This window comes from Panthera leo, chromosome C2 (genome assembly GCF_018350215.1).
Source record: "Panthera leo isolate Ple1 chromosome C2, P.leo_Ple1_pat1.1, whole genome shotgun sequence".
Lineage (NCBI taxonomy): Eukaryota > Metazoa > Chordata > Mammalia > Carnivora > Felidae > Panthera > Panthera leo.
Genome location: NC_056687.1, coordinates 42248842 through 42537199, shown reverse-complemented (window position 1 = coordinate 42537199; position 288358 = coordinate 42248842). Strand labels below are relative to the sequence as shown.

The 288358-nt window shown below is 37.2% G+C and overlaps 4 protein-coding genes across 11 annotated transcripts; 2 read left to right on the top strand and 2 right to left on the bottom strand.

Annotated features, from left to right (window-relative positions):
* Nucleotides 1–76287: 76287 nt before the first annotated feature.
* Nucleotides 76288–135773, bottom strand: NSUN3 (NOP2/Sun RNA methyltransferase 3). Of its 3 annotated transcripts, none has more exons than XM_042955253.1 (6): nt 134653–134717; nt 130042–130171; nt 123241–123584; nt 108941–109095; nt 108040–108161; nt 76288–77908 (listed from the first exon to the last, which is right to left on the bottom strand). In XM_042955253.1, the coding sequence occupies exons 2-6, from the start codon at nt 130110–130112 to the stop codon at nt 77638–77640; spliced, it is 963 nt and encodes a 320-aa protein (XP_042811187.1). In that variant the 5' UTR covers nt 130113–130171; nt 134653–134717; the 3' UTR covers nt 76288–77637. The 3 variants fall into 3 exon arrangements, with proteins under 3 accessions (XP_042811187.1, XP_042811185.1, XP_042811186.1); XM_042955251.1 differs by lacking the exon at nt 130042–130171 and adding an exon at nt 135533–135773 and having other exon boundaries at nt 76289–77908; nt 134653–134762; XM_042955252.1 differs by lacking the exon at nt 130042–130171 and adding an exon at nt 135580–135773 and having other exon boundaries at nt 76289–77908; nt 134653–134762.
* Nucleotides 135774–142562: 6789 nt separating this feature from the next.
* Nucleotides 142563–209405, bottom strand: ARL13B (ADP ribosylation factor like GTPase 13B). 3 transcript variants are annotated; one of them, XM_042955249.1, is made up of 11 exons: nt 209091–209405; nt 195898–195968; nt 189187–189436; nt 164239–164344; nt 162978–163180; nt 158050–158164; nt 154872–155097; nt 151969–152085; nt 150943–151011; nt 148115–148192; nt 142708–142792 (listed from the first exon to the last, which is right to left on the bottom strand). In XM_042955249.1, exons 1-10 carry the CDS (start codon nt 209147–209149, stop codon nt 148125–148127), a joined length of 1284 nt encoding a protein of 427 aa, XP_042811183.1. In that variant the 5' UTR covers nt 209150–209405; the 3' UTR covers nt 142708–142792; nt 148115–148124. The 3 variants fall into 3 exon arrangements, with proteins under 3 accessions (XP_042811182.1, XP_042811184.1, XP_042811183.1); XM_042955248.1 differs by lacking the exon at nt 148115–148192 and having other exon boundaries at nt 142563–142792; XM_042955250.1 differs by lacking the exons at nt 148115–148192; nt 150943–151011 and having other exon boundaries at nt 142563–142792.
* On the top strand, nt 168900–180949 carry STX19 (syntaxin 19). Its single transcript, XM_042955254.1, has 2 exons — nt 168900–169099; nt 179694–180949. The coding sequence occupies exon 2, from the start codon at nt 179819–179821 to the stop codon at nt 180701–180703; it is 885 nt and encodes a 294-aa protein (XP_042811188.1). The 5' UTR covers nt 168900–169099; nt 179694–179818; the 3' UTR covers nt 180704–180949.
* Nucleotides 209406–209628: 223 nt separating the features above from the next.
* On the top strand, nt 209629–284087 carry PROS1 (protein S). 4 transcript variants are annotated; one of them, XM_042955731.1, is made up of 15 exons: nt 209629–209645; nt 237071–237228; nt 239958–239982; nt 248245–248331; nt 251078–251200; nt 251300–251431; nt 254847–254972; nt 257515–257636; nt 260280–260395; nt 263439–263628; nt 270120–270287; nt 271566–271734; nt 277366–277514; nt 279546–279771; nt 283691–284087. In XM_042955731.1, exons 2-15 carry the CDS (start codon nt 237127–237129, stop codon nt 283849–283851), a joined length of 1896 nt encoding a protein of 631 aa, XP_042811665.1. In that variant the 5' UTR covers nt 209629–209645; nt 237071–237126; the 3' UTR covers nt 283852–284087. The 4 variants fall into 4 exon arrangements, with proteins under 4 accessions (XP_042811665.1, XP_042811664.1, XP_042811662.1 ...); XM_042955730.1 differs by lacking the exon at nt 209629–209645 and adding an exon at nt 209682–209750; XM_042955728.1 differs by lacking the exon at nt 209629–209645 and adding an exon at nt 214703–214928.
* Nucleotides 284088–288358: the final 4271 nt, after the last annotated feature.

Sequence of the window (288358 nt, the reverse complement as noted above, 5' to 3'; positions counted from 1 at the left end):
TATGCACAGGAGATCTTGTTTATAAGTACAGATAAAGAACTTGATGGGGGTGCCTGGCTGGCTTAGTCAGTGGAACATTCGACTCTTGATCTTGAGGTTGTAAGTTCAAGCCCCATGTTAGGTACAGTGATTACTCAAAAAAATAAAATCTTTAAAAAAAGAAAAAGAACTTGAATAATTTCAGAATGAAGGAAAAATTTATAAAAAATCTTTAAGGACAGATGATGATTCCAGACTTACATTTTAACCTCAGGGAAAACACAGGGATGCCTTTCCATTAAGATGGGAGGAAAGGGGGTAAAGTCAGTGATGATGCAAATGAGATCAGAAGTGAGGAGATGATTTGAAAGAGCCTTGCCTACTGGCTACTCTTTTCCCACAAAGATAGTAGATAATGTCACATGCTTCAGAGAGAGCAGACAGTGGTATTTGGAACTGAGGTAGCAGGACTGATTAAAATAGTAACTAGTTGGAAAAGCTTCTGAGGAAAATGTGAACAGTTTCTTTTTCAAGGGACAAGGAAAAGTGAAGTGGAGGGATAATTTGATACCTGCTTCACTAAAGGCCCCATGACCCACAGCACAGCCACAATAACATGGCCAGGAAATTCCATTAATGTCAATGTGTCACATTACCTACTAAGTTGGCTCTTCTTAGAAAGCAGTTCCTTCTATTTGCCTCTATACTTACACCGATATTTTTACCTGTCTTTAATCTCTTTTCCCTCTTCCTGTGAATTTGCTCAAGTCTTACTCACCTTGAAAAAAGAACATTTTGTTTCCAGGTAGCTACAATCTTTTCTCCTCCTCATCCCCTAAATTTTTGAAGAGCAATAATTATTCACTCTCTCCTTTTTTTTTTTTAGTGTTTTTGTTTATTTTTGAGAGAGAGAGACAAAGAGACAGAGACAGAGTGTGGGCAGGGAAAGGGCAGAGAGAGAGGAAGGCAGAATCTGAAGCAGGTTCCAGGCTCTGAGCTGTCAGCAAAGAGCCCCATGCGGGGCTAGAATTCACAAACCATGAGATCATGACCTAAGCTGATGTTGAAAAGATAACTGACTGAGCCACCCAGGTGCCCCTCCCCTTTAACTTACTTTCCATTCCCTCTCTCATCCACTGATCTTTGTTTTTGGCTCCAATGCTACTGAAATAGTTTTTACAAAGGTCACTATCATTTAGTTACAAAGAACTGTAGCCTTTTTTCTTACTCTTCCTTCTTTCTGGAATTTCTGAAAGTTTTTGAGCCCACTGACAATTCCCTTCTTTGAAACATTCTCATCCTCTGGATCTGAACATAGCCATCAGAATCACCATACAGAAGAAGACACAATGCAAAATTGTGACCTGAATCCAGACCATGCAGTTTCCCCACTGTGTGGTTTTGGAGAAGTTATTTGCCCTCTCCACACCTCAGTTTATGTAGCTACAAAACAGTTATAATACCACTTAGAGTATTGCCTTCAGAACTCAATCATTCAAAACTTAAACATCAAATGCCAACTGTGGACCAGCTACTCTCTTGAGAGCCTGGGATACATTAAATGCAAAAAGAAAAAGACAAAATTCCCTGCATTATTCAGCTGGGAAAGGGAGACAATAAATAATAAATGTATTAAATATAATAATAAATATAATAAATATGTACATTCTACATTATGTTAGAGGGTGATGATGATGTAGAAAAATAAAAACTAGGGAGGGGATTAAAACAGTCACAGTGGTGAATGGATTGCAATTTTCAATAAGGAAAACAAGGTAGGCCTTATTGAGAAAATGACATTTGAGGGGCCCCTGGGTGGCTCAGTCAGTTAAGCATTCGACTCTCGGTTTTGGCCCAAGTCATGATCTCATGGTTTATGAGTTCAAGCCCCACACTGGGCTCCGTGCTGACAGTATGGAGCCTGCTTGACATTCTCTCTCTCCCTCTCTCTCTGCCCCTCCCCCACTCACTCTCTCTCTCTCAAAAATAATAAATAAATAAACTTTATAAAAAAGAAAAGAAAATGACACATTTTGGAGGGGAGGGGATTAATTATGTAGAAATTTGAGGAATAAGTGTTCATGGCAGAGAAACAGACTGCATAAAGTTCAGCAGGAGATGAGTTCAGAGAGTTAAGGAAGAGTGGAATGTGCCCGGGTAGGTCATTTGAGGACATTGCCTTTTATTTTGAATGAAATTTGAAAGCCTATCAGGGTCGTGAGTGAGAGGTGACATAATCTCTAAACGCTGGAACAGGCCCACTGCAGCTCATGTGCAAAGAACAGACTACCTGAGCTAAGTACAAAAGCCAGAGTCCAGGGTGCTACTGCAACAATCTTAGTGAAAGATGACGTTAGTACATACCAGAAAGATGGTGACAAGTTGGCGGAAAGTGGTAAGAAGTAATTGGGCTACAGACAGATGTTGAAGTTAGAAATTCAAGTATTTTCTAATGTGATTGGCTGTAAGCAGAACAGAAAAGAAATGTACCATCCCAAGGTTGGGTTGGCCCGAGCAACTGAAAAAGAACTTTTCCTTTTCTGTAATGGAAAAGACTAGCAGAGGGAATGAATGTTACATCATGAAATTTTTATATCAAAATATTCCACTGTGCTTTAAATTTGCCTCTTTGATTCTTAGACAACATACTCATTTCCTTCCTTATCACAGTGTTGCAGCATTCTTGAGTAAATTCATATACAAACCTTCGTTTACTTTGATATTTATAACGGGGTTTTCTTTAGAAAGGTAGAAAAGATAGGATTCCCCATGTAACAGATCTGATGGCTAAGGCTTAAAAGAGCTATGCGATTAACCTAGGCTATTAGAATGGATGATACAGTAGAACACAGGGTTTTGTCTCTTTATCTGGTTAACTGTAGATCATATAGTGCTAAGAATTGGGGCACTGCAAGATAACTTCAAGACCATACAGTCCAAACCCTTCTACATTACACCCAAAGAAACTAACTCAGACAATCTACGCAATCTACTTTTTCACCCTGTTTTTGCTTTTGAAACCTCCTAGACATTCCCAAAGACTTGAGATTGAGATTCCATCTTGGTATGTTGAATGACTAATGTACTACATTTTTCAATCAGAAAATGCCCAATCAGAAAATTTCAATCAGAAAATGGTATAGAAACGAAACCAGAAGACGGTAATGTCCTAAATGCCAAATGAAGAAAGTGTGTTGTGTGATGGAGGGCAATCTACTTCACTAAATGCTGCTGAGCAAGAAGGATGAGGCCTGGAATTGGCCAGTGGCTTTAGCAAATGATGATCACTGGGGACCCAGACAAGAGCAGTTGCAGCATACTGGTAGAAGCAAAAGCCTGACTTGACAGGCTAAATGTGAAGAAAGGAGAAAACTTGAAAGCAGCAAGAGGTTTATTACAAACTGGAGCAGAAACATTAACAACTCAGGCAACAACAGATATTGGTGAGGATGCGGAGAAAGATCTCTTTTGCACTGCTGGTGGGAATGCAAACTGGTGCAGCCACTCTGGAAAACAGTTTGGAGGTTCCTCAAAAAATTAAAAATAGAACTACCCTATGACCCAGCAATTGCACTAGTAGGTATTTATCCAAGGGATACAGGTGTGCTGTTTCGAAGGGACACATGCACCCCCATGTTTATAGCATTACTATCAACAATAGCCAAAGTATGTAAAGAGCCCAAATGTCCATTGACTGATGAATGGATAAAGAAGAAGTGGTATATATATATACAATGGAGTATTACTTGATGATCAAAAAGAATGAAATCTTGCCACTTGCAACTATGTGGATGGAACTGGAGGGTATTATGCTAAGTGAAATTAGTCAGAGAAAGACAAAAATCATATGACTTCACTCATATGAGAAATTTAAGATACAAAACAGATGAACATAAAGGAAGGGAAGCCAAAATAATATAAAAACAAGGAGGGGAAAAAAACATAAGAGACTCTTAAATATGGAGAACAAACAGAGGGTTACTGAAGGGGTAGTGGGAGGGGGGATGGGCTAAATGAGTAAGGGGCATTAAGGAATCTAACTCCTGAGATCATTGTTGCACTATATGATAACTAACTTGGGTGTAAGTTTAAAAAATTTAAAAAAAATAAAGAAAAAAGAAAAAAACAAATCGGAGCAGAAAAATGAAACCAAAAGGAAAATATTTCTCTCTCTCTCTTATTTAAAAACGGGGATAAGGGGAGCAGATTTGTGGGCTAATGAAACACCCTAGTAGAAAGGGAAAAAAAAATATTGGTGATATAGGAGATAGAGGTAAAAATCATGGGGCCAATGCCCTTGACTGTGCAAAAGAGATAAAATCCAGTGCCCAAGGAGAGATTGACATTAGAATAAGATGTGTGTAGTTCTTCTCTGTAGCAGGTGAGAAAGTAAAGTATGCAGATACAAAGGCTGCTAGGCGAGTGGATAAGGGAAGTCTATGGACGTTCCTCTGAGTTTCTCTAAGTACACCGTAAGGTGGGAAATAGGTCATATACAGAAAGTGAGGATAAGGGAGAAGAAGTTGGATGTGAGAGGAGAGAGAAAGTGGGAGAGTGAGTGAATTAGGCAAAGACAGCATGATTGTCAGGTAAATCAAAGATGTACTTGATGTGCCTGGTCCAGAGCCATGAGAGTGTCCACAGTCCAAGCTGGGTACCCTAGCGGCAGGATCCAAGGTTCCCTGGGTGTTGAACAAGTGGCAGCTATTATTACTGTGTTACTCAAAAGCACCCTCTCCCTTAACAGAGGTATTAGACAACACTGAATTACCTGCCCTAAAATTGCTTGACATGTTTTTAGGGAGAAATTTAAGAATTTCCTCTTTAATGTCCAATTACTTGGCATTTCCACAATCCTTTATATTTGCAAACTGCCCCACAGTCATGCTTATTATATATGCTTCACCATATCCCTGACTTACACATAGAATAAAATCAAGTTAAGTAAATCAGAGGAGGCACAAGGTTTTGTTCAGTCAGTACTTGGCAGCGGTGAACAGAGAAGAATTACTCATCCTGGAGTCAACAGTTTAGAGCAGCATTTCCTCAAAGTATACTCTGTGGACCATTAATCCCAACTGATGTTCCATGAGCAAGAGTTCTAAGGTCAAATAAGTGTGAGAACTCTACGTGGTATATCTCTTAGATTGTCACAAAGTTCATTAGCATCTTTGCTTACCCCTGGCGTTAAAGAGATCTGATTAACATATTTAACCTTGTACTTCTAAGGCTTGTTTGACCACGAAATTCCTTTTATTTTCTTTAAAGCTGAGCCCAGTTTTATGGGTGTGTGTAGCAGTCATTGATACAGCCAATTCCCATATCCATCCCTCTCTTCTCCTTCTGCAGCCCAATCCAGTTTTAGCTGGGCACACTGATACTTAGACAACAGGTTATATTTCCTGCTTCCCTGGCTGCTAGTCTTGGCCACAAAACTAAGTTTTAACCAATGAGGTAACCAATGAGAAATGATACGTATAACAACTTATAAATAGCCTTAAAGGCAAGGGGCACACCTTTCTTTGTACCACTCCCTTCCTCCTTTCGGCTGGCCAGAAGGCAGAGTAATAGTTTCAGCCTTAGTATTTAAACCTGTAAAATGCTCATTAAAGAGGAAAAAGCTGCAAGACAGCACGAACCTGGATACTTCATCATTGTGGAGCCACCACATGGGCCACACAGTGCCTACCTCCAACTCCTTTAAGTGAGAGAGAAATAATTCTTCAGTTTTGTATATAGCAGTGTTACCTTGTTCTTCTGTTGCTCAAGGTTGAATCAAGTCCTAACGAATACAGTGTAACACCTATCATCATCTCCTAGAACAACGTTCTTCAGAGGACACTCTCAGAAGTACTGGTCAGCCACTGAAACTACATGCCTCCTTCCTCCAACAAATACATTTTTATCTGAGTCCACACACATGCAATCTTCATTTATGTCTGCCATTTCCATTGTTTCCCCAAATATTTGTGAACAAAAGGCAGCAGCTAAATGGAAAGAGCAATGGTTATGTCAAACAATAAACAGTCAAGGCCTACCTCTGCTTCTTGACCTTAGGCGAGTACTCTAAAATCTCTGCTCCTCAGTTTCCCTGAAGATGTAGAAGAAATAGTATATTCTCTGCTTCATAGTGTTGTTGCACTAATAAAATATACACTAAAAAAAATCATAATGTAGCCTACTACATAAAAGCTCTTACTGTTACTGTTATTCCACTATACCAGAGGGAGCTCTGGTCCAAACCTACTAATGCATAGGTATGCATACCAGAGTTGTCTCACATCATTTCTATAGATATCACTTCTCTGTGGACAGGTGGAACCAGATAGCCTCCTTGGTCCCATTCAAATGCAAATTCTAAGTACAAATGGCACTGTTAGAATCTTGAGGCTAGGATGGAACCTTTGGGAGACTCTTGAGTCTATGACTCTATATTAAAGTGAGATACACCTAAACCATCTTGGAATTATAAATTTACTAGCTTAGAAAGACCTTGAGAGAATAAATTCTAAATCTTTGCCTTCAAGTGAATATCTGAGGGCTTAACAGTTCTCACCATAAGAAAATCACTCCTCAGAATTAAATTTAAATTCCTTACCCTAATTTAAGTCTCCGGTTCTCTTGTGCATACTTTGATAGTCTGCAAAAAGCTGGTACAATTTGTTCAACATTCACCCTTTATGTTTGATGACATTTCCTAAGACAATCTTCGTGTGAATATTGAGTCTAAAACTCACACTTGCCATGGCAACTGTTGTTTCTATATTTAAAAAAATAAATCATGCAAGATAATCCAACTCACTGATGAGGACTTTCATGAACATAATACAAGTACTTTATTTCTAAAGTTATGGATATTTAGAAATCTATTTATAAGCAAAAAGATTGGGTAACAAATTTGCAAATCAAAACATGCTTTAAAGCTAAAATTATCATTTCTAAACTAAGTAGCTGAAAAAAAATAAGACTATTAGTTAAAATAGGTACATACATTATTCAAATGATACAGCTAACATTTTTTAAGCTTAAAATAACTGAAAAACAAACATCTAATTGATATTCATTTATTCTTGTCACTATATAACCAGAACAGTGCAAACTAGTTTTGTATGGCATCATTCACAGAAAGAGTATTCCAACATCCTTTACAAAATTAAAATAACTCATAATATTAATTTTGTTTGTTTTCAGTTTCTGGGACATGTCTGACATATATTACCAGATATACTCAGTCTCAGTTTGCTATTTTTATTGTAAATCCTGATGAAGGGTGTTAGCACTGCACTCAACAAAATCCATTAAATGATTGATTTTCTTAAGCCAATATGAAATTAGCCTAGTAAAATGGAGTTACTAAAAAACATTAATTAAATGTCTGTGTTTGCTTATCAACCCCTATCCCCTGTACACTATTTAACTGCATAACTGTACAGAACTGGTAGTTTCCATTTGTCTCTATTGACAAATTTACCTTTATAAGATCTGAAATGCCAGGAAAGTAGTTGAAGTTAGAAGTAGGAAAAGGGAAGCTATAAGGGGGAGTGTCTCTTTGGTAACCAACAAAAGTCAATTTTTATATATAAAGGTATTGTGGAAATAAGAGTGAGTTTTCTCACTGTGGTAGATTAGAATCCAAATGCCTTATCAGTTTTAATATAAATATGAATAGATAGATACAGAAATAAATACAAAATACAGATATGCCTATATGCATAGGTGAGTTTACGTATGTATATTGCTCAGGTATGTCCACTGAGAAAGTCTAAGTAGCAATACTGCTCCAGTAGGAATATAAATATCTAGCACCCAGATTTTAGTTTCTAAATACTTTCCTCCAATAAAAACAAAAAACAAAAAAACAAAGCAGAGCTCCTAGAGGAGTAGTGGATTCCAGGGCCGATGTAGGAAAAATATCAGACAATCCTGGAATATGCTGTCGTACCAAAAAGAAGGAAATACTAGAAAATGATGAGAACACATTAAAGAACAACTTGAAGAATTTCAATGGCCAAATTTGAGTAAATCTGAACAATGAACTAACTGATATATTTGATTTTAATCCATATGCCATAGTGATATAAATAAGTAATTGAGTAAATATATAATGAGAAGGGATGGCTTTTATTATAGTCAAATTCTAATTATAAATGCAGATGGAATGATGAAAATAGAAAATCACTATTAGGCAAATACCACAGTAATGGTTATTACAGGCAAGAGTCACAGATGGATGTTAAAATTAGTAGGTAAAAATATGATAAGAAACAGGATATTTGCACATTCAAAATATCTCCTCACAAGACATTTATTAATTACAAATGAAAAAATAACCATACAGTGGAGAAACATGGCAGATCCTACCTTAAGCAAGTGAAGAAAATTGGAATTGCATAAGGTACCATGAATTCTTAATACCATACCTCCTGATATGATACACTGAGAAGGTTATAACATTACTTCTGTGATATTCTTGGCAAAAAATGCATAAGTTGAATTTAATCATGAGGAAACATCAGATAAACCCAAATCAAGTGACATTCTACAAAATAACGGGTCCCTGCTCTTCAAAATGTCAAGGTCATAAAAGACAAACTAAAACAGAAAAATTATAATAGATTTGAGAAGACTAATAAAATGTAACAACTTAAGGTAAAGTGGGATTCTGGATTAAATCTTGGACCAGAAAAGTGGCATTAGTGGTACACCTGGGAAAATTCGAAATCTCTAGGTTAGTTAATGATATTATTCTGTAAATGTTTATTTTTTGCAGTCATTAATTTTATCATGAGTAGGCAAGATATTAACATCAGGGGAAGTTGGGTTAATAGTATATAAAAGCTTCTCTTTTTGCAACTTTTAGTAAGTGCAAGATGATTTCAAATTAAAAGTTAATTTAAAAAAGTGCAACCTCCACCCCCATCTCTATGAGCTTCAGGGGACAATATTTTACCTCAGTGTTGTGATGTGATTGTCTATTGCTGTGAAATAAACTACTCCAATCTTAGTGACATAAAACAACATTGTGTCTCATTTTCAGGGGTTTTAATCTGAAATCACCTGATACTTGCTAAAGTTGCAAAAATGGCACAGAGAGCTTTTATATATCATTCACCAAACTTCTCTTAATGTTAATTTGTTATATAACCATAATATAATTAATGAGCTAAAAAACGAACAGTGATACAATAATACTATTGTTCTTAGGTGTCATGGTTCTAGTGGCTGATTGGACTGAACTGGTTGGTTCTCACTCAGAGTCCTTCATGTGGCTAAGATCAGGCAAAGTGACACTGGTAGAGTCATCTGAAGACTGCAATTACCATACTTTGCATATTGGGAAACATTGATCTACCTGAGCTCCCTCCAACATGAGCATTCTTGATCGCTTATATTCTCTTGCTGCAATCATTGTTCTCTCTCTAATAGTGACACACTCTTGAGGATTTATAAAATATTTGCAAAAGACACATTTAATAAAAGACTGCTACACAAAATATACAAAGATCTGTTAAAACTCAACTACAAGAAAATAACCCAATTAAAAATGGTCAACAGGGGTGCCTGGGTGGCTCAGTCGGTCAAGTTTCCGACTTCAGCTCAAGTCATGATCTCATGGTTCGTGGGTTTGAGCCCCCCATTGGGCTCTGTGCTGAGGGCTCAGAGCCTAGAGCCTGCTTCAGATTCTGTGTCTCCCTCTCTCTCTGCCTTCCCCTGCTCACACTCTGTCTCTCTGTCTCTCTCTCAAAATTAAATATTAAAAAAATTTTTTTTTAAAAAAAAGGTCAACAGTCCTGAACAGACATCTCATTAAAGAAGAGACACAGATGAAAAGTAACCATATGAAAAGATGTTCAATGGCATATGTTATTAGGCAATTACACATGAAAACAACAATAACATACCATTACACACCTGTTCGAATGGCCAGAATCCAAAACATTAACAACACCGAATGCTTGTGAGGACATGCAGCAACATTCACTACTGGTGGGAATGCAAAATGGTACAGCCCCTTTGGAAGACATTTTGGTGGTTTCTGATAAAAGTAAACATCCTCTTACCATATAATCCCGCAAACATACTCCTCAGTATTTACCTAAATGAATTGAAAACTTATATCCACATGAAAATGTGCACATAGATTTTCGTAGCAACTCTATCCATATTTATTCATAACTGCCAAAACTTGAAAGCAACTAAGATGTCCTTCAGTAAGTGGATGAATAAACTGTAGTACAACCAGACAACAGAATATTAATCAATGCTAAAAAGGCATGAGCTATCCAGCCATGAAAAGACACATGTAACTAAGTGAAAGAAACCAATCTGAAAAGGCGACATACTGAATGATTCTAACTATGTAACCTTCTGGAAAAGATAAAACAATGGAGACAGTAAAAAGATCAGTGGTTGCCAGGATTAGAGTGGAGGGAGGTATGAATAGGCTGAGTGCAGAGGATTTTTTAAGGCAGTGAAAACTATTCTGCAGATAGTACACTGATTGATACATGTTATTATATATTTGTCACCCATAAAATGTACAATACCAAGTGAACCCTAATGAAAAGAAGAAGAGCAAACCCTAATGTAAACTAAGGACCCTGGGTAATTGTAATGTTTGTACCACTTATTGATTGTAACAAATGTACTACCCTAGGGCAGGATGTCAATAGTCGGGGAGGTTGTACGTGTGTGAGGACAAGGGGTACCTATGGGGAACTTGGGGCACTTCCCACTCAATTTTGCTGTGAACATTAAAACTGCTATTAAAAAAACAAAGTCTATTAATTTAAATTTTTAAAAAATAAAAATGGGCATAGATGACATTTTATAGAAATTCCTCTTAAGGAAAATACAAAAAGTGCCAGCCACAAATGAAAAGACTGATACATCTGACTCATTAAAATAGAAACTTCTGTCAACAAAAGACACCATAAACAAAAAATTACTTTAAAGCTTCAATCTGCGAAAAGATATTTGTAACTCATGCAGGTCCAGACCATATGTAGAGAAAAATACAAATTATTCGGTAGAAAAGCAGTAAAGAAAATGAATAAGAATTCACAAAGGAAGGAACCCAAATGGCCAACAGAAATAAAATGGGTGCATAACCTCACTAGTAATCAGGAAAACACAAGCTAAAAATGTCAGTGAGATATCATTTCACAATTGCCAATTCGGTAAAAAATTTCAAAAGCCTAATATCTGTTGTGGAAGTGGAGACATACAAAACTTACATCCAGTGATGGGAGGATAAATTGGCATATCCACTTTAGAGAACAATTGAGCAATATCTTATAAAGTTAAAATGCTCAGCTGTTCTTAGAGATACTTTTTCCCAGGGGACTGAAAAAATATGTACTTGAAATGTTGATTACAACTTTGTTTAACCTAAATGTCTCCCAGAAAGAAATGATAAAGTAAATCATGATATATTTATTCAATGAAGCGCTATACAACTGTTAAAAAGATTGAACTAGAATCACATGCATCATCATGGACTGATTTCAGAACCAGAATTGAATGAAAAGAGTGAGTTATTGTATGATGCATAAAATAATAGTATTTAAATCTAGAAGATACACAGAATAGTGCTATGTATTGTTTACGAATACATGCAGTTTTAGTTGCTGTGTAGAAATCTGGAATGATAAATACTAACTTGGGCTTATTTATCTCAAGAAAGGAAGGGAGAGTAAATGGATAGGAGAAAGGTACCCAAGGTAGTCTCAACTTTATAAACTTTTATTTCATTTTTTAAATTTAAAGCAAGTAAAACAAAAGGGCTACATTTTATATAACATTCTTTGAAATGTTCTGGGTGTTTGGGGTGCCTGGGTGGCTTATTCAGTTAAGCGTCGGACTTAGGCTCATGATCTCACGGTTCGTGGGTTCAACCCCTGCGTTGGGCTCTGTGCTGACAGCTCAGAGCCTGGAGCCTGTTTCAGATTCTGTGTCTCCCTCTCTCTCTGCCCCTCCCCCACTAGCACTCTGTCTCTCTCTTAAAAATAAATAACAAAATTTTAAAGAGAGAAATGTTTTGTATGTTTGAAATAGGTCTTAATTATGGAGAAATGTGATAAAAATCAAATAATTTGAAAGTCTATTTTCTCTCTGCTCATTATTACCTATCCCAGCATTAGTGGGACATCGTTCCTGAATTTCACAGTTGGAATAGGGGAAATTTTGTAATAATCTGATTTTGACCAAAGGAAACGGACTAGGAACTAAAACCAGGACAAAAATTGTTCAGAAAAGTCAAGGGCCAGGAATCCCCCAAAACCACCATGAAATTGAAAGAATGCCTCGGGCATTACCTTTCACTGTTCAGTAAGAGATGACACCTGACAGAGCACGAGTATGCCAGCACTATAGTTTATTTGGTTCTCTTCCTCAAACTAGTCAGTAGAGGAAACTTCCCTCAGGAAGTGAAAGGCAAAATTATAGAGATGTCATTTTAGTAAACAAAAGGCTAGCCTTTCATCCTGAAAGAAGTTAACAGGAAGCATATCTTAAGTGAGAGCCTGAATTAGCATGCAGTAATTTTGTGCCTTGTGGCTGATGGCGGAAGTCCGCAGAAGTGGCAGTGGCAGGATGAACAGCGTCACCACACCATCATCCCAGAATGGGATCGCCACCAGGGAAAAGAAAGAGCCAGGTATATTCCAAAGAGAAACGCGTTTGAGAAAAACTCAAAAACCCTTTGATTAGCTTCCCTATTCCTTCCACTTTTATGCTTTTGTTCATTCCCCACAGATTGGTTTATAGATATTCCGAGGCTGAAAAAGCTTCGCGCATCCTGGTGCTGGAATGAAAAGGTGGAAAAGCCACAATGACTTCAAATGCTATCGTTGCAAACTGCACAGACCCCCTACTCCCTGCAGAATGAGGCCCAAGAAGGAAAGATACATGGTGTTCTACATCCTTGAGGTTTTGCACAATTTCATTTAAATTATATTTTAGGTTTTATCTTTATGTTTCATCAGGTCCTAAAAAGTCACTCTCATTTTATCAGCTTTCAATTCTAGGGCTAAAGAAAAAAATTCTAAACTACTAAACTATTCCCTCCTTTAAAACCTGGGCTCTCACTTATCTGGGCTCCTGCATTGGTGGTATAATCCCTCTTAGGGAGCAGCTAATGCCGTCTCCAGACATCCAGATTAAAAATGTAAAGATTCATGAAAAATCCAGATATTATATGCTTTAATCATAGAAAATATTATATATTAGGGAGGGCTTCTAGAAAGCAATTCGTTTTTTTTTTCATTCCATGTTTGTTTGTTTGTTGGTTTGTTTGTTTTACCTTAACCTATACAACAGGCACATTTTTGCAATGAGAAAATGGGATAGCATGGCAGAGAGTGAGTTACTAAATACTTACAAGATTTTGGGCATTTTCCCAGAATTTCAGATGTTAAAGAAAAAGTTTACAAAGGTGTGGGAAAGAGTATATTAAGGAATTGAAACATAAAACTTATTCATATTCAATTAGACAGTTTTTTTCATATTAGTGATTATGATTCAAAGGATTTTATTTACATAAAGTCACAGGAAACAATTTTCCATGTTTGATTTTTTTAAAGGAGAGGTTTTATACGTGTGAGTTCATTTACTCAACAATTTTACCTTAAATACTTTCTAGTGATTTACCAAGATAAAAAATGAGAAGAAATGAACTTTAAAAAAAAAGATTATAGGCAGTTAATTTTCCCAACAGCTCATTTCTTGACATGTCTGCTACAAGCTGAAAGCATGTTGGGTGCATCACGAAATTCACGAGAAGCCTTTATATCTGAAACAATGGAAACCTTACAGCATGCTGTCTTATATTGTTGGTTACTTTACAGCTTCCACAGGAAAAGCATAAAAGAGTCTGTAATACTGATGTTTGAACTACTTGAGCCCTTCTCATTCACAACCCTGAAGAATGAACTAAGGAAATATACTTATGATCCCTATATTCCCTGTCTCATACTACCTTCTGATTGTTATAGATCATAAGAAGACAGACCAGGGGCACCTGGGTGGCTCAGCCAGTTAAGTGTCAGACTCTTGATTTCGGCTCAGGCCATGATGTCACAGCTTGTGAGATCAACCCCTGCATCAGGCTCTGTGCTGATGGTGTGGAGCCTGTTTGGGATTCTCCCTCTGCCCCTCCTGCCTGCTCTCTCTCTCTCTCTCTCTCTCACTCTCTCGCCCTCTCTCTCTCAAAATAAATATACAAACTTAAAAAAAAAAAAGAATACAGACCATATCATTGCATTAGTTTTCTGTTCTTAGTGGAGTGCCTGGTGTCTACAAATAAATTCTCCACGTTTCACAAATGCAAAAGGTAAGATTCAAAGGAGTGTGCACAAGGTAGAAAAGCAAATCCCAAGCCTGGTGACTGTGGCAGTGCCCTGGCCCTCACCCTGGCCCGCATTGAGGTGTGGAGAGCCCCTAACACAAGACTCTTCTAGTAGGCAGCTTCCTATGAAGACTGCAGATATCTCATGTTCCTCAAAACAAAGATGGCTCAGAGAGAGGGAAACTTAATTTATAGGATACAATGCGGCAAAATACCATTTACTGATAGTGATAACATCCTGATGAGGTAAAATAATGATGACATATCTGACTGATGCCTTACTTCCCAAAACTGCTAAAAAGGATAATTTTCTGTTCCTACATGATTAAAATCCCTTGAGATCCATTTATGCTTAATGCAATCTAAGACCAAAAATGAACATTTCTCCCGACCACATGTACTTTGATGCATTTGCCCTTCAGGAGGATTATGTAACAGACACCTTTCAGGAGATTCTGTGTCAATTAAGAGAAAGCAACCTTAATTGTGATTACGAATATTTAAACCAGGTGTGATTTCCTGGCTGCGTTTAGCCAAATCTCCTGCAGGCCCTTTCCATACAGCACCTCTCGGTTCAACCTAGGTAGACTGGCATACATTACAGTTAACTGTGGCTCAGCAAGCTTCCAATAGAATCTTGTCAGTGCAATTTCACACAATGGGTGGGCATGTGTGTTCTGCATATTAGGAAAGCTCTTTGCCAATGCAACAAGTTTTTTATTCTGAATTCATTTAAAGCTTCAAATGAGGTTCCAATGGCAGCATCAGAAAGGGAGAAGTTAACAATGACAGTCACGGTTCTCAGAACACCTTGGCTTTGTCAACCAAACCATTTAGGCAATAAACTGCCTCTACTATGCTCTATTTCTACTTCTTGCTCTCATGATGACGTTTTATATTAGTAAGGGTCTGATTATTTTTATTAACAGGAAAAAATTTTGTTTTTTACGGCATATAAATGAAACACATAGGGGTGGTAGAATTAATTTGCATTTCTTACTTTATATATTTTGCATTGTTTGAACTTTTAAATAGCATGTGCTACCTGAATAATTTTATATATTAATGAAATGATTTTTAAAATAATGGACATTTTCCCAAGTAAGCAAACACAAGCAATACTTGCTTGTTTTTCAATATATAGACAATAAGAAAATATACAAAATAGAAAGCAACCATTGTCTACAGATATCAACTGATATATTACATATTTATTTATTTACTTATTTATTTTTAATTTTCCTAATGTTTATTTATTTTTGAGAGAGAGTGCAAATAAGAGAGGGGCAGAGATAAAGGGAGACACAGAATCTGAGGCAGGCTCCAGGTTCTGAGTTGTCAGCACAGAGCCTGACACAGGGCTCGAACCCACGAACCGTGAGATCATGACCTGAGCCGAAGTCAGATGCTTAACCGACTGAGCCATCCAGGTGCCCCAATTAGATATTTATTTATATTAAATTGTGAAGATACTTTTAACTTGGTTAATACAGTTTTGTTACATATTTCTTTCTCTTAATTATATAGAATGATCATCTTTCCATATGAATGTATAAGTTTCTGCAACATCATTTTTTAAAAATTTTTTAATGTTTTATTTATTTTTGAGACAGAGAAAGAGCATGAGCGGGGTAGGGGCAAAGAGAGAGGGAGACACAGAATCCGAAGTAGGCTCCAGGCTCTGAGCTGTTGGCACAGAGCCCGATGCGAGGCTCAAACCCATGAACTGTGAGATCATGACCTGAACCGAAGTCGGACACTTATTAACCAACCAAGCCACCCAGGTGCCCCTGTGACATTATTTTTAATAGCTTCAACATATTCCATTATGGGCATATCTTAAATATTTTTTACCCAGTCCCCTAATTATATACATTTAGTTTGCTTCCAATTCCTCAGCATTATAAACAATACTACATAAACATTTATAACATTTATATTACATATAATATGCATTTATATTACAGGAGTATCATGTAAAAGGTTGAACCCATTTGTATTCCTACCCACCATAGAGCAAAGTTACCATCCATTTATAATGGTTCTCCTATTTCACCAAAAAAGAAAAGAAAAATAATTAGTTTTAAATTAATGAAAACAGAAGCTAGAGAATCGAGGGTACTAACACCAGCAGTAGCCTTATACAAATTCCTTTTCTTAGGAGGAAGGAAAGAACTAACTACAATGTTTTGAGAACCCACGATGAACTAGTCACTATGCAAAATGTTGACATAAGCCATTCCATCTAGTCTTTCATAACGACCCTAGGAAACAGGTACACATGTGTTATTATCTCCATTTTACAGAGAAGGCAACTGAGGTTCATGAAGGCTAAGTATATTGACCAAGGTTACCTAGACAGTAAGTTTCAGCCCTGATATACAAGCATATTTGTCTGACATCATGTTCTTTTGCCATTCAGATTCGACGTTCTCCACCAGGTTTCCCACTCTTTAACATGTTTGTGACACATGACCCTGCTGAGTTCCATGTAATGTAAGGTACTCCTGGTCTCAGGATGAGTACTAGGTGTTACATGTAGGGGATGAATAACTGGATTCTACTCTTGAAATCGTTATTGAACTAACTTGGATACTTACTAAATAAATAAATAAATAAATAAATAAATAAATAAATAAAGTACTCCTGGTCTCAAGTCTGGAAGAATTACCTGCTTCAACATTTACATCTTTTATAGGAAAACACATAAAGCAATTTGAGGGGAGATAAGTGTATTATTTTGTAACATTTTCACAGAATCTTCAGCTCGGGTCATTCATACTTTATAAAACTTGTCAAAGTTTCAGACATAAAAACTTTGAGAAATAAGTTTTAGGAAAGTTATTTTCAGCTACACACATGTGCCTTAAATTAAAACAAAACAAAACAAAACAAAACAAACAACTTTAACTTACTAATGAGTACACACCTTGAGAAATAAATGGCAGAGAAAAATAAAAAGCCCAAATGAGAGCGATGTCAGATGCTGGGGAATATGCACTTAAGAACAATAATGACAACTTCTAATGCTTAACTCACATCCCACACGCCCATATGAAAGGCGACATCTTAAGTAATAGACTTAACTGTCAATTACACTATCTGTTCTCACATTTAGTGTGAATGAAACTGGAGCTGCAGGAGGAGAATGCACATAATTTTCGTTAGAAACAAATGGGTGACTTCATTTGTTCCAACTTGTAAAATTCCTTTTGTTGACTACACTTTCAGATCTTTTTGACATCAGAATTTAACCATAAGGCCATCATTTCTTCAAGGAAAATTATCCCCTGAAAATAGTGCAGTATCATGGCAAAATGTATAACTTTAAAGTTTCCTACAAAAATCATTACTCCTTAACTTGGCATTTTCATGAAGGAGGCAGAGCAACCAAGATTCTGTAAGTTTTTCCTAGACCCCAAAAGTAAGGCAGTTACCAATCCTAAATTTTAAATCAGCTGATTATGAAATCTTATATTTCTCTTTATTTCAATAATATATTTCCTTCTCCTCCAATGTTGCAACATCCTAATATATTGTATATATTGAAATATATGCAGTACCCTAATTATTATGGGAAATTCTGGAAATTCATAAAATGCTAATCTTGCTTTTTTTTTTCTCACAACTTCAATTTGTAAAGTGGCAAAATTAAAGTCAGAAAGGAAGGAAACTAGGAAAATCCTAGCTGATTTACCCTTGGGAGAGACGAATGTTTGTTCTTTTTCTGTTTGCACATATAAGCCTAAAGAGAAAAAAAATTAGGAGCAGAATGATGCTGGCATTCTCATCTAATCTGATATTTGAAAAGCAAATCTTCATTCTTATTTATCTGGCTGCGGGAAATCGTTTTTCCCCATGCTTTGACAAAAGGCATCCTCCAGGATGCTGACATGGATGCACACAGGACGGCTATCCTCAATCTGAGACCAAGTTCAGAGTGCCCCTCTGCCCCCCCTCCCCGCCCCCCCCCCCCCCCCGCAACACACATACACACAGTACCCGCTTTCCTCACCAAAAAGCCCTGGGGGGGGCTCCAAAGCATTCACCCTGTGTTCTCACAATACTCCTCTCAACGGAAGCACTTCCTATATAAAATCAATTGCTTCAATCCTCAAAAAGAAATATCTCTAAATCAACAAATAACTTGGAGAGTATGACATTATTTTTACTGAGAAATCAGGAGTTTTAGATTCATCAATGTGCGGAATGGTGAGTAAAATGAATGACTTCCTTGCAGATATAAGACATTGGCATTCATTGTCCATACGATTAAAATATAAAAGGTTATGATTATACAGTATTTGATTAATCTCAATTTTAAAAAGCCACAGATAAGCTCGGTTTAACATAATTTGTATGGGTCTGAAAGCATCCCTCAGTTTTCTTAGACATACTGGGAATATAGCCTCATCCGGCTCCCATGTCTCTGCCTCTGCAGAAGCAGTGTTTCCAAGTGTAAGAACTCTGCCATTAGAGGAATATGTAAGAGCAAGGACACCTATGCTCTCATTGGCATTTAGCGTTCATTAGAACTCTGAGACCTGAGGTCTCTCACCAACTCGATTTAAGCAACTTTTATTTATGTAACGCTTAGAAAATCCATAAAGAAAGAATAGGTGGCCTTCAGGCTATTCCTAAATGACCCCAGGGTGATACAATTCCTAATTTCTGCTGGGTAGGGAATCCACTTACTTTTCTACAGAGGGGCTTTATTTTCCCTTTCACTTTTATTGACAGCAGCATGGGTCTACTCCTACTGTGATTCAGTCCCGGAGGCATTTTCAATTATGGCAAACAGAAGCTTCTTAACATTCTTTCCATATCATGATCCAAACGTCCTAAAATCCAGTGTGGGACAATGCACGGGTTGGAAGCTGGTGTTCACATACGATTTATATAAGCTTCTTTGCAGCACTCCAAAGATGTAGGATTGGAGTATTGAAAATCATGGAGACGGTACACTTAAAAATCATCTGGTTGCTTTCCAGGCCGTGAAAATTACCTGTGAACTAGACCAGACATTAACCTTCAAAATGCATGTTCAGTGTCGGATGGTGGGGAAGAGCAGAGGAGGAGGCTGGGGACTTGTAGATTAGGGAAGGGAAGGCAGTCAAATGCATACCTCACTTTGTGAACAGTTGTTGCGTCTTGTAAGAAGTATTTGAAATATTTTAAGGTTTACATTCAATGTTTTATATACTTTAGGAAAGACCATTTCAAAGTGTCTGTGCTATACATATATTAATGAGAAAATAGGAAGAGCAAACCTAAGGTAGGTACTATTGTTATCGTGCTGTTTACAGATGAGGGAACTGAAAGTTTAGGTAGTTTACCCAAGGTCACATAGCTAGTAAACTACTGGTAGAGCTGGGTTCATACCCAGGCATTCTGGCTCCAGAATGCACTGTTTATCACCACATTATACAACTTACGGTTTTCAGAAAATTTATTTTTGAAGTTTTTAAAATCTTATTTCCCTTTTAAATCATCATACAGAGATATTAACCTGATTATTCTCAGCTATCCAATCCCCCCCTCCACCTCCATGTTCCCTGACTAGGTTTACCCTAAAGGAACGCACATTTAAGCTTTTATTTTCTCAGATGATTTTGTAAAGAGTGTAAAGTTCTTTGAAATTCCCAAATAAATGCAAACAAAGTTCTGAGCCAATATTTGATGCACTAGCAATCTGTGCCAAAGCAATTTTTATCACTATAAAAAGCAAATTCCAGTGGCCCAATGATTCTTTTATTTATTTATTCAATTATTTATTTATAACATCTAGAGCATATGATCTTTTGGGTTAATCTCACAGTTGAAAAATCTCATAGAGAGTGGAGAAATGAACAGATGGCATAATTCCAGGAAAGGCCAGGAAACTTCATAGGTTTCTGCATAGCAATTTAAAATTCACATCAAAACTGAAGCGCATGCCTAGTTAAAGCAAGCAATCTGTTGTCTGGGTTAAGGTTTACAGGAAAAAGCATAAGTACCACCAATAAGCATATCATCTCTGACTCCAGGGATGTTTCCATACCCTCTAATTGGTGCCATTCTGTACTAATCAATACATTACAAGCACCTAATAGTCACTCCCGCAAATCCTGGCAAAACAACGCACACCATAGAAAGCACTGTAGCCCTGAATATTCATACCCAAGTGCAAATGTTAATTCATGCAGTGCTTGCGTTAAACTGGTCTAATTATCTACTGAAGGAATCTATTAAGGGCATGCTGTCAATCCTAAAGATTGGGTTCAGCAAAGTGAAACTGAATTGGGTCCCTTTTCAACTAATTACAAAATTCTGCCTGACATGCTTTAAGAACGGTCAAAAAAAAGTACACATGGCCAACATACAGCTCCCCAACACCCACGGCATCTCCTCTTGTCAATCAAGAAAATACAGAACACAATCTTAGGGAGAAGCACAGCCTAGGAGACCATGTGTCCTTTCATTACACCTCTCATTGTCTCATAAGAAATGTGGCATGCCACACATAACCAGATTTTTTATAAATCTCAGGCTGCCCATAAATGGATTTTCATTGTACAGTTTAAGCCAATAACCAGTAACTTTCGAACATGTAGAGATATTCCTCATTGGCTATGTTTTAGTATTCTACACATTTAGCTTTAGAAAAATCTGTTTATGGAATTGTTTTTTTCTTTTGTCTCCAATGTTAACCTAAAAATGGAAAGGAAAGTATGATTCTTCCCCTTCTGCCCCTCCTGTTTTCTCCAGGTCTTAAGTTTTGCTAAGTTTCACATTTCTACAGCTCATCCCACACTCACAGAGCACTGAGTAGACCTTATAAGGATGACAGTTTGCACTATAACATCTCGATAATGTTCTAAAATATTTGGTGGTGTGGAGCCAACTTACTGTCAAAATCAGACATTCTTTTCCTCTACCAGAAAATGTCCGTCATTGCCTGGCCCAGCCAGATTTCCCATATCGTTTCTCCTGACATACTCACATCCTAGGTTTTATACCATCCACATGTCTATTTAGGACACCTATATAACAACTGAAGTTCAAATAATAACACTAAGCCATCAACTAAGCCGATTTGGCATCGGCACACTTTTATAGAAGCCATGCAGCATTTATAGAGATTTTACAAAGATTATCCTCAATGATGAATAAGGGATTGGTGATTAAATGATTCAAACAATTCACTATATAATAATTCATAGCCTTTCCTCTTTCTGTCACATCGCATGTCCAAAACATCAGTAAATCTCATTAGCATTACCTTAAAAATCTATCCAGAGTCTCTCTACATCTACTGGTACAGCCATGTTCAAGGTACCATCATCTCTTACCTATAGTTACTGCAATGGCTTCAAAACTTGAACCTCTGCTTCCACCTTTGCCCCTCTCTTCGTGTATATATCCCCTCCACATAGAAGCTATAGTATAAAGAAAACATAACAATTAAATCAAAAATATAAAAGTCATGTCAAAGTGAAAGAAATCAATCACAAAATGACAAATACTGTATGATTCCATTTAGATGAGGTATCTAAAATATTCAAACTCATAGAAACAGAAAGTAGAACAGTGGTTGACAAGGGCTGGGGGGAGGGGAAAATGGGGGGTTTTCGTTCAATGGGTATAAGGTTTCAATTGTGCAAGATGAAAAAGAGCTAGAGATCTGTTGCACAGCGATATAAATATAGTTAATGTTACCGAACAATATATAGAGAACTGGTACTTGATTTTTTTTTTTTTTTTGAATCATGGTAGAGCTTATTTTTCCTCAACTCAAAATCCTCCCATAACTTCACATGTTATTCAGCAAAATCCTGAACTTTTTCCTCGGCCCAGAGGGCTAAGCATGATTGCCCCCACTACCACTCTCTACAGTGTCTACACCAACCCCCACACCCACCTGCCTGACCTCATCTCCCACTTTCCCATCACTCATTCCCTGCAGTTGAACTGGCCCTCTCCCCTTGTCTTTAACACACCCAGCAAACATCTTTGTGAGGTAAACTCTTTCCTTCAGAGATTCACACTATTCACTTGTTTATTTCACATAGGGCTTGGATCAAAAAATCACCTGCCAGTGATGATGCAACCGAACGAAATACCTAAAATTCTACCTGTCATTGGGTGCCTTTCTCCTGGTTTACTTTTCGTTCTAGCATTTATTAGCACCTAGTCTAGTCAACTTTCTAATTCTTTCCTGTCTCAACTAAAAATAGAAACTCCAAGAGATCAACACTTTTGTTTTGTTCACTGCTCTATCAGTACCCAATAAATATTTATTGAATAACTGAATGAATAAAGAGCATGAGTTAATGTGATTGAAGGTAACTGAACAATAAAGGGAAATAAATTTCATTAATTGTTTTTGGTCTTTACCCCATTCCTGACCCCATTTCCTAAGGATGTTCAGCTTAACTCAAAATTATTTTATTAAAGTGGAAAAATTATTTATGGAGATTAAGAAATATGTTAATATAGAAGTACCAAAGGTGTTTTGTCTAGTTTTTGATGTTGTATATTTCTTTTCATTCTTCTGAGATTACAATACACCCAAAAGACGCCACATGACAGGAGCAGTGTGCTTATCAAAGCTGTCCTGTAGCACAAGAGTTCATTGGTCTCATTTCTATGAAGTAGTCATAAATTACAGGCTGATTCACACACACACACACACACACACACACACACACACACACACACACACACACACAAAAAGTGTGTTGTCTAAAGCCAAACTTATTAACATAGGCCTATAATCCTGACTGTTGATATGAACTAGTGCCAAGAGACCTGTAAGGATGAAGAAAAAAAAAGGAAGGTAAACAAAGAGGCGAAACTGTTCAGAAAACTGGAGTAAAATGTAGAGACAAAAGAACACTAAATCTGTAGCAGGAAGGTAAATCAGAGCCTCTTTAAATTGTTATGAGAAAAGTCAAAAATGCAATATCAGAAGTTAAATAAGGTCATTCATAAGAGAATATCTGTAGCATATTTCCAACCTACTGTGGAAGTAAAATTCATGAATAATATTAAAGGTATTTACATGATCCACTGTTCTCCTGAATAGTGTTTGCCTAATGTAATAAGATCCGGATTGCTTGAGCAAAATACAAATTTGGGGTTGTAAGACTTAAACCTGACTGCCCATGTTATTCAAAAAAGATGAACTTTCCTTAATATAATAGTTTACATCAATATTATTACTTTATTCCATATATGTTACAGGCTATTGTGATTAAATTAGTACTCTGTAGTAATTATACTACATGACCCTTAACAGAGATTCTATTCTCCTTTTTGAGTATACTTTGGTGTTAGTTTTATTTAAAACAAAGTCTTAAAATTCAAATTTCACTTAAACAATTCCAAACTTCCTTTCAAAAGTAAATATCATATGAAATAATATAGTCTATCCTAAAGAAAACAGAATATTCTTTAATAAATGAAAATCTAACTCCTCTTTCCAATTTTTCTAAAGTCATTTTTAAAAACATATATCTATCTCATTTCCTTCCAACTCTTAAAAGTTGACAGAATTACATTTACAAATGCAAAAAGCAATTTTTTTAAATAAGGTTTTTTGTGGTTTTTTAACGTTTATTTTGAGAGAGAGAGAGAGAGAGAGAACAAGCAGGAGAGGGGCAGAGAAAGAGGAGACAGAAAACCCCAAGCAGGCTCCACGCTGTCAGCACAGAGCCCAATGCAGGGCTCAGTCTCACAGACTGTAAGATTATGACCTGAGCCAAAATCAAGAGTTAGATGGTTAACCAACTCTTAGTCACCAGGTGCCCCCAAAATGCAAATTCTTAAAGCTAAGGAACTTTCTTCTTCTTCTTTTATTTTTGTCCCCATCTTCTCTCAGCATCATATAGTTATATGAGACATCCTGGAGGGAAAATGAAAAAAAACAAAAACAAAAATAAAAACTCTGTTATTAATATCAGAGCTTTCTAGCAGTAACATATCTCTCAAACACTATGAATGAGGATAGTTTGCCTTTATAATTTACCTGTATTTTATCTTTTACATGGACCTTATCTCCAGATAGGGTCTCCTGGGAGTAATTTAGATGCTTTCCCTGGAAGCTTTATTTCACTCTTTATTAACCTCATTAGCCTTGGCTCAGCTAAGGCAAGAGTTTGATAGACTTTTTTTTTTTAACCACACCTTCCTACTTCCCCCAAACACAGGATGATAGGGCTTTAGCTCTACCCAGTTTAACTTCACTGTGGCATATGGCAGGACATCTGATCTCTCCTCTTCCCTTCCTGGTTGTGTTGCTGTTGTTGTTGTTGTTGTTGTTGTTGTTGTTGTTGTTGTTAGCCAGCACTTTAACTATCTGAAGAAATCAATCCTTATCTCTTCTCAGAAGTATCACATGACTGTTGGTGAGTCAAAAATAATGGATTTCAGCTCTTTCCCCCCATCAAATAGGAAAGTATTTTAGCTAGCCAAATAATATTGGGAAAGTACTTTGAATTAGTGCTTTCATGTTCCATTTAAGTCAAGTATATGTGAAGGGACATCTCACTAGGGCACTCTCCTACTCTTTATTGCAGGTTCATATGACTGATTTCGTGAATAACTGATTCAGCAAGTATTTTGAGAGTCTATTCTGTGCAATGTGCTGTGCTATGTCCCACAGAAGATGAGATGAATTAGGTATGTTCCTTGTCCTCAAGAAGCTCACAAAAACTTAAGGGTTTAACATTTTAGTTTTATGTATCACAGGAAGTTCTGAACCACATACAGAAATAAGCTAATTGTGTACAATGACTGGCAAGCAAAAACCTCTCTAAGCATTCTATCACGGACTGAATCTGCAAAGAAGGAAACTGTTGTAGATTGATTGCCAAAATGTCCTCAATCCTTCACCCACTTTGCAATGTGACCGTTTCCTCCTTCCGAAGGTAGAATCCATTCCTCTACCCTTGAATCTGGACTAGCCTTATAACTTGTTCTGGCCAACAGATGAGTCCATGTGCCAGTTCTGACCTAAGGTTCCAAGAGGCCTGATCTATTCTGTTCTCTCTCCTGGGACCTTGTAACCAGAATGTGAACAAACCCAAGCTAGATGGCTAGATGGTGAGACATATCTGGCCTGGTCATTTCCATCACCCCAACCAGCAACCAGCACACAGCCAGACATGAGTAAGACTATTTTAGATGAAGCAGCCTCTAGCTGATCCGCCAGATTTCCACAGATGTGTGAGCTAACCCAGCTGAGAGCAGCTGAGCCTGGTCCAGATCAGCAGAACTGTCAAGCTGACTCACAGACTCATGGGAAATAATACAAGTGTATTCTTTTGAGGCACTGAGATTGAGATGGTTTACTGCACAGTAATAAATACACTGTGGTGTGATATATAACCGATATAGGGTAATGGATGCAACATTTGCAAATGCATAAGGAGCCATGGCTTTCTTTACTTGTAATATGCAACTACATCTATATAATTCGAGCTGTAGATACATTTCAGTGGTTAAAACAAATGTCATCACCAAAAATGTAATAAAATAAACGCAAGTTCCCAAGACTACGTTTTGTTTCGTTTCTATTTTGTTTCCGACTGATGTGGCCCAAGTATCAAGAAGAGTGACTGGCACAGAGTAGGTACTCAAAAAATTTTTTTGGTTGAAAAATGAAATGCCTTTAACCAAATATTTATTATCTCTGAATGCATAGTTAAAGGCTCCGAAAAGGCATTTAAATGGATTCCCAAAAAGTGAGGAGAAGGCTGTAGTGATACTCCATATATGCCATGATGAGATCTTGAACCAGGGTGGTGACAGCAAGAACTGGAGAAGGACAGATCAATTTGACCTCATTAAAGGGGGCTGAGCTTGCCCCCAAAACATGCGTAAAAACCCATTCTCTAGAATCCTTTCATATATCCATTTCAAAATGTCAGTGAAAATGTGATGGAATTTCTAAATTCAAGTATTCACAGTCAAATGATGGAAAATATTCCAGCCATTTCCTTTCTGTATTACAGCCAAATTTGACAGTGCTGCACCATAAAGGCAGACACCAACAGGGACTGGGGATGCACCATGGAAGTTTTCCTGGAAAAAAACAAAAACACAACAAACAAACAAAAACCCTGATCCAACGTTGAGGCCACAAGAAGTACTCAAATAAAGGATCAAGTGAAAGATGTGTCAGGGAGGAAATTCAGCAAACATACAAAACTGACGCAAGAAACAGCATGGAAAATCCTAGGTATTGAAATAACTCAGTGTGGTTGGAATAAAGTTTCAGAGAGGAAGTGAGGCAAGAGAAGAAGATGTAATCAGGAATCAGTCTATTAAAAAAAAAAAAAAATAGACCTTGATAGATTTTCAGGTCTTTTGGTAGGTAAGCTGTTAGGAACCTCTGAGGAGGGGTCCTAAGCAAAGCAATGACATAATGAGATTTAGAGTTTAGAAAGATCTTCTTTAGGGCCACCTGGGTGGCTCAGTCGGTGGAGCGTCCAACTTTGGTTCAGGTCATGATCTCATGGTTCAGGAGTTCAGGCCCCATGTTGGGCTCTGTGCTGACAGCTTACAGTCTGAGCCTGCTTTAGATTCTGTGTCTCCCTCCCTCTCTGCCCCTCCCCTGCTCTCACTCTGCCTCTCTCTCTCAAAAATAAATAAACATTTAAAAAATTAAAAGAAAAAGAAAGAACCTCTTGAATGTACTGTGGCAGCTGAATGGAGAGAAGCGAGAATGATGTCAAGGAGAGCACTGGTCCCAATGGGAAATGTTGGGTGTCTGAACCAATGTAGGAGTACTGGAGATACATGTCAATAGATACATTTGAAATTTTGGAAAGAAAACATGAGGGAGTAAAGAGTAAATAAGTAAAATTCTGACTTTGGCAATTTGTGGATGGAAGTGGAAAGCACAAACCAGGTTGTGGAGAGCAGCAGGAACCAGCACAAGTTAGAGGAACCAGGACTTTCCAGGGAGGTGACGGGAGCTACCAAAGAGTTTACAAAGAAAGAGAGACAATCAATCTGTGTTTAGAAAGAAGTGTGAGGCCGAACTGGAGGAGGGTCAAAGTAGATTAAAAGAGCCAGAGAAGAGGTGGTGGCCCAGACAGCTGGGTGGAATGGAGGAGTGTCAGCGGGAGAACTGACAAGGACTGAAGGCTAGATATAAAGAGTGAGAGCAAGGAGAGAGAACAGCACTCTAGTCTCTTGTTTGGGGACTTTTTTTTTTTTTTTTTTTTTGGAGTTTTGTGCATTTTATTCAACAAATTTAGGCCAGAAAAAATTTGTAATTTAAATCTCTTCTATATACTTTATTCATGTATCCCAGAGGAAATGGACACAAATGCTTGATGGGAAATGTTTGTCTGTGGCTTCTTTATAAAATCCTCAGCTATTTTCTCCTCTTTACATTAGGATTGTATCTAAAGAGATCATCACCAAGAGACTCTTCTTTTGCATGTTGATTCCGCACCTTATTTCCTGCCTTAACCATTCTTCCAATTCTATATTCTTCCAAGCATGATGAGCTATTAGATCTGATCCTCCAATGATGTGTGAATGTTTTCCTACTCAGGAAATGTTACCGTTTTGAAATCCTTGAAATTCTTTAGTTGACCATAATCACTGTTTACATTGGATGCATTTCTGGAGGTAAAGTTACTAACCACCAGTGATCTAAATTCAGTCAGTAACACCTTACTTGGAAGCATACCACCATCATCCCGACGTCTATCTTTGATAGATAGTTCTTCTTCAGTGGACCATAGTGAATCTTTCTTGAGCTTATGTTTCTACCCAATTTCATTTTCATGAGATATTCTGTTACCCGTGGCATTGCTTCATCAGTCAAGGTGCCATTTGTTTCTATACCCAATCTTGGCCTTTTTCTAATATTGACATCTTCCTCTTGTTTTTGAACTTTCACTCCAATTTCTAACTCTGATTTTGTGTTCTTGAATAACTGTTCCAAGATTTCATCTTCTATGGGTAAATCATCAATTTATTTTCTTTTTTTTCTGATCTTAGTTTTTCTGTAGAAAGAGATTTATTGGCAGAATTTTTCACAGTGCATTTTAAATCTGTATCTGGAAGTAAGTAATCTGGTTTCTTTTTCACAGTTTCTGTGAAACTAGAAGACACAGTAGGGGTAGCAGGCGACAGGGAAGATGGTAAGTTTACTCTTCAAAGTTCGTGCATGCTGTGTTTGAGATCATTTGAATCCTAAAGTAAAGATGTGTAAAGAGAAGCCATCAATTTAGCTAGCATTTTGTCTCATGCTGCATGGTGCCTGACCAACAGTAAGTGCTCAGTAATTCATTTGTGAATAAATAAACAAAAATGCTCAGAGAAGAGATCTAGACTTGAATCTAGAAAAGGGAATTAATGTATACCCAGGAGAATTTATGCTGTGGGAGTGCATTAAATCAGTCCTGCTCAGAGTATGGACTGTAGACAATGCTGTTCCTCAAACAGTCATGTGTCCTTGAGATAAAAAACAAACAAACAAAAGGATATTAAAAATAAGCATTTAGAAACTTTTATAGAAATTTAACAGAGTGATTTTATGTCTGTTTTATCTATAATTAAAAATTTGGACTCACATTTTATATGTTTTTTGTTTTCTTTTTTATTTCATTTTCTATACACACACACACACACACACACACAGACACACACACATATTTACTTTTACAAAAATTCTGGTAATAGATTGGATATGTTACAAACAAACACAGAAACACACAAATAAAAATCTTGATCTATTACCACAGGTGGCTTAAGCACTGACTTAGACCATCTGGGGAAGATGTTAATGGCAGCTGTTTGACCCATCTTATCTGTTTTCTAAACCCAATTTGATTCCTTCCCTGGAATCTCAGGGATTTAGTAGTTAACTAAAGTGTCTTTTGTGCATTTTATATGCTTATGCAATTTGGCTCCAAAATTGTTCCAGAAGCATGGATAAGAGGCACTTCTTTCCCTTGCCTGAGTCCTGTAGAAAATAGGCAAAATTCTAAGATAGCCCCTTGGCGTTATGCTGGGTATCATCCCTCTCCTTTGACTGTAGGCAGGACCTATGACTTCCCTGTAGCCAAAAAAGAAAAAACAACAACAACAACAACAAAATGAAAACAAAAACAAAACAAAACAAAAAAAACATGGTAAGAGTGATTGGCTACCACTCTCTTGTTTAACATAGATGGTCAGATAGGCAGCAGATCTCCTATCAATTTTGATCTCACAACAGCACTGAAGAAGCAAGCCACCCTTGGTTCTAAAGCTACACACCTCTTCTCCACAAACAAAAAAAAGAAAAAAAAAAAAAAGGAAAATAATTCTACCAACAACTTGTGGGAGCTTAGAAATGGATCATTTCCCAGTTGAGATTTCACACGAGACCTCATTCTCAGCTAGTATCTTTACTGTAGTCTCATAAGACCCTAAGCAGAGGACCCAGCTAAGCCATGCTTAGAATCCTGACCAAGAGAAAATACCACATAATAAATGTATTTTAAGCTGCTAAATGTGTGGTAAGTTATTATATAGCATAGAAAACTAATACAGCTAGATGATAATTGCGTGGATTCAGGTGAAGAGAAACTTGGATACATGGGGCACTGGCAGTACTATTTCTATCACTCAAGACATGATGAAAAGAGCAAAAAATGATGGAGGAAACAAAAATTATTTTAGAGTGAGCACTAAAACTAATAGAATATCTAAATACCGAGGATTGGAACTTAGAAGAGATACGAGTTTGTTGTCAGATATTTCAGAGACTCATTATGAAATGAAACATCATGTAACAGAAGAACATATAGAAGCTGGAAAGAAGAGCCACGGGGGAGCCAGAAGAGTCATGAAAAGGTCTTAGAAATGAGGAAAAAAATCATGACAAAGAGATTAAAAATCAAGTACTTAAAGAGATGTCAAAAAGAACTATAAAACAGTCATTATATTTCTTAAGAAAATGAAAAATGGGCCCTGGGCTCTGTTGAGAGAGCAGCTTCACTGGACTATGGAGCTTCAAAATAAATATTTTAAGGAAATGGAGAGGGGATAGATAATGCAAATTTGGAGATGCTGAATATAGATAAATAGAACAGCTTCAGAAATTAAAGGAAGATGTTTAACGAAAGTTGAGTGATGCAGAGTGTAGGGTTAAGGAATGTATATTTCAACATGGTCGAAGTAAGAGAAAAAAAGATTAATGATGCTGGAGGGAGAGGTGATTAAGCCATGGCACCTGGGACTCAAGTGGAAGCATTAGCTCGAAAGAAAAGCTCTTCTTACGCTCAACTGTAAAAAAAGAAAAAAAAAAAAAAGGCTCCCATAGTCTCTAACTTCTTGATAAAGAAGGGAAGCTGTCCACTTCAAAATGAGAGGGAGGGATGGGACCCTGAATTGAAAGTGAGCGAAGGTTTGGAATAGCTCTTGTGCAGTCTGTGTTAGAGGATCAACAAGAGATTAATGAAAGGATTAAGAAGCAATTAAAGTCAGGCAGCGTGAATTGGTTGTAGGCCAAGTCTGCAGAGTTTTGCTTGAAATCTGTCACTGATGCTGGGTAACAGCTAGTAGAGAAGCTGGATTGATGGCGGATCGGTGGCTCATAGAAAGCACAGCATACATCACTAAGGAGGAGACGTGCATACACTACTCTATTTGAAAAGGACAGCCAGAAGATTGGAGATTTTAACAACAGATGGTGAGCGTACTTTCAGCCAGCTATGACATTGGTAAAGTTTAAAATTCAACCACTAGAAAACAGAAAATACCCTAAAGCATTTTAATCACAGCCTATATTAGCATTGTCCCTAGGTCAGGCTAACTTCCTTAGACCAATCTTTTTTTTTTTATTCCCCAATTCCTTGTATATTAAAATATTATAAACAGAAGCAGCATGGCCTACTAGGAATGTGTATGTAGAGCTTAGCCTCTTGATTCTCTAACTTAACTAGTTGCATTGGGAAAGCTATTTCATCTCTCTGCCCTTAGGTTCCTTATCATAAGTAGAGATAATTAACTCTCAGTGAAGATGTAATAACTAAATGAGATAATTTACTTACTGGTATCGTGGTATGTATAACGGATACTTAAATAATGCTATTTAGTTGTTTTAGAGGCAGTGTAATTCCATACATTATTTTCATTTTCTAGAACAAGCCAGTAAAAAATACTGAGAAGAACAGAAACCACAGAAAAGTAGAAAAGAAAGGTAAATGTGATCACAAATCTATCATCCAAGCATTAAAGCTTTTAGCAGTGTTCAGTACCAAATATAACTTTGGTTTCGAGACTATAAAGTTGAACCCTTACATTTCACAGATGAGAAAACTGAGGCCCAAAGAATACCCTGGGCTCTTCTAAGAGCACAAACCTTATTAGCTATACAGAGCAGGGCTGGAATGAGGCCTATCTCCGGCGCGTTTCCACTCATTGTGATGGGAGAGGTAAAATATCACACTGTCAACAACCAACACCTATTGGGTCCACACATACTCGGGGCACTCAACACTCTGTGTATATAATCGTTATTTCTTAAAATTTGACACCTATTAAGAAACCAATTGAAAGTGTCCATGTAGATCAGCAAAAAGACAATCCTTCCACATAAAATAGGGGGGAAAACCCCCCACCTATACCTATGCCTGCAGTATAAACTGTACAAAATTCATTTCTTCCAGTATCATAGTTTGCAAAAAGTCTATTTTTGTAAGAGAAAAACATCAATTTTTCAACTATCCTCGATACCGAGGAAAGCATAATGGCTATACGTCATCCGCTCTATAAGCTCTTAAAACTACCGAGGGCTCTTGTGTGTCTTATCCACAAGCTAGTCCATGGACTCCGCACTTAGCTTGCAATATGGTAAGATTCAAACTAGTTTTTGTAAGTGAACAGGACAAAGAAACAAGGACATACAATACATCGATCTCAAAATGACATTTCCTGGAGGTTCATGGTTGAGTTTAACTTGCAGATGGTAATTCAGCAAAGAAATAACTATAGTATATCCTCTTGTAATGATTTAATTTAAAAAAATTTTTTTATGTTTATCTATCTTTGGTGGGGGCTGGGGCAGAGAGAGACGTAGACACAATCAAAAGCAGGCTCCAGGCTCCGAGCTGTCAGCACGAAGCCCAACAGGGGGCTCAAACCCCTCAATTGTGAGATGATGACCTGACCCAAAGTCAGATGCTTAACCAAATGAGCCACACAGACACCCTTATCCTCTTGCAATGATTTAGACATTAGTCTCCAAAATCTTGTTTACATAATTTTAAAAAAGTATTTCTAAAAATAACACTTCTGTCTGCTTCTTTAAAAACAGAAGTATTATTAATTGGACAGTGTAACAAGTATTACCCAGGCCACCAGCCCAGGGGTATCCCTCCAGCTCAAAGTACGTTTATGGCATGTGAGACTGTGTCTGTGATGAATGCAAACAGCAAACTTTGGTCAATGTAAGAGAATTTTCATTGGGTTTATTAAACATTTATTATCTGCCTACTATGTCTATTATTTAGATGACTGAACATACAAAGCTAAGCAAGTCTCAAGGTCCTGCCATCTAGACTTCTATGATCTTCTGAGGGAGGCAGATACCTAGACAGAAAATGTCTATATGTTAAATTAGGGATCTAATGAGGGCTCTATTTGGAGCACAGAAGCGAAGGGGGGCGGGGAGGGGGTGGTACTTAGCCTCACCTTTGGTTCAGGATTCCTGAAGAAGATGACTAATGTACTGGACAGGATGATTAAGGAGTTAGCAAGGTGGTGAAAGATGACAAAGACATCCAGACATGAACAAATACCTAAGGCATGAACCAGTATGGTATGTTCTGAGAACTATAAACTGTTAGATATTGCTAAATAATAAAGCTCAAAACAGATCATAGGAAGAGACAAAGACTAAGAAGTACTTAACACTAGTTATTGGAGAGACTCATGTACTACAATGAGTAGCCAAAGAGCTTGTGCTTGATGCTGTAACTCACCAAGAGCTAATCATAGCAAGGGAGTATGGTAGAAACTTCACTCTGGGCAGTGTGGGGAGTGAACTGAAAAGGGACTGGATGAGAAGGGCAGGAACAGCTAGAAGAATCCAGATATGGTATGGTGAGGATCTGGTGCAGGGCAATGATAACTGTGTGTGGAAGGAGTTAACAGAGGAAAGGGTGATTGAAGAGAGAAGTTGGAGGGACCCGGGATGTGTCAGAGGAGGAGAGGGAAGAGTCTAGAATGATACCATGGTTTCTGGCATGAGTGTCTTGATGTTATGACCTGTGGTTACAAAGACAGAAAGAGCAGCGTTAGAAAAAAGAAAATGAGCTTGGTTTGGGACATGCTGGAAGTAAGGTATCTGTGAAACCTGGCAAATAGAGGTTATATGAGATTGATGCTCTGGGGTTTCTTTTGATGGCCATCTTCCTCCTGATCTGGTAACTTGTGGCAACTCTTCCTGGCTACCTTCCCCAGGAAGAACTAACCCAGAAAATCCAAGCAGAAGCATATTCTCCTGGCACTTGGGATACATCCCTCTTAGGAAGCCTATTCTAACTTGGATAGAAAGCTGGACTGTTGTTAGGGACAACGAGAAGCCAATAGGACTATGTTGCAGATAAAAACCGTGGTGCCTCACAGGACCACTGCCAAACCCAACCAATTACTTCTCTGTCTCCCTATCTTTCCCTTTCAACTGACCATGTGGGACAGTTCCAGGCACCGAGCAAACAGCTTGGCTTACCATACCTCTATACCCCCAGTCCCAGTTTGTCTTGTGTCCTCTTCTGTTGTTCTATCTCCCTACCTCATGGAAGAACCCCTCCCAATGAAATCGCATCACTCAAGACCACTTCATGTCCATTTGGCATCTCCCAGAAACCTACCTTTCCCTCTCCCCGCACTTCATGCCAGACACCTAGCTTTCCCAGTGCCTTAGATCAGTCAGCTCATTTGGTCTTGCGTTGACTCACAACTTGAAGGGTTCCACATGTGAATATCTAAGGCAGACTTAATTTTTTTTTTTTTTCCCATCTTACAGCCCTTGCACTTGTAAATTCAAAGACTTTTAATTTGTGGCAGAGTGTGACAGGCTGGACCTGAATGTGAATCCCAACCCAATCACCTAGATGAGCAAGTCACATAAGCTTACTGTCTGAGTTTCCGTATCTGTAAAATGGAGGTAAAAATAGTTTCTTTGCAAGATTGTTGTGCAAATTAAATGAGCAGGCGTGATGACCAACGTGGCACACGGTAGGTAGGCAGTGAACACAGCTGCCCTCCCTGGCTTCTCTTATCAATTCCGTCTCTCATCTCTTCGTCCCAGTGCATCATTTTGCTTTGCGTGTTTTCAGATTTTCCTGATTTGTGTTTCCCTCAACCAGTGCTCTAGCTTCTTTTCCCTCCCATTTGTAACTTCCTCTCTGGTTTCACACTCCCAGTGCAGAGATGGAATAGAGCTGTGGAGAAAAGCCCAGCCTGTACAACCTATACAGTTATGATGTCATGGTTTTCTTCTCATACCTCTAATTTCTCTTAAAAATAAAGACTCCATGGGGCACCTGGGTGGCTCAGTCAGTTGAGCGTCCAATTTCAGTTCAGGTCATGACCTCACAGTTCGTGGGTTCGAGCCCTGCATCGGGCTCTCTACTGTCAGCGTAGAGCTGGCTATGGATCCTCTGTCTCTGTCCCTCTCCCTCTCTCTCTCTCTCTCTCTCTCTGCCCCTCTCCCACTAGTGCTCTTTCTCTCTCTCAAAAATAAATAATCATTAAAAAAATAATACAGTCTCCAGAGCAAGACATGTCTTCTCTTGGTTTGTTTCTATAGATAGGTAGCCATCAGTCCATCAACTTTTCTAAATCATCACTGATGTGTATCTCAGTCGATTAAAAGTAAGTGAGCCTTTTTCTCCACCAATTTTCTTGGTTGCTCTTCTTGTTCTCATAGTAAAAACCAGAGGTACTCTGCTTATTAGTACCTGTGTTTCTCACCCTGGTGTCCTGAGATGCCATCTCTGTAACCAGAGGTTGCAGAATCCTTTCTGCATTCATTAATACGTAGCCTGTGGCTATACAGCTCACTCCACAAATTAAATTACATGGATTCATAAGATCTCAGGTCTCATAAGTTGTTTGCTGTTTCTTTAGCCATGCTTGAAATGAAAGGAGATATTTTGTACGCTGTTTAATTAAAGCATGAAGGAAGTGCAGTCTCCCCCATCAGCAAGCTCTCTTTCTGCAAATTCAGACTATTCGGTTGCATCACATACACTTTCAGCTTCAATTAACAGAAACTTGACTAGAAGCGGCTTAAAACTCTATCTCATATTTTAAGAGTCCAGAGGTAGCACTCATTTGCGGTTAATTCTGTGACTCAGCCTTGTCATTAAGGACCCGGGTGCTTGACATCGCTTTCATCTGCCATCTCCAGCATGTCAGCGATCCACCCCTCACGGTTGTAAATGGTTGTAGCAGGCCTAGGCAGCATTTGCAAAGAAGACCATGTTTAGCAAGGAACAGAGGCTTCCCTCCGGTGCATTTCTTTTGATTAGGGAGGATACCTTTCCCAGAAGCACCACAGCAGGTTTTCCTCAGGTCCCATTCTTTAAGATTAAACCCCACTCGTGGAGAGCAATCACTGGCAAGGGGTGTGGGGCACCATGCATACCTTAGACTTACCCTGATTGCCTCCTGGGGTAGGTCGGGAGCCCATTAATGCATAAACACAAAGCTCTGTGAAGGCACCTGCACAAAACTCAGTCTGTATCAGCACAACAAAAAGGAGAGGGGCACCTGGATGGCTCAGTCAGTTAAGCATCTGACTCTTGATTTTGGCTCAGATCATGATCTCGAGGTCATGAGATTGAGCCCCACGTTGGGCTCCATGCTGAGCGTGGAGCCTGCTGAAGATTCTGTCTCCCTCTCCATTTGCCTCTCTCTTTCTCTCCCTGAAAAAAAAAGAAAAGGGGCGCCTGGGTGACTCAGTCAGTTAAGCGTTTGACTTCAGCTCAGGTCATGATCTCTTGGTCCGTGGGTTCGTGTCCTGTGTCGGGCTCTGTGCTGACAGCTCAGAACCTGGGGCCTGCTTCAGATTCTGTGTCTCCCTCTCTCTCTGCCCCTCCCCTGCTCATGCTCTGTCTCTTTCCATGTCTTAAAAATGAATAAATATTTAAAAAAAGAAAGAAAGAAAGAAAAGGAGAGAAATAGCTGTTACGGTTACAACCAACAGTGTCCTGCCACAGTGAGAGCAAATATTGGTAAGTACAATGCTCTGCAGAAGGCTGCAGAGCAGATAGGGCTGGGATTGGGGCACCTGGGGCACCAAATTTAGGGATGCATTCACTCTGTACACTTGGGGGGCCCTGAGAGTAAACACCTTCTCAAATTTTGTGTCCTACAAACATTGCTGGCTTTACCCTAGTCCTAGCCCTGGCTACAGATATGGTATAATACGTTCAGTAAATGCATTTATTTCATTTTAAAATGTGTTAGGAAACCTATTTTGCCTATAAATATCTCAATTGATTCCTAAAATTCTTTCTCTTTCTTTCTTTCTTTCTTTCTTTCTTTCTTTCTTTCTTTCTATTTATTTAGAGAAAGAGGAGGGGAAGGCAGAGGTAGTGGGGGACAGAGAATCTTAAGCAGGCTCTATGCCCAGTGCAGAGCATGAGGCAGGGCTCAGTCTCAGGACCTGAGCTGAAATCAGCAGTGGACACTTAACCAACTGAACCACCCAGGCACCCGATTCCTAAAATTCTATCACTAGCAGTTTATTCCTTTTTTCAAAGCCTCGCCTACTCTCTGCAATATATCCTACATTCAAATGCCCCTAAAGATGAGTTTATTATACTGTCATGCTCCTTCCTTGTCACAGAAGAGATACCCTTTGGAATCAAACCAGTGAGTTATTTCCACAAGATATCTGTTACATTTGGGGTGCTTGAGCCAACTTGTCTAGGATCTCGGTGGGAGAATGTAACACTGAGGAATGGTGGGCGAAGGTTGGGAAGAAATGTACTTCAGCAGAGTGCCTTTGGAGCACAGTGGCATCTCCTTAAGCTTTGAAGACAGCGTGCTGGAAAGGGATGGAGTTGGAGGGCAAAGGGAACGGTGCTGTCAGCAGTTGGCTTTTGCTTCACAACAATGTATCATACAATACGGAGGCTTGAAACAGCAAACATTTATTATTGCTCTGGAATCCATGCATTGGCTGGGAGAGCCTGTAGATTTGGGACATATTTAACTGGTATCTCTTCTCGTCACTTGCGGGATTTGGAAAGGAGCTGCAAGGCGTAGAAGAGTCACGTTGTTATGAGCCACGTGTCTTCGGTCACCAAGCCAGTGAGCCCCGACTTTCTCATGTAGGGTTTCTAGGTTTCAAGAACAGAGGAGCAAACCCCTAAGTGCAAGTGCTCTTCATGACCCTGCTATGTCATTTTGCTCATGTCCCATCGGCCAAAGCATACCATACAGTCGAGCTAAGAAGTGGTGTGGGAGGCAGGGTATCAATAGTATTAATAGTATAGGGGCGCCTGGGTGGCTGAGTCGGTTGGGCGTCCGACTTCGGCTCAGGTCATGATCTCACAGCTCGTGAGTTCAAGCCCCACGTCGGGCTCTGTGCTGATGGCTCAGAGCCTGGAGCCTGGTTCGGATTCTGTGTCTCCCTCTCTCTCTGCCCCTCCCCCGCTTGTGCTCTGTCTCTGTCTCTCAAAAATGAATAAATGTAAAACTAAAATTTAAAAAAAAAAAAGTATTAATAGTATAGATAGAAGGGGTGTGAGTGAGTGTATGTGTGCATGTATGGCCATTTTGGGAATGTAATGCAGGAAGAGTTCTTGTTGGGAGCATATGTAAGGTACCTACTAAGGGACTCCACATATGATTGGGAAGCTTGCTCAGCAGATGAACTACAGAAAAGCCTGTTACATAAAGAATGTGTCCTTCAGAGTCGCTGTTTCAAAGGGACACAGAACAAAGCTGCCACCATAGGAAGTACTGGCAGTATCTAGCCCAGTACTCTGCAGGGGAGGACACTGCCAAGTAGACCTTGTTTTCTCCATGACTCTCCACTGTGGGGGTGGAGGAATCAATTTACTTGAATCAAAACCACCTTTGCTATATACTTCTCTGCTCATAAAGCAACCTCCCTGTGCTTTAACTTCTTATGCATTTGGCCTATAGAAGGAACAATACAGTAAAGACAGTAGGAAGACTTGGTCTCCTTCGTATTTATAGTTCTTACTGAAAACTAATACATTAGCATTCTTGTTAATATACTTCACTATGTTACGAGATTTTAACAGGACTTAAGGCTTCATTTCCAATATAAATCACAAATCTTTTCAGATCACATTGTGACACGAAACATTGTTTGCAAAATATCATGTGTATTCATCCCTTCTTCACTAAATCTTATTATTTTGAGTTAAAAACAAGCATACCATAAACAATAAACAACCATTACCATAGCACAATTCATTTGTAATTTTACAACTGTATTTTAACATAATTTGTGTCATTATAAACAATCACTGGCAAGTGCATTTTATTTTATGCTTTTAAAAAGCTTTTCTGAGATGAGATCCTTGGGCTTTGTAATATTGCAAAAGGAAAAGGGGCTTTAAGAGGTTAATTACTCATGATGAATTACCATGAGCCAGCCTCACCTAGTCTAAGGAAATCTAAAGTACTGACAAGTGTTATTGGACTTGCAAAGCCAAGAAGCAGATCTTATACCAAGCCAAATCATCGACGATACGATACTCTTTGTACCATACTATTATATCTATATTCTACCATACTGAACGGTGAACTAGAAATGCTAAGGATGATCATTAAAGTGAGCATGTTGCACCGGACAATCTTTAAAGGCCACTCGGATCTAACATTCTAGAATTTTATAACTCTATGTCCTACCTCAAGCCCTGGACACAGTCACTTCGTAATTAAATGGAGAAACCTAATTCAGTCTTCCAGCCTGAGACTGTAAACTACCACTCACAGGGGTGCTGACAGTTTGTCCTGCTTGTGAGCTAAGCAAATCTTCTACATTTTTGCTGATTGAAAAAGTCAAGAGAAGAATATTTTGTGACAGTTCATATTATATGAAATTCAGATTTAATGCCAATAAATGATGCTTTGCTATAATGCCACCACATCTATTCGTTTACATACTGTCTATGGCTGCTTTTGTGCTGCTTTGGAACAGCTGAGGAGACACAGCAGAGACCAAATAGTTTGCAGAGCCTAAAATATTTAGTATCTGGCCCTTTACTAAAAAAGACTGTAGACCCCTGCCCTGGAGGAAGAAAATTGAGTTTATGATCCTCTGCTTCTTCATTCCCTTTAATGTCTCATCCTTTCACTAAATGTTCCTTCCCAGAGTCACCAGACCTAAAATAACTTGCTCTCTTCTCTACCAGTGCAGAGGTTTTCGTGTGTGTTCCACTTCACAAGTAGCATGTCAGGCAAATCATGCATATAATTCACATTTTAAATGAGTTAATTATTTAAGTGCTCAATCTTTTAGTCAGTCTATCAACTAGCATTACAAGGAGGAAATGAATAAACATGAGGGCACTTCATACTCCTCCCCCCCATCATTCATTAGAAACATTTCAGAGACTCATTAGTCAGGAGCTTAAGCAGCCTTTATAGTAGGCTGATAAGATGCCAGACATTACTCTCCAAACTACATGAGTATCACCTAAATGGAGGGAGTGAGATTCCTATCAGCTCAGTAGAAATTAACTGTGACTCAGCCTCTCACTGCCTTTCTCTAGCTCTTCAGGAAAATCTAATTCCATCTCTGTGATTTATTTAAATTGCTGGAAAAGATGGTTAAGCGAAGAAAGCACTTGGATGCATAAAATGATGTGTCACTTGCATACCATGGAGTGCTTTCTGTTCTATTGTCAGGAAATGAGAAAGAGTAAGAAAAAATGGGCAGTCTTTAAAAGGATTTTAAATCAGAACACTGCATGCCCCAACTCTCTCATGATTCCTAAAAGCCCGTTGTGTACTTTCTCCCTTTTATGGCGTTAAGGTGGCAAAAGTATTCTCGTCCTTTAAATTTACTTTCCAAAACACGTTGTCACTTTTCCACCGCCACACAGGCACTGCCTCTTGAGTAACTTGCCTGGAAAGGCACACGGTTTCCACGTCTTATTCTCCTCTGTCTGGTGGTTCTCCCTCTATCCTCACAATGCATGTATTGTAGCAGTACTGTGGGCAGTGACCTTAAGAAAAAGTCCCTGGGGTCCTAAAGCGTTTGGTGGCATTTTATGATAATTAGTTTGTATGGTTTCATGCAGTTTTTCTGGTCACATCTGGTTGTTGTGCTTATTGGGGGGCTTATTAAAAAGAGCCCTGTTTTTCAATAAAGGAGAAATTACTTGAGAGGGGTAATGAGAAAGGGGTTTGTACTTTCATTTTTTAATAAAATGCCAAGGCCTGGTGAATTAAACAAAATAAGTGCCTTTCGAATGCTTATAGTTTTCGCACTTACTCTTAATGTTACGAATCCCTTGAGTTCAGCCCATGTGCCCGGTGCCAGTGCGGCATCTGTTAGCAAAGGCAGAACAGATTAATTTGTAGACTCCTGATAGCTGCTTCAAGTTCCAAGGATTGAAAATGTACGCCTGGTGGGGGGAAATGTTTATTTTGGCAGGGAGGGGCAAGGACAGAGGACTGGGGCCAATGTGAACAGAAAAGCATAATGGAGCCTTGTGCTGCCGCTTAAATTAAAGTCTGCCTACCTCCTACGAAATGGTAGCACTTGGCAGGGAAGCACTTCCACTGCAAGATAATGAGCTCTCTCATTAAAAAGTAATAGTTTGTAAAGTAAAATTTCAAAGCATAATTAATGAACTCACGAAAAGTGCCAAGAAAACAGTAGCTTACGTGTCAGCACTGAGAGTTACATAAGTTCAAAATGGCAAAGGATATTTGCTGGCAAGGTTTGAGGGCTTACCAAAATCCTCAAATTATTTTTTTTTCTTTTACAAGAGTATTTGGCTACATTTTTTACAAACTTTTGTTGATTATGTTCCCCTTGAATGTATACTCCAGTCCATTAATAATTAAAGCTTTTTTAAAAACATGTAGATGGTCATGTAAAAAGCTATCAAAATGTTCTGCTGTGAGAGCCAATCACTGTATGCCTTAGAGCAGAATGATGTAATTTTCCAATTCAAAACTTTGAACACATGGCCACTCGGTGGGAGAGAGTATTCAAAATCAGGATTGTTCCAGAAGATCCAGAATGTTTGGCTAACCATAATGAAAAGTTAAATATAATACTGCAAATGACTTTATTCTTAGATGCTATAGTAAACCAGGGTAGCTACTGTGTTTGCCTATTTAACATGAATGCACACTTTCCCTTTTTTCTGTTGACAAATACTACCCAGTCCCCCACCTCCTGCCAAAAGAATAACCAAAGATTGGCATGGGAGCACACAACCCCATTGTGATCTCCAGGATTCATTCACTGGTGGTAAGTGACTAACCAAAACCCAACGGAGTCCTCTCCCGAGACTGCAATATGGACACTGGGGAAAAGAGTTGGTGCTCACTCCCATCTTCGAAGGTGCTAAGCTGGTTTCTTACAGGCCTGAAGTTTCCAGCAAAAGAAAGCTGAAAAGCAACAGGAGGGATTGAGACTAACACACCGAGACAGAAAGAGCTGAACAGTCGAGAGAAAGAGATTCTGAAAATATCCATGCATGCTGGATCTGGCCGTAACTGGCGCCATTTCCTTTTCTTTTCCCCCAGGTGGTGAATCAATAAAATCCACTGTTTTGCTTAGCTAGTCTGAGTGGAGTTTCTGCCCCTTATAACTTAAAAAGATCTGACAATCTGTTAATAGGCAAGATAATCTCTCATAAAAAGTGCAAGGTCTAGCTATAATGGAAAAGTTATTGAAACTGTATTTAATCAATTCCACAGCAACTATATACCAGGGAATGATGTAATTTGCCCTTTCCTAGTTAAAATAGAGAGGATATTGAGCAGGAAGAAATGGAAGATTAATGATAGCAATTTTCAGAATAGAAATACCATAGAATAGTGTTAAATGTATAGACCACCTTAGATATTCCACAGAATTCATATAAGAAACGGAGTTTGAAACTATAAAACAGACAATAATTGGTATAATAATTTTGTTGGGTTTTTAGAACGTGGAGGCTTTTGTAACCTTCCACTGTTTACTGTCTATGTGCTCCATAGATATTTCTCCATATTGATTAAAAGAAAAATCCTCTAAAATTTCCCCGTCAACATAGGATATATGAGAAAACTGAGGATATTTACATAAAAGCACAGCAATAACCTAGGGCTGGGTGGTGAAAACTTAAAAAAAAAAAAAACTTCTAAAGTAATGATTTGAAGGTTGCGCAGTCTTAAAATTTGTTATATATACATGTTGACAGCACATGAACTTCCTCAGCAGCATAGACCATAACTGAGCCTAGTTAGCAAGACAAATTAGTCAAAAAGAGGAAGCTGCCAGATGGTGCACATTGTTAATAACGCCCATCTGTGAATTATGAAGCTGATTTGCGGGTGCATTTGGTGCTTCTTTTCTTGGACAGCAAAGTTGCTAGTAACAGCTTTGTAGAGGTGCCTGGGTGCTCTAGTGGCTTCACAGGTAACTTTAATTTATTCTCAGCCTGAGATTTTAAGGAAAAGTTGCTTCTTCTAGCCAAACAGGACCAAAGGAGCAAATTGTGTTACCAATACTTGCAGGTCAATGGTGAATTGCTCCCCTCTTTCAAAAACTAGGATATCGATAAAAAGAAAAAGCCTTTAGGGCGTTAAACTATAACCTGGATGAAACGGATATGCAAAGTAACCCAAAGAAGCCAATCCTCCAGAGAAAGAAGTTTGGGCCCAGCCAGGAAACAGAGGAAGAAAAGGTATAGGTTTCTCAGTCGGGACAGAGCCTAACTTTGGCAATGCGCCAAAAGAGAGAGCCTTCAACATTTCAACAGATTTCAAGGACAACTAGTCTCATTAGAAAGGATGGGTGGGGCTGGCATATGGCAGTTATAGGCAACAGATTTTGAGTCTCCAGGTGGATCCATAGATGTTTCAGACTATCTTACGCTGATGGCATTAGACAGCTTGATTCTTCTAATACCTTACTCTGATTCCATACTCACCAAGCAAACTTCAGACTCCAAGGCTGGTCAGTCTATATTGCAAAATTTTCTAACTATTGGAACCTCCAGTATCTCTATGCATGTGATAGTAACTTCAAATTTAATCAACAAAGTGGCTGATTACTGTGTCTTTCCATGTATTAAGTTAAACATTACCAATTTGTTACTATTTGCCTATTGTTTTGATCTTCAAAACAGTAACTTGGCTATATGAAGAAAATGAATTAATAATACAGACCTCCAAGGTTTTTGTCCACATGCCACATAATTCATTTTACAAGCTAATAAAGACATTGGTATTCCAATGGTATTCCAATGTCTACTTCAGAATAATTTGCCTTTTGGTTAAGATAAGAACGTGAAACTCACAAAGAATCAAGGCAAGTCAGAAATGAAAGGGGACCAGATACGGAAGAGTCCAGTTCTCTAATTTCACAAAAGAGTTAACTGAAGCACAGACTGGTTAAGCAACTTGTTTGAAGGTGCAGAGGCTATTAGAGTCAGAAGTAGGACTGGAGTCTAGCTTCCAGTAAAATCATCTCTCTACCATAGTATGTTAATATACTATGTAAAAGAAACACAGCTAAGGATGGAAAAAAATTAACTAAATAAGGGAGACCAAAGTCTTGTTCCAGCTCTGCCTTCAAACTCTGTTTATGCTTTTATTATCATAAGCATCATAAGTACTGTAAAAGGCATTACACTATTAAAATATATGTAATATTCTAGTCATAATTTTAAATATCTTTATTATAGAAAATTTAAAAAAGCACAAACCTACGCAAAATAATGAGTATTATCTATAATTCCACCCACACAGAAAAATCAATATTAACATCTGGCATGTATCTTTCCAGAACTTTTTCTAGGCATATATTTATGTGTCTTACTCTCTCCCCAACATGCAAACAGTGCCCAGCAAAGAGACAGAATCACATGGATTAAGAAAACAGACTCAGGGGCGGCTGGGTGGCTGAGTCGATTAAGCATCCGACTTTTTCTGCTCAGGTCATGATCTCACATTTTATGGGTTTGAGCCCTCCATTGGGCTCTGTGTTGACAGCTCGGAGCCTGGAGCCTGCTTTGGATTCTGTGTCTCCCTCTCTCTCTCTGCCCCTCCCTGCTCATGCTCTGTATCTCTCTCCTTCAAAAATAAATAAACACTAAAAAAGGGGGGAAAAAAGAAAAAAAAAGAAAACAGACTCAGAGCAAAACTGCGGTTTGCTTTCATTGACAATGTGACCTTAGGTAATTAATTAATTAGAATCTTTTCCATTCATGAGGTCAAAATAGTCCTTGTTCATAACAATGTTTGGAAGATTCAATGTCATTAATATTTGGAAATGCTTAGAATAGGGCCTGGAATATAGTAAGTGCTCTATAAATGTTTATAAAATAAATAGATATTCAATAAATATTTATGGAATAAATGAATATATACACATGTACATAATGAAAAACTGCAATACTGAATATACAACTTATACCCTGCTTATTTCACTGAATACTATATTGTTACCATTGCCTATTTTAATGAAAGAAATCCTATTTCATCAGATTTTCACTTCCTACTAAGGCATTCTTATTAGTTTACATACTGTTATTTCTCTCCAGATATCTGCACAGCTACCAGCATCACCGAGTCTTTGGACATCCTGCCTCCTCAATGACACCTACCCTCATCACTCGCAGCCACCAATCCCAACATTGGCTGCTTTCTCTGCTTTTCGGTTGCCCCATAGCATTTGTTCCCTTCTACCATTATATAAATATTATATAAATATTATTATATAAATATTTGTTTACTGTATTTATATTTACTTTTACCTTCCCTGTTGGACCATAAACTCCTTGAGAGCAGGAAACTATTTTGCTCATTGATACAGCCCAAGCACCTACAAAATATCTGTAACAGAGCAGGTGTTCAGTAAATATTTGCTAAGTTGAAAAGATCCCACACTTTTTTCTTTTTTACTATTATAATGTTGTGATGAGTATTCTTTTTTTTTTTAATGTTTATTTATTTTTGAGAGAGAAAGAGCATGAGCATGAGCGGAGGAGGGGCAGAGAGAGGCAGGACAAAGGATCCAAAGCAAGCTGACAGCACAGAGCCCAATGCAGGGCTCAAACCCACGAACCATGAGATCGTGACTTGAGCTGAAATCAGACACTCAACCAACTGAGCCACCCGGGTGCCCTGAGCATTTCTGTATATAAAGTTTTCTCACAACATCCATTTATATCTTTCATACTCTGGAAGTGAAATTGTTAGATCAAATGACACGAGCATCTTTAAAGTTCCTACTCTTTATTGCCAAACAGTTTTCTAGTTCTTTTCCAGGGAAGATAAATTTACTAATATTGTTGTGTGTGTGTGTGTGTGTGTGTGTGTGTGTGTGTGTGTGTGGCAGGAGAAATAATAGCAACTAGTCCTCCTCCAGGCTTCTGCTGCTCTGCCCACCACTAAGCAGTGAGGATTTGCCAATCTGATTGGTCTAAATCCTGGACATTGATTGGGCAAAACATGAGACAACTTTATATTAAGAGATGATGCATCTATGTACACATTCTCTCACAAGTAGTTTTCTACATTTGAGCACCTTTAATAACTAAAAATACACACCTCCTAAAGCAGCTACTTATCTCCTTAATTCTTTTGATTCAGCCTATTTTCTTCTATGCATAGGCTCAGGTCCATAATTTGAAAACTTAATTAAAAATATGAAACTTAAGGAACATACCTCAACATAATAAAGGCCATACATGAAAAACCCACAACTAATATCCTAAATGGGAAAAAACTGAAACCTTTCCTCCATGGTCAGGAACAAGACAGGATGTCCACTCTCATCACTGTTACTTAACATATAATGAAAGTTACAGCCACATCAATCAGACATAACAAAGAAATAAAAGGCATCCCAATTGGCAAGTAAAATGTAAAACTTTCACTATTTGCAGATGACATATTATATATTATAGAAAACCCAAAAAATTCCACCAAAAAAACCGTTAGAACTGATAAATGCAGTAAAGTCACAGGATACAATATCAATGTACAGAAATATGTTACATTTCTATACACCAATAATAAAGCAGCAGAAAACAAAATTAAGGAATCAATACCACTTATAATTAGACCAAAAACAATAAGATACCTAGAAATAAACCTATCAAAGGAGGTAAAATATCTGTATTCAGAAAACTATAAAGCACTGATAAAAGAAATTAAAGATGACACAAAGAAATGGAAAGACACTCCATGTTCATGGATTAGAAGAATAGATATTATTAAAATGTCTATATTACCCAAAGCGATCTACACATTTAGTGCAATTCCTATTAAAATACCAATTGCATTTTTCACACAGCTAAAACAAATTTGTATGGAACCATGAAAGATCCTGAATAGCTAATGCAAACTTGAAAAAGAAAAGTGAAGCTGGAGGCATCACAATTCTGGACCTCAAGTTATATCACAAAGCTGTAGTAATCAAAACAATATTGTCCCAGCTGTACTGGCACAAAAATAGACATATAGATCAATGGAACATAACAGAGAACCCAGAAATGAACCCACAACAATATGGTCAATTAACCTTTCACAAAACAGGAAAGACTACCTAATGGGAAAAAGATAGTCTCTTCAACAAATGCTGTTGGGGAATATGGAGAGCAATGTGTGAACGAATGAAATGGAACCACTTTCTTACACCATACACAAAAATAAATTCAAAATGGATTAAAGACCTAAATGTGAGACAGGAAACCATAAAGTTCTAGAAAAGAACACAGGCGGTAACTTTTCTTTGACATCAGCTGTAGCAATTTCTAATTCCAAGATACGTCTCCTGAGGCAAGGGAAATAAAAGCAAAAATAAACTATTGGGGCTTCATCAAAATAAAAAGTTTCAGCATAGTAAACAAGAAACAAAACTAAAAGGCAACCTACTGAATGGGAGAAGATATTTGTAAATGACATATCTGATAAAGGGTTAGTATCCAAAATATATAAATAAACAACTCAACACCCCAAACCTGAATAATCCAATTAAGAAATGGGCAGAAAACATGAATAGACATTTTTCCAAAGACATACAGATGGCCAACAGACACATGAAAAGATACTCAACATAACTGATCGTTTGGGAAATGCAAATCAAAACTGCAATTAGACACCATCTCCTACTTGTCAGAATGGCTAAAATCAACAATACAAGAAAAAACAGGTATTGACAAGGATGTGGAGAAAGGGGAACTCTCTTGCACCACTGGTAGGAATGCAAACTGGTGCAGCCACTGTGGAAAACAATGGAGTTTCCTCAAAAAAACTAAAAAAAGAACTACTCTACAGTCCAGCAATTGCACTACTAGGTATTTACCCAAGAATACAAAAATACTAATTCAAAGGGATACATGCACCTTGATGTTTATAGCAGCATTATCTACAATAGACAAATTATAGAAACAGCCAAAGTGTCTATTGACTGATGAATGCGTAAAGAGGTAGTAGATACATATACATAATGGCATATTACTCAGCCATCAAAAAGAATGAAATCTTGTTATTTGCAATGACATGGATGGAGCTAGAATGTATTATGCTAAGTGAAATAAGTCAGAGAAAAACAAATACCATATGATTTCACTCCTATGTGGAATTTAAGAAGCAAAACAAGCAAAAGGAAAAAAAAGAGAGAGAGAAAGAGAGACAAACCAAGAAACAGACTCTTAACTATGGAGAGCAAACTGAGGGTTACCAGAAGGGGCAGGGGGGAATGGGTTAAATAGGTGATGGGTATTAAGAAGGGCACTTGCTGCGATGAGCAGCGGGTGTTGTATGGAAGTGTTGAATCACCAAATTCTACACCTGAAACTAATATTGTATGTTAACTGGCATTTAAGTAAAAACTTAAAAAATATTAACATAAAATTAAATATATACATTAACCTTGATTCCACAGAGCTCATTAAACATTTGAATATGTTTCTCATAAGGCATAGATTTGAAATAATCCAACATTTAAAATTTTCTTCTCTGAATATAGCTTGGTTTGTTTCTATTTATTTAACAGTTTGCTATTCAGAATATAATGCAATCTCCCAACAAACGTCTGAGCAGAGTACGGTTATCATTTTCTTCATTCTAAACTGCATTCTTCTGTTAAATGCCCGTTAGCTTTACTGGCTGCCACAATACCCCACTGGTTCAGTAAGTTTCCTGCTGAATCCATTTCCCATTTGGCTATTTGTATGGACGCCCAATCTCCTCTTTTCTATATTGTGTCCTTGTATTTTTGGAGTTAGGTTCAAGGTCTTATATAGTGTGAGTGCCCATAAAGAGTCTGCCATACACCCATATCAACCATTTGTTCATTTCTAGATAGTTTCCCCAACTCCATTGTAATTTCATGTTTCTAAGAACCACTAGTCAAAAAGAAAATGAGATATGGTGTGTTTTATGTGGGGTATATGCCATACACAATCAGCAAGGGATTTTTTCAGCATTTTCTGTAGCAAAATTCTAAGCCAATTTTAAAGGACGCTGACTGTGGAAAACTGACACAGGAAATAAGTCAGCAAAAGAATTTAAAACACAAAGGACAAGGGGAGTACTGAGCACAAAAATGGCATTATGAGGTGGTTTATATATTTGGGGAAATTAGACTGTCATCTTTAAGTACTCATCAGTTAGATTTTTAAGCCTGCACCTGTTTCACAGACATAAGCTTTGTGTCTTAATTTCATGTAAACATTTTAAACAATCAGAACATATAATTCACATTACTTTGCTGGGGTTCTACTGGGAAAATTACTTTAATTACATTTAATTCTATTTCAGACTGATAGGAAATAGGAGTGGATGTGAATAAAGTTCAGGTTGGGGATTTCTTATGTTCTCCCCTCCCTATTGGATATAACCATTTTTAAGATGAAATACTAGAGTAGTGAACCAAGGAAAACAAGGGAAGCTACTAGTCATTTACTAATAGTAAAGAAGTATACCTTTCTTTGAAGGCCAGACTTGGCGGATGATTTATGAAAGATTATCACATTTTAAAATCAAGATTTCTATGTATCTCTCTCATCTTTCAATGTCACTATTCCTGATCCCCTTCTACCATCCAAACTTCCCTCTTGTGTTCAATTCCATTGGGAACGGACTAGCTAGTTAATTAAAAACTTAGCATGAGACAAAGATTGTTACTATATAGAACCTATGCATTATCTTAGAAGATTCTGGGAAGCTTCGAATAATTCCTGAAACTCAAAGTACCTAGGGATCCCAACCTTGTGCCTTAAGAGGAACATTACTGAGAGTGGTTTGTGGTACCAAGTTCCCCAGGTATCATGTTCAGACATTGCCAGCAACAGCCTTATACTCTGAAGATTATACTACTTAGAATAGAACACTGAACACTGGTTAAAAACAAAGTCGGTGTTCAAATTTTAGCTCATCCACTCACTACATGTGTGGCACAACCTCTCTGGGCCTCCATTTGCTCACATGTATAGTGAGGATATGACTACAAACTCAGAGGATTAGTACAAGAATGAACTGATATACTTGCTTGTATATGGAAGGCATTCAGGGAGTGCAGTGATGATTATATTAGCTATCTGCTGCTGTGTAACAATTACTTCAACACTTAGTAGCTTAAAACAAGAACAAAAAAGGTTTCATCTCATAGTTCTTATGGGTCAGGAGTTTGGGAGCAGCTTAACAGGATGGTTCTGGCTCAGGGTCTCTCATGAAAGCATAGACAAAATTTGGCCAGGACTGCAGTTCTGGCTCGGGCTGGAGGATGCACTTGCAAGATGGTTTATTCACAGGTGTCACTTCCTTGCCACGCAGTCTTCTCCAGAGATTTCTTCAATGTCCTCTAACGTGACACCAGGCTTCCCCCAAAGCAAATGATCCAAGAGAAAAAGGCTGAACCTGCAGTGTTCTTTATGACCTACGCTCAGAAATTACACATAATCATTTCCACAATATCTTATTGGTTGCACAGATCATCCCTATTCAACACTGAGGAGGAGTGCAAAGGAGTATGAATTCCAGGAGGAAAGGATCAGGAAGAGCCATCTTAGAGAGCAGCCGTCATGATGACAATGCAGACGGTGGGGGAACAGCCCCCAGGCCTTCAAGAGGTCACATGGAACCCACAGGAAAATCTCACACGTAATCACATTCGTGATTATTACTTAGTGAAGACAGACGAGGTGATTTACAATTCTTATTTTTGGTACACAAATACCTTGACTGCTAAAATAGCACGCCTTTCTGGGGAGAGAAATAGGGAGAACTGAATATAAATTTCCAAAGAATTTCTAAAAGCTAGTGGTCGTTATATGAAATTCCCACCTGCCTGAGGGAAAAGACCAATCTTTGTAGCATTAATAGACAAAAGGGAGAGACAGAGCGGACAGCTACAGAAATCACACTCCTAGGAACAAAATGAATGGTTTAGACACATCACAACATAGAGAGATCTCATCCCATGGAATTCTTTGGAGACTTCCTGCAATGGTCTAGTGGATGAGTGCCTGCCCTAGTTTTGAGCATGAACAGTCATGTCCTTGCTGTATGATATTGAATAAGTGTACATGACACATAAAACGTATGCTAATGGCTTAAAGGTAAAAGAAGCCAATGTTAGCTTGCCAAATAAATACAATTTCAACCTCATCTTGCTCTTGATTAAAAAACTAAGTATCCCTATACATCAATCATAAGCTCACTAAGCACAACCTCATAATTTGACACCAATCTTTTCTCTTGAGAGTCATTACTCACATTCTCATCTTTGCAAGAGAATGGTGACATTTTTGCTTAAAAAAGAACTCATTTTAATTTTAATTTCTACCCACCGTGCATTTTAAATCAGGCGGTGTGAGCTGTGGAATGTTTGCTTCTGCCTCTCTAAGGCCTATGGCAGCCAGTTCAGGGGAAGGGAAGGGGAAAAAGGGAAACACCTGTCAAGCTCACAAGAGTCCGAGGGTGCACAGGTAGGCAGAGAGGCTTCCCTGATCAACATGAGTTTCTGACAGATGCCACATCACTGCTGTCATCTCCCCTTTGCCAATTTTTAGCTCTTACCATATTCAAGAATTAAATTCTCAACTTTGAGGAGGAAAAAAAGAATGGAGACAATGTTTATTCCCCATATTCTTAGTTGTGGTTTGCCAAGCTGATCTCTGAATATGTAAATACTCTGCACATGGATATGCAAAGACTGTCTTCTAGGTCCTGTTAAAGGTAGGAATTAAGCCAGAATGTTCTCAGGGTAGGCTGGCAGAGAAGCCAGGGAGGTAAATTCCACTTATGTAGCTCTATAAGCTAATTTATCTAGAAATCCTGACAAACTAGCTAAGTACTTTATGATTGCTGCTTTATTTTTTTTTTATGTTTATTTATTTTTGAGAGAGACAGAGAAAGAGAGAGAGAGAGAGAGAAAGCACAAGCGGGGGAAGGGCAGAGAGAGAGGGAGACGCAGAATCCAAAGCAGGCTCCAGGCTCTGAGCTGTCAGTACAGCCCAGTGGGGCTTGAACTCACGAACCGAACCGTGAGATCATGACCTGAGCGAAGTCAGATATTTAACCGACTGAGCCGCCCAGGCGCCCCTATGATCGTGGCTTTAAAATACAGGTTGACCTAGCTGGGGGAGGAGAGTGGGGAATAAATAAAAGGTTTTACAGAGAAAAAGAGTGTCCCACTGCCGACAAAGCTTTTGTTCCAAGGTAACTCACTAGTGAGGCAGACTGCCAGCATAATACATGGGTCCTTGGGCAAAGTACAGGCATTTTAGTGAGATCGGGCCTATTGTGAGATCCTTGGGAATCAGGCCTCTGAGGAATTTTAATCTGGCAGTGCTAGAAATCTGTGACACTACATGTTATAAGTTGAAAATCCATCACACTCAGAGAAAAAAAAAAATTCTTAAAGTACAGTGTGAAATATATGATGAATACTTCTCACATTTCTTGAAATGAGGCCTATTTGTGCACTAAACTTGGCAAAGTGGTGAGTATTGATAAGCCATTTTCGACAGAGACCTTCCAAATAGGGCTGGACTTTCTGGTATATCTTTTTGCTTTCTAGGCTGCATGTCAGAAGAAACAAGAAGCCCAAATAGAGACTGAGTAGCAAAGAAATATATAACCAGAATGTTAGAGGGCCAGGATCAATGCGTTCTACCACCATCCCTGTGACCCCCTCCTCAAGTCCCAAATCTTTATTCAGGGTTACTGGCACCCAAAGAAGTAAATCTGTTAACAATAATTCTGAGGGACGATTCAGATCTGATGCTTTGACTGAGGGCTACTGTTGTACTTACAAATATGCTGAGGGCCATTTCTATTGGAGTTGAGTGAGAAAAAAAACAGGCACAAGCTAGGTCAGGAGATTGAACCAAATATCTTTTCTCGCCACGGTCTCTGGACGAGGTTTACTGACCATTACATTCCTTCCTTCCTTCATTCGTTTCTTTGCCTATTCATTCATTCATTCAACAAGCATTTATTGAATATATACTGTATCCCGGACATTGTTCTAGGATGCCACAGACAGAAGATAAGTAAGATAAAGCCCCTGCCTTTAAAAACTCACTATGCTGTGGCGCTCCTCTCAAAGCTGTTGGGATTCTGCAAGTTATAGAGATTAAGCCAAAGAAAAATGAAACTCCCGAGAGAGTTTATGGACAGAGTGACTGATCTCCTGTCATGGACACTGATACAAAGGAACGGTTCTCTGGGCGCACTGGAAGTTAAAATATATGAATGTGTGAGATTTTCAATTTTCCATAAAATACCAATTGTGTGAGAGGCAAATTAGCGTGAAGAAAAATGCTTTGTAATAGAAACCACCATATATACATATATATGGACACATATAGGCAAGATATATGTAGCCTATATACAGCCTTTTTATACTTGAGCTGGTTGGTGGAGGACTAGCTTTGCTTCTGTGCTAAGGATATCTACAGGCAGCATTCAAACAGCACCCGTAGCAGAGTCTCCTGCTTGGACACATAAGGCATAGCACAAATAGCACTACATTGGGAGTCTTAGTACTCATGGTCTAGTCTTAGCTCTGCCACTAACTCAGCAGTATCAGAATCTTAACTACTTTGGGGATATTAGCAGCCTTAACTGCAAAGCACGAGGGCTGGAATACATGATCAGATTTAGCCTGGAAATTCTATGATTCTTTGAATTTTTTGTTCTTGGATAAAGCAGGGATGGGTATAATTAAGAAAAAAAAAAAAAAAGAAGAAGAAGTAATAAAATCTAGACGGGTCATTGCCATTCCCCCCGCTGAAATCCTGAGGCTTCTCTTCTCACCTCCCTGCTAGCAGTTCAGAATACACGGTCACCACCTCTGAACCTTCAAAATTACCGAATCCAATCTGTTGTTCTTGTTCCCCGTTTCCCTGACCTCTCTGTCACATCTGACTCTAGTGATCAGCTGCTCCTTCTTAAAATTAGTTCCTTCCTTGCCAACTCTGGAGCCATCCCACACCTTTCCCATTTCAAACTATTCCTACTGACTCGGCTTCCACCCTGACCAAGCATCTGCACTGTGGTAGCTTAGCCTGGGCTTTTCATTACATGCATGGTGTGCACACCCCAGGTTTCAGTAATCCCTCAGTACTTGTTTCCTCCCTCCTCAAAGTCTTTCTAGAAGATCCCATCCTACTCACAGCTTAAAAATTCACTGAGATATTGCTCTCACTCATTTGCCTGAAATTCCAACCATGCATCTCCAATTTCCTGAAAAACAGTGTTTCATTTGGATGAGAAAAACCACCTCCAACCCAACGTATCCAGATCAACTATTTGTCCCTTTAACGTAGCTCTATTTTTCTTTTCCCATCAACAGCATTACAGGTTCACTATCCTGTAAGTAACACCCTTGAGCTAGATGGAACTTGAAATTAGATATTTTCAAACATTAGAAGAGCAACATATTCTATTTACCACATGTTTTTTAACAGTCCCAGGAGTATCTCAGTCAGAATCCAAATCTGTTCCTTTCATTGAGCTAGATAACAACATGACTGCTACTGTCATAATTATGCTGAAAGAGTTGAGTCAGGGAAACAGGCAAAGGTAGGTCACAAAGCTTGAACCAAACATCTTCTCTCACTATAAATATGTTAACATTTAGGGAGCAAAAGATACCGTTACTGACATAGTAAATAAAGATACAAATAACTTCTCAGTTCAAGTAAGGTTTTGCTGTCAAAGGACTTCAGGTTACTGAATGCATTATCAACAAGTTTTTTTCCAGAGCTTTTTGGATTCAGGGATTGCGAATTAAAGAATATTAATGATGAGGGCACCTGGGTGGCTCAGTTGGTTAACTGTCTGACTCTTGATTTCAGCTCAGGTCAGATCTCACAGTTTGCGGGTCTGGGCCCGCATCGGGCTCTGTGCCAACAGCATGAAGCCTGCGTGGGATCCTCTCTCTGTCCCCTCCTCACTCACACTCTCTCTCAAAGTAAATGAACTTTAAAAAAAAAAGTTAAAAAAATAATATTAATGATGACAACAGTATTACAATAACAATTATTTAATGAAAGCTAACAATCACTCAAGCAATGTGTTAGATATTTTAGGTACATAACAATAATAACAGAAATGTGCTTACTATGAGGTAAATACTGTTTATTTTCTTCATTTTATATACAGAAACAGTGTAAAGTGCTACCATCATTTTTTTAAATTTTCCAGGCTAGAAATCCAGAGGTATTTTCATTTCCTCTCCCTTTCCCTTACCCCTATATTAAATTTGTCTTCAAATCCCATTAATTCTTCCTTTCCATCTATACCTGCCTTTGAAATCTCACTGTTATGATATGACCTCAGATCCTATGACTGCACAGGCCATGTCTCAGATCCTTCGAATAATACAGACCAGACCAATATTCTATTTCCTCCAGTTTAACCTTCCCCAAACTAGTATTCTTCTGAAAATAACATATGCATTATGTATTCATTTATTCTGCAAATGCTTAGTCAATATTTACTCTGTGCAACATCCCTCTTTGAAAAATGTTCAATGGACTGCCATTGCCTATTTAATTAAGTCCAAACTCTTTGGCTTTGCACTTGAAGTTCCAAAGAATATCTACATTTTCAATTTGATCTCTTCCTGTTCACTGAGACGGACTGTGGATTCCAGGCTGACTGCCACTCCATGAATGTCTTTCATTGTATGTGCCTCTGCATTTCTGTTCATACTGCTCCACCCACTTGAAATGGTGGGACCCACTCTTCCATTCTATCTGGTGACACCCTTCCCATCTCTGTAGGTTGAGCTGTGGTCCCCTACTTCCCTTAGCAATCTTCAACATCCCCAGTTTTTAATTATGACTCTATCATTTACCGGTCACTATTCATTGACTTATAATTACATACTGCCTTCTACCATGACTTAGCTCTTCATATTTGTGTCTTACCTTTGCAGCGAGGTTGAAAATCTGTTGACACTATAGGTAGCTTCTTATTACTTTGTACTCCCTACAACACTGAATATAATTCATACAATGGAAAATCATAAAAAATTTTCTGTTTAAACCACTTGATACAGAAGGGATATGAAAGAGGACCTGTACCTTCCTAACTCATCCTTTCAATCATTTTTCTCTGATCGGTTACCTCAAGGGGTCCTAGATGACAATAACAATAAGAAAAATATAGTAGAGCTGTTTCTTTATTGAATTTGGGTTCTAGAAACAGAGTATTAAGTGCAAATATTATATAACCAAAATTCCTTTAAAAATCTCTTAGGGAAGTGCTATATTGGAGATCTACCTGGTGTCAAAAAATTTAACAAAGCCAGTTTTTCTTCCAACCTAAAAAAAAAAAAATGTTGTTTCTTCAATTTATCCCCTGATTAAATAGCTAAGAGCCATGCTATATAATGTATATGTATATACAAGTAGTAAAATCATACTCAGAATGGCAAGATGCTCACAGTACAACTCATGCAGCGAGGGAACATGTTTCTCATACTTATTACAGTGTATGGACTCACTGAATGTGGAATGGTGGAATGAAATGTAAATTCTCTCTCTCTTTAGTCACTTGTTTCCCAAAACTTAAATGCTTGTTCAGAGGGGATCTGAAACTACTTCTTATGTTATGAAGAATTCTAAGATGGCCCTTAAGATTCCCACTCCCCTATGACCCACACACCCTCCTCCTACTGCGTGTGGGCCAGACCTCTGAATATGATGAAGTTCACTCCCAAGACTGAGTTACTGGATCAGTTGACTATGAGTTCATCAAAAGGGAGATTACCCTAGGTGGGCTTGACTTAATGAGGTGAGTGCTTAAAGTGACTTGGAGACTTTTCTGAAGAAAGAAATGAAGAGACTTAAGAGATTCATAGAGTGAGAGGGCCTATGACATATGGAGAGGGCCACAGGACAAGGACCTGCCAATTGCTTCCAATTGCTGAGAATGATTTCAGCTGACAGTTAATATCAAAATTGGGCCAACAAGTCGAGAGAGCTTGGAAACATATCTCCCTTAGTCTCATCTCTGGATGAGGGTATACTTGGCTTACATCTTGATTTTAGCTTTTTGAAACCATAAACAGAAGGCCCACTTAAAACGTTCTGAACTATGGACCCATGAAAACTGTAAAATAATAGATTTTAAACTGGCAAGTTTGTGGTAATTTGTGACACAGCAAAAGAAAACCTAATACATGAGCTTCCTATGTGTCTGACACGTAGGAATAATGTGTGCTAAATACTTTATGATTCTTTATATTACCTTTATTGTAGAGCTAAGGGTTCTGAAGTTTAGAGAGGGTACATACTCTGCCCAAGTTTGCATAACTAGGAAGTGACAGAGACAAGAGTTTATATCCACATTTACCAACAAAGCCCATGTTCTTAACCGCCACTGATAGGAAAGCTGAGCATTCTTAATAGGCCTTACTGCCTCTGCTAACATCTCAAACTCTCTCTGTGCTTTCATCAAGCTCTGCATGGTTGTTCACTCCTTACTGAGAACTTCCTCACTTTATTGACACTGCAAAGAACCAGTTAAATTTTTTCGTTAAACATCTGTGAAATGCCTACCGTAACAAAGCACTGAAGGAAGTGCTGGGGGAACTCAAAGACTGATCAGACTGAGCCTGACCCTTAAGCTTCTTGCACCACAGTGGGAAAAGGAATTCATACATAAATAACACAAAGGAGTAACTAAGGAGGCAGGGTGGAACTAACTAACTAAGGAGCTTCCAAGAGAAAACATTTGTCTGTTAATGTACCTGAGAAAAGGGTATTTATAGAGTAAGATGCAGAGACATGTTTTCATGCTCACGTCAGACAAGATTTTATATTTATGGGGGTTTCCTCGTTCTGTAAGATTGGGAAATAAATAATAAGTAATTGCATGTTTGCTTCCAAAACTTTAGATGATACCAGTAATAACTTCATTTATTGTTCCCTCACTGTAAGCTAAGCAATGTTCAAAGTACTTACAAGTTATTATCCTATTTAGTTCTCAAAAACCCAACAAAATAGAAATTATTATTATGGTTACTGTAATTTTGCTGATGAGGAAACTCGGATACAAAGAGGTTAAGTAACTTGACTAACATCACAAACTCTGAAGTTTGACTCTGGTACATACACTAGGACACATTCCACAACACGACCATTTTATTTGAAAAGGAGAATAACAGCCATGCATAAAATGAGGTAGGTGAAGGGAGACAGATATTTGCTGCAATTGGTCACAGAATTCATCTATGTTTCTCAGCACCCAAGGCAAAATGGGAGATAACTTGATTTACACAGCCTTCCTAATCTGAAAACATTTACTGAAATCTAAGAAAAATTCATAACTAGGGTCCTTACATGGGGAGGATTTTGAATGACATTGTACACTGTATCTTATATAAGATTTTGACATGTTCTGAGATTATTATAAACCAAGAACAAAATAGTACAGTGAAGTTCTGTGAAAGCATGTAGAAATTAATTAATAAAGTACAGTATATACTTTTTTACTTGACACAGTGGGAACGGCTGGTTAGCAGTCCTTTCAAACTGCAGATCACGAACCATTAGTGATCATGAAATTAGCTAAGTGAGTCACAGGCAGTTTTTAAAAAATTATACAGGCATATATTTATGTTGAAGAGGGGGAATACATCACAAGTTCAAAAATAAATATAGACATACCTTGGAGATATTGTGGGTTTGGTTCTAGGCCACTGAAATCAAAAGAATATCAAATGAATTTTTTGGTTTCCTGGTGCATATAAAAGTTATGTTTACACTCTACTGTAGTAAATTAACCGTGCAATAGTATTACATTTTTAAAAACAATGTATATGTGGAATACACACACACACACACACACACACACACACACACACACACACACTGGAATATTACTCAGCCATAAAAAAAATGAAATCTTGGTTTTTGCAGTAACATGGACGAAGCTAGAGAGTATAATGCTAAACAACGTAAGTCAGTCAAAGAACGGCAAATACCACATGACTTTACTCATATGTGGAATTTAAGAAACAAAACAAATGAACAAAGGGGGAAAAAAGACAAACAATAAAACAGACTCTAGTTAACTATAGAGAACAAATTCATGGTTACCAGAGGTGGGTGGGGAGGATGGGTTAAATAGGTGATGGGGATTAAGGAGAGCACTTGTAATGAGCACCGGGTGTTGTATGGAAGTCTCAAATTGCTACATTGTACATCCAAAACTAATACGACACTGTATGCTAACCATACTAGAATTTAAAAAACTTAATAAAAAATGTACATAGCAGGGTGCCTGGGTGGCTCAGTCAGTTAAGTATCTGACCCTTGATTTTGGCTTAGGTCATGATCTCATGGTTTGTGAGTTCAAGCCCCGCATCAGGCTCTGTGCTGACCGTGTGGAGCCTCCGTGGGATTCTGTCTGCCTCTATCTGCCCCTCGCCCACTCACTCTATTTCTCTCTCAAAAATAAATAAAATTAAACTTTAAAAAATGTACTTACCTGAAGAAATATTTTATTACTAAACAATGTTGTCATCTGAGCTTTTAGCGAGTTGCTATCCCTGATCACAGATGACTATGACAAATATAATAATGATGAAAAACTTTGAAATACTGAGAGAATTTAGAAAGTGTGACACAGAGACACGAAGCGAGCAAATACTGTTGGAAAAATTACACCAACAGACTTGGTCCATGCAGCGTTGCCACAAAGCTTAAATTTGTAAAAACTGTAATATTTATGAAGTGTAATAAACTGCAATAAAGGGGCATGTCTGTATTGTATAATAAAAATTTTGGTATGTTAGTGGGTTTATATGTACATATCATCTTATAAATATGATTTACATTTTTTTAAGTTTAAAAGACACTCATTAATTTATGCTACTCACCCTGTCAGACTATCAGTTATTCAGCTGGGATACTGTCAAAGCTTCAGCTTCATAAAAGATCACCTAAACTGAAGTCATTACAAAGTGTTTGGAGTTAGCATTTTGAGTTGCTGACTAAAAGGAGACCCTCATGCTTCAGATTTAAGGCAAAGAAGTGGAAAGGAAGCCATTTTTGAATTAAAGACGTTTCTATTTGTGCTGAGATGGAGAACTGCAGGAAAGTGTACAGGAGGGACAAACATTTTTCTCATGAAGCCTGAGATGTATTTGATCTATTTTTTTTTTTTTTTTTGAGAGAGAGAGAGGGCAAGTGGGAAAGGGAGAGAGAGAGAATATTAAACAGGCTCTGAACACAGCCAAGAGCCTGATGTGGGACTTGGATCTCACGACTGTGAGATCATGACCTAAGAGGAAATCAAGAGTTGAACATTTAACCAAGGAGCCCCATATTTGAACCATATTTGAAATATTCAAATGCATGAGTACTCCCCTCACCCTGCCCCATGCACAATTAGGTTGACCAAATGACCTATGGGTCCATGATAGTTGTGGTTTCATCACTTGTCTGGCTGAAATTATTAATAGCTTGCCCTTCCACTCTCAAAAATGTCCTGGATGGATGACAAATTATGTGACCACCCTTCCCACAGCAAGGAAAAATGTCCCTGGCCTGGAAATATTCTGTAGGGACAACCTGGCTACCAAAGATGTTCTATCCTTTTATTCAAATTAGGATTTTCTCATGCTTCTCTTTCTCCTGGTAAGCCCTCTGAGAGATACCTGTCAGAGGAAACGCCATGTTTTCCTATTCAGAAGTGTCAATAAAGAGCAGAAAACTTTTCTCAGACCAAAGTTCATTAAAGTTACTCTAAATTAAAAAAAAAAAGAAGAATGTAGGCATACTCTCTATCATTTGGATGGTCACAATTAAGACTGCTGTGCTCAAGGTGTTTCTGTTATCCAGTTAAGATTAAGCAGTACTGTTATAATATCTGGGACATAATAACTTAAGAACACTAAAGGTGTTCTTAGTATATATATGTCCTGTATTCATGAAAAGTTGGAGACAGAATGGCATCATAGCACGCCACAAAAATGAAGGTTTTACTTTAGTACAAATAGAGAAAATTAGTGGAAGAAGTGAGAAATTAAGTGATGCATGACAGCCAAGACAGTCTGAAATCTAAAGCCCTATACCTTACCAGTTAATACCATGCTCAGTTTTCAAGTGGCAACAGTTTCAATAGAACAGTGTCATCTGTGGTATTAACTAATGCTATTTATTTCAACTTTATTTTTCAATTTTGAAAATATAGGGTTTTGTGGATTTGAGAGTTGTGTAAAACCATATGTATATAGAATTTTATACACCGTTCTGTTTCTTTTTAAATAAATAATAAAACACTGGAGCTTCAGAAAATGTTCTTGCTCCTTAAAAGGGGGCTCCCATATTACCAAAGTTTGAGATACATTACAGTGAAAAATATCATGCTTGGAAACAAAAAGTTGTTTTCTAAGAAAAAGAAATGGAAACAACCAGGCTTTCTGGCACATTGGCTTAAAAGAAATGTCAGTTTAGCAAAATGATTGTTATTGCCAAGAGTATGAAGTAACACAGGCATGTGCCCTCTTCAACCAGGCTCTCTCCTGTCTGCTTCTCCCTTGTCGGACACACTGCCTACTCAGACCTTACTCTTCTATTTATCAACTCTTCTTACACGTATTTTGGTTCACTATTGTCTATTTTCTTTCTTTAATATACACGGTATTAGTAGCCCTTTACCTCAATCTGTTTCAGCTCAGAAACTTTTCAAAAGAGAAGAGAATGGATTAAATAAAATAACGAGTATGTAAATACTTAGGAACAACGCCTGAAATATAGTAATGGCTCAAAACATATTTAGAGACAATCTGTTTTACTCTAAAAATTAGGCAACCAAGATTTAGAAAGTTAGAGACCTATTTAATGTTACAGATAGAGTTAAAGGCAGAAGTGGCTCCAAATCATATTTTAAAAAAAGAAAAAAGAAAAACTCTGGAGTAACTGATAAGTTTATGGAGAATAAGATTTTTCTATAGTTTCTGCAAGTGCCACTTTAATAATCTATTTTTTGACTGTCCTTGATATGCTGAAGTACAATTTCTTTTTCTATTTTAAGACATTCTCATCTGCTGTTCTGCCCTTGGATATTCCTTGTAGGTTTGAAGTATCCTCTAGAAGACAATTATGGATTTATCCATTGGCATTCCAACCTTATTACTGAGCCTATTTCATTTTAAAATTTTCCCACACTGTATGCATGCCTAAGCATGCTCATAATACAGTGGGTTCTCTATTTAATTTACATCTCTCAGTCCAGTGCACAAGCTTTTGAAAATGATTTGACTATTCTTCCAATTCACTATGGAAAACTTAAGTATTGCAGCCTAAAATATGCCTGTATTGTTTTCATGTAAGAGTGTAAGAACAACAAGACTATATTCTTAAAAATCTAGATCAACTTTGAAAAAAATAACAAGTCCTCTAGTAGAACTTCAACTAATTCTAGAGTGGAAGTGCTGGCAAGTTATTTAAGGATATCCCAACCAATAAGCTGGGACACTTCATACATTGTGATGTTAGGTTTCCTCAACCTGAGTATTCAAATTTTGATGAAGTTAAAGAGGATGTAATTGTGTGTCTGTGTGTGTGAAAGAGAGTGACAGTGAGAAAGATACAGATCTCAAAGCAAGAGGACCTAGCATGAAATGCTAAGGGCTCAGGTTTCATCCTGTAGGCAACAGGGAGACACTGAAGAATTTTAAACAGGGTAATGACATGATGGGATTTTGTTGTTGGAAGAGAACTTCAGCAGCAAAGAAGAGTGGACTGTGTTCCCACCAACAGTGCAAGAGGGTTCCTGTTTCTCCACATCCTCTCCAGCATCTATAGTCTCCTGATTTGTTCATTTTAGCCACTCTGACTGGAGTGAGGTGGTATCTGAGTGTAATTTTGATTTGTATTTCCCTGATAAGCAGCAACGTTAAGCATCTTTTCATGTGCCTGTTGGCCATCCGGATGTCTTCTTTAGAGAAGTGTCTATTCATGTTTTCTGCCCATTTCTTCACTGGGTTATTTGTTTTTCAGGTGTGGAGTTTGGTGAGCTCTTTATAGATTTTGGATACTAGCCCTTTGTCCGATATGTCATTTGCAAATATCTTTTCCCATTCCGTTGGTTGCCTTTTAGTTTTGTTGATTGTTTCCTTTGCTGTGCAGAAGCTTTTTATCTTCATGAGGTCCCAATAGCTCCTTTTTGCTTTTAATTCCCTTGCCTTTGGGGATGTGTCAAGTAAGAAATTGCTGTGGCTGAGGTCAGAGAGGTTTTTTCCTGTTTTCTCCTCTAGGGTTTTGATGGTTTCCTGTCTCACATTCAGGTCCTTTATCCATTTTGAGTTTGTTTTTCTGAATGGTGTAAGAAAGTGGTCTAGTTTCATCCTTCTGCATGTTGCTGTCCAGTTCTCCCAGCACCATTTGCAAACTGGTGCAGCCGCTCTGGAAAACAGTGTGGAGGTTCCTCAAAAAATTAAAAATAGATCTACCCTGTGACCCAGCAATAGCACTGCTATGAATTTACCCAAGGGATACAGGAGTGCTGATGCATAGGGACACTTGTACCCCAATGTTTATAGCAGCACTTTCAACAACAGCCAAATTATGGAAAGAGCCTAAATGTCCATCAACTGATGAATGGATAAAGAAATTGTGGTGTATATACACAATGGAGTACTACGTGGCAATGAGAAAGAATGAAATATGGCCTTTTGTAGCAACGTGGATAGAAATGAAGACTGTTATGCTAAGTGAAATAAGTCATACAGAAAAAGACAGATACCATATGTTTTCACTCTTATGTGGATCCTGAGAAACTTAACAGAAGTCCATGGGGGAGGGGAAGAAAAAAAAAAAAGAGGTTAGAGAGGGAGAGAGCCAAAGCATAAGAGACTCTTAAAAACTAAGAACAAACTGAGGGCTGATGGTGTTATGCCCAGAATTCGTGATCCCCAAAGACCACTAGGGAGCCGAGTCCGATGCAAAAGCAAAAGAACCTTTATTCGAGCTAGCTCGAGCTCAATCCCCTACCTGCACCGACGCAGCGGTGAGATACCAGGGAGAGAGAGCGAGTTTCAAAAGGACAAAGGTTTTATTGGGGCCCAGGGGCAGTTGGTGAGGTAACGGCTGTGGCCTCAGCCGATTGGCTGGGGAAGGGTCCGAGTCCTGTTAGACAGGTGAGGGGGGGGGTTACTCAAGGGGAGGAGGTGTGGTCAAGGTGAAGGACACAGAACAAGATGGAGTCGGCCGGCATAGGCCCGCCCTTTCATTCCCCCCTTGTCATGTAACTTACGGACCCAATCATGGGACCGGCTGCATTTATGGTGACAAGGGGAACAGAGTTTGGAAGTTTACGCTAAGTTCTGGGAAGCATGTGTCCCTGGGGTGGCTCTGGGAGGTCTAATTAAGTATTGTCCCTGAGCTGGTATCTATGATCTGCCAGGTGATGTTTTGGGGGGTGTGGGGACTCCCAGTAGCATGAGCAATGACAAGCAGAGTTAACAGAGTTACCAATATTAGGTGGGTCGAATGTGCTGTAACTTGAGCTTGAGCTTGAGCGGGTTGTGTTGGTCCCGACTGATGGCCCATCGCGTGACGAAGTCCTTCCGGATCGAGGAGGGGTCCGCTGGCCGAACGTGGGTGTGATGGACCCAGGTCGCGATGCCGTCTACTTTGAGAGCGGTGGGGGTTGTCAGCACTACAATGTAGGGTCCCTTCCAGCGCGGCTCGAGAGTCTCTCGGTGGTGCCTCTTGACATAGACCCAGTCTCCCGGCTTGTACTGATGAGGTGTCAGGGTCGGGCCAGCCTCGTAGATGGCACGGAGGCGCGGCCAAATATCCTCGTGCGCCCTCTGGAGCCCTCTCAAGGAAAGAAAAAGTTCTTGATCTTTAAACTCTGCAAGAAGTTCAGCTCGAAGGCTGGGAATAACAGGGGGTGGCCTGCCAAACATGATCTCGTAGGGAGTAAAACCCAGAGTGTAAGGAGTGTTTCTAACCCGGTAAAGGGCGTACGGTAGGAGAGTCACCCAGTCCCCGCCAGTCTCCATGGTTAATTTGGTAAGGGTCTCTTTTAGGGTTCTATTTATTCTTTCTACCTGTCCTGAGCTCTGGGGCCTATAAGCACAATGTAATTTCCAGTTTGCCCCCACCGCCTTGGCTACTGCCTGTGTTACCTGAGAGATAAAAGCTGGTCCATTGTCTGATCCTACCATGGCAGGAAAACCATACCTGGGTAAGATGTCTTCTAGTAGCTTCTTAGCCACCGTCTGAGCCGTTTCATGCTTGGTTGGGTATGCCTCCACCCAGCCAGAGAAGGTGTCTGTAAATACTAAAAGATATTTATAACCATACTTTTCTGGTTTGACTTCAGTGAAGTCGACTTCCCATTGGGCTCCCGGTCTGGTGCCTCTGAGCCTGGTTCCTTTTTTATTTGATGTGGCTTTCGCGTTGGTGAGTTGGCAGGTCTTGCAGGCAGATACAACTTGCTCTATTTTGGTGTCCTGTTGGTGAATCTTGATTCCGGCATGTCGGATTAAGTCTTTTAATTTTCGGGCCCCCATGTGAGTAGACCGATGCATGTGCTCTAATATTGAGACTCCGAGCCGGTCTGGCAGCACGAGCTCCTTGTTAGGTGTATACCACCATCCCTTTATCTCCTGGGCCATGGGGAGTTTCTTGATCCGCTGTAACTCCTCCTGGGAGTATTTGGGCTGGTCTGGTAAAACTGGGTCTCCCGGGTCTGGTAGTTGTATGGTCATGGTGGGGACTGGAGTAAGGGCTACTGCCTTGGCTGCCTGGTCAGCCTTTCGATTACCTCTAGCTACTGGGTTATCAGCTTTTTGGTGCCCTTGGCAGTGGATAATGGCTAGCTTGGCAGGAAGCCATAAGGCCGTAAGCAGGTTAAGTATCTCCTGCTTATTTTTTATAGTCCGTCCTTCTGCCGTCAGTAACCCCCTCTCCTGATAAATTGCCCCATGAATATGAGCTGTGGCAAATGCATAACGGCTGTCTGTGTAGATGTTAAGCCGTTTTCCAGCTCCCAGCATCAGCGCCTTGGTGAGGGCTATGAGCTCCGCTCGCTGGGCTGACGTTCCGGAGGGTAGAGCCTCCGCCCATACGGTGTCCATTTCGGTGACCACCACTGCACCCGCATACCTGTGTCCATCTCGCACAAAGCTGCTGCCATCAGTGAACCAAGTAGCCTCGGCATCGGGGAGGGGCTGGTCGGTCAGGTCCATCCGGAATCCATGTACTTGTTCCAGGATTCCCGCACAGTCATGTAGTGGAGCACCTAGGTCAGGGTCGGGCAGCAGGGTTGCAGGATTGAGGGCTGCACTGGGGTGGAACCGCACTCGTGGAGGGTTGAGTAGGAGGCTCTGGTAATGAGTCACACGTGTATTGCTCATCCATCTATCAGGAGGCTGTTTCAGGACCCCTTCAATGGCGTGTGGGGTTGTGATCCAGATCTCCTGTCCTAGGGTCAGTTTGTCTGCATCCTTGACTAGGAGTGCTGTCGCCGCAATAATTCTTAGGCATGGCGGCCAGCCGGCAGCCACTGGGTCTAGTTTCTTAGACAGGTAAGCCACTGGGCGGTTCCAGGGGCCTAAGGCTTGAGTTAGAACCCCTTTTGCTATTCCCTTATGTTCGTCTACAAAGAGGTGGAAGGGTTTCATAATGTCTGGTAGGCCCAGGGCTGGGGCACTTAGGAGGGCCTTTTTTAACTGATTAAAGGCAATTTTTTCTTTTTCAGTCCATTTAAATGTTTTCCCTTCTTTGGTAGCTTCATATAGGGGCCTGGCGATCTCAGCAAAACCTGGAACCCAGAGGCGGCAGTAGCCGGCTGATCCTAGGAATTCCCTCACTTCTCTTCGGGAGGTGGGAGTAGGGATCTTTAGGACAGTTTCTTTTCTGGCATCTGATAACCGCCGCTGTCCGCCCTCCAGGATATATCCCAGGTAACTTACCCTCTCCCTGCATATCTGAGCCTTCTTTGCGGATGCCCGGTACCCTAAAGCTCCCAGGGTAGCCAGCAGGTCCTGGGTCCCTCGCTCACAGTCTTTGGCCGTGTCAGCAGCAATCAGGATGTCATCTACGTACTGTAGGAGGGTGAGGCCAGGGTGCTCCCTTCTGTACTCACCCAGGTCCTCGTGTAGTGCCTCGTCGAAGACGGTGGGTGAATTTTTGAATCCCTGAGGTAGCCGTGTCCAGGTGAGTTGCCCACTGTAGCCCTCCTCCGGATCATGCCACTCGAAGGCGAACAGGGGTTGGCTCTGGGGTGCCAGCGGCAGACTGAAGAAGGCGTCCTTTAAATCTAGTACAGTATACCAGACCCTGGGGGGCGCCAAGGAGCTCAAGAGAGTATATGGGTTGGGAACAGTTGGGTGTATGTCCGCGACCCTCTTATTTACTTCCCGGAGGTCTTGTACCGGTCGGTAGTCATTTGTGTGAGGCTTTTTGACCGGCAGTAAGGGGGTGTTCCAGGCAGACTGGCAGGGAACTAGTACCCCTAGGCTTCGTAGTCTCCGGATGTGTGGCTGGATCCCCTTCCGGGCCTCCTGTGACATGGGGTATTGTTTGATCCTTACCGGACTCTCTCCTGGCTTGAGCTCTACCAGGACTGGGGTCCTATGAGCGGCTAGTCCCATCCCCCCCCCAGTCTCTGCCCAAACCGAGGGGAATTCTTGTAGCCATCTGTCTATATTATCCTCTCTCGGGAGCGCCTCCTGGTGGAGGAGGTATTCATCCTCCAGTTTCATGGTCAGGACCTGGATGGGGTGGCCCTTGCCATCGGTGACCTGAGGCCCCCCTTGTCTGAAAGTTATCTGAGCTCCAATCTTGGTCAGTAAGTCCCGTCCTAACAGCGGGTAGGGGCATTCTGGTATTACCATAAAGGAGTGGGATACCCGGCCCGTTCCCAAATCTACTGTTCTTCGGGTAGTCCATGAATACTGGCTCATACCAGTTGCCCCTTGTACCCAGGACTTCTTGCTGGCTAGTTTTCCTTGTGGGGTGCGGAGGACCGAATGTTGTGCTCCGGTGTCGACAAGGAAGTCAACAGGGGTCCCCTCCACTTTAAGAGTTACCCTGGGTTCGGGGAGAGGGTCCGAACCCCGACTCCCCTAATCACTTAGTTCATCTAGCTCTAGGACTTTTACTCGATCAGTCTTGCTTCCTTTCCCGCCGGCTCTTTTCAGACAATCTCGGGCCCAATGCCCTATCTCCTTGCAGTATGCGCACTGATCCTTCTGCAGCCTCTGCTTCCCCCCCTTGGTGGTTCTTTTACCTTTTCTTGCGTCGTCTGCCAGCTGCCAGAGACGGCGGTCTCGTTCCTCAGGGGAGTCAGCAGTGGTAGCTAGTAGTATTCTCGCCAGGTCTCGAGTCTGCTTACTGCTGGCAGCCGCCATGGCGCGAGCCTGCTTGTCCTCAGGAAGCTCCCGGTTATTATATACCTTTTCGGCTACCACCAGTAAGTCCTGCAGACTTTTTTCTCCTAGTCTATCTATTTTCTGTAATTTTCTCCTAATGTCTATGGCCGATTGGTTTACAAAGGCCATGATAACAGCTGCCTTGCTTTCCGGAGCCTCTGGATTCATGGGGGTATAGGTACGGAATGCCTCCATGATCCGTTCTAAAAAGGCAGCCGGAGATTCATCTTTTCCCTGTTGTACATTTCCTACCTTGGCCAAATTGGTTGGCTTTCTAGCAGCCATTCAGAGACCCCCCATTAGAGTCTGGCGGTAGACCCGGAGCCTCTCCTTACCTTCTGCCGTGTTGAAATCCCACTGGGGCCGAGTTAAAGGGAAGGAGGCATCTATCTGAGCCTGGTTGGTGGTGGGATTCCCGTCTGTGCCCGGAACTAGTTTTCGGGCCTCGTTGACGATTCTTTCTCTTTCTTCAGTCGTGAACAGGACCTGCAAAAGCTGCTGGCAATCGTCCCACGTGGGCTGATGGGTAAAAAGAACAGAGTCTAATAAATCAATAAGCCCTGCCGGTTTCTCGGAAAACTTAGGATTCTGAGCTTTCCAATTGTAGAGGTCACTAGTGGCGAAAGGCCAATAGTGATGGGGCTGGTTCCCCTCCGCGTCTGGGGGTCCGGTGGCTCGCAGGGGCAGAATAGTGGAGTCGGCGGCGGAGGCGGATTGCTCCCTCTGAGCCCTTTGTCTGGTGAAGGGCGGGCTTCCCACTGGAGCGTTTCCGCCTCCCGCTCTCGGAACAGCGTCTGCCTCCCCCGGAGGGGGAGGATGGTGTTCTTCCAGCATCCTAGAGGGGTTATACGAGGGAGGAAAAATTAATTCTTCTTCAGTACCCCCCTGTAAGACAGGGTAGAGGGGTGCTGAAGGCTGGATAAGACTTTTCTTCTTCTTTGTCCCCTGCAAAGCAAGAATGGGTTTTGGCTCCGGAGGGAGCGGGGCTAGGAAGGGTTTAAGCCAAGAGGGTGGGTCTTCCACAAGGTCCCGCCAAGTGATAATGTAAGGGAGCTGATCAAGATGGCCCGTCTTAGGCTGAGAGATGATACTCCTGACTCGGTGGATGGTAGGGAGGTCGAAGGTCCCCTCTGGTGGCCATCCGACATTGAAAGTTGGCCACTCGCTAGAACAAAAAAACTGCCACCGACCCTTTCGGACTTCCACACTGAGGTTGTTAGCTCTTCCCCTCACATCCTTAAAGTGATCAATCATAATACTTAGAGGAGTAGTCTGAGTCTGTCCCATAACATCCGTCCAGTAAGTCCACAGAACAAAACAGAGAAACACAAAAACAGACAAACAGAGGGCCCCTAGAAAATCTTCCAACTCCATGGAAGCAAAACTGAAAGCTAGCTTAGACATCTGAGGGGATTCCACGTCCCTCCAAAACCGATGAGGGGATTCCACGTCCCTCCAAAACCGATGAGGGGATTCCACGTCCCTCCAAAGACGACGGCCTCACGCCGACCAGCGGGAGCGACCCGCCTCGTCTCAGACCTTTGAGGGGATTCCACGTCCCTCCAGAAGGGAGAATCGGAACGTCTTCCGAAACTCCCGGCCCGTGGTCCTCCAGTGCGTCCACTTAGACCGCGTCGGGCACTACCAGAACTCCAGAAGTGAGCTCACACAGAAAAGACAGAACAAACAAACAGACACTAACCGTGGCCAGTCAGGCTCTCCGGGTCGGGGGTCCCTCAGGGGTCTTGGGGATCCCGGGCCGAGCCCCCAAATGTTATGCCCAGAATTCGTGATCCCCAAAGACCACTAGGGAGCCGAGTCCGATGCAAAAGCAAAAGAACCTTTATTCGAGCTAGCTCGAGCTCAATCCCCTACCTGCACCGACGCAGCGGTGAGATACCAGGGAGAGAGAGCGAGTTTCAAAAGGACAAAGGTTTTATTGGGGCCCAGGGGCAGTTGGTGAGGTAACGGCTGTGGCCTCAGCCGATTGGCTGGGGAAGGGTCCGAGTCCTGTTAGACAGGTGAGGGGGGGGGTTACTCAAGGGGAGGAGGTGTGGTCAAGGTGAAGGACACAGAACAAGATGGAGTCGGCCGGCATAGGCCCGCCCTTTCAATGGGAGATGGGAGGGAGGGGAGGATGGGTGATGGGTATTGAGGAGGGCACCTTTTGGGATGAGCACTGGGTATTGTATGGAAACCAACTTGACAATAAATTTCATATTTAAAAAAATAAAAAATAAAAAAAGAATTAGAAAAAATATATATTAAAAAAAAAAAGAGTGGATTGTGAAGTGTAAGGCAGGAGGTAGGAAAAAATTCAATAGCTCAGGTGGGCTTAACTAAGGCAACACCAATGGTATTAAGACAGAACAATAAAAAAGGGTAAAACTTGGTTATTATCTAGAGGTAAGAGTGAAAAAAAAAGGAAACAGAAAAACTGAACACGACTCCCAGGTTTCCAGCTTGAGAAGCCAGATGGATGGAGGTGCTTCTAAATAAAATGAGAAGTATGCATAGAGAAAGATTAAGGACATTCACTCAGATGGCCACAATTTTCTCAAGAAACTAGGAGGCAGGAGTATCTTCTGAGGGAGAAGAGGAGAGTGTTTATCTAGAAAAATTGTAGACAATAGTGGAAGTTCAGGAAAGTCACTAATGGGAAGGGAAAAGGAAGCTGGCTCAAGAATAGCCAAAGTTATTGAGCAGTGTAAAAGTCTTAGGGGAGGCAGGTGAACATGAATCTGTAATGAAATTAATCTGCACAGGTGTGTGAATATGTAATGAGATCAATCTGCACTACTATACGGTTTTCTTTTTTCCCAAATAATGCTCGGCCATCTAGGTATGACAGAGGCAGATTCAGGGACTACTGGACTAATCCAGAGTTGCAATTTTAAATATCAGAGGCAGTTGAATCCAAAAGTATGGGGAGATAAAAGCACTGTTCGAAAAAAATTTTTAAGGCATCAATCTTAGTGTTTAGTATGATAGATAAGGAAAGGAGAACAAAAGAGGAATGAATAGTCTTAAGAGAATGAAGCTTTAAAAACTACAGGTGTCAAGGAAACTGGATTATAGGTGTTCTTTTAGTGTTTATTTATTTCTTCAGAGACATAGAGGGACAGAGTCCCAGCAGGGGAAGGACAGAAAGAGAGGGGGACACAGAATCTGAAGCAGGCTCCAGGCTCTGAGCTGTCAGCACAGAGCCTGACATGGGGCCTGAACCCATGCACCATGAGATCATGACCTGAGCCTAAGTTGGATGCACCCCAGAAATTGAATTATAGTCTTAATGAGAATAAGAGAGTAAAAAAGTTGGAAGGACAGGGGGTACTGAGATTAAATTTTCCTAACTACAGAAATTCTAGATCTGTGCTGTCAAGTATGGTTATTAGCCAATAGCCACAGTGGCTACTTATATTTAAAATAATTAAAAAATAGATTATGTTCCTCTGAAGGAAGATACCATATGTTTTCACTCTTATGTGGATCCTGAGAAACTTAACAGAAGACCATGGGGGAGGGAAAGGGGGAAATAAAAGTTAGAGAGGGAAGGAGGCAAACCATAAGAGACTCTTAAAAACTGAGAATAAACTGAGGGTTGATGAGGGGTGGGGAGGAGGGGAAAGTGGGTGATGGGCATTGAGGAGGGCACCTATTGGGATGAGCACTGGATATTGTATGGAAACCAATTTGACAATAAATTTCATATTAAAAAAAATTATGTTCCTCTGTCACATTAGTTACATTTCAAGTGCTCAGTAGCCATGCATGGCTACCATACTGTCCATATTGCACAGGTCAGGTAAAACACTGCCATCATATAGAAAGCTCCATTGGAGAGTATGTCCCTAGATAATGCCAAGTTTTAGAAAATGCCCAAGAGTGTGAGCCTCTGAAGACAATGAAGACAAAAGGCATTGAGAGAGAGGCAGTAAAGGAACCAGAAAGGCAGGATATTGGATGGGCTTTCCATAAAGGTGTTGAATTCAGCCTTTGTCAGGAGTTCCAATGGAGAAGATATGAGCTAGACACTAAAGTCCTCAGTGAATGCAGAGTGTTAGCAGGTAGATGAACACAAAACCTTTGTATGGAGTTGCAATGTGCTTCCTAATGACAGTGTATCCTAAAACCCTTTAGGCCTAGTGTAGTGTCCTTTATTTGTGAAACACACTTGACTGACTCAATCTAGACCCTATCCCAGAGTGATATTCCAGATCCTACTTAAACCTCTCCTGAACCATTCTCCTTGTTCAACAATCACCTCTTCTGAAGCTCCATCAACTTGCTTTGGCCAACTCAACACTGTGGGGTGGAAAAGAAACCTGTTAACCCTATATAGTCAGGTCAACTAGGTAGTTGAAAATAATGTGCCTATGGGCAGAGCTCTAGTTTCATATAAAACATTTAACAGAGATTAGCTATAGAATATATGACAAAAGCAATCCTTCTTAATTGAAGACCACAGGTAGTTTGTGTATGTCTATTCTGCTTATTAAACACATTTGTTATAATTTAGGACTTACACTGAGGTTTTTTATAATTGAGTCAAGAGGCATATCTATCTCTCTTGGGATAATGTGTAGAAATGTATGGGGCACCTGGGTGGCTCAGTCGGTGAAGCGGCCGACTTCGGCTCAGGTCATGATCTCGCGGTCCATGAGTTCGAGCCCCACGTCGGGCTCTGTGCTGACAGCTCAGAGCCTGGAGCCTGTTCCAGATTCTGTGTCTCCCTCTCTCTGACCCTCCCGCATTCATGCTCTCTCTTCTGTCTCAAAAATAAATAAACATTAAAAAAAAATTAAGAAATGTGGTACAGCTAGTTGGCTATTCATGGCTATATCATACCGAACGATTTCCAGTAGCATCAGAGGTAATTGCCACCACCATGTTCTCTTTTTTCTTAAAAGTTGGCAGTTATGGGGGCGCCTGGGTGGCTCAGTCAGTTGGGCATCTGACTCTTGATTTAGGCTCAGATCGTGATCTCACAGTTTGTGGGATCAAGCTCCACATTGGGTTCTGCACTGTGGGGAGGCTGCTTGGCTCTCTCGCCTCTCACTCTGCCTCTCCCCTGCTTGCATGTGTGTTCTCGCTCTCTCTTAAAATAAGTAAACTTAAAAAAAAGAAAAAAAGTTGGCAGTTATGAGCTATAAGTCCACAGTAATCCATGCCTACTCACACCAGTTCATGAGTCAGCACTGGTTCCTTAGTCTTCTCATTTCTCTATCCCTCACCCCCATGATTAATGTAACAGTGGGAGAAAAATACTTACTGTTTTGGAAAGGCTATTACACCTTGTTTGGATTAGTAACTATTAGTCTTTCTCTAACTTAATAATTGTAAGTTGAAATAAATTCAGTCCCCCTTTTCTATCACCAACATTAATCTCTCTTACTTCGTCCATTCATGTTAACACCTGCAATTTTACTCCTACTTGTTTTTAAGAACTAGAAAGAAGCTGGGTCCTGCTTATTTTTCAATAGGCTATACGTTTTTAGTCTCTGTTGATTCTCCTAGGTTGTACAGTTATTTGTGTGTAATAGGCTCTTCCATAGCAATATGCAGCAGAAAATTCCTTTTGACAAGCCATAGCAAGCTTAATTGAGTCATGACGTATGCCATCAAATAGCTTCCAGGGAGGCAAAAAAAAAGCCCTTTTTCTAAGGTAGCATATGACTTCACCGAGTTTCAACATGACTATATGATCTCACATAACTAAGGAAATTACTTTTTTTCATTTGTGAAGTTACAGGAATGACATTTGATTGAGCTAATTAAATTTTAAAGAGCTCTCTGGTCTACCAGGCTTTCTTCCTCCTCAGACTTAGAGAAACCTATTTTTAAAAAATCTTAGCATTAAATTACAGGTCAATTTTTTAAAGTTGTGTTTGGTTTTTTGTTTTTACTCCATTGTTTAATCAGCCCCTAATTAGAATCTCAAATCAATTCTTGTTAAATTTTCATCTTATTTTAAATGTCACACAGTAAGTAATATTAATAGAAACTATTCTGTTAAGATAGCATTTCTGATTCTCTCCCATTGACTTTGCAGCCTGAAGCCAATCCAAATTCTGACATTACTTGTAATGTTTTCAGGACAGATGCTGTTAGGGCTTTCAGCACAACTGGTAGGATATCAGCAGACGTTAGTTAACTTGTGAACCTTCATCTGAATATCCTTCAGATACCCATGGGATCTGGGTGATATTATAGCTCCAATGTCAGCCTGAAAAGTAACAGCATTAATGGGTACCATCCTTACTTCCTCCCCACTGCAGCAATAAGGCAAGGAAGGGAGATTGTAAACCACTGGTTTGAACCATATAAATGGGTTGTGCTATCTGTTATATTTGTCCCCAAAGCCAAATTTACCTAACACATAATGTAAGTAGTCCCATTCAATTGCATCAAAGGACTTCTTTGCATCTAATAAAACTGTTGCTATTGGTTCCAATTGTCTCTTTGTATTCCAGGAGAGTTGCATTAGCCTATGCAGATCATCTGATGCTTATCTTCTAGGTATAAAGCCTTCTTGAATAGGGCCTATTAGATTTGTGATTACTTTATTTAGTCCTGTAGCAAGTGTTCTGGTACCTATTATGTTACACCTACTCACATTGTAGGAAAGGATATTTTTTACAATACTGCTAAGGGGGTAACATGCAATCTTGAATATGAGGCTATATGAATACACATAATACGATAAAGGACTGTATGCCGCCTTGATTCCAAACCATAGATAATATCCAATGCTTTAAAAATTCAGTATAAACCATTTAAATGCATTACATTTATTCACAGTCTATTTCTGAAACTAGTGGCTATTCAGTGTGCTGAAGGCAGAGAGAAGTTAATGTGTTGGTAAGCAACCTAAATTTTTATAAAGCTATTTTGAAAGTAACTCAATGCCACAGAAAGTAATATCAATTACTCCTTGCTTTTCAATTGACATTGCAGGGATGCTCCAAATTTCTATTCTTCAGTTCAGCATCTGCAAAGAAAAGGAAGGCACAGAGCACCTCCATGGGAGATTTGTGGGTATGGCAATCAGAAGTATTTTAGAACACACCCTGAAGACTCTAGTTTTTTTCCAAGTACCGATGAACCTTTGATGCTCTGTGACTAAAGAATTGCATACAAGTGAAAAACTGAGTGATGGAGAGTAAGGGAGGGCCAGCTGATAAATTTGGGGGTTCCTATAACCTATGTCTTGTGAGACAGCATAGTGTAGGTTGAAGGGCCTGGGCCTTTGGATCTAGTTTTCACCTTGGCTCCATTCTTTACTTACCAGAATAGTACAAACGGCACTGAGCTAGGGTGTTCTCATTCACATAAGGCAGTTACAATACTCACTCCTCAAGTTGTTTTGAAGATCAAAAAAGATAACATGTATATAGAGAACTTAATAATATTTGATGCTCCACAAATGCCAGCTGCTTCATTATAATTAATGTTAATAATAACATAAGTTATACACACACACACACACACACACACACACACACACACACACACACATATCTCTATTTGCATTTGTCAGTAATCACAGGAAGGTCAAATCCAATGGCACACTGAGTATTCAGATTAGGCTTCATGGCAGCATAATGGAAAAATAATGACATTCAACAAAGTGCACTGTGAAAATTTACTTTGTGATTAACCTACACAGAATAAATGCACTTTTAAATCTATAATAACTGAAGACAGGGTTTCAAACTGAAAAAAAAACAAAATAAGCACAAACTTAAATAAATAAATAAATAATAAGTTTTCCATTATCATTAATTTTCTGTATTAATCCAGTATATTTCATTGAGTCCAAGAGATCTGGTTTTTCATTCCCAGCTATAGGAAACTCGTTATATATGCTTGCAAATTAAAAAACAAAACAAACAAAAAAAAAACAACAAAGAAACATACCAAAGAAAACCAGTTAATGAGCAGTCTGTAGTTTAAATGCATAGAATATAGTAAACAAATTCAAAAAGATTCAGCTTCAGCAGAATTTTCTATTTCTATAGTCAGTTTATTTTTTTAAGTTAATTTCCAAATAGATATTCTCTTTTGAAGTATGCTGCAGAATTTTTCTTAATAGTTGGAAAAGTACATTTGGACTCTAAGTGAAGTAATTTCTAGAGAAAACACATGATCCAAACCTGAAGCTAAAACCCTAAGTTCATATACAGAAATGTATACAAGATTCCCAGATATATGTAAACAGAAAGAGTCACTCAGTAAATGGTATTGGGCTCTGGTAATAGTATAATCCACTCTCATTAGGCATCTCCCTCTTGTGCATTGATATGTGACATCATACTCTCATATAACATTTCATAGCAGAGTGAAATAAAAAGCCCCTCCAGATTGCAACGGTAAGATAATCAGATTCTGTAGTGCTCATTATGACTGCAATTATGTAACAAAACTCTCCAAATATAGTTCAGTTATTGTAGTTATTAATCATTCTGGTTTTGTTTCAAGTACTTGCTTTATAGCCTGCTGGATAGACTCCATTATTCTACAACCTGAATGTCGAAAGTCAAACTTGCGCATGTGAATCTGCTGTTCTAACAGCCTTTCAACATAATTTACCCTTTCAATTTGTATTTGTGAATACAAAAAAAAGTGGAGAAATAAAGCTGGTGTCAATAGAGTCACTGACCTTTGCAGTAAACAGAAGATAGTCCTTAGCAGAAAACAACGTGGCAAATAAGAAACCTATTTTCTAGAACTAGAAATAGTGCTGCTTAAGAAGTTAGTCTCAGAATTCTAATCAGTTCTTACAGAAAAGGATAGGGGGTGGGACTTCTAAAGAATCTGTATATTTGATAAGGAGAAAAATTATGAAAGGGCCAGGAAATGTGCATTTTTAAAGGTTCAAAGCACCAACATCATGGATAGAATGTATTCCTAAACACATTATGCATAAAACCATGTATTCTGACTAATTTAACTACAAAATGCCAACTAAAAGACAGGAGATGTATTATACAGAACAAACACCATCTGCAACACCTTAAACCAGTGCTATAGATGTATTTTCAGGAAAAAAATACACCTGGAAAATTCTCAAGCCTAAATTCTGAGATGCCAACTATTAAGTAAATAGGATTCCAAACAGACCCAGGGAAAATGACTCCATAATTATTTAAATGTTAAAACAGAAAGAGCTCAGGAAAACAAATAAAATAACACATTGACATGGTTTACAAAATGCAAGTCACCAATTTCACGTAGTCCATGATTTTTTCAATTTGGCCACATACATTGGGCCCCAGGCTTTGCCCTTATCTGGTATCACCAAGAGTCCACATTCCTGGTCAGTGGGAGCAAATGTGAAGTCTTGGGAGCAAGTCCTTGCCATTTCCTTAATGTCCACGGGCATGATGTTACTGTAGGAGTTTAAAATTTCACTGATGACATCTTGATTTTCTGCCTTGGAAAGTGTGCATGTAGAGTACACAAGTAACCCTCCAGGGCGTAAGGCCTTAATTGCAGACCTGTGTGTCATCAGGAAAATGGAGAAGTTTGGTTAGATTCGTTAAAAGAAACAGATGAAGTCACAGGTCAAGGAAGCTTATATACTTGAAACTACCCTTACTCTGATTCAGGCTGCAAGAACTTTGGACATTTTCTACCCTTACAACTATTTCTTTCTAATGTATCCCTGGATGACTTGAGAAAAATGACAATCAGGTTAATCAACACGGGAAAAACAGGCATTGTGTTTGACAGGTTCCTTGCTTTGTTTTTTCTTTTTCTTTCTTTTTTTTTTTAAGAATAGGAAGATGGGTGGGGCACCTGGGTGGCTCAGTGGGTTAAGCATCTGACTTCAGCTCAGGTCATGATCTCATGGTTCGTAAGTTTGAACCCCACATCGGCCTCTGTGAAGACAGCTCAGAGCTGTTAATGTAATGGGTTTGTCTTTGAATATACTGAGTGGTACTAATAGGTAGGTGGGAAGAAAACATCAGAACTTCAGGAAAGGAGTTAAGGTTCAGTGATAGCTGAAGTCATAGTAGTAAATAGGATTTCCCAGGAAAAGAGAAGAAAATAAGTGGCCTGGGGTGCCTAAGTAGTTCAGTTAAGCGTCTGACTCTTGATTTTGGCTCAGGCCATGATCTCATGGTTCAGGAGTTCGAGCCCCATATCAGGCTCTACACTGATGGTGTGGAGCCTGCTTGGGATTCTCTCTATCTCCCTATCTGCCCCTCCCCGGCTTGCTCTCTCTCTCTCTCTCTCTCTCTCTCTCTCAAAATAAACAGACTTAAAAAAAAAGAAAGAAAGAAAGAAAGAAAGAAAGAAAGAAAGAAAGAAAGAAAGAAAATAAGTAAACTAAAGACAGACACTAAGAGAATACCTACATTTAAAGGGAGGCAAAACTTAGAAAGGAAATAAAGGCAGCTTCACCAGATGAATGTGTAGCTTTGAGAAAATATGGAAAGGAAGGTGGTTTTTGTTTATTTGTTTTTTATTTCTTTTAGGGGAAGACTTAAACATAATTGTAAATGCAGATCCAGGAGAACAGTCCCAGGACTTCACGCTGCAAATGAAAGAGTTATTAGCTTCAGAAAAGAGGGGTTACAGCTCTTCATATGAAACAATGTGGGAGCATGAACAGGGAACTAGGATGTTGGAAGGTAAACAAAAGTTCATGACACAAAGCCTTGATAATAAGAGGGGAGTGGGAGGTAAGGTAATCTCCTGAGAGAAAACTAGAAAGTCTTAGTTCTGCTGCTGTGGTGATAACCTCTGAGCAATTACTACTCAAGATTTTTTTTTTTTTTTTAAGAAATCCATGTTCTAGAATCTGTACCAGATTTAAGTGTACAGACAGCCCCATGTCTCACATCTGTATTTAAAAAACTAGAGCACAGGCCAATAAATGAGGTTACCCACATGATCAAAACTAGTTCAAATTCTATTCCCTATTTTCAATTATTAAAGGATTGAAGAATTCTAATTCAAAACAAAGAAACTGATGACAAGGTTTTCTTTCCTCAAACCTCCTAGACACACTTAAACAGTAAGGTAAAAAATATATACATATGTATATTTTTAAGTACAGACTCAATACAATAAATAGGACAGAATTACTAACAAAAGATTTCAACACATTTCTGAAAGATGATATGCAGACAGGGAGTGGCAGCAGTTCACCAGAGTGGAGAAAGCCTCTCATGGTGAGGACAGCACCCACAGAGGGCATAATTTGACCTGTTGAACTACAGAAGAGTTTGGGACCAGGAAATACCAGAGGTAATGTGATGGGAGTAAAAAGTGAAAACAAAGATACTGATTCAAAGCATATGTAAGAAACCATGGAGGGGCACGTGGGTGGCTCAGTTGGTTAAGCATCTGACACTTGATCTTTGCTCGGGTCATGATTCTCTCTCTCTCTCTGTCTTTGCTCCTCGCCAGCGCGCGTGCGCTCTCTCTCCCTCTCTCTCAAAATGAATAAGTAAACTTAAAAAAATACATCACCATTAAAAAAAGAAAAAAAGAGAAAGAAACCATACTCCCATATTTAGCAAGTCAGGAAGCCAAGAAAAAGTTGCAAAGTTTTTGTCTAAAGAAGTTGAATAAATTGTTTCGGGAGACCTAAGACAGTCACTGTAAGTGTTTGTCCCCGAAACCAAAGACCTCTACATTATACCTTGAGGAGAACCTCCAGGGTAACTGCCAGCTTCTCATAAAGTGACATCACGAGGCAAAAAATTCCACCCCTATAATAAACTTCCTAGTACTTTATTGTCCCATTAAATAAAAAAGTACAACCTGCCAGATAATTTCAGTTGAAAAATGCTTAAGCAATGTGTAATAGCAAGAACAAAATAAACAAACAAACAACAACAACAAAATGGCCTAGGAAAAAACAGAAAATTCAGAAAACGAGACATAATAAGACCTAATAAATGCAGAAAGATCAGTAAAGATACAGCACCCACAGAACAGTAACACAATGCCATGGAACAGGACCAAGGAAAAGGCTCATAGGTATTAAATATATGTTCATCATGATAAAGAATATTTTGTAGAAGTGTTTGGAAGTTAAGGTTGAAGAAATCTTCTAAAAAAGTAGAACAGATTGACTGAAAATGAGACAAGTAAGGTCAAGCAGATCCAAATTTCAATTAACAGGAATACCAGAAAGGTAATACAGAGAACTGGTAGTGAGGGACATTAAATCAATGAAATAATAAGAGTAATTTCCAGAGATAAAAGCAGTGTTCATCAGTAGGCTAGAAAGAACTCATCAGTAGGCTAGAATTATTATTTATTGAGCATCTATTATGTTGTGCTTTGTTCTAGAAGTTAGGTATATATTAAAATAGAACAACAACAATTGCAACAACAATACCCTTTGCTTTCATGAAGCTAACATTCTAGCTGGGGGAGACAGAATATTAAGAAAATAATACCAATAGTAAGTCTGTCATGAGCTAAACTGTGTCCCCCCCACCCCCAAAATTCATTTGAAGTCCTAACCCCCAGTACCTCAGAATCTTACTGTATTTGGAGATTGGGTCTTTGAAGAGGTAATTAATTTAAAATGAGATCTTTAGGGTGGGCCCTACTCCAATATAACTGGTGTCCTTATAAGAAGAGGAAATTTGGACACAGAGTTACAGAGAGAAGACTACGTGAAGACGCAAGGAAAAGACAGATAATCTACGAGCCAACCAGAGAGGATTCAGAAGAAACCAACCCTGGGGACCCTGATCTCAGACTTCTATCCTCCAGAACCATGACAAAATAAACTTCTGTTGTCTATGGTACTTTACAGTAGTCCTAGAAAACTAATACAAAGTATACACTCACCAAAAAACAACTTGTGAGTGTGTGTGTAAACAAATACATATATACACACACACATACATATAAACCATAAACCTAAACCATATATATGTGTGTATATGTGTATATGTATATATATACACACACACATTTTCTCTCTCTATATATGTGTATGTATATATATATGTATATATTTATATACACACACAACATATACAGTAAAACCTTGATTGCAAGTAACTTGTTCTGCGAGTTTTCCATGAGACAAGCAAACATTTCTAATAAATTTTAACTTGATAAATGAGCAATGTTTTGCAATACAAGTAGTACAGGATGCTGAATGTCACATGATCACAACTGAGCCAACGGTTCTCGAAATTCGCTTTGACATACAAGTGTTTTGGCTTACAAGCATGTTTCCAGAAAGAATTATGCCTATCAACCAAGGTTTTACTGTATATGGGTGTATGTGTGTTTATGAATTTTTTCCTCACCAGACGATTCTCCAAGTCTCTCAAAACAGTGACTGCATGTCTAACAACTTAACTCAGTTCTGACACTATTCACCTGGAGTTAGCGTCAGATCCCACAGGTTAAGGGCTAAGCCCTACAAGGTGCCCTTCAGATGACAACCGGAAATCCAGGCCACTTCTGACTAACCTGCCATATGTTAAACGTTCCCACAACCCCTGTCCAACAATTTGGTGGTATGGCTCACAGAACTCAGGAAAGGAGTTTACTTACTAGATTACTGTTTTATTATAAAAAGATACAATTCAGGAACAGCCAGATGGTAGAGTTGCAGAGATGGAAGAGTATGAGTTTTAAAAGGGGTGCAGGTTTACTGTGGGCTTTTCAGGCATGCCACCCTCCCAGCACCTCTTCCTCACCAACCTGGAAGCCCTCCAAATCCCTTCACTGTTTTTTTATGGAGACTTCATTAAGGAGGTGTAATTGATTGAAACATTAGCCACTGGTGATTTTACCCAATCTCTCTGGCAGGGGAGGCAGATGGGAGGGAAGCTGAAAGTTCCAACCCTCTAAACACATGGTTGGTTCCCAGAAAGTCCTTAGAAACTTTCCAAAAGCCACCTCATTAACATAAACCAAGGTGTGGTTGAGAAAAGTTTATCAATAACAAAAGTTCCTTTCATCTTTACAAAATGCAAACATTATAACAATAGATGTTCCTATCCCTCTTACCATTGAGGAAATTTCAAAAGTTTTAGGAGCCCTGGCCAGGATCCAGGAACAAAGACCAAATATATTTTCACAATATCACAGTTTGCCTATTTTCTTTTAACGTTTATTTTTGAAGGGGAGAGAGACAGAGCATGAGTGGGGGAGGGGCAGAGAGAGAGGGAGACACAGAACCCGAAGCGGGCTCCAGGCTCCAGGCTGTCAGCACAGAGTCTGATGCGGGGCTCAAACTCACCAACTGTGAGATCATGACCTGAGCCGAAGTCGGACGCTCAACCGACTGAGCCACCCAGGAGCCCCTATTTTTTTTTTTTTTTTTTTTTTTAATCTAGCAATAGGTTCTATGTAGAAAATTCAAACAGGATAAGAGGGTTAGAAGAGTGTGGATGGAGGAGACGATTGCAATTTTAAATGGGGTAGTTGGAACAGGATGACATTCAGGAAGTGACATTTGAACAAAGATCTGAGGAGGTAAGGAAGTGGTCATGCAAATATCTGAGGGAAGAGCATTCCACACAAAAGGAATAGCCAGTGCAAAGACCCTATAGCATACTTGAGGAAAGAGGAAAGAGGGGCTAGAGTGGCTAAAGCAAGGTGGGCAAGGGGGTGGCAGGGCGAGATGAGATCAGAAAGCCAAGAGGGGAGGGGTGCAGAAGGTCTTATATTACTGTAAAAGCTTCAGTCTTATAATGAACAAAAAAAAAAATCCATACTTAGATGCATTAATGTTAAACTTTAGAATTTCAAGAACAAAAGATGCTAACTGCCTCCAGAAAGAAAAATGGGTCACCAATAAGGGTTCATGAAACTGACTGGTATCAATGGTGTCGCTCACCCCAAACCCTGGAAAAAAAGCAATTTAAAGTGGATGCTACTTACTGCCAAACCGTCAAATAAATATAGAGGAGAAATACAGAAACTTTTCAGATATCTGATGACTCAAAAATTTTACCTCTAGCAAAATGAGGAGCTCAATCAAGAAAGGGGAGAAATGGGCGCACCTGGGTGGCTCAGTCGGTTGAGCGTCCAACTTCGGCTCAGGTCATGATCTCACGGTTCGTGAGTTAGAGCCCCGTGTCAGGCTCTGTGCTGACAGCCTGGAGCCTGGAGCCCACTTCATATACTGTGTCTCCCTCTCTCTCTGTCCCTCTCTCAAAAATAAACAAACATTAAAAAAAATATTTTTAAAAAAGGGGGAGAAATGTACTGAAAATAGTAAATGTAACACAGAAAAGCAGTGAGGGGAGTGAAGCCCAGGATGATGACTACTCAGGAGCCCTAGAGGTAACTACTCCAGGCTAGAATGACAGGGAGATCATTAGAGGTGAGAAGGGATGAAGAGATGAAATGACTGAAAACTAAGAAAACCTTGAAGATCTGGTATATGCAACTAGACTGGGGCTGGGGGGAGGGAGGAAAAGAAGAGAGAGATTTTCCCATCAAACTGGACTGTAGGAAAATTTTCCTTTCAGTGGCACTTGATCATTACACTGAAGCAATAGAAAAGAAAATTTAATTCCAAAGTATCTGTCCATTCTGCAATGAACAATATTTACAGAATTAACATACACTGATTATGGGTCTTCAATGTTCAGAATCATTGCATAGACTGATCTTAGTAATCTTCAGAACAGATTTTTACGTCCCTGAAAGAATACTGTCCAACCCAAACATAAAGCTACAGACATTGGGAAGAAGGGAGGGAGAAATGGAAGGCAGAATGGGAGTACAAATATTCTTGTAACACAAAGAGAGAAACCAGGAGATAGTGGCCTGATTACTGCAAAAAAGAATAAAGCTTGAAGTATGCCAGAGACACATTCCAATACTAACAGAACAAGAAGCATAAGTATAAGCATGCAGTGTACTAAGTTTCTAGGCTGAATGAGGAAGAAATGAGAACAGGGTAAGAACTCAGGGTGTAGAGTGTGGTGTGAAGAGGTAAGGGTGGCGTAAGTGAGACAAACCTGAGCAAGAAGTCAGTAGTCAACGTCCAAAGCTGTTAGGTTAAGAAATGACAGCTAAACGTACTAGTCAGAGGTTTGGGAGTTATGTACAGAATAAGTAAAGAACAGAAATAATTAGAAGTGTTGCCTATGAGGAATAAGACTAGGGAAAGAGGGAGGAGGGGTAGGAGTAAATTTCCTTTAAGTAAAGGCTCATTTTTATTTTCAATTTTTACCCATATGTGTATTTCCTATGATAATACAAATTAAAGGAGCTATGACAGTAGGATAAATAGCAAAAATGTTCCTACAGATGTCAGTTATTTTCTTTTTTTACTCTTAAGGAATTAACTCTCTAGAAAACTTATTCCCTGAGGTTCCAGATAACTAAAATTTTATGGTATTCAGAATTTCTAGGCTCTTCATGTATTCGTTTACTGATTAAAATATATTTTGGGAATTTCTTACCACTGAAAGCCTATTTAACCTTCAGTGTTTGTTGGCAGTGTCTAAAAAATTTCTTGTATTTACCTTTTAACTGTTCACTGTGCCCTAAATATCCCCCTCCCCCCCCGCCCACCACACACACAAAAGGCTCCTATCTAGACACCAGACATGTGAACCATTAATGTGTTCACATTTGTGTAGAGCCTGTAGTAGGAAGAATAATGGCCACGGCAAAGTTGTCCATATCCTAATCCTCAGAACCTTTAAACATCTCACGTTAAGTGGCAAAAGGGTATTTGCGGATGTGATTAAATGAAGGAACTAGAGATGGGAAGATTATTTTGGATTATCTGAGTATGCCCAATGTAATCCCCCAAATCCTTAGAAATCAAAAAGAAGGCAGGAGAGTCAGAGGAAGAGTTGATAACCATAGCTAAGGCAGGAGTGACAGGATTGCTGGCCAAAGACCATAAACCAAGGAATGTGAGCTGCTTCTGGAAACTGTAAAGGTAAGGAAGCAACCCTCCATCTTAGTCTGTTTAGGCTACTGTAACAAAAATAACAGACTGGGTGGCTTAAACAATAAACATTTATTCCTCACAGTTCTGACGGTAGGAAGTCCAAGATCAAGGTCCAGCAGGTTCGGTGTCTGGTGAGGACCTGCTTTCTGGTTCACTGATGGCCCTTGTGTTCTCACATGGCAGAAGGGCTGAGGGAACTCTCTGGGGTCTCTTTTATAAGGACACAAAACCCATTCATGAGGGCTCCACCCTTATAACCTAATCACCTCCCAAAGCCCCACCACCTAAAACCATCACCTTTAGGATTAGGATTTTAACATCAATTTTGGGAGGACACAAATGTTCAGTCTATAGCACTCACCTAGAGCACCCAGAAGGAATTGCAGCTTTGCCAGCACCTTCATTTTGAACTTAGAACCCTCAGAAGTGTAAGATAATAAACTTGTGTTACTTTAAGCCACTAACTTTGTTGTAATTTGTTATAGCAACAATAAAAAATTAATACACACCTAGTGACAGGTTTGGTTTTTTTTTAAATTTTTCTTTTACAGTAACCTACTAAGGTATTAGCAGATTTTTCTAAAACTGCATAAATTACAACTACACTCATTTTGGATCATTTTCTGATTATAGCAATGGGTATAAGATTTTCTTCAAAAAACTCAGATTACTGTGTAAGGGATATATACACAGTTTGAATGGAGATCTTTTAAACCCCCACTAAAAGGACTTTGTTCCTAGTTCCACAATTTGCAAAGCCAATGCCTAATCAAGTAAGTATGATTCTTTCTTATTACAATTATACAAAAGTACACAGAAGCCTCATCATCTACAAACAATATGTTCCTGGCCTAATGGAAATTTAATTAATTTCTACAATGTTGGCAATGTTGGCTAATTCTTCTGTTTTTGTTTTTTTTTTTTCCAACATTCATAACTTATGTTTCTAAAATTAGGTTGGTATAAGTTAACTGGTCACATTAATTTCTACAGAAGGAAATAGTATGTGGCAACACAAAGGCCTTTTTACAAATTGGGTTAATCTCAACACCATAGGGCAAACTGTTAGGGATTTCTGTAAAATGGTTGTTGCTATTTTGCTGCTGATGATGGTTGTTTGTATACCATTTTTGTCCTTTTGCTTGTAGTAGTTATAGATTTCAAGAATACCATGATTTTGTATTAAAAGATCAAGGAAGGGGCGCCTGGGTGGCTCAGTTGGTTAATCATCTGACTTTGGCTCAGGTCACAATCTCATGACTGGTGAGTTCGCACCCCGTGCCGGTCTCTGTGCTGACAGCTCAGAGCCTGGAGCCTGCTTCGGATTCTGTCTCTCCTCTCTCTGACCCTCCCTTGCTCATGCTCTGTCTCTCTCTCTTTCAAAAATAAATAAACATTAAAAAAAAAAAAATCAAGGAAAATAGATAATGTGAAAAAACTCACTCCCAAGGTTCAGACAGCTGGGAATTATTGTAAAGTATAAAGATATCTTTATAATGAGCATTTATCAAAACATATAATAGTTTCTTCAGTTTGACACATAAATGGCAACAGGTACTTAATTTTAGTTAAGGCTACAGTATATAACAACTGCATAATCAGATTAGTTTAATGGTTTAAAAACCAATACTTCTGGTATTGGCATCTTGATAAATTAATTTAGTATGTGTTTTATAATATACTAAGTGAAAACACACTTCTAAAATATAAGTACTTAAATATGCACTACTTTGCCTACTACAGTTGTGTCTAGGATAAATCATCTGCTTCTATAATAATTCACACTTTGAAACAGTCCATAAGAACCAAGTAATTATTACTTCATCCCAATCATAAAAAGACCAAATATTATTTTTTAGACAGTATGGTGGGAGAAGGGTGTGATGCTTCAAGACAGAAATGATTACAATCAGAATGGAAGAAAGATACTGCTTAATAGATCTTAACAAGCCCAGTAAGAAATTTAAAATTCCAGAGAGAGGGAAAACACATTTAGAAGTCAGAGAGACTTGAATAATACAAGTAAACTGGCAAAGCTGTGGTCATGACCATATAAATACGTAAGTCAGGACTAGAGAAGAAAAATAAGACATGTTGGATCTGGGGTCTGGTAGAAGGCAAAAAGGTTCTCTATGATTGTGTAAATTTCTGTCCATGAAAAGTTCTTTTTCTTTTTTTGGTTTTTAATAATAGGAAAGAAAACTAAGTTAACTCAGCAACATCCATTGTGGCATAATGGTATCCTCTGCTAACCTTTTCCAGATGAGCTGTGGCCCTGTGGTTTCTCAATGACTGTAAATTTCACAGCTTAACAAGAACCTGAGTAATGGGATATTTTTCATCTATGACAGAACACTAACTCTACTGCATCGAATTACTACAAACCAAGTTGTGTTAAGACTGCCATTATTTACCACTGAATTATAACAGATGCTAGAGAGATGGTCAGCAGAGCTAATTATACTTGCCAGCAGAAGGCAGAAAAAGATGTCATGACTGACTATACTAGATGGAGCAGAAGTATTATTTTGATCAGATTAGGTAGAAGGCTAACCTAATACCTTAAGGTGAAATAGAAACTAGTAGACATTATCTTGGGTTAGCTAGATTACTGAATACACAATGCCTAACTATAATGCAGAACTGGGGGAAGTACTCCTAAAGGAAGCAGATATGCCACATAATATAATCCCTCTATCATATCCCTGAAACATATATATTGTCTTCAGAAACCTCCAATCTAAGTGGTTATCACGCTTAATACTACTTGAAATAAGAAATTAAGATTCTACCTCACAACACTGCTGTAGGAAATAAAGCTGGTATTAATACTATAGCACAGAATAAAGTGGGAAATGTTTTTACCTCAAGCACTAATAGAAAAAGAATGATGGCTTTCTTGCCACAGAACCTATGCTAGATAGCCTGTTGCTTTATGGCAGGTATTGGCTATACTACTGTCTCCAAATCTTTGGTTGTCTTTCAGTATATTATGAAATAAGCTGAAAAGCATTTTGTGCTTGAACCACCTAGTTAATGAAGCAACTAAAAACAAAATAAAAAATATTCTTTAAAAAGCCATGAAATTAAGAATAAAATGTTAAACTAAATTCTCCCATTTACAAACAGAAAACCTTAGCTGATTTTTGGCACTTCACAGAGCACACCCGAACGATACTTCAGGTCTACTATCTCTTACATGCCTTTGTGAAATCCAAACGCTCTGCAACCTACAGTTATTCTAAGTTTGTGGCAGACTCATTTGGCCTCAAAATCTGACCTAAATTGATGTGAGGCTATTTATGGTCAAAACTTAGCCCATGTGACATAACTATTCCTAGGTTTTGTTGAAAACATATTAATGTTTGATGACAGGGTGTGGCCTCAGGCCCTACTAGGGGCAGTGGGTGACATACCAAATATCTACTACATTACCTTTTTAAAATCCAAAAAAAAATCAGAATTCTGAAACACATCTGGCCTCAATGATTTTGACTAAGGTTTTAGACTTGTATTTTAGATTCAAATGAGTTACAGTGCAAAGTTACATAAATATCTTCTGTACTATATCTACATGATAAATTAGCCACATCGTTAACTGATGAAAGCTTAATTTAATTACTTTTAAAAGTAAACCATTAAAATCTTAACTTTAAAAAGCATCAGATAAGTACGTCTGCAGTCTGTATACAAGAGTCCATCAGTGTTTTCCTATTCTAACATCAAGTAAGAAAAAAAATTGGTTTTGTGTTCTCTCAATACACCAAAGATTCCCCCTTCTCCCTAAAAAAGTGTTTTGATTTGTACATTTGTATTTTTTATTTTATTTTTTGTATTTCTTTTTGTATTTTTAAAGAACACTTTGTACAATCAATAATAAAGCCTTTTTATCAGGAGTTTATTTTGTCATTTTGTTCACTGCTTTTCACTGAATCTCTTTATCCTTGAAAGATCTGCTTAAAGAGAAACAGAGAATTAAGCCCCAAGAGCCATGTAAGGTACTGGCTTAGACATAAGATGAGAACGGGGCACCTAGGTGGCTCAGTCAGTTAAGCATCTGACTTCAGTTCAGGTCATGATCTCATAGTTCATGAGTTCAGGCCCCGTGTTGGGCTGTGCTGACAGCTCAGAGCCTGGATCCTGCTTCAGATTCTGTCTCTCTCTCTCTCTCTCTCTGCCCCACCCCTGCTTGTGCTCTGTCTCTCAAAAATAAATAAACATTAAAATATTTTTAAATAAAATAACATTAAAAAAAAGAAATAAGATGAGAGGACATTGCATTCCCAGCACAAGAAGGGAAGTCACCTTTATATTTACAGACTGGTCCACAGTCTTCCAGCTACCAAGAAGTAAAGTATGTAATGGCTGAGTGGGGTAAAAAAAATCATTACCTGACTGTCATACCTTGAAAATAAAATGTATTATTTCCTTAATCAAAGCATAAGTTCAATGACCTTGAAAAACTAAACACACACACACACACACACACACACACACCCCTAACTAACATGTCTTGGAACCCTGGCAGCTATCAAAGTTCCAAACTGAAGGTATTTATTTAACTTAACCAAAATTGAAAACATGATGTAGGGTGTTCTGTGTTCTGTTGTTCCTAAGGCAAATCTCTGAATCTCAGAGAATGTTATTTGAATAGCTCCTAAAACAACCTAACACATTTTTAAAATACAAATTCCATTTTTCTGGTCTATTCTTTCGGTCCTTGATTAGAAATCTGGCATTCTGTTGGGAGGGTCAGTGTTAATTAGATCACTAAATTTAACTGTTTTCTGCATTTAAAAAGACTGAACCAAACTGCAGAAGAAAATAATCAGCGCGGCAATAGTGCCATCTTTTGACCAAAGCAGAAAGTGATTCTCTCCCCCTTTCATTAATTCCTCATGATTTACTATCAGGAGATAAACAACATCTTTGTATGTCTTCCTTGTAACGTGTTTGAAGTGACAGTCACTGACCCTCTTACAACAATTTCTGGTGTAGAAGTAAAGCAATCATAGATGTCTGTACTTTTGAAAAATTAAGAATACAGCTAAACATTACTGTGATTAATATATTTATTCTTCATCTTTCCTCTCTTCCCTTCTACCAACATTAAAGCATCAAGGCAATAGCTACCATCCCTTCAGATGTAAATACAGGGAAACAATCAAGTGAAATGGACTTAAAGATTCCTTTATTGCCACAATATTCCCAAGCTTATTCCCTTCCTCTTAGAAACTCTAGTATTAAACATTTTTTTTTTAAAACCAGGTAAGACTGTAGTTAATTTCAAAAATTTTAAATGAGCATAGGAGCATCAATCCTGAAATTGGTCCCCTGTAACCATTTAATATTCAATTCATATTTCAGAGATTCTATTTAAGACTACTTTATAAGGTTACTAGCAACTTGTACAGAAAAGAAAAACATTTGTATAATTAATACTGTGAGAAACGTATGAATACTACTGGCAGTCTTTGTATCTTACTACTCAAATGACAAACTAAATCCAAAACTGAAAAGGTTAAATGCTTCCAGAGGACACTGCACACACAGCACATGTTTCTCTGTGAAGAAATTTTTACTTTTTTTTTTTTTTTTTAGAATAAAAGAGAATATTCCTGAATCAATGGGAATATGGATTTGGTCCAGGAATCAAATGAGATGTTGATTCCTATGTTAGTCAAGTGAAGGACAAGTGATCAGTCTAATTAGTAATGTTTCCTTATGTTTATTTGGTACTTAATTTAAAGAGCACCTCACACATGGAGTCTTAATAAAACCTTATGAGATGCACAGGGTAAACATTCTGGCCCAATTTATCAAATGGAGGGTCACAAAGACTCAGTGACTTGCTCAAAGTTACACAGTTAATTAATGTAGCACAAAGACTGTTATCCTAATCTAATACCAGGAAAAGGACTGCAAGCCTTACCACTGCTATATACCCTGAAGCAAATGTTACCACTGCTAAAATAAGTATGGAATCTAGGGCAATAAGACAGAGCATGCCACATGCATACATTTTGTCATCTCAACTGTCCCAAATACTCACCTTCAGTGAGGAATAATCATATACTTCCAGGTACTTTTAACAAAAAGAAACTAAGAATTAATAGGTCTGGCACTATGACCTGCAACTCTTGGCTACCCGTTCCTTTTATAGAATATACAACCTTCACCTATTCAAGTGCTATATAGCACAGAATTTATGATGAGGTAAATGAAAGCAATTACTTCATGCTGACACATAATTTGAACCTCTTCGCCACAGTCTGACATCTAAATCATAGTTGTAAAGAATTTTCACAAACTACACTCAACTGTTAGAACCTCTGAGTTAGTCACTCCATTAAAATTCCAAATAATTTGGAATAATTCGGTAAGTACTCCAAATTCCAAAGAATCTGGAAATTAATTTAGCCAAATATTATTTACACAGTTTTAAATAAAAATATGTTTTCCTGGGGCACCTGGGTGGCACAGTTGGTTCAGCATTCGACTCTTGATTTCCGCTTAAGTCATGGTCTAGAGGTTTGTGGCTTCAAGCCCCCCATCAAGCTCTGCATTGGTGGCACAGAGCCTGCTTGGGATTATCTCTCTTTCCCCCTCTGCTCCTCCCCGGCTCGCACACATGCACTTTTGCCCCCTTTCTCTCGCAAAAATAAACATTAAAAAATAATATTTTCCTCAGAAGTTTATTGATAAAATGATTACAAAACCAGACTAAAAGGTTCATTTTCAGCTTTGATCTTACCATACTATTTGATTCTGTCATTCATCCTCAACCTCAAGAAACATTCCCCAACTTTGGTTTCCTGGACACTTTGTTCACTCCTCCTTCTACAAAAGTCTAAAGTTCCCTTTCAGCCTCCTTATCCACCTTTCCTCTACTTCCTATCCATTAAATATAAGTCTTCCCTAGAATTTTATCCTTGGTTTATTTTTTTTAATTTAATTTAATTTAATTTAATTTAATTTAATTTAATGTTTATTTATTTATTTAAAGAGAGAGAAAGCAGGGGAGGGGCAGAGAGAGAGGGAAAATGAAAATCCCAAGCAGGCTCCAGGCTGTCAGTGCAGAGCTCGATGACATGGGGCTGGATCCATGTGAAATCATAATCTGAGCTGAAATCAAAAGCTGGATGCTTCACCGACTGAGCCACTCAGGTGTCCCTAAAGATTTTATTTTTAAGTAATCTCTCCACCCAACATGGAGCTTGAACCTACAATCCTCACTCAGATCAAGAGTTGCATGCTCTACCGACTGGGCCAGCCAGGCTCCCTTCTTCCTAAAGTTCGATGTGCTACATGTTATCTCATTCAATCTTTCAATTAAGTTTTGAGACATGAATTCTTATTCTCACTTTGCAGATGAGAAGACCAAGGCAAGATAGCTAAGCAACTTGTACAAGGCCACTCAGTAAATACACAAACCAAGATTCAAATCCAGGCAATAGAGCTCTACAGTTCATGCTGTTAACCGAGGTGTTACCCTTGACACCTTCTTTTCCTTCCCACTCCAGAGCCAATCAATCACCAAGTTCTACTAATTTTCCATTGAAATTATCTTGCAAATCTAACCACACATCTCCCTACTATTCAGTTAGTTAAGGCCTTTGGCATCTAATTCTTGACTACTGTAAAATTCTTTCAAATTGGTTTTCTTGTTAAAGGGTATTCTTGTAAATCTTTGTAGCCTCCCAATGTTATTGTTATCTGATCAAGGGATTTCCAACTGTGACAAACACTTTTAATTGTTCCCTAATACCAGTTCTCACTTTCTTCTGTAGTAATGCAATTTTTAATTAGGTACAGTTAAGGCTAGTTTCCTAAATTGCCTTTCACTAAAGGTAGTCATAGGACTAAGTATGACCCAGGAGATGTGAGTAGAAGTAATGTGAGGTATGTTCTTTTGTTCCTTCCTACTAGTTGCAATGCAGATTAAACAGCAAGAGCTGGAATAGCCACCTTGGAGCATAAGATAGAAGAAAGATGAGGCCTGGATCTCTGATGATTATGGACTCTGGCAATCAACTGATTGCTGGAACAACCCTGAGAAGCCTACTCAGGATTTTACTCACTTAAGTCACTATTATTTTGAGTCTTTCCCTTTGTCTATTTCTTTTTCCATCGGAAAATGATCTTATACCGAATTTGGCACCAAACGTGGACTTGCTTTAGCAGAATCTAAAATGTAGAACTGGCTTAGTAAGAAGGCAATAGGGGGCATGTTCAAACAATACTACCGGCTGGAAAGCCAGTGACTATTAATTTTATATGTGAACTTGACTACGCCATTGTGCCTAGGTATGTGGTTAAACATTATTCTGGGTATTTCTGGGTATTTGGGGGTAAAATCAACATTAAATTGGTGGTCTTTGAGTAATGCAGAATGCACTCCATGATGAGGTCAGACCTCAACCAGTCACAGAAGGCCTGAACAGAAGACTGACACCTCTCTTGAGCAGGAAGGAATTCTACCAGGTGGTAGCATTCAAACTTGAACCACAACATCAACTTTTCTTTAGATCTCCAGTCTGCTGACTCATCCTGCAGAGTTTGAACTTGCCAGCCTCCATAATCATGTGAGCCAATTCCTTAAAAAAAACTCCTCTCTGTATATATACACACATCCTATGTTTCTCTGGAGAACCCAGAATAATACAGCCAGTAACCCTTATTATGCCATAGAAAAACATTTAATAAAATCATTGTTTATCATATCTTGGAAGACAGACCATATGCTAAACAAAGCTTATAGAACTCTAGGGTGACTAGAACAAAATCTCAAAATGTTACTCTAGGTTAATGAAAGAAAGCTCTGAAAAGATCGCAGTAATTTGGAAGGAGCGCTGGAAGGAATACAGCTCTCCTAAGGAAGGCTCTCTGCCCATGGGTTATAATCTAAATCAACAAAGAAATTCGATAATTTGGGCCTTGCTAGGGTTGAAAGAGTCGACAGATTCCATGCCCCAAAGTAAAGCAGTGATCAAAAGGTATTCCTGAAGAGGCAGCTCTTGCAGAGATAAGACAGTGGCCTCAAGCCTCGCTCTAGCACTTCTGAGCAAATGTTCTTATTCGGACACTGGGATTTAGTCCAAAAACAAAGATGTTTCTTTCACACCTCATCCAATAAAATGGAACATACTTCTGATATACACAACATGAATAAATATCAAAAACATGCTGAGAGAAAAATTCCAGATAATAAAGAATACATGCTGTTTGATTACATTTTATATAGTTTGAGAACAGGCAAAGCTAATCTACAGTAAGAGATGTCAGAACAACGTTTGCCTTTGGTGAGTGGAGCAAATGGATTCTGAAGAAGCACCAGGGATCTTTCTGGGCAACGGAAATATTCTATATCTTGATAAGGTTGTGGGTTACACATGCCTATGTAACTGTCAAAATTCCTTGAACGCACATACAGCCTCGTGTATGCACATGTTACAGATCCACTGGCTCAACTTGTAGGTGGGGTAGGGGGTAGCTCCTCCAGCAATTATGGGTTCTTCCTTCAGCTTCCCTGAATTCTAGACCATGTTCCTGTGCAGTTTCATAATGAAATGCACGTGCTAGTCTGCAGATCACCCATATCATTATAAACAGATGATTAGAGGTGATAAGAGACCTATGAAGGTTCTGGTGCTAGAAAAACGTGGCTACTCTGTCATTCTGGGTTCTAGTGTGTCTTTGTACTCCCCCCCCCCCCACCCCCCCACTTTGTGTGCTGGTTACTAGCCCTGGTTAACTTCAGGTTCCACACCAGAAGTAGAGGCACAATTATACACAACTTCTACAGACTGTTTAACCAGCTTCTATGGATTCAGTAAGATCTTATTCCTAGAAGATCCCTTACTTCACTTACAGAGATTCTTCTCTGACCAAACCCTAACTAACAGTCAGTCAGGAATACCTTGGTCTCTGTAGAATGAGACAGTATTGTGTAAGTAACTATCAAGTCAGTAAAGGAGTTAAAATTCATTCTTTGCCTCATCTTTCTAGGTGTTTAGTAAATTCTAATGCTTACATAATTATTGTCCAGTTTCCTTTCGATCAAACTTTTATTCATCCTTCTAGACCTATTTCAAAGTTCACATAATCTCCGAAACTTCCACTGACTTCCCATGAAATTCCTTCCTCTTCTATTTTTCCCAAGCAAGAAGTTTTCAGCTCCTTGAAAACAGGGTTTATATGATATGCATTGTTGCTTTTTTCATGTATAGCACAACTGGAAAGTATGTCCTCAAAATATATTCATTAAATAAATGAATGAATGAATGCCACCTCAATTAAGAGGTAGGTCAGGCAGAGAACTTTTCAGTGTAAAACAAAAGAAATATGCTTCATTGCAACTAATACTCAAAAATTCTGAATAGGGAACAAACAGCTCAAGCAAACTACAACTCTCATGTTGTAGAACAGATGGAAATGTTAGAGGCCAGAGGCTTTATTTGGAAAAAAAATAATAAAGCTTTTGCCAACAGGTAATTTATAAAAATGAGATATTTATAAAAATGGAAGGTTTTTTCCCTTGCTAACAGGGGTAGATAAACTCCTAAAAAAAAGTAAAATAATCTATTAAGGAAGGTTGCTACATAACAATTGTGGTCTCAATTCTGATTGAATGGAATAGTTTGGTAAATTTTAGTAAATGAACTTGACTTTCCATAGGGAAAACCATGGCCACTACTTTAAAACTGAGATAAGTGGTATTGTGATCTTGTGATATATAATATATAATAAGATCTTGTGATCTTGGTCTTCATTCCTTTTTCTGACACAGAGCTCCTAAAACCTTGAAATTTCCTAAGAGTGATTGTAACAAAGGTTTCTTTTGTTACACTAATGAGATGACTTTGGACCTCAGCTAAAGAAGGCTACTGGTTTCCAGGGAAACCAGTCATATGACCAGGGGATTGGAACTTTCAGCCTCACCCTCGAATCCCTAGGGAAGGATGATGAGCTGAAGATTTAACAACTGCCAATGGCCAACAATTTAATCAACAACCATGCCTACATAATAAAGGCTCCATAAAAACCCAGCAGTTTAGGTCAGAGAGCTTCTGGGTTGGTGAACATGTAGAGAAGCTGGGAGAGAACGACATGCGCAGAGAGTGCACGGAAGCTCTTGCTCTTTCCCATATACCTTACATTCTGCATCTCTTCCATCTGGATGTCCATCTGTATCCTTTATCATTTTCTTTAATAGAATTGGTAATAAAATATTACCAATATCTATCTTCTATCTTTAGAAGATATCTCTAATATTACCAGTATCTACTAATTCTGTCTTCTTTAATAGAATTGGTATTCTCTGAGTTCCATAAGCTGCTCTAGCAAACGGAACCAACAAGGGGGTCATGGGAACCTGTGATTTATAGCCCATTGTTTAAAAGCAGGGTGACAAACCTGGACCTGTAAGTGGCATCTGAAATGTGGGTGGGGGCAGCCTTGTGGGACTGAACCTGTGGGATGTGACACCGCAGGTAGAGAGTGTCAGACTGAGTTAAACTGTAGGACACCTAGCTGATATCACAGAGAATTCCTTAGTGGTGTGGGTGAGAACTCCCCCCCCCCCCAACTACCACATTGGAATTAATACCAGAACCCTTTTAGACACCAAAAATACCATTAAGACATACTTAAAAATGAAGGTTATCCCTGACGCTGTCTTTCTGGACACATAAGGGAAATTTCACAGAGAAAGTTCGTGTGGGGGGCAGACAATTGGATTTAAAAGGAAGAAAGTAAATCTAGTCTTAAAAAAATTATTAGCCTAATTTGATATACTAAATATTTTAATTACTACAAGGTAATTTAACAAATAATAAAACCACAACTTTAGCCAACTGTTAGGAGCTCACAAAGCTTTTATGTTTAAGTTGTTCCTTTTCTGTCCCCCCCACAATCCTAAAAGTTTAACTCCTCTATTTTTTGTATCATTTTTTCCTCTGAGTATTTCAGGATATTTCCATTTCATTTATTTTTCCTTATCATCCCATATTTTTTTCCCATGTTACATTGTTGGCTTCTCGTATTCCTTTAGAATTTTTCTATTTTTGTTCCTTATTTCTTTCATTTTTCCATGGCTTGTTTCTCATCATTTCCACTCTGTTTGTATCAGTTTACTATTTCTGCTGGCAAATAGCAGTCTAAGAAAGCAAATACCACTATTATGTACTATGACCAAAGAAAACATTAAGGTGAAAAGTTGAAGCTCATGTACAATCTATCAAATAAATGCAGATTCAAAATTAAGTTTCAGGTACTTTAAGCATCTAAAACACAGATATTTCTGGGTTGATAGTTACCTAGTGCTATCATCAGTTTTAAAAGTATTATTTTACAAGCCTTGAGGGTACCCTTCACTATGCTCACAGTAAGTAATCAAATTTCTAGATATCAAACTGTTTATTATCAAAGAAGTTCTGCAAATTCAAGATAGAGAAACATGACCAAGCTTGCTATTTTCAGAGATGCCATACCCAGCAGCTATTCCTTTATCAACCTAAGAAACAAAAATAATGCTGATAATTATCTCCTCTCCACTGGCAGAACTTTTTACCTTGAAGAATGAATATTTTTTATATAGTATTTTTATATGTGGTAGAGTGGTGTGATAAAAGATGCTAGATACTCCTGAAATAAATTATAAACAAGTTTTAATACATTTCTTATACATTTCTACTTGGAGATCTTTAGTATATTTTCTCAATTGTTAATTACCTCATTAAGATGAGCACAGGAGGGTTGGTTAAGTTTGAAAAGCTCTCTGCTGAGACTGAATATAAAGGAAGCCAGTTTTGTGTTGTTTAAGTTAGGAAGAGTGACAACAGACCACATTAGGTCTGCCTAACTTTTATGTAGGGTCTTTAATCTACTATCAAATATTGTCTCTTCACTCATACAAAGAAAAAGAACTAATGAAAAGCTTTGAAGAAAACCACCAGAATTGACTAAATTTTGGCCCATGGCAAACATGCTTATAAATGAAGACAGATTGCTTCTTACAGATTTAAGTGGTCTTTTAAAGTTTTTTCAAACTTTTTTTTTTCTTTAGTAAAAAGAAACTTTCTTCAAATGACAACCTACAAGTTTAACCAGATGAAGATACGCCACTAGTTGGATCTAGTTAGTATAAGTCATCCCTCTCCCTCCCCTCAAGATGGCTCCTACAACAGTGCTACAGAATCCCTATGTCTTTATAGAGCAAAGGTTAAAAGCCACTATTGTAAATAATTGTTTAGAGGAAAACAACAGGCTGATATAGCATGTTCTCTGATCACAATAAAAATTAAAAAATAATAAGAGAGCTAAAAAATACCCATATGTTTGGAAACTGGAAACAAACTCACAGTAAAAAAAGATCAACAGGGGTGCCTGGGTGGTTCAGTTGGTTGAGCGTCTGCCTTTGGCTCAGGTCATAATTTCACAGGTTCATGGGTTGAAGCCCCATGTCAGGTAGTCAGGCTGTGCACTGACAGCACAGAGCCTGCTTCAGATTCTCTGTCTCCCTCTCTCTGTGTCCCTCCCCACTCACCTGTGTGCTCTCTCTCTCACAAATATTAAAAAAAAAAAGATGAACAAATTTAAATACTAGATCCTGAAAAGACATAAAACTTGACAAACCTCAGGCAAGACTGATTAACAAAAATAAAAGAGAACATTTTAAATCCTGAAGACACTAAGAAGATAATAAGGAGATACTGTATATAATTTTATGTCAGTAAGTTTGTTGACTTGGATAAAATGGAAAATTACTTAACAACAAACTCTCATAAAACTGATTAAAAAAAAGAGAGAGAGAAAACTTAAGAGTCCTGTAACCTTTAAAGAAACTAAATCAATGGTCAAAAATTTTCCCACAGAATTCCAGGCCCATCATGGCTTCCACGGCAATTTCTATCAAATATTCAGGGGGAAAAAATACTTGCAACTTGCCATAAACTGTTCCAGAGAATATAAATGAGAACCTACTCTTCAATTCATTTTATGAAGCTACTATAACCTTAATTCCAAACTCTAAGAATATTTCAAAAATGAAAAATTATAGGCCAGTTTCACTTATGAACACACATGGAAAAAATCCTAAGCAAAATATCACACAGAATCCAGAAAAAAAATCACCTATATATATTTCTACATATTATAGAATCATGAGGGTTTTTGTTGAAAATCCAAAAGAATCTATAAATTTTTAGAGTTAATAAATTTCTCAATATCGTGAAATAGCAGGAAAATGTCAAAACTGTCTGAATTGGTAGACTTAATGTAATTCCAATCAAAATCCCTACAAGTTTTTCATGAAACTTAAAAAGCTGATTCTAAAATGTATATAAAGATGCAAAGAACTGAAAATGGTCAGGATACTCTTAACAAAACAGAATGAAATAACAAGGGAATATCTGTGTCTACATATTATGATATTAATGCCATGGTAATTAAGTCAGTGTAGCATTAGCTGTTGGGTCTATAAATAAAGCAATTGAATAGAACAGAAATCAGACTGATGTTAATGTGGACATCTGATTTACAAAAGAAGTAGCACTACAGACTCCTGGCAAATGGACAGACTTTTCAATAAGTGCTGTTGGGACAATTAAGTATCCATGCGCAAAGGTAAAAAAAAAAAAAAAATGAAGAATGGAGAAGGAAAAGACGGAAGAAAAGAAAATAAGATTCCTACCTCCCACTACTAAGCAAAAATCAGCTGAGGTGGATTATAGACCTAAGTGTAAAAGTTAAAAAATAAAGCTTCCAGAAAATAACACAAGAAATTATCTGAGGTTTGGAAAAGACTTCTTAAAATAGGGCACACAAAAAAGCATTAATCCTAAAAGAAGACATAGATGTAATAAATTATATACAAAAAGCAATAAACTCTTCTTGTAAAACAAAAATAAAAGAACCAAAACACCAAGAAGAGTGAAAGGGTGAGCCACCATGCCACAATATGGGAGGAGATATTTGTGCCACAAAATTGTGAAGGGACTGATGTTCATCCTTCTTGCAAGTTACACAGGTAGCATGCCAGTTACAGGGATGTTGGTAGAAGACATGAAACTCCTAAATCAGAACTAATGGATGGTTAATTACCTACAAAATAATAGCAGCCAATTCAAACAAAATTTGAATCTGCCCTGTTTTACCACTGGTGCCCAGAACATAAAAGGAACTCAATAAATACTTCTAGAAAGAATATATGGTTAAGGGAGAACTGTCACCAACCTTGCCACATGTTTGTATGAAGACAGAGGAGACTCTTCCTCCTCCACCTACAAGGCAGGGGTAGGCATTTTGTTGGAGTAAACAATGCAAGACTCTCCACCTACTTACTTGAGCCTCTGCAAACAAGGAGGAGAAGTAGCTAATGTAGTCAATGAATGGTATCCACTGTTATTATTTTTACTAGTGATGGAGCCAAAATGGAAAAATCACTATTCATGGAACATCACAAACTTTCTTGTTCTCTTGGACCTGACTAACCTCTGGCACAAGTCCTACCCTTTCATCTTTTTAATCATGTTTCAATGCACAGGATATAAAGGGGAAGGGGTTTTACTTTTTAAGTGTTTGCTGATTAGTTGAATGAATTCTAAGAGTTAGATGTGGGACTGGAATAAGAGGTTTCATCAGAGGCACCGGGTTGGGGTTTAGGGTGAGCTAATACAAAGGACTGGATTGTCAAATCAGATTCTCATGAACCTACCTACTATCAAGATATATTAATAATTTCAAGTACACAAGTAATCAAAGAGCACAAAAGAAGCAGGGACATCCAAAGTGGCTACCTCAGTCTTGCTTATAGCTCAGAATAGCTCAAACAGAGCTTCTAGCTCAGAATGTTTTCTAGCTCAGATAAGAGATGAGTTCTCTAAGCAAAGTTCACAGGTAAGTTCACACAATGGGGAGATGTCGTATTTCTAATATATCTTAAGGAGTTGAAAAGCTTGAATGACGTTCTCCAGAAAGCTGTGCCTCACAAATCTACAGATTCTAGGCTGTGTTTACCACAATCCTAATCAGGGATATTCTGCTCAAAAAATGACATAAGTAGGAGTTCTCCTGACAGCAAAATTCATTAGTCTATTCACCAAGGAGATCAGTTATCAACATGTTTAACTGGGTCACCTGCCTTCTTTCTTTCCATGGGAGTGCCTCCATAGAAATCAAGAGAAATGGATCACAGCCCAGCTGCTAACTTCTTTCCCAGAGAGTTATCAAGCTCTTCCTGGATCACTGAAAAGGCTGCTGTTTTAATCTCCACTAGGATTTCTTTTTTAACGTTTACTTGTTTTTGAGAGAGAGAGAGAGAGAGAGAGAGAGAGAGAGAACTCAAAGTGGGCTGCAGGCTCTATTCTGTCAGCACAGAGCCCTACATGGGGCTGAAACCCACGAACCACAGGATCACGACCTGAGCCGGATGCTTTACCAACTGAACCACCCAGGCGCCCCTCCACTAGGATGTTTTGTACCTATACCTATTTCTTGCATTTATGATATCCTATCATAAGAAAGTCTTTGATACTCCTAACTACCTGAATGAATGAATGAATGAATGAATGAATGAGGGATTTAATATGCAGTCATCTCAAAAGTATATTTTCAAAGACTATTTACTAATTAACATGTTCATGGGGCACTTGGGTGGCTCAGTCGGTTGAGCATCTGACTCCTGGTTTTGGCTCAGGTTATGATCGCACAGTTCATGAGATCCAGCCCGGCATCAGGTTCTGTGCTTATGGCATGGAGCCTGCTTGGGATTCTCTCTCTGTCTCTCTCTCTGCCCCTCCTGTGCACACGCACATGCTCGCTCTCTCAAATTCTTAAAAATAATAATTAACATGATCATAATAAATTAAATAGACAAAGATACTGAATTCTATTCTGATTTCTATTATAAATACTATATGCAGTCAAAGAAGTTAAGTTGGTGTAAGTTTCAATGGGTGGCTTATTTTCTGCTTTATATTTCTTTGTATATTTCAAATGTGTTATGAGACTATACTACTTCCATGTTAGGAAAGGTTATTAGAATAAACCTCTTCAGTTTAAATATTTATCTGTTGCTTACTTTGTAAAATTTACTTTGTTACACCCATACTCCATCCTTAACATGACCAAAGTTGGGTGTCCCTCCTCTTGTTCCCTTTGTACTCTATTCTACTACCACATTCTTGCCGCATTTTAAAACAATTGCCCTGAGGACCTTGAGAACAAGGAGCATTTCATATATATTTTAGTATCTGCAATGCCTAGCAAAGTTCTGATATAAAGTACTTAATAAATGTTGGATAAATTAATAAATGCTGATAAAATCTTATTTTCAAGATTGTATTTCTTTTTTTTTAATATGAAATTTATCATGTTCCATACAACACCAAGTGCTCATCCCAACAGGTGTCCTCCTCAATGCCCATCACCCACTTTCCCCTCCCTCCCACCACCCTCCCCCATCAACCCTCAGTTCATTCTCAGTTTTTAAGAGTCTCTTATGATTTGGCTCCCTCCCTCTCTAACTTGTTTTTCCCTTCCCCTCCCCCATGGTCTTCTGTTAAGTTTCTCAGGATCCACATAAGAGTGAAAACATATGGTATCTGTCTTTCTCTGTATGACTTATTTCACTTAGCATAACACTCAAGATTGTATTTCATATTGTCAATCTATACTTGAGACATTTTTAGTGTTGAAAATACAATAGCTACAAACTTTGGATGTCTCTTCAACCTTTTACAATTGTATTTAATGTGGAATATTTTGATCTGTACAATCTTAATAAAAAGAAGTGTGTACTTTGTGCAAATTACAGATTTAAAAAAATTTTTTTAATGTTTATTATTGAAAAAGGAAGAGACAGAGTGTGAGCAGGGGAGGGGCAGAGAGAGAGAGAGACAGAATCCAAAGCAGACTCCAGGCTCTGAGCTATCAGCGCAGAGCCCAACGCAGGGCACTCAAACCCATGAACCGTGAGATCATGACCTGAGCCAAAGTCGGACGTTCAACTGACTGAGCCACCCAGGTGCCTCAAACAAATAACAGATTTTTAATCTGAGAATCTCTGACTCCTGCCATCTAACTTGAGAAAAAGAAGAAAAAGGAGGAGGTAGGGGAGTAAGAGAAGTATTAGCAGTAGCAATAGTAGCTGTAGGGGTATTAAGGGTTTGCTTGTGTTTTCTGGATTCCAAACATATGACTAAGCATATCATGATAGTATGCAAAGCTAACTGAATTAGTTGACCTTTAAGAAGAAAATATATACATAACTGAAACACTGGTGGAAATCTTCCATTCTAATAGACCTGTATGTCCAAAGATTATTTTTCCAACATGAATATATCAACGTTTTAGTCACTGTGTTGATGAATGATGAAGACTCAGGCTTCACAGTCACCAGGTATCCCTTATCTCAGCTCAAGAGCATGACAGAAGAATTGTTGGTGATTTTTATTTTTTTAATGTTTCTTTTAAAACACAATTCTTGCTGTCAGAGTACCACTTTTTAAGGATAGTTATCTGGATGATTTATACAAATTTTCAAAATGTTACCGAATAATCTAAGCTTCCTTTTTCAATGAGTTCACAAATTGGATTTTACTTGTCAAGTAGTGAGAAAAGAGAACCAGAAGGGGTCAGTATTTTAAATGTGATTGATTTTCTCTGGGTAAATAGATGACATGATACATTACTGCAATAACATACCAATATTTTTGTTATAAATCATACTCTTCAGTTCATGCTTTCCCACCTAAAAATCATGTAAACTTCTCTTGCACAAACACCATGGCACTTTCTAGAGACAACATGTATATCATTTTCAGCATATTTTCTCACTCTGTTTATCCTAATACATTTAAATAAAAATGAGGCAAGAGAACCTGATTATGTATGTACACAGTTTGTAACAGAAATGACTGCTCTCAGAAATTATTTTGAGAAATGATAATAAAGATACACTTTCAAACGGTATTCAATTAATAAAAATGTCTTATGTTCAATTATTCCTTATATCATTGTCCTACATTCTCATCTTCTGAAAATGGTTTGGGGACAGATGTGTAAGAGAGTTGTATACAGTTTTATCTTCCTGTATTGTAAATTAAATAGAAGAGTCTAATTTTTCCATTTCTGTATGGATAAATCAAAGGGTCCTCAAAAAGTGTACAATGAAGCCATATGCTCTGGTATCTATCTCCTGTCATCATTATGCCCTCTAATAAGCTTTTCATGCTAAAAAGAAAAATCAGGTTTGATCACTGTTTTCATGATTATATGCATAATCTTTAAAAGAATTTTTTAAAAAAGACATATCTACTAATATTAGTCTTTTAAAAAAGTGTAAATCAAGAAACTTCTATTAAAAAAATATCAATTTTAGGGGCACCTGCGTTGCTCAGTAGGTTAAGCATCCGGCTCTTGGTTTCAGCTCAGATCATGATCTCGTGGTGGTTCGTGAGTTCAAGCCCCGCTTCCTGCTCCACGCTGACAGTGCAGAGCCGGCTTGGGATCTCTCCCTCTTTCTCTGCCCCTCCCCTGCTCACTCTCTCTGTCTCTTTTGAAATAAATAAATAAATAAATAAATAAATAAATAAATAAATAAATAAATAAATAAATAAACTTTTAAAAAGTACCAATTTTAATTTAGGTATCACATTCATAAAAACATGTAAGATTAATATTTGGCTACAGAGTATTGTGTTTTCAAAAGCTACAACTGTAAACAGTGTGTAGATGGCCTATTTAATATAAATATGAATGATTTCTGATAACGTAAATGAATATACAGCCATAGAGAACATGAAGTATCTTTGTGTACCATAACCTGTCAGCTGACAAATGCAAATACAAGTCTAGTCTTCAAAAAAACAGTACAAAAAATTTTCCTTATTTGCCTCTCAATTATCCTCTTGTTTTCTCCCTCCTGAGTGCCATCTTCTGTCCACAATATCAGGCCAGGCAATATTTGCTTGCTTGCCTTCTAATTGCTCTTTGCAAATGTAAATAAGGATCTACTATCAATCCTTTATACTTTTGACTAAAATTCACACATCAATATATTTACTCTCTTGCATATGTTTGCATTTGAAGCCTTTTATTTCTTATTGTGGAATAAAAGGATAATCTTTTGTTAAAGGGAGGTAAGGCAATAACTAGGTGAAAAAGATTTCGAAGAAAGTAGGAAACTTCTTTATATGTGGTATGGTGATAGAGCTATGAGAAAATTACTATATATGTGTGTACACACCCACACACATATTTCATTTTCTGGAGTCAGGGGCAGGTGATACAAGAGAAAGTGGCTAGAGTTATCATTTTTTCCTTTATCTTTTTAACTCCCAGACTTGTAGATGTCAGGGAACTAGAACTGCTTTCTGTGCCTAGAGCTTGGGCATCCCATGATTTCCCCGGTATCATCATAATCATACAGCAAAGGGACCCAAAGTTTCAACTAGTCTAAGTGGCTCTGAAAACTCTCACACAGACCAAGCATCAGGGACAGGAAGTGCAGAGTAGCTGTTCAAGGAAAAGAATACGAGACAGCTAGTATGATGGTGCTCCCCATGTGATTACATGAAAATCTACACCTGTAGTGATTGAGAGGTCAGTTTTGCACCTGTTCGATATGCTACTAAAATGATGTAGCGCTAAAGCCACTCCTTTTGGAGACTAAGACAATGGGGGAGGGGAGGGGCCACTAAGGAAGAGCCTTCGTTGTTAAGGCATAAGAAGGTGCCTATGTGAGGTTTATATAAATGCAGGACCTTCATGATGATGACTGTAATGCTATATGATGTTATATATAACATAATGATCTCGCATGAGACTGTGCTGACAGCTTGGAGCCTGGAGCCTGCTTCAGATTCTGTGTGTGTCTCTCTCTCTCTGTCTGTCTCTCTCTCTCTCTCACTCTCAAAAATAAACATTTTTAAAAAGTAAAAAGAAAAAAAAAAAGGAATAATGTAAACATCCAAAATTAGAAGATTAAATAGCATAGGATAGACTGACGCTATTTAATATTTCACAAAAGTTGAAAAGAACAAAGTAAATCTACAAGGAAAAAAAAACTAAGAAAAATTAAGTACAAAAAAGCAAGTTTCAGATCAATATATACACAACGATAGCAGTTATTTTTTAATGTATTTCTCTATGAACATGTAATTGTAAAATGAGCTATAGAACAAGTTTGGAAGAGTGTGCCCCAAACTTAAGTCCAACAATTAACTCAGTGAACAAAGCTGGTATTTGGCTGGGTCTACATCCAAGGGGGCTTTTTGCTTCATTTTTATTATCTGAGTTTGTTTACAATGAAAATGTTTGCATTTAATAGTTGTATAATAAAATATATATTTTAAATGCTATCAAGAGATCAAGTAAAATTAAAATTGAAAAATATCTATCCATTTAATGGATCTTTAGTATTTTTAACAAGCATATATTTGGAAGAATAAAGGGAACAGAAAATAGATTACCATGAATTGAGACAAAATGGGAGGAAAAGCAATCGACGGAATATAAAACACAAAAAGCTTAATAATGAACAGGAAGAAAAAGAAGTATAGGGAGGCTTTTTCATGAGAGAAAGAACAATGATATTCTCAGGAAGCCTGGTTGCTTAATCACACTTTAAAAAAAATTAGAGGTCACAATGGTAACAAGCCATCATAACACTTATTGTCTATTACAAGGCATAAGTTATAATAATAGCAAGGCCCAGAGTAGCTGGAATAATTAACCAAGAAGCCAGATCAACATGCCAAAGCTAATAACCCAAGAGGTAGACGGGGAAAAGTGATATAAAATTCTCAAAATATCTTAGGGTTTAGTAGATGAAAGGCTGACACTGGAATCATATGAACAGTTTAAATGCCAGATGAGTAACGTCTACAAGAACCCTCTAATGGGTACTAACCAGAATAGCCATAATGAGCTGATACTTAATCCAGTACAAGAACAAGACTACATATTAGTTGACTGTAATACTTAGATAATGGCATGTATTCATTGTTGTGTATCAATCAGAAGTTGGAAGCAAACCACATTGTCAGCAGTGCATACAAAATGTTAATCATTCTCATTCCACATGTAAGAGATAATAGGTGATAATGCATCATTTAACCATATTTTAAATATTTCAGAGAATTTTTGTTCAGCATTAAACAACAGGAATTGCTTGAGAGTGGAGTATAAGTAGAAATCTCTTTTAAAACCAGGACAGTATGTCCCACAGTGTCTCTTTTTAGAGGAAAGCCAAGTATCTCTTGGTGGTCGCATGCTTCTAGAAAACTCTTAAAGGGTAGATAAGTGCTAACAATAAACTACAACTTCCTAGGAGGCTGACTCATCCAGAACAATGTGTCCATTACCAACAAAATACAACCTGGTCCAAAGCTACTATTATGGGGGTGCTGTTCAGGTCCTGAAGAAAGAATAGGGTGCCAAACCCTAGATCTGAGACGGCCCAGATATGCAAACAATTTTAAATGACAATACACAGCAATACCAAATTTCATTGAGTGGATAGGAGTAGTGAGTCCTTAGAGCAGGAGAGCTGAAAGGAAAAAGGTTAAGAATTTTCTGGATACAGCCTTTGGAGGAATAATTACCAACACCTACACAGGAAACCCTCCATTTGGGGACTTCTCTGTGTCATGATTTGTCATGCCTATTTAAATTACATTAAAAGCTGGAATAAACTTTTGTATTAATAGCCCTCACCTTAAGAGTTCTATCTGCAGAACAGGCAAATTGCTCCTTTGGCTTATCCTCCAGGCTGCCTTCTGAGAATCAGAAGAGAACAACCAATTTCGATCATTTGAACACGGAGCATCAACTAACACCTAGAGAAAAAAAGGATATATGATGCAAATACGTAGTACATGGAGAAGCTATGTAAAATGTGATAAAAAAAATAGCTAATAAATAAAGTCATTTCTTTTAAAGCCAAAAATATATCATGCTAAATTCTTCATGACCTTTCTTCAGTAATACTTTACACTTCCAGGGTTTGTTTTTCTGGGGCGGGGGGGGGGGGGGGGGTAGGTAACAGGAGAACTAAAAGTCTACTAACATATAATCACATTTCATACTCTTGACAACTACAGCAAAAATTTTTACAGAAGTTACTCATTTTAAACAGACATAACTATATTTCTGAATTCTCAGCATTTACTCTTAAGAACTAATATTTCAATTTTGGTTTATTGAAATGTTCTCTTTTTCTTCAACTGTCATACACTGATATGAAACATTACCAAATTAAAGCAATACAGTGCACATGTTTGTACACTGACCCAAATAACATCTGATCTTTTCCTGAGTATCTTTGAGGCACTTGGAAATGAAAAACATTCAATAATCCCCAATCCCAATGTTACCGCTTCCTTTGAACCATGCTGACCACCAAATAAAAACTGCTTCCTTGTTCACTTTATCAAAATTTCCCAGAGTACTGAGAAATTGTATCAGGCTATGTCTGGAAGCAGATGGAAAACAACAACAACAAAGCAGCATAACAGCCAGGCTATGTCTGGAAGCAGATGGAAAACAACAACAACAAAGCAGCATAACAGCGGTATCATTGGGAGTCCATCAGTTTGTCACAATGTAATAACAGTACCTTGTCAAACATTTCAGGCTGGGCATCTCCCATTTCTCTGCCATCCAATTCAGACACTTTAATTACATTTACCAAAGGCTGCGGGATGAATGATTCTAACGTCTGCCTCAGCCACCTCAATCTCAGACTATCATGTTCATTACAGTGAAGATAACCTAAATATAAAGGATTAAAAAGTTTTAAACTGAATGCAATGGAACTGTTAAATTTCCACTTTTGACCAAATAAATTTCAGAAAGAAATTCATCATAATCATGCAGAAATAGGGTGCAGAGATAAATATTATGATTATGTTTAAAAAATAGCAATACACACACACACACACAAATTTATAATAGTCATGCCTTACACAGCCCATCAGCTCTGACCACACACTCATTCAAATTTAATTATGGATTCCTAAAGATATGCTATGCAACCAATACCTCAAACACAGTTCTCCCCTAAAGCTCTAAAGAGCAAATGATATATTTGGTGTATGATCTTTCTTTTCCTTTTTTTTTTTTGTTTTGTTTACTTTTGAGAGAGAGAGACAGACAGACAGACAGAGGAGTGAGTGGGGGAGGAGCAGAGAGAGGGAGACACAGAATCTGAAGCAGGTTCCAGGCTCCGAGCCATCAGCACCAAGCCCAAGATGGGGCTCGAATCCATCAACCCTGAGATGATGACCTGAGCCAAAGTTGGATGCTTAACCAACCGAGCCACCCAGGCACCCCAGTTTTCCTTTCTTTCCTTCCTTCCTTCTCCCCTTTCCCTTCCTTCTTTTCCTTTACTCCTTCTCTTCCTTTCCCTTCCCTTTCTACCTCTCCTCCCCTCCTGTCCCTTCCCCTTTTCTTTCTTCTTTCTCCTTCCAGGAAAGAACATATTAAGTAAAAGAAAGTATATGGTATATGGGAAAAGACACATAAAGTGCTGTTGGCTCTATGGGAAATCATGGGCTCAAGTTATGAGCTATAAGACTCTGGGGAAGTTTCTTAGCTTTCTTTAAGAGTCTCAGTTTCCTTTTGTGTCAGAACATGCATCTCTAAAACATGCCACTTTGCCCTGTTGATTATTTTGAGTTAAAGGCACCTGAATAACAGCAGATGCACAAAGAGCATCTCTGCCTTCCTTTTTCTTCCTGAAAGCCGGAGATGAACTCTCACATGACAGACTCTCTCCCTATACCAGAAGGAAAGAAATATTCTGATCATCAAGAAATGAGGAGTTAGGGCCCAGAGAAATCTGCACAAATAGACCTTGTTAAAAATTCTTCCTGTCTTCTCCCCCACATAGGTTACTTTTCCACAACTGGCACTTTATGTTCAACCTAGTAATATAAGCACTTAGACTTGGCCACTTTTTTGGATCGTTGTTTTCTTGTGGCAACTCCCATATACATGTACAATTCTATTAAACAAAATTTATATGCTTTACTTATACTAACCTGTTTTATGTCAGTCTCAGCAAAATTTTATCTCCTCTACACTGGCTGCCTTAAAAACCTGTTCAGTTTAAAACGTGATACTTTAGTAGTATTTCTAGCATAGGACTGCAAAAGTAGTAGTAACAACTGTTTATGATTATTAACAATTCTTGAGTCCTTATCAAGCGCTAGGCCTTGCTCTAAAAACTTTACATGTCAGGGGGTGGGCCTGGGTGTCTCAGTTAGTCAAGCATCCAACTCTTGATTACAGCTCAGGTCATCTCAAGGTTCGTGGGATCAAACCCCACATCTGGCTTCACGCTGACAGCGTGGAGCCTGCTTGGGATTCTCTCTTTCTCTCTCTGCTCCGCCCCAGCTCACATGCTCTTTCCCCCTAAATAAATAAACATTAAAAAAAAAATCAAAAACAAAAACTTTACATGTAGGGTCACATTTAATCCTCACAAACCTGAGGTAGGTACTTTTTTTAAAACTAAAAAAAAATTTTTTTTAAATTTATTTTTGAGGAGGAGAGAGAGAGAGAGAAAGCAAGCATGAGCAGGGGAGGGACAGAGATAGAGACACAGAATCCGAAGCAGGCTCCAGGCTCTGAGCTGTCAGCACAAAGCCTGACATGGGACTTGAACTCATGAACCATGAGATCATGACCTGGGCCAAAGTCTGATGCCCAAGGACTGAGCCATCCAGGCTCCCCATGGTACTTTTATTGTTATTTATATTTTACTAATGAGGAAACTTAGACCATGAGAGGTTAAGTAATTTGCCTAAGTTCAGAACCAGAAATCCAGACAGTTCCAGAGCCCTACCTATCGTTAAGCACCTCTTAAGCATCATGCTATATACTGCTTCTCACTATAGAAGGCACCTATAAATGGTTTATTCCCTAGTGAAATAGTGATTTGTCTTTCCTTTATTTAAATATATATGTACATATCTTTTTAATGTTTATTTATTTTTGAGAGAGAGAGCACATGCACACAAGTGGGGCAGAGGCAGGCAGAGAGAGAGGCACAGAGAGAGAGAGAGAGAGCCACACAGAACCTGAAGGCCTCAGGCTCTGAGCTGTCAGCACAGAGTCCAACATGGGGCTCAAATTCATGAACCATGAAACCATGACCTAAGCTAAGTTGTAGGCTTAACCAACTGAGTGACCCCAGGCACCCCTAAGTACACATTTTCTCAAAATTAATTTAATCACTTAAAAATTTATTTAAATTCAAGTTAGTTAACATAGAGTGTAGTATTAGTTTCAGGAGCATTATTTTCTTCTGCTGTGTCTGTTAAGTTCCCCATGAGCGAAATCATACATTTGTCTTTCTCTGACTTATTTCGCTTAGCATAACACACTCTAGTTCCACGCATGTTATTGAAAATGGCAGTATCTCATTTTTTTCAATCACTGAGTACTATTCCATTGTGTATATATACATCTTCTTTATCCATTCATCAGTCGATGGGACACTTGGGCTCTTTCTGTAATTTGGCTATTGTTGATAGCACTGCTATAAACATTGGGGTGCATGTGGCCCTTCAAATCAGCACTCCTGTATCCTCTGGATAAATACCAAGTAGTGCAATTGCTGGGTCGTAGGGTAGTTCTATTTTTAATTTTTTGAGAAACCTCCATGCTGTTTTTGAGTGGCTGTACCAGTTTGAATTCCCATCAACAGTACAAAAGGTTTCCCCTTTCTCCACATCTTCACCAACAGCTATTTTACATGTTTGTATATATTTATATATATCATAGAAGTTATATGATATATATAAATATATAATCTATAAATACAAGCATATGTTTTAAAGTTTATTTATTTATTTACAATGAGCGAGAGAATGTGTAAGTGCAGGGGAGGGGCAGAGAGAGAGGGGGAGAATCCTAAGCAGACTCCACACCATCAGCACAGAGCCTGACATGGGGCTCAAACTCATGAACCAAACCATGAGATCATGACCTGAGCTGAAATCAAGAGTCAGAGGCTAAACTGACTGAGCCACTTAGGCACCTTTACAGGCATATTTTTAAATGCACAAAAGCACAAAGAACATCAAAAATTACCTCAAACCAATTGTCTTCAGGTAACCATTTAACATTTTGATAATCACACCACATTGCTTTATGTGTGTACTCATATAAAACTTATATAAGTGGAATTATATATCATCCTCGAGTTGTTGCATCTCATTTTTCATCTACCCTCTCCACCAGCTGCCCATCAAAAGGAACTTAAATTATCAACCCAATATAAGCCTCGTTTTTCACATATACTATGCCAACACTTTAAAAGAAACAATACCAAGTCAACAGGTAGAAATATAAGTAATTGTTAAAGGCTGCTAAATAGTACATGAGATGGAGACGCCATCCTTTATTCATCCATTACCAATCATTGGGCATTCACATCGCTGTCACTAATAAACACAGTAAACATCTTTATACAGTTATCCTATTATAATATGATTTTATTATTATGAGACAGTTCCAGAGAAATGGATAGGTTAGGGCAGGGGAATTTTTTACTTTTAGTAAATATTACCCGGTCCTTCCAGCAAACTCCCACAAGAAGTGTTATTATCAAAGTGGTGTTGTAGTATAACACGAGATGGGATGTTGTAGTATAATCCTTGATCTATAACACAATTATCTTTTAATTTTCCATTTGCCATTTGGTTTTGCTTTTCTGTCAATGATTATTCTTATTCTTTGTCCTTTTTTTTTTTCCTGTTCCACTATTTGTATTTTTTTCTACTAGGTAAGAGATATTTTCATAGTATAGATACTAACTCTCTATCTGCCATGTGATCTGCAAATCTTTCCTAAATTGCATTCTGAATTTATTTGTAGTATCTTAATTCTAAGATAAGTTTCACAATTTTTAATAGTCAATCATACCACTTTTATAATTTCTAGGTTTTTTGGTCTTATTCAAGGCAGTCTATTCAGACTAGATTTTCAGGTCTGACTCAGCTCAACATTCATGCAGGCCATGTCTGGCCTCATCCCACAGGAATCACAGCTTGCCAAGAGGGCAGGGTGAGACACTCCTCTTTCATGGAAGACCTTGGGCAATCCTCACAGTTGGTAATTTAGGTGCAAGATGATAAGATTCACACTGGGCAGGTGTAGGAGCTGTCCTGGCTTAAAAGCTTCATGTCCCATAGGAGACAAGATCTCCTCTAACAACTCTATAGGCACAGCTTCCAGGATCCCCATGAGGGACATGCCAAGTTACAAGAATCAGTGTACTCAGGAAGGCCCAGTCAGGGCATCCCCATGAGATCTCTGGGCTTATTTATTCTTTCTCCAAGTGCACATGGATTTTACCCTTCAGGGTCTTTTTTATCATGAGCAATGTTGCCTGGAAACATAGTGACAATATGTCCGGTTACCAGGGAAACAAAGCTGGAGTACTAAATGAAGGTGAAATTCTAATGTAGAGGGGAAATATTTTTGTAAACCCTTTGCTCAAATATATATCTGTATAAATATACATGCATTTACAAATCTATATATATCTACACATATGTTGTTGTTTTTTGATTGCCACTCCAGGATTAAAAACTTTTAATGATTTCCCATCATCCATTAAAGTTCAAACTAGTGATTTATTTCAAGGTCTGTGATAATAAGCTCTCACGACAACCTTTCAATTTTGCGACCTCCTGCTATTTTATCAACATACTCTGTGCTCCACTAAATTTGACTGACTTGTCCACTTCTCATACATACTTCAAACCTCTCTTACAGTACTTACCATAATTTGTCTTAGGATAGAGGTTTGTGTGTGTTTTGCTTACCTTTCCTACTACCAGTGTGCCGTGACTTCTATACAGAAAGTGCTCAGGAGATGGCATCAATTTTGTCAGGAGCAGAAAAGAGTAGAAAATTACCTTAAAGGGGTGCCTGGGTGGCTCGGTCAGTTAGGCATCTGACTTTGGCTCAGGTCATGATCTCACGATTTGTGAGTTCGAGACCCGCGTCAGGCTATGTGCTGACAGCTCAGAGCCTGGAGCCTGCTTTGGATTCTGTGTCTCCCTCTCTCTCTGCCCTTCCCCCTATCACTGCTCTCTCTTTCTGTCTTAAAAAAATAATAAAAATTAAAAAAAAATTTTTTGAAAAGAAAGTCACCTTATTTGCATTTGCATGGGTAGTATACTCTTTTTCAATTTAGTTTATGTGTTTCAAATGAAAGAAGAGAGATCACAACCAACACAACAGAAATACCAACAATGATAAGAGAATATTATGAGCAATTATATGCCAACAAATTGGGCAATCTGGAAAAAATAAACAAATTCCTAGAAATATATAAACTACCAAAACTGAAACAGGAATAGAAAATTTGAACAGACCCATAACCAGTAAAGAAATTGAATCAGTAATCAAAAATCCCCCAACAAACAAGAGTCCAGGGCCAGGTGGCTTCCCATGGGAATTCTACCACTCATTTAATAGGTATTAAAGTCAATACCTATTCTTTTGAAGTTGTTCCCAAAAATTGAAATGGAAGGAAAACTTCCAAACTCATTCTATGAAGCCAGCATTACCTTGATTCCAAAACCAGACAGAGATCCCACTAAAAAGGAGAATTACAGGACAATTTCCCTGAAAAACATGGATGCAAAAATTCTCAACAAGATACTAGCAAACTGGATCCAACAATACGTTAAAAGAATTATTCACTATGGTCAGTAGGATTTATTCCTGGGATTCAGGACTGGTTCGATATCTGTAAATCAATCAATGTGATACATCACAGTAATAAAAGAAAGGATAAGAACCACATAGTACTCTCAATAGATTCTGAAAAAGCATTTGACAAAATACAGCATACTTTCTTGATAAAAACCCTCAAAGTAGGGATAGAGGGATCATACCTCAAGATCATAAAGGCCATATATGAAAGACCCACCACTAATATCCTCAATGGGAAAAAACTGAGAGCTTTCCTCCCAACATGACAAGGATGTCCACTCTCACCAATGTTATTCAACACAGTGTTGGCAATCAGTCAACAGAAAGAAATAAAAGGCATCCAAATCACAAGGAGGAAGTCAAACTTTCACTCTTTGCAGATGACATGACACTTTGTGTGGAAAACCCAAAAGACTCCACCAAAAATGCTAGAACTGATACATGAATTGAACAAAGTTGCAGGATATAAAATCAATGTACAGAAATTGATTTTATTTCTATACACCAATAATGAAGCAGCAGAAAGAGAAATTAAGGAATCGATCCCATTTACAATTGCACCAAAAAACATAAAATACCTAGGAATAAACCTAACCAAAAGGTGAAAAATCTATACACTGAAAACTATAGAGTTTATGAAAGAAACTGAAGACACAAAGAAGTGAAAAAAACATTCCATGCTCATGGATTGGAAGAACAGATATTGTTAAAATGTCAATATTACCCAAAACAATCTACACATTCAATGCAATCCCTATCAAAATAATACCAGCATTTTTCACACAGCTAGAACAAACAATCCTAAAATTTGTATGGAATCAGAAAAGACCCCGAATAGCCAAAGCAATCCTGAAAAAGAAAACCAAAGCTGGAAGCATCACAATCCCGGACTTCAAGCTGTATTACAAAGCTGTAATCAAGACAGTATGGTACTGGCATAAGAACAGACACATAGATCAATGGAACAGAACAGAGAACCCAGAAATGGATCCACAAACGTATGGCCAACTAATCTTTGACAAAGAAGTAAAGAATATTGAATGGAAAAACACAATCTCTTCAGCAAGTGGTGCTGGGAAAAATGGACAGCAACATGCAGAGGAAAGAACCTGAACCACGTTCTTACATCATACACAAAAATAAACTCAAAACAGATGAAAGACCTAAACATATGACAGGAAGCCATCAAAATCCTAGAGGAGAAAACAGGCAACAACCTCTTTGACCTCAGCCACAGCAACTTCTTAGTAGACAGTCTCCAGAGGCAAGGGAAACAAAAGCAAAAATGAACTATTGAGACCTCATTAAGATAAAAAGCCTCTGCACAGTGAAGGAAACAATCAGCAAAACTGACCATAAGAGGCTCTTAAATACAGAGAACAAACTGAGGGTTGCTGGAAGGGTGTTGGGTGGGGAAAGGGCTAAAGGGGTAAAGCGCATTAAGGAGAACACTTGTTGGCATGTGCACTAGATGTTATACGTAAGTGATGATTCACTAAATTCTATTCTTGAAATTATTATATGTTAATGTAATATAATATAAAGGGCTAAAGGGGTAAGGCGCATTAAGGAGAACACTTGTTGGGATGAGCACTAGATGCTATATGTAAGTGATGAATCACTAAATTCTATTCTTGAAATTATTATATGTTAACTAACATAGATTTAAATTTTAAAAAATTAGTTTACATGTTTATTTTGGGAGGCATTAAAGGATTTGCTAAGGCAGCTTATGGACAGGCTAAAAGCTCTTGTCTAAAAGCTTGAAATCACTAGAAAACAACCTAAGACAAAAGTTTGTTACGGAGGGGATGCAATCCCAAGGAAGTCAGAGTGAGAGAAAAAAGGAAGTAAATCATGCAAAGGGAGAGCACAAATGTAAAAGGGTTTGCAATCAAGCTGGCTACAGCACTGGTCAGTCTCTCAGGATATGTCCACAGTCTGAAAATACTGAGCCTTGGAAGAAACTATGGGGTTTAACAATATAGGGAGGAAGAACAATGAATCTGCTGGCATCTTCCTGCCTCCTGCCTCTCCCTGGTTAAAGTCCCTCTCAATAGCTGCTAACTCCCACACACTTCAGGTCTGTGCTACCTGGCCCTAGCCAGAGAGTCCCAAGGCCAGTTACAGCAACCACTTAAGTGTGGTGATTTCTGCTGGTCAGCTGGCCGCTATCTGGAGGCTCCTCAGTTTGTGGCAGTAGTAACATCAGCAGCAGATACCTGCAGGAAGAGCATGAATCTTTTCTAGGGTTTCTCCAGTCTGGAAACAATTCAGGTGTCTCCAGCCCTGACGTGAGGAATGACAGTAAAGGTGAAGCCAAACATATCTGTGGTGGAGCGGAAAATGGGGCCAAGGCAGCTCCCCAAAGTCACACTTTGTCCCCATCAGATACTAAGAGACTCAAAGGAGAAAAACATGTCTCTGATTATTTTTCATTCCACTTCTCCCTTTTTCTGGTTTAAATGTTTTACATTCCATTTTCATTACTTTATTAGTAAACCTAAAGATTTTAACATGCGTATGTAAAAAAAAAAAATCTACATTAAGTCAACCTTTACCATTTTTCCTAAAAGATATAAGAATCTTTTAATTCTCCTTCTCAAACTAGATGCTATTATTACTGTGTATTTGGGTTTTATTTGGGCTTACCTTTTTTAACTGCACAAATTATTATCATTGTCTTCTACAGTCAATGGCAGATTCTTCCCATATATTTCCCCTCATCTTTGTTCTTCATTTTTTCTTGTATGTTTTATCATCCATCTACAATGGCTTTCCTTCTTCCTGAAGCACATCCTTCAGAATCATTGGTAACAAACTTATACTGTCTCTCTCTTTGTCTAAAAACCATGTCCATTTTACTTTTGCTCTTCAAAGATATTTTGGTGAATATGTTTCTGGATTTGCAGTCATCTTTTCTTAGGACATTGAAAATAGCATTCCTCTGAATGCTAGTTTCCATTGTTACTCTCAAAGGTCAATCTTCAGGTGGTTGTCTTTTGAAGGTAAAATGTCCACTTGACTGCTATTAAGATCTTCTATTTTCAGTGTTCTACAACTTGACTATAATGGTCTACACTGGCTTAGTTGTGCTTACACAAATTCAGAGAGTTCTTCTGCTCTCATCATCAAAGTTGAAGACAGATGGTTTTCCTTTCAGTCCCTTGGAGAGGACAATTTCTTCCTAGTTTACCTTACATGGAGGGTATACCATTTTGGAATCTCAGCTTTATGTAAGTTAACCTCCTAGTAGATGCTCTCTTGGGGAGGCTCAGTCTTCTATTCTTACATTTTCAGGAAGTAATGAAAAGCAACATGCAAATTTTTCAGGTTAAGCAAATGCTCTCAAGTGAAAAGCTAGCTTCAATGCTTAGTTGATCTCCTAGGTTCCCATTATCTCTTAGATTTTGGTCACTGAGTATTTAGAGATCATTGACTGTGTTTTTCTTTAATATTATATCTTACATTTCTTAGTTGTTTTCAGTGGGAGGCTTCGTTAGGAGATCTAGTTTGTCATTCTGCAAGAACCGAAGTCTTAGTTACTTCTATATCCTTCACATCTCCACACCTTCACATCCAATGCCTTTCACGTGTAGTATGTGCTCACTAAATGCAGCTAACTTGATTTGAAACATGACATTATAATAAAGAATGAATTGCTAAAACTGAAAATCAGGTCAGTTTTTCATTAAATTATAGCTTTTGTCAAGATTCTCAACATAGCATTTTAAAATACCTCTTAGTTCAAATATAGCTTTATGTTGTATTACTGTTTGGTGTAGATGTAGATTTTATTTTAAAAATCTTAGATTGGTTAAACTTTTTTAAAATATGTAATATATAAGACATCACAACCCAAGTCTCATATATATATATATATATATATATACATATATATAATACTATATATTATATATATGTACATATGTGTATATATATGTATATGTATATAATATGTGGGTGTATATATATATATATATATATATATATATATATATAATACTAAGACTTCCTACATTGAAGCAGAATTAACTTCAAGCTTAAATTGTCAAAAATAAACCAACTCTTGGTAATTTTTCATCTAAGCAGGAAAGGAAGTGAATTTAACAAATACTTGCAAAAGTCATTGAAGCTTTACATCTGTATATGGTAGCCTTCGTCCATGGAAAGAAACTGAAGCTGATAGTTTCATTTATTAATTTATTTTGGTGCAACTAACTTGAAAAGAAAAAAAAGAAAACAATTCTGCCTATTTTCATTTCTGTTCATTATTCCTTAGAGCCATAAGCCCTAATTATGATTGTCTGAGGAATTAGATTTTCCTCTCAACACAAATATTGAAATAATAATATTGTCCATGTATTACAAGTGCTATGAAAGCTAATGATAAGGTTCTCCCAGATATCTGAAAGCAATGTTACAAATTCACAAAAGAACAAAATGGTAACAACAAATATGTTAAAACATGGTTGATGACAGATTAAAATACACTTGAGAATACACCCACATCAAGATCCTGGTTTACTAAGTACCTGTTACGGAATGGGCGTGGTGCTAGCAGCTGCACACACCAGTGAGAACTTGCGCTATTCTCAAGAAGCTGTCTAATGGAGGATTCTGGTAACATCAGGAGACCTCAAAACAGAGTCAAGTGCACATTCGTGAAAACCTGAGTTCAGAGCACAGCTCTCTGCCACTTACCTAGGACAATTTAGGTTAACTTCTCTTTGTCTTGGTTTCATCTTTAAAATGGGGATAACAGTGCCCAACTAATGTGACTGCAGGGTTAAATTAAGATCATGCACACCAGAGATAGTCACACTGTGTTCCTCAGAGCCCTAGGATTTCATAAACGTATTTATACAGAAATTTTGATTTATGCAATGTGATTAACACAGTCCTTGGCACATACTAGGTATTCCAAAATGTTTTTATTACTAACAAAATAAATAAAAAGTGCACCTAATTCAGGGAGTTCTGGAAGGCTTTCTAAGAAAGTTGATTCCTGAGTGAAAATCTGATGAAAAAGCAAGCAGGGCAAGAGGTAGAGAAAAGTGGTATCTGTAGGGTGTGTAAAAGGCCTGGAGGCCTAAAAGGAAGCAGGAAGCAGAATAAAAGCAATTCAGTAAAGAAAGGAGTCTTTCTCACCTTTTCTACCACCAAAGGCTAACTTAGATGGCAAAGGTATTACTGACAGCAAAGAGAATTCCATGGAAGGATACAGCCCTCAGCCAGAAAGTTGATGAAGCCACTCTACCAAGCTAGGTCATTCTTAGTATGTTAATGCCTTCCTATTTAGAGTAGAATTCTTTGCTCTTTTTCCACCAAGACCAGGACATAACAAAGGTTGTGTTGACAAAAACAAAAACAACAACAAAAAAACAATGGCATAATCCATCACTGTGCTAACAGGTGGGTGCAGCTGGACCAAAAGAGAACTACACTAATTTCCTTAATCATCCTAAAATATGAGCTTTTTAATCATTCAAAGCTGTGAGCCTTTTGGCCCAGAATAAAGGCCAGTGCTGATCTAAAGAAATTCATTGTATAAATGCACATTTAGTTGCAGCCATCATTATAGGTTTTGCTTTTAAAAGCTTGTTTTAGCATTGCTTCTGCATTCCAAATTCAAGCACTGTAGCTAACCTAATTTGGGCTTTGAGCATCAGCATGAAGACATCTGTACTTCTTACTAAACCATTATCATTAGTCCTACTTAGATGAAAAGCTACTTTACTTGGAACACTGCCTGTAGTTCATTGCCCTTGATGTAAGAACAGGAAGATTCTTCTCCACTTCAAACTCCTAGAATATCAGTTTGCATTCAGATTCCTAATCAAATCACCTTCCCTATCATAAGTATGTAAAATATTTATAGCCTACCTACTAATGAGGATAATTTAGGATTAAAATGCTCTCTTCAAAATGGTACCCAAATTCAACATTTCTCTTCCATTTTTTTACAATACTAAAAATTCTATATTCAAAACTGATGTAACAGCCAAAATAAGAATACTGTCAAAAGAACACAAAAAGAGTGAAAATAAAAATATTCCTTATAACACATGATTCCATAAACCTTCAGGTCATTATTATATTTATTATAAAAATAATAAAATAACCTTACAAAATGATCTCTTTGGTTGTGATTTCTTACATTAAAAAATATAGCAAGCTTCAATAATGGAGGTTTAACCACAATTCGAAAACACACAGCATGTTTTCTCCTAAATACATATTCATACCAATGACTAGTACAACTGGATTCACAATTCTCATAAAAGTTTTTGAAATCTATTTCAACAGGGAGTGCCCTCAAAGGAAGATATAAATTAAAAAAAAAAAATAAGGAAGATATAAATTAGTCTTCAAACTGGGATATGTATGCCCTAGGGATATATAACAACTTTCTAAGGGATAAGGAAGCTTGGACAGTTTTAAAGGAAATCGATTTTCAGGGGCACTTGGGAGGCTCGGTCTGTTAAGCAGTTAAGCGTCTGACTCTTGATTTCAGCTCAGGTCATGATCTCACAATTGTCAGGTTGAACCCTGCCTCAGGCTCTGTGCTGACAGTGTGTGGAGCCCGCTTAGCACTCTCTCTCCCTTTCTCTGCCCACCCACCCCCCTAACTAGTGCACTCACTCTCTCAAAATAAAAAAATAAACATAGAAGAAGAAGAAGAAGAAGAAGAAGAAGAAGAAGAAGAAGAAGAAGAAGAAGAAAAAGGAGGAGGAGGAGGAGGAGAACAGGGAAGAAGGAAAAAGGAAGAAGGAAGAAGAAGAATCAATTTCAGATCATCAACTTTCTAAAGCAGAACACCAGGGCATCTCTTTTCACAACGACCCTTCACCAACCTCATAACTGAGGAGCATGCTTCCCACCCATCCAGAATCTTATTACTGCAAATTGTGCCAGGGTGTAAAAACTTCCAAAGCACCAAAGGCAGTTAAACACATGGGTACCCTGGCTGAGAAAGTAAATTAGTTAAACAACTAGGCGATGTAGCCTTTTGTAATTGAGATGGTTTGTAATCCTTTGCCTTCAACAATATCAAAAGCAGAACGAAGAGTGCTCGCCTAACAGATCATTAAAATAATGCTTGATTAAAAATATCTGTGTGATCTGGGGTCATAACTCAAGAGTTTAAAGAGCTTAGTGAAATTACTGTAACACAATTTCCACCATTTCCATCATCTTATCTCTATGAACAAAGGCATTTACATTTATAAAAATAAAAACATCAAACAAAAACCAGACGTAACTGTTGCTAAACCCTGTCTTCTCAAGCTGTAAGTAATATTTATCTAGGGAAATCTGAAATAATTTTTTGAAACAGTCTCATCATCTAATTAAGAAAAGAATTTTTGATGAATGTTGACTCATTACTTTTAATATTTATAAAAATGTACATTTAAATACATTTCATCATTTTTGTACTAATAGTAACAAGTTACTTCCAAAGAACTTTTCAAAATCTTTTAGAACTGCATTGTCTAACACCATCCCCGTTTGCCACATGTGACTATAACCCCTTAGAAGGTGGTAGCTAGTCCAAACTGAAATGTGCTTTAAAATATCCACTTTAAAGACATTCTAAGAAAATTAGAATGCAAAATACTTCATTAATAACTTTTATTTTGATTACATGCTGAAATAATATTTTGGATGTACTGGGCTACAATGTACTACTAAAAGTAATCTCAACTGTGTTTTTCTACCTTTTTTAAATGAGTACCTAAAAATGTAAAATTTTATGTACACTTCATATTATATTTCTACTGGACAGAACTTATAACCAATGATACAAAAAATGGTTTTAAATGTGTATATTTTTGTTGCTTAAAAGTATGACAAGGTATCAATACAAGATTCTTAAGTATGAAAGTAACAATAAAAAATGTTTGTTATTGGCTTATCAGGATTCATGTTATCTGACAGATTTGTGTTTATAAAATGCTGCAGTTGTGTTCAAAATTATCTGCTAGTATTTAGCTAGAAAAAAAAAATGCTATTACATTGATTCCCTCAGCTAAAACTTCCATTCTTCTATATACTGTCCTGATTTTCAGGCTTCCAAAGTCTGCAAACTCAATCTTACATTTCTCCCCATGTACTTTAAGTATTTTGTAATACATGGCTATTTCAGAGTTGTCAATTACTGAAAGAAAAGCACACTACCTGGATAAGCGCACTGCAGCAGAGCTATTGATTTGCCTCCAGGAGCTGCACACAGATCCAGAACCTTCTCCCCATCTCTTAACTCCAGAGCCAACACTGGGAGAAGAGAGGCGGCATTCAGGAGATAGTATTTTTTTAGATTTCCAATTTGGTGTCTTTCTGAAGGCATTCTGTCTGGAGTTCTACTAAGGTAACACTTCATTGATTTGGGATAGTAGGGTAAAGATCCTTGAAGGAGTGTGTGATAGCCCTTTAAACGTAAATCTTTTTCCAGTTCAAAAGAATAATTGAATCGGTTAAGAAGGACAGCATATTGCCAGCATGATGGTGTTATTAGTATATCCCTAGAAATAGAAAAACAAATAAACATTAGTATTACAGACACCGATATAATTTTGTAAGTAATTGAGTGAATGGGGTCTTAGTCTACACTTACCTGTGTTTTTTTTCAGAGTCAGGGTTATTACCATCAACTTTGCCCTTTTGCGTCAGACTATATGGCTCAGTCTACTGGTGTTATGACATCCTGCCTTTATTTAAAACTTTGGCATTTTATTCATCATAGGTTTTCTTTCTTTTGCATCAATTGTGCCCATTAAGGAATCATTTATTTTGATTATTGGGTTTTAGGGGCCCCTTAATATCTGCATCAGAAAGGAATGCCTCCTATGCCTCAGCCTAGTCCCTTCCTGCAGAACATCTTGCCAAAAACACGTCTGTTTTTACATACCTCTGAACACATCAAAATAGATGTCAGTCTATCACTCTGCACAAGGAAGGGTTTTTCATAAAGACAAAATTTAAAACCTGAGACTGCTAATATTGGAAGGAAAAATACTATCATTAAAGAGTGTTTAAAGGAGTGAGTGTTAAAGTCTTCCTCTCATGAAATCAAAGTATGGAAAACTAACTATAGTCAACTCTATCGTAACAGAGTTAATGAGGCGCTCGATGGCTCAGATGATACAAAACCAAGGATGGTTTAAAAATCATGCCACCCACCCCCGCCCCCCCCCACACCTCCACCAGCAGATTTTACCTTCCTAATTTCTTATTCAGTCCAGTATCTAGATCTCTTAGCAGTCACAAGCTCACATCAACTGACAGATGATACAGCAGGAAATATTTAATTTATTTACAAGCTGACCTTTCTAGCTGAGTTATTTGGGAGCCTCATTAACCATGGTCAATTAAATAAATTCCAGCTGCTACTCACCCTGGAGTTGCCTATGTGAGAAATGGCTGGATTGAAATGTAACACCTGCGACTGGAATTGTGCCACGTGAATTTCAACTGGGGACTAATATGTGAAACTGCTTTCTCCTTCACTGCCTCTTACTATGATGGTGCATCATCATAGGACCCAGTACCTGTTTTAGGAATTCTGGAGGATGACAGCCTCTTTTTTTCTTTTTTTTTTTTAACATTTTATTTTTTGAGAGAGAGAGAGAGAGAGTGTGTGTGTGTGTGAGTGGGGAGGTGCAGAGAGAGGGAGACACAGAATCTGAAGCAGGCACCAGGCTCTGAGCAGAGCCTGACGCGGGGCTCAAACCCACGAACCGCGAGATCATGACCTGAGCTGAAGTCGGACACTTAACCGACTGAGCCACCCAGGCGCCCAGCCTCTTTTTTTAAGAACATGCTTTGCAAACTTTAGCATGCATCCAGTGTCTATAAAAGACTGCTGAGCCCTACCCAAGGGCTTTCTGATTCAGTGGGTCGGAGATGCGACCTGAGAATTTGCATTTCTAGCAAGCTCTCAAGTGAGAATGATGTTGCCAATCTTCGGGGCCATACTTTGGGAACCAATGCATTAAAATGGACCCAAAAGGGAAATCTGTGAACGTCACTGCTGTAACTCTTACTTCAGTACATCCTAATCTTACCCTCCAAACTGGATGAAAATCTACTCACAATTTTGAATCACAGTAACAGAGAAATAAGGGTCAGAAACATAATTCATACAGATTGGAGTGGCTTGGCTGACATGTGTCCATCTCTTTAGCTAACAAAGGTAGGTCACTTTCAACTGGTTAATATCTGACAGAGCAAATCTCTATTCTCTTTTTTTTCTTAAGAATTTCCAAAGTGATTTTAGAATGTTTATTCTTTCAGATGAACTTCAGAAATCAGTGTGTCAGTTAATAATTTATAAAATATCTGCGAACATAGAAACTTTGACTGGGATTATATTAAATGTACTAAATTTGGGAAGAATTAACACCCTTATTGCAGTTAGTCTCCACACTGAACTATATGTTTATGCATTTATTCACATTTTCTTTTAGATCCCTTAGTATAAAGGTTATTAATCTTGCATATTTCTTTTCAACCTTATTGTACATAAAAGGACAGTTAGTTTAGGAATGCTAGTTATTTTCATATATTATACAGTATGTTAAATCTTGAAGGATAAGGAGGAATTAGTTACAGGACAAAATGAGAAAGAAGTTCAAGGGCAAAGGCAATAGCACATGCACAGGCACATTCCCATTTGGGGAATTAAAAGTAGTCTAGGGGCGCCTGGGTATATTAGCTGGTTGAGTGTCCAACTTCAGCTCAGGTGGAGATCTCACAGTGTGTAAGTTCGAGGCCCGCATCAGGCTCACTGTTGTCAGCGCAGAATCCGCTTCGGATCCTCTGTCCCTCTCTTTCTCTGCTCCTTCCCCACTCCCACTCTCTCAAAGATGAATAAACATTAAAAAAAAAAAAGTCTAGTGTGGTTTATGGAAGATTGTATGGGTCAAGTATAAGATGATAAAGTTTTAAAATTTTATCCTGTATGTGATGGGAAGTTATTGAAGGACTTTGGGAAGACAGCCTCACTGGATTTAAAAACACACACTTACGGCAGGATGAGGCAGGAAATCTTCAGAAATTGTCCTCATTCTTTAACAACTAGATAAAACAAGAACTTGCTTAAACAAATTTTCTTGGGAATGCAAGCTGGTCAGCCACTCTGGAACAGTATGGAGGTTCCTTCTAAAAACAGAACTACCCTACGACCCAGCAATTGCACTACTAGGCATTTATCCAAGGGATACAGGTGTGCTGTTTCGAAGGGACACATGTACCCTAATGTTTATAGCATCAATATCAACAATAGCCAAATTATGGAAAGAGCCCAAACGTCCATCGATGGATGAATGGATAAAGAAGACATGGTATATATATGTATATATATATATGTGTGTGTGTGTGTGTGTATATATATATATATAAACACAGATACATACATATATACACATATACATGTGTATATGTATATATATACATACATACATACATACATAGTGGAGTATTATTCAGCAGTCAAAAAGAATGAAATCTTGCCATTTGCAACTACATGGATGGAACTGGAGGGTATTATGCTAAGTGAAATTAGAGCAAGACAAAAATCATATGACTTTACTCATATGAGGACTTTAAGAGAAAACAGATGAACATAATGGAAGGAAAACAAAAATAATATAAAAGCAGGGAGGGGGACAAAACAGAAGAGACTCATAAATATGGAGGACAAACTGAGGGTTACTGGAGGGGTTGTGGGAGAGGGGATGGGCTAAATGGGTAAGGGGCACTAAGGAATCTACTCCTGAAATCAGGTATGTTAATTGATTTGGATGCAAATTTTAAAAAAATTAAAAATAAAACAAGTTTAAAAATAAATAAATATTCTGATTCCTCCTAACATATACCCTGCCCTACTGAACTACTTGAAGTTCCTGGAACATGTTGTCTTTAGCCTTTACTGGTCTCAGGATAAACTGCTCCCTCTGCCTGGAATGACCCTTCCTCTGACCTACAATGACCCACCTGTAGCCTGGTTGACTCCCCTACTCTCTGCTGAGGGGGGTGGTTTAGGATTTCTCTCCCCAGGGAAGCCTTTCTACCCACAACCCAACTAACCTGCTCCACCTCACCCTGATACTAATAATAAAAATACTGATTATATACTTACAACATGCATTTTGCATGCTTACCCCATGTAACTATCACTACCGTGAAGAGGAGCTATGATACCCATTTTAGAACTTAGGCAACTAAAACTTTCAGAAATTCGGCAACTTACCCAAAGCTACATCACTACTAACCAGAAGTACCTGGTTCAAAAATCTGGCTGACATAGTGTGAGATCTGGTACTGTAGCATTAGTGGCATACCACAGGGAGAGACAGAGAATTTGCACCTAACCCTCACTTAGTGTCAGCGCCCTGGCCTGCCATCACTTCTAACACTGGGGAACAGCCTGACGCACACTGCCCTGAGGACCCGACAGGTGACCACTTGATGAAGGGGCTACTCAGGCTGGTGCTTCCTAGTCCTGAGAAAACAAAACTGCCTATTAATGTAGATCTCAGCTCCCCCTGCACCCAGCTACCAGTGGCGTTCCTCCCTCCAGCATGGGCATATGCGTGCGCACACATACACACACGTGCACGCACACACACACAAACAATTCTCCAGTGCTTGTGATGGCAGGATGATGCCCCTGAGGCTGGCATGCCAATGGCTACTCAAGTCCAAAGCTCTGACTGGATGGGCAAGTAACCCATCAGACAGTGGAGGGGGTGTACATTAGAGGACTCAAGAAGACATTCTCCACTCTCAAGATTCATGAGCAGTCTGAAGCTGTTCCACTTACTGGTCTTCAATGACAGAAATTCAAGTACATCAGCAGCCAGATGAACTGGGACCCACAAGATGAGTGACCTGCAAATGTTTTGCTCGTACCTCCAACTGACACCATTTTGAAAAGAACTATGTACCCTCTGGCACACTTTAAGTTGACATCAAAATCTTCACCACATGTTTAAGAATGTAATTTCCAGCATACTATAAAAATTGACATTTTAAAATATAAATTATACCACTTTTTAAAATGTATCCAATGGAACCTAAATACCAGAGTGATTTTGAAACCCATCATTGTCCATTTAAAAATTCATGGACTGACTCTTCTTAAACAGGTGAAAATTTTACAGCTCCTTTTTCTATTTACATTCTATTTCCCCATATCACTTTATCCTAATACATTTTCGTGCTTGAAATCTTTTATTGCCTTATTGTACTTCTCTGCTACACACACACACACACACACACACACACACACACACACACACAAAGTGTATATATACTAAATTTGTTTTCCTTGTAGCCTAAATCTCTGTTAAAATGGAAACTTGTTAGAGCTGTCATTACAAAATTGATGAAAATAACCTATTACTGATTTGATAATAATTAAACATAAAAAGAAAAGGTGAGGGGTGCCTGGGTGGCTCAGTTGGTTAAGCATCCGACTCTGGATCTCGATTCAGATCATAGTCTCACGGTTTATGAGCCCTGCATAGGGCTCTGGCACTGACAGCATGGGGCCTGCTTGGAATTCTCTCTTCCTCTTTCTCTGATGCTACCCCACTCATGCTCTCTCTAAATAAATAAACTTAAAAAAAAATTTTTAAAGAAAGGAAAAGTGATAGGAAATGGATCTCAATGAAATGAGCTTCACCTGCCCCCATACATCCAAAGATGAATATTACCTAGCGCTATACTGAGTCAGGGTTCAAATCAATTTTATTCCTATTTTGTTTTCACAAAGGTTGATAAAAAAACTTCACTTACATAAATGGGTGGGAATTTAATGTTTCCTATAGCAGTATCTCCCCTTTTGACTTGTATTTCTTCCTGAGTAATTTTCCCAAATTATTTAATGACCTATCTTCAAAAATACTTTAAATGATCTGTTAATTGACAACTCAATTGGAGCTCCTTACTTTTGTTAAAAGCAAACCTTGGAAACCACGTGACCTGTCAAAGATTTGTTAGTCATTAGTCATTTACTTTCTAAACCCTTACAATGACATTCCAACAGCCTCTGGCATGTGGAGGTGTTGACACCCTGGAAAAATGCAATGTGCAAGAGTCAGGATGGTTAAAGTGTGTCTTTTTTTTGTAAAGTGGGAGAAAGACAGTAACAGAAAGGCAGGTTTTGAAAGGAGAGTAAATACTCTCTTAGGCACATAAGGAAACTGGTTTTCTGAAAGAGCATACATGAAAACTGAGAATCTAGAAGTTGATTGCTGTAACTTGCCTGTGCCCAAATATCCCTTGAAAAATTATATAATGTATTATTTTATAATTATTTGATTTATACATTGATATTATTTTCATTCAATTTTTTTGTGAGTTCTTCTTACTGTTCTATCCTCCACTCTACCTTCCTACCTAATGATGAGGATGAAAAATCATTTTATCTAGGTATTGCTAAGCAAAATTAGTATAACCCTGCCAATTACAAAATCAATTAAATTTTTATGGTTAAAAAAATTAAAATCCCTTTTATGGGGAGGCTGGGTGGCTCAGTCAGTTAAGCACCAGATTCTTGATTTCAGCTCAGGCAATGATCTCACGGTTCCTAAGATGAGCCCCATTCAGGCTCTGACAGTGCAGAGCCTGCTTGGGATTCTCTCTCCTACTCTCTGCCCCTCCCACCCCCACCCCACATGCACGTATGCTCTCTCTCAAAATAAAGGAATATTTTTAAACATAAAAAAAAAAAACCCTTTTGTTTTATTACTATTGGTATCCACTAGAAGGTGGTCATTCAATCATTTTAAAAGTCTGGTTTAGAAATGAATGAATTCATGGATTCATTTAAGAGCACCTAAGTATGCTTGAGACTTTTATTTTTATTCTTCAGAGATTCTAATGATGAACTGACCACCTACTGTTTCTTGCCATTGTTTCCTTAGTATCTCTCATAGAAGGGTAATCTATGTCCATATTTGTTATCTACAGTACCTCAGATAGGAAGTCCTGAGTGAAGGTTTGTGTTTCTGGTAAAGACCAGCAAAAGGATGAAAATGCTGCATATCTACTCCCTTGTATCAGGAGATGTGTGCACATACTCCCAGGGCTGGGACTCCAGACCCTTCACAGCAGCACATGCGGTAGAGGAAAAGGCATGGATTTTAAAATCACAGGCCTGAATTGGCCATTAAAATTGGTACTTTCTAACTTCCGAATTTTAAAGGGGCTAAAAGTTATTACTTCACAGGAATTTGCACAAATTAAAGTTGAATATTTGTGTAAAGCCAACATAAGGAACAAAATAAGAAATACAGACACTAGTTCATTTCTGTTTTCCCCAACCATCCCACTCTATTCCCTTCACAGATTCTGGTAATGGAATCTGGTTATATAATACCTTTTCCCCCATATGTGAATTATGTGAACTCTGGATTAATGAGAAGAGTGTCTAAATAAAAAAACATATATATTTTACAGACATGCCAGACTTAACTGAGGCTCTTTTGTTTTGCTTTCTACAAAGCACACACAAAATTTCCAAAGTTCATGTAAAGATTTCCAAGTAATCCTCTCCTCATATATATTTGAAGGCAGAATGAATATACATATATATTTCATTCATTCACCCGTATTTTATATATATACATACATATATATATATATATATATATACACACACACACACACACACACACACATACATATATACATATATATATATATAAAATCCATCTTTGTATCCCAATACTTAGCACAATGCCTGGTTTATTAAACACTAAATTGTGAGTAAGTAGATGAATTGCTCAAGTCTCAAGGTATTGGTTCTTCAAGACCCTCCCTTGTTGGGAGACAACTTAATAAATTATGACAATACAATCTTGAAAGAATTATAATAGCTCTATCAACAAAATGCAATGGAAACACAAAGGCAGAACTAATTTTGTCAAAGGTATATGAGACAGCCTGATGGAGGACCGGGTAATAACAGTAATAGTAATAAAAATAATGCTATCACGTATTGAGGGTTTACAGTTTGTCAAATAATATTCTAAGCACTGTGTATGTATATGAAATCATTTTATCTTCCCAAATAATTATTCGAGATAGATCCTATTTTACACATTAGGATAGTGAGGCAGAGATGTTAAGTAACTCACCTAAGTCATATGCTACAAGATGCAGAGGTAGGATTGAAACCCATACTTTAACCACTGTACAGAGGGAAAAAGGAGAGTGTCATTCCTTGCAGAGGGAATAGCATATCCGATCCCAAAGGGATGAAGGAGCCTGTCTACCAGGAGAATGTATTTAGTACAAACAGAATGCTGCAGACAGCAGGGGAGCAGAGGAGGCGTGTACTCCAGGGGTGGCCCAATGGCACACGATGGCAATGAGAAGCAGCACCACACACAGAGGGTAAAACTAACTCCCAAGGCTCTTTCAAACGTGAGCTGTGTATTACTGGGCAAGTTAAGTAACCTCTATCTGTCTCAGCTTTCCTATCTGTAAAATGTCAATAGTAATAACTACCTCAGAAGGCTGTACAGAGGATTATGTTAGTATTTGAAAAGTGATTAGAATATTGCCTGGAGTATCGTGCCATAAAGCAGCTGCTAACAAGCCAACAGATAAATACTAAAGGTAGGAGACTATGGAAAGAAGCTAATGTAATATGCCAAGTAAGAAATGATGAAGGCCTAACTAAACAGTAATAGAGGGGATAAAAATGAAATCCAAATTAAGAAATTTCTCAGGAAGAAGCAAAAGCTGGGCATTTAAATTCTGATGGAGGCAGGGTAGTGGTGTATGGGAGTACATAGTTTGGGAGCCCCCAAGACCGATTAAAGTCAGTCCAGGTAAGAGACACGTGGTGTAGAGCGCAGGAAAGATCAAAGCGTGAAGGTTTCGGTTGTCCTTTCCAGGGGAATCACGGACGAGGACAACTTTTCCCTGCAACAACATGTGTCAATATGCTGTACTGCCACGTAGGAAGGCTCACCCGAGCCTTGGAGTCTAGATTTTACTGGGGTTCAGTCACACAAACATGATCAATTGGCTAATCGTTAGTCTCCAGATCCTCTGGAGATCGCAGGTCAGAGGGCGAGCTGATACCATGGCCCACAGCCGCCACCATAAACCACAGTTAGACTTTCCAGTGTGGCCTAGTCCCCTGGGTATACAAAGACACTCTCAGGCGGGACATTCCAAGGGCTTACAGATAACCTCCAAGGAGCTGAGGGCAAATGCCAAACTTATTTTTGATTCAGGTTCATTCTGTACCTTGAAGGTGTGGAGGAGGAGAAGAAACATATTAATGGTGACACCTTCAGTTGAGATAAGATATGCAAGCAGCAAATGACAACACAGATTTGGAAGGGAAAAATAACACGCTTTTGAGATTGCCTAGTATGAAACCAAGTGAAGTCACCAGAATATACTGAGGACTACGGAACAAAGTTTGTGGAGGACCGCAAAGCTTGAGATGGCAGCATATTGAGGGAAGTTTAAAGTCCTACCATGAATGGGCTTACCTGAAGGGTAACATGTAGGCAACAAACAGAGCAAAACTTGAACACACTGTAAACAACTTTAAAGGATTCTCAAAGGGTGACTTGTTTAAAAAAAAAAAAAAAGCTATTACAAAACAATAAAATTTAAATAAATATTAAATCTTCCCCACTATCTAAATCTGTTAGATAAGAAAGGAAACAAAAAATGTTGAGTAAATTTCTAGGCAGAGGACAAAAATGCACTCACCTTTCCCTGGAAGTAAACAGACTCTGCAAGCATGATACCATGTCTTCCAAATAAAAGTTAAAGAAACCAAAAATATTTGTTTTTATTTCCCCATGCCATCTTCCATGCTCAGAGCATTTTCTAAACTCAGCCTTTATTTTGCCCATGGCAAATTTAGCACATTTATGCAAAACTTAAATTACCATGAAAACCCAATAAAAAGACAGATGAAGCAGAAGGCACAGCTAATTAGATGGATTTGAGGTTCATTGCTCATTTTGTTTAGGGTCAAACAATAATTTATAAATCTGTCTGAGCACATTAAATAGAAAAATAACTCATTACAGGGTAGGAGGAGCCAGACTACTATAGTCTGAAAACAATATACCTTTCAAAATCTTTTTTTTTTAAATCATCCATATATGCCTAATTACACCCCAGGTGTGCAAATAGGGATTAGCAGCGGGAGTTCTTGAACCAGAAAGACTGGACACAAATCCCTGCTCTGGTTTTATCAGGTGGGAAACGGGAAACCTCAGAGCTTTGTTCTAAGGATCACACAGAATCAATATCATCTGGTACATAGTAAACATACAGTAGGTGTGTGGTTATTTGGATATAGTACGTTAAGTAACTTTGCACACCAAAAACATAATGAATTTATTGCACTTCACTCTCGTTCTTTCCTCTTTCTCTGTGCCAGAAGACACCCATTTAAAATCTACTTTTGAAATAAAAACCACAATTATCAACGACTTTTTCATATTCTAGCATTTACAAGTTTCTAAAACAGCGTAATCTGTCCTAAAATGGTCTCAGAACAGCCTCAGACTTTACCATCAGTCACTGTGTAATCTGTTTTAAAAAACGCTTAAAGCTATCGTTTGTGAATGAGAAATTGTTACTGAGTTGATCCAACAAGAGATTAAGACAACAATGCAACCAAATTCCATTGTTTACAGCCACAGAACTTCTTCTTTTCCCTGAGCAAAACGTGTTGGGCTTTTGCCCCTGGCTTCAGAACTAGCGGATCTTCTTTCAGGCTAAACTGCCTGGTTCCTTTTGCTGAGATAACTCCTGTGAAGTCCCAAGGCCTGGCTTCTCCTCAGGCCTTTGCTGGCACCCTCAGGCTCTGTTAAATAAGACAAGGTACTCCTGCCTATTTCTATCAGGATATTTGCGGAATTAGTAATTTATAAACTATGAACACCAGACTGCAAGCAGATTAGACACGGAGACTGTCTTGCGCTTTGTACACCACAGAGCACGGGACATACTATATAAGAACTCAATGTAAAGAAGCCATGGAGTAACACTCTGACCAAAGGTAAAACTCACTAAACACACAAATCAAACTTCTATCCATGAAATGTTTGTTTTCCGTAATACATTTAAAGAATCTGGGTGTGTGTGTATGTGTGTGCACGTGTGTTCAAAACATAGCCAGACATGGACACGGGGAAGACATAGGATTATCAAATAAAGTCACTCTAGCTAAGACAGAGCAGTGCTAGCTGTAAATAGGTTGTTTCTTCTGAATTCTGAAGCCAGACAAAAGTTTTCAGATTTTTCTGCTACAGAATTAATTTTGTCAAACTGGTGGGCATTCTTGTTTCAAAGATCAAAACAGTTGCTCAAGCAAGGGCATAACAATTTTTTTCTTACTATCACTACAAAGTTTTCTTTCTCCCCTTTCCATTTTCCTACGATTCCATCTATCTCTTCCTAGTTCTTTCCTTCTCTAGCCCCTGTAGGAAAAAGAAAGCCAGGTTTAGATTCTTTCACCCCTTATCCTCACAGCACCCCCCCCCCCAAAAGGGTTTATTTGTGTTCTATCATAGGCATCAAGAGATATATTACACTAACCTTATTGTATTCCAGGCATCTCCAAGTTCTTTGGAATACTGTTTTTCAAAATGATCCAATACAACTTTGCAAATTTGTTTTGCAAGCTTCCTCTCTGATTTTGTTTTCAGCTATAACAAGAAAACGTTGCTGACACAATCTAATATTACAAATTTATTCAACTTCAAATTAACACAGTTATTTTCTTAAGAACATGTTTTAAAATAATTACTAGTTCTTGCAAGGGAGCAGTACCTCAAATGCAACAAAACTGTATTATGACATGCTATTTATGAAAAAGGAGGGTGTCTTCAAATAATTATTGCTCAAATGGAAAACAAAGGTTAAAGAATTAGTGGCATTAACAAAAGCTGTGTTAAAGGAACAAAATTAACTTAAATAAGCCAATCTAGGTGTTAACATTAGGGGAAACTGGGTGAAAAGCATATGGAAGTCTGTATTATCTTTGCAACTTTTGTAAAGTGTTCTAAAACAAAACAGCTTATTTCGGGGGGAAAAAAAAGTCACTCGATTCCTGTGGAAACTTCCTTGCAATTGGATTTCACTTACTCATCCAAACTTAATCGAGGGCTTGGTACGTAACATCGTTCTAAGCTCTCAGGACAGAACAGTGATAGTCTCAGCCCTTGAGGAGCTTGCATTGTGTTCAAAGCTGAGGGGTGTAGGTCATAAAGTTTGAAGACTGGATTGCAGACAAGTTACTTGGGGTGCAGGGGAGTCTTGGGAGAAAACGACTGAGAACGCTCACGATAAGGCATCAGAGCATTCAGCATCATTATAGGGCTTTGGACAGTGAAGCCAGAGAAACCAACAGCTCGCGAAGTCCCCCCATCCCGACCCCCACCCTCGCCGAGGCGCCCAGCTGGGTCCCAGCCCTCACCCGGGTCAACATTATCCCGCTGGGAGATGCCAAACAAGAGGTCTAACCATCCAGCATCCAAAACCTCCAGGAAACCAAAAGCACAGCCTCACGCGCGAGCTTCACCCGCATTCGCTTCCAACCCTCACTTTTCCGGTTCAACTTCCCGCGAGATACTGCTTTGCCTGCGTTATAGAAATCTCGCCAAAAAGATCCCGCGAGAGGCACGCGCGAAGTTCCTTCCTTGGGAGGCAGGTAAAGGCCTTACTTACTCCCAGGGGCGTGGCTAGATCCTGGGGCGGAGCCTTGAGAGGCCAGAGCTTCAAGTTGAACCTTTCACATTAAACGGATTGCTGTGTGCTTGCCGCTCAGTTTAAAAAAAAAAAAGACGAAAGAAAGAAAAGGAAAAGGTGTCTTTGTTACTGTTAGGATTTGTATAATGATCATTGTTGAAAAATGTTCTCAGGAGCTAAGCTAGTTAGTGCATTAATCTACCAAGTTTGATGACCCTCACACTTAGCTCAGATATTCAGAACTCAGGGTAAAAGGGATGGATATGATGAAGAAATTAAGGCACCTATTTCCTCGAGATGGTCAATTGGGATAATCTCTTTTAACAGGGAGGGTTAAATTATTAACTGAAATACGGTAAAGCATTTAGCACAAAGAGGAGGAAACAGTAAATGCCCAAATGTTAGCTGCTGCTATGTATTCTCTTCACTCTCATGATCTTCGAGAGTGTTATCATCACGTTCTGATACCAAATGCCTCAAGACCAAGATGACCCTACACACTAGCCTCCCACCCACTTTTACTAGGGGCAGTGTTACTGGTTCTGAGGAAGGTTTTACACCCAGTTTATTTGCTCTTTTAGTGTTACTATTCAGTTGCTCCCTTGTAACAGCAATCAACAATTCATCAGGAAATCAGGGCTTCATATGGTCCCTGGTATCTAATGAGCATCATCATTTTGAGACCTCTGATGCTCAAAATGTCAGTATAGGCATATATCACAAGTATAAATCCTAGCACAGTGTAAAATGAAAATTTTTATCACCTCTAATGTGATTAGAAGCTTAATATATTTACTTATTTACACATCCCCCCTTTTTAAATCTAATAATGCATTTGAATTCATATTCTAAAAATACATTTAGATTTGGTGCAGAAGAAAATTATAGTATTGAGCCAAGTGATTAAATGCAGTTTGTTGTGTAGGGAAAAGTCATTAGTCTACCTTTCAGCCTCTATATTTGAGATTTTATATTTTTTCTGTGCTCATTACAGAATCCTGCATCTAATGAATTAATGTGGTAGTATATTTGCAAAATAGACATTGTCAAGACTTTTAAGGAGGTAGTAGAAATCATATACTTTATTTCTATTAGGGAAAGGGGATGTGTAACGCTTAGAAAGAGGTCATATTGGTTCTATTATATTTTTACTTTTTTAGCATGTTTCTATTTTCTGATATTAAGTAAGCTAATGATTACCGAAGAAAATGTAAAAACAAAAGCCTATGAGAATGAAAAATGGGCATGATGCCATTAGAGATCATCACTATTGTTATATTGGTGTATTCCTCTAATTTTATGCATTTAAAAAAATTTTTTTAAACGTTTTTTATTTTTGAGACAGAGAGAGACAGAGCATGAGCAGGGGAGGGGCAGAGAGAGAGGGAGACACAGAATCCAAAGCAGGCTCCAGGCTCTGAGCTGTCAGCAGAGCCCAACACGGGGCTGGAACTCACAAACCGCGAGATCATGACATGAGCCAAAGTCGGATGCTTAACCGACTGAGCCACCCAGGCGCCCCTGCATTTTCAAGGTTTATCAAACAATATGTATAATGTATCCTCTGTTTTTATAAGCATTTTCTTATATTAAAAATTCTTCATATACATCATTTCTAAAAGTTGCACAGTATTCCAAGGTATGGATGTTACTACACTAGCTACCCCCTTACTATGGATCAACAGTTTTGTTCATGTTTCTTTGCATGTCTGATAGCCTTATAAATTTTTTTATTATGTCCTTAATTTGAGGTCTTCAAATCTCATTAGTTATTATATTTCTTTTGTAAATATCACCTCATGTCCACTTACCTATAGATGCCTGAGTGCTATTTTTATTTATATTAGAGTGTTAACCATATCACATTTTCAAGTACTTTCCCATTTTTTCTTACAATCCTTTGACTTTAAATGTGGAAATACTTTAAAGTTTTATGCAATTGATTTTGTAATTGATTCCATTGCTTTTTGGCTTGGAAATTTCTTCTCACAGAGGCAAGCTATTATTTGTTTCTTCCTCTCTTTTTTTTTTCTTTACAGTTTAATATTTAACCCATTACTCTATCTAGAATCAACATTAATGTATCATGAGAATGTTAGTGGACTTCCCCTATCTCACACCAAATAGCTACTGAAGAATAAACAAAGCTCCACACTGAATTTTAAAAATAGAAACTGTTAGCAGACTTGTTTTAAATCACTGCAGATATAACAAATTGAGCTGACACAAATACCAGCAATTATATATTTTATTATTAGTAGTAAAGAATAAAGCAACTTAATAAGGACCTACACTGGGCAGGAAAGGAATTTTTACATATCTAAGCAATTTTATCACAAAGCCATTTGATATAAGAACTGTTTCAGTGGGCATCTGGGTGGTCCAGTCGATTGAGCGGCTGATTTCGGCTCAGGTCATGATTTCACAGCTCCTGACTTTGAGCCCCACATCGAGCTCAGAGCCTGGAGCCTGCTTTGGATTCTGTGTCTCACTCTCTCTGCCCTCCCCGCTCAGGCTCTGTCTCTCTCTGTCTCTCTCTCAAAAACAAATATTTTAAAAAAGTGTTTCAGCATAGGTATACTTTATAGGCTTCTGTATGTTTTATGAATTTTCATATTTACATAAAACATTTCTCAAAACCCTCATGTTTGTAGAGAGGTTTGTGTGTCAAAAAGGTAAAGACAGGCTTTCCAGTAAAATGATCTAATACCAAAAGACCATTAGCTCCTTACAATGAATGGCAGAAAAACAAAACAGAGAAATTCACAATCAAAGCAAGAGAACAAAGCATAGTTAGAGGCAATCTTGAAATTTCACCTCAGGAGAGTAGCTAATTAGCAGAGACTCTCATTTTATTATTTTGGTCCCCAAAGTGGTATGTACAAACAATCCACTGGGACTGGGAAGTAAATATAACTTGTATTTTTATTTAACTTTATAAAAACTTAAAAAAAATTAGGGAGAGGTACATGTACAAAGTACAGCCAAACACGTATATAACTGTTAGGAGCTGAAACTTATCCCTTCAAAATTCGTATGTTGAAGCCCTAAGCCCCAGTATCTCAGAATGTGACTATTTAGAAATACTCTTTCCAGAGGTGAGTAAGTTAAAAGAGGCCTTTAGGGTGGGTCCTAATATAATCTGACTGGTATCTTTATAAAAATAGGAAATTTAAACAGGCTGAGATGCTAAGAATAAACACACACAGTATAGAGACCATGTGAAGAAACAGGGAAAAGGAGGCCATCTATAAGCCAAGGAGTTACGTTTCAGAAGAAACCAATCCTGCCAACAAGGTTCCAGACTGATCTTGGACTTTCAGACTTCAGAACTGTGAGAAAATTAATTTCTGTTGTTTGATCCACCAAGCCTTCGATACATGTTATGGCAGATCTACCAAATACAATAACTTAAATATTTACTGGAAAAGAGGTGTCATAAAAATATGGAGACCACTTACTCATTTACCTAGATCATGAATTCTGTTTCCTCATCAGCACACAGAAAGAATTTACAACTCAGGCTCTAAACAAGCAAATAATTACATTCCTATTTTTCCTTCAATTATAAACAGCTTTCCTTCATGAGAGGAAATTCATTTCTGGGCCACCTGGGTGGATTACATGGTTGAGTGACCAACTCTTGATTTTGGATCAGGTCCTGATCTCACGGTGGTTCTGAGATCAAGTCTCTCGTCCTCTAGCTCTGAGCTGACAGCAAGGAGCCTGCTTGGGATTCTCTCTCCCTCTCTCTGCCTCTCCCTCATGTGCACATGCACTCTCTCTCTCAAAAATAAACATTTAAAAAATTAAGTAAAAATAAAGGCAATTCATTTCTGATTTCCTATCTCCCCTCTCCCCCTGCAAAAGGCTTCCATTAGTGTGTCCACAAAGCCAATGCATTATTGTTATTTTGATAATTTATAATCATACTTGAAAGTAAGTCTTGAAATATCTGAATCTGTTTTTTGGATCAGATGGAATATTTTCTTGATAAATAGTAGTAGCAGAATCTCACTTGCAAAGTCTACTCCACATAGAGAAAACTTAAGTATTTAAAGCCAAGGATAATAAAGTTTATAAGCGACAGCTTTATTTATATAAGCAGTTTCATTTTTGATAAGCTTTTGACACCTAGAAGTATTAGATTAGTGCAGAACAGGAGAAAGTGAATAATATGAAAGACATAGTACACAGAACTAAGTATCAAATAAAATAAAATATTGTCCTAGTAAAAGAATACTTAGTAAGAGATCAGCTGCAAATATAATGGCACATTCTATGTTTCTGGGCTATTCAAAATAAATTTTATATATTAAGTCTTTCATTTGACACTTAAAAGACCATTTAATTTTAAGCTTGCAGAAAACATGGCACTTAATTTTTACAAAATTGTAAGTTTGATTCTCCCATGATAAAAGTAAGCAAAATTTTAAAAATTAGTCTGAAAAATTGAGGAAAACACACAACCAATAACTCTAAAAAAATTCATTATTAATGTTTTGGAACATTTTTTTCTAGTGCTGCTATCATAGTGTTATAGTTACAATCACTTATGATATTGGATATATGTTATGTATGCCTTTTGCATAAAGAACTATGCAATAAGTAATTATTTTTGAAATAAGTAAAAATATTATCTTTGGATCAGTAGCAGCTTTAACAAAATACAGACATTGGATCATCTAGAATCATAAAGTGATATGATGTTATTTTTAACTGCCTTTAAAATGACAATATTCTTTTCTACAAACATAAAAACTTGTGTGCAGAAAAAAGGTTCCATATAAATATCATTATTTTAATCTATTGACTTAAAATTTCTTCCAAAAGTCATATTCGAAAAATCCTTTTCTATTTTATTACCAAAAAGAAATCATTTAAATTTATCAAATGAAAAGCAAAGCAGGATACTGATATAAATTATTTTTATTGTGTGAAAATGTCATAATTCATGATGATTATGAATAAAAATACAGCATATAACAAAATAGGCATTTACTTGTTAAAAGCAACATGGATTTACAAAACTTCTTTTAAAATATTTTTAGAATGCTTTAAGAATACAAATTACTTTTTTGAGAGAGAGATATAAAACATTTATTTCACTTTATCATATATTTAATTTCAAAATCATTTTTATTCATTTCTAATAAATGAACTCAGTAATTACTGTACACTACAGTAATCACTGGTAGGAAACAAAAAAATTTAACCTTTATTTATTCTCAAACTAGATGAAAATTTAAAAGATGGCAAAAGTAAAAAGTTCAGTTTTTTTTTTAAAAATGACTAAATGTAAATGTTACAAAAAGGAGCCAAAAAGATGTACAAACAAGTTTTTCTCTAAAATCCAATTCAAAATTTACATTCTGCCTTCTTGTGTTGCTTTTCCTTACATTTCAGCCATTTATCAAATTTAGGTTGTTATAAAATATGACTAAAATATGATGCTCCAAAGTTAAACTTTTAAAGTAAATAACCATATTAAACTGCCTTAGACCTACTTAATCTTATTATTGTTAGATACTAGTATATGTCTGCTGTCAGTACAAGTTACCCAACTTACCAATTTTAACAAGGTGATAAGGATTCATATTGTATTTTCATATTGCATTTTCACCTTGATATAAACGTACACTTTCAATTAAATGCAACATTATGAATCTATTACTCAAAGTATATTTCTAAAAGCTTGTCTAAATGCCAGACAAGTAGAGAATTCTACAGATGCCATTTTTTACTGCAAGAAAAGTGCTATTATTTTAAATTGAGAAATTATTTTGGAATTATTTAGTAATTTTAAGCCAACAATTTTATTCTTATTGATTAGTTCCCAAGCATTTCCTGGTTATAAAACACAAGTCTCTGTACTTACAGTGGCTTTTTCAGTCTTTCTGCCTTTATTTCCAAGGCACAAAACAATTAGAATAACCTAAAAGAGTGATTGAAGCTTCTGATAGAATGAGGGGGGGGGACAAGGAGCATCCTGGTCTGAAAAGGTCTATCTTATAAAAGAGGTGTTCATTAGGAATTTTAATAATATCTCACATAACATTTTTATTCATTTAAAAAGCATATAGGTCAAAAAAGTATTTCAAGTCTCCTTGATTTATTGTGATAATCACCAAAAAAAAAAACCAAAAAAACAAAAAAAAAGCAAATGGCAAAAAAATTGAACTCTCCTTGGGTAGTGTTTTCAAATAATATAATTTGGTAGAGTAAAGATCTAAGAATCTATTTTTAAAAGGCATTATTTTAAAATTAGGTAAAATTAGAATGTACACTTCAAGAACAATACTATTATGAAATATACCTTAAACCATATAAATATGTCCTGTTTGTGTAGTTCATGTTTGTCAAGTAAATCAACTCCATTTCCAGACACAATTTAAACAAAGCATCTATAGAAAAGTGCACAGTCAATATCATAATAATTAAAATTCTTATAAGTTTTAGAAAAATATAAAAAGTTAAAAACTTAGGTTATAAATTCCCAAGAGTTCCCCTTCCATGCACATGTATCTTACAAAAAATGTTTAGGATACAATAATAAAGACTATTAAACATATAGTAAAGAAAGTGTGCAGAGTCCATTGGCTCTTTTTCTGAAGAGGTTTTCCTTCAGGAATATGCCCATGAGCAGGACTGTAAAAACCAGAGTCAACAGTAACTCCTGCTAACTTGATTCAAATGCTCATCCCATCTATTGGTCATTTTCCTTCCTTTTTTTTTTAAACCATGAATAACATGGATAATTGTCATATCAGCCAGGTCTTTGGCTATTTATCTCACTGAAATCACTATGGTTATCTTGCCCCAGTCATCAATGCTTAGGGTTTTTCTTCTTTGAGAAGGAAGGTCTTCTAGTTGATCTTGCAGATCTTTAAAAAGCTCATCACATGACTCGGTTATGAAACCACATCATGAGCATCACTGTTAGGCCTCTGTCGCGCAGACAGGGGAGGCAGTGGCTTCCCATAGAAATCTAAGAAAAGAAGGGATACCAAAAATATAAAACAAATGTGGTAAATCAAAATTTTTGATACAATTCATTATTTACCAACCAACACTTTAAAAGAGTAGAGCACTCTGACTTGGCAGGAGCAACAACAGGTGAGGAGAATAGAGAAAAAAAAAAAGTCAAAATTCCAGAAAACTTGAATAGATTCAAAACACAACCAGTAGGATAAATTCCTGACTCTAGGTCATAAATTAATCTCCACTTGATTTAATAAAAAGCTATATCAAATTGTTATTTCCAATCACACATTCATTTGCATTAGAACAAACAAATAACAAATATTCAAAATCTATGGAAAGTGTTGCCAAGGCCCTGGTAAGTCAGTATGTGTATAATCCATGTTCTCATCCAATGGCTATTACTTCTAGGTATTTTGGGAAAAGAGTTAATTATCTTAGTTTTCTGGTAAGTCGTAATCTTTTACAATGATGATTTACTATTAGTCAGTGATTCAAGACATATCTGATACAAAGAAAATCTTATTTTATATTTCTTAACAAGTTTCTGTCCCTTAATTATAAATTGGCTTAAATTTAAGAGAATATGTAAACCTTCAGGAGCATCTGGGTGGCTCAGTCGGTTGCGCATCTGACTTCAGCTCAGGTCATGATCTCAGGGTTCATGAGTTCAAGCCCTGCATCGGGCTCTTGCTGACAGCTCAGAGCCTAGAGCCTGTTCTGGATTCTGTGTCTCCCTCTCTCTCTCTGCCCCTCCCCACTCACACTCTGTCTCTCTCTTTCCCTCTTTCTCAAAAATAAATAAAACATTTTTAAAAATTTAAGAATATGTAAACCTTCAGGAAGTAATTCTTTCCTAGCCTATTACCTTAAAATTATTCTAGAAGCAAAGATTTTTAGGATCACTTGAAATAAATATATTAAAAATGTGTTACAGGTCTGTTTCCAGTTTCACATATGTGGAGAGTTTGGCTAACTAGCCCCTCATGCAAACAAGCACATGCCCTAGATAAGAGCCTGCAAGGTCACAAGTAAATGTAAGTTCCTGATATGACTTCCCCAATGCCCTTTGTGACCAACAGTCTCCCTCACCTTCCAGGGCCTTCCGTGAGGTAAGACTATGGTGGAGCTTCTACACTCTTTTGTTTTGAATTCACGAAACTGGCCTTAGCATGTCCCCCAGTTCCTACAGGTCTCTCTGCTTGTACCCTGCCTTGATCTCCCCCTGTAGAACCCTCAAGGTATGCCATATACTTCCTCCAGAACCTGTGAGTAATAAATTTCTCCCACTTTGATTTCTCTTGTGGTCTTTTTGAACCAAGGCTTACCATCTAGCACGCAGGGGCCCTACTTAACAAATGTCAATTTAACAAAGTCATAACAGCATTTAAGGAGATTGGAAGTCACCACTGCATGCTACAAGAAGTAAAAAAAGCTGAACAGACTAAAAAAAAAAACAACAATTTGTCTCAGATCCTTAAGGGGGGTAAGTCATAAGACAAACCACTGCCCCAATACCAAAGACAAACTGGCAAATATAGGGAGTCTCAGTTTATCAGAGCAGACATTCATGAATAGAATCTGTGGAGGAAACCAGTGCCCGGTAAGAAAACCCGAACTGTAGTGATGAACTGCTGGAGGCTTAGTACACAGAAGTCTGAGAATAAAAGACTCCAGGGGGACTAAGTCATAAGAGGATCTCCACAATACTGTGAGATTTATCTCTAGGAACTTGAACAAATTCCCACAATAAATACGGGAGAAAAGTCCCCTCCTGCTTCTGGCAAGAGAGGGGAAAAGAAACCATTTAGAAATACCCCATGGCACTCTGTTCTGGGGCACAAGACCTGCTGTCAGGAGAAACTAGTTAACCAGAGCCTAACCTAGTGGGGTATTATCAAACCCTAACTGATCTCAGGAAGGAAATCACCAATTCCAGCTGGCTCTATCCATTCTGTGCATTCCTTTTCAGCAGAAAAAAAAACTGAGAAACTTTTGTGAAGTTCATAGTCCAGAGGCACAGGCTCACTAAAAGACTAAGATCTAATCATAGACATATAGAACACTTCTTCCACCACACATCACTACCATATTACTAAATGCCAATTTGTAACAGTTCTTTTCACCTGGGACATCATGTCAGGCTATCAAAAAAAAAAAATAATAATAATAATAAAATAATACAAGGCATTCAAAAAGGCAAAACACCCAGAATTTGAAGAGCTAGATCAAACATCAGCAAAAGATGTGGCAGGAATGTTGGAATTATCAGGCCAGGAATTTAAAACAACTATGATTAATAGACTAAGGGCTTTCATGGATAAGTAGCATGCGGGAACAGATGGCAATGTAAGCAGACAGATAGAAATCCTAAAAAAGAACCAAAAAAACCCCCCACTGTTACAGAAATGAAGGATGCCTGAGATAGGCTTATTAGTAGACTGGATGCAACTGAGGCAAGAACCTCTGAGCTTGAGGATAAATCAATAAAATCCTCAAAAACTGAAAAGCAAAGAGAAAAAAGACTGGAAAAACAAAACAAAACAAGAGAACATCCAAGAACTGTGGGACAAGTACAAAAGGCACACCTTATTTATAATGGGAGTATCAGAAGAAGAAAGAAAAAAGAACAGAAGCAATATTTGAAGCAACAAAGACTAAGCCTTTTCCCAAATTAATGTCAGACATCAGAGCACAGATCCAGGAATCCAGAGAACACTGAGCAGGATATATGCCAAATGAATCACATATAAGCACATCATTTTCAAATTACAGAAAATAAAAGAAAATTAAAAATCCTGAAAGAAGCCAGAAAAAAAAAAAACACCTTTCCAACAAAGGATCCAAGATAAGAATTACATCCAACTTTTCCTAAAACACCGTGCAAGCAAGAAGAAAGTAAAGTGAAATATTTAAAATATTTAGAGGAAAAAAAACACACCCACCTAAAATTCTGTACCCTGCAAAACTGCCCTTAAAAAGTAAAGGAAAAATAAAGACTTTCTCAAACAAAAACTGAGGGAATTTATTGCGAGTAGACTTGCCTTGCAAGAAATGCAAAAATTAGTTCCTTAGAAAGAAGGAAAATAATATAGGTCAGAAACTCAGATCTACATAAAGAAAAAGCATTGAAGAAATAAGTAAAAGTAAAATGAAAACACATTTCTCTTATTCTTAAATGATCTATAAAAGTTTGTTCAATGTATTTATGTATATAAACATATTTATCTTATGAATGTATGTATACATACATATATACACTTATGCATGCTTATATATATACGTCAAATGAATGACATCAAGGCACAAAGAACAGGAGAAAGGAATTAAGATTATTTTATTACTGTAGGTACTTCAAGTACCCATTAAATAATATAGTGTTATTTGAAAGTGGACTTGGATTGGTTGTAAATGTAAATGCAAACTCTAGAGAAGCCAGTAAAAACGGTAAAAAAAAAAAAAAAAAAAAAAAAAAAAAAATTAGTATACCCGATATGCTAAGAAAGGAGAGAAAATGGAATCATATAAAATGCTCAATTAAAACCAAAATATGCAGGGACGCCTGGGCAGCTCAGTCGGTTAAGCATCCTACTCTTAATTTTGGCTCAGATCATGATCTCATGGTTAATGAGACTGAGCCCTGTGTCAGGGCTATCAACGCAGCGCCTGCTTGGGATTCTCCCTTTCTCTCTGCCTGTCCCCACTTGTGCACATGGACTCTCTCTCTCAAAATAAATAAACATTTCAAATAACTAAATAAATGAATAAAACGACAAAAGGCTGAAAAAGAGTGAAAGACAAAAATAGGAACAAAGAATGAGGGCAACACATAGAAAACAGTAATGGATATGGTAGGTATTAATCCAACTATACCAATAATCACTTTGAATGCTGGATGGTCCAAATTCAACAATTAAAAGGCAGACAGTCAGAGAGGATCAAAAAGTACGATCCAACTATAGGCTATCTACAAGAACACTTTAAATATAAAAATGTGTCAGCAGAAAATGGCTTTTCAAGCAACTACAAATTCAAAGCAACCAGTAAGCTGCAAGGATACCCTAATAAATCTTAATGTAATAGTATAACATAATGAATTAAGAAAGGTATGGATTTGAAAGCTGGACACAACTAAGTTCAAATCCTAATATTGCTACTTGGTAGCTACGTGACCTCGGGGTATAGGTTCCCTGTGCAAAAAAATGGGGATATCACTGCCCATCTTACAAGGCTTTTAGGAGAATGAAAATGAGATAATGGTACCTGAAGTGCTTAGCAACAAACCAGGAACACAGAGCATACCATTAATATTATTGCTATATCATTGTTATTATTTAAATTAAAACAATTATTTTTGATAAATTTCAAGTATGACTTTTCTTATTTCTTATTTTCAAAATTAATGAGAATTTTAATACATTAACAGAACTCACAATTAAACCAGAGTGAATATAGTTTCTAATATGGTATATTTAAGTTTATTAAACAACCAAAACTCCAGGGGTTCCTGGGTGGCTCAGTCTGTTGAACATCCGACTTCGGCTCCGGTCATGATCTCAGGGTTCATGAACTCGAGCTCCATATTGGGCTCGCTGCTGTCAGCCTGTCAGTGCAGAGTTCACTTCAGCTCCTATGTCCCCCCTCTCTATCCCTCCCCCACTCATGCTCTCTCAAAAAATAAACATTAAAAAAAAAGTACCCTCCTACAAAGAAAAATCACATACACATGACAAGAAAATATCTTTTTCCCTCCCAAGAAATTATTTTATTTTTACAATTCATTTTGTATTATTTCTTTGCCAGGAAATAAAATCATTCATACAAAGTAGGTTTCTTATTGTCTTAAATGTAGGGAATATATGTTGATGTTAGTGCCCAACTGATAGGATCAACTTAATTGCTAACACATTTTTATAAAGAGCGTCAAACTTTTTAAACATGAAATTGAAGAGTAGTAAAACTACATACAAAACTTTATCTTCATTCACATTTTAAGATATGAAATATTCTTTAGTGCATTTGGTATTTTTAGCTAACAGAATCCTTGATATATTTCCCATAATGTACGATACATGTTAATGAAGTATGGATTGAGAGTGTTTACATAGTAAATACACATTCTCTTTTTAAGTCTCTTTTCTCAATGCCTGTCTTAACTATTACGCTGAGCAAGCATTATAGACATTAGAAAAGTAAAATGAAATTGCTATCAAGGTAAATGTCTATTATCAAAGAACAAGTAAGAATTTGCCTTAAAAATTCCCAATATAACTATAAAAAATTGTTTTCCAACCGAGTAAGTTTTAAGTACCAAGCCAATAGCAGTTACCTTTTAATTACTACTCTAGTTCATCATGTATCTTTTGTTTACTTGCCATTAACCAAGTGCAAAGAAATGTGTACCAAGCTAGAGAAAAGAAGAGAATGCAATTTTAAAATTTGCAGCTATCAGCATCTCAGATGAAGATCTTATGATAAACCTTAAAAAATTATTTTTATTACAATTTTTAATTATACCTGTTTTCTTCCCTATTAATGAAAGCAGTTGATTGTACTTTTTTTTTTTTTTTTAACCCAGGTTATGTATACTTAGATTTAAAATTTATGGGAAAGGGGCACCTGGGTGGCTCAGTTGGTTGAGTGTCTGACTTCAGCTCAGGTCATGATCTCACAGTTCATGGATTAGAGCCAAAGCCCCGTGTCGGGCTCTGTGCTGACAGCTCAGAGCCTGGAGCCTGCTTCAGATTCTGAGTCTCCTTTTCTCTCTCTCTCTGACCCTCCCCTGCTTATGCATGTGCGCTCACTCGCTCTCTCTGTCAAAAATACATAAAGATTAAACAAAATTTCTAACTTATGGGAAAAAAACAATAAAAATATTTTAAAACTTGTGAAGTTACAGTGTTTTCTTCTCTGCTCTGGGAAGCTACATTTATTGATACATACTGAAAATTAACTAAATTATTGGAAATGGTGATCTTAAACTTAGCTGATTTATTACAATTCTTTCTCATGAGTTCTAATTTTAAAACAAACACAGGAAAGTGAGGATGAACAAAACAAAACAACCTTCTCAACCCATTTTTGACCTTTTTCCACTTGCCCTTAACTAGCTTCCCCTTGCATGCTACCATTACTTCTTTTCTCTTCATTCTATAAAATTTCTCTCAGAAACAAGAAACTATCATTCCTTCCCACATTCATTCAGTAAATGATTACAAAGCATCTATTACAGGCAAAGATTTCATACTGTGTGATAACAACTGAAAAAAAAAAAAAATCCATCTGCAAACCCTCCACCCACCAGGGTCCCTTCTTTTCTCCTGAGTTCTTGAATCTTTCTGGTACTGATTGGCCAAAAGACATTTACAAATAAATAAGCCTACAGACACCTCCAAACCATATCTCCTTCCTCAGGTATTTTCAGTCTTGGAGACAGCACCAACCTTCTAGCCCCTTGAATAAATAATCCTCTATTCCTCTCTCCCTCGGCCCATACATCCACTCATCAAATATTAATTACTATAATTAAGATATTTCCAGGGTGCCTGGTTGCTCAGTCAGGCATCAGAATTCGGATTAGGTCATGATCTCACTGCTTGTGGATTTGAGCCCCGTGTTGGGCTCTGTGCTGACAGCTCACAGCTTGGAGCTTGCTTCAGATTCTGTCTCTGTCTCTCTGTTTCTCTCTTTCTCAAATAAATAATCATTAAAAAAAAAAAAGATTTTTTTCTGCGTACATTTTTTACTCTTCATTCCAATTTCTATACCTCACTTCTCACTGTGACTGTTACAACAGCCTCCTAGATGGGATCTTGACCTCAAGTGTGGCCACCATCAGGTCTGTACTTTCCATTGAGACAAAAAATTATTTTCCTAAACAATACACCTAGTAACACTACTTCCCTGTTCAAAAGTGTATAGTGTCTCTTGGAAAATTATAACAAGTCCAGACATCTTAACATATGTGTAAGGGACTTCACAGTCTGACCCAAAGCCATAATTCCAGTTTCAAAACTCTTTGAATAAAAGTATTTTATGCAGTTTGATATAATTTCAAGTTACATGATAATGCTTTTCTAAACTTCTGATTTTTCTTTTCCGCTAGTAAATGGATCTCCATAGTAAACCAAGTTCTAGATTAGGTAAACAGAGCTATCAAAAAGGGAACTGGGTATTTTATTTATTTATTTTTTTAATGTTTATTTATTTTTGAGACAGAGAGAGACAGAGCATGAGCGGGAGAGGGGCAGAGAGAGAGGGAGACGCAGAATCCGAGGCAGGCTCCAGGCTCTGAGCCATCAGCACAGAGCCCGATGCGGGGCTCGAACTGGTCAACCGCAAGATCGTGACCTGAGCCGAAGTCGGATGCTCAACCGACTGAGCCACCCAGGTGCCCTGGGAACTGGATATTCTTGATGGAGAACTTTAATGAGCTACACTATATATAATTACACTTTCGCATTCTAGAAACATTTTATTGCAACAGCCTGACCTGATGGTCTGAAATCAGAACTTCTGCCTGTTGTACAAAGCAGTTCTCTATACCCAGCTTCCCTTTCTCTTTCCAAATGTGGATTTCTAATGCCATATATTGGCTGGACTACACCTTATGTTAATTTCATCCAAAGAAAACTGTTTTCTAGAGTCAATAAGTCTTTCGTAACTTTCTATTTAGCTGAACTTCATTTGGTTTACTGATATAGTCTCTGATTTTACAAACTGTGCTGATTTTTACTTCATTCCAATATTCAGCAGCTGAGTCAACTTATTGGAAGCAGACAAAAAACAATTATGAAGCATTATCACTGAGTACACTGAGCATATACAGGACAATGCTGTTTTTAATACTAAGGATAATTGTAATTTCTCATATTTAACTTAAATTGCTTTAAAACTATCCCCATTCCATAACAATTTACATAATTATGTAATGGATAAACATAAACTATGGTTATTTTTACCTCTGTATTCCAAAGTAAACAAATTATATAGAGCCAAAAGTCACTAAAGAATAAAAAAATTAAATAAAATAAAAAGAGTAAAGTATAATGAAAAAGGATGGTTGTGGATTTGAAAGGCTTCCAAAAATAAAAGTTTGTCAAGGTAAAGAAAAGTGGATTTAATATGTATATTTTAAAACTGATCCTTTTGCATTACCATTATGACGTGTTTCACCAAGAGGCTCAAGTTTTGGAAGTCTAGTGACTTTGGGGGTTCCCCAGCCAACTAAAGAAAAAGAAAAACATTTTAAAACACTGTTAAACAATGTCTCTTTAGGCCTGTTGAGAGGTTCCCTCCCTTGACAGGAATGTATATATTTGATGCCAGGTCATATATGTATGTTGAATGACACAGTACTGAATAACCACAAAAGCATTTGAAATAGTTTTTATTGAAAAATGTAATTATAGGCTGGTAACATCTCTTTTAAGTTTTTACTTTAGTTAAAAATATAAGCATCTTCACCACCATCAAAAATTACCTTAGGCTACTATTCTAGCTTCTAGCCAAGGCTAAAAGAAATTTCTTCTAATAAGTGAAATACTAGAAATGAGTCTTGAAATAATTCTCAAAGGAAAATATTACCACCTAAAGCCTTCTAACAGGGCTAAAAGGACACCACAAATATATACATTCAGATATTTATTGAGCACGTATAGTATGTGAGGTACTATGCCTAGTGCTGAAAAATTACAATTATTGTGCAGTTAGTATGTCTTAGTGTTTTACATGCAATATTCCTTTTAATTCTCATAACAACTTAGAAGGTCAGTATGTAAGTCGGAAATATATTGGAAAAATTCACACATCTTGGTTTTAAATGTTAACTTTCAGGATGAAAGATTCAACTATTTAAAACCTTACATTAGCCATCCATTCATTAAACTTAAATTCCTTTCAGAAATCTGGACAATGATACTTCAAATAGGACCTGAATTCATTCTAGAAAGTGCTGGTGTAAAGTGTCCTTATTAATTTTACTTTTTTTTTTTTTTTTTGCTTTTAGGAAACATTTTTTTCTGATTAAAAAAGCAATGATAAATTTTGAGCAAAAGAGAGAAAAGAGCTTTTCATAAATTCACACAAAAATAAATATACTGAATAAAACTACAAAATTTCTTTATTTTTCTTTACCATTTAAAGCAGTAAATCTAAATTCAGTATCAATATCAATTTACTCACCAGGAGGAGGAGGCGGGGGTGGTGTTGGACTCTTAGGAGCAGAGTCATCTGTATTAACAGGTTCTACACGGTGACTCCTTTTTATTCTTAGTTTCTTAGTTTTCTTTTTGCTGTTATCTATAAGAATATAAACATTGAACTATATGCCTCTGAGAAAATGTAAACTTCTACAATAAAAAAGAATGGAACTAGACTACTGATATTATCATTATCATAAAAACAGATCTTCAAACTTTGGAAATTGTTACCAGTAATGAAATGTGAATCTGCTTTCACTAAGCATAAAATTTTAAATGATTCCTTATTGAATTAACACTTAATGAATATGACACAAATGGAAAAAAGCCTGTATTTTAAGTTTTATGAGAGATTATTCAGCATACAAAAAAAGTTCACATTTCCAAAAGTAACTTGTATTTTTTCCAAATGTCATATCAAGTAAATATAATTGTCTAATTCCAGGCATTCTCATGAAACTCAGAATGGCGCAAGGAAAGGGGAGAGATGTTTATTTGTCTCAATAGAATATATAGAATGATTCTAGGTATAAATAATCCAAAATTAATCCTTTGAATGTGAAAAAATACCCTAATCAAACTTAAACACGTTACCCATTAAAATAACCCCCAGACAAGGTATGCCCAATATAAATAAATATATGTAACCAAAATCACATTATTGGACATTGCAGAATCGGTGTTCTTTCTAAAAAATAACTATAGATTCTCACTTAAGCACATATAAACAATTTAAGGACATCTATGCCATTAACATGTAAATTTTAACAGTGTAAACCGTATGGCCATGTAGTTAAATAACCAAACATCAAAGTTACTAAAGTATTTTAAGTGACAATCCCAAACTGCTTAATTTATATGTATGTAATACATTTTATAAATTGGGAATTATCTATTATGTGAGAAATAACCAACATTATGAAATCTACAAAGCAATGAGAAATATAAACATTTTTAGAAACACATACTTTTTCTAAATAAAGTAGTGTCATTTGAGACATCTTACTCCACAGAGAAACAAAGACATCGTTTTACAATTAAATTGTAAGCTTTACAGATGAGAAAAAGGAAAGAGAAGGTCCAGAACTATATGGTATTTCAGGATGGGCAGTGGCTCAGGGTCATGAAACAGCACAGGATAATGGGCAGATGATCTGTCCCAGCTACAGACAAGACATATGATCTTAACAAGCTCCTCAACCTCTCCAAGTCCCTGATTTCCTATTCAAAATAATGGGAATAATATACCCTAAAGTTATTTACATTAAATAATATAATCCTGCATTAAATAATCTAAGGTATCTGAAGCCAGGTTCTAAAGCACAAAAATGTTACTTATTACTATTATAGTTATATGTTTGACTATCTTAGATCTTCTTCCTACACCGTACTTTCAAATAATCTGCCAAATATTTTTCTCTTTAACAATGTGTAACTGTTCAAAGTTCTTTCAACATATTGGGAGGCCACTTTAAATCTACTTTCTGTTTAACTCTGTTAACAGAGCTACAAGGGTATGAATATGGCTGCCCTAACTTCCCAACTTACAAAAGGTATAACTTTCAAATCTAATTTTTTAAATCTGAACCTCAGGGATTGAGATCTTATTTTTATAATGTTTCTGATACCATACAAAAATTCTTTTTTAAGATTTATTTCCTTATTTATTTATTTAGAGGGAGGGAAGGAGAGAGAGAATCCCAGGCAGGCTCCACACTGTCCGAACCATGAGGTCACACCTGGGCTGAAATTACAGTCGGACACCTAACCCATTGAGCCACCGAGGCACCCCAAGTATGTACAAAAATTCTTATATACAATGGAACCATAGTGCTAGCCAGAAACTGCAGGGATGTATGATTATTAGTTCATACGTCAGGCCCCGTGCTAGAAGAACTGTAGGGTTATTTTTGTTATAAGTACTAAAAGCCCTGTGGGAAAAATATGATGCTTATCCCCACCTTAGAGATGAGGAAACCAAGACTGAAGAACAATACACTGTAACATAACAAATATCTCGATTCTATCCCAAGATGTCTGATTCCAAAAACAGGCTGTCTACGAAACCAAAGACATGAACTTCCCGTTAAATCACAAAACCACTTAGAGAAAACAAAGCAATTATGAACTGAAGATTTTGTATAATATTAAAATAGTAGGAAAATGGCTACTGGCTTTAAATACGTTCATGGGGCATCTGGGTGGCTTAGTCAGTTAAATGTCCGATTCTTGATTTCGGCTCAGGTCATGGTCTCACGGTTTTGCCTTCTAGCCCTGCATCGGACTCTGCACTGACCGCACAGAGCCTGTTTGGAATTCTCTCTCTCTTCCTCTCTCTCTATCCCTCCCCCCTTCACCCACTCATGCTTTCTCTCTATCAAAGTAAATAAAATAAAAACTTTGAAAATGTTCAACTGAGTAGGTCTGCATTCTATGGAAATAACAAGTCAATAAAAGAAGTGACACTGATTGCAGTATTATGAAGCTTAAAATAAAACCCAAATAAAACTCCCTAAAAGAGCCTTAAACGTTAAATATATTTCAAGGATTCCTGGGACTATGTGCTATATTCCAAATTTATGAAACAAAACTGAAAACAGAATTTTCTGCTGAAATTCACTTCAATTGCAAAGGATCACATTTTAAGGCATCATGAATAAAAACATAAGTTAGCAAATTAAGGAGAAACTAAAAACCATGAGAAAACCATGATAAATAATGCATTTGGAGACAAAAAATATAGTACATTTTTTGTGAAAATAATCATGACAAATGATAGATGTATCATTAAACTCTGTGTATATATGTGTGTGTGTGTGTGTGTATACACATATATATACATATATATATATATATTTTAATATATTTATCACCTAGATTTGTCACCTGATTCTGATGATCGCTGGTCTGTATCATCTTCATTCTCCAACTGCTGTGTTAATGCCTCTTTATAATTTTCAACTATTCCAAGCTCATTGTTTTTTTGGCTATTGTCACTGATCTGGCTCTGTGTCTCTATTTGCTCATTCTCCGTTTTATGTTTCGGGGGGCAGCCATCACTGTCTTTCTCCATACTGTGTCTCTTTTTGTCTTTTTCAAGTTTTCTTTCATTCTAACAAAAATGAAATATATCACTTTTAATATAAAAGTTGTGTATCTAAGACAGTTTTAAGGGAGAAATCAAATAATCCAAACACATTCTGTAACTTCACGGCACTGTGATATTTTTATTAAAAAAAGCATTTGTTGAATATATCATTAAAGCATACTAATTGGTAAACATGCAGAAAACACATATAGTATAAAGAAAGAAAACAAATAATATCTGTAATTCCACAATCAAGAGATGATCTCTACTTGGTGCATGATCACTAAGAGGTGTTTTCTTCTCCTACCCCACATATGTACAGGTACACCACCCACAAACATACATGTGATTGAATGTCTCTCTCTATATGCATATTTATTTTGTGCATTTGTTTTTTAAACAAAAAAGAATTTAAGTTTTTACTTAAGAATGTATATTTCTTTCCTTGTCAACAAATATATGAAGTGCTTTGACTAGTACCTGACCCATGATAAAGTGTTAGCTATATGTGTTAGCTATTACTACTTTCATCAATTACATTATCATTTTCAAGGTTATAACATAATTTACCAACTCCTAATCAGTAGACAAATTATTTTCAATTTTTCATTATAACAAATGCAGTTATGGAATTCGTTTTTTAGAATAAATTCCTAACAGTGGAACTATTGGATCAACAGGTAACTAAACACTTCCCTTCAGAAAAGCAACAGTGAATTTACACTCCAGGCAAAAGGTTAAGAGAGTGACATTTCCCCATATCTTTTTCAATCCCTGTATACCATTTTCTATCTTTTACATGTCCACCAAACTAATAAGTACATATTTTTACCTTAGTGTTAGTTTCATTTTTTTTTATTGCTAGTGAAAATGAACTATCAACTACACTTATTGTCATTTTTATTTTTACTTTTATCCATAGTAACCTAAAACCTTTTTTTTTTCCTCCTAGATTCTCATTATTTTCATAGGAGTTGCTAAGGGTTTGTTTTGTTGTTGTTGTTTTTTTTTTTTTTGTCTTACGTGTCTCAGATATTTTTCATTAGGGTTTGTTTAGAGTTTTTTGCTTTTAGCTTTGTAGAACAGATCTTTAAAAACAAATATAAGACCTATCTGTTTTTCACTTTATGATTTGTGGCTTAATTGTCCTACTTTAAAAGTTTTCCTTCTCCAAGTATATGCAAATACTTAACTATATTATGTGCCAGTACTTTTAAGGCTACTTTACACATTTTACACATTTAAGTCTTCTGGAGTTCAACCTGATATTTGCTATTCATTAATTTTACTTTTCCAAATGATTGTTCAGTTATTCCAACTCCCTTTTCTCTCAAATATAAAATGTCACCTTTACCTTACCCTAAATGCTCACGTATAATTAGGTTTGTTACTATTTGTACTATTGACAAGTCTCTTCTGGAACGAATACTTCACCATTTTTTTTTTTTAATCTATAGTAAATTCAAAGGAATGCAAGGTGATTCTCTAAAATGCAAACATTTTGAAAGACAAGTTTAACGGAAGGAAAAAAATACTTGCTCAGTAAAAAGAAGACTTCAGGTCATTTGTTTTCAGTTACTTCATTTCTTTACTGATTATTTTCTTAAAATTAGCACAGTTTAAAAGCATAGTAACTTTCCACATGCCACTAATTAGTTCAGGGACTTTCAATATGAGGTATGCTACGCTGGACACCGTATTGTTCACATCTTTCTATTGTGAAAAATACACTGGTGATAGAAGCACTAAGGCCTTCTAAGTAATTTACAACCATGGTGCTATAAAATAATTGGTCATTATCCACAAGGTGAACTTTATTACAAATATAGAGTAAATTAATGTTTCAAAGTGCAAAGTCAAACTTGATTTCCTGGTCTACCAATATTTTTTAAAGAACATACAACAAAACTTGGAAAACATGGTATTTAATAGGCTAGAGATAAATCAATAGGTCAAGTTATTAAGACAGCTTTAATGTACTTAGAAAAGCATATACTGAAGGTAAATGTGGCGGGGTTAATAAAAAGATTAAATACAATTAACCTTCTGGTATCTAAGCAACCCAAGACAAAATATCTCCTATTACCAATTATTCTGCAAAATAAAGCAATACCAAAACTATCCAATCATCTTCTTACCTGTGGAGCTGCCTCCCTCCTCAGCAGCAGCCCCAAGGAAGAAACAATCATCCACCTTTCCAGATGAGGACCTGTGTGGAAGGAGGCAGTGACAGGGGAAGAGGAATGGAGAACATACAGGTGGGACCAGCGAGCCAGCTGCCACATTAAGCTCTGAGTGAATGGAGAGCAGATTTAGAAAGCTCTGCCTCGAAGGAGGCATGGCTGCGGATGGTGACTGAAGCAGGGCCAGCGCAAACTCTGGACACCCAGTGGAGAAATGAAAACGAAGATAGAGACATACAGACACACATACACAGCTCCTTCTTCATGATTAAAATCTACAAGTTAATTTTGGTAAAATTTCTGACAATCAAAATTAAAATAAATGATACTCATATATAGGAGAACTTATAGTTTCCAACATTCTTAAGTATTCTGGGAAAGTAATTAAAAAATCATTTACATACTCTAAAATGCATCACAGGCATCCAAATATTACTTTAAAGAGATAGCAACAGCAATACAGGGACAAAGTGTAAAAAAGAGTAAATACAGCACTATCCTATGAAATAAACGACAAAAAAAAAAAAAAGATTTAGCAGGACAGTAATTATGGCAGTTGCCACATTCAATCTTCGTTTTCATTCTCGGTTAATTCAGGAGTCATCTCTCCTTTTTTATATCAGATCAAAAAGTAAACTTTACGAGGAAAAAAAAGCAGTAAGCCTTTAATCCATCTCTCTCATTTAATTTCTTTTAGGAATAATCTCTGGTGAAACACTTCTCCCCACCTCCTTTCTCAACTTCTAACTTTATAACTTAAGATAGGAAAAATCACATTTGCCACCATCCGTACCTCAAGGATGACAGATGCGATTGGCTGGAAAGGATTAACAATAATTGGTTCGGAGTCCAACTCAGCCAGGCTGCTGGTTCCATTGAGTTCCGCCTGCTCTCGTTCTCTTTGTTCTCTATTGTTTGAGGGAAAAGTTTTGGAATTCCTTATGAGAAAACGCTGAACCATGTGTAAGAACATTTGTAATCGGCTTAACGCTATTAAATTTAGTAAGTTAAACATCTGGACATGGCTTTCAATTACTAGGAGATTTTCAGAAATCCTTACTTCTGGTAATAGGCCCCTAGCCACGTGTAATAATTGGAACTTTTTATTTCAAGTATAGTTGACCCACAATATTACATTAGCTTCAGGTGTACAACATAGTGATGTGACAAGCCTATACATTATGCTATGCTCACAAGGGTAGCCACTGTCACCATACAACACTATTATAATATTCTCTATGCTGTACCTTTCATCTCCATCAGTTATTCATTCCATAACTGGAAGCCTGTACCTCCCACTCCCCTTTACCCATTTTGCCTGTCCACCCACCCCCCCACCCCCCTTCCCTTGGCAACCACCAGTTTGTTCTCTGTGCTTCCGGGTCTGTTTCACTTTGTTTTTCATTTGCTTTTTAGATTCCACATATAAATGAAAACATGGTATCTGTCTTTCACTTATTTCACTTAGCAGAATACCCTCCAGGTCCATCCATGTTGTTGCAAATGTAAGATCTTGTTCTTTTTTATGGCTGAGTAATATTCCACTGTTAATCATTTGAATTTAAAAAAAAAAAAGGAAATGCTGACAAAAATAACATTCTCCCTATGACTGACTCCTTAATGTCAGTGGTAGTTGTTAATTAATTTTCTACGTGCCAAAGGTTTATATTCACAGATTTGTTAATTTCTCTCCCAAACAAATGCTGTCATTGATGTTAACAAATAAGTCCTCTTGTTAACAGCCTTCTTCAGGGCTGTGTCAAACTGTATATCACATATGGACTAGATAACAACTGTTGCTGCAAAGAAGTAAAGAAACTATAAAACTAAGTTGCTCTATATCACTCAGATTAAGTATTTCCACATGAGTTACTACTGAAACATACACTATCTCTGTGATTCATAGTTAATATTGCCCCATACATGAAGAATAATAAGCTCCTTTTTAAAATGAGTAGCTGGATGTTCACCATAAGTGTGGTCACCATCTGTCAGCATACAACTCTATTATAATACCTTATATGTTCCCTTTGCTGTACCTTTCATCCCTGACACTTACTCATTCTGGTAACTGGAAGTCTGTACCTCCCACTCTCCTTCACTCATTTTGCTCCACCCCCAACCCCCTCCCCTTTGGCAACCACCAAGCTCTGCTTTTAATTATAAATTAATATACTAGGGTCCCTCTGTAGAGGACTTCCTTGGCAGAAATTTGCCCCCCCTCCCCCCGCCATTTTTTAATGAGTTGTCAAGACTAAAAATCCTGGCCAGTTATATAAGAACTGTGTTGTGTCTGTTTTACCAAGTTGATGCCAATCCCTGGGGCTTCTTGATGTCCAACTAGCTGGTTTTTCCCTGGTAACATAGATATGTCTTTCCAAGTCTCTATAAAACAACAAAGTCACTGAATATTTTAACTAATGTTTCCATACAATTCTGGCTCCTCTACTGTACTACTGCATGTATTACGAGCAGGGACCATATCTGATTCATCTCTGTATTGTCAGTTTCTTATGCTGAATTCAAGACAGAGATATTACTCAATAGATTTGTTGGAGTGAAAAAAATAAACAAGTAGCTGAAGACAGAAGAATAAGTATTATAGATCTACAACTACACTGTAAGTATGGTAATATGAATGCTCATTACTATGACATTTATTATGCTCTATTTTGGAAATATATATCCTTTCATTCTAAACCTAGGAAGCCAAGAGTTAGAGATTTGCAATTTATTACCTCTGTGACTTTGGACTTATATCTAGATCTTTAAGCCTCAGCTTTCCCATAAATGTTTATAAAAATATGTACTTCATAAGGTTGTGCAAAGTACTCTGTATGTGAAAGTACCCTGTAAATGAATATACCTACAGGATGGTAATGTTATTCATTTATTAGTAAGCAATTTCAGGTTTCTGGCACTGACATATTATTTTCAGATATCAACAACAGCATGTTTTACTATTTTTCAAAAATATCTGAACCTTTAATTAAATAAAAAGTTTTTTCGTTTTTTTAATAACTCTTCTCTAAATGCCACTTTTAATTCCAAAGTCTCTCTGCTCAACAGGAGAGGCCTCAGACCAGAAGTGGCATGGCTAGGAAAAAAGGAGGAAAGGAGAATGGGTATCACAAAAGCCACAACATGTCCTAACATCATCTAGAATATCTTTTTTTTTTTTTTTTTTTTAATGTTTATTTATTTTTGAGACAGAGAGAGACAGAGCATGAACTGGGGAGGAGCAGAGAGAGAGGGAGACACAGAATCGGAAGCAGGCTCCAGGCTCTGAGCTGTCAGCACGGAGCCCGACGCGGGGCTTGAACTCACGGACCGTGAGATCATGACCTGAGCCGAAGTCGGACGCCCAACCGACCAAGCCACCCAGGCGCCCCTCATCTAGAATATCTTTATGGAAAAATTAAAAACTTGAAAAAAGTGACTAACATTAGACGACTTCTTTCCAACTAAATTTTTTCATTGTTTGTTTTCTTAGTGGAAGAAAAACAAAAGAGTCTTAAGAAAAGCGTGGTCATGTATTTTATTTTTATAAATACATAAAAGGTATACTTCCATGAATGATTGGTTGTACCAAGCTTTATATCACTAAAATATGATACACTAGGAGAAAAAAACCCAAAGACTCTCACATTTACCAAAATAAAACCTCACACTGGTATCAAGAGAGACCTAGATGAATGATCTGCTCATATTCTTGAGTACTTGGAGATGGAGAGTATGTCTCTAGAAATATTTCTTTCCTTTAGGTCCTATCTCCGAATTAAATGACAGATGCCAGTAATCAGAGGGTTTCTTCAACAGTGTAAGGAAGCATCTCACAAAGGCATCACCAAGAGCACTTAGTGAGTTCTTGCCTATCAGACTACAGCTATGTTAAAGTACATGGAAAGCCAATATTATTTAGGTATATGGAAGATAACTTTATATCTTACAGGAACTCACTGAAAAATCTTCATTTTCCCCCTCCTCTACCATATAACAATCCAGTGAAGAAAGAAAGAAGAATCATGGGATTAAGTACTAAACTCAACTTCTAATCAAATCTGAGTACTTTCTTCCAGCATTAAGATTATTACAAATGATTTCGTGGTAAAAGTTATATAATCACTTTTTTTTTTTAATTCAGAGTTTGCTAAATTCCATTTAAGAGTTTGCTCTCAAGCAACGTACTTTAAAAATAATTTTTAAAACATCTTTTAAAATACTGAGGCACTGCAATTTTTTTTTAATTTACATCCAGTTAGTTAGCATATAATGCAACAATGATTTCAGAAGTAGATTCTTAATCCCCCTTACCCATTTAGCCCAATCCCCTCCCACAACTCCTCCAGTAACCCTGTTTGTTCTCCATATGTAAGAGTCTCTTATGGTTTGTCCTCCTCCCTGTTTTTATATTATTTTTGGTTCCCTTCCCTTATGTTCATCTGTTTTGTATCTTAAAGTCCTCATATGAGTGAAGTCATCATATTTGTCTTTCTCTAATTTCGCTTAGCATAATACCCTCCAGTTCCATCCACGTAGTTGCAAATGGCAAGATTTCATTCTTTTTGATTGCTGAGTAATACTCCATCGTGTATATATATACACACCACATCTTCTTTATCCATTCATCCATCAATGGACATTTGGGCTCCTTCCATACTTTGGCCATTGTCAATAGTGTTGCTATAAACATTGGGGTACACGTGCCCCTTCGAAACAGCACACCTGTATCCCTTGGATAAATGCCTACTAGTGCAATTGCTGGGTCGTAGGGTAGTTCTATTTTTAATTTTTGAGGAACCTCCATACTGTTTTCCAGAGTGGCTGCACCAGTTTGCATCCCCACCAGCAGCAAGACACTGCAATTTAATCTACTTTCTGACAAAACTAGTGCTGAAGATCAGATTTTACTTTAGTTGATAGATCCACTGGCAGCTTACCTTCTATCTTTGCTTAGACTAAAGAAGGCTTGCTTGCTTGCTTTCTTCCTTTCTTTTTCATTTTTTTAATGTTTACTCATTTTTGAGAGAGAGGGAGAGAGAGAGACAGAGCACGGGCAGGGGAGGGGCAGAGAGAAAGGGAGACACAGAATCTGAACCAGGCTCCAGGCTCCGAGCTGTCAGCACAGAGCCTGACATGGGGCTCGAACTCACAAACCAATAGATCATGACCTGAGCCAAAGTCAGACGCTTAACTGACTGAGCCATCCAGGTGCCTCAGGAAGGCTTTCTTAATCTATTGACATATTGAGCCCAATAATTCTTTGTTATCAGAGATTGTCCTGTGTATCACAAGATATTTAGCAGCATCCCTGGCCTCTACCCATTAGATCCCAGTAGCAAGCATTCTACCTACTCCCAGCCATGACAAGTAAAAATGTCTCCAGACATTGCTAAATGTCCTCTGAGAAACAAAATCACCCCAAGAATTGAGAACCACTACACTAATGGTACCCATAAGAAATAAGAGAGAAAAATCTTCAAATTCTGGGAATTAATAAATACCTACGGAATAAATTTAATTACTATAACACCACTAAGAAAATTAGTACCCTCTCACTCAAACTTGTGTAGAGAAAGATCCACAGAAATAAAATATTTACCTAGTGTCTTCCTTCATATAGCAAGGGGAAACTGAATAGACAAAACTATAAAATTATTCATAAAACTGTGGTGTTCTGGACTTTTCAAATACACTGTGGTACAAAATTAATCTACTTACCTTTCTTCTCGTAATTTTCGCACTCGTTCAGCCCTCTCTCGTTTCTCTTGTTCTTCAAGAGCACGCTGTTCTGTTGTGTCTCTTTGGATGCGTTCATTTAAAGCATCAAAGTCTCTTGCAATGATATGTAGGAGCCAGTAAAGGCCTTTTTTAATGGACTTGTCAATTTTCTTTCCATAGCCCAAGACTGCTGAACAAGGTTCCTGAGAAACCGAAATTTATTTGACTTAAAGATTAAAACTAAGAGTTCTCCACAAAAATGTTTATAAACTATTAAGTGTAATTACTGGCAAATCAAAACTAATCCATTAATTAATTATATGAAGCATCTGTTTATTTAACTTATAAAACACACTTTTGCAATGATTACTAAACATTAGTACATATAATCTGATATATTTTGTGGATAATATCTGTAAGCTGTGAAAGACATTACAAGAAGTCGACAGTACCAATTATAATTTTAAACAAACTCTTGGAAGACAAAACTGCACTGCCAGAAGAAAAATACCCCTACTTATTAAAAACAGCAGAAAGTTTTAATTCCTTATACCAGGGAATTTATAGCATTAAACATCTTTTAAGATTGACACCCTAATGGCCATCTTCTGAAACCAGAAGGAGTGACTAAATCTTCTGTCCACCTTTCTTAAGATTGTAGGATAATTCTGCTGATAAAATCTTCCAAACTCATGATAACCTCTCCTATGCTTACATTTTGTATTTATAGTAGAGCATGCTACAATTTTTTTTTTTTGTTTTTTTAACTTATTTTTGAGGTGGGGGGGAAGAGAGACTATGAGCAAGTGAGGGACGGGCAGAGAGAGGGGGACAGAGGATCTGAAATAGGCTCTGAGCTGATAGCAGAGCCCGATGTGGGCTCAAACTCAACAAACTGTGAGATCACAACCTGAGCTGAAGTCAGACACTTAACGGACTGAGCCACCCAGGCGCCCCTCTACAAAATTTATAGCATGACATGTTTGTGTAACTTAAAGTTCCTATCAGCAATATCTTAAACAAAAAGCAAATCTAAAGTCTTGGAGATCATGAAAGATAGTTTATGGAAGCAACAACCAAACAGAAAAACAAATGTTATAGTATTAAATAATATCAACAGAACAGGGAGAATGTGATTTCCTGGGTTAAAAAAAAATTTTTTTAAACACTAATAAATTATCTTGTTAGCTGCCTACCACCTAATTGCCTATCACCTCTACAAAAACATATCTCATAGGGCAAAAAATCACCAAAAACTTACTATTTGACATAGGCACTTGTGCTCATTGACCAATTTTTCCAGAGACAGGCATTCAATCACATCAGCTTCTCCTAAAGCCCCTTCCTTGTCTTGTTTATTTGCCAACCTAGAGAGACATAAATGAAGTAGTTTTATAGCAAATGTATAAGCATAAAGTCACTTAGAATTATTTTGATCATGTTCTTCTTAGTCTAAAGATTTAACCCTACTGATTACAAAACATACTGGTTTTAGAGAGTATTGTAGTATCTATGTTATCATTTTCACTTTATTACTGCTAAAATAAGTTTGTAAGATTTGGCCTATATAAAAGGAAATCAAGTAAACAAAAGTGTCAAGAAAATAAGCAATAGGTCAATAGGCCAACAACAAAACAAGCTATAAAGAGAAAAAGAAGTGGACTGCTAGTTTCCACAGCCCTCAGCAATCGGTTCCAGCTTTCACATTAATTATGTCCTTACCTTTTTTTTAAATTTATTTTAACATTTATTTATTTTTGAAACAGAGAGAGACAGAGCATGAACAGGGGAGGGTCAGACAGAGAGGGAGACACAGAATCTGAAACAGGCTCCAGGCTCTGAGGTGTCAGCACAGAGCCCGACATGGGGCTCGAACTCATGGACCTGAGTTCAGATCACGACCTGAGCTGAAGTCGGACGCTCAACCGACTGAGCCACCCAGGCGCCCCATGTCCTTATCTTCTTAAAATACAAACTGTATCATGTTTTCAAACACCCAGACATTCATTCTGAGCCTGTACTATTGGAGTTCATCTATATTTTCAGTGTGTGAATATGTCCACATAAATGTGCAACCTATTGGAGAGGTGGGGCCACTTTTTAAAAATTTTTTTAATGTTTTATTTTTACTTTTGAGAGACAGAGAGACAGAGAGAGAGAGAGAGAGACAGCACGAGTGGGGGAGAGGCAGAGAGAGAAGGAGACACAGAATCCAAAGCAGGCTCCAGGCTCTGAGCTGTCAGCACAGAGCCCGGTCGAGGGCACGAATCCATGAACCACGAGATCATGACTTGAGCAGAAGTCAGATGCTCAACCGACTGAGCCACCCAGGCACCCCAGGGCCACTTTTAATTTATTTGGCATAGTATTGGGCATAAAAAACATGACACTCAATCAGGAACATATTGAGGGAAAACAAAATGAAAAACTAAAATAAATTATTAAAAAATAGGAATTACTACAAAATAACACCGTTTGCCTATCAGACGGCAGAGGACAAAAGTTTAATAAAACACTGTCATGGTCAGGGTTTGACAGACATTTCAGAGCCAAATATGTTATTTAACAAATATATAGAATAATAAGTCTAATGAACCCTTATCACCTAATCTTTAAAAATTATCAACATTATGCCATTCTTGCTATCTACTATGTTTTACTTGCCCTGCCCAGTCAAGTTACTTCACCCAGCAATTTAAAAATTAAAAAACATTACCACAATACACTATCATGCCTAAAAAAAATTAACATTCCTTGATATTTTTTATGTTATGTCCAAATTCAGATCCAAACAAGATACACATTACAATGTATTCATTTAAATCTTTCTGAATCAATATCATCTGCAGTCCCAACACACCCACCCCTGCAACATTACCACCACCACCTCTTTTCCTCCCATGACATCTATTTGTAAAACAAAACAAGCCCTATTTGTATAGAATTTTCTGTGTTTAGTACGATTGGGCTGATACCCTCCTCATGAAGTCATTTTAACGTGCATTTCCTGTATCTGTAATTAGATACACATCGGTAGATGCTACATCTGTAGTTAGATGTACTGGTTGAAATTATGACAAGCATATTGCATAGATAGTGTTAATATGATACTTAGAAGGAATATTACATCTAGTTATACAACCTTTAGTGATATTATAATAGATCCGTGGATTCGTCTAGAGTCAGCTGGATTCATCCAAAATAAAGTTCCCAACTAACCTTTCTTTCATCTAATGATTTTAACAGGCATAATGACCTTTGCTTAATTTCATTATTTTACAAGAGCTTATCAAATCATGATTTTTCTAGTTCTATATTCCTGCTGAATTTACTAGCTATGTATTGTCTAAAGAATAAACTTTCATCAACTACTCGGTAATGCTTAAATACAATTCAGATAAAAGTCAACATAAATGTTTGATCCTTTGCTTCATTTCCTAGTTTTCCTAAGAGTGAATTGGTGCCTTATTAACCTCCAAAGGTAATCAAGTTGCTTTCTTTGGTTTGTGGAGGGATAGATATCATTATGAACTCATGGATTTTAGAGGTGCCTGGCTGGTTCAGTCAGAAGAAGAGCATGTGACTCTTGATCTCAGGGTCCGGAGTTTGAGCCTACACGTTGGGGGTAGAGATTACTTAAATATCTTCCAACATACATGTATATGATAATGTGTTTTAGGTTATTTTAGTCAGTGTTCTTTTTTGAGGCTCAAAGTTACAGATTTTTGGTCATTGGGAGTCCTCTTTGAACTAGCTCCTGTGTTCTTTTGGCACAACTCCAGTAATCTTTGATAGCTTCTTTGCTTTCCCATAAGAAACTATATCCCAGGGGCGCCTGAGTGGCTCAGTCAGTTAAGCGGCCAACTTCAGCTCAGGTCATGATCTGACAGTTCATGAGTTCAAGCCCCACGTCAGGCTCTGTACTGACAGCTCAGAGCCTGGAGCCTGCTTCGGATTCTGTCTCCCTCTCTCTCTGCCCCTCTCCCACTCATGCTGTGTCTCTCTCTCTCAAAAATGAATAAACTTTAAAAAAAAAAAGAAAGAAAGAAAGAAAGAAAAGAAACAATGTCCCAGACCTGAAATCGTCAGTTTCTCTAAGGTGCCCTGATTCCTTTCAGTAAAGAAGGAACTGGTATTTTAAAGACCACAATCTGGGGACTATGGGCATTTACTGCTATTGACTTGCCATTGCTTCTAGACCCTTTCAGTGGATAGAGCTAGGAAAAATTGGTTTAGAAAAAAATTAAATCATGAGCTCATAGTGATTTTTCCATTTTAAATCAAATATTAGTTTTTACTTAGCTTAATTTGTAGTTCTTTTTTCTTATACTTAAAAACTTCAGTTTGTAATCACACCGACATTAACAATTTATCATACAGTATAAAGAGTTTCAACACAACAATACCAATATTATTACTAAAAATACTTCCAAATGCAGGTTAAGATCTCGTTGTGGTTATTTTTGTCTCTAACATACATCCCACAAAAGATGAATGAGTCAAAATACTGGTTTTTAAAATTACTTGGAATAATGCTTCTCTGTGTGGCTATGCCAACATCTAGATATGTAGCCACGTTCATTTGTTTCAGGCTTCTTTTGGTTTTTACATACAGTTTTATTATTTTAAGATTTAATTTTTAAAACATTTATATGGTTCCAAATTCAAAACTGTAAAAACAAGGTACAATCAGAACTATTTTCCATCTCTTTCCCTGTCCCTCTCTCTATTCCTTCCATTCTCATCTAGGTAACTTTTTTCATTAGTTTTTAGCTCATCCTCCCATTGCTTCTTTTTGAACATATAAACATATATATGGGGGAAATGGTATTTTAAAGTACACAATTTGGAGACTATGGAAATTCACCATTATTGATTGGTGGGGGGGGGAGGAGTATTTGTGTGTATATCCACCTTTCCTTTTTGCCTCAAAAACTACTACACTATATACACTTTTGTGCACTAGCATGCTTTTTTTAATTGTAAATTCTACAATTACCCTGTAGGATAAAGAAATCTTTTTTATTACTATATTCTTTATTAATGAATAAAACGGTCATTATACAGATGTTCCATTTATTCAGCCAGGCCTACATGGAAGGGCTTTTGTGTTGTTTCCAGTGATTTGTTGTCACAAAGAGTGCTGTGAACAGTAAGTGTGTGATGGAGTTATTTCTTATTTTGGAAACATTCCAACGATATTATAGCAATTTCCCTCCTCTTACCCTCAAATCATAACAACTCAAGCAGCAAAAAAGGGAGAGTAAGAAAATTCAGTAAGGTGAGAGAAATTTCATTTCTAATACTTCCTGTAAGTATTTCACTCCAGTGAAAATTAATTTTGAATTGTTATACTGTATATTATAAACAGTATCACATATTGCTGCACACCTTTAGGTTTTCTACACTGAAACTATTTCAAAGTGAAAATAGCAAGCATAAGTAAAAAGAAGAGTGAAGTGGAAGGTTTAAATATGAGCTCTTTTCTGGCTGGTATGGTTCTGAAATTCAATGATTTCATAGTTAAGTCCTTGGGATTTCCTAAAATAAAGTAGAATTCAATCATTTTAGAGTAAATGGAACAAAAAGGCTTCACCCCAAGCTTGTTTCCATTCCTATTTATTCCAAATTCTGTAACATTTAGCAAGTTTTAATACCTAAAGAAAGCAAAGTAACATCTATCTAAAGACAAACCACCTTTTTCGTAATATCTTTTATGCATAATACAAGATCAAAATTACAGAGCCTGTGCCAAATGCTCTATGTAGGCAGTTTAACAAGGACTTCCTGTTACCGGCTAGCTCCAATGAAAACGATCTTCCTTTAATCTAAAGAATAGGCAGCTAACAGGCAAAACCGGATCCTCCAGGTGTGAAGCAAGCAATTTGTTCTTCTCATTTGATACTAACAGCAAAAGGACAACTCTACGTCTAACTTATTTGACTTCATTATTTGGCTTTCAATTACATTAACTAGATGAAAACCATACAGAAATTAGCTTGTGAACTATAAGACACAGGCTTCAATAATTTGATTGAAACGTTACAGATAATTCAGCTGTTCTCTCAAGGGCAGGACTCCAACACTGCAGGTGGAAAAGCAACAAAAAGAACAAGACAAAGGTAAATAAAACTACTTTTTTGTACTTTTCAATGCAAGACATCCATAGACTGAAATGTGTGACATTTAAAAATAGCTCAACAGATAATTAAAGTTACTGGTTTGCTTAGATTTCGACCAGGTAACTGATCTGTTCATTTATACTCCTATATCTTGAATAAGGTTTGGGTTTAGAGCTCTTTGAAATAAACCACTATAATAAAAATCAACTTTTTCTTTTAATTCCTTTAAAAAATAACTTCTCATTTTGGAAACACTAGAAAATCAGATCCTCTAAAAACAAACTTAAAATGCTTTCTTTTGTAGACTATAAATTAGTCATACTGTGCTTACTTTCAGAATACTTTTACATTTAATTGTGAAAAGACGCTTATGTCCATACACATATACACATTGACACACATGTATAATATTTTTAAAGTTAAGATAATTTCCTGTAAGATCTTAATTTCTTCATTGTTTCTGAAAATCTTTTAAATTGGAAGAAATTAGATAATAACTTTGTTATAAAAGGACTACAGTAAAAATATCAAAGTACTCAGAGTTTTAATGTTTCAGTATATTCTATATTCTATATTTTAATGTTTAAGTATATCCTAAGTACTTAAATTATAAAACTTAATATAAATATATTTGATTTGATGGTTTTAAAACTTAAGTCAGTACTATTTAAATGCAACATATATATAGGTAGTCTGATACGTTCAGAATTAAGTAATCTATAGAAGCTTAACCAAAACCTATTTTATTTTTTGATATTTCTTCAAAGTTATTTTATAATTCCTACCATGTTAGATCTTAATAAATAGCCCATTTTCAATCAAAATAATAATGACTTTTATTAAATGTTTTAAGGGTGGACTTGAAAGTTGGCTATGATATATTTAGAACACATTGTCTCCATGGCTATGTAGTTTTAAACTTAATATAAAAATCTTTTCATGTATGTACAGCTTAATAAGATAAGTGGGAGTTCAAAATTATACCAAAGTCTTAAATATTTAAACAAAAATGGTCTTACTGTTACATTACGCAAGGTAATTTAACAATTTATTTACAACAAATGAGGAGAATAAAAAAGTACTGAAAGACTGCATTATAAAAAATATGAGAATTTAAACTCTGAGAAAATATATGCAATTTTCAATATTTCTTTTTAGTTTGCTTTCCATATTTAAGCAGCCCAAGAGGTGAATTTTCCATGAACAGATGCTTTCACTTTGAATTAGGAAAATGTTACAAGTTGTCTTCACACATAAAAGCAAAAGAATACTCTATTTCATGTTGGATAAAAACTGGTTACATTTATTAAAATAGTGTGTATTTAATACAGTAACTGTAGAAAGAAATTTCTTACTAAAAAAAATCTATAAATCTGTAAATATCTGTCTCAAGGTATATGTTTCTTAAAGCATTAGGTAATTTTTACTCATATTTCTGTTTCTGAGAATGTTCCCTGTTTGTAATAGGGTGGAGAAAGTTTTACGTCATACAAAGTTTACTTTTCTATTTCCCAGAACAAATTGTCAAAGTTGATTACCATATTTATAAATTAGTCTTCTTTCTTTTTGCAAATATCCTATTTAAGCTCAAGATAAGTCAGTTATTAACAGTACAATTAAAAATTGTATAGCAACACAGTAAGCTAAACATACTGACAGAGGATTCATATTTGGATAGAAATCTTCCAACATTAAGAAAAATACATTTAAGGTACAGAAAGATTATATACAATGGTAGTCTCATCAATTTCATGTAGCCTAAGCAATTACACATTTATGGCTTCATGAACTCTGTCTCTTCCAACTTTCAAATTCTAATATACTTATATGTCTCACTTTACTTAATATTCTAATTTATGAAGCTGTAAAATTAAGAGGTTAAATTGGAAATAGTTATGCATGTACTTATGAAAAGGTAACTACTAGGAAATACAATTTATATGTAACATCTAAGTGCAACTGAGTACCTCCTACATTAAGTCAATTTTGGGGCAGATTAAGAAGAATTTAAGGAACATTCTGAACTATGTTAACTCTGTAAAGATAATCACCTATGACTTTCAGTCAAGATATACAGATATCCCACCCTCTTGCTACAAACATATGGAAGTACGGGGTGCCTGGGTGGCTCAGTTGATTAAGGTTTCGATTCATGGTTTCAATTCACATGATTTGTGAGATGGAGCCCTACGTCAGGCTCCACACTGACAGCGCGGAGCCTGCTTGGGACTTCTCTCTCCCTCTCTCAAAATAAAACACATTAAAAAAAAAAAAAAATGTAGACATGTTTGATGTAGTCTTAAGGGAAAAAACACAAAATTTAAAATTGCATCATTACATTTGAAGTAAGAAAGGGAAATTTCCAGAAGCTAGAATTGAAGAGGCGACACACAGCCAAAATGGAAAGCAGGAATTAAAGCTAACTCCATACAAATACTTTACCTTAGAGGCTGCAGTTTAGAATTTGTGCATAATAGGGGACTAAAACTGAGCTTCCTAAAGTGGTAAACTAGAAAAAAATAGAATATAGTTCATATACAGTTACAGGAAAATCTGTTGGATTTAATGTCAGGATTACAGTGGGAGGTGAGGTATCCACTGAGGCTATAAAAATCAGTAAGAAAAAAATCCAGACCCATATGTATATACCTGGGCTATAGAAAAATCACTAGAGAAAAATCAAGCCCATATTTATAGTACCTGGGCTAAGAAGGCAAACTCCAGAGGGCCCTAGTCATGCCAAAAACAAACAAACAAACAAACAAAAAAAAATGGGTTAAGGATGTATCCATAATGCAGAGCACTCAGGACATCCTTGTATAATATAATCACCTACTACTGACAAAGGTCACAAAATACAGCTGCCCACCACCAGAAGAAACAGTCTGTGGCCACAACAAAGGAATTTATTCCTAAGAAACCAGAAATAATCTAATAATTTAAGGTATCTTTAACATAAATACACTTTAAATTAAATGTTCAAAAGAAATATGCTGTCTCTCAAAAAAATAAAATAAAACATTTAAAACAAGAAAAGAAAGAAAGGCATTGGATCTATAAATGAAGATCAACACAGTATAAACTGTATCGCTGATTTTATATAAACATTATTTATTATAATATGCATGCCATGATACATAGCACTGAAAGGAAGTCTGTTTTTTCTTTAATATCAGTAACATATTTACACCTACAGAATAAAAGATGTGGAATATTTACTTGTTTTTTTCTGGAAAAATTATTAATATTAATGAATAGAAAATACTATCAATATATTTTGAAGGATTCCTTGAAGCATGTTTTATTCAAATATTAAAATGTGAAAAAAAAATATTAAAATGAGGTACACTAGGGAACTAATCTTTCAAGAACAGAAACCCAGGAAAAGACAACCTTAACAAGGGTGAGAGTCAAATGTGTTGGTTTCCAAAATCAGTGACAGTAAAATTTACTTTTCTAAAAGCACTTACAAAGGCATACTGTGTTACAATAGCAATCTGAAATATTCTATTCCTTAAAACATTTTTTCAAACTATGATGCTTGAGAAAAAGGCTTTTGATGGCACTGATCACTTATTGCTAATTAAAACAAACAAACAAACAAACAAACAAAACCATATCTATCCAGCCATAAAAATGTTAGAGGGGGTTGTTTCAGGATTTGTTCTAAACCATGCCACCAAGGAGAAAGTTGGGGACATTGCGGTTCTTGAGAACTGTGAAATTTAAGCATTGCCAAAAACTACTTAGCCATAGATAAGCATTAAACAGGACTTAATTTTCATGAATATAAAAATCAGAATCTGTTTTGTTTTGGTCCCTACCACCCCCATCTCTCATCTGAGCCTCTAATACTCAGCCTTTTCTTTTTCCCATGTTATCAAGGATAAAAGTCAGTTTTTTCAAAAATAAAAGTGCAAAAAACAACATAACTATATAAAGCATAGTATATACATTGTAGCTGTAAGAATTCATAGTAACAGGTTAGTAGAAAACAGAAATCTGTGTACATATATAGAAATGAAGTATTACTTCTTATCTCTCTTATCTCAGCCTATGACTGTGAGCCTAAACAAAATATAACAATACCTATCTCTACCATGGTATCAAGGATAGGATTCAAAGATTCTTGGAGACTTTCTGTAACATAGGTATATGAGATAGAATTAAATCTTTTTCCTCTTCTAAACTGTAAAGTGCTTAATTTGGTCTAATTATACTACAGGTTATAATAAAGCTGCAAACAACATAATTATTTTAGCTCTGATATACTATATTACCTTCTGCAAGAACTTTATTTTTTAGTCTTTATAGTAATTATACTAATTTATTATAGTACTTATACTAAAAACACTACTTGATATACATCAACTTCATTTAGAGCATATTTCACTAGGATAACCTATTTCTAGTCACTATAGAAATCAGAAAAAGAACAGATCTGCAATCAGGTAGTCTTGTATCTGAATGAGGTTCTGCCACTTTTTAGTTATGTGGCCTCTGGCAAGTCCCTTTACCTTTCAGACACTAAGAAAGTTAGAGGAATAGCTAAGAAAGTTAACATCCAAATAAGGGGAATTTTAAAGAAAGTAATACAAAGAGAACGGAAAAGATGAAGTTTTTGAAAAATTAGGAACCTCCTTTCCCCCCCCGAAAAAAATCCTAAATACATCAATTTTCCAGACTGAAAAATCATTCAACTTCCAGCAAATAAATGCAAAAAGATGTACCCCAAGTCATGTTATTGTGAAAATTCAGAACACTGAGATTAAAAAAGAAAAGGCCAAGACTTTTATGAAAGGAAGGGGAAAAAAACGATCCTATTTAAAATACCAGGAATTCTATGGCAGATTTCTTAAGGGCGACAAAGAATGTTAGATAAAAATGCAGCAAGGTTTTCAAAATTCTATGGAATATAATTTCCAAGTAAGAATTATATCTGCAGAAAATCTGTCATTCCGGTATTAAGGATAGAATAAAAATGTTTTCAGAAATATAAGTGATCACCACATTTATGTTTTAAAAGGAAACTATGGTATGCCCCCAAATCAAGGGAATAAACCAAGAATAGAGATGAGGAACTAGGGATCAGGAGGAGATAATACACAAGAAAAGAGAAAAATATCCAAACATAGCAGCTGTGTAGTAAATCAGGTCATACTAGAGGGTTTCGAGAAAGAAGCCTCAGAAGATGGAATAACAACATGAAATAAAAGAAAAAGAATACCTACTATATTTGAATATATTAAGAGGGTATTTTCAGTTCAAGTCAAGAGTTTAGAGTGAAGTAGTAATGCACATGTACAAAATTAAGCAACTAAAAACCTGAGGTAATTAGTATTTTCAAGAGAAATTTAAAAGTTACATGGTTCTTGATCTGAGTAGTGGTTACATGGATGTGTTCACTTTGTGAAAAATCATCAAACTATACATTTTTATTTGGGACACTTTCTGTATATGTGCAAATACTTCAACAAAAAGCTTTCTTAAAGTGAAAATACACATTTCCTAGCCTTATCCACTGAAAAGGCCTAGAAACAATGAAAAAAATTATCTGAGAAAGAAAATATAGCCATACTACCTTTTGTGACTCTGGTATATGTAATATTTGGGTAGTCAGAATAATGTAAACACAGAATACTAACCAAAAATTGTGATATAACTATACTGAGAGGAAAAAATTGAGGGAAGACTGGGGGTATAATGTGGTTAAACCACATCTTTCATAGCAGAGATACAATAGAATATTTAAAACTGAAAAAGCGGAAACACCTATGGAAGCAAATTACCTAGAAACAGAGAGTTTAAAAGTAACATACAGCTAAGGGGCTGGAAACAACTGCCTTTGGGAATGGGAAAATGGAAATGAGGCGTGGTGGGGCAGGCAAGGGTTGGCTGTATATCTTTACAAGCTTTGAAGTGATTTGACTTCTTAAACTGTCTATGTGTGCTAATTTGAGGAGAAAAAAAATCATATTTTAAAAGCCAATTTAAAAAAGACAAAGTTTTGGGGATGCAAGCTGGTGCAGCCACTCTGGAAAACAGTATGGAGGTTCCTCAAAAAACTAAAAACAGAAGTACCCTACAACCCAGCAATTGCACTACTAGGCATTTATCCAAGGGATACAGATATGCTGTTTCGAAGGGGCACATGCACCCCAATGTTTATAGCAGCGCTATTGACAATAGCTAAACTATGGAAAGAGCCCAAATGTCCATCGATGGATGAATGGATAAAGAAGATGTGGTATATATATATTATATATATTATATATATATAATATATATATTATATATATATAATGTATGTAATATTTATATTATATATATATTATATATATATATATATATAATATATATAATGGAGTATTACTCGGCAATCAAAAAGAATGAAATCTTGCCATTTGCAACTACGTGGATGGAACTGGAGGGTATTATGCTAAGTGAAATTAGTCAGTCAGAGAAAGACAAAAATCCTATGACTTCACTCATATGAGGACTTTAAGAGACAAAACAGATGAACATAAGGGAAGGGAAACACAAATAATATAAAAACAGGGAGAGGCCAAAGCATAAGAGACTCATAAATATGGAGAACAAACAGAGGGTTACTGGAGGGTTGTGGGGGGGGGGGGGTGGGCTAAATGGGTAAGGGGAACTAAGGAATCTACTCCTGAAATCATCGTTGCACTATATGCTAACTAATTTGGATGCAAATTAAAAGAAATAAAATTAAAAAATAAAAGAAGGAAATTCTACATTTGCAACAACATGGATGAAACTGGAGGACATTATGCTAAGTTAAATAAGCCAAACAGAGAAAGACAAATGTTGTATTGTATCACTTACATGTGGAATCTTAAAAAAAAAAAAATTTGATTTCATAGAAACAGAATAGAAATAGAATGGTGGCTGGGGAAAGACTGAAATGAGCAGAGATAGGTCAAAGAGTACACACTTTCAATTTAAAGAAAAATAGGTTCTGAGGATATAAAGTACAGCATGGGGACTGTGGTTAATAATATGGTGTATATATTTGAAAGTTGCTCAGAGTACATCATAAGTATTCTAACCATACATGCAAAAAAAAAGGCTAATTATGTGAAGTGAAGGATGTATTCATTATATTGAAACTGGTAATCATTCCACAATGTATATGAAGTCATCACACTGAACACTTTAAAAATATACAATTATATTTGTCAATTATTCCTCAATAAAGTTGAGGGGGAGATTGGAAGAAAAGCAGTGTAAAATAAAGAAATTACCTCAGCCAAAAAAAATAAAAAAATAAAAAAAGACAAAGTTTACAAGCAACCTGACATCCTAAGCACTAAGGGGAGGGGTTTATTGTCAGCATCAATAAGGTAATACCAGAGAGAGCATATAGATAAGGAAGTAATAAATAATGCTAAACCAAACAAAGAACAGTAGGGAGCTATTCAAGACACATCATTAAGCTAACTGACTTTTTAGCATCAACCTCCCTCTACACCAGAAAGAGGGTGAGTCTTTACCAGAAGTATATAGTAAATTATGGGTGGTAATTCTGCTTTCACAAAGTTGCCACATGAGAAAAAGTTTCTACAATCACTTCCCAATGTTTTTGAGTGTTTTTAAATATCTTCACCAGCATGATCATCAGACATTTAATAAAATACTGAATACAAAAGAGCATATAGATGATCCCAGCTTTATGTTATATATATATATATATATATATATATATTCTGGGAAATTTATATTATAGATCTCACACTGGAAGAAGCACTAGCCTAGAAGCCAGGAAATCTTGCATTATTTAACCAGTACTACCATTAACAAGCTCTGGGTAAGACATTTAACTTTTCTGATTCTCAACTTTCCCATAAGAAAAATGTGGAAATTGATTAGCTAACTTATAAGGCTTCTTTCTGGAATCCCATTCATTGCCTTGGCACCCCATTTCCTACAGCCTGGGTACTATCCCATGGCTCTTCATCTTCTCAACAGTAGGTCTCATAGTTCAAATACCACCTTAGAGAAGATTTGCTTAATTGATCCATCAAGATCTAAAATTGTCTCATTTATTTGTTTAATTGTATATTGCCCATCTCCCCTCAGAGAGTAAATTATTCCAGGACAGGTACTATTAAATAAATACTACAGTATTTAAAACTTTGCATATAGTAAGCCTCAATAATTATTTGACAGAATGTCAGTCCTTTAAAACCAAAGGAATATTATTAGGACACTGGTTTAACTTTTCGTGCAATGCAGGCCTCATTTCCACATCATCAACTGGGTCATCAATCAAGAATCTTGAACATCTCCAGTGACAACAAGCCTATTAACTCATGAAGCAGTTCATTCTATCTTGGGACAACTCTACTCATTTGAAAAGTCTTCTTTACACTAAATCAAACCTCTCTCCATGTAATTTCCACTCACGTCTCTTGGATTAATGCCAAGTTAAGTCTGGTCCCTCTTATACATACAGACCTACACATTTCAGAAAACAGTTGTAGATACTCCCTACATCTCTGTTGCAGGAAAAGTATTTCCATTCTTTTCAGTGATTCTCCTTGTATTATGTCCCTGAGATTGTCTTCCAATCTCAACCTTCCCGTGATAGTATGGAAATTCCCAATTTTTGAATTCTTATCTCAAAACATCAGAACTTAACACAGTCCTTCTCTCATTTGCTTTGACTAACATAAAGTCAGTGGAACAAATATCTTTCTTAGTCAATCTAGACATGACAATATTATTCATGAAAGCATAATGATTATTCTGATATAAAGCTCATAATCAACTAAAACCTGCAGTTATTTTGATCAGCACTGCATGAAGATAGGATCTTCCATTTTATAGATGTAAAGATGCTTTCTAAACAATTAGTTGCAATATTTTATATCCGTCCTGGTTAAACATAATTTTGTTCCTTTTAGTAGAGTGTTCTATGCTATTTTAATCTTTGAATCCCAACTCTGTACTTGAAGATCTCTCCAAATTATGTGTCATCAACATATTTGATAAGTATGCCTTCTGTGACAACACCCAAATCACTGATAAAAATATTTGCATAAGCAATATCAAACACTTACATCCCATAGCATAACAGCATAACATTAGCAATACTGGCTGATTTTTCTCTGGCTTATACTGATATTATGTGTGGTTCAACACACTATTTGTAACTCCCCAACAGCTTCTTATCTGCAAAAATATCATGAAAGGCATTATTAAATGCCCTTCTTAAGTCAAGATGTTCTATGAAAATAAAGTATTTTATTAACATAGATTGTCTTTTTAAATATATTTTTGTTTTTATCTAAATTCCAGTGAGATAACATATATACACATACACACACACACACACACACACACACACACACACGTCCATAATTTGGAAGTAAATAATACTGCTATAAACATAGGGGTACATGTATTCCTTTGAATTATTACTTTTGTATCCTTTGGGTAAATATCTAGTAATGCAATTGGTAGATCATAGGGTAGTTCTATTTTTAACTTTTTGAGGAAACTCCATACTGTTTTCCAGAGAATACATCAGTTTGCATTCCCCTTACTCATTTCATTTTATATATACGCCTAACAATGAGTGTATATATATTACATATACATAAATCAATATATGTACATATAAATTATATATGTATATACATACATGTGTATAGACCTAAACACATATATATGTATATATAAATTATATATACTTTAACTTGGCACCCCATTTCCTACAGCCTGGGTACTATCCCATGGCTGTTTGCATAAATTATATACATATATATGTGTGTGCATGTATATGTGTGTGTGTATATATAATGTACACCAAATTTAATCCTGTGGATAACGACCAACACAGGATGTGATGTCAACCCTATCAGCACCCAAAAATAGCATTTTATATATTGTCATTTCTGAAAAAATAGCACTTAATATGAATTGGTAGAAATTTTGTTCTAAGTCTGGATATCTTTGCAAAGGAATGCTAAGAATAAGGAGTCAGCATAATCAAACCAAGCATATGTGGATATAATGGATATGTATATATATATGCATATATATATATATGTGTGTATATAATGGATAAAAAAACAGTGCTATGTCAAATGTGTTAATCAATCTAGAAGCCTCAGAAATTAAAAAAAAAATCCAATATTATCTATATTGCTTCCATCTTTCCTATGGAATCTGCCCTGTCACTAAAATGCATATTTAGCAAATGAGTTTAACATTACATAGACCAAATTAATTAGGAACAATATCTTTAGTAATAAGGGCATTTTCAAAGTGCCCTTTTACTCCTAAAAGTTGAAGATATGGTCAAATCTTCCATTTTAAGATATATCCTCTAGATGCACAAAAAGCTATTAAATGGCAGAATCATGAGATGAGACTGAACTACTTATTTGGGGGCAACTGTATCTCTATCACTGCTTTCTCAGCTATTTCACCCAACCGAACAGGACTCATAGTAGGCCCACAGGGTATGCAGTAACTTATAAATTATTTTACATTACTTTTCCTATTCAGTTATCTTTATGAGGAAATACTTACTGATTTTTCTAATTTTTCAAACTCTTTTCAGAAAACTAGGAGGATTTTTCCTGGGAGACACACATTAGCTATGTGAAGCCAACCGTTACTGAGAGAAAATGCCAAACTTTTCTTTGTTCAACACAATCATTTTTGCTTCTTAAAAGGAAACGGAAGATGAAAGACCGACTTCAAGAACTAAAGCAACGAACAAAAGAAATCGAACTCTCCAGAGACAGGCATGTGTTGACTACAGAAGCAGAAGAACAAGGGGTGTTTTTGCAGCAAGCTGTTATTTATGAAAGAGAGCCGGTAGCTGAGAGACACTTACATGAGATCCAAAAACTACAGGAGAGTATTAACAATTTGACAGATGATGTTCAAAAATTTGGGCAGCAACAGAGAAGTCTGGTGGCTTCAATGAGAAGGTTTAGTCTACTTAAGAGAGAGTCTAGCATTACAAAGGAGATAAAAATACAAGCAGAACACATTAACAGAGGTTTGGATGATTTAGTAAAAGAAGTTAAGAAGTCAGAGGCTGAAAATGGTCCATCAGCAGTGGTGACAAGGATACTTAAATCTCAGCATGCTGCGATGTTCCGCCAATTTCAGCAAACAATGTTTGCATACAATGACACATTAGCAGCAAAGCAGGAGAAGTGCAAGACATTTATTTTCCGTCAGCTTGAAGTTGCTGGAAAAGAAGTGCCTGAAGAAGAAGTAAATGATATGCTTTATCAAGGCAAATGGGAAGTTTTTAATGAAAGCTTACTTACAGAAATCACTATCACTAAAGCACAACTCTCAGAGATAGAACAAAGACACAAGGAACTTGTTAATTTGGAGAACCAAATAAAAGATTTAAGGGACCTTTTCATTCAGATATCTCTTTTAGTAGAGGAACAAGGAGAAAGCATCAACAATATCGAAATGATAGTGAATGGTACAAAAGAATATGTTAACACTACTAAAGAGAAATTTGGACTTGCTGTAAAATACAAAAAAAGAAATCCTTGTAAGGTATTGTGTTGTTGGTGTTCCCCGTGCTGTGGCTCAAAATAAAGAAGCTATTTTAGACATTTTTTCCAGTTGTAGAATGAAGGATGTCCCATATTTCAGCATCTTTCTTCATTTTACAGATCCATTCACATACCTTTCATCATTATTAAGTCATAATTTTCCTCTTCAGCCCTTATCTGCTAGACCAACAGAAACTTCTTCAGTCAGGGACAAAGCAAGTCATTTATTAAACCAAAAACAGTATAGCTAGTTAACTTTAAACTCACAAGTTAACTACTAAAAATGAGATCAATGATCTTATGTTTCCATTCAGGTACCAAGCTCTATTATGTATTTTGTAACTTTTAATGCCTTAACAAGATGAATGTAAGTGACAACTGCTTAACCAATCCTTCTGGCTCATTTGAGAGCATTTCAGTGGTAAATTAAGTGCATGAAACAAGACCTCAAAAAGTGCTATATTAAAATCAAACCAGAAGCTGTGTCAAATCTTTTATGCTCAGATGGGTAAGTTAACTCGGTGGTCAACAAATCATGGAAAAATCCAACTATGTACTGAATGAAGAGTCTGGTTGGTAACTGAGAGCTGAATCTAGCTTAAGGCCTAAGAAAGTAAGGCGCTGTTTTCCTGAACTTGGGTCCATTCAGGACATTGTAGTACAGATCAGGAAGGTTGGCAAAGAAAGTAAAAAATAAAGGCAACTGCATTCTCAAAAGATTCTCTATCACTTTACGGTGAAGCTGAACACTGCACAATGGTCTAGGGATATAGTCTAAACTCACACAGGAATAGAGTTTTGGAATTCACATTTTAATGGAGAAAGCAGGTAAAAAACAAATACAAATATTAGATACTGTTAAGCTCTTGGCAGAAACTTAAGGTATTGAGAAACTGACTTTTGGAATGGCTTCTTTTCCTTGGGTGGTCAGTGAAGGCCTCTCTGAAAGGGAACATTAAATGAATATCTAAATGATGAGGACAAGGAACAGTATATCCCAGGCACAGTACAAAGGACCTGAGGATGATATAACTTATTCTGTTTAAAGAAAAATGAGCAGTACAGCTGTATCATAGTAAGAAAGGAGTAATGAGGTAAGAGATAAAGTTAAGAAAGGTCAGCAGGGGCTAGATGAAAGGCTTTGTTGGCCATGTAAGTCCGAAGTTTACAGCAAGTATAATCAATGTAAAGCCCTGAGACTGTCTCTAGCCTGAAAATGACATTATGTAATTTATCTGAGAAAAATCATCTTGTCTGCTGTATGTGGGTTAGAATGGATTTGAGGCAGATGAGTGGAGGACAAGGATGCAGGTATAGAAAACCACCAGAAGGGTAATGCAGCAATCCCAGTAAGAGATGGTGGAAGCCTGGACTAGGATGGGAATGGAGGTGGTGGTGGGGGTAGCATTACTAACACTCAAGGTTAATAAAGTGTGTTATGTCTCAGCATTGTTCTAATAATTTTACAGTTTTGCCCACAAAAACACTAGGTATGGTGAGGTTAAATAACCTGTCCCAGGCCACAGAAACTGTGAGAATCAGAATTTGAACCCAGGCTGTCTGATTCCAAAACAAATTCTTAACTACTAGGTACTATATAAGTGGCGATGAAAAAAAAATGAGACTAACTTGTGATAGATTTCAAAGCTAGAATCTACAGGAGACTGATTGGATGATCTCGTGACCCTGGGATCATGACCTGAACCAAAATCAAGAGTCACAGGCTCAACCTGCTGGGCCACCTAAGTGCCCCAGAGGTGGGTGATTTTAGAATGAAGTTACCTAAAAAGTTTGTAGATCCAAAAAAATCAAATACCCAGAGAAGAGCCTGAGGTATTCCAAAATTTCCACCTAAAGTGGAAGAGTTAATAAAGGAGATTGAGAAGAAACTATTAATGAAGTATAAGGAAAACCAAAAAAGTGTGCTACAATGCAGAGTGTTAAAAGGACAAAGTTTAGGAAGAAGTCAACCTGAAGTAAAATCAGAACAGCAAACTGACAATGGATTTGGCAAAGTGAAGACAAATCGTTGACTCGAACATGAGCCATTTCAAGGATTTGCAGGGATAGAAGCACAAGAGAAGTACGTTGAAGAAAATGCGATATGAAGTATAGCAGCCACTACGAAGTATACTTTCCAGCTATGTGAATAGAGGACTGTGAAAAGGAATGAACTGCTTGAGAAGAATGCAGGGTCAAAGGATTCCATAACACTTAAAGTTAAGAAGTCCAAGAGCACATCCTGCTAATGGGAACGATCCACACTGGCAAACTCTTGATATAAGAAATGGAAGGGATTATATGCAAAAGTAGAAAGGATTGGGATCTATGGTACAAATGGAGAAGGTGGCCTTGGATAGGAGCAGAAGCACTTTTTCCCTATTATAGTCTCGAGAAAAGGCAATATTTAGGAATAAAAGCAGATAGTTGAACAAATTTGGTGGTCCTAAATGAAAGAATTCTTACATAAGTTTCTACTTCCTTAAAGAACTAGGAGGCAAAATTATTAGTTGAAAGCACAGCGGAGTTGATGGATAACAGGAATATACATATACATAACCTCCTAACGCTATAAAATAAATTTTAAATTATAAAATACAAAGAAATTGAAGAGCTTTCTGCTGTGTCAATTATCAAGTATTACCAGAGAAAAAGATGTTTCATCTATGTCAGCTCCTAATGTTTAAAGAACTTTATAAAAAAGATAAATTTAAAACCAATGACAAACTCTCCACCTAATCAGGTGGTGATAAATTTCTTCTGCCCCTTCTGAAGTTGCACTATATCCTTTTATCTATGACATTACTGATACTGGTTTATAATTGCTCCCAAATTGTTTATCATGGAAACTGAGAGCATTAAGTATTATTTAATATTCACTAGCATAATTATGTCCAAAAGCGTTTGTAAAACTGTAGAGTTCTATTAGTATTTATATCTGCACATAGTGCTTTTACAGAAAGACAACACAGAAAGATTCATGGCAAAGCAATATATCGCATATAATTTTCACTGTTATATTTTAAAACTAATTAGAATCACCCTGGGAGGACTGGATGGCTCAATCAGTGGTGCAGTGAAGCGTGACTCTTGATCTTGGGGTTGTGAGTTCACGCCCCATGTTGGGTGTAGAGAAGGGCGCCTTGGGTAGCTCAGTTGGGTAAGCATCCGACTCTTGATTTCAGCTCAGGTCATGATCTCATGGTTTGTGAGATCAAGCCCTGTGTCGGGCTCTGTCTGCACTGACAGCACAGAGCCTGTTTGGGAATCTCCCTCTCTCTCCTCTGCCTCTCTCCCCAGCTCATATGTACGAGAGAGCGTGTGCTCTCTCAAAAAGTAAATAAATAAACAAAATAAAGTAAAATCTTAAAAAAAAAAAAGAATCACCTAACCTAAGCAACAAAAACAACAGAATACTTAATTAGTTGCTTAACATATTTTATATGTTATCCACACACTAGGCACTAAAAGTATTTTTTTTCCCTTAAAATGATTACCTCAAAGGGAAAAACTTACTAAGCATTAGAGGGACAATATTAGAAAATCTACTGGTAAAATTACTATGAGCACCTGGGCTCATGTTCTCACCTACTAAACTATGTCATTTTCTGTAATCAAAAGCTTCATGTAGCCTGAATTCATATAATGAGACATTTTAAAAGCTCTCCTAATTCATCTCCAACCAGACACAGCATATCATCAACAATAACTATTCATATCCATCATCAATCACACTTGCAAAGCCACTGGTAAAGCACTGCACTAGCTGCTTTAAATACATGATCTGAAATTCTCATGACAACACACTTACTTAAAATCCTTATTTACAAGTGTAGACACGGAAACTCAGAGCAAGTAACCTCCCCTAGGCCTGTCTGACTTCAAAGTCAGAGGTTACAACTTGCAGCTGTAAAATAAATAAGTCATGGGAAGGAAAAGTACAGCATGGGAATACAGTTGATGATGTAGTAAGTGTATGGGGACAGGCGGTAACTACACTTACCACAGTGAGCATTTTGTAACGTATACACAATTGCTGAATCACTATGTTGTACACCTGGAACTAGTATTACATGTCAACTATGTTTCAACTAAAAAAGAAATTGGAGGGTATGTTGATTCCAGTGCTATTCATACTACTGCAAATGTTACTCACTTTTTTCTATTTTTTTAAAATTAAGTTATAAATTGTTAAAGCAAGAGTATACAGGGGTACATGAGGGTAGATAATATATTGCATACCTTAATCAGAGTACAGGTTAATCTCTATTGTACCTAGGGGAGTAAAAGGAACACTTTCTAAGTAAATAAACAGGTTAACATGATTACGGGCAAAAAGTTTGAATAGCATCTATTTTTAATCTCTTCAGTCACTTTTACTTTTCTACTGAAATGGTTCACATGATTATATACAGCTGGATACAAAAAACAGAATTACAATATTTTATATCTACTTTTAATACAAGAGGTATTTAACCACTAAGTCCAAAGAAGTAAAGTGACTTGCCAGACTCATAAACAAATGCACACCAGCTCTTAGAATTCAGGTTCCAGATTCTTCATCTTCTCTCTAAACCCATGGTTTGTCAATTTTTCACCATTATTTCAGAGATTTTCATCAAAATATTATGCTTATTAAGTAGTAAAGCTATAGAACTGTAAAACATAACTTCTGAGCTAATAAAGCACAGAAGCCTAATGATGTTCTATGATTCTGACCTTTCAAGAGAACTCTCAAGGCTGTGACATAAAGTGACATTTGGCTGAGGCTTCATTTGCAGTGACACATGCTATCAGGCTGGTGTGCAACAGCACGTCAGGCAGAGCCAGAGACTGTCTAGGACCTTCTACTGTGCTGATCTAACTTTGCTCCCATAGCATGAAAGAATTCCGGCTCCACCAATTTGCAGTTTTGTGATTATAGACAATACTCTAATTTTTCAGGTTTATTTCCTTCTGTTGAATGGCTGAATTTTCTCAGAGGTCTGATATTGTTCTCTGTTTGTTCATCATTCTAGGGTGGGAAGAGAAAGTTATCTAGATGTTGAAGTTAGTTCTGAGAGGCTTTGTGGGTCCTAAATCAGCTAGTTTAGGCTCAGTCAAGGGAGAAACAGAAGAAGAGATGAGATGCTGTCATTAAATTTTGCTCCTGATCGGTCCAGATGTTTGTGGACTAGAAGGAAGCAGCTAAGTGCAACAAGGGGCACTAGAGCCTGCCTGCTAATTCAAGTAACCTTGCCCTGCCTCTCCACAACCCACCAGAGCTCCTAGCACTGAGCTTAGCAGGGTTCTTCCCACTTATTACCTAGTGGACTCTTCAATGTCATACCTATTACATGCTAGGGTTGTATCAGTTAAGCACAATTTCTTATCTGCATGGGGCAGTGAAGACTACCTGAAGGCCTTTAAGCAGAGGAACTGTAAAATGATCAAATGTGTATGCTAAAAAGAGCTCTCACATTCTTTATATACTCCTGCATTGTTTCACTTGTTACAGCATGTACCAGTTTTATAAAACATCAAATTTTTTGGTAAAACACCGAATTTTGTAAAGTTGAAAAACATCAAAAAAAAAAAAAAAAAAGAAAAAGGTTCCTGCTAGCAATGCAGAGGAGAGCTTGGAGGATGGAATAGACAACAGAGAGACTGGTCAAGACCAGTAAGTAACACAGGGGAGGAATGTAGAGGGGATGAAAGGAAGCACATCAAGGCGAATAGAGAGGGAAGTGGAGACTCAAGCCATATTAATACAGTAATATCAACAAGAGGAATTACTTGTAGGTCAGAGAGAAAAAGGTAAACAGGAGAATTTCCAAACACAGGTTTGGGGTAGATATTTAAGAGGGGTTTAGAAACATATGAAAGACGATGAAATACAGGGGCTCCTGGCTGGCTTAGTCAGAAAAGCATGTGACTCTTGATCTTGGGGTCATGAGAGCTTACTTAAAAATAAATAAATAAATGTATATACATATATACGTATATGTGTGTATATATATATACTTTTTTTTTTTAAATAAAAATTAAGGGGAGTCTGGGTGGCCCAGTCAGTTGAGCGTCAGACTCTCGATTTTGGCTCAGGTTATAATCTCACAGTTCATGAAATCGAGCCCCACATTGGGCTCCACACTAATAACACAGAGCCTGCTTGGAATTCTCTCTCTCCCTCTCTCTGCCCCTTCCCTGCTCATGCGTTCTCTCTCTCGCAAAGTAAGTAAAACTTAAAAAAATACATAAAAGGTAAAAAGGTGAGGTACAAATTATTATATATTATATACAACAGTATATATTATGAATTTTGCAAAACTATGCATAGGAAATTCATCAGAATGTTAGCAGTGGTTGGCTCTGCATGGTCAATCAACTTTTTTTTTTTTAAGTTTATTTATTTATTTTGAGAGCGGGGACTAGGGGTGGGGGGACGCAGAGAGAGGGAGAGACAGAATCCCAAGCTCTGTCAGCACAGAATCCGATGTGGGGCTTGAACTCACAAAACCTGAGATCATGACCTGAGCCGAGATCAAGAATCGATGCTTAACCAACTGAGCCACCTATGCACCCCTTGATCGACGTTTTTGAACTCACTCTTCCCTACATGTTCTAAATTTATTAACAATGTGCTCTTTTTGAATGTTTTGTATACTTTTTAAGCACACTCATTTCAAAAAGCAGTTTACCTTTATTAATAAGAACCCTTTGGTTGTAAAATTCCCCAGATGAAAATTGGTCAAATGGCAAATCATTCTATATTTCACAAGCATATTATAGTATCCATAATGAACTCTCATGTCTTTGTGAGATCTCACTGACCACAAAATTATAATAGTGAAGCAATCCCCTAGTTGGAGGTTTTCTGGGTTTTTTCACCTCTATTCTGACAATCTATTAGGTGAGGGAGGTGAAAGAATTGGAAGCAGGCCTCCTGCTGTTATTTGATTCTTCAGTGATAACTGCAGTCGCTTATGAACTGCATGCTCCCATCTCGGGGCTTTTCCACATACATCTGCCTGACTGCCTCTCTCTCCTCAAGTGTCATCTCCTCAGTAAGACCCACTATGATTATCCTGATTACAAGAGCAACATACCCCTGCCATACCACCACCATAGGATAAGAGATCTTTACTTTTTTTTCAATATACTTATCACCGAATGTCTGCTATAACTTATTTATTACATTTACTGTGTGTCTCCAGCCCTAGAATGTAAGCTTCTGAGGCCACCCATGGATTATATTGTTTTGTTCCCAGCGGTATCCCCATCACCAGAACAATGACTAGCACATAGTGGATGCTCAGTAAATATTTGCTTCATTAACACATGCACGAATTAATAAATGAATAAATTCAGTAAATGACTATTAGGTTAAAAACTACACACACGATTATGTTACACATGAGCATCAGTCTTCTCAGTCATTAATACTTTTTACTTTAGAAGACGCTGGTTCTTTGCTTAAACGTGTAGAGACTAATTAAGCCTATGTGGTTCAACAAAATTCATTCTTCATATATATGTCTATTAAACTTTCCTTCAGATTCAATAAAGGTAAGAATTTATTACACAAATCACTTTTCTAATTGGTTAAATGTGTAAAAATTAAGCCATAAAACCTGTACTAATAAATAATGCCATAAAGTCTTACTTCGTGTAATCAGAGCTTCCAAACTGCCTCATTTAAAAATGTTCATTTACTACTGAGAACCACTAAGAAACTCTGCTTATAATTTCTCACTTAACCATGTGGTAAGCAGGTTGTTTTTTTTGTTTTTTTTTTAATCCTCAGTAATGAAACAAGCATGAGGAAAAAGGACAAGAAGGCAAGGGCACACATTCAACTCGTTCTGATTTTAAGAGCAACTTAAAGAACTTTCACTTTATACTACGTCTTATAGGTACAGCACCATCTGGTGTTTACTATGCAGAAAGGCTATGAGGGCAGGTGGTGTAAAAGTCCTTTGTCACTTTGTAAAGAGTGTTAGGCAGCTGGACAAAGTGATACAAGCATATGACTAAGTTGATAACACAGATCACATATTCAATTTGGAAATATAGAAATAAAAATTTGGAAATCAGTGTGGCATTAGAAGAATAAACTTTTTAAATAACTTCCAGACAAGAATACTCTTTAAGAAAAACAGGACAAAGGCAAAACATAAATAAGTTATTAAAAGAGGGCAAAAAATTTTCTGAAAACCATTCTAGAATGTTATTAATAGGTCATTTCAAAATGCAAAATTTGATAAAAAGTAAATTATCAAACAAAACAAAGAGTTTACATTTGAATACCCAGAAGACTGAAGTATAACTCTTCTTTATAATATAGCCTCAACCCTTAATCCCTACAGAGAACATCACAATAAGGTCTCACTATATAAACAATCTCGTTAACTGCATACATTTTATTATACTAGGACATGATGATTTTAGCTTATTCAGCTTATTTTAGCTTATTTTGGAACTTAGGTAAATTTTTTTATTGGCTAATGCCACTGCTCCTGTGTTTACAATGACACCAACATTACTTACACCAGTATAGGCTTTCCCGATATCCTAGGATGTCTTAGCACTTCTGACATTGTCTCTTTTGTCTCTTCCATTCTCTCTTCATCACTGGAATCCACAACAAATATTACCCCATAGGACTCAGCATAGTAATTCTTCCAGATACCCCGAATTCTTTTTCCACCTCCCAAGTCAAAGATGGTGACTTCAAATTTGCCTTGTCTGAGGTCAATTTTGGAAAATCCAACAGTAGGAGCTACATCTTCAGGATACTCTGTTTCAAATCACACAAAAGAAACAACCTTAGACTTTAAATTAATAACATTAACTACACAAATTAAAGGACATAAAAAGTATTTTTCATAATTTAGTCTTAATTGGAATGTTTATTATTTGCTTACACACTAAGCTTTACATCTAAGCATACTGGTAGATATGGAGAAGGGTAGATACTATAAAATATCCAACCAGAATTTATGCTCCATGCAGATAAAAATGTCTGTATTTTGCTTATTTGTTTTGTATTGACCCCAGCTCCTAGAATAATGTCTACCATATAACAGGTACTTAATAAATATCTGTAGAAGGAATAAATAAATAAATGAACTCTTGCCTTTAAGGCTATTGACTCTCCAAGTTACAAACAATAAAAATTTCAACCCTTCAACACTACAGCCATCCCCAGGGACCATTACAACTTCTGTGAAGCTATACAGAAAAACTGAATATTTAGAGAATAGTTGAGAAGAACCAAAGAATGGGAGAAGCTATGAAGAGTAGGACCACTCTTTTCAAACTACTGAATTAAAGCTATAATTGAAATAAAAAAACTTTTCAGGACAGCTTACAAACATAGAGCAGATTTCATTGCTTCTAAGGAACATGTTTCATATGTTTTCATAAATTTAAAATTGAATTTTTTTGGACTTCTGTATATGACAATACAAAGAAGGCACAGGATGCATGATTATAACTGCCAAGGGGGTGGTAATAATGACAACATTAAAAAGATAACTAAGGTTCAAGAAAGACTTCAACTAAGAGCTCAGACTTAGGCCTTAAAGCTAGGTAGTATGTAGACAGGCAAAAGAGTGAGCTAAGTAGCAGAAATAGCAAAGGAAAGAAAGTACAAACTGAACTTTGGCGCAAACCCTTAAGATTGGGAATGCAGACTTAAGAGAGTTCTGAAGACAGAGAAATGGAAGCTGAAGGTATTTCAGCAGACCAATCATATAATTAATGTGACTAAAGTAGTGCTTTTTTAAGGTACATCTTTGCAAAATCTCTAGAGCTGACTAGAAATGAGAGTGACGGCCACTTTTCAGAGAGATATGAAAATGAGAAGAATGGAAAGAGAGAACTCATGAAACATTAATAGAACCTGGTGACTCAATGGTTATGAAGAAGAGTTCAAACTTCATGTTTGTCTCTTTCACTCTCTCTTCACCACCAGAATCCACAACAAACATTACTCCATTGGACTTTGTTTACAATGGCCACAATCTACACTAGGCTTTTTAAATTAAAATCAATTAAAATTAAATTAAAATTTCAGTTGCTCAATTGAACTATCTAGATTTAAAGTGCTCAGAGCCACACAAGGCTAGTGGCCCACACTACTACTAGACAGAGCCAATACAGAACATTTCTATCATTGCAGAAAGCTCTGTTGAATAACACTGGTGTTATTATTCCCACATTCAACAGAATATTTGCTATTACAAAGATAAATTTGAAAGGCATTTGCTGCTAGGCTTAGGTGCGACTGGACAACAGACTTGCCACGTACTACTCCCTTTCAGCAACTACTTTAGTGTAGTTTAAACCACTCCCTAGAGGCACCTGGGTGGCTCAGTTGGTTAAGCCTCTGACTTTGGCTCAGGTCATGATCTCACGGCTCATGGGTTTGAGACCCACATCAGGCTCTGTGCTGACAGCTCAGAGCCTGGATCCTGCTTTGGATTCTGTGTCTCCCTCTCGCTCTGCCCCTCCCCTGCTTGCGCACGCTCTCTCTCTCTCTCAAAAATAAACAAACATTAAAAAAAAATTTAAACAACTCCCTAGAAAGTTAGCAGAGACGTTACAAGTCACACTTTTCTAAGGTCTTCTTTATCTAGGAGAAAAAGAAAAGTTTAGAAGCAATTTAAGCAGCGTGATATTCCTAAAACAGGATTACCCTGGACATCTAAAACAAATGGATCTAATCCAGGCCAGAATTGGTTTCCATAGTTAAAACAGGCAGCCATCTTTGAATACGAGTTTAGAGGTAACCCCAGGAAATTATCAGCGCAAATAAATCAACTATGCTGGAGTAGGGATGAGGGAACTAATACGTATAGACACCTACTCAGTACCAGGAATTTGTTAGGCATTAGGATGTAAAGATGAATAAGATAGGGTTGCTGTCCTCAAAGAACATACAGTACAATATCAACAGATATGTATTAATGGAATTAACACAAGAATCTATATTTCTATGAAAAAAGTCTGGAGAGGATACTATAAGGATGTTATAGATTACATGTGTCCATGCCCCCCCTTTCCCCCACCACCTTGCAAAACTCCTATGTTAAAACCCTAATCCCCAATGTGATGGTATTTGGAGGTGGAGCCTTTGAGAAGTAATTAGGTTTCAGTGAGGTCATGAGGGTGTAGTCCCCATGATGGGATTACTACCGTTATAAAAAGAGACACAAGAAAGTTTGTCTTGTGTCTCTCTGCACCACATAAGAACACAGAAAGAAGATAATTGTCTGTAAATCAGGAAGAGGACTCCCTCATCAAGAACCCAACCATGCTGGCACCCCGACCTCACACTTCCAACCTCCAGAACTGTGAGAAATAACTGTTGTTTAAGCCACCCAGCCTATGGTTTGGTATAGCAGCCCAGACTAAGACTGAGGGCATTCAAGAGGAAAAGGGTAAAGAGGAGGGAGGGGAAAGTTATGGTACACAAAGGCTTCAGAAAGGCCGTGAAATAAAAATGAAGTCTTAAAAACCACAAAATTATAATAAAGAAGGGAGAAGAACATTCTAGGCAGGAGAGCAACATAAGCACAGATAAAATGATGGCAACATTCTCAGGAAACCAATTCAAATTAGGTAATTTTTTTAAGGTTATATGGTAGGCAGAGCCAGGACTCAAATCCAGGTCAGAACTTTAAAAGTCTTCCCTCCCTGATTTGTCTATCCTTTCCTCTGGTTCCTACTCACGGTCCTGTGTTTCAAGACTCAGGACTAAATGTTCTGGATACAACTTCCCTATAAATCCTTTCTGATAATTCCTTCCTACTTTCAGTATCACCTGCACTATCATAATATTCTGTCTTCTTGCCAGTCCTCACAATAGCCTATACCTTCCCAGTAGCTGGAACCAATCGTTGTATCCTTAGTACTTAGCACAAAGTACATAGTGGCTCAACATTACAGACTGCCATGACAGCTGAAGCTACTGTTCTTACATCCATCCTTCCTTTTGTCATGCCACACATATTTATCCATCCATTCATGCTAGTAGCCATTTATCATGTGTCTATTATAGATCAGGGATCATATAATAACCAGGGGTACAAAGACAAATGGTCCCCAACCCTGAGGATTTCGGTAAAGTATATGTGCTAAGACAATCTCTGCGAAGTCCAAGATAAAGTGAAATATATCATCGATAACTTATTTATTGAGCATCTATTGTATGCTAAGCACCGTGCAAGGTCCTAGATACACAATAATAAGATCCATCTTCTGACCTTACAGAGCTCTTACATAGAGGAGAAAAGGGGAAACATAAACAAACAACTGTAATACAATGAAGATATTTTAATATCCAACAATGCTAGGGACGAATTTACACAAAGAAGAATTTTGCTACCCAAAAAACAACTGTTCCTTAGAAATTATTAGGAAATAGCACTGGACAGTCAGAGAATCCTAGTTTTTTAGCTGAGCACATACCTATTTAGGGTAAAGACTTAAATCCCTAGCCTCTGTGGCAGCTAGGAATGGCTATTAGAACATATTCTAGATAGTGAGCTAGTGGTGTAGCATTAAATGTTTAACCTCTCTTGCAGGACTTTGATATGTAGTGTTTGTCATTTTCCATGGTGTGAATACTCCCACTATGGCCAATTTCAAACTACCAGTGTGAGGTACCGGAACACACGGTTGGGAAGGGATATACCTAACTGGATCTCGATAGCTGATATAAGCCAATAAGAGCAAGTAAGAGCCAGCTCCAAAATACCACTGAAGTGATGTGGCAGCTTCTAGTCCATGCCCTTAAAGGAAAAGAAAATGGCCTCCCTTCCACTTTACCTCTTCCCTCAGCTGAAATGCACAGTACTAGTGAGCCATTTTGGACCAGGTAGGCAAGGGGGAAAAAAAAAAAAAAAAAAAAAAAAGAGGAGAAGGAACATAACACCATGGGGGTGTTATGCCAGCCCTACACTACTTTTGCATGCACTATTATGAGAAATAAAATTCTATTTTGTTAAGCCATTGTTATTTTAGGTCTCTTGTTAGGACAACTGAACCTATATCCAATGACTACAATCACTTTGGCAGCCATAAAAAAAGAGAAGTTGATTGAAAGAAGCAAAGGTCAAGGTATGGAAAGTATTCCTTGATTAGAAAGCTATAACATTCTAGATGAAAGACACTGAGGATGTGGATTTAGACACTACAGTTAGAAGAGAAGCAGATATATCCCAAAAGAAATGTGGGGGGGGGGGGGGAGGGAGAAAGGGAAGAAAAGAAACAGAAATGAGGCAGAAATAAGCTGAAGAGTGGAAGCCATGGCAGATATGTTGTAAGAAGACCACCTACTACACCTATGGCATGGCTGAACTGAGACACCAAAATGAGTAAAACTGCCCTTTGGGAATTTATGGTCTGGAGAGGTGAAGAGATACAGGAACAAAGGGGGTAATTAAGTAGTGATACAAGCAGGTATAGGTAAGTATAGTCCAAAGCAGAGGAAGTAGCCAAGTCTACTGATGGTGATGGGAATGGGTAAAGGTAGCAAGAGGTTGGAAAAGACTTCAAAAAGGAGACTATATAACAAAAAAACCATCTTTAGAGACATTTAGATATTCTGCTTTAAAAGCAGATATTCCCTCTACTAAGACAAGTGGGAAGAGCATAAACAAATACAAAAGCATGAAAAGGTTCCACTGGAAAATTTCATGTAGCTCTACATAACTGGAATCTTTAAAAAAAGAAAAAAGGTAAGAAATCAGCCAGTGGAGTAGGCTGAGGAGTAAACAAATATGAGATAAAGAACAAAAACAGAACCAGAGGGGAGCTCAAAGTGGAAAGCAGCTTTGACTTTTTGTTCATGATGTAACACCCTGAGTATTTTTTTTCTAAACTCAGAAAGAGAAACTGATGGATATATGGAGGTGAAAATCAGAAGAGAAAGATCCTAATGGAAAGAGGGTGTTCTAAGTACACACAAGAAATTAGATAGTCTGATTCTTAGATTCTACTCCCTTGAATGTAAGGCTTTGAAGAAATGGAAGAAGTGAAGATGTTTAGATGAGCAGTCATGGCCTGCAGGCCAAATCTGGCTCACTATTTTTATATGGCCCTCAAGCTAAGAATGTGTTTCACATTTTAAAATAACTGCAAAAAATATCAAAAGGATAGTATTTCATAACACATCAGATTTCAGTGTCCATAAACAAAGTTTCATTGGAAGGTGGCCATGCTCATTTGTTTACATATTGCCTATGGTTGCTTTTGCATTATTATGTCAGGGTTGTATAGTTGGGAAAGAGACTGCGTGATCCTCAGTCTCAAATATTTACTATCTGGCTCTTTAACAGAAGAAGTTTGCCAGCCCCTGGATAAGATGATGACAGTCAGTGCTCTGCGAGGATATAAGCTAGGAGATAGCACGAGGGGTACCATAAGAATCCACAGGTGATAATACACAATTTATATCTAATATTACATGGTAGAATATGGGGTGGCAAAACATTTTCCTTCAAAAGCAAGTTTTGCAAGGTGTTAATTTTCTTTCATAAACCTCCATAAATAAAAGCCTCTATTTGGTATGCGTATCTTGTTGCAACATTCTTTTTCAGCAAAAAATATATGTTAAGTTTCTTCTCAATTCATACTCATGCTTGGCTGATGCTACATCTTCTGGGTACACAACAAACCCACTAGCACAGTTGCTTCTATGTTGTAGTAAACAGCATTAAATTAAGACTAAGTAAATACATCCAATGAGATGTAATATAAGTGACATAAAACTCTTTAGTAAAAAAGAGGCCCTACTTTTAACATAACTATAAAAATTACGTATCATATTGAAAAACAATCAAGACGCGCAAGGAAAGACATGCTGGCTAACTGTATTTCTACCTCCGTTTGATTTAGGTGCAGCCTTGGGACTAAATTCTGGCCAAGAGAATGCAAGTGGAAGATAGGTACCCTTAAAGATGGGCATGTCCTTTTTTTACTTTTTCCCTCCTGTGCTGAGAAGACAGATGTAATGCCTTTTATCTGATCAAAGACCTCAAGGATCCTCTGCACCTCTGCATTTATTCACATCTGAAACATGTTAATAGGCTGGTACTAGTAAGCTAGAATCTATTCCCCATATTAGCCACAAGTCTACTAAGAATACAAAGAGATGGAGTGTATACTATCTGTACCAAATGATTATGTAACAAATCAATTTACATAAATAAATAATTCAGAGTAATTTAATAAGAAACATTTTCAACTTACCTCCTTGGATTCCCTTTGCCGTTGCCGTTTTACCAGCATTATCAAGTCCCACCATCACAAGAGTCACCTTTCTTAAAATAATAAAAATTTAAAAATCACTTTTGAGTTAATCCAGTATCAGGGGAAAATAAAAGCAAATTCATTCACTCAAGCAACATATAAGGAACATCTACTACGTATAGGACAATCTGCTGGACCCCAGGCAGTTCAGTAATGAATGAAACAGATTCAAAAAACAAAATTCTTGAGAAATATCCTTGAAGTGTCATCCTTTTGTTCTATAAGCAAAAAAGGAAAAAAATAAAAGAAAGTTGTACAAGAGAGAGTACAAAAGGTAGAGAAGAAATAAGAGAAAGAAGGAAAAGGATTCTAACACATGAGCTATTTATCATGGCTAAAGATTCACATACACCAACGGTGTGTTCAGCTCTGTTTTTAGATATGCAGCACCTTTCCAAGTATAAATCTTAAATACAGTATAATAACATGATTATTAAGTGCTAACATATTTTGGAAGAGTGTTCCTAAAATTATAAAGCTTAAAATACTTTTGATGACATAGCTAAACTTCAGAGAATCAGAAAAAAAAAAAAAAAGTCTAGTTCAATTTACAATCGAAGAAACATAAACCCAGACTTGTAAGACGACAAGTTGCTTAGAGTCAAAACCAGAACCTAAATCACTTAATTCCTAGAGACTTCTTAAACCTGGCATAGGTATAAAGGAACAAACCTATTATAATGGTCCTATTATCTTGGCAATTCAGTCTACCACTAAAGCTCATTTCTGTTTCAGGCTGAACCACTGCACAATACAAGAGGGAAGACCATTCATTAACACCATGGATTTGGGAATATAGAGAGAAAGTCGCAGCATAACACAGCTGTTGTGTTAAAACCACAGGGCCACATTCCTATGCGATACAGTCAGGGTTTCTGCCAACTCATCTTCACGGAGGATCATCTCAAGAAGAGTTTAAAAAAACAGAGCTTAGATGTTAGAAGGGGTGTTCTTTCATCCCTCTAGCCCTGACTCTCTTGGATATGTTGTGTTGAGTTTTTTTGTTTGTTTGTTTGTTTTTAATTCCAGATGTCTTCAAAGGATTCATATAACAAAAAGAAAGGACAGAGTTGAGGTGTGAGGCAGACAAGTTAGGGGTTGCACACTGAGGAAGAACACACTGGGTCTTGCAAAAACCAAACTGGTCGCTTATTAAACCAATTAAATAGTTACTGACCACCCTCTGGACGCTAGACACCAGTGTTCTAGGTACTTGAGATATACCTTTTTATTCAAATGACTGCAACAAAAAAAAGCAAACAAAAACAGACACAGAAACTCTTCCCTTACTAAATTTACACGTTAGTGAAAAGAAACAGTAATAATAAATGTAAGAAATAAGTACATTATAAGCTATGTAGTATGTTAGAAGGTGATTAGTTACTATAAAAAGAAGAATATAGAGTAAAGCAGGCTAAAGGGAGGCAGGAATGGAGATGGGAGCCAGGCTGCAGTTTTACATTAGGGTGATCAGGGCAGACCTTCTTGAGAAGGTAAAATCAAAGCAAGGCCTTGAAGGAGGGAGTTAGTCATGCAAATATCTAGGGCAAGAGAGAACACCCAGGCCAAAGGCATTGACATGAGGGTATGCAGGAATGTTCTAGCATCAGCATGCAAGTCAATGTGGTAAAACCCAGTGAGAATGGAGCAGGGAAGGACTGGGAGCAGGGAAGGACACCAGAGGCCAGATCATGCGGGGCCTTGTAGTTGAGGGCTTTGGTTTTTGTGAATGAAGTTAATTTACTCTCCATATTAATTTCCTTTGTTATCCAAGAGCCTTAGTCTTCTAAATGTTTCAACCATCTCTACCCACCATGGGAAATGAATGGAAGTATATCTAAGCTTGAGTAAGTGCAAGAATAAAGTAAGCCACAATTAGCAGCATCCCCTTACCCCAACCTTGTCAGCCAGTGGTGGGGTCAATGGGAATGTCAAAGAGAACCATGACAGATTACGAATTTAAGGAGCTGTCCAGACTTCAAGATGTATTATAAAGCTGTAATCATCAAGATAGTATGGTACTGGCACGAATTTAAGGAGCTGAGGTTGTATTTGAGGTCCAGATATCTCTGTGCATACAGAAATTTTGCCTGCATTATCAACTTTGAAAAATATGAATTTACTTAAGGAACTGTGTGTGATTTTTAAGAATATAAATTTATTATTTTGTTTGAAGAATTCATAACTACTAAATATCAAATAAGATTTAAACACAAAATAATTCCCTAAACAAAATACAATAAATGATTATCCAAAAGAGATGGATGGATAATGTCACATTTATGTAATATTTTAGGTAACTCAAGTTACTAGATATACAATGAATTAGATTAAAATGATATTAAAACAAATTCAATTGTCCTCTGAAAAATGTATGATGCATTTCAAGATCCACCATGCTTCAAACCTGACCATAAACCAAAACAATTACCATGAGGGAACAAATGCCCACAGTATGCTTATGTGCATCATTTATTCTATAAATATTAATTATATACCTTGTACAGAGCAGCACACAAACATCCACAATCCCTAGCCCTCCTATACCTTACAACAAGAAACAGGTTGCTGTCCTTCCTTCTGTATTACACAGGTTGCATCTTAACGTTTTCTCTCCATTCTTGTCTGTCGGCCTAAAAAACCTTCCAAGTAATTGCTATTACACATTTTGAAACACTGCTCTTAAAGCTAGCTACCAAAGATATTTGCTTTTTACTTTAAAAGCTTTCCTTTCTAGGGGCACCTGGGTGGCTCACTCGGTTAAGTGTCTGACTCTTGGTTTCAGCTCAGGTCGTGATCTCACGGCTGGTGAGTTCAAGCCCTACACTGGGATCCGCGCTAAGAGTGTGGGGCCTGCTTGGGATTCTCTCTCTCTCTCTCTCTCTCTCTCTCTCTCTCTACCCCTTCCTGCTTGTGCTCTCTAAATAAATAAATAAATAAGTAAACTTAAAAAAAAATGCTTTCCTTTCTTACTAAAATATTAGGTTCAAACAAAAAAAGTCCTTCAAACATACAAATCACTTTGGAAAATTATAATTATGCTGAGACTGGCATAAAATAAGCCTCTCTAGATTTCTTTTTTACTTTGACTACTGTTGAAAGTAGTTAATTTTTTAGATCATTATGCTATATACTTGAAAACATGACTTTAATTAAATACTTGAGGTCATTAAAGTCTTAATGAATAAACATAACATTAGCAGTACAAATAAAAATCAGCATGAATTACTGCAATCTCTGATAACAAAGCATTGAATTTATACTTTCAGAATAGAATGGATTTAAAAGGTTAACATTCACCTAACACTCAAAATCCTATGCAACGTTTTAAAACATGAAGATGTACAATCTAACACATGTTAAAATGTACATGTCATTACACCTGCTTAAAGTATGGTAAATTATCACTGGGAACAGTTGGCTGTGGTACAAAAATGGAAGACATTCTATGTCCTTTAATCTTATGATTACTGATCAAGTACATTAATCCTTCAATTGAAAAAAAAACAGTATACAGTGTTCTTAAGTTCATAGCATCTGGAAAAGTTGACACTAGCAAAAAAAACAATCATTTAGTCATTTGATCAGGCAGTAATTCAATAAAAGTACATTAGGCATTAGGCATTACAGACACAAAAATGCCTGAGACATGGTTTTCTATCTCAGTGTACTCATCTTCTAATGAGAGTGACTAAAACATAAACAAATATTAGCACATTGTGACACTATGACAGTTGAATATGCACATCTATATATGCAAGATGTTTAAGTAATACAGGGCAAGATAATTTTAGCCTAGAGATACAGATACAGAAGATCAGGGAAGCTTTTTACACAAGGCAATGCCTCAGCTAAATTGTTAAAGTGGAGAAGTTTGCCAAGCAAGGGAAAGGTGCAAATAGAAGGAGGGAGAATGAAGAGATTCCAGACTGAGAACACTGCCTGGGAAGATACCATACCAAGGAGGGGAGAACTGGCAGGATATCGGGTTGCTAAACCCAGGGGTTAAGAGCACACCTCAGTAGAGCCGTATTAAACAAAAGGAGACCATGCTTGCTAGAGGCTCATCATACATAATCACGACTCACTACAACTACACATTGAGTGTAAAGGAAACCTGATATACTTCTGCTTTAGGAACTAGTATCAACAAATAGTTAACAATGTGACCTTCCCAGAAGTTATCACTTCATTCTTATTGCAGTTTATCCCTGAGTCTCTAATTATATATCAAACTAGAAAGGCTGGGATGGGAAGGACTATGTTTTTATCAGGAACAAATAACAGGGATTGTGTGCAATCTGATATATTTGCACACAGTTGGTATTAGAGAGACCTGTATTCAAGTCCCAGATTTGCCACTTCCAAGCTATATGAGCTGGGCCATGTTATTTAACTTCTTAGAATTTTATCAGTAAAATGAGATTATAACAACTATCCCATAGGGATGTGGTAAAATGAAATATGACAATGCAAGTGAAGTGCTCAATGTCTGTGGCACAAAATAAATGCTCAATCAATAGCTATTCTTACTATACCACAAAATTTAAGCTAGGGAGTCCATGAGATGAGACCACAAAAACAGGCAGGAACCAGATTACAGAAGAGAATGAACAGGTTTCAGTTTTACACACGTCGACAGCAGTGCTTGCTCATCTCACACTGAAGTCTGAAGCTGCAGAAAGATCTGTCTTGGGTTTATGAGACACACCTGGTAATTAAAACTATGAGAAGAGATGAAAGATCCCAGGGAGAGCACAGGACGGAGAAGAGCCAGGGGAACATGGCACCCCAAGAACCTTTGAAAAAACTCTTAAAACTGCAGTCAGAAAGAAATGAGACCAAAGAAATGGCTGCACCGGGAATAGTTTCCAGAGGGGTGAAGAGACAATCAATATCAAATACTGCAAAGTTTTGCAAAATAAAAGTATCTTTTATACAATTGCCCCAAATTAAGTAACTCAGAAGAAAATGCTCTCATCTTTTCCCAAATCCTGCAATAACCAATGCTTTGAATTTATACAGTATGTCTCAACAGTTCAAAGCTATTTTATCCTATCATTTACATCTTACTGTCCCTGCAAGCAGAGCAGGTACAAGTTACTCAAGGCTATAGCGCTAATAAGAAGTTAGTCAACAGAAGTTTCCATGGGAAGTTTAAGTACAATGGTTTGTAAAAAGTAATAATTATTACTATTGAATTATTACTATTGAACCATTTGTTTAGCCTGTCATTTATTCGCATCATATATATGCACACAGGGGCGCCTGGGTGGCTCAGTCGGTTAAGCATCCAACTCCAGTTTGGGTCATGATCTCATGGTTCCTGGGTTTGAGCCCCACGTCAGTCTCTGTGCTAACAGCTCAGAGTCTGGAGCCTGCTTCTCCCTAGCTCTCTGTCCCTCCCTGGCTTGCACTCTGTCTCTCTCTTTCTCGAAAAATATTTTAGAAAGTATTTATATACATGCACAGAGATAAACATGTGGCTCGTTTTCATCAAGGAACCTTGCAAGTATCACCCCAGACTTAGGTCTGTCACAATCATAACCTAGTTTATGGACCTAACAGAAGGTAGATTACCTAGTAACAGGGATACTGAGGTCATGAATTGCATCCGGCTAATAAAACCTAATCATGATGTCGATGGAATCTAACTATAGCATTTTTCTGCTTAAAATCCTTAAACAGACTCAAGTCCCAACTCTGCAGACTCCTCTTCTGACACTCTCCTCCAGTAGGCCTACTAGTCCTGCTATTCCCCTAGTCCTTTCTGTCCTTCCTGACCGTCCAATGCTACCACAGCAAACAGACCTTAATTTTTCTCATGCAACTTCTCACATAGTCTCCTCTACTGGAACTTGTCAATCAGCTCAGGAGCCCCAGGATCAAATGTGCTGGGCACACATTAAGCATCTTTACGGAATGACACAGCATAATATATTTTCCGACTCCCCCATTTGCCTGACTAAACATTATGTAAAACGAAAATATATAATTTTCAGTTGGTAAAGTATTATAATGGATTTAATTTATATTAATCTTCACATAAAAGTAACCGTTCAATCTTAGAAAACGTAATCACAATTATTTATCTTCTTACACCAAACCAAAGAAGTTTACGTGCCCAAGTTTTCAAGGAAATAATTAATGGTGAGAAAGATTTTTAAAACTGAAGTAATTCTGAGTAAAAAAAAAAAAAAGTAGGGATTAAGAGTCAAAAGCTTGTTTTATATATTTAATTTCAAAGTCTCTTTGTATGTAACAGATAAATAATTTGATATGTAAGAAATATAAGCAACATAATACTGGGCTTTTGAACTCAGATTCAGAAAATATTTGAATTATTAATCTTCTCTGATTTTATTGCGATCATTTGAACATCTAAAATTCTAAACTTCCTGATCTATCAACTAAGGAGACAATACCTCAAATGAGATAATTACATAGAAACTATTTCTAACTTCAAAAATATTTTGCAAGTCAAAATAAAATATTTCACTAAAACACTAAAAAAACCTGACACATCAAATTGATATTACTGAAAATATTTGGAACCACATAAAGCAAGTTCCAAAGTTAAAAAGTAATGTAGACACATGTAGGAGAAGACACGTGGGAACATTATTTTATGATAAATGTACAAGAGAAAGAAAAAACCTACCACAAAAAAAATTGATACAATAAAAAATATTTACCAAAAAAAAATTATGGCGTGATTTTATTGTACAAGTGCATTATTTGCTGACATTTTAATTCAAACTGTGGAGTTCAGGATAATATTACATCAAAATCACTACCTAAATTTATGGAGGACCATAATAATAATAAATAGCAAGAGGACCAAACTTGAGATCATATGCTAACTCTGAAATCTTAAGTCAAATTTTTAGTGTCAATTTATTCATTCCTAAAATATAAAGAGGTAGAATACGAATGTCTCTAAGTCCTTTTTATCCTAAAATTCTAAACTTCGTACTGAGGATAAACAAGAAGCCACAGGGGTTTAAAAAGAAATGTGAAACATTCCAGTTCTGTGTACAGCACATCAGATAATCCTTGCTAATCTGTATGTACAGCTTAATTAACAAATTAAAAACTCAGCAATTTCTATAAATGGCCTAGGATTTATAGTTATATTTATTTAAACCAAAAAACATGGCTATGTACGCCTTACCAAACACCACAGTGATGTACAGAAAGCATTAATCTGCAGTGCTTACTGTAACATCTAAGTCTCTTCCTTTAGACTTGGCCAAATGAATGACAATTTACTAATAAATTTGCGGTAAAGCTTAGATAGGCTGAATTGTAACAACAAAAAACACAGGTAGACAAGAAACTAATTCCAGCTAGTGGTTACTTCTGGGGATGGATTGGTAGGAGATGAATAGGATATAGGGAGCTTCAAAGATTTGTTATCTATTTTTCTTTAGAAAAAAAGCAGAAATGTGCTAACCAAAAGTTAATACTTGTAAAATCTGGGTGATAGGCACATGAGTACCTAGTATATTTTTCTTTTTGTTTACATTAATAGTAAAAATACTTTTATTTTTTAATGTTTATTTATTTTGAGAGAGCGTGCACATGTGCACATGCAGGGGGAGAAGGGGCAGAGGCCAGGCAGAGGAGCGGGGAGGGGCGGGGGGAGTAGCATAGAGAATCCCAAGCAGGCTCTATGCTGTCAGCACAGAGCCTGTGTCGCAGGGCTCAATCCCACAAACGGGAAGATCCTGACCTGAGCTGAAAACAAGAGCCAGACGTTCAATCGAATGAGCCATCCGGGTGCCCCTACCTATTTTTTAATTATAATATTATATAACTCTTGTTGCCAATTTTTTTTCATTTAAATTGATATTAATTTTCTGCTTCTGTTAGGCGAGCCACTTCTGAATTCATGCCCATGGGAAGCTTGGGAAGCACAAATTTCTTCAAGATCCAGGCAAAATTATACTGCTTCCAAAATCCTGCTTTCTATTCTTGCTAAAAATCTTGGAAATCATCTTTCAATTCTTGCATATTCTATCATATTTTATATGCACTAATGCACTAATACCAAGATGCTACTTGGTATAAATAATAGGCATTCAAAATATGTAAATGATAATATGTAAGGGTAAGGACCTGTTTACAAGGTCCAGAATATACTGACCACCATGACTTGGGGGTTTGTGTCCAGGATGAAGCCTGTTCCCTATACACAAAATAAATTTCAGTAGAGTTTTAAATGTTAAAAATTAAAATATGAACATATTAGAAAAAAGGTGTAGGTGAATATAATCTTGGATACATATAATGGAATATAATTATTACACTGAAAGAGTGGTGTATTTAAATAAAATTTTTTTTTTAATTTTTTTAACATTTATTATTGAGAGACAGAGAGACACAGAGCATGAGCAGGGAAGGGGCAGAGAGAGGGGGAGACACAGAATCCGAACGATGCAGGGCTTGAACTCACAAACTGCGAGATCATGACCTGAGCTGAAGTCAGACGCTTAACCGACTGAGCCACCCAGGCGCCCAATAAAAAAAAAGTTTTTAATGGTTATGCTTCAAATGCCACCAAAAATTCACAAATATAACAAATCAAAAAAAATATATCTGCAATATACACTACAGAGAAATGGTTACTACTATATACATTTAAAATCTCTTTTAGAAAATTCAGTAAGAAAATGCACTTGCCTCGATAGAAAAATAGAGAAGGAAATCGTTGGGAAGTTCCCAAAACAAGAAATACAAAAGTCCAAGGGAAAAAATAATTTTACTAGGAACTCAGAAAATAGAAACTAAAAGCAGATAGCATTTCCCCCTATAACTTGGAAAAAACAAGTGATGACTCTCACTTTTTGAGGGGAAAAAGGCACTTTTATATACTTCTGGTGGGAGTAACAAGTGATTTTCTTTAAAGCCTTGCTGAAGAGCAATTTGGCAACAGATATCAAATACATTAAACTTTTTCATACCATTTGGTCTTGAATTCCATTTCTAAAAATATTTATATAAGGATGCCCACCCAAGCACTGCTCACAATAGTGAAATATTTTAAATATCCTAAATATCTAATAACAGGAATGATTAAACATTCTTTGGTGAATGTATAGAACACACTATTCTGCTTAAAAAGATGAGAAACGTGTAATGTTGCAAAAAGATGTTAATTATGATTAGAGCAAAAATAAATAAAAAGCTGTGAAACAGCAACTCTATTATCTATTGTTTAAAAATTCACACATATGGAAACTATCAACAAAACAAAAAGGCAAAGAATGAGAGAATATATTTGCAAATCATACATCCAATAAAGGATTAATATCCAAATGTATAAAACTTAGGAGAATATACAGACACAACTCAAAAAAAGAAAAAAAAAAAAGCAACCCGATTAAAAAACAGGCAGAGGACGTGAACAAATATCTTTCCAAAGACAACTACAGACAGACAACAGGCACACAGTGATGCTTAACATCACTAATCATGAGGGAAATGTAAATCAAAATTATAATAAGATATTACCTCATACTGGTCAGACTGGCTATTATCAAAAAGACAAAAAATAACAAGTGTTGGTGGAGATGTGGTGAAAAGGGAAATCTCATACACTATTAGTGGAAATGTAAATTGGTGCAACCACACCCATGATGGAAAACATATAGTACGGAAGCTCCTCAAAAAATTAAAAATAGAACTATCATATGATCCAGCAATTCCGCTTCTGGGTATCTATCCAAAAAAAACACAAAAATACCAATTTGAAGAGATATATGCACCCCCACGTTCACTGCAGCATTATTTACAATACACAAGATACGGAAGCAACCCAAGTGTCCATTGATGGACAGATTTAGAAGAGGAACTATATAGATATGCAATGGAATGTTACTTGGTCAAGAAAAAGAATGAAATACTGTCATTTACAACAACAAGGATGGACCTTGTTGGGTATCACGCTAGGTGAAACAAATCAGACAAAGACAAGTATCATATGATTTCATTTATATGTGGAGTCTAAAAAACAAATAACACACAAACAAAACAGAGACAGAGACAAGAAACAAACTTGGTTACCAGAGTGGGGAGAGATGGTGTGCAGGTGAAATAGGTGAAGGGGATTAAGAGATACAAACTTCCAGTTATAAAATTAATAATTCATGGGGATGTTATATACAGCATCAGGAATACAGTCAATAATACTATAATAACTTTGTATAATGTCAAATCATAATTACACTTACCATGGGGATCATTTGATACTGTATAAAAATATTGAATAACTATGATATACACCTAAAGCTAATAAGATATTGTATGTCAGTTACACTTCAATAAAAAGAAACTTTACAGATATGTAAGAGATTCTACACCAAAATGGGAATCTTTGGGTATGAGATTGAGGGTAACTAATATCTGCCACTTTTTTGCTTAGCCATCCATGCCATCAAGCCATCCTAGAGGACCAGTGAGAAGAGCTGAATAAACATTTCATTACAAAACATGGATAAGTAGAGACAAATACAAGGTGCAAAGCAAACACAATGAAAGGGTAAAGAATCTAGCTGGAATGCAAAGACAGTTTCCTGACAGAATTGCCCAACTGACAAGTGAGGAATGATTAGGAACAGCCAAAAAAAAGAAGGGCATTTGGTGAGGTATGGAGGGCTAGAGAACTTAAGTACCCCAAAACTGGCACAACAGGAGGAAAAAGGAAAAAGACCACTGGCAACAGTGTAGAGAATCAATCAGAAGGGAACAGTGGAAAGTCTGTCAAAGACATCTGGGGGAGAAATAATGGAAAGTTTAGCTACAACAGAACAGTGGGTATGGAAAGGCTAAAAGAGTGTAAGACATATAAGTGGTATTAAACAGGTAGAAACCAAAGGACTTGATGATTTGAGAGAACAAAGCCCAAAGAGGTATCTAGAATCACTCTTGGCTAGATTTGGGTAAAAGGAAAGCAGAAGCAATTCAGCATAGAAAAGAGAGAGGACATAAAGTTCAATTTTGGATACGCAGGGATTGAGGATTCTTGTGGAACAGGATAAGTAAGTCTTCAAGCAGTAGAGGAGTCTTTGCTGGAAATATGAACTTGAGAGTCAATGTTTAAGTAGCCGCTGAAGTCTCTGTGTGGTGAAATTGCCCAGGAAAGGAGAATATACGGAAAAAAAGAGAGAGTTGAACACAAAATCCTGGGGAAGACTTGAGAGTGAGATGAAGAAAGGCTAAATGCCAAAAAGAGACAGAAAAGACAACAGATAGAAAGGTAAAACTTTTTAATTCAGAAAAAATAAAATCAGAGAATTTCAAGAAGAGAATGGTCTTACGTGTCAAATGATGCCAAGAGATTGAAAAGAATCCATTGGATTTAATAACCAGGCAGCATCTGGTGTAGCAGGAACAACTTCTGGGCAGAAGTCTCCTAATGTAGGAAGTTAAGGAATGCATGAGAGGAAAGGAGTTAAAGTGTCAGAGACAGGAATCCATAGCCAACTCTTCCATCTGGAGTGAAGGGAAAGAGCAAACATAGCTGCAGGGACAGAGGGTTGTTTATCATGGTGGGCACAGAATAACGGCTTCCCCACAACGTCCACATCCTAATCGATGGAACCTGTGAATATGTTACCCTACATGGCAAACCGATTTTGCAGACACAATTAAGTGAAGGATCTCTTATGGAAGCTTATTTTGGGATGGCCCAATTCAATACAAGAGTCCTTATAAAAGGGACTCTTAAATGTCCTGGTAAAAGATCAGACAAAAGAGATGTTATGCAATTGGCTTTGAAGATGGAGGAAGGGGGCCACAAACCAAGGACAGCAGGCAACCTCTTCCCAACCCCCCCCTTCCCACCCCTCTGGAAAAGGCAAAGAAAAACAGATCCTCTCATAGAGCCTCCAGAAGGCATGCAACCCTGCTGACCCATTTTAGACTTCTGACCTCAGAAATGCAGGGTAATAAATTTGTGTTTTAAGTCACTAAGTTAATAGTAATTTGTTACAGCAGCAATAGAAAACATTTGGTTTGGGTTTTTTTTTTTTTAGGTAAGAGAGGCTTGCGCATGTTTGGCACACTAAAGAAAACAGATCAATGCTATGAAGACAAAAGAGAGACTTTGTGTTTTTGACAATAAAATTTAACAAAAAATTTTGGGGTAAAAGTTTAGGTTTATTCTTGTATCCCAAAAGTCTTCTCTGTGATCTCTGACAAAATGCTGAATAACTGAAGCTCACTAGGAAATGGGAAATCACAAGAAAATCAAAACTTTGTTATAATTTACTCTTGGTCTAATTCCAAAGTCAACATTATTTATAAGGAGTAACAAATTTAAGGTTTCTTCATAGGGTAAGCCTAAAAAAGTGTCATTTTCACGGACTCTTTCCTAGCACGGTACCTGGCACATGGTATTTTCTCAACAAATGAATGGATATCAAGTAGCAGGTGCTAAATATTAATACATCTAGCATTCCAAAATGAAAGGTTAAGAAGTGGACTTTTTCAACTAAAGGCTTAACTAGATGTTACATGAAAATTGAAGCTACACTACAGTTAGGAAGACACTTTCCATCAGCTATTCTCACTTAATACAACACTCTTAAGGCACAGAGATTATCACCCCCATTTAATCGATGACAAAGGAGGGGCCAAAGTGGTTAACTCATGTAATTATTAAGCAGGGGAGCCAGATTTCAAACCTAACTCCTTAAAACAGTGAGTGAGTGAGTGAGTGAGTGTGTGTGTGGGGTGGGGGTGGGGGGTGTTGGAAAATAATGTGTGGATGTTATAAAAACTGTATCCCATGCTTCTCTGTTAAAAAAAAAAAAAAAAATCCCATTACAAAAGTCAGGAAAAACACACAACGGGTAGTTTCCAACTCCATACGCAAAAGACACAACTTCTTAAGAAATTCGAACCCGTTTAAATAATAAGAGTACGCATTCTGAGAAATCTGAAATGTAACTAGGCAAAAAAGCTACCTCCTGCTCTCTCCCTCGGAGACGATTCAAACTGGGAGCAAAACCATCCCCCACGGCCTGGGAGCGACTCTTCCCGGAGGAAAGGTGGCGCCCCAACAGGCCCCTCAGGGGGCAACTGTCCAAATCCCCTAGGACGGCACCGGCCAGCCGGGTGCAGCTTACCTGACGGGCTCCCGCCACCGCTTGAACCAGCTGCAGCAATTGGCCATCAGACTGAACATCCCAGGCCGCTCCTCCCAACGCCTCCCATCCGAGCCCCGAGCGAGGAAGGGCCCCTAGTTGCCCCGGGCCGAGTCCCGGCGGCCGCAGCCGTTCCGAGGCACCTCGGAGGCGGAGAAGTCTGGAGTGGGGTCGAGGTGGTCAGTCCCAGCGCCAAGTCCCGGTAACCGCGCCGGCCGGCGAGCGAACAACGGCCTCCTCGCCCAGGCACAGCTCGGCCAAAGGCGCAGACACCCAAACCCGAGTAGTGTTAGCGTAGCCCCGCCAGTGAAAACCCCGCGTCGACGCGCTGACGTTTCTCCCAGGCGCGGAAGGCCCTCCCCAAGCACCGCCTTTCGCTTCTCCAATCAGCATTCGTCGGCCCGTGGTGCGGGCCGCTGAGTGGCTGAAGGGTCGGGCTCCCCTTCCCCCGGGACGGCGGGGGGCGGGGAGGTGGCGCTCGTAACTAGGCAACCGGAGCGTCCACAGATGAGTTGAAAAATCCCCGACAGATCTTGGGCAAGTCCTCTCTGTATACCCACACAAAATGTGTTGCCAGCCGAGGGTGTTATTCCTCGTGTGTCTCTAACCCCAACTGAGATCCAGAGAGCTTACTTAGGTCTTGTGCGTGTTTTGTTTTGTTTTGTTTTGTTTTATCAAGCAGGACTGGGATCCTTTGGGACTCCGGTAGACTCTGACTGCACAACTGCAGAAACAATGCCCTGCGACAGTTATTATAAGTTAAGGACGAGGGGAAAACTCATTTGCTAACTATCCAATAACTCAGATGACAGTGACGTTTTAATCTCTATAATGTTTATTGCTGTTTGTTACAGAAAATGTAAAATGATATTGTGGGTGGTTATGATTTCAAAAGAAATAGTATGTTCATTGTAGGAAATGTGAAAAACACTGAAAAAAACATAAGATCAGAAAACAAGATCTCACATTCACCACCCAAAGATAACCAATATTAACATTTCAATATACTTTCTAGGATTTTTAGAAAGTATTCGGTTGCTAGCTCTTTGGTTTCTGCACGATGGAGATGATGATATGCTGTTTTTGTACTGTCTTATTTTATTTACAAAGGTATGTGATGTCTGCATTTGTTTTTATATTTTTTTGAAAAAGAAATGACAAGGGGCGCCTGGGTGGCTCAGTCGGTTAAGCGTCCAACTTCGGCTCAGGTCACAATCTCGCGGTCCGTGAGTTCGAGCCCTGCACTGGGCTCTGTGCTGACAGCTCAGAGCCTGGAGCCTGTTTCAGATTCTGTGTCTCCCTCTCTCTCTGACCCTCCCCCGTTCATGCTCTGTCTCTCTCTGTCTCAAAAATAAATAAACGTTTAAAAAAATTGAAAAAAATGACAAGTACATTCCTGTAGGGAAAAAAAATGCATGCATGGTCTGTAGGAACCTGTGTGTCTATTCTGTTCCTACTTAAATAAATTTTTTAAAATCTTGGTAAGAGGAGAGAGGGCCCTGTAATGTCCAGCGTATCCAGGGGAAAAATAATGGTTTGGGACTACAATAGATTTAGCTTTAAAATTGTTCTCTGTTCTTCACTCATTCATGTAACCCTAATTCAAACTCATATACATCTCTTACAGCTTGCTATCTCTGAACCCAAGCACCCCATCTGCCAAATGTCAATGACAATACCTACACTGTGGGGATGCTAAGATGATGAAATGAGAGAAATAAAGCTTAAGTGCAGTTTCTAACAAATAACAGATGGCAGATTTCGAAGTTGGTGTCGTTTGCCTAATAAACATTTATGGCACATGACCTCCCACCTCTTTCTCCAAATTGGTAGGACCTTGTTTAGTATTTTTATTGTCCTAACTTGATAACTTCAGTTTTGTTTCCAGTCACTGCAGGCTGCATGACCTCTACTGGTTTTCCTAAGTGAACCTGCCCTTCATGCCAGATGCTTCCTCTGCCTGGACTGTCCTATCCAGAAACAATAATACTTCTATTCTACAGTGCTAATGGGAAAGTTAGATTATACTTTCATGAATTTTCTTTTCTCACTGTTATCTGTTTCTTCTCATTTTCTAATATCTGAAGGTATCTACCTTATCTTGTCCAAGGTTAACCACTTTCCTGCAACTTTGACAAACATCACTTCTCAACTTTTCTGAAATCCTGTTCCTTTGATTATTTATTTTTTTAACATTTCGTTTATTACTTTTGAAACACAGTGAGAGACAGAGCATGAGTGAGGGAGGGGCAGGGGTGGGGGAGACAGAATCCAAAGCAGGCTCCAGGCTCTGAGCTGTCAGCACAGAGCCTGACATGGGGCTCAAACTCACGAGCTGTGAGATCATGACCTGAGCCAAAGTCCAACGCTTAACCAACTGAGCCACCCAGGTGCCCCTGATTATTTATTCTTGATCCAACATGTGAAATACATCCCTCCCCATTTTCTTTTCCTAGACCTTTGGCTATAATTTCCAGGTGGAGTAGGGGTAAGCTTCTGATGACTCTACTTTCACAATCTAACTTTTTAAACTGGTAGTTTACCACTAAAAGCTTAAAGCACTATTTTTTTTTTTTCTGTTCCCTCTTTTTATCAATGTACTGTGATTGGGCTTCTGCTTCATCAAACTATGCAAAACACATTTTTAAATGTAACCTCTATCTTCCTAATTACCAAGTCAGTTCTCATTTTCTTTTTCATTACTTAATACATTTAATCCAGTTAACTCTTTTAAAACTCTTTCCTCCTTTGGCTTTTCACAATTACATACTATTCTGGTTCTCTTCTGATCTCACTGGTCACTCTTCCTTCAGCTTCCAATATGTATTCTCCAGGATCTGACCTTATCCTTCTACTTTCCTTTTTTCCTTTTTTAATTTTTTTTTAACATTTATTTATCTTTGAGAGACAGAGAGAGACAGAGAGTGAGTGGGGGAGGAGCAGAGAGAGGGAGACACAGAATCTGAAGCAGGCTCCAGGCTCTAAGCTGTCAGCACAGAGCCCGATGCAGGACTTAAACTCACTGACTGTGAGATCATGACCTGAGCCGAAGTCTGACGCTCAACCAACTGAGCCACCCAGGCGTTCCCTTCTACTTTCCTTTTCAAAAACATGTTCTCTTAAGGGTGCCTGGGTAGCTTAGTTGGTTAAGTGTCCAACTCTTGATCTCAGCTTAGGTCATGATCTCACGGTTCCTGAGATCTAGTCCCACATCTGGCTCTATGCTGACAGCGAGAAGCCTGCTTGGGATTCTCTCTCTCTGCCCCTCCCCTGTTCTTTCTGTCTCTCTCTCTCTCTCTCCGCCTCTTTCTCTCTCTCAGTAAACAAATAAAAAATAAAGAAAAACATGTTCTCTTGAAGAATCCAATTACTTCTGTACCTGAAGGGACTTACCATGCAGGTGTTTCTTCAGGATTTCTGGAACTGTACTCAACACTCTCTCCCCCCCCCCCCCCAAAATATACTCAACCTCAGCTCTACTTCTTGTCTTCCCTGAGAATGATACATTACCAAATATTTCTGGTGTCACATATAGATGGTCAGTTAGTCAACTAAATTGAGTACTCATTTTTCAATACCGTAAGTGGTTTAGTAGACATACGCACTGCATACTATTTTCAGTTTTCTTTTCCTTTTCCTTTTACAAGCATATACGATAGTTATTCCTACCCTTTAGAAGTCATGCAACTTGTTTTGTCCAGTGAAATGTGAGCGAAATGGTAATTGTGGGAGACTATGTTGTTAACTTTGAAGTACTATGAAACCCAAACAGCGTGGAATGCTGAGCCAACACATGGAAGATGTCTGCCTAGGAAGTCCTGCAGTGAACTTCCCATAAGCAAGAAGTAAACACTTAATCACTTACCTTAAGCCACTGTATTTTCATGACTATTTCACCATAGTGTGATCATCTAGTGTATTCTTAATAATGAAAACCATCTTGCTGTCATGATTCTAGCTGAGACTCTTATTTCTTCTCCCAGAGATTATTTAGCAGCCTAAATGTTACTTGATTTCTTTTTCCAGCTTTATTGAGGGATAATTGACAAATAAAATTATAACATATTTGAAGTGTATAATACGATGATTTAATATATGTATACATGGTAAAATGATTCCTACAGTTAACACATCCATCACCTTACATTGTTAACCTTTTTTTTTTTTTGAGAACACATTTAAGATCTACTCTCATAGCAAATTTCAGTATATAATATAGTATAATTAACTATAGTCACCATGTTGCACATTGAATTCTCAGAACATATTCATCTTATAACTGAAAGTTTATATACCCTTTATCAGTGTTTCTCCATTTCCTTACTCCTCAGCTCCTTTATTTCTATGAATTTTCTCTTTTTTAATTTTTTTTTTAAAGGTTCTACATATAAGTGATTCTGTACAGTAGTTGTCTTTCTCTGTCTGGCTTATTTCACTTAGCATAATATCCCAAAAGCCATGTATAAATGTGAGATATCTATATCTATCTCTAACTCTATATCATATGTTTTCTTTATCCATTCATCCATTGATTAAACTTAGGTTGTGGTTTCCAAATCCTGGCTATTCTGAGAAATGCTGTAATGAATATGGGAATACAGTATCTCATGATAGTGATTTCAGGGGCGCCTGGTTGGCTGAGTTGCTTGAGTGTCCAAATCTTGATTTCAGGGTGCGTTGGAGCCCAGGAGTGGGGAGCCCAGGATGGGGTGTGGGGCTCAGCGCTGGTGGTGAGGAGGCCACTTGGGATTCTCCCTCTCTCCCTCTCTCCTTGGCCACTCTTGGCGCTTGCGCTCCCTCTCTCTCTCTCTCAAAATAAATAAATACACTTTAAAATATCCTTACATTAACATTATGAAAACCCATTATTATCCCCTTTTACAGATGATACAACTGAGGCTTATAGAGGTTAAGCAATTTAAGTTACAGAACTAGTGATAGAAGTATTGAGATTTGAATCAGGCGTTTCAGTTCCAGATGCCCCCTTAAACATTACATAACATTTCAAATGTGTATGTCTAAGCACAAAAAGTAGGGGTTATATTGCAAAAAAAACCAAAACGAGCTGTCTCAAGGTGATGGAATTGATATATTTCTCATTTCCTTCTCAAAACATATTTTTGCTATAGTTTTTTTTTTTACACCATAAATGCAAAAACAAAATAAAAATGTAGATGATCAAAACTATCCCATTTGTTTCCATTCTCTCTCTTCTCTGTCGCCTTCCTGGAGTTACTCGCTTCTAGACTTGATGAATGTCTTCATCCCCAACATCAGAGTGTCTCAGCATGATTTTTCCATCTTAGCTCGGATACCCTGTCTTCTGAGTCCTCAATGTTCCCCGGCCCCTGAGCCTCTCACCCTAGCTCGCTAGAGGTTTCCACTGCGTTTAACTTCCCTTCTCGGGCAAGTTCACATTGCGGAGACTGGGAACGAAACGCAGGAGCTCGGGAGCGGGCGAGGAAGGTGTCTCCACCGTGTTTACTAGGCCTCCAACACTCTCCCGGAGCCCTGCCCCCCAGCGTCGAAAAGCTTCCTGGAAAAGTCCTCGTTATCACTTCCCCTCTCGGGCTGGGGGCTGGGAGCGGGCGGTCCCCCCGCCCCCGGCTCCCGCTGTTCCACCGGAGCGCTCGCTCGCAGGCGCCGCCGCGCCGCAGTCCTCGGAGAGCGGCGCCCCGGCTCGCAGGTCCCCGCCGCGCCGCGCCACGGTCCGCGTCCCCGCCCGCGCCTCCGCCCGCTCCGCGATGAGGGTCCTGGGTGGGCGCTGTGGGGCGCTGCTGGCGTGCCTCGTGCTAGTGCTCTCCGTCTCCGAGGCAAACTGTGAGTAAGCAATAGCGTCCTGTCTTCTCTCCCCAGCAGCGCCCTCTGAACCGGGAGCCCTGTCGATAGGATTTTCTCGTCTGGGGCTGCAGCCTGCTAGAAAGTTTCCAGTAAGTCCCGACAATCTCCGAGCTGATGGAGGCAGCCGGGGATCTAGCGGGCAGTGTAATGGTGGGGCAGGGGCGATATTGCCCTGCTCTGGGAGTCAAGCGCTGCCTACAGGACAGATTCAAGAACCCGGGTGACACTAAATATCAGTGAAGGAATTACAACACCTACCCACTGGCCCTCAACAGCTGAAGTTCCCAGTCAGAAGACAGGGATGAGCACCTTCCAGTATAACAATAGGGGGGAAAGGGCAACCTACTATATTTTATACCCTTTGTACAAGTGGCTGTCCCCAGGCAGCACCCCCTGTTGCAATTTACCTCCCTTTTGCAATTTCTGGACTTTGAGCTTGGTTTGCTTATCTCAACATTGACAAAACAATTGTTTTAGGATCACTGCTGGTTTGCATGGCAGTAGGCAGATGTCATTTTCTAACCTTGAAATCAAAAGGACTGTTAAATGTTGTGTTTCTCGGATCATTTTGTACTATTTTTGACACTGTCACTGATCTGAGGTCATGGCATGAATTCTTTGTACTTTATTTTTGTATTTCCAGTTCTTTATGTTCCCACGGGTGGATTCAAGGCAGGATATTGAGTTTTCTCTGTAAAGTATATAAGGAATATTGAGGCATTTAGTACATTTTGATTGCCTGTTAATTTGTTTTCTAAAGTTTAAGCATGCTCCCTGATTAAAAATGCTTACTTGTGCTACATTTTATTCTCAGGAAATGGCATGGGAGAGATAAACTTTGAATTGCAAAAACGTTTAGGCTGCTTCAAGCTCCTGTGGAAACTTTTCAAAGATGGTAATTTTAGGAGAATTCAGTAGGAATTTACTAATATTCCACTAGTTTGTATCAGTTACTGATCAGGATGAATGAGGTATTTTAAAATTCTAGTTTACAGGTTAAAACATCATCTGTTGATTTTATATTAAAGAGCTACAATAGCAGCATTTCTATTCAAACCACTGTCATTAAGCCTATATGTAGACCACATGTATGAATTTATGATTTATATGGTTCATTAGAACAATCAAATATTTGCCTGGTAACCAGAAAGAGGCAAAAGTATCTTCCAACATTCACTCCTTGTCATCGCAAACCCTTTCTTTCTGTAGAGATTGTTACATTTTCATTGAATCTAGACAGAGTTAAAAATGATGTGAATGTCTGTATGTATTACACACAGGTAATCAAACCATATATATGAAGAGATGCACTTGTTATATACAAACCCTGATAGAATAGAGAAATTAATTGTACGAATACATCACATAAAGAATAGTTGGCCTTATATTGCCTTTATTTTTAATAAATATGAATAGTTTCATTGGATTAAAAATAATCTCTGGTTAACTGATGAGGAAACCAAGATACAGCTGGAATGTTTTTACTCCCTAAGATTTTAAATTTGAGATAGAATTAGAACTCTAAATATTTGATTTATAATTCATTGGTTAGTCCATAGAGATATAGTTGCTATTTCAAGAAAAAGGTTTACAAATCACGGTTTTAGTTTTGAGAGTTGTTAGAATTGTCCAGTTCAACATCTTTCTTTTAACAAGAATTGGTCAGAGATGTTAACTGAATTTGCAGACATTTGTATATACGAAAGATTTTTAATATCTCTTATATTTAGAATAAATATGAGAGAGAGAGACAGAAAAGGAGAGACAGATTTAAAATATATACTGTCTACATATTTCATCATTTGCCACTAAGAATTGTGGTGAAGAGAAATAGGAGAAAAGAGATCTTCTGTGACTAGTTTGGCCCTATCCAGAGTTCCTCTTGTAGGTGGATATAGTGAGTGTACTCTTAACATTACTGACTCATATTTTTCTTCTCCTTTTCACTCTCTTCTCTCCCTAACTATTCCATTCACTGTTTACCTGTATTCTCTTATATTCCCTTTATTTCAGAGTTCAAAATGTTGCACTGATGGAGAGACATTTTTAAGGTTGGGGTGAGTTAGAGACAATTTCTGCTACAACCACCACAATACCCTTTGCCACATTCTCTTATCATCAATTCTATGCCAGGTTACATAAGTACTGCTTCATAATAGACCTTTTCTGTCCACCACGTTCAATATCCTCTTCACACCTAAATGATCTGTATTTAAATTTTCGACATATTATGAGAAAAAAATGAGAAGCTTGATAACACAGATATCAATATTCTTTAGGTACAAGCAACAGTAATGAACTCTTGCTAACTAATGCAGAAAGAAAGAAAGAAAGAAAGAAAGAAAGAAAGAAAGAAAGAAAGAAAAAGAAAAAACGAAAGAGAAAGAATGAAAGAACAAAAAAGGAATGAAAGAAAGAGAAAGGAAGAAAGAAAGGAAGGAAGGAAGGAAGGAAGGAAGGAAGGAAGGAAGGAAGAGCAAGCTGAGTGAATTTATTGGAAGACTACTGAATGGCATGGTGAATAACTCGGCCTACAGAAGCCAGGAACTTGGGCATTTCTGTGATCTATACAGTGGGAACTCATGCACTCACTGTTAGGAGCTGCCATCAGATGACTGGGTTCTAACTGCCTTCTAGTCCTGGGTGTCCCCGCTCATGATCAAAATTCCTAGGAGAGAGAGCTTGATCGTTTTGGAGAGTCCTGTGACTGACAGGTCACTAGAATCAGGTGAAGTGCCCCGACAGCTCCAGCGAAGGGATGCGTCCTGCAAAGGAAGCAGAAACAAGAGAAGTCTACACATTCTAATTGGTTGTACAACATTCACATATGCCCTTCTTTCCATAAACACCATTTGCAAATATTTCAAGTATAATGCAGATATTTTTCATATAATGCAAATAACTAAGGTACAGCAGAAAGGACCTCCTTCTTAGAAGATTCCAGTCACCACATCCAAAGAGGGAGGCTCAAGGCTACCATTTCCTAGTTTAGGGGATCATTGAGTGATGTGTCTGCCTCCTCTCATGTCAATGTGCTATGCCTTGTGGATAAAATGGTACATTGTAGTGTACCAATACTATAATAATAATAACAACAACAATAATAATATAACAATAATAATCAAAAGACAGCGAGGGAATACAAGTACTGACTTTAGGGTGAACTGTCTTTCTTTCTTTTGAGCTGGACCTGGTATTTACGACCTCCTCCTTCACTACCCAATTCGACTTGTCTCTTGCTTTCAGGTAGTTCCCTTATGTTTGATTTTTTTGTCTGCTCTCTGAGATGAACCACACCCTTATTCAGGAAGAATCTGAGCCTTGTTCTAGCTGTGGTCGGTTGTATCCGTCTCTTTGACAATTTCTATTGTGCATAATAGTCATCTTGAGGGAGCAGCACTCCTTCTAGCCTTGATTTATATGTGGCAACATCACTCTTTTGCCTTGATTATTGTCATACCAGCACAATCTTCTTAATTTTTTTTTCAACAGGAATAAGGAACTTGAAATGGCTACATAACAGTCTCAGCTTCTAATTCAGTGAAAATATATTAAGTCCCATGGTGAATGCATTTCTTCTTGGTTTACCAATTTTGAGATGAACAAGGGAAGAAAGCAAAAACACTGGGAATGGGTCATTGAATTAATTTCTTAGGCTGCTGTAACAAAGTACCACAAACTGGGTGGCTTAAACAACAGAATTTATTGTCTCACAGTTCCGGAAACTAGAGGTCTGAGATTAAGGTGTCAGCAGGATTGATTCCTTCTGGGAGCTGTGAGGGAGAATCTGTTTCATGCCTCTCTCCTGGCTTCTGGTAGCCTCAGACATCTCTTGGTTTATCGATGGCATTTTCCCTATGTCTTCACATCATTTTTCCTCTGCATGAGTGGTTCCATTGCAAATTCCCCCTTTTGATAAAGACATCAATCATATTGGATTAGAGTAGACCTTGTCTTAACTTGATCATCTGCAAAACTGCTTTTTCCAAATAAGGTCATATTTGTAAGTAGTGGGGGATTAGGTCATTACCATCTTTATAGGGGGCACCTTTCAATCCATGACAGTCAGTAAGCATCATATCATGACAACTACTTCTTCCCTTTCTACCTTTATTCCTGACCTGTGCATTTTAGCTTTAGGGGGAAAAAGCACTAAATTTTATGATGTCTAGTACAAAACATGTACCACATTTTTTTAAGTAAGCTCTATGCCCAATGTGGGTCTCAAACTCACAGCCCCAAGATCAAGAGTCGCTGAGCTGACTCTACCGACTGAGCCAGCGAGGGGCCCCCAAAACACCACATCTTTTAACCACATTTTGGAAGATAGTGTTGTGTCTGAAAAGGCAGTAACAGAACCTTCAATAATTGGTCAGTCCATCATGCTATAAGGCTAGCTCCTTTCAGGTATTAGGGTACACAGTAGGACCCATGAACACCATAATCAACATCCTATTGATGTATTTCCTTAACCGTGGAGTTAATTCTTTCATTAGAGGTAAAGTTGTGTGGTTAGCATAAAGCATTAAGTAAGCCTAACAACAGTGATACCGATAGAAAAACTAAATCTAAATACAGAATAAATATCTCTGTGTCTGGGAACAGTGTGCTGCTCCTGCATGATAAAAGAGCCCTAATTAATCAACCATTCACCAGGTATCTGATTGGATTTTGCAATGCGTCTAATCTCTAACAGCAGAAGGAATGGTAATTTTGCCGGCAAATGTGGTGTCTTTTAGTAGTAAGAGCCTAGTAGATCTGAGGGAGGAAAAATCTGTATAGCTGAGTCAATACGTAGTCTCCATCCTTGCCACCTGGTATGTGTATCGAACAACAGTAGACCCAGTGACACAGCAAGTGATAACCCGAGATAGCCTTAGCACCAAAGGTACCCACGGACTTGTATATTTGGCCTTCGTGGCATTTTAAAGATCAGGAAATTTCATCTAAAAAGTTTGTGTTATGACTTCTCTTGAAAAACAACTAAAGGGGGAGCAGCCACCTGGGTGGTTCACGTTATGATACTGTGGTTCATGGGTTCAAGACCCACATCCCCCTCTGTGCTGACAGCTCAGGGTCTGGAGCCTGCTTCAGATTCTGTGTCTCCCTCTCTCTTTGCCCCTCCCCTGCTTGTGCTCTGTCTTTCTCTGTCAAAAATAAACATTAAAAAAAAAATTAAAAAGAAAAAAAAGGAAAGCAAATAAAGGAAGATCTGGTCATACTGGACACACATTCAAAGCTGCCTTCTTGAGATAGAATATACTCTATCCAGTTAACCACAATTCTAAGCATCCCCTGTCATCTCTCATTAAATTCTCTTCTCTTATTTATGGTATCTATCTAAAACTTGTAGATTTCTGAGTTTGTGACCCTTGTACTAGATTGCCTTGGAAAGGAACACAACTGACAATCCTTAAGTGGATCATTCTATCCCCTCTTATTATTAAGAACTTCTCTGGTGTGGTGCTATGTTGTGAGTATTCAACTGGAAAAGAAATATTCTCAGCTCTGGGCAATTCTTTCCAAACTTCCTTGTCTCTAGCTAGACCTGATATCTAGCTCTTTTTAGGTCTCTGAACAACTAAGCAGACCATTTACAACCATTTAGGAAGCAGAATAGATCCTGATCTCATTCCAAGCAAAGTGGACAATGAGAAATACTGCTTATATGTCTGCCCATTGTGAGGTTTTTGTTTCTCCAGAAATTCTATTTCTCCTCAGGATTCTATTTCAGCCGCAGGGAGGCTGTAGTTTGTTTATTTGTTCATTGTAAGCTGTATCTTCATAGCAGATCTACCTCTTGCTCATATTGGTACATTACAAAGAAGTATCTGTAAACTAGAGATTTCATCTTCCGTGGGTTGATTTGCATCTTCAGTAGGTTGGTCATGGGCTTTCCCTCCTAAGGCTGTAAAGGGAGCTTACAGGAGGACTTCTTCAAGTTAGAAAAGTGAGCAACCTGCTCAGGCCACATAATTTTGCCTTTAGTTCCATCTTGTTTATACCATTTGAACATGTCACAGTTGAACTGCCGTCATAACTAAATTTCTGGCTAGACGGAAAAGGTAGCAGCCAGTTCACGATGAGCTATTTAAATCACATGGTCACCAGGTATCCTGTGGTCAGATTTGCAGATTTCACTGAGGTCCAAAAGGATGCCAGGAACAGTTTGTCAAGGGTAGACTAGTTACTTGCAGAAAGAAATGTGACTTGCTCTCTAATCGGAAGGACCTCTACGGAAATTCTTCTTTTGGGACTTGCTATGGTACCCGGTATAGGGCCAAAGTACCCTGCCATCCTATGGACAATTTGACACAATTGGGTCTGATGGGTCACTGGCTAGTCTGACTGACAGACTGCTTGAATTGAACTTTGAAATACGTAGAGAGCATTTTCTTATTCTGGTTCCCATCTACATCTGGCACCTTTTGGATTCATAGGGTAAACAGATCAGAATAGAAACACCTAAAAATGGAATATGCCTCAAAAATGAGGGGTCCACAAATATGTATTCTTCCACCTTAGTGTTGGACACCTAGGTTTATAAAAGGTTGTCTCTCACTTTGGGCAGTAATATTCTAGCATGACCAAACTGTTGCTGAAAATAGTTCAGTGCTCTCAGGGGAATGGATCAGTTTGGAGTTTGAGTTTTATTGGACACAATAGGTAGTTTTAGGTAGTTTTAGTACACAATTCCCATAATCAACTGACCCCCGTAAGCTTCAGTTCTAATGAGAAACCTTAGATTTTAGATGCTTTGCTTCCCTAAAGGCCAATATCTAATAATCACTAAAGGTTTTTGGGATCTTTTCCCTTAGTGCAGTTACCCAATAAAGTTAACTTGCTTTGGAGAGAACAAGGAGAAAAGTTCACAGTATACAGGAGGGTTCTTCAAGGGCATCTCTCCTCTCCTCCATTCGAGAGGTTCTGGATCCATCAACTGACTCAAGATTGGTGATTCAGGAGACGTGGCGATTTCTTTGTATTGTGACTGAAGTACAGCCTCTGTTTGCTAACTCACCGAGTTTTTGGATAAAAAAAACCCAGTGAAGAACTTTGTGGGTTGTCTTCCCATCTCATTCGAGGAGGATCTTCACCTGTTAATTCTTTCTCCAACATTCAATCAGTACAACACCTTGACTTTGATTCATGTGAATATGGGCTGCCACCTAAGCTCAGCCACCCACCCCCAGGTCCTTCCCATTCCACCTGAGATCTGGGAGCCCATTTCTATTGCAACCTCTCCTACCAGCATTTCTGATCCAGGGAGAACAGCCAGTAAAATCCCTTTTAGAAGGCCCAGTGGGTTCCTTAATAATTATTTCTATGATAATCTTGAAAATGCCTTCTTTTATTTCATACTGGGAGGTGGGATGGGTGAGTGAGGAAGTGAATAGGTAGGAACAATGTGACAGATTCAAGCCAGAATGTCTGTCTCCTAGCCTTTGTGAATTCTTGCTTTAATACTATGCCAAGGAACGTCTGGATTTTCAGTCATTTCAGGGTGTGCCGAGGTTTTGTCTAGGATGGCATTAGCCAACCAAGCCACTGTTAGAACTGAAACTGGTGGCCCTAGCTAGCACATGGGATGGAATCGGCAATATTAACACATTCAGCCTGATGGAAAATTACACATGCCTTTTGTATTGGTTTTCTATTGTTGTATAACAAATTACCGCAAACGTGGCATCTTGAGACAGCACAATTTATTATCTTGTAGTCCAGGCTCAAGTCCAGGGACCTGCTCAGGGTCTCATAAAGCTAAAATCAAGGGTTCCACCAGGGCTGAGATCTCATTTGAAGCGTCTTCTTCCAAGTGCACTGATCTCTCCAATGAGAGGAAGGAGAAGGGAGAGCAGTGTAGGAGGTGGACTTGCGTGCTGAAGTGACAAAACTCACTTCTGCTTATACTTCTGTTAGTTCCAACCCAAGGAAGCACATGGAATATTTGGTCAGCATTGTTTCTGTTACAAATTCTTTCCTCTAAGGTTAAGATTACTATTTCTTCCTCTAAGAGAAACACAAATACTTACTGCTTATTTTACCTTTGGTAATATACTTACAAAGTGTGAGGTTGTAATAACTACTTGTTAAATAGGGAGGGCATAATTAACTGTGCCCAACAGACCTAAGCTGGGGACATACTATGATGACAGTGAGTTGGTGGTTAATGTAGCAAGGTGAAAAAAAATAGGGTAATAGGTGATACTGAAATTATTTCTTGTGAGAACTGTTACTATTTTAGATTGAAAAGTAGCTTTAGGTTTAGAAAGTGAAGTCCTGAACACATGATCTATAGCTTTGCTGTTCTAGAATAGTTCATGAACCAGTAGTGGGAGCATTACCTGTGAGCTTATTAGAAATGAAGCCTCTCTGGCCCCACCCCAGACCTACCAATTCAGAATATGCATTTTAAGAAGATTCCAGGTAACGCCTATGCACGTTTAAAATTTGAATCATGTTTGGTCTATAAGGAGATAGCAGAAAAGAGTGATCAATGGTTTTGCATAAGAAGTGAGCAGAAATTTACAGGGGTGGCAGTAGGGGATAGCAGTAGGAGGCAACCAGGAATACAGAAGGGGAGAGGATGTCAGAGAAGGGAGAAAAGAAGCGAGCACAAGGCAAGAGAATGCAGCTTGTGAAAAGGTCTCCAGGAAGAAATTATTAGATGTGAGATGGACAGAGGACCTTTAGGAACTGGCTTTTTTTTTTTTTTTTTTTGAGACTCAACTTTAAATTGCAAAAATTGCTTTAATGTAAACCATAGCCCTTCGTACCTTCCCCCTGCCACCTACCCCCAGTGTTTCTTCAGAAGAGGTTATTTCCACATTTAAGTTGGTTAAGAACCAAGAGAAGAGTTCCATAAGATGCAACGGAGTTGAACAGTTTACTGAAAGCTAACACACTGAGTGAGTAGTGACTCATGAGAACCTCAGCTACAAAAGAATGCAGAAGTCTTAAGAGACGTTTTATCAGGTAAGTGATTGGGGTTTTGGTCACCAGTCAGTGAATCAAATAGCGCAAGATGGAGGCACCTGGGTGGTTCAGTTGGTTAAGCATCCAACCCTTGGTTTCAGCTCAGGTCATGAGCTCGTAGTTGGTGAGTTCAAGCCCTGCATCAGGCTCTGCTCTGTGAGTGGGGAGCCTGCTTGCGATTCTCCCTCTCTCCCTCTTTTTCTCTGGCCTTCCCCCGCTTGTTCTTGCTCTCTCTCTCTCTCTCTCTCAAAACAGATAAATAGACTTAAAAAAAAAGGTCAAGTTGGTATGTGACATTAGCAAAACTCAAGCTATTTTTAAATTGTTAAGCTTTGATTGGGGGTAAATGTTTTGTTAACACTAAAAGAAAAAACTCACTTTGGTGATGCAAAAACAGATAGTAGTCTTGACTCTTTTTTCTATTAAGTGAAGCAAATCCTTTTTACCTAAATATTCCTATTTTATTGTACATATATTTGGGAAATACATAAGTAAATAATTATAATAATATTTATTAATTAACAATATTAATAATTCATTAATTTTAGACAAGAAAATACTGTGCACACAGAATATTGGAAGAAAATGGATAACATTTTAATAGTGAGTGTCTTTAGAGAGTAGAGGCATGATGCTTTTTTTTTTCTTTTCAAATTTTTATTTAAATTCTAGGTAGTTAACATACAGTGCAACATTGGTTCCAGGAGCAGAATTCAGTGATTCATCATTTACATACAATACTCAGTGGGAGTTATGATGCTTTTTATTCCTTGTTTACCTTTTTGTTTTTATTTTATTTATTTTATTTTTTTTTCCCTGGGTCAATCTAATTTAAGTTTTTTAACCTTTTTTTTTTTTTTTAAATATATGAAATTTATTGTCAAATTGGTTTCCATACCTTTTTGTTTTTAATAACTATAATAAATTGTGTTATTACTCTAGTATAGGAAACAACCTCATATAAGAGTTTTGTTTATATTATATTGTTCTAACTATAGAAATTGAATCCTCCAGGCTTGAGGGGAAGTGAAGTAAGGATATTTATCTAAATAGATTCTGAGTGTTTCTACAGTAAGTAAAGTAATATAAACTGGTTCTAGGCCATTAGTAGAATTCTTCTTAGTCCCCTTGTTCATTTTTTTTGGAATGGACTTTGAAAAAACACATTCAAGAAAAATGGCTTTTAAATCTTCATAAAAATGGTGAAATTATAACTTCATGTGTTTGTGTGATAGTTTCCATATTTCAAAATGGTGTCTTTGGCATTTTCTCATTGAGTTTTACAGCTGTTCTGTGATTCACCTTCCCATCTTTAGGAAAATGCTACCTTTACTCCCCCTCTACAGAAAGTTATTACCCCCTCTTTCTTTTCCTGCTCTCATTTGAACTTCTTGAGGAAGTAGTTTATTCTAGCAGTTTCTATTTCCTTTCTTCCTTCTGGTATACCTCCCGCTGGTATTGGTGATGGGGAATTTTAATGGTGATCCTATTGTTAAACCAACTACATTTCACCTCTCATCGCAAATCATGGTAATTATTATTAATAAGTTCCTTGCAACATTTGACACTATTGAAATTATCTTTTTGAAATTGACCTCCTTTTATGTCTATAAACATTATCTTCAACTTTTCTTTCTCTCCTGGGACACTTGGGTAGATCAGTCGGTTGAGCATCTGCTCTTGATCTCAGCTCAGGTCTTGATCTCAGGGTCATGAGTTCAAGCCCTGCTTTGGGATCCGTGCAGGGTGTGAAGCCTGCTTAAAAAAAATTTATTCTTTCTTTCTCTATATATGTGTGTTACTAATTCTACTTCTGTTGTTTTGTTGATCTCTGTTTTTCCTTAAATATTAAAGTTGCCTTGGCTTCCACTTGACCTTCTAGCCTCATTGAACATCTTTTTCCAGCTTAAACTACCAGCTGTATTCTACCAACTCCCTAACATTTTTAAACCATTCAAGTAATCCATGATTAATATAATCTAATTTGGGAATACAGATATTCACTGTAATATTGCACTAAACAAAAAAATAAAATCCATCTGTAGTTCATTAGCCAGAGACCAAAGTATTGTTTTGCTTTATATTCTTCTAAGCAACCTTGTCTGCATATACACATTCTTAGAAATTAAAATACATAAATACAAGAATGGAATTGTGCTCTAATACTATTTTTTTTCTTTTATTATTATTATTTTTTAATGTTTATTTTTGGGAGGGGCTGGGTAGGGGCAGAGAGAGAGGGAGACACAGAATCCGAAGCCAGCTCCAGGCTCTCAGCTGTCAGCACAGAGCCCAACGCAGGGCTAGAACCCACAAACCATTAGATTGTGACCTGAGCCTAAGTCAGACACTTAACTGACTGTGCTACCCAGGTGTCCCTTTTTAAATTTATTTTGTATTTTATTTTATTTTTTTCTAATATTATTTTGAACTTGATGTTTCACCTAAATATATGATGCACCAAAACCCATAAAATATCTAGGAATAAACCTAACCAAAGAGGTGAGAAATCTATATACTGAAAACTGTAGAAAGCTTATGAATGAAATTGAAGAAGACACAAAAAAGTGGAAAAACATTCCATTCCCATGGATTGAAAGAACAAATATTGTTACAATGTCAATACTACCCAAAGCAATCTACACATTCAATCCAATCCCTATAAAAATAACACCAGCATTCTTCACAGAGCTAGAACAAACAATCCTTAAATTTATATGGAACCAGGAAAGACCCTGAATAGCCAAAGCAATCCTGAAAAAGAAAACCAAAGCTGGACGCGTCACAATTCTGGACTTCAAGCTGTATTACAAAGCTGTAATCATCAAGATGGTATAGTACTGGCACAAAAACAGACCCATAGATCAATGGAATGGAATAGAGAACCCAGAAATGGACCCACAAACATACGGCCAACTAATCCTTGACAAAGAAGGAAAGAATATCCAATGGAAAAAAGTCTCTTCAGCATATGGTGTTGGGAAAACTGGACAGCGACATTCAAAAAGTGAAACTGGATCACTTTCCTACCATACACAAAAATAAACTCAAAATGGATGAAAGACCTAAACATAAGACAGGAAGTCATCAAAATCCTAGAGGAGAAAATAGGCAAAAACCTCTTTGACCTGGGCCACAGCAACTTCTTGACATTTCTCCGGAGGCAAGGGAAACAAAAGCAAAAATGAACTATTGGGATCTCTTCAAGATGCAAAGCTTCTGCACAATGAAGGAAACAATGAGCAAAACTAAGAGGCAACCGATGGAATAGGAGAAGATATTTGCAAATGACATATCAGATAAAGGGTTAGTATCCAAAATCTATAAAGAACTTATCAAACTCAACACCCAAAAAACAAATAATCCATTGAAGAAATGGGCAAAAAACATAAATAGATACTTCTCCAAAGAAAACATCCAGATGGCCAACAGACACGTGAAGAGATGCTCAACATCACTCATCATCAATGAAATACAAATCAAAACCACAATGAGATACGACCTCACACCTGTCAGAATGGCTAAAATGAACAACCCAGGCAACAAGAGATGCTGGCGAGTATTTGCACCTTTTGCACTGCTGGCGGGAACGCAAACTGGTGCAACCATTCTGAAAAACAGTATCGAGGTTCTTCAAAAAATTAAAAAATAGAAATACTCTATGACCCAGAAATTGTACTACTAGATATTTATCCAAAGGATATAGGTATGCTGTTTTGAAAGGGCATATGCACCCCAATATTTATAGCAGCACTATCGACAATAGCCAAACTATGGAAAGAGCCCAAATGTCCATCGACTGATGAATGGATAAAGAAGATGTGGTATATATATACAATGGAATATTACTTGGTGATCAAAAAGAATGAAATTTTCTCATTTGCAGCAATGTGGATGGAACTAGTGTGTATTATGCTAAACAAAATTAGTCAGAGAAAGACAGGTATCATATGACTTCACTCATATGAGGACTTTAAGATACAAAACAGATGAACATAAGGGAAGGGAATCAAAAATAATATAAAAACAGGGAGGGGGACCAACCATAAGAGACTCTTAAATACAGAGAGCAAACTGAGGGTTGCTGGAGGGATTTGGGGTAGGGTGATGGGCTAAATGGGCAAAGGGCATTAAGGAGGACACTTGTTAGATGAGCACTGGGTGTTATGTATAAGTGATGAATCACTAAATTCTATTCCTGAAACCATTATTATACTATATGCTAACTAACTTGGATGTAAATTTTAAAAAATTAATTAATTAAAAAAATAAAATTAAGATATGATGGCTTTCATATCCATAAATTCTGTCACACTTTAAAGTAGATTTATAATTTTCTTTCATATAGGTTCATCATAATATATTTAACCAAAAATGTATCTTTGGAGATTTACATTATTTCCAGTGTTTTGCTTGTATCAATAATACTGTGATGAACATATTCATAAGTGTTTCTTTACATTTGTCCATATTTATTTCCTCAGATTAATTTCCTAGAAATAGAATGGTTAGCTGAATGTCTAAAGGCTTTGGGTATATATTGTTAGATTTCTCCCTGGAAATTTGGTTTTAAAAGTAGATTTTAAGAGTCCCTAATTCCTCTCATCTTTACCAACATTAGACATGAACTTCTTTTTAAATTTTTGTCAGTGCAATAGGGATATAAATGGGGGTGACTTTCTTGGGGTGGGAGAGAAAAGTAGTCCATTCTGTTTTTCAGTTTATCCATTAACTTTTTTATTTCAAAATCGTATTTTAATTCTCTCCTCCCTTTTCATAGCAGCCTACTTTTGTTTTATGGATGCCAGATCCTCTCAATTTATTTTAGGATATTTAGTATACATTTTTAAGTTATCTTTTGTGTCTTTAATACCATCTTTATATGAACATTAGTATTTCTCATCAGCTCCAAAAATTTTTCTGCCTGTACTTACATGATAATTTCCTCTCTCCATAGCCTCTGTTTTCTTTCTAGAACTCTTCCGGAATTGATCCTTCATGACTTTGACTCTCATGTTTGTATATCTTTAAAATTTTGCTCTATATTCCACGAGATTTCTTTAACTTTTTCTTTCAAACCTTCTATACTGGCAATCATATTGTAAATTTCTTGAAGTATTTTTTTCTTTGATTTTACTTTCATCCTTTTACGGATTCATTATCTTCTTAAGTCACTATGATGATATTCATTAGACTTTAAAAAAGTTTTTTTAAAGTTCTCTTCTCTGAATTACCTGTTTTTTCTCATATTGGTTTTCTTTTTCATGCTATTGGTAGCTGTTAATTTTTTTCCTCCATATTTCTGAGGATTCTTGGTTGTCTCTTCATATTTAAGCAACAGTACTGGGTAGGCTTTAGGTGACTCCGTTGTGTGGCTTCCTGCTGGTCTTTTTTTTTTCTTTCTTTCTTTTTTTTAAAGGGAGAGTTAGCAGGTAGCTCTACATACACTCATTACATGATTCATTTATACAATTAATGTTTATTGAGCCTACTCTAAGTGTACTGCTTCATGTATTTTGTGATGTACTGGGAAACCAGTGCTGTGTCATTGCTGGACTTTCAAATTAATCTTCTGCTTCTAGTTGCCTTTCTCCCACTCTCCCACTAAATGCTGTATTACAGTCTTTCTGAGCTTTTATTTCCCAAAGGCAAGAGCATTCTTACTTCTGTTATATCTCTATGGGTGTATTTTGGGTCAAGGCTTCCTCTCCCTTATTTATTAACAGGTTTTCCTCAGCTTTCCAGCTTCTGGAGAATTTGTTAAAGTTCTTATCTGCCAAAGACCCTTCCCATTGTCTCAACTGTTGTTGTTTTTTTCCTTTTTAAAATATCCTGCAGTCATTTTAATGCTGTCTTGGATAGAGAACAGATAAATGCTCTTTAACATCACTAACCATAAACACCACTTTCTATGTCTTTAAAGAGCATCTAGAAATAGTCACCAACCTTCTTGCCTTATATATTAGTCTGCTTGGACCACTCTGACAAAAATATCATAGACTACATGGTTTAAACAAGAGAAAATATTTTCTCACAGTTCTGGAGGCTGGAAAATCCAAGGTGAAAGTTTTGGCCACTTTAGTTTCTAGTGAGGACTCTCTTCCTGGCTTGCAGACCTTGTTTTCTCACTGTGTTCTCACATGGCCTTTCCTCAGGGCCCACATGCTTGCAAGGAGAGAGAAGGGGTGGGGGGCCGGGGGTGTGTGTGCAAGCTTGCTAATGTTTCCTCTTATAAGGACACTAATCGTATGGTATTAGGGCCCCACCCTCATGACCTCATTTAACCTTAATTATTTCCTTAGAGGCCCCTTTTCCAAATACAGCTGCACTGGGGATTTCTACTTGAACATATGAATTCAGGGCGTAGGGGATGGGAGGTGGACATAAACATTCAGACCATAATACCAAACATTCAGTCCATAATGCCTTGTCAAGTGGAACACAATTGCTTAATTTATTATTTTTGTTATTATGGAATGAGAGAGGTAGTTTTTTTTTAATTTTGTGGCTAACTTTTTTAAGTGAGCCTGAGTTTCTGTATGGTAAGTGTACCTTTCCTTATTACTTGTTTTACTATCCTTCTTGTTCCCACTCCTTATCCCAATCGCTTTCTCCCTTTTTTAAAAGAAATTATGTTATTCCATTGTTATTTAGACTGTATCTTATAGCGTTTTAGAAAGTCAACAAGGGGCTAGCAAAAATGTAAAAATTGAATTCTAAGCATTTATTCAATACTATAGCAATATTCCAAATAATCTCATTTTCACATCAGCACTTAAAGAAAAATATATCCTAGGAGTCAAAGGAGAAGCATCTAGAGTCTTTCTAAGTCTTGTTTCATATCTGGGAGATATTGCAGGAAGTAGGATAGTGCAGAATTAGGCCAACTCTTTCATTGTTGCCTTTAAAAACGTCCAGGAACAGTTTGCCTGTTGCTTTTCCAAACATAAACACAGACACAGGCCAGTGAACTAATAATATTAATTGATGCTATCCTAACAAATAGGTCAAATAGAACAAAAACACAACTTTTCCTGGGCTGTAACCTCTTGGTACATGACGTCAAAATCAGATGGTGTTTTGGTGTCCTAGTGTGTAGGAGATAAAAAAGACAAGGAGAGCTGACTGCGTGAAATATCTTGTGCACGTCATAAAAGAGGCCTCCTGCTGTAGCCTCAGGAAGTATAGCCTGCAGTGTGGTAGTCGAGAGAAGAAAAGAGAGGACTATAGAAAATTCTTCTCCACACCTTGCCAAAATCTGAACTCTGAGTCCCTTCAAATGAAGTACCGTAATTTATCACTCACCAAGAGCAAACAAGTCAAATGAAAGAAATGATTAACGTAGTGTTTTGTTCTGTTTTGTTTTCTGGGTAATAAGCTGTCTTTTGGGTAGAAGTATTTGTTGTTTTGGAAGGAATAACTGAAATGTACCACTTTCTCTGTCTATGGCTACAATCAAAGGTTTTAACTTTGCGTAAACAATAGCAGAGTGTTTGATTTGTTCTCCCCCATCCCCACCCCCCCTAGAATAGGGACTGTAAATTAAAGTCATAATTAAATCCTGGAGTAAGGAAAGGTCCATGTCACTCCAGTTGTGGCTAAACAGTTCAGGCATTGTTTCCCTCCTCATCCAGAATGGGGGTCGATGATCGCATTTTTTTTTAATGCCATCAGTGGCTTTTCAACTTCTAAATGAAAGCCAACCTTCATCTCTTCTAATCCAGATGTTTCCAGGACTCAGCTTTATATGTACAACAGGTAACTCACAGATTATTTCCTCTTTTTGTTTCCCAGATTTAAATTCTTATCCAGATCTATTCATTATACTCTTTTAAAGTATTTCTTACTAGCCTATTTATTGCTTAGTCGTCTTGAAGAATGAATAATTCACCTTTAGAGAAGACTTTTTTCTAACACGTTTCTAACCTTTAACATAAAAATATGAGAAGAATCAGTTGCTCAGCGGCATAGTCCTCATTGTAAACAAAAGTAAGAACTTTAGAGAAAAGTAAGTGTAATAGCTGTCTTCAAAAAATTGACTTAAAAAAAGATTGAAGTGTACCATGCATACAGACATAGCATATCTTCCTGAAAGCTAGCCCAAGCTTCTCTGAAAATTGGTAATAATTATACAGGCTGACAAATGCCTAATTAAAAATCTATCTTTGTGGGGGGTGCCTGGGTGGCTCAGTCAGTTGAGCGTCCGACTCTTGATCTCAGCTCAGGTCGTGATTTCATGGTCATGAGTTTGAGCCTTACGTTGGGCTTTGTGCTAGGTTTGAAGCCTGCCTTAAAAAAAAAATCTATCTTTGGTTTTTCATAGTCCCTGCAACCTTCATATTTTAAAATCTTTCCTCAATTAGAAATATTCTGTGGGAGAAATCTTTATGGAAAAAAATGAAACATTTTACATTTGATTATCATGTGATTATTTTAAATACAATTGGTAATATCTGGGCATATGTTTTCCCATCATTATTAACTAACAGTTTTTCTATATTACATGCAGGTCTATGTTTCTCAGGCTTTGACTAATGAAAACATGCCATTTCAACAGTTGACACATATGAGGCACAGTTATATCTCAGAGTATTGTCTGGTTGTTCTATTTGTACATTGAAAGCAATTTTCCCCTGCTTCATCCCAGACTGAAGCAGAAACAAGGATTCAAACACTCTGTCAATCCAAATTCTACAAGAGAACTCAGACACATTTTCTAGGGTAGTTTTTCATTCTTGGGATGCCAGATAAGTAGATCCTGGGGAAAAGAGAGACAGAAAGCAGAACTAAAAAAGAGATGAGCTTTTGGAAGGAGGGATGTGAGAACCAGCTTTGCGAAGGACAAGAGAACAGAATGGAGAAGATTCAGAGGATGGACTTTCCTAAAACATGAACCTTCTTCATCTCCCTTGTCTGAAACCTCACTCACATCTGACTGATCAGTTTTGGGCAAATTGCAGATCTGTGGTCCTCACCCCTGAACAGATGGTAGCAAGTTTGAAAACTTAAGTGGGAAAAGGGCCTGAGGAAAGTACCGCCCTGTGACCGTGGTAGAACTGAATTGAACACTGGGAAATTCTGTGAGCAGAGGCAATGCTAATACTTATTATTAATAATGCTTAATTATTAATAAGGATAACGCTTATCCTTATTACAGGTGCTTTGATGAAGTACCAATAACAATAAATTACTTTTTGGAGATAAGACAATCAAATTTTGTGCTCAAAAAACAAAGATTTGCCCCCACAGAAAGAGGAACATTTGAAGGCTGTTAAGCAATGTCAAGAAAGAATTCCAGTTAATGTTTGAACAATGGTTGTTATTGACGTAGTTGTTGAACCTGCTATGGACACTGTTTGAAGAAGGGAGGACTCAGATAAGTTAAAAATGTGAATAGTTCCATCATTCTTCTAACTTGAAAGACTCTTAACTGAACCTAATAACCTGAAATTTTGAATCTGAATGTAACACATTTCAAGCAGCAAAGTTGAGTTTTAACAAAGGCTTACTTGAAATACTTCTTGACCCAAAGAAGTGAAACAAATGACTAGCCACAGTGTAGTAATGCAAAAGGAGAACATGTTTTGGAGGCAGGCTTGGCTCTGTGATCAGCTGTGTGAACTTGGTGAGATGAACTCAGCTTCCCTGAGTTGTAGTTTGTTCATGTATAAAATGGGACAATTACTGTCTACTTAGAACAATTGTGATTAGTATTGAAGGAGATCATTAAAAACAGCATACATATGCTTATATACCATGACTATTCTGATAAATAATGGAACTTTTTAATAATGGAGCAGTCCAGCAGGGTGGATGCTTTTAGGTGGATAGACGGAGGCATCTGGTTAAAGCACTTCTAACGCACATATTTTTCTCATCCTACAGTTCTGTAGTTTTTAATTCGGATCTGTAATGTCATGTTTATATTTTTTTGAGAAGGAATAGTAGACTTCTTTGAAAGCACACTTGTTAAATGGATGGGTTTATTTTCTAAAGGGCAGTAAATGTCTTATTGAAGATATCAAACTTGTCCATGCCACAGTCACATAATTTCTTTTTTTTTTTTTTTAAATCAAGTACATTGTGGTCATTTAGTGGCAGAATATACAGAGGAAAGAGCACTTTATTAGAAGGATGGGTATATTTGAATCCCTGTCCCATGAGACCACATCCTAACTCTATGACCTTGGGCTAAATCATGAAGCCTCTCTCAGCTTAAGTTTAAGTAACTCAAGGAAAGTGGGGATGATAATTCTACACTCTAGTTTATTTCATTATTTATGTGAGGATCAAAATGAAATAACATACACATTGAAAATTATTAAGTACCATGACAATTTAAAGCATTATTGGTTTGAACCTAGATGAAATAAAACATAAACATCCAAATCTAGACAAAATTAGTTTTTTATTGTTAGCTTCATTATCCTTTAGGACGGAGGTGTTAATAACTTTCCTTTTTAGTATTCCTCTAATCAATGGAGAAAACGAACCCTCTGTCTGTTTTTTGAGAAGCAGCAAATGGTAATGGATAGTCACAGGTCTGGACATTGGCATCTAAGTCCTAATTTTGCTATTATAACTTAGGGTAACTATCTTGCATGCTCTTTATGTGAGTTTCATCATCTCTGAAATAATGGAGGCTTTTTTGTTTCCTTCTACTTCTATAAACTTATGTAAGGATTCCTTTAAATGTCTACCTTAGTTCTCTCTGGACACTTGAAAACCTTCCCTTTCACAAATGTGAATATAGTCTGTGTTATCAAACCTATTCCGTGTCCTGTAGCAGGGTCCCTTGCAGGGGACCAGATATTCTTAGATACCAATATTAAGACCTAAAGTCCAAAACTTAACATTCCATAAGGAAGAAATACCAAAGAGTGATGTTTATGGTTAGTTTCCTAAGTGCATTTGACCTTGATTTTTTGGTTACTTAATCACTGTATTTATCTTTCAAAGAATGATGCTCTTGCTTTCCCCAGAAAAACTTACATATTTGCTTTGAAGTTCAAAAGGGCCATGTTTTTGCTATATTTATTATAAAGTAGCATCCTTAAGACTATTTCAAATAAATGAAATAATTGGCCATGTCAGACTCTTTCATTGTGGATAGGACTACCATTTATCAGTCAGTAGCACACTTGGGAGGTAATGTGCTCACAGAAACCCATCTGTTAGACACATACAGACTTGATTTAATCTTGATCTTAATGAACACTGATAAAAATGGTAAAACATAGAGCTAAAAATGTAACCCAGACACTTTATTTATTTAATCATCACATTTAAACACCTGTTTTGGCAAGTAGGAGAAATAGTAACATTACTTCCTTCCCTCTTGAAAGATTTTTGATTAATTAGTTCTTTTGCTTTTTTTCTTCCTTCTATTGTCATCTGTTGTGTGTGCCTTATTTACCAGGTAATAAGATAAATAAGAAAAAAACAAAATTATCTATTTATATTACTTGCTTATCTTAATGAAAGAACCATTTGTGGTTAAAATCAAGATTAAAAAATTATTTGTAGATTTTATTTTTGGTTTAAAAAATTTGTACTATAAAACAATGTTCTGTTTACATACTAAAGCAATGACACCAAAGCTTCATACTGTCTTTTTTTTTTTTTTCAAATATAATTGCAATCAGTAGTTTGTCTTCTCAAACTCTTTTCTATGAATTTGTCCACATGATACTTACATATCTACAAGTATGGCTGATACATATATCAGGTTATGCTATAGGTGTGGCATTCCACAATTTTCATTTTTAATTTTTTTAATGTTTATTTTTGAGAGAGAGAGCAAGCTGGGGAGGAACAGAGAGAGGGAGACACAGAATCTGAGGCAGGACATGGGGCTCCAACTCACAAACTGGGAGATCATGACCTGAGCTGAACTTAACCAACTGAGCCACCTAGGCATCCCAGACAATTTTCATTAAAAAATTTTTTTTTAATATTTATTTTTGAGGGGCACCTGGGTGGCTCAGTTGGTTAAGCGGCTGACTTTGGCTCAGGTCATGATCTCGCGTCTGTGAGTTTGAGCCCTGCGTCGGGCTCTGTGCTGACAGCTCAGAGCCTGGAGCCTGTTTCGGATTCTGTGTCTCCCTCTCTCTGACCCTCCCCCATTCATGCTCTGTGTCTCTCTGTCTCAAAAATAAATAAACGTTTAAAAAAATATTTATTTTTGAGAGAGAGAGTCAGAAAATGAGCAGGGGAGGGGCAGAGAGAGAGGGAGACACAGAATCCGAAGCAGGCTCCAGGCTCTGAGCTGTCAGCACAGAGCCCAGTGCAGGGCTCGAACTCACAAATGGTGAGTTCATGACCTGAGCCGAAGTCGGACACTTAACTGACTGAGCCACCGAATGAGCACACATTCTCATTATTCATTGTCTTAATGCTGTTGTTATTGTTTTAGTTTGCAAAAGTTGTCTATACATTCTATAATGTGTAATTTTTTTCCATTCTATATCATGAAATATTTTCCTCTAGTCTGTCGCTTGATGTTGAACTTTGTTTTATTACTTTTGTTGTTGTTTTTCAGTTGTTTAAAATTTGTTATATAGTTGATATTACCAAATTTTTTCTCTTTGCCTTCTGTATTTTGTGCTTGGTACAAGGTCTTCCTTGTTTCAAAGATTTCTATTTTCCTTTGTATGAATAAATCAAATGTTTTAGCCCATCAGGTATCTTTCAAATAGCTGATTAGACCGTACTCCTGCATTTCTCTATCTTTACAGAGATCATGTGGTTTTCCATTAAAATTGAGAAGGTTTGTTACTCCAGCTTTAAAGATGTGTGGTTGTAACTTTTGATATAGACATTTCAGCATGATGCTTTTTCCAGTATGGTCATAATAAAGTGAACATTAAATATTGTCTGGTATGTTTGACCTTGTGTGTGAACTTGAATGATTTGTGTGGATCATTCTACAAGTGCTATAGTTTGCACACCAAACCCGCTCTTTGAATTGTTAACCAAAGTGCTTATGTACCTGCATTTTTTCTTCTCAGTTCACCTATACTGAGTTTAAATGTTATGCAATTCACAATCAGACAATGATTTTAATTCTCACTGTTTAATAAAATATTTTAAGTGGAGAAATGAAAGACTTACTCCCCCCCCGCCCAACTTGTTTTTTCCTTCAGTTTTGTCAAAGCAGCATGCTTCACAAGTCCTGATTAGGAAACGCCGTGCAAATTCTATGTTTGAAGAAACCAAAAAGGGTAATCTGGAAAGAGAATGCATTGAAGAACTGTGCAATAAGGAAGAAGCCAGGGAGATCTTTGAAAATAACCCGGAAACGGTAAGAATTCATGAAAGCTAATAAGTTAGCATACTAGCCATACAGTGAAAGACGGAACATTTCCAGCTTGAATCCGCGTTCCCTTGTGTTCCTTTACAAAGTCAATTGTGTCTATCGCCTTCCACGTGTAACCACTGAAACATTTCAGTAGGGAGTACCTTCAAAGGAAAGTGGGCTTTGTTAGGGAGACACTGCTGCCATAGCCATGTGCTCTGACCAAACTATGATTTCCTTATACTTCAGAGTCAGCAATGGTTTTGACCTCATGGTTTATAAATACTTTCTCCCAACCAGAATTTGGTGGTATTGGGTAGATGGGGAAGAAGGTGTCTCAAGTGTGGTGTGTGTATGTGTGTGTGTGTGTGTGACTGCATTATCACTATACTTCATTAAATCTCTCCATTGGCATTTTTTACCAGGCTTTAGAAAACAAGGCCCTCTGATCCAGAGTTTGGTACATAATTGGTACCCAGTGAATACTTAACGAAGAATTCATGACTGTATTATATTCCCTGAGTAGAATCTTTAACAAAGATCCTTGGGATGTTTCCTGAGCCCACCTAATATGATTAGTAATTCCTGGGGTTAGAATATATATATTTAGTGTCTACATTTTTCCAAGTTAGTCTAGAAGAATTTAATCATAAAGACCACTAAATATCATACAGAAATATGGAGCCCTCGACCTTATCTGTAGTCCCCCAGTTTCCCTGGGGGAGGGTGTTTTCTAATATGCCTGTGGAAAACAGGATTATAAACAGTGCCTCTAAAAGTTAGGATGAGGATGACCGTGAGAATTCAAATCGGATACCTCTCAGGGTTACCTCAGATACTTTTCCTGAGATGAACTATGTAACCAACATGAAATGAGGAAGAAGACATATACAAAGTACCTCCTTCAGCTTGGCAGTGGCTTCTGGGACCGTGACACTAGATGAGAGAGGATGAACAGGAACATTTGTCTATATTAGAGAACTTGTCCAAGACAGTAACAGCTTGTGTTCTCCACAGTTCCTCTTTAATCCTTTTACCTCTACATATTCTAACAGGTTCAAAGACATTTTTTCCCCCAAGATATCCAAGGAATCGTTTGTAATATTCTCCAGGATTAAGTCAACACGTTTCTCTCTCAGTTTTGTTGTTTTGTGTGGGTAAGCAATTGACAAGGCAACAAAATTTTATTTCACACAATATAGCAGACCAGTACTCTTGTTGTGTGGGGTGTAAAATATTATATTGTTTATTATAGAAATTTAAATACCATAGTATGTATTTATATACTATACTATATACTATATTGTTATATACTATACTATAATATATATATACACACACACACACATATATGTGGTATATATAGCATACCTCCCTAGACTTCAACAATTATTAGCAATCAGCCATTCTTGTTTTGCCTGTTCTCTACCCCACCCAGTCTAATTTTTGTTTTGTTTTGCTGGGTTACTTAAGGCAAGCCTGCATCCCTGAGATATCATATTATTACATTGCCCATAAATACTTGAGTACATATGTCTAATACCATAGATATGTTCTGGTAGCTTAGCCTCTGAATAGCAAATGGAGAGTGAGGTAGAAGACCATAGTGGAGAAGATGGAAAGTAGTGGAGAAGGGAACCTCATTTATGTGCTTCCTCTCCTCCACTTTCTGACATTGGCCTCATATATGAAAGCGAAAGAGGACAGAGAGAGTAATGAAGAAAAGGGAGAAAGGAAAAAACATTTGTGACTGCTTCTCATTTTCTATCCCACCCCAGCCTCTCCCTGTCCATGCTGTAATAGTCCGCACTCCCAGAATCCACCCTATTGCTTACCTCTTCACTGCCACTAATACCTTCCTTTCCCCTCACATCATCTCTCTTTGAACCCATTCGTCGTTGCTTGTCCTCTTGGCTTTTGTTCTGTAGAGGAAAACACCACTGTTGGAATCACTTGGTGGGAGATCCCATCCTTATAAACTAGTAGGTAAGTGTTGTGTAGGTTTATATGTGAGAGGAGGCAAGAGTGAAGACTTTGACTCTATACTGGACCAGGTATGTTCCTTACTAGAGTATGTTTTTTTGTTGAAGCACTGGTTTTTTGTGTTACTAATGTTACATATTAGATATATTGTGGCTTAAGATGGCTTTGGGGAACCAGCCTAGAAATGTTACCTGCAGAAATCATTTTTAACATTTTTCTCCATTTGGTAAAGTACATTCCTTAGCCCAAATTACCAATTTACAGACAAGCTTTTGGTACGTAACCAATTTGTAAGTAAGGGATTACATGTACAGAAGATGCTAAAAGATAATGTTCACTTTAATAATTTCAAATTATGGCACTGTTATTCAGCATTAAATCTGGTGTGTGTCATCAGCATGACATGAAATGTGTCACCTGGGTATCTGATCATTATGGAAAAATTAAAGGAGTTACAAATAGAGGGCATATGTTATATTTAACATCTTCAATAGAGCCTGTTTTCAGATTAGAAGCTTTTGTGACATGATTTTATTGATCAATATTGAGTTAAGCTAAGCATCTTATTGACTTAATGTTATTAGTTACCTACTCTTGCTATATTTTACTATAGCAAAAATGTAACATGGAAATGATACTTATATGTAATATATTTGCATCATTAATACAAAACACATGATAAAATTGAGTTTTAACTGTATAGTGAAATTTAGGCTTGCTAAGATATATTTTTCTCTTTTCTTTCTTCCTAGGATTATTTTTATCCAAAATACTTAGGTAAGTTCCAAGAATCTTAATCATATAATCTTAGAAATGGAAAGGAAGTTCGATTTGATCAAGTCCAATCTTCCATCCATATATTCCATCCAATATAATTTAATTTGCCTTGGGAGTAATATCTCATTTTATATTCAGTTTTGCTGTCCTTTTATTTAAAGACATGTAGAAAAATTTGAAATGGTTCTTTAATTACCATGTGGCATTTTGACTTTTAGCCTTTTTCATTCTCACATCTTTCTTATAAAGGTCTATGAGCTGTTGATACATTATATATCAGGACATTCTTTATAAGCATGTGAATTTTCATGGATTACCTTTTAAAAATTTTTATTTAATGTTTATTTATTTTGAGAGAGAGAGAGACAGAGTGTGAGGGGGAGGGGGAGAGAGAGAGGGAGACACAGAATCCGAAGCAAGCTCCAGGCTCCGAGCTGTCAGCACAGAGCCCAACGTGGGGCTTGAACTCACGAACCGCAAGATCATGACCTGAGCCAAAGTTGGCGCTTCACCAACTGAGCCACCCAGACACCCTGGATTATCTTTTTAAAATTGATACATAATTAACATACATACATATAATGTTGGATTAGTTTCAGGTATACAACATAATATTTAATATGTGTATGTATATATTGCAAAATGATTACCCAGTAAGTCTAGTTAACATCCATCACCACACATAGTAAATTTTTTTTCTTGTGATTAGAACTTTTAAGATCCACTTTCTTAGCAACTTTCAAATATTATTAACTGTAGTCACCATCCTATACATTATACTCTAGGACTTGTTTACTTTGTAACTGGAGCTTATAGATTATCTCTTAATGAAAGGAAAGATCTCTATACTCCCCAGAGCTTATGACAGAAATCATCATAATTTAAATAGTTACAGAAATCATTACTAGTATCTCTCTTTGAAACATCATTTCACCATTCCCTGAAGTATCCCTACCCATGTTTTGCCTTTGGATACCATTCTGGATTCTCAAGGAGGGAGGTGGTATTTCTACACCCAAATAGATTAGATGATTTCAACTCAATAGACATGAAAGATAACAAGGCTCCAGTTTGCTTTAAGCAAATGTTGAGATATATTAATATTACTTGGGAAAGTTGTCAATATTTCCAAACAATAAAAGTAGACTATAATTTGCAAATCTGCAAAAATCCCCTTTTTCTGATGGAATTCTCTGTAGGTCCAACCTACACAGGCATGCTCTCCCTCCTCCTTTAGGCTCAGAATATTCACCATTTGTACCTCTTTCCACCCAGCTCTAATCCAAGCCAATTTGAGGGTTCAAGCACTGCAGAAATGAAAAATCTTCCTTGGAGAAAGAATAGTAGAAATGTGATCTTATATGCATTAATAACTATGCAGCTTAGAGTTATTAATATAATGTTGCAAATAACTCTTTCTGTTAAATGCATTTCTCTTGAAGTTAGACGGTTTCATTATAGTTTAGGGCTTTACTTTTTGTTTGCTTTTGTTTTGTTTCTGAAGTTTCAGAGACCATCTTTAGATGGTCTTTAGATTTATACCTTTCCCCTTTTCCTAGGAAAATTTATACTGAAATGATGGTATGTTCTTATATTTTCCCTTCAGGACAATTAGCAAGAGAAGAGCCCAAGACTACTGGGTAGAACACCCTTTTAGAACCACATGCCCTTTTTCATAATTCCTGAAGTGGTTACTCTTACATGTTTTGTATCCATGACGGTCTGAATTCTTACTTATGTGGCATATCCTGAGCCAAGGAGACTTAACTGCAATATACTCCATCTCATTTTACCTGTGTTAACAGTTGTAAGACATCAGTTCAGTGGTATCTCTTAGATCTTCATGGCATGACCCATTTGAACCCATGTTCTGTGGGCTGCGGGGTGTTTTCCAGCTGACTTATTATAATTTCTTTCTATAATTTCCAATCTAATACGTATCTACTGCAAGATCTTAAAATTACTTTACCTCAAGGAGCCCGAGTTTTCTCAGTGGTCAGATGGATAACAGCAATTTACCAATACGTTGCTAGCAAGAAATAACATGAGATGATGTTTTGAAAGTACATAGAGGAATATGTTATGCTAGTCCTTTTTAGTTTTCTTCCCTGACTTCCCCCTCTATTCCCATTTTCTTTTTTTCCTTCCCTTTTCTAGCTGCTGATAACAAACTTAAACAGTTTCCTTCAAATTTGGAAAGAGGACACTATAAAAACTGTGTACTAATATTACTCATGTCTATAGATGTGAAAATGCAGCAAGATTCTCTAAAATCTTTAGCTGCCGTATCTTAAAGAGCAATGGGGTATAGATACACATCCATGAAAAAGCTCTCTTCTTTTGTAAAGTTACACATGTAAAGTTACTCACTTTCTAAAACAAAAACTAAGTGTTTATACTGTTAAAATGGAGAAAAATTAGAATATCAAGCCTGCTTCAGCTACTCAATTTTAGGTAGGAATTTACATATTTTATTTAAAAACAAAAGATAATATTTGACTGTGAAAAATTAAAAGCTTAAAAAATAGTATTAATTCTTGTTTCTTAGGTTTATGTAATGAAGCTGTGTTTCTGCAGATATCAGTACTCTAGAAGCACAGACCTTTGATCACAGAGTATATTTGGATGAAGATAAATAACATTTTAATACAGTATTATGTATTCTGGGGAAGTGCCTTTAATAAAATACTTTGCTTTTTTTCTCCTTTTATGCTTCTCAACTTCCTCTTTTCTGGCTCGACTCAACTTTTTCTTCTCTTTGCTTATCTTATGTGGCAGCTTGGTAGAAAAAACAAGTGCAAACAAAGGAAAAAAAAATGAAAACACAAGATGTGGGCTCTACTCCTAGGTCTAAAAATTTCTACTGTGTCAGGTTAAGCAAGTTATTTAGCTTTTCAGGTTCTGCATTTAAATGTACACCATAATTATATTTTCTAACTTTGGACCTATTGGGAATAACAAATAAGTATATGTATGCAGATAGGTTTTTTACTGCACGGAACTGTCTTGAAATGTAAAGTATTATTATTTAACCAACTCATAATATAAAAAATATATACTTTTTATTATGTTTTATTTTTTGATTCATATTTTATATTTGGGTCTTTACTTATGTATATAGGCATATGCAATGAATCCCACTGCTGAAAACAGAAAAGAAATGCTCTACCTAACTTAAACCTTTCTGTCATTTGATTATGTGCATTCTAGAGGCCAATGGCCCTAATTGGAAACAAACAAACAAACAAACAAAAACTTTGTAATCCTGTCCTTGGTAAATCTAACATAATTTTACTAATTATCATAGCTCATTCAGAAAACTTGCAGCAAGATAAGGACACCTAAGAAATTAGACCACTAATACTAACACAGTGGGCAGTGTTTAGATTTAGAGATTCAGAGGCTTAGAAAGTGGTTCAATTTATCCACATATCCTATGTGCTGCACTGGAAACATAGAATTTGGTCAGAAATACTCTGGGGCTTCATTATACAAACATAAGTTTTTGAGTTGTGTTCTTTCCTTAGAAAATAGAATAAATAACTCTACCATTTATATGAGCCTTTAAAATATCACCTGATAGAATGGATGATTTTATTAATGGGAGAGAAAATTTTTGGAAAAATGCTAATTCTGAGCCTAAATATAAACGTTAGAAATAAGTTTTAGTTATTTAGTTCTTGCCAAGTTGGCGAACTAGCCCAAACTGCTGACTCCTTCTCTTAAAATCATCTCAGGAGAAACATTGGCATTCCAGGCCCTAATGATAACAACATAAAATGAAAAACAACAAGAAATGTGAGGAATCCATGGGTAAGCTGAAGTCTGGATTTACCTAGCGTGTGTGGGGACTGGGTGGTGACCTCTGAAGCAGCAGTGAAAAAACACATTGAAGAATTTACAAAATGACCTAAACATACAAATCAAGAAAAATTCTTAAATTTGAAACTGAATAGCAAAAAATAATAACAAAAATAGACATGGAAATAAGTTAAAAGGAAAACAAAACAAAAGAGAACATTCACAAAAGCAAAATTGCATTTGGTGCAAAGGTTATTAAGTTAGCCTGATGTTTAGCAAGAATAATTAAGGAAAAAGAAAAAGAAGGAAAGAGGAAATGCCAAAATAGAAGGTGTAGGATAAAAAGAAGAAATACTAGAAGTCCAACATTGATTGAATTTATAATGGTAAAATAAAGAGTATCATAAAATAAAATATAATCACAAAATAATACAAACAGCTATACCAAAATATATTTGAAAACTTGATAAAATGGATACATTCCTAGAAAAGTAGGAAACATCTATAATTTTACATGAAGATATAGATAACTTGGTTATAAATAACTAGTGAAAAAGTAAAACCTCAACCAAAGCCCTCTTCTGGATCTCCTAGATCTAGATGTTTTAGAGATGACTTCTTCCAAATTAAAAAAAAAAAAAAGTTTAATTTTCTCTTATAAAATTGCCCTAGAAGAGAGAATAAGATTCTATGCTGTGAGCTTATTCAGAAAGGCTGGTATAATCTTGATTCCAAAATCAGGTAAGGGGTGCCTGGGTGGCTCAGTCGATTAAGCGTCTCAGGTCATGATCTTTGGCTCAGGTCAAGATCTCATAGTTTGTGGGTTCAAGCCCCACACTGGACTCTGCTGACAGCTGGGAGCCTGGAGACTGCTTCGGATTCTGTCTCCCTCGCTCTCTGTCCCTCCCCCACTCATGCTCTGTCTCTCTCTTTCAAAATTAAATAAAAATTTAAAAAAGTCAAAATCAGGTAAGAACAACACAAGAAAATAATATGATATCCAATCTATCTAAAATGTATCAAAGAGAGTATATCATAATAAATTAGGTTTATTCCAGAAATTTAAGAGTGGTTTAACATCAGAAAATCTATCAATGTAATTATCCATGTAAATAGTATATTATTACTTCAGTTCATACAGAAAAAGCAGTTGATAAAATTCAGAGCTTAATTATAAAACCTTTTTGCAAACTATAATTTTAAGGGAACTTTCTGAACTTGGTGAAGGTTATATAGAATAACCATATAATTTACAAATTTTGATACTTTTGTCCAGGACCAGTACTACCCAGTACTAGGACTGTTCTGGAAAAATTGCCATGTATGGTCACTTTAATGATATACACACAACTGGAGAGAAAAAAAGAAGGAAAGAAAGAAAAAGAGGATGGGAAAAAAGGAAGAAAGAAGGAAGGAAAAACTCAAAATCTGCAGTAATTATACTTACTGGGTAAAGTTTAGATATAGTCTATGGTTGAGGACAAGAAGAGAAGTACCGGAAGTTATAGCCAATGAAATACGGAAAGAAAAAGAAATAGGAATTGTATAGCTCATGGGCAAAGTATATACCTAGCATTAATTATAACTGATACAATGATACGCCTAGAAATAAAAATGATCCGTAGACAATATATTAGAACACATAGGAGATTTTTAGATAGCTCTAAGACTAGCCTATAAAAATCAGTAGTAGTTCTTACACAAACAGTAGTCCACTAGAAAATGAAAAGATGATACCTTTTCTATAGCTGCAAATTCTGTAAGATCTCTATAGAAAAAATTTTAAACGTGAATTAAGGATATAGAGGATGAACTGAAATCATGGAAAGATATTTCATGGTCTTGAATTGAGTAATGCTAAAGAGAGATCAGTTAACTGCAAATTGATCTATATATTCAAAGCAATCCCATTTAGAATTTCAGATTTTTTAAAGGAATTCAGTAAGTTCACTTTAGCATTTAAATCAGGGAATAAAAGTTCACCTATGTCTATATAAACCTTTAAAAATATAAAAGGAGGAAGTACCTCATCAAATATTAATTCAAAGCTATAAAGAAAACCATATAATATTGTCAGAACATGTAGACTAATCAACCTAGAGAGTTCAGAGACCCATGTATATATGCCAACCTAATATCTGATAAAGAGGACACCACAAATCACTGTGGGTTGTTGAGAAGATGGTGTGGGGGAGAATGGCTAACTCTAACCAGAAATATAAATCTGGGTTCCTAAGTACCACCAAATGTAATGGTGTATTCTAGGTGGAATAAAGACAAAAATGTTAAAGACAAACCATGAAATTAAAGAAATAACACAGTAGAATATCTTTGTAATCAACAGCATGGAAAAACACCTGCAAATTCACAAACCATAAGGCAAAGTATTTGGTAAATTTGATTACGACAAAGTTAGGAACTTCTCTTAAAAGAGACGTAAAAGTTTAAGAGACAGATAACAGAATGAGAGATGATATTTATAAATGTTTAAATTTCTGCAAACCCACGTGAACAATAAATAACTGCCAATAGAAAAATGGTTAGTAAGTAATGAAAATTTTCGGAGGAGGAAACTCAAAAATTTTTTATTTCTTTATTAAATTTTTTAACGCTTGTTTATTTTTGAGAGAGAGAGAGAGAGAGAGAAAGAAAGAAAATGAGCAGGAAAGGGGTAGAGAGAGACACACACACACAGAATCCAGAGCAGGCTTCAGGCTCTGAGCTGTAGAATAGAGCCCGACTCGGAGCTCAAACCCACAAACTGTGAGATCATGACCTGAGCCGAAGCTGGAGGCTTAACCAACTGAGCCACCCAGGCGCCCCTCAGAAGTTTTTTAGATGACATAACGGTATGCTGCATGTCACTAGAAATCAGAAAAACAATATGCAATGTCACTTTATTACCTATTCTGGCAAAAATTAGACAGCCAAGATATAGAAATTCTTATGCTCTCTGGTGGGAATGCATCTCTAGAGAGTCACAAAGTACCTGCCTATCTAATGATCTCACAATTCTGGAACCCCCAGGTATCTATTTCTTATGCATATACTAATGAGACACATATGAAGATGTCCATCACAGTGCACCTGTGGAGGTGGGATGTTGGGGGCAACCTGAGTATCTTTTATTGGTAGAGGGGATTATAAAAATGGTCGTTGCTTGCCATGGAGTAATGTTTAACAAGCAATAAATTAGAAACAATAACTTCTATGCAGCAGCATGAAGTGCTCATAAAAATATAGTACCCCCTTACCCCCTGACTTTGGATGACCCCTGGGATTGCTTTGATCAGTAGACTGTGGCAAAGGTGACAAAATGCCTCTTTCATTGGCCTGGCAGTTTCTGCTTTTTTCCTCTTGGAAGTTAGCTACCACGAAAGAAGTACCACTTTAGGACCAGCCTGCTAAGAGAAACCCAACCACAGTGAGAAGCCCTGAAACATGACATGTGTATAGAGAGAAATGCCAAGGAGCCTGAGCTGTCAGCCATGTGAGTGAAAAACCATCTGGGAAGTGTATCTTCGGATCCTAGCCACCCTGGCTGACTCTTATGTGCAGCAGGGACAAACAGCCCAACCAAACCCTTTCTAAATATATGACCTAAAATTTAATCTAAAATGGAGTTGTTATTTAAGCTTCTGATTTTGGGGGTTGTTAGTCAGCAAAAGATAATAAAAATACCACTTTTTTAGTAAGTTGTGGTTAGCTGTACAATGAAGTAAGATACAAACATGTATATATACATACATATATATTTATATAATGTTGTCTTGAGGGACTATTAAGAAATGTTATGTTGTTGAGACTAAATGACTCCTAGTTAAAGTATATAAGTAAGTATTTTATTTTATTTTTTAAGTATATAAGTATTTTTATCTGTTATTTCAGCTGTTATTGCTGCCAGATTGCTCTAATTTCCCAGAGTTGTAGTGAGGAATAACATGAATGAAGTAAACCTACTTTGTAATACTGAGGCATTACACAAATATTATTATATTAATCTATATGCAACAGTAGGAGAAGTAGAAGTTGCCTAAAGTGACCAGAAACACTAAGTTAGTCTATTGATTTAATTATAGATGCTTTTAAATCAGGCTCTGATCTACAGATTTGAGGGTAACTCTAGGTCTCTGCTGCAGAATGAAGAACATAGACTTATTTGCGAATAATTTTTTTTGTTAACCTAAGATCGTTTCACTTGTTGCTTTAAGGTTCTTCTCTGAGAAGAAGCTTCCATAAATCTGTCTTTCCTTATTGTCATCTGTATGTATTGTCATCTTGCTTATAGATATTTAATTTTTCAAAAAGGTGGATGGAAACATTTAGGGCTCACGTTTTGAATGCTGAATCCTATAAATCCACAGGAACATAAATATTCTATCACTTTGGATAACTTCTACTTCCACCATGATTTCAGATGAGGTAAATGTATCTACTCTAAGATTACATTTGTGTTTCCAGATTGTCTTGGCTCTTTCCGAGCTGGATTGTTCACTGCTGCACGTCAGTCAACCGATGCCTACCCTGATCTAAGGAGCTGTGTCACTGGTAAGCACCGCTGTCGTCCATTTGAGTAACAAAGCAAAACAAAATAAAAATCTGCAAGTAAATACACCATGTAAATATAACTGATGTTTAAAATCAACGAATGAGCCCTACAAGACTTGTTATGCCCAGCAAAGAGATATTTTTGACATCATTTGGAAAAGTGTTTTTTCAAATGCATATGCTGCTCTTTTACTCAAAATAAATATTCCACCTAAGTTTTAAATTGAACAGTGTTCCTTGTTTACTAAGCTTTAGGTCATTGACTTCAGAATTTTATTCCCAAACAGTTTTATTTTGGATGTTGTTGCATAATCATGTAGTATGACCAAATGTTACGGTTGATTGATAGGTCAAAGTGGAGCTATGTTTATTCTTCTAACTTTTGGCATCAGTAACTTAAATGTGAAAACTGTTTGAATATCAAATTAGCCTTCTCCCCCTAAAGTTCACATAGGGCCTAGTGATAATTCTGGTAGATTATTTGTCTCTCATTACCCATTTTCCCAATTGAGAGTCAAAGAGACAAAGGTGAAATTGCAAGGTGTAAATTGGGATGTTTATCTAGTGAACACTGTACATATAGCATCGACATTATCTAAATATTCATTTATCTGCATTTTCTCTAATTTTAAGTTGGTTTTAATTACACAGGTAAAACAGTTTGCTGAACAAACATATTTAATTCATACTTTATTTATTTATTTTAAAGTTTATTTTTTGAGAAAGTGTGAGTGGGGGAGTGGCAGAGAGAGAGAGAGAGAAAACCCTAGTGGGGGAGGGGCAAAGAGAGAGAATCCCAGTCAGGCTCCAAGCTGGTAGTGTGGGGCTGATGTGGGGCTCAAACTCATGTACTGTGAGATCATGACCTGAGCCTAAGTAGGACGCTTAATCGACTGAGCCACCTAGGCACCCCTACTTTATGTATGTGTGTATGTATGTATGTATGTATGTATTTATTTATTTAATTAAAAAAAAATTTTTTTAACGTTTATTTATTGTTAAGAGACAGAAGTAGAGCATAAGCATGGGAGGGGCAGAGAGAGAGGGAGACACAGAATCCAAAGCAGGCTGCAGGCTCTGAGCTGTCAGTACAGAGCCAGAGGTGGGGCTCAAACTCACAAACTGTGAGATCATGACCTGAGCTGAAGTCAGGCACTTAACCGACTGAGATACCCAGGCGTCCATACTTTATTTATTTTTAATTTACCAAAATATATGAAAATAATTTGATAACTTGCTAATTAGCTTGTTTTCTATCATTGTAACTAATACCTATTTTATTACTACTTTTCAAAAAACTTGATGATTTTATGAGGATGTTTGTTGAAAAATTGGGTAATTAGGTTTTGATTAGGTTTAAAACTTTTTTTTTTTTTTTTGCAAGTCACAGAAAATTCCTTAGCTAACTTAAGCAAAGGGAAATGTGTTAGAAGGATGGAAGGAACTTGCAGAGTTAACTGGGGAGGCTTGAGAAACAGATGTGGAAATGTACAGGAACCAAGGGACCATTGCAGTGTCTAGTGGAGGGAGAGAGATCACAAATTAGTAAAGAAGCAAATGGGCATATCATTTAAGATCGTGATAAGGTGCTATAACATTTTATGAAGAAAATAGCCTTCCCCTGGGCATCACCAATACTCTGCTACCTGTTGTCCAGTGTCTGGAAACCACTGTTTTATGTATTTTGAGCAGGAAGATAAATCTAGTCCATGTTACTTCTTCTTAGCCAAATTGGAAGTCCCAAATTCATTTTCTGTTGATACTGAGTAGTTTTATTTGTTCTGCACACCTCACTGAAGCATTTTAAGGATCAAATAAAATAATTTATATGAAAAATATCAAATTACAGTTAAGTACTGTCTATATTTGCAAATAAAGAAGTAGTTCCCTTTTGCAAAATAATTATAAAGGTTTGTTTAGTAGAATCAGTTTTTTTTTTTTTCAGGAAGTTATGTGTTTTCTTTCTTTTTTTCCTTTTTCTTTTAATGTTTTATTTAAATTTCAGTTAGCCAACATAAAAGCAATATTAGTTTTAGGTGAGCAATATAGTGACTTAATACCTACATACAACACCCTGCGCTCATCACAATCGTAACTCCAATTCCCATCACCCATTTAACCCATCCCCCCACCCATCTCCCTTCTGGCAACCATCAGCCTGTTCTCTATAGTCAAAAGGCGGCTTCACGGTCTGCCTCTCTTTGAAAAAGAATGAAATCTTGCCATTTGCAGAAACGTGAATAGAGCTGAAGGGTATTATGCTGAGTGAGGTAGGTCAGTCAGAGAAAGACAGATACCATGTGACTTCATTCATATGTGGAGTTTGGAAAACAAGGCAAACAATCATAGAAGAAAAAATAGGGGCGCCTGGGTGGCTCAGTCGGTTGAGCGTCTGACTTCGGCTCAGGTCATGATCTCGCGGTCCGTGAGTTCGAGCCCCGCGTCGGGCTCTGTGCTGACAGCTCAGGGCCTGGAGCCTGCTAAGGATTCTGTGTCTCCCTCTCTCTGACCCTCCCCCATTCATGCTCTGTCTCTCTCTGTCTCAAAAATAAATAAAAACGTTAAAAAAAAATAAAAAATAAATATGGACTCACTTTTCTATGAAAAAGTGTCACTTGAAGGAAGGGGTTGTAATTTTTTTTGGTATTGATTACAGGCTTCGTGCACAGGATTTCGATTAAAGGGCATATCATTCTTTTTTTACCATGGCACGTGGTAAAATTAAATAGTTGTCTATCTCCTTCAGCCATTCCAGACCAGTGTAGTCCTCTACCATGCAATGAAGATGGATATATGAGCTGCAAAGATGGCCAAGCTACATTCACTTGCGTTTGTAAATCAGGTTGGCAAGGAGACAAGTGTGAACATGGTACGTATGGTAAACCCGCCTGGCTCGTCCGGATTGACCTCCTGGGAAGTTCTCCAAAGGCTTTATCTCTTTGAAAACAATCCGTTCTTCCCTTCTTAGATATAAATGAATGCAAAGATCCCTCAAATGTGAATGGAGGTTGCAGTCAGATATGTGATAATACACCTGGAAGTTACCACTGTTCCTGTAAAAGTGGTTTTGTTATGCTTTCAAATAAGAAGGACTGTAAAGGTAAGTGTGAGAGCAAAGTTCCGCTACAGGAATTTCCCCCCGAAAATGCTTGGAACTGTCTGGTTCTAAGTACTTCTAATATATATACGTTATTATCCACCTTGAAGCCTTATGATACTAGGGGACTGCCTTTTAGGTTAATGTTTATACTCATATTTTGTTATTTATAGAATTTTTCAGTGTTTTCTTATTGTATTTTATTACTGAGTATTTTATTGTTTTCTTACTGTGTGTGTGTGTGTGTGTGTGTGTGTGTGCCTGTGCACGTTTGAATAAAGAATTTCATCAAATGGTGATAACGTGAAGTCTCAGTGCAAATCCTTGCTTACTAGAGTCTTTGCAAAACCATTGTTGGTATTTTTGTCAGACACTATAATATTATGCCCTTTATTCCAATAAGGTAAACATCTATACAAAGTATACACCATCTATACAAAGTAGTGCACCATAATCCAATCCTTCATAACCTCTTCCACTGTAGGTCATATTTCCTTGTTAGAAATACCTTTTGCATATCCAGTATAAACCTTTCCTCTTGCACCTTATCTCCTGTTGCAGTTTTGGGAAAGATGAAGAACTTGTTTTCTTTCTCTTTATACATTTAAGATCTCATCTTTGGTCATAACTATTTTTTTGCTTCAGATTAAAAAAAATTCCTGTCAGGTTATTTCAGTAAGTCATTTTACTAGTGTATTTCTTTTGTTTTTCTTTGTCTTTATGTTTCCCTTCAATTTTTACTTTTTCTTTCTGCCTGTTGTCCTTTCTGTTTGACTCCTTTATCTGCCATAGGTAAATATTCAAATATTTGTGCTAGGTGTGTGGATGACTAAAAATGAAATCTCCCAGTCTGGAGTTAAATTTTGCCTTTAGAAATTGGGAGCAATTTTCCTTTTCCTTCCTTCCTCCCTCCCATGCCTCCTTCCTTCCCTCCTTCCTTCCTTCCATTCTTCCTTCCATTTTTCCTTCCTTCCTTCCTTCCTTCCTTCCTTCCTTCCTTCCTTCCTTCTTCCTTCCTCCTTCCTCCTATTCCTCTTCTTTTTGCTGTGAGGTTGAAAATTTAGTAAGTTAAAACATAAAGTATCCTTGTTCAACTTTATTCATATCTGCTTTGGGAAATCCCCAGATTGAATTCCTATTCAAGAGATGATCTGTCCCTCATCGTACTATAATGTTTAGTATAATTTACTATATTATTTAAAGTGCAGTTAAATGACTCTAAAGTGAACTTCATTCATTAACAATTATTCCTGAACCATTGTCCCAATTTGTGACTATACATCTTTCTCATCTGCCTATTTGAAGGTCTGTTTGAGGTTAGAAATTTAGAATACCAGTATTCTTAGGACACATTATAGAAAGCCATCATAATGCAGGAACCATATGCATTCTATAAGCAAATAATACCCATTTATACTTCTGCATCTTAGTACTTGAATGGTCTGTTCTTCTAAAGAAGTTGTAACTTATATTTTTAATTAAAAGGTATTTAATTCTTATCCATTGAGTTAATACACATGTATACAAATTATTACAAGAAGTTCTCACACATAGAATGTCCCTGATGACCAGAACATGTGTTCTGGTATACTTCATTTACGCAGTCTTTTTTTCAAATATTTTTTTCTTATTAGTCTGTTTTTTTTAATGTTTGTTTTTTTTGAGAGAGAGAGAGAGAGAGGGAGAGAGAGAGAGAGACGGAGCATGAGGTGGGAGAGGGATAGAGAGAGAAGTAGGCACAGAATCCAAAGCAGGCTCCAAGCACAGAGTCTGATGCGGGGCTCGAACCCCTGGACCATAAGATCATGACCTGAGCTGAAGTCTGATGCTTAACTGACTGATCCAACCAGGCATCCTGATTTACAGTCTTTATCTGTAAACTAGGTGATAGAAGAATATGTGTATAGCTATTACAATAAGGCCTTTGCCAAGATGTGGATATGCTTGAGATCAAGTTGCCAGTAATTGTCTAAAAATGGAAGAATGAAACTTTTTATCAGACATTAGATGTCAGTGTAGAGTAATAAAATCAACGTACTATAACTTGGACTCATATGACTTAAATAATTCTCTGCAATATGCCTGAAACCAAATAATTTTAGTCATATGTTTTTACTATTTTATTTTTAACGTTTATTTATTTTTGAGAGACAGAGCATGAGCAGGGGAGGGGTAGAGCAGAATGTAAAGCAGGCTCCAGGCTCTGAGCTGTCAGCACAGAGCCCGATGCAGGGTTCGAACTCATAAACCATGAGATTATGACGTGAGCTGAAGTCGGTTGCTCAATCCACTGAGTCACCCAGGCGCCCCTACTTTCATTTAAAAATATGGATTTTATAGCTCTTTTTAAAAAAATGAATATTTTATTTGAGGTAATTGTAGATTCACATACAGTTGCAAGAAATTATAAAAAGAGATCCCATGTACTCTTTGCTGAGTTTCCCTTAACAGTAACATTCTACAAAACTACAGTACAATATCACACCTATGACATTGACATTGATACAGTCATGATACAGAAAAATTCCCTTACCACAGGAATTGATTCAATTATTTCTGTGCATGCTTTTTTTTAGCTAGAGTATTATCTGAAATTTTGGTTATTAGTCTGTGAAAAAATTAAACTCTCAATTTTTTAGAGTAGAAAATATTTTTCCTATTCTGAACTTGTCTGTCTCCAGAGATTACAGATGAGAAAAGTTCACTAAAATAATTACATCTCCATTGAACTATTTCTGTCTCTTGCTTTGTTTTTCTCATAGATGTTTTTATCTAGTGACTAGCTGCAATCAATACTTTATTTCCTACTCTACCATGTAATATAATAAATGTGTCTGAAATTTCTGGATATTAATTTAGCACTAAAGTTTGTATTGGGATTTTATAAATACTTTGAGACCTTACTCAATTCCATTTTAAATTTGAATCACTCTTGAATACTTTAGCCAGCAATAATAGTATGCAGATTTAGCTAGTGTATATTTCCAAAGGAAAAAGTGACTGATGAGCCACCTCTTTTTTATTTTTTATGATTGTGATAATACAGAGTGAATCTACTTTTAAGAACATACTTCAAAAACATGCATTTAGGGGTATATATTGAGAATATGGTGAATCTTTTCTCCCATTTATTCATGTAATGTAACCTGGTAGATAAGAAAATAACTACAGCCCTCTCCTTTTACATAACTATAAAGAACATAGCAAACATCAAATTCCCTGTATGTGTGTATGAAGAAATCATATTTAGTAAACTAAAACATGGTGACAGATTTAAAATTTTGTTATTCCCAGGCCACTCTCTTTTCTCATTATATATATTAAACTAGATCCAGGAAACACAAATCAAGCATTCTTTGCTAGTATTCTCTGGTATGGGAAAAAATATTTTTTTTTAATCTGTTGGTTTCATTTATAGATGTGGATGAATGCTCAATGAAGCCAGACATTTGTGGCACAGCTGTGTGCAAGAACATTCCAGGAGACTTTGAATGTGAATGTGCTGAAGGCTACAGATATAACCCCACATTAAAGTTTTGTGAAGGTAGAGTTGTGGTGGTTATCATTGTTGATGGCACAGAGGGTGGGTTTGAGTCCTGCTTTCCTATTAGAAACACTGGTTCTGCTTGGAATTAGCAATCAGATGTTCTACGATGGCAAGCTCCGTGATGTAGCTTGGTCGGTTTGGGGGTCATTGGCTTCCTTCAAGAATAACAGTATGTAAGACACATGGTCTTTAGGTCTGGGGTTGTGCAGTCTGTTTGCCCTCAAAGCTGTGTATGAATTGGAGATCTTCTGTGGATGATAAAAATACATTCACATCATTTAAATAATATTCAAAGACGAAAAGCATTTCAACCTGGAAGGAAAAACATAAGCAAATGAAAGATAAGTTGAAAAATCACACAGGTGTTACATGGATGGTTAGAAACCTTCAGGTGTATGCCAAGCTTTTGGATGATTTTCTGTGCGTGTATTATTATGTCATTTATTCTCAAATAGGAAATGACATAGTTCTGTGATAATTAAATACGTGTAAAAGAAAAATCTCTTCATAAGTAAATGATAACTGAGCTCTAGAAATTTGAGAAGTATTGATTAGTACTGTCAGGACCTGCGCATTTGGGAGAGCCCTTTGGACTCATTACTTCATTTGGCTGAAGGCACACTGCCAGGTGTGCCCCAGAGGCTTAGATGTTTGGGGGATTTTTTTTTTATTATGGATATATGCAAATAGACTCATATCCTCCTTTAAATTTTGTAAAATTTCAAAATAAACTTAATATCATAATTAAAACTAATCAAATCAATAGTGGTTTTTCATAGTGGAGACATATATACATATATATATGCATGTATATATATATGCATATATATATGTATATATGTCTCCACTATGAAAAATGTATATATATATATGTATATATGATATAAGATACCCTTTTAACCATTTTTAAGGGTACAATTCAGTGGCATTAATTGCTTCCACATGGTTATGGAGCCATCAAGGCTATCTGTTTCCAAAACTTTTCATCATCCCAAACAGAACTCTGTAACCATTAAGCAATAAGTTTCCCCTCCTTCCTCTCCTAAACTCTAATCTACCTTTTGTCTCTATCTACTTTTTTGGGAGATAACCTTTAATCTAATTCCTCTCTATATTAATTTGCCTAAATCAATAGTAATTCCAGAATAGGTTTTTTTTCTCAAATATATGTGCTTCTCTTGATATTTTGATGTTTTACCTCCCATACACTCATCAAAAATTATACCCTCCACATACCATCTCTATTCTCCCACGACTCCAGACAGAAATTACTGTGGTAATATTCAGATTTATTATTAGCCAACTTCATTGTGTATACTGTAGTTTTATTCAAGAATGACAGACTTTTTTTAAAAAAAAAAGATGCATGTGTGGTACCTATGTACAATATTCAAAGTACTTTATATGTCATTTATTTTTTTTTTGTAAATCGTTTATTACTTTGGATTTGGCAATAGGTTCTTTTTTTTTAATGTTTATTTATTTTTGAGAGAGAGAGAGAGAGAGAGAGCACAAGCAGGGAAGGGGCAGAGAGGGAGAGAGGGAGACACAAAATCCGAAGCAGGCTTCAGGCTCTGAGCTGTCAGCCTGAACCGTGAGATAATGACCTGAGCTGAAGTCAGATGCGTAGCTGACTGAGATATCCAGGCACACTGAATTATATGCCAATTAATTTTAATGCTAAGGGATCACTAATTTTGGAGTTGTATGTTGAGGCATTTTATGGGGGAATTTATATGCCATGAATATATGCGTTTATGTACTTGGGAACTTTCAAAGATTGCAGGGTTCATTCATTGAAAATAGCAAGGATCCTATGTAGCTCTGAAGTGGACTTTAGATGAAGCGTATCATTACAACTTTCCAAGAATGACTTTCTCAAAATATGGAGTGAGGACAGGGCCATATCAAAGATTTCACGATATGGGAGATTATAGTACCGTGAGGTGTGTTTTTCTTTTTTAATTGGTAAGAAATAAAGATATAACCTTAAATATATTGCCACCATTAATCACTGCATTATGGGAAGTCAAATGATCTCGATATTATTTAATACCCGATTACATTAACCTTCAGTTAAAAGGGATCTTTTCCCCCTTCCCCTCTCTTCACTATCTGCTCCTCCTCCCCTTCCTCTCTTCTCCCTTCCTTACCCTTCCCTTTCTTTTCTTTCAGGAAAAGAATGGTGAAGCAGTCTTAATGGAATTTATTTAGTAAGAAATGATAGTTATCCTGAGACTCTTAGTCTTTTTTCCCTCAAATTCAAAAATTGGAAAATTAGTGTAGTTGTTATATTTTTACTAATTATTTATTGCTGAAAGTTATACATTACATTTGTTGCTTTAGGTGTATAAATAGATAGGCATTATGCTTGTAACTCATTTAAATTTCTGCCAAGTGTTGAAATGTGATTTCATGTCACAGAGATTCCTTTCACTAAAGAATCTATTATCACTGATTATCTTACACTAAAATCAGAATACTCCTCTTGGATTGAAAATGTAGAAGATATTAAGATTTATGTTCTCTTTTACCCCAGATGTGGATGAATGCTCTGAGAACATGTGTGCTCAACTTTGTGTCAATTACCCTGGAGGTTACTCTTGTTATTGTGATGGGAAAAAAGGATTCAAACTTGCCCAAGATCACAAGAGTTGTGAGGTAACATTTTGCAACGTTAAACTTCCCGTCTCTTTTCTAAAATGAGAGAACTGGGTACTTATTTCCATGTAGCTGAGGTAAGTCGGGGAAATACAGATATTCTATAATAATTGCTAGAGATCTAGCAGGCTCAGAGTCACAGCCTATTTACTAATTTTGGTCATGTAAGCCATAAATATTGGGGATAATTAGTGACTAGGTTTGGAAAAGGCTGCAAGGTCATAGTTCAGAGAGCACTCATCTGTATAGCCTATACGTTTTCAAAATCCAATGTGTATGTTTATTTAAAAAATTAAGACAAGCTGAGGTTCATACTTCTCTTTGTGAGGAAAAAAATCTTATGTAGAAACCTTAGCAGAAACATTTTCCTACATATACTTTATCCCACTCTTGATGAGTCTGATCACATTTTGTCATGTTGGTACTTGCAAGAGGGCTCATAAAATCTCAGGTGGAAATAACTGTCAGGATAGGATTCAGTGAGGTTTAAGTACATCAAAATTCAGAGAGGTTGATTTTGTTAATCTGTATGTCTCAAACTTGCTTTTAGTTACTTGGATTTAATTCATTATTGATCCAGGAATTGAATGTTGGGGGTAGCTTTTCCTTCACTGAAATAAATAGGTCAACATCTGAAGCTTTTCTCCCCCTAACTAAGGATCATGTGTTAGTGATTCTTGGTCCATCTCCGGCATTTCTTTTCATAAGTGAAGGTAAAATGTTATATGATCATGAAGCAGACAGTAAGAAAAAAAAAAACAAAAAGCAAAAAAACAAAAAAACCCACCTCAATAATGATTTAATCATGTATATACACAAACCTCTGTATGTGTTACCAAGATAAAACTGTCTATATCCAAGAATGAAACATTCAATATATGCTACCTCCTTGGTAAAGACAGGGAAGGTGAGATTATACTATATCTATGTAGTAACTTTGATTTTATTGAATGGAATTCCATGCCGCGTGAATGTCTACTTTGTAATTTAACCTTTTATTATTTTAGTATTCATAGTAGTTACACATCACCATCTTCCTTAGAATAGGTTTGTTAAAGTTCTAAGAGGAGATGAGATGTTGTTTCCGTGCCGTGTGCACAGTTCCCCCAGAACATCCCTGTATGTATGCCTGAAAACTTATCCCTAAAAATCTTTCCATTCTATTATTTTTTTTATTTTTTGAATGTTTATTTATTTTTGAGAGACAGAGCATGAGCGGGAGAGGAGCAGAGAGAGAGGGTGACACAGAATCTGAAGCAGGCTCCAGGCTCTGAGCTGTCAGGAAGGGGGCTGATGCAGGGGTCCAACTCACAAGCTGTGAGATCGTGACCTGAGCTGAAGTTGGACGCTTAACCAATTGAGCCACCCAGGCACCCAAAAATCTTTCCATTTTAATGTTTGGTGTTACTCTTAGGAAAAAAATACTTGATATTAAATTTAATGACTCTGAATCACTTTTTTGTAAATTCCTTGGAGACTAACACAATCTATTTGCTTGTATTTATCCTATCTAGGTTTTCTAGGCATTCTCTTTGATGCTGTCAGGCTGAGTCCAAGAACCTGGGTTGAGGTGGGGCAGGGTGTCCCCACGGGATGATCCAAGAGGTCCCTTGGCTTTGCAAAGTGTAGAAATCAAATGCAAACTGGAGAAAGTGAAAGCAGAGTTTATTGAATAGCATGAATAACAGAGTATAGCAGACAGAGTGTCTGGGGGACACAGGAAGGAAAAGAGAATGAGTCTCTTCGTTGTTTAGGGTTAGGGGTTTATATTGGAAAGGGTCCAGGATACATGTTCCTTCAGGAATCTAGGTAGGGTCCAATCAAAGGCAAGTGGTGGTGGATAATAGTTGTTATTTTATAATCATAGAAGGTAGGGGGTGTTGATGCCAGCATCAGCTGGGGTTTATTCGAGGCTAATGTCCTGCAACATGTTTGGGATCTGGTTCTTCTTAGATGTTATCAGGTGTTTGGGGGCCCTAGGACAAAACTCAGAAAATGATCAACTTTCTTGTTTCCCCCCTGGAGTGGGAATATGGCTTCTTTGGTTTCTATATAGACTCAAAGTGAAAGAGAGAACATGAGTAAATAGGGCCTGGCAAGAAGACAGCAGAAATGGAGCCTTTCTAAAATGAATTTCCTTCAACTTCCCTACTTCAGCTTCACTGTCTAGATAGTATATTTTTGCTCAGAAAATTTTTTCTTAATAAATGAATGAGTGTATGAGATGCTACTTATTGGTATATTAATTCTTCCATGATTTCTGACTCCAGTTTTTTTTTTTTTCTTCCGATGTAATTCTTTGAAAGCATCAGAACTGCAGTTAGCTAAGGGGATACATGTTGTTACTGGAAGGAAAAGGTTGTGTTTTGGGCTGAGATTTGCAAAGGAAATATTAAGGACAAAAATATAAAGCCACACACATTGAACAAGAGTTTAAAACATGTGTTCTGGGAGGTTTTACTTATGGACTATATAAGGAAGTAAAAGCTGTTGCTTTATTACCAAGGGTGTTCTTTATTTAATGTATCCCAAAGAATACATTTGACAAGATCACTAGGAACCAGAGAAAGAATGTATAACCTGACACAAACAGCAAGCAATAATCTATGCATTTTTTTATGTGCTTTGTTTCCTTTTCTCCAGGCTGTTCCAGTGTGCCTTCCCTTGAACCTTGACAAAAATTATGAATTACTTTACTTGGCAGAGCAGTTCATAGGGGTGGTTTTATATTTAAAATTTCGTTTGCCGGAAATCACCAGGTGAGGTACTAATGTCAGTGATGATCTCTAGAGGTAAGCAGGTAAGGACAGAAGAAAAGTGACCAAAAAGGTTTGAAATGTATGAAATTGCACTCCCAATTAGATAATTTAGATATATTATCAATCCGATAATTTAGGGAACCCTAACATTAATTCACCCCTTCACACATGTAATTTTCATGCTAAAATCATTTGGGTCATTCTAGGCTGACCTTCCCCAATGATCATTGTACCTTAATCCATCCTTCTTCCATTTCTAGTGAATACAAATTTACTAAGAAGTTGGGAAAGTAAATTTAATATATTTGTCAAATTTTCATTCTTCTTTATACATGTTATAAAAGCTAAGTAAAAAGAAAATGCTGGAAGTATTGCTTTCAGAATATAGCTGTATTCATAATTACTAAGGAAAATTCATAAGATTGTGTAAGTGGTATTTTAAAGAAACACATCACATGATTTTAGTTGATTGAGTAGCTTATCTGCTATTCCTGTAGTTAGGTTGTGTCTAGGGAAAGAATAGTTGTTGATGATTTAGAGTCATGATTCTCCTTTAATTATCAAATTTTCTAAGAGTCATATATGATTGAAACTAGAAAAAAGGAAATTAGAATTTTGTTGTAATAATAGAAAGGGAATGTATTTAAGACTGATTACAGAATCCATATTTTAAAATATTTTAATTAGATAAGCATGCATATGTACAATTTAATTCATTAGATACATGAATGATTATTCATTAAATAATTCACCTAAATTCATAGAAATTGTATCCTTAAGGAACATTATTCTAAAATTCACTAATGCAATTGTGCTCCTTGAACACTCTTTTATCTACCAAGACTTGGTTTTCCCCTTTAATATCTCAGAGCAAATAATGTCATCTAGTGACATAGACTGGAGACATTTCCTTGCTAAGATAATAATGAGAATGAGAGAGAAAAAGGTTAATTATTGCATACCTTTAGTCACTATCAGGAGGATTCATTTCTGACAATTCACAATAGCTTGGGCTGTAACACGGAATAACATAAGCCAAATTATTATTTTTTCCAGTATTTATTTGTCCTTTATTTATATAGTTTAAACTTTTTTATTGAAGTTTAATATATATGTGTGTATAGAAATAAACACGTATCTTAAATATACAACTTGATGAACTGTTTATAAACTGCCACCTGGTAACCAACACAAAGAATAACTAGTGCTTTGTTGTGGCTTTTTTCCTTTTTTTTTTTTTTTTTTTGCAAATTCCTTCAGCTCCGTCTCCAATGATCAAATACTTGTCCCACCCTAAAGTTAACAAATTCACTCTTCTTTTTCATTCTACAAAACTTCAGAGAAAGAATGAATTGTTCCCCGGGGTATGCTGATGTATTCCAGACAGAAAGAATGTAGAACACAACTCTTTGTGTTACTGGTGTAGCATGATTTTGCAAAGAGAAGGAAATTATCTCCCTAAGAGGATCAACTTCTGGAAGATCCTGAGCATACGCAGATTTGGGTTTTGACAAGATAATACCTGCTTCACATCAGCAAAATGTGATGATTATGAAAGAGAATAGAGGTCCTTATCCTAAGCAAAAGTAAATAAACAAAATAATCTTAGTTCAGTAAATCCCTACTACATTGTTATCTGTCCAACATTCTTCCCTCCACATAACCTCTTTAAAATATTTCTTTGGAATTCTAAAGATTAAAACATTTATTTCATCAGCCTTTCTTTGTTCTATTTGAAGTTAAGTCTGTTCCCCATTGCATATAGTGCCTCTATGGGGATTCTTTCTTGCCTTTCTTGCAAATTATCTGAAGTCCTGACTTTTTTTTTTAACTTAAATCACCTTTATTTTAATTTAATTCAAGTGACTAACAGTTATACAACTATTTTTTTCTATTCCCTGTTTGTCTTTTTTCAATCATTTTGATTTGATGGTTTCTTGGAAATGTTAATGCTAATTTTCATTACAGTGTCATAGGGCACTAATCAATACATGTTATTTTTTCTTAAAATTTATTTATTTATTTTGAGAGAGAGAGAGGGAGAGGGAAAGCATGGGAGGGGCAAGGAAAGAGGGGGAGAGAAAGAATCCCAATCAGGCTCTGCACTGTCAGCGTGGAGCCCGATATGGGGCTCAAACTCATAAAATGTGAGATTATGACCTGAACCAAAATCAAGAGTCGGACGCTTAATTGACTGAGCTGCCCAGGGGCCCGGATACATGTTAGTTTTTAACCCAGCATTTCTAAGATATTTCCTCCCCTGTAATAGCTACATATATACTCAGTGTCTTAATAGCAACAGACATTACCCAAACTCAGGTACCCCCAAACATATGACTAGACTATATCTTTTCAGGTCTCCTTCCATGTGCTCTAGTGTAGTGATTTATACAATTAAAGCTTTGGAGAACGTTTTTAAATCAAGCTAACAGATCTATCTTAGAGTTTTTTACTTTACTTTTCTTACCGCACACAAAGACTTAATTATGTTTGCAGTCATCCAGATGCTGTTTTGTATATCTCTGTGAGTGATTCCTTCCTGACATATATGAAGTCACAGGGAAAACAGGCCTTTTGATGTATAAACCAATCATGAGATGGTAACATCTTTTACTAATCAAGGATACAGCCAAAAAAAAAAAAAAAAAAAGGAATCTTAACATCAGATTATATAGTGTATAAAAAGCTCCAGGAGAGATACAATATATCTAATATTTTGTACATATGTATGAATTCCAGCATTTACAAGAGTACCTTCAAAACAAATGCCAAAAAAAGATGAAAAAGTACCAAAGCATCTGTTCACTGGAGAAAAAGTCTCCAAGAATACGAAAGAAAATATAATACCTTGATTTTGAGCATACACAGAGCCAGAGATAACACATGAACAGTCTAATCGTGCTCTACTTTTTTACTAATTCCAGGAAAGAAAGAAATACTTGACTCTTTCAACATATTACTGTTTCTAGTATAAGAGAAAAAGAATAATGCATTAAGCATTCCCTATTTCTCTATTAAGGCTCTCTCTTTGCCCATTATATAGATTTTCAGCTGAATTTGATTTCCGGACCTATGATTCAGAAGGTGTTATCCTGTACGCAGAATCTCTTGACCACTCATGTTGGTTCCTGATTGCTCTTCGTGATGGAAAGATTGAAATTCAGTTTAAGAATGAATATGCAACCAAAATCACAACTGGAGGCAAAGTTATTAATAATGGTTTATGGAATACGGTATGTTTTATAGATTTTAGAAAGAATATCTCTACTTTAACACAGTTTAACATCATTAATAATTTATTTCTATGGTGATACCAAATCAAAATGGAGTTGGATTTATTTGATGTTATATGAAGTATACTACATACGCTGTAAATCCTTGAAATAGTCTGAGAAATGATAATGTCACAGAATATATTTAGGATTTTTGTAACATTGTTTTCAGTTATTTGCTTAAACTACTCTATAACTTTTTACCTTTTTTAATGACTTATTGATGTCCCTCCTATAGGTTATTAGCGGGCATAACAGTTTATGCAAAGATACTACTGATCAAGGACAAAAATACTGAATAGCCACCAATATTTTTTAAATGAAAGAGAAATGCAATAGTAACATAGAAATACACATCGAAAGACTAGTACATATAGTAATTAATTCAATTTCAAATATTAGCATATAGATAAGGAACCAATTTGTATAGAGAGTATATACCAGCCAGTACCAATTACAGTGCTCTTTTAGATAATCACTAAAAGTGAGCCTAAAATGGAAGTTTTCGTGAAGGGAATACTTTCATCTATAATGGGGAGAACTCTTTTCTGCAAGAGTCATTGCTGTTTTCAGCAGGTTCTAACTGAGAAATCAGCTTCACCTTAGAACGTGGTACCCAAAAGAGACACTTTATATGCCTGTGGGATCTGGCAAGAGGTCTATATTGAAAAGACATGTGACATCATCACTACATTATTTCATTTCTTTATTTACCCACTCGTGCACTCAAATATTAACTAAGCCTTTAGTGAGCACTTCTAAAATGTTAAGTGCCTGGGGCTCCTGGGTGGCTCAGTCGGTTAAGCATCTGACTCTTGATTTTGGTTCAGGTCATTGATCTCACGGTTTGTGAGTTCCAGCCCTGCATCCGGCCCTGTGCTGTCGGTGCGGAGTCGGCTTGGGATTCTCTCTCTCTCCCTCCCTGGCCCTCCGCCACTCATGTTCACATGTGCCGTCTGTCTCTTTCTCTCTCAAAATAAATCAACTTAAAACAAAGAATTGATGAAAATGCTAAGTTCCTGAGTTCAAGGCACTAGAGCTATGGCAAGAGATTTTCCTTGCTCTTGAGCTTACTTGGCACCTCACAATTTAACAGGTGATGCCTTATGAACTAATACAATATAATGTGAAATCATTACAGTACAGGTAGCAAATAAGGTACAGTTGCGCACAGATATGGTTTACCAAAAATGGGGCTATCTGTCCTTTGATAGCCATAGATTTGGGGCTCTGGACTCTTAAATACACTTTTTTTTTAAGTTTATTTATTTTATTTTGAGGGAGACAGGGACAGCGGGTAGTCGGGGAGGGGTAGAGAGAGAGGAAGAGAGAATCCCAAGCAGGCTCTACACTGTCAGTGGAGAGCCTGATATGGGGTTCAAACCCACCAACCGTGAGATCACGACTTGAGCCAAAACAAAGAGTTGGATGCTTAACCAACTGAGCCGCCCAGGTGCCCCGGGGCTCTTGACTCTTGACCAAACAATGTCTGCGCATGATCAGATGCAACTGTCAGAGAAATCACTAAAATTTTCTGGCTTCTCCAAATGCTCTCATTAGCGTAGCTTTGCCGCTACATCTTTCCTACTGCATCTATACGTAGAATACTTGGCTCATACAGCTATTCCTCCACTGTCCTAGAGAATACATTTTTAAGTTTTTTAAAAAAAATTTTTAATGTTTATTTTTGCGAGAGAGACAGAGCGCACGTGCGCACACACACAAGTGGGGGAGGGGCAGAGACAGAGAGGGAGACACAGAATCCAAAGCAGGCTCCAGACCCTGAACTGTCAGTAAAGCCTGACGTGGGGCTCGAATTCACAAACCGTGAGATCATGACCTGAGCCAAAGTTGGACGCTCAACCGACTGAGGCACCCAGGCGTCCCATTTTTTTAAGTTTATTTATTTATTTTGAGATGGCAAGCTTGAGCAGGGGAGGGGCACAGAAAGAGGAAGACAGAAAGGCAAGCATACCCCGCACAGTCAGTGCAGAGCTCGAAGTGGGGGCTTGAACTCATGGACCATGAGATCATGACTTGAGCCAAAGTCGGACACTTAACCGACTGAGCCACCCAGGCACTCCTGAAGAATACATTTTATTGCCTCGTGTCCCCACATCTCCTATCTAAAAATCACTAAAATTACTTTTTCAGCAAAAGAGAGCAAACAGAATTTTTCTGATCAATTGATACAAATTGAAAATGTCAGCTGTTTGGAGGAGAATTTAGATACATTTTAGGTAATATAGAATATATATAAAGAAGGTAAATATTTACCTACAAGGCTAACATCTTGAGTTGCAGATAGTGTTTACTAATGAATTATCCATGAATGATATGTTAGAGGCAGGATTCTGGATTGGATAGAAGGCAGCTAGCTATTCAGTTCCATACATTTTGTCTTCTATATTTATGATTCTTATTAAAAATAAACTATTATTTAATGATATGCCCATATTTTAAATAAAACAAAATTTCCCTTTGTAAATTGAATACAACTTGACATTAAAAATTTAAGAATAATAAGGAAATCAGAGAAAAACTTTAATCTGGTAATAAATTTGATGCTGGCTAGTTTTTAAAAATTCTTAATTTGATAGTTTAGGAATTTATGAATTTTCTCCCCCGCCATTTAAATAAGATTTCTTTTCTCCCTATCTTTCATTTAAAAAATATTACTTCATGGTATTTTTACCATTTTACAGTTTTGTTGGTTTGTTAATAACTTGTACAGTTTCAGGCAAATTTATGCAGACACAGAAATTATCTCAAATAAATAGATATCTCAAATAAATAGATTAAATTGCTTTAATTGACAAAGTTAAGTTATATTAATCATTAAGCATTAATACTTAAGTTACATTAAGCAAACTGGAGTGTTCACTTAGTACCATTTGCTTCACTAATTTTAAATAATTTTAAAATTTCAAATAAAATACTTTAAACTTTTTTTTAATGTTTATTCATAGTTGAGAGACAGAGACAGAGGTGGGGGCAGAGAGAGAAGGAGACACAGAATCTGAAGCAGGTTCCAGGCTCCGAGCTGTCAGCACAGAGCCTGATGCGGGGCTCGAACTCACAAACAGTGAGATCATAACCTGAGCCGAAGTCAGATGTTTAACCAACTGAGCCACCCAGGTGCCCCTCAAATAAAATACTTTGAAAATAAGAATTTAAAATGTAGAGCTTAGGATTGTTGTAATTGAAATAAATGGAATGTGGGTAATTGTTAATTAAAATGGTTATAAACCATAGAAATAAATAAGGCTATAAATCATTACATCTCATATTTAGGTATAATTCCAATATTGGTGGGAAATTGGTACTTTGTACCATATTTTTATTCATTAAAAAAGGTATTTATTGAGTGCTTTATGTGCTGTTCCTTCTTTTAGGTAGTGAGGCTACGATAGTGATTAAAACAAAATCACCACTCTTGTGGAGCTTGCACTCTAGTGGTGAGATGTTAACCACGAATGCATGAACAAAATAGCTACGTCAGATAGTGGTTAGTGCTCAGAGGAAAAGGAAAAGCAAGGCCAGGCAAGAGTCATGATGGTGAGTGTGCATGTGGAATCAGGAAAGCCATCTCCGATGAAATCACATCTGACCGGAGACTTGAGGGCACAAATCATGAGCAATATATGGGGCAAGATGATTCTGTGCCATATGAACAGCAAGTACAGACCATCAGGCAAGCGGATGTGATTGTTGTATTTGAGGAACAACGCAAAGCTCAGCATAGATGCAGTGGAGTAAGGGAGGGAGGGAGGAATAGAAAATGAGGTTAGAAATGTGGTCTGGAATAACACCAGGTAGGGCCATGGGGACTCTATTGAGAAATTAGATTTTATGCTAAGTAGAAAGACCTAAGATGATTTTGAGAAGTGACATGATTTAATTTGCATGTATGTTAAAAGATAATCAATTCTAGGGGCACCTGGGTGGCTCAGTTGATTGGGTTTCGACTCTTGATTTCAGCTGAGATCATGATCTTATGGTCTGTGGGATCGAGCCCCATGTCGGGGCTCCACATGCACTGACAGTGTGGAGCCTGCTTGGGATTCTCTGTCTCTCACTCTGTCTCTGCCCCTCTCCCTCTCCCCCCCCCCCCCCCAAAATAAGCAAACACTAAAAAAAAGAAGATAATCCTAATCAGGACATGATGACTTTGTGGAAACTAGATAGTAGAGAGACAGGAATGAGACAGGATATGGGCTTATGAGACCACTGGACCACTGTAGTAACTCAGTGGAGAGAAGATGGCATCTCTGACTAGAGCGTTGATGGTAGGTGGTGAGAAGTGATCAGATTCTGGATATACTTTTGAGCTTCAGCCTTCAATTTAAGGTAGATAAAAAGTTTTGAATATTCAACATAAAGAGGGGTTTAACAGCCATGAGATTGATTATTGTTTATCTGTGGTTCTAAGCTGTCTCATCAAGTGCCCATATATTCATAATGCTCCTTTCCTGTCCTATAATGAAATGCATCAATAATGTAAGCTACTTTTGCATATCCCTAGTAGAAACCAATATAATACCCTAATTACCATACAAAGAAATAAAGGGAAGTAATTTATAAGAAAATAATACATATTTCAGTATATAAGGGCTCAAGTGCAAGCACAGTATTTGTCAAAGCTTGCTCCTATATGTAGAATAATGTGAAAGCTGCAAATGAAGACTCATGCTGGAGTATTGTATTGGCAATTCAAATACTGTAAAGGCATAGATACCATCAGTAAAGGTGATCTTCCAAAATAGTATGAAACTCCTGGTAAAGATCCACGCAAAACAAACATCAATTTATCCTTGGTTTGCAAGACTGTTGATATTCTTGAAAAATTCAGTGCATGCTGAAATGGTACAAAAAATGTTTTGTGTTCATATATGCCAAACTCAGATAAGCATGAGTACACTCTGCATGAATATCCTGCAGGGATATTCAGAAGGTTTGCAGGATATTGGGCATTTTATTATTTTGCATGACGATCCTCCCTATTACAGGTATCCAGCATCTTGCAATGTCAGCATGCATCCTACTCATTGCAACAGCTAAGTACCCTCCCCACCCCCAAATTTTCCAAATGCCCTAGAGTGGGAGAGTAGAGCCCCCATTTAAAAGTATTTGCATGACTAAGGGGAAAAAGGTCTGAGAACTGAGCTCTGGGGCTTATTGTAGAGGTTGAAAAGAAAAGGAGGAGCCCCCAAAAGAGACAGAGATGGAGTGGTAAGACTTCCAGAAGCAAGCTAGACTGAGGTTCTAGAGGCTAACTTAAATTTCTCCAGAACGGGAGAGTGTGATGCTAAGTGAAATAAGCCATACAGAGAAAGACAGATACCATATGGTTTCAGTCTTATGTGGATCCTGAGAAACTTAACAGAAACCCATGGGGGAGGGAAAGGAAAAAAAAAAGAGGTTAGAGTGGAAGAGAGCTAAAGCATAAGAGACTCTTAAAAACTGAGAACAAACTGAGGGTTGATGGGGGGTGGGAGGTAGGGGAGGGTGGGTGATGGGTATTGAGGAGGGCACCTTTTGGGATAAGCACTGGGTGTTGTATGGAAACCAATTTGACAATAAACTTCATATATTGAAAAAAAAAATTTCTCCAGAAGGGAATAGTCATTTGAGTAAAATGATACTGATTGGCTGCATTGAGGACAGAGCATTGACCAACTTTAAATCTGTAAATGTTACCAAAGTTATTTTACATTAGAGCATAATTTTTCTCTTCCTATAGTGGTGCTTTAACATGCCTACCTTTTCACTTCCATTACTGATGAGTAAAAGAAGAGTTTTCATTTTGAGTGCTAGTGTTTTGCTTGAGGAGATTGGTTCTTCAAGTCGTCTTTTTGGGAGGATTTTTTATTGTTGTTTGCCATCACTTTCAATCTTTTTTAAAAAACCAAACCACTTTCAAGTTGGAAAAACCCAATTTAATTTTATGTATTGTGTTTCCTTATGACCTCAATTACTTTTGAATTTTGAAATAAAATATAATTTGCATGTAATGAACGGAACACTAGAGATACTGATTTCTCATAATTTATATTAAAAATTTATTTCCCTTATTGATTCCATATGTATACTTCCAGACAATTGCAAAATAAGAACACTTAAAAGTTTCCTAAGATTTTGTATAATTACACATTAGGGTTGAAAGATGTATTATAATTGAATGTTTAAATTTAAAAGAATAATATTGATTTTTTTACCTTAAAATATTCATTTACTTTTCAGACAAGAATTATCACTTTAAAACACATTTTTACCACCTTTATAGTAATTAGACATTTCAAATGGGTTTATGACAAATTAATTATTACATTAAAATGATTATTTTGAAAAATTATTTACTGGAATAATACCAGGATTTTTTCAATCTTAGTGTTTCAAATGACATGCAGTGATGTTTGGTTGTTTGATAATTTCTGTATTTTTAATTGTAGGTCTCTGTGGAAGAATTAGAATACAGTATTAGTGTAAAAATAGCTAAAGAAGCCGTAATGAATATAAATAAACCCAGAAGCCTTTTTAAGCCTGCAAATGGATTTCTAGAAACTAAAGTTTATTTTGCAGGATTACCTCGGAAAGGGGAGAATGTACTCATTAAACCGGTAATGATCCAAGCTTCTATCATTTATCATGGATGAATTCCTCTTGTCTGTAATAGATTTGAAGATGTGTTTTTCTTATAGTCAAAGAAGTTATTTTGTTGAACACACCAACTGTGACAACTTGAATTGAACAAGGAAAAATCACATAGTGATCCTTGAAATTGTATTAAGGAAATAAGAAAATGAATGTCGTGTTTTTGAGCCCATATAAATCCCCAGTGTTACCCATGGAGAAGTAGGCCTTTTCAATTCTCAAGCATCAATTCAGTGTCAACATAACTGTCCATATTCAGCTATTGCAGATACAAATACATTTACTTGAGTCCAAAAATACAATATTTTATGGAAGCCAGTCAAAGAATTTTCTTAGGTCTATTTTAGGACTTAAAATTTGGGAGATAGAATAGCGTGTAGGATAGAACTTCTAAAAATCTTAAAAAAAAAATCTTTGCTGGGAGTACAACTTCAGCCTGTCATAAATTGAAGTTATAAATAAAAGATGATTTTCTGCATGTGATGTTTGTCTAATAACCATGGAATAGGTTTTATGAAGGAGACTAATCACTGTCCTTGAAGAGCTTTAAAAATTTCATTTGAAGTCACGGGCCTGCCAATTATACTTGCTGATCTACCTTAAATATTTACTATTTTATATCCATCTTTTACTCATGGCAATTCAGTTACCATAACTTTTGAAAGATTTCTGCAATATGATATAAAACCTGAATTGGTTCACCCATGTCAGAGTCAATGTATCTGTTCCTTTGAAATTGAGAAATCAAGACATTTTAAAAGTAAAATAAATTATTCAAAAACTATTGGTAAAATGGCTACTGTGTGTCTCGAGTCTGGATGCTTTTTTGACTGAAGAAAGCAAACACTTTTGTTCCCAAAGACAGTCAGGGTCTGATGGCAAGACAAACCTATATTATAAATGCAACTAAAGAAAGCAGCTTGCAGCCCAGGGCCACAGCTAGTAGCATACACGGAACTTGAGAGCAGAAAAACCATCTCTGGCTGGGAAAAGCCAGTAGGACTTGAGGTGTTAAAAATCATTAGGATCCCAGTGGGGCTCTGTGATGGCATAAACTGAAAAAGACTGTCCATCTGAAGGGTACCTTAAAAAATTAGATAAAATTCGAAACATTTAAAATATTTTAAAATGTCGTCAAAGAAAGGGTTTTCCCTCTAAATGAAAACTGCATCTATATTCAGTTAAACCACTCTGAGTCTGACTTGTTTAAGTTGCACTCCTTGACCTATATTTCAATTGGTTAGATTAACCCTCGTCTAGATGGATGTATACGAGGCTGGAATTTGATGAATCAAGGAGCTTCGGGAGTAAAGGAAATTATTCAAGAAAAACAAAATAAGCATTGTCTTGTCACTGTGGAGAAGGGTTCCTACTATCCTGGTTCTGGAGTTGCCCTATTTAGCATAGATTATAGTAAGTGATTTCTCATTTTACTTCTCTTTTCTCATTAATGACTAAATTTATTCATTGACAAACTTCAGTAATTCCTTCAGTAAACATTATGGAGTACTTACTATGTGCCAGGAATGGTGTTAGGCTAATTCTTATTGTTATATATTTTTTAAACTAACTTTTTGAAGTATATTAGGGGGAAAAAGTAGTTGAATATGCTTATGTTATTATTTAAAGATTATTGGCACATAACCCGATCAATTTCAAGTAAATTCGATTAACCTATTTTAAGGTTCACCCATTTCTCGGTTGTATTGAGTCTATTGATTAATGCATCAAAAGGATTTGTCTTCATTTCTGGCATTTTCATGTAATTGTTTCTTAAAATGTCCACCCCTCTGTTGAAATTGCCCATCTGTACACATTTTCTACCTGAGCCTTCAACTTATTATTCATAATTATTTTCAATTCCCTGTCTGATAGGTCCAATATCTGAGTCATAGCTAAGACTGGTCATGTTGACTGCTTTGTCTCTTGACGATGTGTTGTTTTTCTTTGTTTCCTTCTGAATTGGATAATTTTTGGTTTAAAGATGAGCAACTTATGTAGAATAGTAGAGACAGATAAATAATTATTTTGTCTGGAAATGAGCATATTTCTGCATTTGCTAGGCCCTTAATAAGGTGGTTGAATCAGTCTCATCAAGAGTTGAGCTGCTTAAGCTTTCTTGTTTCCACGAGTATTCTTCAAATTCCTTTATTGTTACCTAGTGATTATGGTAGGGAATGGTTTCTAGAGGATTTTTCTTAATAGCTGATCCATCGTTAGTTTTAGGTATTCTGTTTAGGGTATGCCTCAAGAAAGTGTCTCTCCATGGTCTTGCTTCACCCCAGAAGAATGCTCTTGTTACTTGACATTTGCTAGCAAGGCAATGGGGTCTGGAGAGCATTCTCTAATGTTCTGGTACAGATTCAATTTTTGGCAGATGTTGTATCCTTTGACTTTTCTTTTCCCCCCTCCCAACCACCAGCGGGGGAGATATCTAATGGTCAAGACTCAAGATGTTTTTCTGCTTCTTTTCCATGGTAGGTGCTCTTTGGTTGTTTGTTTTGTTTTTTTCCAGTTTCCTTTCCCTAACCTGAAGATGTAATGGGTCTTTGCATGTGTCCTAATGATGACAAAGTTTGTTGCCTTTCTCCCAAAGCTGTAAGGCTTTTGTTGCCTAAAGAAGACAGAGAAGGATCTGGGTGGGACTTTGTATACTCCCTTCAGGTTACTGCTCCTCTCTTCTAGGCCTGCACCAGGAGGGAAGCTTTCTCTAATTTCTTTCTCTGCCCCATTTTTCTCTTGAGTACCCATTTAAGGTCTATGAAGAAGAGCCTATAAATGGGTGTGGATTCCTCATGTGCCTGAAGTTCCCAGGGTTTCTGTATTCTCATACGAGCCCCATTTGGAATTATCAGTTTGTTAATATTTTTATTTAAATTCTTCTCATCAAATTGTATAGCATCTGGTGTCTGCTCTGAGTAAGAGAGGAAACTCTTCCTGTCTTTCCATGGAAGCACTTATCTTTCTTCAGATTTCTACTTTGTTAGTTGCTCTGCAACCACAGCTCCCTGACAGTTCAAGAAAAATTGTGTTTAAGTATATAATTGGTCTTTTGTTGTTGTGGTTGTAAGGGCAGGAGCAGTGCTATTTCCAGTTTTGTCTACAGTCTTAAGCAGAACAGGAGCTCTTGCCAGACTGATCCAGGTTTTTGTGTGTACAAATAATATATCTGTAATATCCTAGGACATACATCTTTGTACTTTTATATGATTAATTCTGTAGGAGAGAAGCTTAGATTCTGTCCATCAAAGATTATGCAAATGTATAGTTCCTGTTGCTCAGTTAGATGCTTTTCCAAAAATGTTTTATGAATTTACACTCCTACCAACAGAATAAGAGAGTTTGTGCTTGAGATTTGTTTCCAATCTGAGAGTTGAAAAATTACAACCTGTAGTTTTATGTATGGTTATCCCAGTTTCTACTGAAGTTGAATATCTCTCCAGATGCTAATTAGCTATTTTTATATCTTAACTATCTTATTAGGTTCTTTGTCTTTTTCTGTTTAGGAGTCCGTTATTTGAGTGACTAAATTTTGTGTCATAAATTTAATGTTATTCTGATATCTCTGCTTTGAGAAAAAATTATATATATATATATATATATATATATATATATATATATATATATTTTTTTTTTTTTTTTTTTTTTTTTTTTTTTTTTAATGTTTATTTTCGAGAGAGAGAGCAGGGGAGGGGCAGAGAGAGAGGGAGACACAGAATCCGAAGCAGGCTCAAGGCTCTGAAGCTGTCAGCGCAGAGCCTGACGCGGGGCTCAAACCCACAAGCTGTGAGATCATGACCTGAGCTGAAGTCGGATGCTTAACTGACTGGACCACCCAGGCGCCCCAAGAAAAAATTATATGTGAAATGTGTTTATTTGCAGTCTACGAAGTATTGCTACAGTTTTAAGGATGAATCTTACGTTGGTACTTTCTGTATTCCTAACATAAGTTAATGCAATGTCTTCAACATTAGTTCTGTATATGATTTTTAAAAAATGTTTCAACTAAAGTTGATGACTGAATGCAGGAAAGAACTAGGCCCACAATAATTTGCTTGAAGGAAAAACTCCCTGAAGAGAAAATGAGGGGCGGCTGGGTGGCTCAGTCTGTTAAGCCTCCTACTTCCGCTCAGGTCATGATCTCACGGTTTATGAGTTCAAGCCCTGCATCGGGCTCTGTACTGACAGCTCAGAGCCTGGAGCCTGCTTCAGATTCTGTGTTTCCCCCTCTATGCCTCTACCCTACTTGTGCTCTGTCTCTGTCTGTCAAAAATAAATAAACATTAAAAAAAAAGAAAATGAAAATAGTTATATTGTGTCTGAAAAAAATCACTTTCATAAGTAATTAGCTATTTCATGGATAACTTGAAAGTAATCAACTTTTTAAAAAATTTTATATCCAAATTAGTTAGCATATAGTGCAATAAAGTTTCAGGAGTAGATTCCAGTGATTCATCCCCTCCACATAATACCCAGTGCTCATCCCACCAAGTGTCTTCCTTAATGTCCCTTGTCCATTTAGCCCATCCCCTACCCCAAACCCCTCCAGCAACACTCAGTTTGTTCTCTATATTTAAGAGCATCTTATGGTTTGCCCCCATCCCTGTTTTTATATTTTTTTATACTTCCCTTCTCTTATGTTCATCTGTTTCATATCTTAAATTCCACATGAGTGAAGTCAAATGATGTCTTTCTCTGACTAATTTTACTTAGCATAATATACTCTAATTCTATCCACGTTGTTGCAAATGGCAAGATTTCATTCTCTTGATTGCCAAGTAATATTCCATTCTGTGTGTGTATATGTATATATATATGTGTGTGTGTGTGTGTGTGTGTGTGTGTATACATGCACATGCACACACACACACACACACACACACACACACTACCTCTTCTTTACCCATTCATCAGTTGATGGACATTTGGGCTCTTTCCATACTTTGGCTATTATCAATAGCACTGCTATAAACATTGGGGTGCATGTTTCCCTTCAAAACAGCACACATGTATCCTTTGGATAAATACCTAGTAGTGCAATTGCTGGGTCGTAAGGTAGTTCTATTTTTAATTTTTTGAGGAACCTCCATGCTGCTTTCCAGAGTGGTTGCACCAGTTTGCATTCATACCAGTAGTGGGATTTCTCTGCATCCTCACCAACATCTGTCATTGCCTGAGTTGTTCATTTTAGTCATTCTGACTGGTATGAGGTCATATCTCATTGTGGTTTTGATTTGTATTTCCCTGATGATAAGTGATGTTGAGGATCTTTTCATGTGTCTGTTAGCCATCTGGATGTCTTCTTTGGAAGAGTGTCTATTTGTGTCTTTTGCCCATTTCTTCACTGGATTATTTGTTTTTTGGGTGTTGAGTTTGATATGTTCTTTATAGATTTTGGATAGTAACCCTTTATCTGATATGTCATTTGCAAATATCTTCTCCCATTCTGTTGGTTGCCTTTTAGTTTTGTTGATTGTTTCCTTCACTGCGCAGAAGCTTTATATCTTGAAGAGGTCCCAATAGTTCGTTTTTGCTTTTGTTTCCCTTGCCTCCAGAGATGTGTTGAGTAAGAAGTTGCTGTGGCTGATGTCAAACAGGTTTTTGACTGCTTTCTCTTCTAGGATTTTGATGGCTTCCTGTCTTACGTTTAAGTGTTTCATCCATTTTGAGTTTATTTTTGTGAATGATGTAAGAAAGTGACCAGGTTCAATCTTCTGCATGTTGCTGTCCAGTTTTCTCAACACCATTTGCTGAAGAGACTGTCTTTATTTCATTGGATATTCTTTCCTACTTTTTCAAAGATTAATTAGTCATACATTTGTGGATCCATTTCTGGGTTCTCTATTCTTTTCTACTGATTTAAGTGTTTGGTTTTGTGCCAGTACCATACTGCCCAAAAGTGACCAACTTTTAAATTAATATTTAAAGTTACATTATAATTTCTGTACATTTGCATGTTTATTTTAGTTTTAGTTTGTTAATATCTTATTGTAAATTTACTTATTTCAAAATGATTATATTTTATATATATGTATATATTTTTTTTTTTCTCTTGAGTGGAAATTAAGGATTAGGAGGAAAAAATGTAATAGCATTAGATGTGGCTAAGTGGAAGATCATCTTGTCAGGGGGTCATTATTTTCTCCATTGACATTTACCTTTTCAAAATCTACAAGCGGTATTTGGGCTATTGCAATATATTACTTCTTATTAAATAAGGAAGACTTCATTCAAATTGTGGATTAATATTTTTAGGAATTACACTATTTTGGAAACATATCAATTCAACACATATTTGTTGAGTGACTGCTGTGGAGAACAACATGGTGTTAGAGACATGTAGAGCCTGTACTCTAGTGGGATAGACAATTAACCTAGTAATGAATAAAAAGGATGTTAACTAACTATTATGACAAGAGAATCACAGGAGAAGATTTCCTGTTAGAATTTCAGAGTCCAGAATTGATTTCAGAGTATTTCTCTACTATCAAATATCTAACTCCCCTATTTGTATAAATCCTTATTTTTCCTTCCCCCTGCTTTGAACTGACCCACCCCCCCCCCCCCCCCACTTTAAGGATGAGGAATGGTGGGGTGGTGGGGCTATACCTGAGTGTTCCCTCAGAAATGTTATAATAAATTCAGTGAACTTCCTTCTAAATGTGTGCTTTCAAATATGACCACCTTGAGATTTGACCTCTGGTGATTATACAGGTGGAAGGAATATCTGTAAAAGAGCAAACAGGGAAAATTCATAATAATCTGAAATACCACATCTAGAATTTTATTCTAGAAAGACCAGAAGAATGGGGCTTTATTTATTTGTTTTTTGCCTGCATTTTAAAAAAAAATGGCTTTTGTTTTTCTGTGGTTTTTTTTTTTTTTTTTTTTTTTTTGCCTAAGTTATATAGATCATTGAGAAAAGAGAACTAAAAACTTTAGTATTACACGAAAATGGCTTTGAGTATGAATAGGATTATAATAATTCCTTCTGGTGTACTTTAGGAGTACACTGATCCTACTTCTGTTTTATTGTTTAAACAGATAATATATCCAACGCTGAGGGCTGGCAAGTAAACGTGTCCTTGAATATTCGTCCATCCGCGGGCACTGGTGTTATGTTCGCCTTGGTTTCTGGTTACACCGTGCCCTTTGCCTTGTCTTTGGTAGACTCCGCCTCTGAAAAGCTTCAGGTAACTTTACTAAACCTTTGTGATTCTTGTTTTTCTGTTTTGTTTTGTTATCTGTAAAGTGGATATATTAGCAGTATTTACCTCAAAGTGCTATTTTGAAGATTAAATGAGATAACATATGCAAAGTATTTGTCACACAGTCTCTAGTACATCAGTAAAGACTCCATAAATGTCCATTATTATTACTTTCTTACTGGCTTATTTCCAAGGTCTGATCTAAGAAGTAGGAGAAATTGAAAAGCCTGTTACTGCATCTACAGCCAAGATTAGGTAGACTCACACACAGGCTACCTCAAGGTTTCCCAGAGTTCATAGAGATCCACCTTTATTTAGAGTTCTGGAAGTTATCATGGGAGTCTGTGCTAACAACATAAAAGTGAGTCTGATTAAAATTCACTCGCAGATATTCTGTGCCTAATTATAATGTTTTGTGCTCTCTGGCACTCTTAATCTTTTCTCCCATGAGTAAATTAGAAAGAACTAGAGAAAAGTAAAACCAGTCCACCTGGCTTCTTGCTGGCAACTCTGATTTCAAATTAGGAGGAAGAACAGGAAAAAACCTCTTGGATAAAAGCAAACAGGACCGTTATCAGAAGATCTGTATTATTCAGCCTTCTATTAGAGGCTAATAGCTCTGACCATGTGTCATCGACAGTGGATTCCAACAAGTTATAACAAGAAGCTTGTGTTTATGCCCAGGTTGGTTTGGATGTTCTCTGTAGCTTTTGGAAAGAGACGTGTAATTGAATCATGTCTGTAATAATACAAAGATGTGCTGTTTGCAGACTAATGATGATTGCAGAGAGTTGCTGGTGGTTAAGCATAAGCAACCTAAGAGATCCTGCCAAGTTTTTATCTCCAGTCTACCACCAGGAGCTTACTACGTTTTAGATTTCAACTTGATTTCAACTTTTTGTTTGCCTTTTTTTTTTAATGAAATGGAAATCCTATCTTCAGCACTACATCCATGCAGTAGAGGACATTAAGGCATGCCATGTCTTTGATGTTTATTTGGTCTTTTCCGTGTTTGAATCCATGGCGGCTGCTGCTGCTTCTCCCCCCACTGCCCTCCTCCTGCTCCCCCTCCTCTCCTCCTTCTCCTTCTTCATTTCCATGTCAGACTGCCTTCTCAAGATCTGTGTGCAGCGTTTCATAACATTATTTCACATACTATTGATCATTCTGGAACAGTTTGTCAGCTGGCCATTTTAAGACTCATATTAGTGAGTTCAAGGATATAGACATGTATAACGGTAACAGATTTCCTGTATTTGTGAAGTAGAGACTTAACATAGGTATATTGGATTCTTGAGTAAATATTTCAGACTATCTTTCTACCGTCTCATAACATCCATGTTCCTAGTCCCCATTTTATTTTCTGTCTTTTTACATTTCCTCTACATACACATATGTTATATGCATAGATCACTGTCAACAAGTTGAGTGATTTTGTGTATCAGCACTTTGAAAAGTTAACAAAATGAAAACATTCTGTGTTTTGAATATCATCTGGTGAATACTCTAACTTAGTTCTGGTGAACCCTGGCTTTTCCCTCTCAGGAGTTCTTCGCTCACTTTGTCCCAAGTCTTAACAGGATTGCTTGTGTGGCACACAAAACCCTTTCAGTCTCGCTGGCATGTGCTTACTAAAGCACTTTACATTTTCCAAGTCTTTTCCCCAACAAAGGGTTATTCAGCTCCTTCCTCTTTCACATGTAAGTGTTGAAGTTAGGAAGGCTCACAAACAGAAAAATATTGCTTAAGACATGAGTTTAGGCAAACAACTCTCTTGGCTTACTGAATTTTTAGAAGCCACTATACATCTTAGCTGACCCTGAAATTCGTAAAGCTAATGTATATTTTAAAGTTATGATTATTATAACAAAATTTTTAAATTTAAATTGGGAGGCTCTATCATACTTATTTTTTCCTCATTGTAAGTCAGTTTTTGAACTTAAAAACCCCAAAGTCACTCTTAAGTGGCATTACCATTAATACTTGCTTATATTTTGTCTTTGCTCTGTTTTTCAGGATATCCTGGTATCTATCGAAAATACGGTAGTATCTCGGGTAGAGGCCATAAGTCTGTGTTCCAATGAACAATTCCATCTGGAAGTAAGGGTCAACAGAACCAGTCTGGAACTGTTGACTCCACTTAAAAAAGATATCATCTACTCCGAAGACCTTCAAAGTCAACTTGCCATTTTGGACATAGCAATGAAAGAAAGAGTGTCCACTTACCTGGGTGGCCTTCCAGGTATCTTCTTACTTTTTTTTTTTCAAAGTTATCTTTAAAACATCTTTCAAAGTATGTTTTTAATCAAATTGATACTATTTTAAAATTTTCATTTTAATAAAAGGGCATTAGAAGGGAAGACAAAATTCCGGTATCCGTTAGTCTTTTCCTGGGGATTTATTTATATTGACATTTTATTGGTATATCTTGTTTATTAATTGTTTTTAATAGTGAACTAAAACTAACCAAGTTTTGCTGCATTTGACTATCCTAGTCAGAACATATTTATTATTGGGGCGCCTGGGTGGCTCAGTTGGTTGAGCGTCCAACTTCAGCTCAGGTCATGACCTCGCGGTCCATGAGTTCAAGCCCTGCGTCAGGCTCTGTGCTGACAGCTCAGAGCCTGAGCCTGCTTCGGATTCTGTGTCCCCCTCTCTCTCTGCCCCTCCCCCACTCATCCTCTGTCTCTCTCTGTCTCAGAAATAAACATTAAAAAAATTTAAAAAAACATATTTATTATTTCAGTTCATCCTCAAATAGTCTTGTGAGTTTAACATTTATTCTTTAATTCATCCATCATTTGTTTACCTTATATTTATTAAGAACCTACATCCCAGGTACCAGAGACATAGTAATAAAAAAAAAGATATGATCCCTGTTTCTAAACCTTTTACAATCTAGTGGTAGAGGCAGTCATTAAATAACCAGTTAGGAAAATATGAGGATAGTTAAAATAGTGATAACTCATACAAAGGAATAGTAGGTATTGCTCTTACAGCCTGAAAATGGGGACTTGGTCTGGTTGTGGGGGCCAGGAATGAGCTCTCTACAGAAAAGGCTAAGATGTAAATATGATAAATTGAAGGATTAAACTTAACCAAGTAATGGGGTAGGAATTGGAATTAATATGCAAGTGAAATGGTCTATATGTGGACAGAATGGGGGATTGACACGCTTGAGGAATATATAGAAGATGGGTCTGGTGAGAGCATATTGAGCAAGGGGATGGTAGTACAAGATGAGGCTGTGAACTGGGTGAGGATTTGTAGACCTGGTCTGGGGTCCTGAGTCTTCTTGTAAGAGCCATGGGAGTCTTTAAAAATTTGTAGGCAAGGAAATGGTATATCAATATACCATGCATGATGGATGGAGATGGACAGGTGGAAGGCAAAAGTGGATGAGATGAGCTGGGGGCTAATGAAGTCGTCACAAATAGAAGCAACAAGCATACCGTCATCAGTCAGTGCCTAGTGAACAGTCTGGGCATGTTCAGACTGCTTCAAATGGATCCACTTGTTTAATTTTAATTTTAAATAGACCTGTGAGGTAGGTGCTATTATTATCCCCATATTACAGATGAGAAAGCTGCCGGACTAGGATGATGGCAGTGAAGATGGCACAGTGTTTAGATTGGAGATGTATGTGAAAAACAAAATTAATAGGATTTGGGGCACCTGGGTTTCTCAGTTGGTTGAGCAACTCTTGATTTCAGCTCAGGTCATGATCTCACTGTTCGTGAGATCAAGTCCTGCATCAGGCTCTGTGTTGACAGTGCGGAGCCTGCTTGGGATTCTCTCTCTCCCTCTCTCTCTACCCCCCCCCCCATGATTCCCCCCTCAAAACAAATAAATAAACATTAAAAATTTTAATAGGGTAGAAAGGCAGGTGTGGGGATCCCCTTCTTAGGTATCTGGCATGTCCAGTTTCATGGGTGGAGATTCCATTTACCGTGAGATGGGGAAAACTGGAGGAAGAGCACATTCATCTTTAACTTAATATTGGAAAATATGAAATTGGCATCGATCTTTCGTTTTAAATGGCAAAAATAATTGAGGGAGAGAGTTTTTGAGGAATATTTTCTGATACCATTTTCAGGTTATTCTCCTAGGAAAATTCTGAGTTTGATGTCTGGACTTCTAGTAATCTTCATTATATTACTTTAACTGCTCAGGGCCTTCATTTTTGTATATGGAAATTTTATCTGGGTTTTTGAGGAATAGAAGTAAAGATTCTAACTCAGGACCTTCAGATTATGAGACTGACGCGCTGCCTACTGCGCTAAGGAGGCAGGTAGAAGTAAAGATTCTATAAAAGTGATAGATTATGGGGCGCCTGGGTGGCTCAGTCGGTTAAGCGTCTGACTTCAGCTCAGGTCATGATCTCACAGCTTGTGAGTTCCAGCCCCGCATCAGGCTCTTTGCTGACGGCTCGGAGCCTGGAGCCTGCTTCGGTTTCTGTGTCTCCCTCTCTCTCTCTGCCCTTCCCCTGCTCAGAGTCTGTCTCTCTCTCTCTCTCTCTCTCTCTCTCAAAAAAAAAAAAAAAACATTAAAAAAATAAACATAAAAATTTTTTTTTAAAGTGATAGATTAGACAGAAAATCTAGCATTGTTAATTATTACAAAGTTACTTAAGTTACTGTGGATAATTATTAGGAAGTATAATTATTGTTCAAATAAATGAATTCTATATCAAAATCTACCTCCTTATTTACAAATTAGTTGAATGCAATTTTTGTAAATCAGACAACGAAAGAGTTCAAAAGAGGTAAAACTGTCAAATTTTAGTGGTTCCAGGACTTTTTCACCAACACTTTAGATTGACTTCAGGTAAGATGTGTTTAGAAAAAGAGTGAGGAAAATTGAGGAGAACTGTGACAATTGAGATATTAGGAGTAGAAACAATGGGATAGGTAAATTACCAGTTAACATGCAAAATAGGCATATTGAATTGAATGTTATGAATTAAAAATCAGGGAAAATTGACGATTCTGAGGGTTTTTATAATAGTGGCATAATCTTTGATGCTCTGCCAGACTTGAAAGGGGTTCATAAAAAATGCTGTGAGCCCCTAGAAAAGTATGGACTTTATTCACTGTATTGGCAAACTAGAGGTAGAAAATTTGAACTGAATATTTTTTGCATAAGGCACTAAGGAAGAAGAATAAAGGCTGAAAAATGTGGATTGGGAACTAAATTGATGGAGAGAAGATGCCAAGAAAGAAGCAAGTATAGAGATGGATGTTGTTAAGATGAATCATAGCTCTTAGGAATTCAAGGGTGTAACTCAAGTATTAAGTCTGATGAAGAAAGTGAAAGTGTAGAAAGGCCCAAAGACCCTAAACTAGTCACTGAAGCATTATTAAAATTATTTTTTAGAACACCAAGCAGCACATAAAAGTGAATTCCCTATCATGAGTTGCCATTTTATGCTCAGCAAGAAGCTATTTTTTGGGAAAATACAGAAATCTGCTTTTATTCTAGCAATAATAAAAGAGATATATTTATCATGACATTTTAAAAAGATTCCCAAGTAGCTATAGCTTGGACTGGAAAAAATGATTTAAAAATGCTTATAAACTATTGTTCAAATTTAAAGAGAAAATAATAAGCGCGCCCGGGCGGTTCAGTCAGTTAAGTGTCCGACTCTTGATTTCGGCTCAGGTCATGATCCCAGCGTCATGGGATCGAGCCCCACATCTGGCTCCACACTGAGCATGGAGCCTGCTTGAGATTCTCTCTCTGTCTCTCTCTGTCTCTCTCTTTCTCTCTCTCTCTGTCTCTCTCTGACCCTCTCTCCTGCTCTCATGCTCTCTCTCTCAAAAAAAAATTTTAAAAAGAGAAAATAATACAGTAGAACATCGCAAGTAAGAATATGCTCTTTTTGACTCTTTTTCAAGTGTGTTTACTTATCTTAGGTTTTGATGAGACTGATTGTGTTTATGAAATCACAGGAACTCATGATATGCTGAATCCAGTGCCAGGCACAATACTTTATATACATGAGTCACTTAATATAAATTTATTGGATAGAATAACATTACTAACATTTGCCTTATGATTAGAATTAGGTTGGAAATGGGAAGTCTGAATAGTTCCTCTAGTTGTAAGCAAATAAGATGCCAAAAGTCTTAGGCTAATATTTTAATGTTCTGTTTTTACAGATATTCCGTTCAGCGCCACGCCAGTGAATGCTTTTTATAATGGCTGTATGGAAATGAGCATTAATGGTGTTCAGTTGGATCTGGATGAAGCCATTTCTAAGCATAATGATATTAGAGCTCACTCATGTCCATCAGTTTTGAAAAAAACAAAGAAATCTTAGGGCATCTTTCCTGTGCTGATGATATTTTTTTCCTGTGTGTAATTATACTTACGTTTCAATAATAGCTGAAGGGTTTTTACCTGCAGTGTGCAGGCCTTGATTATTTTATGGTACTTCAACTTTCCTGGAATTTCAAAAAAGGTTGTTTTTCAAGAGAACAAGACCCTTTTGTGATACAAACCACATTAAAAAATTCTTACCTCTATTGCTGCCTAGAAATTAAATAATGAAATACACAAACATTTCTAATTTGAATTTTTTTGCTACAAATGACATTTCTTCATGTTTATGTTTGCAAAAGTAAAATTTAATTTTATTACCATGAGTTGGTGCTTAAATATCTGTGTTTTTTTTGGAAGGCAGGGAAGTAAACTCAAACAAAAGTGCATGTACTAAATACTTGTGATCATAGCAGATACTATTTTATTTATTTTCGTTATTTCCTAATGAAGGCAGAAGGAGAGACAGTGGCCTCAGTATGAATTGAGTGGAAGGCTTTAAAGCTTTATTCCCAGCAGCTTCTCAGGCGGACCAGTTTTGGCTTCATTTTTCTTTCTCTTAGCTTCACATTTTAACCAGTAGCTCTCGTGAGTTACAAAACAAGTGGGACACCTGTTCACGAGAGCTCATGGTTCTTGCTGGTTAGTAATTGGAGTTCACGAGGATGAGATACTAGAGTGTGCTGGAATGGGCGTGGAAACCTGGGACGGGTACACTCCTTAAATTTGGCTGTGTGGGGGCGCACAAGCTCTAGATTAGAAAAGGCAGAACCTAAGTGGAAAGGATGAATGAGACAATGAATGAGGTGGAAGTTCATAGTTATTCTTGAATCAAACTTCAATTACCAGGGTAACTTGCCAGCATGTGATTGTTGAAGGGCAATGAACTCTGAAAAGTAAAACAGATGTAATGAAAGGATAACCACACAGGGACATAGTTAAGATTGTGTCTTTGGAATGAGGAGGTAAGGATGCCAAGTCCTTGTTGGTAATGCATTTCCAGTGGCAGTTTTATCACTCCCAAACCTACCAGTCACATTAGGTAGGTACCAAAGGTTTCATTGCTAGTTTTGGAAACAAATTTTTTTTTCTACTGTAGATATTTTATAGCATGTACAACATAATCGACTGGGGTATTTTCTAAAAATTAGGTGAATAATATCTATATTCTATCAACTCTTTGAACAGAAGGTATAATTATGTAATATACATGTGAGTCTTCATACAGTACAGTAGTTCTTTAGTTGAAAGGTGTAAAGCTCAAATATTTGATCAGTAGTTATGGGTAAGGTGTATGCTGGAGCTCAGAAAGGGAAGAAAAGCAAAGGTAATATGTGTTGAGTGTTTGACTCATACCAGAAATTGTGCTAGCTCATCTTACTGGCTGTAATCTTTCTCCCAATTACTACGGTGTACTATGGGTGATGAATTCAGGCAACAACTATGGACAATCATGTTGGTGTAAAAAAGCAAAGAAGTACAAAAACTGAAAGCATATGGAAAGGGAAAAAAGGAAAGGAAGGAAGGGAAATGAATTTTCTTTGCGGAGGAGTTTTCACATTCTTGCTTAATTATGCCCAGATACGAGGACAGCTATAGGGATCAATTCCACATTTCCCATCAGAAACAGAAAACTTCCAACATGCAGTGACCTTCATAGAGGCTCCATCTTTCTTTGCGATGCATGTACATGTGGCTTGGGGCGGGGGGTGTTTCTTACAAACAAGATTCATCCGACAATGATTTTACACATGGGTTACTTGTTATACCAGACTTCAAGGCTTCCCAGAGAACTTACATTTGAAAATTGGATCTTCTCCTACAGAAGGGGATAAATCCTTTTTCTTACTAAAGTTTCAAATGGTGGGATCTAAAATCTTATTCTGTTAGTAGTCTCCAGACGGAAAAACCACTGGATACATCTGATCTTTTTTCAAGTTGATCTTCAGGGAGTTGGGTCAATATTTAAATGACATAGGAAGAATCTAATATCATTATCTGGAGTTGCCAAATAATAAATAAATGTAAAATAATAATAAATTATTTTATACAAATATAAATAATAAATATAAAATGTAATTAAACAGAGCTATATTGAACATGGGTTGAGGCTGGAGCCTTCAGGGATGAATACCTTACTGAGCCAACTCAGCATGGACAAGGCAGCCACAGAGGATTAACAGCTGGCTGTCCTGGAAAATAGGAACAGTCCTAGCCTGCTTTGTACGTGTGGCTAGCAGGTTACAAGGAGGGGATCCAAACTAGGTCGTCTGAATCAAGAGTCCATGTCCAAATTCAAAAATCTATACTGCTCTTTTATCCTTGCCGGTTATCCCACCACTCAGTAAATGTTAATTGTTGGTGTGAACAAATTCTGTATTCAGTTCTATATATAACTTGCTATGTCTTTGAGTCTCAGCTGATAATATTAATTTGATAGTTTTGAAGACAAATTAATATTACTTAATTAAATTAGGGAAATGCTGACAATGACTCTGAAAATGTATATAATTAGAACTCTGGGCTATATATTGTCCTAGGAAAACAATGGAGAAAATGTTCTAGTCCTCCCATAAAAATATTCACAGTCTAGGAGATAGTAGAGAAATGGTACAAGTAATTCAAATGTGAGCCTGAGTTTGGTAAGAGGTGCAACAGGGGAATAAACCGTATGCAGGGGGTTTTGGTGAGGGAGAAATTGATTACAAATGCAAGCCTAGTGAGTTGCTATTTAAATTAGGCCTAATAAGATACATATGAATTTCTTGGGGCACCTGGGTGGCTCAGTCAGTTAAGCATCTGACTCTTGGTTTTGGTTCAGATCTTGACCTCACAGTCATGAGATTGAGTCCGCATTGGGCTCTGCCCTGAGCATGAAGCCTGCTTGGGATTCTCTCTGCCCCTCCCTTCTCTCTCCTTCTCTCTCTGCCCCTCCCCTGCTCATTCTCTCTCTTTCTCTCTCTCTCTCTCTCTCTCTCACACACACACACATACACACACACACACACTCAAAATAAACATTAAGTATATATATATATTCATATACATATATATACATATATATGAACATATGAATTTCCATTAGTTTCTCTGCTTCCAAGTCCTCTTTCCCATAATGTTTTGGTAATCTCTCACACAGAGATCTTATTTCAGCATAATTCTCAAAATCTCCCTTATTTCCCTATTGATTATTGCATGAAGTACAGATGATTAATCCTAGTTGTCAAGAGCTTTTATCATTAAACTAGTGAATCTCAACCCAAGATGCTTATTAGATTCACTGGCGCCATTGCAGACAACTGAATCAGAAGATTCCCATGGATAACCAGAGTCACAAGGCACGGATCCAGCCTCTGGGTTCTTCCCTCTGTCTCCTTTTGTCTCCCATGTGCATGTGAGCTCACGGGGGCACACAGGAAAACAGACATAAAGCAAAAAATCAGTGAAAAGTGGAGATAGGAGAAAGGGAGAGAGGGACAGGTATGAGAGTGTGTGTGAACAAAACCAGGAGGAGAGGAAAGGACAAAGAGAAAATGAGAGGAGAAAGATGAAAACAGATTCAGTGAAAGATTTGGTAAGATACAAAATGAAGAAAAGGAAAGAGAAAAAGCAAAGGACACAGACAGATATTTGTGAAGAGAATATGATATAGAGAAAAAATATAAAAAGAAATGAAATATCTACTTTCCTCTAGACACTTAGATAGGAGTAGGTGATATTAGTAGTGACAAACTGAGATCCACATAGAAAAGGGATTAGAGAGAGACTGAGATAATGAAATAGAGATAATTTATAAGAAGAAATTTAGGGGCGCCCAGTTGGCTCATTCGGTTAAGCGTCTGACTTCGGCTCAGGTCATGATCTCCCGGTCTGTGAGTTCCAGCCCCATGTCGGGCTCTCTGCTGACAGCTCAGAGCCTGGAGCCTGCTTCAGATTCGGTGACTTCCTCTCTCTCTGCCCCTCCCCAGCTCACAATCTGTTTCTCTCTCCCTCTCTCTCAAAAATAAACATTAAAAAAGAAAAGACATTTAAAAGGAAAAAGTGAAAGAAGAAAGGTAGAAAGAGACAAACAGAAAAGACTAGATGAGCATAGAAAGAAAAAAAGAAGTAGGGAGGAGATGAGCCAAGCATAGGCAGACAGACAGAAGGAACAAATATAAATGGGAAGAAGGAGTGAAAGAGTGCCAGAAGAAAAACAAGAAAGGGGCAGATGTAGAAATAAAGAGAATATGTCCGAGAAGAGAACGCAGGAACAAGAAGAACATAGTAATAATTAAAAGAGGAAAAAGTAAGAAATGAGAGAGAGAAAAAGAAAGAAAGAGAACCAGAAATATAGAGGAAGGCAAGAAGAAGTAGAGGGGACGCATTCAGTTTACCCAAGGTGAGGGTGGCGACTGTAAGACTTGGGGCTGGAGATGATGTTCCATGCTGGGAGGTGGAGCTCTCGGCCAAGTATCTGCTAAATAGGGTACAGCCCAGAGTGTCCCCAAAATCATCACCAAGGAATC

Excerpts from the sequence above, each read along its gene's own strand:
- NSUN3 (XM_042955251.1), bottom strand. Across the intron at positions 108,162-108,940 it reads AGCCTGAAATGTTTGACAAG|GTGTTAGTTGATGCTCCGTG; the intron begins GTACTGTTATTA and ends TTTTTTCTCTAG. Across the intron at positions 77,909-108,039 it reads CTGCAGATAGAACTCTTAAG|GTCTGCAATTAAGGCCTTAC; the intron begins GTGAGGGCTATT and ends GATGACACACAG.
- STX19 (XM_042955254.1), top strand. The coding sequence starts at position 179,819 with ATGAAAGACCGACTTCAAGAACTAAAGCAACGAACAAAAGAAATCGAA.
- ARL13B (XM_042955248.1), bottom strand. The coding sequence starts at position 209,149 with ATGTTCAGTCTGATGGCCAATTGCTGCAGCTGGTTCAAGCGGTGGCGG. Across the intron at positions 195,969-209,090 it reads CGGTGGCGGGAGCCCGTCAG|AAAGGTGACTCTTGTGATGG; the intron begins GTAAGCTGCACC and ends TATTATTTTAAG. Across the intron at positions 158,165-162,977 it reads CGAAAATTACGAGAAGAAAG|AGAACAAAGAGAACGAGAGC; the intron begins GTAAGTAGATTA and ends CTCAAACAATAG.
- PROS1 (XM_042955728.1), top strand. The coding sequence starts at position 214,853 with ATGAGGGTCCTGGGTGGGCGCTGTGGGGCGCTGCTGGCGTGCCTCGTG. Across the intron at positions 251,432-254,846 it reads AAATAAGAAGGACTGTAAAG|ATGTGGATGAATGCTCAATG; the intron begins GTAAGTGTGAGA and ends TTTCATTTATAG. Across the intron at positions 277,515-279,545 it reads CCGCCTCTGAAAAGCTTCAG|GATATCCTGGTATCTATCGA; the intron begins GTAACTTTACTA and ends TCTGTTTTTCAG.